Source organism: Acanthochromis polyacanthus, chromosome 3, assembly GCF_021347895.1.
Source record: "Acanthochromis polyacanthus isolate Apoly-LR-REF ecotype Palm Island chromosome 3, KAUST_Apoly_ChrSc, whole genome shotgun sequence".
NCBI classification, from domain to species: domain Eukaryota; kingdom Metazoa; phylum Chordata; class Actinopteri; family Pomacentridae; genus Acanthochromis; species Acanthochromis polyacanthus.
Genome location: NC_067115.1, coordinates 30,093,910 through 30,382,267, shown reverse-complemented (window position 1 = coordinate 30,382,267; position 288,358 = coordinate 30,093,910). Strand labels below are relative to the sequence as shown.

The following is a 288,358-nucleotide window of genomic DNA, read 5'->3' as shown; positions in this document are numbered from 1 at the left end:
AAAGTCAGCAGTGTAATCCACAAGGAATCAGAGTCCAGGGAGTGATGTGTATTTTCAGGGAGGAGGGAGGTGGACGGAGCAGGTGAAAAAGTCCAGGGTTTAATGAGTCCAAGAGGTGATGTGAACATGACGGAGAGTTGTCTGCAATGTCCCAGCAGTATGTTATGAGGAGAGCCAGGCTTATATGCCGCACTGATTGGTAATTTACGCCGGCTTTGCTGGAAACATAGCCGCTTGTCATTAAGCTGATGAGCCCAGTCACAGGAGCAGGAGATGTGCGTGACATATCTACATGGGGTACAAAGGAACATTTCCATTGAAAACTCTTGTGCAATTATGTCAGCAAATGAATAAAAGTGTGAGTTTTAATGGAAAACATGAAATGGTCTGGGTGACCCCAAACTTTTGATTATCTGTACATCATGGGTTTTCACTGATGGTGGGACGCAATAAAAAAAAATCTCATTAATTAGAAGTTTTGTAATGAATTGTAATTAATCACATTTTTGTCAAATAATATTTGACACAATAAGCGAAGTTTTTCCCATTCAAATCAATTTTGTTTGAGGACTGAATCTATGAACAGACATATACATGAACTTAAACAATAAAAATGTTTGTGCTTCATTTATATTTATCTGCATTTTTCATCTGTCTACTACATGCACAGATTATTGCAAACTCAAAGTGCAATTACAGCAATTATATTCAACATTTTATGATTTTTTGTAACCTCAAACCCTTCCAGTGTCTTGGGTTGGCTACACCGTTTGCCAGTACCAGGACTGTCATAGCTAATGATGGTGCGTCGCTCCAGAGGTCATTTGCATAAAGTAGTTCCATTTATGCAAATGCAGCGCGGGGAACGGAGGTCCAATAGACCCTTTAATGACCCACGTCACGAATGACGTCACAGCTTTAGCTGGAGGCAAAAGAGGAAGCCCGCGGCCGGACAGAAAGGCGAAAGACTGAGGGACTAGGCTCTATCAACTTTTCTAAAATGCCGTCCTGCTGTGTTTTTGGATGCCAGAATAGGAGGAATGACATTGGTGAACGCAAATTAAAGTTTTATAGGATTCCACTGAACACTCATGCTCAGAGGGAACGAAGACAGTTGTGGTTAAATGCACTGAGGCGAAAAGACTGGACAGAGACGATCAGCTGCAGTCAATTCCAGCCATTTTCAGTACAAAAAAATCGCTAATATTCTATTTGTAAATAAAAAATATTCAATTCAATTCAATTCAGCTTTATTCCAGACACTGGGTCCAAATACACACACCATAAGGACACAACAAGACACTAAAAAAATACAATCAAAAACAATAACCCGTTAAATATGACGAGAAATACAGGGAATATTGGACGCGCATCGCGAGGTGCATTTCCTTGAAAACGACCGATTCGTGGATTATATACCGACTTCAGGACATGTTTTGGACAAAATAGTTTACTGGCTTGTGTTGTCTGGATGTAAAAGGTTGGATTATGGCTGTTTTTGTGGAATATTTTCATCTGTGTGTAATAATGAACCCGGAAATGTCAGTCGCGCTGTGTACGTTGAAGCCGTGTACAGAGAAAGGATGGATGGATATTCGTTGTTTGTCGGACAAATGTGTTTATATTACCCGCTGTGGTGATCACATCTGAAAGTGGTTTATACCGGCGGATTCATGAGAATCTAAGCTTTCCATCGGCATATAGTGTTTGTATAATCGCGTTTGCAGCCTTCGGACATTCTTTAAATTCCTATGCAAATTAGTAAGTGTACCGCCGGCGGTACACTTAAGTTTAACGGGTTAAAAATGCTTGAGTTTGCAGCGCAAACTCCCAGCGCAAACTAAATACTCCCAGTCCTACTTGACTTCTCGCTCCGCTTTTGCCTCCAGCATAAGCCCCGCCCACAAAAAATGTCACAATGTTTGTAAACAAATAAAGGGTCTATACATCGCGAAACTTTCATTAAACATGTAAACTATCCCGTCATTGAACTAAAACCAAGTAGATTCAACAGCTTGCTTTTCCTCTCAAATGATTTCAGAAATACTTTTTGCTAAACAGTTGGTCTGACGTTTTGGTCTGTCGTTTCAGCGCTGAATGCATCCTGTATCTTCTTCGTGGCTGACAAACAGGCTTTAGGTTCATTACCACCACCTACAGGGCTGGAGCATGCACCAATGTCAGCAGTGTGCCAGAAATGAGAGAACTGAGAAAGGTGTGAATAAAGTGGGGTTTTTTTCATGCGTTATTTTTTCTGTAATTAATCTCAATTAACATGTTGAAGTCCCACACATCAGTGTTTTCACACATCAGTGTTGGTGCACATGTGTCTTTCTGGGTCACAGTAAAACATGTAGAGAACAAAATATGTACAATATTACATTTTCTAAATTTCTAAGGACACCACACAGCTCAGTATATTCTGAAGCAGGTCCATCTTCATGTAGCTTACACTGCATACTAAGGAAAAAAAGGAGGACAATCTGGCCTACCAGCATACCAGCTGTTATTTCTCATTAGCACATCCTTAGTGGGGAATTACTGAAGTCATGGCTATTGTTTGGCTAAGAAAATAAACCATTCTTGTTTATAAAAAGTTGGAGACCCCAAATAGAGCAGTGCAAAGTTTGTAGCTGGTCTAGGTTCCTGCTATTGAGACACAAGAAGAGGAAGAAGTAACTGCGTTAATTTATTCATGAGCAAAAGCAACCTCAGTCGCACATGCACAGGCTTGGTTCTAAAATTACCAGCTGGGTACAGCAAACAAAAGAATTAGAGCTTTCTTTTGGAGATTCAATCACTTAACTAGTTTGGAGTTGAGAAGAGTGGGATTTGCAATCCTATTCTCTCAGAGATGAATGACATCAAGATGGAGCAGGGCAGTGTAGGTCTATTATTTTGTGTCCAGGCGAAGGGAAACCAAAGACCATCACAGGGCTGCTGCTGCTGCTGCCCTCGAGCTGTGTGCCAGCTATCCTGCTATTCCAGAGATTAAGCATTAAGGATGCCTCACTAATAGGCACTACATCATACAGCATTCATAGAAGCAGCTGTGTTTACAGGTGTTTGATGACGTGCATGTTCTCCACTCTCATTATCTGCAGCAACAAGTACCTTTGTCATATTCTCAGTTAAGGAAATGATTAGAATTGCAGCAAAACCTAATATGTGACATTGAAGAACTGAGATATGCAATAAAAATAACGCTGACATCCTATAATTTCATGACTATAAAGTAGTTTTCTCTGTGAGATAAATGGCATGAAGAGGAATTCCGTTTTTGTATCGTTATCTTTGGTGAATTTAGGAACAGTTTTATTACTAATCGTACACAGAAGCAGGTTTGATTAAGAAAAGTGCAGCAGTCTTGTTACTCCGCCAAGGAACGCAGCAGAGTTATGTGATGATCGGTGTACGTTTGTCTGTCTGTCAGCAACATTACTCAACAACGGATTTGGTTGAAATTTTTAGGGAAGGCCAGAAATGACACAAGGACCAAGTGATTAGATTTTGGTAGTGATGAGGCTTATAGTCTGGATCCACGAACTTGTTAAAGATTTCTGTATCATTGCGAGACAGTGGTACGGCGTCACTGTAACCACGACAACAAGTGAATACTACGTCAGCTGCTTGCGATCACATATATTGCAATCCTACTACAACTCCACATTTCTGAGTGCCTTTCTAGTTTTATATGCGCTTTTTGATTTTTTTTTATTTCAGCCCAGTGCTAGAGTGTCTGCTGCGTTTTATCATTTCATTGTCAGTCACAGCCATGCTAGATTCCCTCCTCTCTGTTCTTTATCTGTGTGTGTGTGTGTGTGTGTGTGTGTATGTGTGTGTCATTTCACTGCGTGTCTGTGGGCGGAGCTTCCTGGCATCCACTCACCTCCAAAGACAGGTGAAGTGCAGATAACGTTACTCGAGCAGACGAGTTGCGTTGAAAGATTCCGAACAAGTGCTAATCCGTCTAAGATCGAAAGAACGACAGACGTCAAGCCTAGATGTCTGAAAATCAGGCTTCTTTTTTTTTCTTCTTTTTAGCACACACAACCTGAATCTGTCAACAGTGGCGAGGAAGGTTGAAGCCCGTCGTGGCCAGAGTGCTAGTAGCTCTGCTGATAATGTTACAGCTGCAACCCCCAACAAGCAGAGGAGGACAGGCTTTGATCCGTCTTGGCTGTCAGAGAGGAAACACTGCTGCTGGCTCCACAAGGCTGGTTAGCTACTAAAGTCAATAAAAGGCACTCTTGATGCGACTTCTTGCAATCTTGTAGCATTAAGATTGCAATCAAACTGATCAAATATAATAAAAAAAACCTGCCATAATAACAGAAAAGAACAGCCAGCACAGAAGGAAACACTGATTAAATTTATTTTAAGTCACTACGATGCAAATTAGCAACTTCATCACCTTGTTTAGATTTATAAAATGTATTTGTACGCTATAAATGGGACTATTTTTGAGGTTTGTGTGTCCCAATTGATTATTAAATGTTTACAAACTATAGTGGAGTTGAGTTCATGAGGCCAATGCTCATACACGCTGATGCTGATTGCACTGTATGCTGCTTGTATCTCATTAAAATGTTTTTTTTGCTTTTATTGCACATATTGCTAAAAATAATGTCTCTTTTTGTGCTTTACAGCCACTAAAACACTTAACAGCTAAACAGCAAAACAGTAGAGCAGCAGGAAAAAGGGCAAATTGAAGAATAGTTACAGAAAAGGGAACATTAAAGCAGTTCTAAAGGATAAAACATTGGATGTGGCGAAATAAAGCTTGTGCCAAAGCAATAAATCGGTAAATAACTACATGAGTAAAAAAGGTAAATGAAAGCTCAATTAAAAGCAGCCTAAGAAGACTGGCCCTTGAAACAGCTATATGGTTTTCCCACAGCTGCTTTGTTGTTGCTGTGGCTTCGGTCTGGATGTGGAACAGAGCCACGCTGGCTGATTTGTTATGTTGCTAAGTGAGCTTGAATCAACACAGTTTACTGCTTTGCAGGTGACAAATGAGAACTCTATGCTTGTGCAGCATGCAGGACTCAAAGGCAAGCAGTCATCAATGGGTACCTTTCCACTGTAGGAACTTTCTCCACGTTCCTACCTGCCTGAGGTTGTGTCTAAATCAAGGCTCTAAAAATTAAGTCCTTTTACCCTCCAAACATCCCTGAACCTTTCGAGATGGTGTTTGTAGAACCTAATGTCGCTAATCAAGTAGACGTGTCTGCAGTATTGTTACACTCAATGTTTTAGAAAATCTACAGCCATGTTGCATTATTTGTAGTTTCTTGCCATTGTGATAAGGATAGAGCCTCTTAAAAGGTTTTACAACTGATTCACTGACTAAAGATTCCTGGGATTGTTGCTTATTTTTGTAGAGGACAACATGTACAAGAAATACACTGCCTTTGGGAACATAACGTTGCTGAACCTGACCAACCCCAGATCATAACCCTAACCCCCACAGGCTGGTAGACACTAGCCATGATGAGTGCATCACTTCATCTGCCTCTCTTCTTACCCTGATGCCCTCATCATTTTAGAACACAGTAAATGTGGACTCATCAGACCACGTGATCTTCTCCAGAGTCTAATCTTTATGCTACCTAGCCAACTGAAGCCTTTTTTTCTGATTATCCTCACTGATCAGTGGTTTTCTTAGAGTTACACAACTGTTTAGTCCCAATCCCTGGAGTTCCCTTCACATTGTGTGTGTGAAAATGCTCTTACTTTCACTATTAAACATAGCCGTGAGTTCTACTGTTGATTTCTTATGATCATCTAAGAGTTTGTTCCTCAGAGATGATGGTTCTGCACTATCCTTCAAGTTTTAATAATGTGTTGGACAGTTCTTAACCTGATTTTAGTAGTTTCAGAAATCTCCTCAGTTGTTTTCTTTGCTTGATGCAGGCCAATAATTTGACTCTTCTGAATCAGATTAACATCCTTTCCATGACCACAGCATATGTCTTCCAACATGGTTGTTTAAGAAATGAGAAGCTCCTCACTGCATCATCTAGGGTTAAATAAGTTGTTGCAGCTGAAACTTATTAATCACTGCAGTAATTGTCTAATGGAAGGCTCTTACCTATTTGCTTAGTTACATCCAGGTAGCGACTTTTGTTTTGAACAAGCAGTGTATAAAACTTTCACCCAGTTGATCCTTCAGCTAGGTAATGTTCTTAATCTTTGCCCATCTTTGGAAATACAAGTAGCACAGTGTTGTGCAGGCCCTCTTACCCTTGGGAAACTGAAAATTAGTTCTGGGAAATAAAAGTTTCTAGAACTTTTGTGGTAAAAAGCTTGTGATTAGACATAATTGTCCGACAGATTTCTCTAATAGCACAGTGATTATGCAGCATCCTTACAATTCTAATGAAAAACTTTGAGGTTATTCAGAAATGTCCTTATTTTTGAAAGAAAAAAGCATTTTTTTCCAATGAAGATAGCATTAAATGAATCAGAATTTCAGTCTAGACATTGTTAATGTAGTAAATGACTACTCTAGATGGAAACGGCTGATTTTTAATAGAATATCTCCATAGGGGTACAGAGGAACATTTCCAGCAACCATCACTCCTGTGTTCTAATGCTACATTGTGTTAGCTAATGGTGTTGAAAGGCTAACTGATGATTAGAAAACCTTTGTGCAGTTATGTTAGCACATGAATAAAAGTGTGAGCTTTCATGGAAAACATGAAATTGTCTAGATGACCCCAAACTTTCTAACAGGAGTGAATTTCCTTTTCTTTCCTCCATTTCCATTTCAGTAATATTAAAGGTACAAAGTTTTTCATTGTATCTTCACTTTAAATGGCTGTAATTAACTCTAGCAGAACATGAGATCAAAGAAAAGGTACTCTATGCTGGAGAAGGGACTACAGAGGAAAGCTGTCAAATTGCTGCTTCAGAGTGAAGAAAGCCAAGAAAAACATTTGTACTAGACACTTTGTCTAAAAGCATTTTCAGGAATTTGCTGTATTTAGACCAGAATAGTAGTTTTAAGATAAAAATGGGAACCTTTCCAGTCCCAATATTTAATGAGTTACTGGCTAAGGAGCATCACTATGCTTGATTTAAGAACAGATCAATTTTTTATAGGTCTTATTTTCCATTTTTATCACATGTGAAGTCAATACACACACACACACACACACACACACACACACACACACACACACACACACACACACACACACACACACATACATACATACATACATACATACATACATACATACATACATACATACACACACACACACACACACACACACACACACACACACACATATATATGTATATAAAATTGGAACCCCGACATGCGTGTAGACATGTGGTATATGCTTATTTGCATTTGTTGACACTTGAGGGTAAAGAGTAAAGAAGAGAAAGCCTTTGATCAAAACTTAACAGCAGAGCCAAATTGATTTTTGTGATGCAATAAGTTGCAGGCCAAGAAAGGTTCAGTTTGTCCTCCGTCACAATAATGGCTCCATCTCGCTACAATATAAAACCTAATTGCTGCTTAACTTAATGAATGAATAAGGATGCCATTGTTTTGTGTTTTTCCTCTTGTCAACGGTTCCCATGGACAGACAAACTGTAGCAGCACAACAGCAGGCAGACAGACGACGATCTGTGACAGAGCAGAAAGCTGCAGCATATCAGGCTTCATGATTGTGATAATAGTATTGTAATAATGATGACTAGTAGGATCAGTTCATTTTTGGTTTTGGGTAGTGGTGGGACGCGATAAAAAAACAGTCTAATTAATTAGAGGCTTTGTAATAATCAATCGCAATTAATCGCACTTTTGTCAAATAGCAATATTTGACAATATAAGTAAAGTTTTTAAATTCAGATAAATGCTGGTTGATGAATCAATGAATAGACATATACATGAACTTAAACAACAAAAATGTTTGTTTCATTTTTATTTATCTGCATTTTTCATCTGTCTACTACATTTACAGAGTACTGCAAACTCAAAGTCCAATTATAGTGATTATATTCAACATTTTCAGACTTTTTGTAAACTCGAGCACTTTCAGTGTCTTGAAAAGTGGTCTATTATGGGATGGCTAGGGATACCGGGACTGTTGTAGCTAATTTCTCACATCCCATTCATTGTCTCTGTGAAACGCATTGTGTTGCATGCTGGTTGCGATGCAGTGCTGCGACCTGGAGTTACCCACAGCTCATTTCCATAAAGTAGACTTGACTTCTGCTTTATGTAAATGCAGCGTGGGGAGCGGAGGTCCGACGCATTGCGAAAGTTTTCGACTGAGCTGCCATGTTGGTCTGACACATCCACTGAACTGAAGGTCTGCAGGGTTGTCATGTCACCAGCAGTGGCCCACTATAGTGACCCTCACACCAAGCGGGTGATATTCAGATGCGGTGTGTTTCCATGCGAGAAAAACAGCCCTGTGGACACGTAGCTTTTGTCGCTCAATTTGCACGCAACCAGGCTTTTATCCGAGCTGTCATTGGGAAGAATTTTAAAAGAAAACTTTTCCACCCATCAAGCCTAATGCGGTCTCTTCTTCCATCGTGAAACTGTCTTGTGCGCTGATGTCACTCAGTGAGTCCTGTTGTCTTCTTCACGGCTGGCAAACAGACTTTAGGTTCATTACTGCTACCTACAGGGCTGGAGTGTTCATCAGTGTTACTAGAGTACCAGAAATTAAGGAAATGAAAAAGGTGCGATTAATTGCATTTTTTTAACGCGTTATTTTTTCTGTAATTAATTAATCAAAATGAACTTGTTAAAGTCCCAGCCTTAGTTTTTGGCTTGTCATTGGCTTTGTTGTCAAGAAGACCTGCATAAAACACCACCAGCCTTCTTCTTTCCCTTAGTCAGTGTAATAAATTAACATTACTGTGTGTGATTAGAGGTGTGAAATTGGCTGTGATTGAATTAGCAGGATGGATAAATACAGGGACGGACAGATAACCTGCTTTCTGATATTTGTGCTTAAACCCTTTAAGATATCCTCAGATTCGGTTTCAACAGAAGCTCTTCGCAGACAGTCAGATAGACAGCTGGGTTGTAAATGCTGCTTCAGAAGGTGCAGACTGAGGGAAGTGATGTAGAACAGCTGCCAACTTAAAGGGGCCCACATCACCTACTGTAGAGCCAGTGCTTGTTCTAACAATAAATTGGTTTCTTAGAGATCTTTCGGTTGTAACTTGTGCAGCCGCAATTCATCCCACCGCTGTGAGCCATCCTTAACATTAACAGTGTTTCAGCATCGTGAAGCACTAAGGCGTGTCATCCGTCTATCCCAGCAGTTGCTGGTATAAAGTTACTTGTTCTGCACTGCTACCTGAGTTTCCTTTAAAGTGTTTTAATGTATTTGGGAAGCTATTTCATTTCCCAGTCGCTTGCATCTACTCTTATCTGTGCGATTGACAAGAAAGAATACCAGGACGGCTTCAAAACCGCCTGTATTATACGTAGATATCATTTACATGCATTTGCAAATCAAGGCCACCACATACAAAGTCGCATGCAGAGTCAATTACAGCTGAATTCACAGGTTGGAACATTGGGGTGAAAGCTGAGACTGTGAAGATTTTACACGAAAGCTGCTTTGCGCCTCTGCAGCAGAAGAAAAATGTCAACAGCCCTCTTCTGTAAATGTTATATCACCGCTGAAGCATCTTACTTCACTTAACAGTCGCTCTTGTCAGCACAGAGCTGGTCTGCAGACTTAATCTTCAAAGAGCTTTCTTTTTGTGCTTTTGTTTGGGTGAGGCACACACACAGAAATTGTCATTGATCATACGAATATTGACTCTCACATGGGAGGAAACGTCCACAGAATGAAATAAAAATTTAGAAATGTCTTCGAGAGCAGGGTCCCACCTCCCAAGAGCTTCATCCATTATGCAGAGAGCTGCTGCTTTTTTTCGGGGTGCAGCGTGCAGTGAAGCAGCAAGGGAAACAGGAGACAGCTTTCCCAGCATCCCACAGCCCACTGCCACCATTATCTGTAGCCATGAAGGTTAACAACACCAAAACAACAGCACAAGCCATTATTATTCAATAAATGCAGTCTAGTGTGACACCGCTGGGGTAGTGTTTGTTAAAAGCTGTTAAGGAATATCAGAGAATCAATTAGGTTTGGTGTTAAGAGCAGCAAGTGACAGAGTGGCTGTGTGTTCAGTTTGTACTCTTACATCATTGTCAAGGGACGTTAGTAATCAGCATGATTCAGACGCTTTATTAACTCGAGAACATTGACTGGTGATGTCAAAGTTATTAAGCCTGTAAATACAAAAACATTCAACTCCACCTAACATCCACTGGGTGTTTTGATTTCATTATGCATTGATTATATCATTGAAACAAACCAAGAAAGTGATGTAGATGTCAGATTTAACCCATTTCAGGTAAAAATTTGATTTGCTACTTACACATTTATCTCTTAAGGGCAGCTGAAAAAAAAAAACTGTTAACACACCACTAACATAAGATCAGTTTTTAACTTGATATGAAGAACTTGTTGATAAGAAACTAGCGGTTCACACATCCACCAATTACATCTAATTTTCACTTTCTTTTAGTTCTATTTCTGATCTTCACCAAGTCCTTAAAGAAATGTCTCACACTGCTGAATCTCCTGGACCTGCTAACTGGAGAGCTTTTATAGTGAAAACAGCTGTGATATACACTACCAGTCAAAAGGTTTAGAACGCCACAAGTTTTTCATTTTTTAAAAATTGAAATTCAAGTAGTTCCAGTCCAATGAATAGCTGGCAATGAACAGTAAGGTAAGTGGTGAACTGCCAGAAGTGAAAAAAGGTTACCCAAAGCTAAAAAAAAAATGTACATTTCAGAATTATACAAAAAGGGCTTTTTCAGGGAACAAGAAAAGTGTTAACAACTTAAAGCTGTTCTGCAGCAACGGAGGTTGATCAAGCCTTGGAAGTTGGTGCTCCCAAATCCTACAGGTGTTCCAGCTTTCCTTGATTACTTACAACCCCCTCTGTCTGCATAAAAGTGGTGTTGGAACACACCGTGGCATCATACCCTCCAGAGTATTATCTGGACAGTATTGTATTACAGAAAGTAGTGTGTTGCTATAAAAATGGAGAGGAAAGTCAAGGTGTCAGTGAGTACAGTTTTCTTCACCATCAAAAGGCTCAGAAACTGGAGGAAACAGGAAGAGGCCTGGAAGACCCAAAGCCACAACAGAATCAGAAGACAAGTTTCTCAGAGTCAACAGCTCAGTGATAGGAGCTCACAGGACAACAGCTTCAAGCACAGCTTAATAGTGGTCGTAGTAAGAAGTCTGAGTTTGAAGTTGCAGGTTTGACAGGTGGAGTTGCAGCAAGAAAGCCATTGCTAAAACGTCAGAATAATAAAAAGAGGCTTGGCTGGGACATGAAACACCACCAGTGGACTATTGAAGAATGGAAGAAGGTATTATGGACTGATGAATCAAAATTTGAAATCTTTGCTTCATCACGCCGGATTTTGTACGCCGTGAGGAGGAGAAAGGACGGTTCCTCAGCGTCTGATATCAACTGTCAAACATGCAAGAAGCGTGATGGTCTGGAGCTGTTTTGCTGGATCCAGGGATGGTGACAGTCTCCAGACTTAAAGCCCATGGAGCTGGTTTGGGATGAACTGGACAGAAGAGTGAAAGCAAAGCAACCTACAAGTGGGAACTTCTGCAACAGAGTTCGGAAGAACTTTCTGAAGAATATTTGATTTCCACTGTGGAAAGAATGAATGTGTCCAGCTGTTGTGTCTGACAAAGGAGGCTCCTTTGATGAGTCAAAAGTTTAGAATACATTTTGATTTCTAAATTGATTTTTGGTTTCTAAATTGATTTGATTATTTGTTCTGTGCTTTCATTTTAGAGGACAATGAGACATTAACAGGCATAATTTGTAATAAAAAAATGGAAAAATTGTTGTGTTCTAAAACTTTTGACTGTGTAATTGATTTATTGTTAATATAAAAATATAGAATATAGATTATTATAGAACGGAGGATAGAATGGATTAAGTATATTAACTTGTATACAATGAAAACACACATCCTCAGTCTCATAAAGTGGCTCAGCAAATATTCTGTGAAAACAGAAAAGGCCATGCTATCTTTCTTAAGTTGCAGAGTTTCCTTGCCATGGAAAGTCGCCGCATCAACTCCCACCCGCTGTGCAAATGCTGCAGTACTTCCCTGTTAGGTGGTGTAGTCTGTCGCCTGTGTGAACCTCCTGATCAAAGCTTTAGCAGAATCAGGCTCCACACAGCAGGGCCTGACCCTCTCTCTACAGCCATAACAAAAAAAGAGAATGAGAGGAAATAACTGTGTGGTCACGGCTGTTCTCCAATAAGCAGATTGTTATGTAAGCCACACGTGCGGCAGCGATGTGCGCAGCGATCCACTAACAGGTAATTACTTGAGCCAGACATGAACATAATGTGTGTCTAAGTGCTCTGCTTGTTATGTGTTTTTTTTTAAATTCCATGTTACAGGGCATCACTGGAGCTGGCATACTGTAAATGCACACCGACAAATATTATTGAATCGCTTGAACTCAGTCACTTAGCTTCTTGCCTCATTCCATTGTAAATCTTTCATGATAGATCCTTTGTTAGAGCGTAATTATGTCTTGTGCTTGTTGGCCCCGTTGAGGGAGTCCCACAGCTTTATATTGAATTCACTTTGAGGCAGCAGATTGAATTTAACACAAATAAAGACAATAGGCAGGGAAAACTCATTAAAAAAGACTCTAAATAGAGCAGATAAATGAGAACTCTGTTGTGAATCAAAGAAATGCGTCTGTTGTGGCGGAGTCTGACAGCTCTGTAAATCGATGTGGCTAATTAAATCAAGGTTATTAAAGTTGTGTCATAAGATTTCAACTCCTCCGAAAAAACTGCCCTTATTTGAACTGTCTGGGAGCAGCGTTGGGCTACTGCTGTCGAGTTATTTAGATGGTATGGAAAGCAAAAATAATGGTAGAGGAAACCATCATTTGCATCAGCTCTTTTAGAAAGATAAATTCAACACTTTCCCCATGTTGGGCTTTTTACCATGTAGAAAAGAACACCAGCTTTTTCCATTGCAGTGATCCTGAGAAAAATATAATCCACATACCAACATTGTGAACAAGTCATAAAAGTGATTGGGCTGTTTCAGTCTCGTCTTTTCAGAAAGCTTTTAACCCCGGTGATTATCCTCTGTCAGCTCCCTCAAGTCTTTCAGTGACACCTCTTTGGGCTTTTCATTGCCCATTTGTTGCCTTTCATTCTGGATGCTGGGAGAAAAATCATCATTAGCTCCCGCCTTATCTGCTCTTTATTTTACCCCTGTGATGAGCCTTGTCGCTGGGATTTGGCTGATAATGATTGGTGCAGCAGTGTAAGCTTAATGGCTTCTCTTTATCTTCAAAGGCTTTGATTCCTCATTGTTGTTGCTTAGCAGACAATTAAGGGGTAAAGGGCGTATTGGTGATGGATTTCTGTGAGTGGTTTTTTAAGCACACTGCCGAGCTGTAGCGCTGATTAAAAATACAGAGCGTGGTACAAATTAGGACTTTAGGAGCTGGGTTTGTTTAGGCGGCATGGCAACGTGTTTCACAAGTTTTTCTTATCGGTATGGAAAACTTTCTTTCCTTCCTTTACAGTTCCCTTTATTTGTTACAGGGAAGGGAGCGAGAGATCGTAAAAATCAGTTTGTCTCTCTCTTTATTTGAACTCTAACCCTTTACTGGCAAAATATAAGTGAACAAGAAAGCATTCAGAGAGTGCAGTACTCTGCTAAGGCTGCTCAGTTGCTGTATGATGTCCGATCGCTGAAATCTTGAAAAAATTCGTAACAGAAATCACGTCATCATAGAACGTGGCCATTTAACATAGATTAACCCAAAAACAAAATGACTTTGTGCAGAGCACAGGTGTGTGTTATGCCTGTGTATGTTAAGTATGAATCGTGTGACCTAAATCTGTAGCGGGTGGCAGGAATTGATGGGACTCAGAAACACCCCCACAATTTAATCAATTGTTCCTTGTATAATTTCGGACAGAAAAGTCCCGATAAGTCTGCAGTGGTGGATTAGTAATAGGATCGCAATCATGTGATCGTCAGCAGGCAACTGATGTAGTGTTCATTTGTTGTCATAGGTACAGTAATGCCATGCCGCTGTCTCGCAACGATACTGAGATCTTTAACAAATCCGTGGATCCAGACTATAAGCCTCATCACTGCCAAAATCTAGTCACTTGGTCCTTGTGTCATTTCTGACCTTCCCTGAAAATTTCATCCAAATCCGTTATTCTGTTTTGGAGTAATGTTGCTGACAGACAGACAGACAGACATAAACCATCGCCGAATAATTCCGTCACGTTCCTTGGCGGAGTAATGATGACAATCAAATCTTTGTAGATACTGACTTGACAAATGGTAATTGAAAATATTTATCTCTGTACTTATAGTTTCAGCGGTAGCCAGACACAGCTCAGATAAGTATTTGGATAGTTTTGTTTTTCAGCTACTGTGTGCCAAGCATCAGCTCTAATTTGAGTACATTTTATATGCTATTAATAACTATAACTTTGTCTGAGACATAAGTAACTCATGGAGGTGAAAAATATAAAAATGCAGTCAAAAAATAGAAAAATCCAATAACAACTCCATATTGTGTTTTATTTGATGTGATTTCTTTCTGCAACTAATTAATGCAGAAACTCCGCAAGTCCAAAAGGGTTCAAGTACTTTGAACACATCAAACAGCTGGACTTTGATCTAGCCTGTGGGAGGAACATCAGAAAGAATAGTTCATCTTTTATATCTATACATTTTTTATTTTTATTTTATTTTTTACTTTTTGTATGGATAGATGCACAATACTTTAAATACACATTACCACATTGTCGCCCCCCCCACCTTCATCACAGGACTCCTGCAGACTTGCTGCCCTGCGATGCACAGAGGAACAAACAGTCAGCTAGCATTTCATACTTTTTTTATGTTTCCATGCCTGAGCAGCAGACATGGGGCAGTTAGCCACAGCAGGGGTCTTTCTCCATGCTACTAACCCTCCTGTCAGCTTGTTGCCTGGCTGTTGTGAGATAATGAATGATGACCACAGGGTTCCCCAGCTGAACAAAGAATGAGCTCCTCCTTCCATGACGGATCTCAGCTACGGCTGACCGAACCTCAACCACAGCTGTAACTGGAAAAGTCACGTGAAATGGAAGGGTTGATTGACGTCATATTTCTGTTTTCACCCTCTTGTTTAAATTAATTATTATTCTCATATATCTCTTAAATCAATCTGTGAATGTTTACTGAGAAAAATAACAGGAAGTCTTCCTCCTTTGTAGCTAAAAAGCATCACTATTAAAGTATTTGGCAAGTAGATGTTATGGTGTTTTGTTATGGTGTTCTAAGGAAATGCAGAGGAATATTTCAAATATTCTGAACTGATTTTAATTTTCTTTACACACTGCACAGGAGACACACAGCGGATAGAAAGACTTCAAGTGTATTAGTACCATAAGTTTAATGTAGCATTGATAAAATCATGTCCTTCAAAAGATGCTGGACTGCAACCTGAGAAACTGTAATTTAATTAAAGTACAGTAAAGTACTGGCACACGTTATTAAAGCAAAGAGCTGTGATATCGACTGATCAGCAATATCAAAGTCAATTAGCAACTGCGAGCACATGACAAGCTCCAGTCAAGTACAGAGAGCCAATTAAGCTACCTAATACCCAATTAGGACCATGATTAGTTCAACAACTTTACTCCACATAAGCTAACTTCTTCATTAGACTACAAGTAAATGAAGTTAATACACTGAAATAACCACATCTGTTGTGTAAACAACACTTTACTGACTATTGACAACTGATGTATTTAATGTAGGAGCCATCTGGAGGTGGGTTATGGTGCTGAATTGAAGCTACATGAAAGAAAAAAGAAGTTATACTGGATTCTGACTGAAAACAGATTTGACTTTGGGGATGTTTGTGTCAGTCAGGAACAATTTACATTTTTGTTCAAAACAGTATTATGAATGTCTGATGCTATTGATACAGGTATAAACCTGTTGGAAATTGCCTGGGTGAACTTTTGAATGGTGGTATATATCTCAGACAAAGTTATTGGTATACACAGCAGATAAAATGTACTCAAATTAAAGCTGATGTTTGGCACAAAGTAGCTGAAAAACAAAACTGTCCAAATATTTATGGTCTGCGCTGTGTATGACTATTGCTGAAACCATTAGTTTAATAATATATTTTTTAAAATTACCATTTGCCAAGTCCAAATCCACAGAGATTTGGTTGTCATCATTTTAAAAATATGTACATTGGCTTGTATTTTACATTTTGTGTTTTTGTTGTTGAAATGATTTGATTTGTTGAGACATCTGCTGAAAATTTGGAGCTAAATTTGTCAGTTTGCCTGTATTATCATTTGGGCGTTAGAAGAAATTGGTGTCATGCTGTTGAAACCAATAACATGGATTTGCAGACAAATGAGCAGACTCTGAATGGCTGAATGTTTGTTTTTAACGCTATACCAGTTGCTTTTTTATTGGCGGTTATCTTAATAAACCACTGCAAATGAAAGTAGTACTCAGAGAGCGCAGTACTCCACCAAGGCTGCTCAGTTGTATCATTTCCAAAGGAAGAAATCTTTAAAAAAAAGAAAAAATTGAGGATCCAGACTATTAGTGACATCATTGCCAAAATCTAATCATTTGGTCCTTGTGTCATTTCTGACCTTCCCTGAAATTTTATCCAAATCCATTAGTCTATTTTTGAGTAATGTTGCTGACAGACAGACAGACAAATCAATGACAATCGTCACGTAACTCTGCCGAAGCTCCGCCTCCTTGGCAGAGTCACAGAAGTATTGCTGGCAGAAAGCACTGCAATATCAACCTACCTGAACTTGTAGAAATTTCATAATTCACTTAAGGTTGATTGTCAAAAAGTCATTTTCTCGCTACAATGAAGTTTTGTCTCATATTTGCAAGATAATTGTCTCCTAATAGTAAGATAATGCAACATGCAAACAACAAAATCATTGATTCCTAAGTAATATATTGTTTTGTCGGATATACCATGAAGGTTTAATAAAAACAAGAGTGCTCTTATATGATGTAAATATGCGTTAATTAGGATTCATAATTCTATAATAATTGATGTTATTAAGATGAAAGGCTGTGTGTAATAAACTGTGTGTATTAAAGTACAGACAAGCCAGTGAGGGACATCTTAAACTACAGAGAGGTACTTGATGACTCTTAAAATCTGAAGAGACCTTGAAGCAACTTCGACTGGATTGACTTGAATATTGAAAGTTTGAACTTCTTAATGTTCCTTTGCGATCCATAGGAAATAGTAAGTCTCCAAAAATGTGTTCATGGCAACAAGTCAGTCTCAGCATTGTCAGCTGTTGAACAACATCCGTCCATCCATCATCCATACATCGCTTAATCCTCATGAGGGTCATGGGGGCTGGAGTCTATCCCAGCTGACTTAGAGTGAAGGCAGTCACTCACATTGACACCTGTGGACAATTTAGAGTTACCAGTTAACCTCAGCATGCTTTTGAACTGTGGGAGGAAGTTGGAGAACCCAGAGAAAACCCACGCATGTACAGGGAGAACATGCAAACTCCATGCAGAAAGATCCCTGGGAAGGCCAGGACACGAACCGGGGATCTTCTAGCTGCAAGGCGACTGTGCTACTGTTCACTGCTGAACAGCAACGACTAAAAAGATCATAAATAAAAGCCAATACACGGACCCTCAAAACTATCTAGTTGTTTGGATTTTGAAAGTTAATTTCATGAAAGAAACAGAATTAAATACAGAAATAAAAGTGATTCAGCTGTAAATTATTAATTCAGGTAGCGATGCAAAACCTTACCATTCATGTTTTTTCCCCCATAAAATCAAATATTTTGAGTGATTTAAAAAAAAAGTTGTATTCACAGACTTGTAAAAACACAATTCTGCAGGTGAACTCTGTGATTTAATGCCCTGAAGGAGGGTGACAGAATTAACTGAGTGAAGGTTTCTGCGTCTCCGATCCGTTGGATGAAACAGATTCACATTAACCATCTAGTTGAAACTCACTGACGTTCGGTGAAAAGAAACACCCGCTGACACGTAACACGGAGGCAACACATGACTGTCCACTGGTTGTCTTTTGTAGTGTTGGAGCTTCACCTCAGGCCAACAGAGGCACATCTAGGACCGTAGTACACACAGAATCTGTAACGTTATTTTTAATTATTAATGCCATCTGTCCTACACCTGATGTGCTTCCTCCTCTGTGTGCATCCAGGTTGTGTGCTGTGTGCTTGTCCAATAATTTGGTGACTTTCTCTTAATAGTACAAAGGATTTCAAAAAATAAGCCCCTTGAGTGAAACCCATTCAAGCAGCGGAACAGTTAAGTCTCGTAACTGCGTCTGACTCAGGTGTCTGTAGAACTAAATTCAACGTGATGGTCTGCCCTCAGCTTCTTCTGGGCTAATTAAAGAGGTGCAGTGAAAGCCCACGTGGACCTGCCTCTTATTATTTACTTTGACAGCTCTGGATTAAAACATATTTCAGAAGTTTCAGCCCTCTGGCCCTGAGCGGGGGCACGGCAATTTAGCAGCACGCCCAGACCCACTTTATCTCTTAAACGTTCACGGTACACAGAACTGCCATTGTTGAAAACACTCACCGACTCTGCCAATTGTAATTATCCCCTCCCAACGCAGACTGAAATGCTTTCCGGCATGTTATCAAGTACATTAAAAGAAAAATTATTGACTGCGGTGGAAATTGTGCGGTCCGCAGGTGAAGCTCAGTGCTAGAGGACGCTTACAGTCACAGTTTTCCTGCAGCCCTGTGTGTGTTCAGCTCTACATTAATGTGATAATTGTGATGACGGTGAAGATGAAAATGACATAAATTATTCGCCACACACTCACGCGTGCTCCTCCGCTGAGTTTGTTCATGCGTGCTTGTGTGTGTGCTTCTGTTCTAACCCTCTGCTTGCCTCACTGTCTTCCTTCCTGCTGTACTGTGCCGTTGAAGCATCCTGAGTGCCCATGTCAAGGAGGCTCGCATGCATTGCTTCAGTCCTCTGAGCCATGCAAATAATTGTGTTCCTGACTGATGTCCCATGCATATTTCATACCAGGAGCTAGACTGTGTGAGCACTGAGTAAAGTTTTTCTTCCCTTCTACCAGCTCCCGTCTTCTCGCCGACATACTGTATCTTTCACCTCTGCACACCCTCTACCTTGACCTCGCGCTCATCCCCTCCACACCCATATTTCCAGCCTCTATCATTGAAATCAATGGAATTGATTCCCCTGGGGTTAATGGATTTTGCTGCCAAGGTGAGGAGGATGCACTTTAATCATGGCAGATCTTAAATATTTTATCAGGGAGAGCCAAAGGTTCAGAGCTGGAGCTGGCAATGTAGAGGGAGGAATGATGGAAGAGAGAGAGAGGTGCATCTCAGCACTCCGGTCTAACAATGGGCCAAATGTTGCTCACTTCAGAAAACAGCATCAAAATTGGAACAGAGGATGCAGCGTGTCCTCCTGTGTTCGTAGACAGACCGAGTCACGCAGCTGGGTTAAGCATCGAGGATGGAAAAAATGTGTTTACACCACAGTGAGTGTACACAGGGAAAAAAAGCAACTTTTTTTGAACAAATATCTTGTTATTTTACAGATTTTCCATGTTTTCTTGAATTACAGATAGCAACAAGAAAAGCACAGACAGAGCGCAGTACTCCGCCAAGGCTGCCAGTCATTATATAATATGTTTAATACTACAACATAAGTTAGTATAATAGTAAATTATATAAATCATTTCTGACGAAGAAGTCCTGATAAGTCAGCAGCAGTTGATTTGTAGTGGGATCAGCTCACAGCCACATCACTGCCAACATGTAATCATTTGGTCTGTGTGTCATTTCTGACTTTCCCTGAAAATTTCATTGAAATTTAATCTGTTTTTGTGTAATGTTGCTAACAGACAAACCAGCACTGATCATAGCTTAACGCCGCCGCATTCCTTGGTGAAGCAACTAGTGAAAATCACAGGAAAAAGGTATTCATTTATACATTATTCCTGAAAATACAACCTAAATTGTTTAAAAAATGTCCACAATAAAAATGGGCATTTTTACAAATGCTAATTCTTTTTTACAATGCTGAACTGTAAAATTACACCTGTTTCTTACTGTTCGTAAAAATAAGACTTTTTTTATTACTTTTTAATTAATATTGTCATTATTTGAAATTAATATTATTGACACAACATTTCAAAAGTTTGGGGTCACTTAGAAATGTCCTTATTTTTGAAAGATTCGGTATGTACACGTGCATAGCACACGCCTGTGTTCAGCTCAAGGTCAGGTAATGAACAGTCTCGGTGGAGTAATGCGTGCTCTGAATGCTTTTCTTGTTAATTGGCGTGACAAGCTGTGAGCGTGTGTGTGAACACGTGTGTGCCAGGAATGAAATTCATTCAATAGTAAATTTTCCTTTTGTGTCTTAAATCTACCAACCACTTCATATTAAACCAGTATCTGGCTGCTGCTAATTTCCCACCATGGTATGCCAGCTTTTGCGTAAATGGGTTGGAGTGATAAAGAATTATTTGGGAATAAATATTGTCAATTACAATGTTAAAACATGTTCTAAAACCTGAAAAATGTAACTTTTTAGCAATCGTCACTGTCTCTCGCAATTTCATTGCAACAAATAAGCTTAAAACATCACAACTTACATTGCAATATTTTTTAGAATTTTTTTTTAGAATTCAGGCATTTTCAGGGCAACAATCTCAAAATACACCTGCGAAATCCTGGAGGGACTAGCTCAGCTAATCTATCTACAGCTGTAATTATTCATGTTCAGAATTACTCAAAATGTATCCAAAATGACATAAACTTGTGCAAAATCGATGTAAAAATGTTCAAAAATGACTCAAAAACTGTCTGAAATTACATGAATTCACTAAAAATTTCTTAAAACTTTTCTAAAATACTATAAACATGTCCACAATTGTTAAAAATCACATTAAGAAAATATTCAAAATCACATAAAGTTGTGCAAAAAAAAGTGCAAAAACGACTTAAAACGGTCTAAAATGGCATAAAGCTGCACAGAATTCATCCATCCATTCTCTATACACTGCTTTATCCTCACTAGCGTCACGGGGGGTGCTGGAGTCTATCCCAGCTGACTCGGGTGAAGGCAGGGGACACCCTGGACAGGTCGCCAGTCTGTCGCAGGGCTACATATACAGACAAACAATCACACTCACATTCACACCTACGGGCAGTTTAGAGTAATCAATTCACCTCAGCATATTTTTGGACTGTGGGAGGAAGCTGGAGTACCCGGAGAAAACCCACACATGCACAGGGAGAACATGCAGACTCCATGCAGAAAGATCCCAGTCTGTTTGTCTGATATCCTGAAGATTGCAGAATGGGTATATAGAAACACTGAATATGAATCCTGAAGGACTACAAGCAGCAACGTTCTCCATCTTCACATTTCCTTTGACGTCACTGCACAGCAGAAGTCTCCTTGTTCTGTGCTCTGTTTAGAGCAACATCACCTTATACACGAGAGCTAAAAATGGTTTGAGTCCTCAAACATGAAAAAAAGCGAAAATGACAAATGCCACTTGAGCATTTCCTACACCTTCTGAGATGCATGTGTTTTTTTGTGTTATTTTAAACACAGAACAACATCTTATGCTCAACATCTTTGATGTTGACAACGTCAACAATGATGACAATGATGCCAATGATGACAACGAGGCTCCTGCAACAGTGTCTGTACGGGACACTATGTTTAAATGCCATTTATTCATCCTTCCTTTCTCTGTCTTGGAGTCGTGTCACATTAGCAGCAGGCGAAGCAAGATAGTCTGAGACATCTCTATCCCCAGAAATGTTTTGCAGCTCCTCCTGGGAGACCCGGAGGCATTCCAGGCCAAATGAGACATATATATAATCTCTCTGGCATGTCCCGGGTCTTACCCTGAGTCTCTCACCATGTGGAAAATTTGCATCGAACAATATGTCCTTATTCACAAAGTAAAAAAACTGAATACATCCCAAACCATCTGCATAATGTAATACAAACCCTGTGCTTCCAAAGCATTTTTTAACTACTCTGCCAAGGAATGTGGCAGTTATGAGACGATCGACATACGTTGGTTTGCCTGTCTGTCTGTCTGTCTGTCTGTTCACAACATTACTCAAACACAGACCAACGGATTTTGATGAAATTTTCTGGGAAGGTGAGAAATGACACAAGGACCAAGTGATTAGATTTTGGCAGGGAAGAGGATATAATCTGGATCCACGGATTTGTTAAAGATTTCTGTTTTATTATGAGATAGCAACATGGCACCACTGTAACTATGACAACAAGTGAACACTACGTCAGCTGCCTGCCTCACATGATTGTAATCCTACTACAAATCCACCGCTGTAGACTTATCAGGACTTATTCGTCGGAAATGATAAAAGGAACAGCTGATTAAATTGTGGGGGTGTTACTGAGTCCCATCAATTCCCGCCGCTACATATTTAAGTCATGCAATTCAGTATCTGTACATAACGTACACATGCATAACACATGCCTGTGCTCATTTTGTTTGTGGGTACATCTGTATTCAACGACCACATTCTATGTTGTCATGATTTGTGATCATCATTAACAAATAAACAAATGCTGCATTTCTGGCGATGCCATATGGGGGAATGAGCAGCCTTGGAGGAGCACTGTGCTCTCTGAGTGCTTTTCTTGTTTCAGCTGCCTGGGTCTTTGGTGTGATGTCTCTATTTTTTAAATTCTCTAATCCTTTCATTAAAATTTCTAACTTTTAACTCTCATTCTCATTCTTTAATTTTTTTAAATTGCCTACAGTAATTCTGTTGTTTGATATGCATGCTAATCTAGCTAACTATTCATTTAACTTACTGCCATTTTTACTATTTACTATAATTGACTGCTCAGCCTTGTCTCCTTTGATTGTCTGTGTTGCATGTTTTGACTGTGAAAGCACCTTGTGAATGCTGTTCTTAAGGCTGATTTATATGTATAAAGTTTTTATATTACATTATTATTTATTGTTTTCAGCTGAAGCAGTGTCTTAGTTCAGTGACTACAGAACCATGTGATAAAGAATGACTGTCAAGTTACCTTCATGTGAAATGTGCTTTACTTCATATTTCTGAAAACGTTCAAATCACTGTAGATGTCTTTGGGTTCATGCAAGGGAAAATGCCAAAAACATATGTCTTCCCGGATTCCTGCTTGCTTATTTTGTCACTTAACACTGAATATAAATATAGATGTAAACAGACTTTCTTTTGAGTGTAAAAAATGCTGCTGCTTGCTTGCATTTCATCAGATAGCAAGTCCACATACTGGCCATTCGGATACATTTACATGCACTGCAAACTGGATGCTGTCTCACAATAATAGATGTGAAAAAGCTTAAAGAACAGTTTACAGTACGAGTTAAAATATGGATTTTGGCTGGAGTGTTACTTTTAAAGTACTTGTAGCAGAAAAGAAAAAGGCTTTTTCTTACAGCTTCAAGTAGTTAAGTCATAAATTCATCTACCGAGCAGCAGGTTTGAATAATGAGGCACACGGCAACATCCCAAACAGAAACATTAAATTAAACATCATCTTATACACAAAGGGAATGTAACAGCACAACATGTTCATAATGGATTATTATTTTTCCTGCTTAGAATCAGTAAATGCCAGTTTAAAAATAAATGGATGTTATCATGTCATTTTCAAGGTCGAGACATAAAATAAATGTCGCTATTGAAATGTTAATAAGTTAAAATGATGTCATGAAAAATGTAGAAAACTTCCATTGACAAACACGCTTTACTTTTACAAGCTTCTTTAATAACTCATAAACGGTGTATGGAAAAATGTATTTCTATTGGGCTTTTCTCTGTGATGCATTTATTGAAATCACATGCATGCTTGCCTTCTACTTCTGAGTCAAATAACTGTGTCATTTTCAGAAAGGTAGAATTTTTGAGAGACTTGAGACAGCATAGACGTCTATTCTACCAGAAAATGCAATGAATCATACACATTTTCCTGTTTGAAGAGTAAGCTGTGGTGTTGGTACCTCGGATAAAACGTATTTGTCCCCCAACCCCTATTAAAATCTTTTATTTTTTACATATTTGTCAAACTTAAATGTGTGAAAGATAACCAAAGAAAAACACTAAATGAAGTTTTCAGATGATGATTTTATTTTCTGAAGTAAAATGGTGTCCAGCCCTATCTTACTCTATGTGAAAAAGTTATTACAGCCTTAGCTACCAGTCTACCAAATGACTAAATTCAATTGAGCTATCTTGCTAACAGACAGACAGACAGACAGACAGACAGACAGACAGACAGACACACAAATGCCGGGTGTCACATAACCTCCTTGGTGGAGGTAATAATGTAATAACTTGTCAATAGTTAAATAAGGTTTTCGAGACAATAAAGTAACAACATTTTGCCTATAATGATGTAACTACGTTATTGGTTGGTTATTATGTTGACGGCCTAGCATTTAAAAAAATCTGCAGCCAATCATGTAATAATACATAATTGGATTGCATTTCTTCTCATTTATGTCAGAGAGCCTAGAACTAAACAGAAGATGACTGTTCTGTTCGTTCTATTTAGCTCTACAAGGTTGCTGGAGCAACAGGGTCTAAGCTTTTACATAAAACAGTTATTTAAAGGACCGCCGATGGATGAAAGCCTGGATTGTTCTCAGTAATGTACAAAGTTCAAGACATTAACTGGAAGAAGTAATGTCAATTTTATGTTGATGCTTTCCCCTTAGTTCCATTAGCTACATAGTACTCTTCAGTTTTTTGGAGTTAAGTGCCAATATAGTGCCAGTCCAGTTGTTTAAATACAGTTTTAAGTGAAGACTGAATCGTTTTTCCTTGAGAAATGTTTGAAAAAAGGTTTAATGAAACGTTTTCCAAGGAAGAAAATGCAGCAAATTCATTTCACAATGCAACATCCAACAGAAATGCTGACATGGAATAATAAATTTACATATCTAAGCAACTATATATTATTCTAAATAAAGATTTTGTACAACAAATAATTCTCAAATTGGCTTCCACAACCATAATTAAGGAGAGTAAAAGCTACATGGGATGTGTCCTTGATGAATGAATATGACGACTATGCCGTCCGCTATACCTATTTTTGATGAGGAAACTGCACACAAAAAATCTTTTACTTCCAAGAAATGCTGTCCTATTTATGTATTATTACATGATCAGCTGCAGTTATTACATTTTTAAAAGATTTTTAGAAAGATGTTTTTAATCCTAGGCCATTAACATAATAACAACATAGTACATTATTGGTAAGTGATTATGCTATTGGCTTCATTACATTTAAAATAGCCAAATTTATTACATTATTGGCTGGTATTACACTGTAAAAAAAAGTTAGTAAATTGATCAAACATGACAGTATAAATCTGCAAACTCTGAAACAGTTTGATGCGGTTCATATAACACTGAATCACCGTAAATAAGTTAATCAGGAGAAAAGTGTATTTTTTACATTTCCCTTCTCTTGGCGCAGTTATTAAATGGAAAAATGCTGTAACATGTGTAACATTCAATACTGTAATTTTTGCATTTATTTTTGCATTTATTTCTCATCATGGCATCTTACTGGACAGACTGGAGAATTATTTTGGTATTTCAGGTCAGGTGCTCAAATGGTTGAGGTCTTACCTGTCAGAGAGATCTCAAAGCATTCTCTTCAACAACGTGAGTCCTGTGCTGTTAGGCATGGCGTACCACAGGGCTTTGTACTAGGACCCCTGTTGTTCTCTCTCTATCTGACACCTTTGGGTCAAATGTTGCGTTCCTTTGGGGTCTCTTTTCATTGCTATGCCAATGATCTGCAGCTCTACATGCCCTTGGTTTTCAAAGTGTTTCTGGCATTGATAAACTTCAGGGCTATCTCTCAGCTCTTAGGAGCTGGCTATCAACAAATTTCCTGCTTCTGAATTCTGCTAAGACAGAAATGATAGTGATTGGACCTGAAGGAGTTAGTCCTCTGCTTGATGACTTTACTCTGTCTCTGGGTGACTGTGCTATTCATTGTAAAGACAGAGTCAAGAATCTTGAAGTACTCTTTGATAAAAATCTTTTGTTCAAATTTCATATTAAAGAGGTGACCAGAGTGACCTTTTTCCACCTCAGAAACATCTCTAAGATCAGACCAATTCTGTCAATTCAGGATGCTGAGGTCTTAATTCACGCCTTTGTTTGCTCACGGTTGGATTATTGCAATGTCCTCCTATCGGGTCTGCCAACGAAGAGTTTTCATGGCCTGCAGATGGTCCAGAATGCAGCAGCTCGCGCTCTGACCAGAATGAGTAAATGTCAGCATATTACTCCAGTACTGGCCTCTCTACACCGTCTACCTGTCCATGTTAGAGCAGGCTTTAAGGTGCTGCTGTTAACTTACAAAATTGTTAATGGAATTGCCCCGTCTTATTTATCCAGCCTGGTGAACCTGTATGTTCCCACTCGGGCTCTCCATTCCCAAGGGACAGGACTTCTGAATGTCCCAAAGGTCAGTAAAAAGACGGTTGGGGAACGGGCCTTTTCATTCCGGGCACCTACATTGTGGAACAGTCTGCCTGCTGGAATCAGGCAGGCGTCATCCATTAATGTATTTAAAACTAAGCTGAAGACCCACTTGTTTTCTCTTACATTTGAATCGTAAATTGTTGTTTTACTGATGTCCTTTTCATTGTTCTGTTTTTTTTGTTTTTGTCTGTTTTAAATGTTTTTATTTATTTTTACTGTTTTTATTGTCTTTATTTTTGTGTACAGCACTTTGACTGAAAGCGCTTTATAAATAAAGTTATTATTATTCTTAAAAAGAATACCAGTTTTCACAGATTCTAATGACAATGGAAGCATCCTGTAATATTCATAATGAGATGAAATTTGAATTTATTACACATAAAGAAAATGCAGTTTGTACCAGTCAAATTGATGTACTGTTGTGATATTAAAATAATAGATTTTCATATTTATGACAGCTATAACCACAATTTTCTTTTGCTCAGATGTCATGCATATTAAATGGCTTATGTGCTGCCTCTTGGCTAGGTCGTTATTGAAAATGAAAATCAGTTCTCAATTTTTCCATATAAGTAACAGTTTTTTGTTTTTTTTTACAGTGTACCTTTTTGGCCATTGTTAGGTTACTGGTTGCTTCACACCCTCACACTCACTGCCAGGCTTGTTGAACCTAAACATCACTAAACACAGTCTGTGTGGCATTGTGAAGTAGCTAAAGGGCCTGAAAAAGCAACGTGATGAATTTATGAGATTCAGCATGAGGGTCTGAGGATCTAATTTGCTCCAGCGTCAGAAACACTGCTTTACCCTCAGACGTAATTAAGAGTAATGTGAAGCCACGCCGATACACTTTATAATGTGTGAAGCTGCATGTCGCGTTGAACGAGTTGGTCTGCTAAGATTGAATTGAGGCGACAACAAGAACCCAAAGCGTTGGCGAATAATCGCCTGGGTCAGACAGGCACACCTTGTCAGTGCCGCTGCTGGTGACGGTGATGCAAAGAGACGGTGATTAACTACCGCGTGTCTCCATTAGCTTGTGGTAAATGGCACGGTGAATTTAATTGCCATTAAAAGCAATTCATAGCAATATGCAACTCATAGGGAGTTAACCACACTCATTTCCTGCGCAGCCTTTTGAATCAAAGGAAAATTCCCTCATACATTTAATTCTCTATATAGTGCTGTCTTTGGAACTGATTTTTTTTTTCTGATCAGAAAACAGATTTAGAAGGAAAAATTGCTACTTTCAGTAGCCTTACAAAGCAATGAGGCTTCTTCATAAGCAGTCGCTTATATGTTTTTACTGAAGTTTTCAAAGTTTTTGGTACATCTGAGAAGGTATGACTCTGCGTAGGCCTGAATATTTGAGCGATATCACCGGGCTCCAGCAGAGAGACAGCAGCACAGACCTCTTCTAATCTTCTGCTTCTTGCTAGAAAAGCTAAAAAGTCATGGAGAAGCATACAGTCTCATCTGGATTATGGTCACAAACTAAGACTATGAGGAACTTATTTATAAATATAAACATCCATCTATCCATTCTCTATACACCGCTTTATCCTCACTAGTGTCACGGGGGGTGCTGGAGTCTATCCCAGCTGACTCAGGCGAAGGCAGGGAACACCCTGGACAGGTCGCCAGTCTATCGCAGAGCTACATATACAGACACACAATCACACTTATGGACAATTTAGAGTACTCAATTAACCTCAGCATATTTTTGGACTGTGGGAGGAAGCCGGAGTACCCGGAGAAAACACACGCATGCACAGGGAGAACATGCAAACTCCATGCAGAAAGATACCGGGAAAGTAGGGATGCAAACCGAGGATCTTCTAGCTGCAAGGCGACAGTGCTAACCATCAAGGCACTGTGCAACCCAAACATAAACATTATTAGTATAAAGACAAAAGGTTCACTTCGTACTGACGAATAGCAGGGCAACTTGCTTAAATGAACCTTGACAAGGAACACCTGTGAAGTGAAAACCATTTCAGGTTCTACCTCATGGAGAGAATGCCAAGAGCAGTAATCAAAGCAAAGGGTGGCTACTTTGAAGAATCTAAAATAAGAAACATTTTTTTTACTTCTTTCAAAAGTTTTTTTGCTTAATGCATAATTCCATATGTGTTCATTCATAGTTTTGATGCCTTCGGTGGGCTTTTACAATGTAAATTAGTCATGGAAATAAAGAAAAATCATTAAATTAGAAGGTGTGTCTAAACTTTTGACTGGTAGTGTCTACAGTGCCTGCCTTGTGCCGTTCACCTTTAGGCCTCAATTTATTATATCAGACCTAGAAAGTTTCCCATATAATCTGGCCCACGCACAATCAACAACACACAAGTTAAAGAGACAACTATTTAGGCAATCATTCCGAAACAAGTATGTCAAGGAAGAATCACAGCTCCAGAAGTCCCCAGTGTGCAGCAGACAGACAGACATTTTCCACTGGACTACTGGTAAGCCATTTTCAATCGTTAGAATTGTGTGTTTGATTTTGAAAAATAAGGTATGTTACAACTTTTGACAGTCATTTTTTTAGCGTCTAGTTTCTCTGTTCATTGTGACACTGACCATTTTACAAAGAAAAATGTCTGTGAACTTGTGTAATTATATCTGTGCTATTGAGCAATTGTTTGCTAGTTCACCCTTTGTTTTAGGATCTGCTTCACAAATTAGAAGACCTTTTTCCTGAATGTTTGTGACGGTTGTCCAACCAAGGCTTTGTTCGATCTGCTTACTTTCTGCATCTCTATCAAATGAACACATCCTGATTTTAGAAACCTGAACAAGCTTGCGGGAATATCCAGATACTGTTGCAAGTATTGCAAGCTTTCTAGGGTTTTCTGGTGATTCACTGCCTTGCTGGAAGATTCATCTTTAGAGAGAGTGTCCTAAAAATAAAATATAATGGAACATGGAAAATAATAGATGAAGAGGCTGAATCCCATCCAGAGCGGTAAATGCAGCAGAAACCACACAGTCAGACACTTAACCGACTTATTCCTTTAACTACTGAAGTAAAGTTGATGCAGAAATTAACAGGATGTTGGGCTACTACTAGTGGAATAACCAAGTTTCAAGAAATGTCATCTACGCTATCTCAATGTGCTTATTATTAATCCCTGTTGAATCCTTGAGCGAGTTGCCCTGCTATTTGTTAATTAGAAATGAACTTTTTGCCTTTATACTGACAATGCTCATGTTTATGAATGGACTGCACAGTGGATGGTGGTTAGCGCTGTCGCCTTGCAGCTAGAAGATCCCTGGTTTGCCACCCAGCCTTACCAGCAGGAGTGCTGGTTTTAAGTGGTTAAGAATCAAAAGGTAACTTATTTTTAAAGTGGAACTCAAAGAACAGACAGTGCAATAGCTGACAAAATGCAAAAGTGGTTCGGTAGTGGTTTGTTCATTCAGTCAATGAATTAGTTTTAAACAGCGTTCTATAAAAAGCAACTTCAATCTTATATTAGCCACCCGCAAATTATGCTCTCAATTACAGTTTAATTACAGTTTTAGCAAGTGTTTTGAAATTGTGTTTTTAATTTGATGATAATATATATTTCTGCATAACTGCGCCCAGTTTGATTTTTTCTCTTTCTGATCTTGTTAATTTTGATGAATCCCCCAAGCCTGTCAAAGTCACTGATAGCATAATTAGCTGCAGCCTTTTTAAAAAAAAAAAATCAGATGCTAATTACACGCAGATTATGAGTGCAAATTGAATGAAAAGTGCAGTGCAAATGCATATCTCAGGCAGCCGGGCGCAAAAGGTTAATTGTGGCGTCTCGTATTGTTTGAGTAAAATCGAGTTCCCTTCTTCTCATCACCAACTTGTTTAGCGAAATGGCCAATGTGAGTGAATTAATAAACATCTATTATCCAAACACCACTTAATCCTCATTAGGGTCATTGGGGAGCTGGAGTCTATCCCAGCTGACTTAGGATGAAGACGGTTGGCCACTGTGGACACTTGTCAATCACAGGGCTACATATACAGACAAACAATCACACTCACATTCACACCTACAGACAATTTAGAGCTACCAATTAACCTCAGCATATTTTTGGACTGTAGGAGGAAGCCAGAGAACCTGGAGAAAACCCACGCATGCACAAGGAGAACAAGCAAACTCATGCAAGGCTGGGATGCGAACCAGTGATGTTCTAGTTGCAAGGCACAAGTGTGTCGTGGTTATTCCACTGTGCAGCCCCTGTAAATCAGCATGAAAACCAATTATCGATTTGTGATTCCTTTAATAAACAATGTTCTGTTTTGTGGCCACAGCCTCATGCTGATCTGAAGTTTTGTTCACAGAGACACGACTTGTTTGTCTGCATGTAAGCTTTTATCTTACAAATCAACACAAAACATTCTCTGCCAACAGTACATTTAGTATTGACATCCATAATTCAGTCCACTCCTGGGGTACAGAGGACTCCAGTTTTATCCTCATGAAGCCTAACAGGAGCAAACCTGCATGCTGCCTGCCTATAATTACCCATCAGTGGCCTGACTAATCTGGACTGCAGTGTACCGTTTCTGTGAGCTGGCTGCAGTGAGAGAAAAGTCCTACCCTGAGAACGGGCCAGACAAACACCAAGAGCACATGGAGCTGAGTGACAGCAGGCGTACACCGCCGACAGAGTGCAGGATCGGGGGGCCACTCCTCTCAGCTGCCTCGGTGCCCGACCCTCAGCACCAGCCTGGCACAGTGAGGCGTTGGCAGATCCCACATGAACCGCTGCCACACACTTCAATTCACATCGTGTTTTTGAGAATTTGTGAAGGAATGTAGTTTAAAAAAATCGACTGCACTGACACATGCTCTTTGTTTGTGTGTGTGTTTGGAAGACATCCCGCTGGCCGTGTACGAGGCTCTCATACCGCAGCATCACAGCTGCGCCTCAGATACCGAATGACAGCTACGCATTGGAATAAACCAGCGTTTCTGCATACAGTATCTTTTCTCCCCCGCTTATCCTCACCTTCCTCCTGGTCCTGCAGGAGGTCTGACCTTTTCAAATGAAACTTGTGTTTTCTGCTGATCTCCTCTCACAAAGCTCCCACGTGTAGCAATGCTGCTTGTCCATTTGACACACAACGACAAAAGACTGTTTATTAAAAAAATGTGTTCTCTTGTGTTTTTGTAGATGGATCAATCCTCTGAGCTGTGCCGCTATTGAGGAACGTTGGTTTAAACTCTGAAAACCGAGGTTTGGCTATTTTAACATACAGTAGCTTCTCTGAGCTGGTTGACACATGAGCCAGTGGTGTGTAGAATGAGAGGCGACAGGAGATTTCAGGAAGCAGGTGGGATTTATGATTTGTGGCAGACAACACTGTGCACATTACTAGGTGACAGTCTATATGTTGTATAACGCGTGATTTATGCTGCACTATTCTGCTGAGCGACTTGGTAATGGAATTGCTCTTAAGATTATATCCTCCTGATCTCTGGCCTTCTGAACTCAAGATGCAAATATTCAGAGTCTAAAGGTGGAAAGAAAAGTGTTACAAATTGCCATCACATTGTCATTATTTACTTTTACTTTTCCTGTCAGCTTTTTCCTTCAAGGGTCGCCACAGTGAATCATCTGCTTCCATCTAACCCTATCCTCTGCATCCTCTTCCCTAGCACCTCATGTCCTCTTTCACTTCAACCATGTCATTATTTTGGTTGCTATGGGATTTTTGAACGTCTCGCTCCATATAACGGCACATACTGAATTGTGTCGGGATTTGCTTGTTAGCTTGAGTTGCAGTGACATTTCAAAACACTATAAAGCAATGCTTTGCTCTATTTTGTGCAGACATTTATGGTCTACAAAACCAAATACTGATCATTTAGTTTGTTCAATGTGTTTTTTATGTCATTACTAAAATGTACACTGAGTCCAAAAGAAAAAATTCGCCACTTGGATTTAACTAAGCAGATAGGTAAGAGCCTTCCATTGGATAATTACTGCAGTGATGAATATGTTTCAGCAGCAACAACTTATTTAACCCTAGCTGATGCAGTGAGGAGCTTCTCATTTCTTAAACAACCATGTTGGAAGACATATCCCGGGGTCATGGAAAGGATGGTAATCCATCTCAGAAGGGGGATTGGTCAGGGTTGGTTAGGTTCAGCAACATTATGTTCCCAAAGAATGAGGTCAGCTGACTACCTGAATATACTGAATGACCAGGTCTTTCCATCAGTGGAGTTTTTTTCCCCAGATGACATGGACATGTTCTAAGATGATGATCCCAGGATTCATGGGGCTCACATTGAGAATGAATGGATCAAGGAGCATGAGACGTCATACATGGATTGTCCTCCACAGAGTCCAGACCTCAGCCCCACTGAGAATCTTTGTGCAGCTGTCTAACTCTCCTATTATCAATAGAAGATCTTGGTAGAAAATGAATGCAACTCTGGACAGAAATATATGCTGCGACATTGCTGAAGTTTATTGTAATGATGCCACAGCGAACGTGTGTCAATCTCAGAGCTAAAGGCAGTTCAGTGAAAAATAAGAATGTGCGACTTTTTTTGGCAGGCAGTGTATATTCCTCTTTGGACAGTTTAGAGTTTTGTTGAGGATTTTCCTGCTCTCATTTTCCATCTAGACACGCAATCTGTTTTCCTCCGCAGAGCTGTTGACTGGAAAGATCTTAATAGCTAGTGGAAGAATATCAACTCTCAGAGGTGCAACTTAAAGTCTTTGGCTACTACATTACCGGAATCTAACACGATTGTGTGTGGGTTTTTTTGTTTTTGTTTTGGATATGTCAGCGATGTGTGATATCCTTAATTTTGCCTTTGACATGATATTTTCAAACCTCCTTAAACATCAACAAAACATTATATAACATTACAGCAGAATTTATTCCAGTAAATATACAGCAGATCCACCTCCTCAAAAACTGAATAAAGCTCCTTTGCTTTCCATTTTGATTTCCACTGCAATTCCACAGACAGATCATTTTCCATTTTCACTACACGGATCCTGGTACGTAGCCCAATCCTCCCTGAATTGCAGAGATAGCAAATCTGTTAACCCTTAGAAAGCATCCTATCTCAGCTCTGTAAAGAGTCAACATTTTTAGACCATTTTAAATCCCATATTCCTGGAACCACAGTTCAGTAATGGTAAAGTTGGTACACATATAAAAGTCAACATCTTTCAGTTATTATGGAATGATCCCAGATCTCCCAGCTGACTCAAAAGGGGAACCAATTCCAGCTTTAATGTTTCATATTCACCAGGTACAAATTGAATAATATGCACTAAATTGTTCCAAGGTGACCAACTGGAAACAAATTCTTTGTGTATTTCTTTCTTTCTAAAGTGCATTATTTCCATTTTGCTCTGATTTATGGCTCTGCCAACGATCGGCATCGGTTTGTCTGTCTGTTAGCAACATTACTCAAAAACTGACTAACAGATTTGGATGAAATTTTCAGGCAAGGTCAGAAATGACACAAGGACCAAGTGATTACATTTTGACGGTGATGTGGCTTATAGTCTGGATCCATGGATTTGCGAGATAGCCTCAATGTAACTGTGACTACAAGTGAACACTACATCAGTTGCCTGCTGACGATCACTATTGCGATCCTATTACAAATCTACCGCTGAGGATTTATTAGGACTTATCCATCGAAAATGATAAAAAGGAAAAGTTGATTAAATTGTGGGGATGTTTCCGAGTCCCATCAATTCCCGCTGCCCGCTACATATTTAGGTCAGTCACATTCCGTACATAACGTACACATACATAACACACGCCTGTGCTCAGCACAAGGTCATTTTGTTTGTGGATACATCTATGGCCACATTCTATGTTTCCGTGGTTTCTGATCAGCAACAAGTAATAAACAAATACTGCATTTCAAAAAGCTGCATTTCTGATAATGCAATATGGGGGAATGAACAGCCTTGGCAGAGTACTGCACTCTCTGAGTGCTTTTCTAGTTACAAATGTCCATTTATAACACAACAAGCGAACTATATTTAACATGTTTTGTAGGTAATATCTCTGCTGCTCACTAATAATGTCTTTAAGAGGGTTGGCCCATGCCACAAGTAATTTAGAACTCCATTCCTTTGCTTGTTATCTCAGTGAAGCACCAGTTGTTGCTTTGCTTGGTGGTGGATTGTGTTTTCTTTGCTTTTCAAGTCCCAAAGAAGATGGGGGAAAAAGTCATTCCAACCTGCAGCACATGGTTGTACAAAGGGTTGTGCAGCGTTTGGGGAATTACTTCAGTATTGACCTCTAATGATGGACATAATGTTACTTACAGAGGAACAATCTAGAACACAGAGACTCCACAGAATCAGCCTTGGGTAATGGAAATACTCTGCTTCAGTGAGAATGATACATAGATGTTGACACAGTGGTATATGTGTCTCAGGCAGCCAAGCAATTCAGAAACGTAGCAGAAACAGCAAATCCATATCTATCCTGTACTTTGTACTTCGCTGGTCCTCTCAGGGAGACGAGTGCTCAAAGCCATTTCGTTTCCACTGTGTCAGACTCGTTGCAAGCATAGCTGGTGTCCTTTTGTGTCTTCTTTTTTTTTCAAAGAGACCATTGTGAATTTAAAAACATATGTCTATATCGCCTTTCCTGCAGCAATTACGCTATAGATGCTCATTTAGGGGAGTTTATTTATAATCAAATCCCAATTAGCGATTAGCAGTTAATGTGCTTGGCGAGACTAAGTGTGTGAGCGGCTTCTACAGTGACAGTCTGTGTGAGTTTAATGGGTAATAGTGAATGAAACTGTTTTTGTGACAGTAGTAACCCTTTAAACCCCAAGCAGTTTCAGAGTGTCTTTACTACTGTCACACTTGTATCTACTGTGGGCTAATTCTTTTGACTGCAATACGAAGTCCAGCACCTCTATAGAAACAGCACATCTAGAAAGAACTCAAACACCATTTTTGCAGTATGACACAGTGATACTGCTATAAATTCTTAAAAACATGCATCCATTATGTATACACCGCTTAATCCTCATTAGGGTGGCGGGGGGCTGGAGTCTGTCTGACTTAAGCTTGTTTTATTCTTGACATGTTTGTGAGGTCTGTATGGCTTTGGGTGGACGAATTACATTGTTTCAGCAGCCACGCCCCCTTGTGCAAGCTTCTCTAGAAGAACATTTTTGCGACGTGCAATGCTCTATAGCACTTTAGGACAATGTGCAATGCACTATGGCACCTTAGAGCGATGTGCAATGCACTATAGCACTTCATGGGAAGTATTTTTTGAAATTATACTGTATATTTTTATAAACCAATTTAAATAATTTATATTTATTAGTATGTACACCACTAAATGCACCTTAGGGCAAGTGTGCAATGCACCAAAACACTTAAAGTCCATTTATTGTGATATTTTGCTTTGTTTGGGTGACTGCAGGGATCCTTTGTTTGCTCTGTTATGGAGTCTTGTGGATGTAAATTGTCCTTGTATCTTGTCCTCACTGTGTTTGTCCTACATATAGTCTCTCTTTATTGTTATTGTGATTTGTGATTCCTCTGTCCTCCTTTGTTCTATTGTATTTGTGAACTTTTTATTTTATGTTTTATGTGATACATTACATCAACCTGGCAGGGACAACAGATGGAAATTAGCCTTTGGCTATAATCTGGCATATTTACACTTGTGTTCATTAATATGTACTGTCCCTATGAAATAAATAAATAAACCTCAAAAGTTTTCTAACAATGCAGATAGAGACGGGCGGAAAACGTGGATGAAGAACAGGAGCTCCTAGAATCACAAGTTTAGAAATACAGACATTTACAAGATTCATCACACAGAGACCATACCGTCATAACCGGGTTATAAACAATTCATGGCGTGAAATGAAAACTAACTACTGAAATGCAGCTATTCCATAAAATGCCATGTTGTAAGTGGTGTAAATGATGGCAAACGTCTACTCTAGTTTCGTAGTGTGGTAGATGTGTATTTGCGATACACTGCCCCCTGCAGTTTTTGAGCAGACACCGCGTGGAGTATAAAAGCCACACGCCTTCCCCTGATTCTGTGCATTTCATTTTCGCACGTCACATTCATGCTGAAATCATAATCCATGCAATAGCACGAAGGCAGGACTAAATATAAAGGCAAACAATCACACTCACATTCACACCTACGGACAATTTAGAGTTACCAATTAACCTCAGCATGTTTTTGGACTGTGGGAGGAAGCCGGAGAACCCGGAGAAAATCTACATCAGCACAAGGAAAACATGCACACTCCATGCAGAAAGATCCCTGAAAGGCCAGGACATGAACCGGGGATCTTCTAGCTGCAAGGCAACAGTGCTAACCACTGAATCACTGTGCAGCCCCTTCCTTTAAAACATCAACAACAAAAATTTTCCAGAAATTAGAAATAGAAACCACCAAACTGGAGTCTTTATAGAGAACATTTTTCCACATGTCCGCCGGTGTGGCTCTACAAAGCTATACCACTATATATACTGTTTATATTTTAATATTTACATTTGTTTTATTTGTTTCCGTCCTTTTCTTTAATCCTCTTTACACAATCTGCAGTTCAGTCCATGTAAACCAAATAGTCCCTTGTCTATTTGTGACTGTCGGTCACAGCTGAGTTCCATTTGTGCAGAGAAGTAATGAAGGAAGTTCTTTTTTTTTTTTTTAATTATCTGGCATTAATTAAATGTGATGCTTTTCAACTTAAATTTTATCTGAGTTTTCCTACAGAACAGAACATCACGGATGAGTAGTTGAAGTACTGTTGGAAATCCTGAAATTTTTTATTCAATTTCTGACTCTGTTAAATAGTGTAAATTTGGCAATTTTTAGAAAATAACATTCCATTTCTACCTGCCAGCAGGTTTTGGAGTTGGGGTGGTTAATAGACATTCTTATTTTATTTTCTCCTACGCAAAAATTTACAAATTCCATCTATATGGTAGCACTGAAGAGGCAATTTGTTCATATTCATTCAGCCTTTTCTATTCAGCATTAAAAACCCTGATTTAAATATGAATCATCCAAGAACAAAGCAATGCCTGTGAAACAGACATAGCAAATTGGTCTTTTTAAACCATTAAGTATATGAACCGTGTTCTGTAAAAGTCCGCTGAGGCTTTTAAGATTCAGTTGGACACCGAAGAGGAGGAACATTTCTCTAGTTGACAAGTCAAACAAAGAGAAATACTGTCTGTCTGTTTTAAAAATTTTGTTTCTGTGTTTTTAAATTACGCCATCTTTTTGTGCGTTCTTCTTGTGAAATATTTTGATGATACCCAACAAGAGAATTGGCACCGCTTGCTGTTCATGTTGGTATGGATGAAAACACTCTCATTTTCTTTCTCCAGTTGTCTGTTATTGGTTTCAAATTGTACTACCCTTGGATGAAAGCCTGGCTTTGTGGCATTGTTCTGCAAGGTACATCCAACCACGCAGACCTTGCAACTTCAGTCACAATGTGACCATAGTGAAGTGTTCAAGTCTGTCTTCACCGTTCTTGACATTCCTCTCTGTATAGTGCTTTCAAAGACTGATCAGTTGGATCATTGCGAATCCTGATGTCAGCTCTTGATCTGTGCAAAAGTTAAGATTCTTAAGTTGTGCTCAGAATGATGTGCGTTAGACAGATCAAGTGGATATCTTGCGTCGTTCGAGTCGTTTCAGTACTAAATCCTTTCCTCCACACAGTCTAAGGAAAAACAGAGAGGGAACTTGGGAATCAAAAGAATATGACTTTGGAAGAGATCGACTTGATTTGGCTTTCAGACTGGTAAAACCTTAGATTAGTCTGCACTTGAAACGTCCTTACAGTACGCATTTTTGCACAGAACAAAGATGGCTAATTATGTCCCTGATTATTTCCGGCAGTGGCACTAAGGAGGAGGCCTCGTTACAGCGAGACAGCTCTTTTTATTTAAAGAAATAAACTGTCCTCCAATGATTGACACTGCCATTAAAAGTTTGGGGTCACCCAGACAATTTCATGTTTTCCATGAAAAATCATATTTTTTCATGTACTAACTGCACAAGGGTTTTCTAATCACCAATTATCCTTTCAACACCATTAGCTAACACAGTGTAGCATTAGAACACAGGAGTGATGGTTGCTGGAAATGTTCCTCTGTACCCCTATGGAGATATTCCATTAAAAATCAGCCGTTTCCAGCTAGAATAGTCATTTATCACATTAACAAAGTCTCGACTGGATTTCTGATTCATATGTTATCTTCATTGAAACAAAAGCTTTCCTTCCAAAAATAAGGACATTTCTAAGTGACCCCAAACTTTTGAACAGTAGTGTATCTATGTTCAAATGCGTACTTTGAGATACTCAACGTGCAATGTGCCGTATCATCGTTTGGTTGGCTGTTGAGTGGGTTGGTGTGATGGATGCTGACCTTCCAGATTTCAAAATCTGTCAAATCCATCTCCTCTACAACAACAAAAACCTGTGTGCAACTGACTGGATCCCTTTTGCGAGACAGTGAAATTCAGCTACTGGGATGTCTGCTGCGGTGCTGTAAAAAGAGGATGCTGTAACCCGACATGACAACACATGATGAGAAATCAATATCCTCATCTCTCCACATTCTTTGAAAGGAGTACTGAAAAGGAAAGGGTGGAGGGAGATGGGTGTCAGTTCATTTTTAATGTGAAGAGGATTCATGTGGATCCTGACAGACATTGATTGTGGTCCCATTAGGCCAGATGACACAGCTGAATAGGCATAATCTCTGGGCAGAAAGACTGCATTAATATATACTGTAAGTATTGTATAATTTATATGTGATGCAGTGCATATGCTACATATGCCTTACAGATATACATTAACATACTACTTCACATAATCTTGCTTGGTCAACATTCTTCAAGTGTTGTTCTACAGATTAGGTCGACATGTGTTTTTGGATTTTAATGCAATCAGTATGTGAATTAAAAAGGTCAATGGTTCCTATAAACTCTTGGTGACCCACACTTTATTTTATTTTTTTGACAGTTTAAGCTTCATATTTGCAACAGTTGAACTGGTAATATTCCCACAGTTACAGCTCTGGCTTGAGGCATAATGTTTTTAGGGTTGTCCATTCGTGCGTCCTTTTATCCTTCCCCTTCTTGGGAACATTATATCTCGAGAACAGCTCGGAGGAACTTCTCCAAGTTTGGCACAAATGTTGACTTGGACTTAAAGTTAAACTGATTAGATGTGGTGGTCAGAGGTCATTGTTATCACAAAGCCTTCTGGCAGTTATCCAACAGTGTAACTCAGAAACGGAGGGGGAGGTTGTGAATATATTTCACATTTGGTCAAATCCTGAATTACTGACACTAATCTTCTGTACACACCTATTAAATTAAAGTCTTCACTGCTAAACATTGAACAGAAATGGATATAAACTGCAACTTCACTCATTGGTGGAGGCATGCAAATTGGTAATTCTAGTTAATATTATGTACCATTAATAATAATTTTTCACAGATGGAGGATTATGAATTTTGTCACAATCATCTGTATTTAAATGTCTTTGATTTGCTGCAGTAAGCAACAGTAACAACTGCAGCATCAAATACCCTGTTCAGTGTTTATATTGACAGATCACTGTCGGCTTCCCTTCAACTGGAAAGAATGCAAAAGTATTCTTTAATCCTCTTTTCCTCCTGAATGTGCTGTTAAAGGGTTGACCCAGTCTTACAGGCTTGTTCATTCCGCCTTTTTAGCGTTTCATTAGCAGTTATTGTTACAGTGTGATACCACTGTATCTGCATACTTCTGCTTTGGTTTATCACTTTGTGTTCAGATTGCAACATAGTAACAGAACAGACAGTTTTTTCAAGAAGAAATTGAACCTGTTGATCTGCTACCTGCAAGAGCAGCACTGTTTCATTATTCAACAAACATTCATCACGAGAAAGAGCTCTATATACAGCACAATATATATACTTCCATTCAAAAGTTTGGGGTCACCCAGAGAATTTCATGTTTTCCATGAAAACTCACACTTTCATTCATGTGCTAAACATAATTGCACAAGGGTTTTCTAATCATCAATTAGCCTTTCAACACCATTAGCTATCACAATGTCCCCTTCTCTTCTCAATATATACAATCTCACTTGGTGTAATAATCCACTCCCATGGTTTCTCATACTATTACTATGCTGATGATACCCAGCTCTTCCTGTCGTTCCCTGGAGGCGACCACACGGTCTCTGCCAAGATCTTCCATTTTCAACTTGACCTCTCCAACACTGAGCTCCTTGTCATCCCAGCCAGTCCCTCTATTCAACAAGAAACCAACATCCAGCTTGAATCAACCCAACTCAAACCCACAAAGTCTGCCAGAAACCTGGGTGTCATGATCGATGACCAGCTAACCTTCAAGGCTCCTTACTGGCAAGCCTTCCCACATGCACGATCAAAGCTCTGCAGATGATCCAGAACACAGCAGCACGTCTGGTTTTAAACCAGACAAAAACAGCACATCATCCCACTGTTCAGATTGCTTCACTGGCTTCCGGTTGCTGTCCACATAAAATTCAAAACTCTAACACTTGCATTCAAAACTACAATGAAAACAGCTCCCTTCTACCTTAACTATTTCATACAGGTCTACACTCCCGCCAATCTCTACGCTCCACAACAGGGTCAGTCGATAACTGGACTCTTCTCTTTTGTGGTTCAGCAATGGTGGAACAAGTTGTCAAACTCTATTTGAACTGCAGAATCTCTCTCAGTCTTTAAGAAAATACTAAAAAAACCAGCTCTTCACTGAACACCTTTGTGCTTGATAGACTGCAAAAAAAAAAAAAAAAAAAATCCTATTACATCTGCATTGCCTGTAGACACCACGGTCATATATTGACTCTTGAACTTGTTTTAAGGCTCTTATTCAGGTTGTTTTGTCCAAACTAGATCTTTTCTTGTGTTATATCTACTCTCAGATGTATGTCCCTTGGATAAAAGTGTCTGCTAAATGAAGTTGTAGAACTGTAGGATGTAGCATTAGAACACAGGAGTGATGGTTTTTGGAAATGTTCCTCTGTACCCCTAAGTAGATATTACATTAAAAATCAGCTGTTTCCAGCTAGAATAGTCATTTACCACATCAGCAATGTCTAGACTGGATTTCTGATTCATTTAATGTCATCTTCATTGAAAAAAAATCCTTTTCTTTCTAAAACAGGGACATTTCTAAGTGACCCCAAACTTTTGAACGATAGTGTACATTGCCTTGTATTAGGCTGTTTGTTGATGCCATTAGCCTTAAGCAGAGAGAACTGAGAGATTTAAACTGAGTCTCAATGTTTCTGTGTGCTCTTACCCAATGAGTGCAGGGCCTTCTTTCTTTGTTGTGTCATACATTTTTTGGCACAAACATGTTAAAATCAAAGAAAGGGCACCCAGCAGGGGTGGCTGTCTAGAAGGTGACTGCTTGAGTGTTGTTGTTATTGTTCTTGTGGTTGCCACGGTGCCGATTTCTGTGACAACAAATTAAACATTTGCCAAGGTATTTTATTTATATGGCACATTTTATACACAGGAGTAGCTCAATGTGCTTTACACAGAAACAAACAAAAAAAATCCTAATAATTAAAACATACAACTTTAAATAATATAAAACCTGATTATAAGTACAATAAAAACAAGAAAAGAACTCAGAGACAGCAATACTCCACCAAGGCTGTTCATTCCCCCATATGGCATTGTCAAAAATGTAGCATTGGTTTATTAGTTCTTGATGATCAGAAATCACGGCAACACAGAATGGTTCCATTCATAATAGATGTACCCACAAACAAAATGACCTTACACTGAGCACAGGTGTGTGTTATGCATGTGTATGTTATGTACGGATACCGAATCACATGACCGAAATATGTAGTGGGCGGCAGGAATTGATGGGACTCAAAAACACCCAAACAATTTAATTATTTGTTCCTTGTATCATTTCTAATGTATAAGTCCCGATAAGTTCACAGCGGTGGATTTGTAGCAGGATCACAATCATGTGATCGTCATTAGGCAGCTGACTTAGTGTTCACTTGTTGTCATGGTTACAGTGATGCCATGATACAAAAATCTTTAACAAATCCGTGGATCCAGACAATAAGTTGCATCACTGCCAAAATCTAATCACTTGGTCCTTGTGTCATTTCTGACCTTCCCTGAAAATTTCATCAAAATCCATTAGTTGGTTTTTGATTAATGTTGCTGACAGACAGACAACCCAACACCAATCATCACATAACAAAAAAAAAAAAGAAAACATGAAGCAAAAGAATCATTTGCATTAAAATTATGAACAGAACGAACAGTGCAGATAAAAGATTAAAATGTCAGTGATTTAAAAGAGCTTACCCAAGAGCTCATGAAAAAATGTGTTGTGATCTCTTTGTTGTGGTCAACACTTGAGCTGCAGCTGTTTAATGCTCCTTGGGGGGAGTCCAGTCAGAAGGCCGTCACAGTAGTCGAGTCTACTGGAGATGAAAGCCTGAACAAGCTTCTGCTGGTCTTTTGTGGATGTGATCGTGGATATGATTAATGCATGATAGATATTAAAAACACACCAAAACAAACTGCAATCCCTGCACCAGCATGTATATAAATCAACAGATATAATAATTCAAATGCTGGGATTTCATACACTATTTAAGTGAGGCCAGAGCAGAGGTCGGTAATTATCTACCCGCTCAGTCTGGCTACAATATGTACTTATACCATGGGAAAGGGATGTCTCCCGCTGTGTCCTTTACTGCACTACAACTGTGTAACCCTGGCAGCAGCAGCATGCACCCCGAACTGTGAATCAAGCTATTGGCTTTCCTCAGTTAATACTGTGAAGGAGTGTATCTCAGATTCTAATGGGCCTCAAGTGCTATTGGAATGGGTAAATGTGAGGATCTATTCTCCGGGCTTTGGGGCCGAATAGCTAAAAAGGGCATGTTTATTTTCTTCTCCTCTCCTCGGTGTACTTGTACTATTCACTATCTCTAGTGCATTGTCTATTGATTTTCTCCAGCCCCCTCTATCAGTCAGGCTTTAATAAGACAACACATGTCGCCTTTAAAAGAAATGTATTAGAATGTTAATGGATCACTCCGCAGACCTCTTTGACTTTGGGCTGTGTTGTTCGCGTTCACGCACACAGTCGTTTTTGTACGTACGTGTCCGCCACCGCATTTTCATTTAAACAGAAGAAGATAACATTCATCTTGATGGTTTACGGAGTAAAGGGGGTGGAAAACAAGGGGAATGTGGCGATAGAGGGACGAAGCGATGAGGATGGAGAGAGTAGTAGAAAGTGAAGAAGAAACCTCCTCGTGCAGAGTGGATTCATCTTCTGTCTTATTGCTCCTGCAGGGACCCATTTATCTTCATTTAGGTTTTTGGCACCAACCCCAACCAAGACCAGCCGCCTTAAGAAAGCACATGAACTTCACATGGCTCTTCAGCCCTCATGGCCTCTATCTATAGTTTGATTACAATTGCTGTTTTAAAGGCTAATCCTACCGCGCGCGCAAAGTTTTCAGAAAATCTGAAAAAAAAACGCATTGAATTTCAGCTGCTTGAATATACAGTGTGATAGGAAAGATTATGTAAAAATATGCTGTTTTTAAACGCATAAAAAATCCTCTTACAGTCAGATAAGTACGATCAAAAGCTGGGTTCGAGCACAATTTGATGTTTTTTGTTGCTATTTAATTTATAATGCATGAAACATTTCAGTTGCAAGATTATAAGATTAAAATGGAAAATCTGTTTATGTCCTGGATATTTTTCATCTTTATATACACTACCATTCAAAAGTTTGGGGTCACCCAGACAATTTCATGTTTTACATGAAAACTCACACTTTTATTCATGTGCTAACATAACTGCAGAAGGGTTTTCTAATCATCAATTAACTTTTCAGCACCATTAGCTAACACAATGTAGCATTAGAACACAGGAGTGATGGTTGCTAGAAATGTTCCTCTGTACCCCTGTGGAGATATTGAATTAAAAATCAGCCATTTCCAGCTAGAATAGTCATTTATCACATTAACAATGTCTCGACAGGATTTCTGATTCATTTAATGTTATCTTCATTGAAAAAAATGTCTTTCCTTCAAAAATAAGGACATTTCTAAGTGACCACAAACTTTTGAATGGTAGTGTGGTGACATAAAGCTACCTGTCTTGCGCTACTTTCAGGCCTGCACCAATTTTCTTGTGTGTGCTTAAATAAATGGACAGCAGTTAATTCCCAAGGGTATAAAATGAATCTGAAAGAACACGGACAAATTATTAAAGCACACACCCAGGGTTTCAGTTGTCAGCGGGCTCCAGAGTTTCTGAAGTCCGACTAACATTTCTTGTTGGAAATGCAATTAAGTACGAAGAAACAAAGACACAACAAACCGACCTCGAAATGACAGCAAACAGATGTAACCACAAAGATGCAAAGCAAATTTTTTTTTGAAAAAGCCATGCAGACGTACACACATACAAAAACAACCAAACAACAGCAGCATCAAAAAGACATGCAAATGACAATAGAGAGGCCAAGGTCAAGAGTCAAGGTTATGGACTTGCTGGCTTTCAGTCTGACTCCTGTTCATGAGGGGTGCACTTAAAATCAGTGTGCTCGTGCTGTTTATTTGCTGTAAGACCGATCATGACTGAAATAAACACTCAGCACAATGACTGAGCATTTCTGCCTTGAAGCAGATAACAGTTTCACAAACATGACTTCTGAATTGTGCAGCGCTAAGTAGCTGACAGGTGGCTCAGAGCAGGTAGACAGTGAGGTTGGCTCTGCCGGGTAAATGACAAACAGATTGTAATCTGCTTTGTGGAGCCTACCTAAGTGCTACGTCAGTGTGGATGTTTGCCATGTCTTGGAGCAGCGCTGTAGGTGAGCTGGTGTGCTCCAGCTGTAGTGGAGAGAGAAGCTGGGACTTCATAGATCTGCACATACACAATATTTTTATTTAAGAAAATCTTCCTAATATCCAACTTTGATACACAGAGTTTAGTTTTTAGGGGTTCATTCAAGAACTGGAGAGGTATTTAAATGTCCGTGCACAGGAGCTCATTGTCTCATTGTCCATCCCAGTCTGAAAATCTTACAACACAGGCATTGTGCTGTCAATAAGATATAGAATGCAGAAATGGCACTATGGCTACATTACCATTCAAAAGTTTGGGGTCACTTAGAAATGTCCTTATCTTTAAAAGAAAAGCTTTTTTTTTCAATGAAGAAAACGTTAACTGAATCAGAATTCCAGTCTAGACATTGTTAATGTGGTAAATGACTATTCTCGCTGGAAACAAATGATTTTTAATGGAATATCTCCACAGAGGTACACAGGAACATTTCCAGCAACCATCACTCCTGTGTTCTAATGCTACATTATGTTAGCTAATGGTGTTGAAAGGCTAATTGATGATTAGAAAACCGTTGTACAATTATGGTAGCACATGAATAAAAGTGTGAGCTTTCATGTAAAACATGAAATTGTCTGGGTGACCCCACTTTTGAATAGTAGTGTATATATTTTTATGTTGTTGTTTTATAGTGACAAACATTTTGTGTTTTTCCGCAATTCCCTCTCATTAAAGTGAACATTTTCTGTCATGCAATTAATTTGATGAGTTAAGCACTAAGTGGTGCTACACACTTAAATGGTGGGTTGTATTAAAGATCATTTGACCTACTTGCTTTAAACTATTCCTACTACAGATGAGCAGTTACTACTTAACCCATTAGTTGATTTATATTTTCAGCATCATGTCTTCATAGTGATGCTACATGTCTTAGAACGCCATAAAATGAAATACTCTGTAGTTGTTTACCTCCTTTAGGATTTTCAGGCTGTTGCTTTCTCTCCTTTATTGAGCCTTAGCTGAGATTACAGCACCCTCTCCATTCAGCAGGGTATAAATTAACATTGATCTCAGATATGGTCTTACTGTAGCACCGTGGCTTTGCTGGCCAAATAACTAACAATAACCTTCTCACTGAGTCGAAGGAGAGGCAGGGAGGCAACAAATACAGACAGAGAGAAGATGAGATGAAGGCAGCTGCATCATTTTGCCTCTGAATTTCATCTTGCTAATTAAAACACAATCTTTCGCTACCTCATTTTCTGAGTATTTGCAGATGTGCAGTCCAGATGTGCACTGCGAGGCAGATCAATTTTGTCCAAACAAATGGATATACTCCATACTGCTGGCAGTTTGTCTCTTTAACCTGTTGATTTAACACTGTGGTGAAGTTACAGTGTGGGGTTATGCTGAGCTATCAAAAAAAACCCTCATGCTCTGCATTTTGTCTACCTTGTAACTTCTACAACCACACGCATCATGGTGCTGTCTTGACTGTATGGAGCTCGACAGTCAGATGCTTGTTAATTGTTACTCTGGTAGAAAGAGAGGAGAAAGGATGGTGGGGGGGACAGATGTCAGAAATCAGAGGGACCCCTGCTGTCATGTCTGGATGCAGCAGTGGCTGCGCAGTGAGGGGAGAGAAGAGGGGCGAGACGGGGGAGAGAGAGGGCAGAGTTGCGTCTTTCTGGCTGTGTTGCGCTGTGCAGCGGGGTCCAGGTGCCCCACTGACAGCCCGAGATTGATGGATAGAGCTGTGTATCGCACATAACATCAATTCTGTCCTGCTTTCTCTTTCATTCCGAGTCTCACTCCCTCATCACTCCTCCCTTCCCGTGTGTCTCTCTCTTGCTCACCTCTCTCTCTCTCTCTCTCTCTCTCTCTCTCTCTCTCTCTCTCTCTCTCTCTCTCTCTCTCTCTCTCTCTCTCTCTCTCTCTCTCTCTCTCTCTCTCTCTCTCTCTCCCTCCCTCCCCTCCTCTCTCCCTCTCTCCCTCCCTCCCTACCGTTGCTGCTCCAGGTCCCTCGCCGGTCCCTCTCTCCCATATTAGTTTCCAAAAGGCATCTTTAATGCTGACAGAGAGCGCACTGTGAGGCAGCAAGAAAGCGTGGCAAGCGGATCGCTATCTCTGTGACAGCTTTTCTGCTTGGCAGGCTGCGTGTGAGCTGGGGAGCTGGACTGGACTGTGATGTTTCGTGGAGGAGGTGGGAGAGGAGGTGGAGGAGCAGGAGGGAGAAGTGAGGGGCAAGCTGGACATATGGAGGACGGCACCCAGCATCTGGGACACTGCATGGTTGACATGAAGGAGCTGAGCGCCAACCCTGAAGGGCTGAGTGCTGCCGGTGAGCTGACTGCACTGTGTTGTCTCTCTGTCTCTTAATCTGTCTCCTCTAACGTTTTCCCTCTGTCCGTCCTTCAACAGTATAACTCTGTAACGAATTGTCTGCTGTGAGAACTGATTGTCTCCCGTATTCCACTGGTTCTATAAATGCTTGTTCTGATGATGTCTACCTATTGTGTATTTTCCCTGTTTTCCCTATGTGTTTGCAGAGATTCTCTCTTGATAGCACACGTAGTGTGTGTGTGTCTGTGTGTGTGTGTGTGTGTGTGTGTGTGTGTGTGTGTGTGTGTGTGTGTCTGTGTGTGTGTGTGTGTGTGTGTGTGTCTGTGTGTGTGTGTCTGTGTGTGTGTGTCTGTGTTTGAGCGCAAGTGCAAAGGGTGGAGTTACCAGCAAAAATATCAGGGGGTAAAAGAATTTTTAAGCAACATTATGCAACTACTTCTTTCCATAAAAACAGCCCCAGAAGCATTTAATGGTGCACTGACTTGTAATAGGGAGAGAAGAACCTGTTTCCCTACCCCTACCCCTACCATCCCCACTATAAATGCATTTTCTGCGACGATGTTGCTTGGTTGAGTGGATATTATCTCCTAGTAAAAGTCTTTTACGCACTAATGAACTGCATCACACACCAAAAACTTTGGGCCTTCAGCTAGCTATAAGAGGCTAGCTAGTCCTTATTTCAGTTCTTCTGTCAGATTTCAAGAAGGCATTCAACTCAATTGTCAGAAACAAAATGTTCCAAATTCTACTTGCATTTGGATCCCTCCACCTATTGTTGAAGCAATAAAAGTCATGTACGTCAACACTTTTGCGGTAGTCAAGACCCCTGAGGGCAACACAGATCTCTTCTCTATAGACACCGAAGTCCTTCAAGGAGGCTCTCTAGCATCTTTCATCATCATCATCTGCTTAGACTACACACTGAGGAATGCAATCTTGCCCTCCGATGGACTGACCCTAATGCATCGTCAAAGTAGTAGACACTCTGAAGAAGTCCTCCCAGATCTTGCATTTGCAGAGGACATTGCCCTCCTGGAAAACACTCTCAGCGAAGCAGAAGACCTTCTGCATCAGTCGAGGGAGAAACAAGACAGATTGGACTCTTCCTGAATGCTGGAAACATGAAGTTCATGCACCTTAACCCAACAGCTGAGGAGACATTGCATGCACTAGATGGGTCAGAAATTGAAAATGTTGATAATTATATCTTGGAGGCTACACCAATACAGCACATGATATACAGCCATGGCCATAAGTTTGGACACAGCATCACTTACTACAGAAACAAAAATTGGTAAAGCTCGGGGATAATTACTTCTCTGTCAAAAACATGGGTGTCTCCCACTTAAAACGGCAACCAAAATGATAGTATTCAAGGCATCAGTGGAATCCATCATGCTTAATGGATCCGACTCCTGGTCACTAACGAAAACACTCAAAACAATTGATAGGACTTATACCTGAATGATACGGATGGTACAAACATCTCACGTCATCACATCTCAGGCATAGCACAACATTAAGAAAGATGCGAGAAGAAGACACTGGATGAGAAGACAAAGAACTTTTGACTGCAAGGTTGGACAGAGGGAGCTGAATGAAGAACTTTATTCACGTCACTGATTCTTTTGGATGTATATGATTGACTGACTGATCTCACATTAACACTGGCTGCCATCATCCATATAATGGAAAAAAGAACAAGCTTCTCAGTGCAGAGACAGCAAAGAGGCATTAACAGAGGAAACTAAAGAGGAAAAAAAGAGCATTGAATTTTCAAGATGTGATGGAGCATTATCACAAGATATAATCAAAAGCGTGACTGGCACACAAGGAGAACAAGATCAGCTCACGAAATCACTCAGAACAGTTTCAGTTTGGGGTCCAACACTCATATGCATATATTGGAGTCTTTACGATTTGTTAGGTGCATCGTTTCAAATTGTGATTTTGATTTACAGTTGATGAATTGTCCCAATGTTTTCCATGAAGATCTTCCTCTAAAAGTGCTCTGATCCTTAGGGATGCTGGATCTCTGCTGGTCTCCTGTGGTATCTGACACCAGGATGTTAGTAATGGATCCTCTGGGTCCTGTGGGTTGAAGGTTGGAGCTTCCATTGATGAGGCTTGTTCAGGCACATCTGTGGATGTGTGGTCAGATTTGGATCTGAGCAGTTTGGAGCCTGAAGGAATGCGTTTGGATCTTGGTCATGTTTCTCAAGCTGTTCCTGAGCAGTTTTGTAGCGTGGTGGGGTGTATTGTCCAGCTGGGGGAGGCCACTGCCATCAGAACAGACAGAGGTTACATTTGTATACTGGTGATCTGCTTATCAGCTAGGGTTTTGGTATATCTGCATCCAATAGTGTCATCTATAAACGTCATCCTCCAACACCTTTTGCACTCATGCAGCCCTACGTTGTTACACTTTCCTTGCTTCACTGCCAGGACTATGCATTCACTGTTTTTGTCATGGTCAACAAACCAGATGGAGCCCATCTGAGCTAAACAAATTCGTCTTGGTCTCATATGATCAAAGAATGTGCTCTCAATATTCCTCAGGCTTCTTTTCATGCATTGTAGCAAATTTTAATCATGCATTTTAGTGCTGAGGAGCGAGCAAGAGATTTTCTCGTGAATGTCGTCTATAGAGGCTCATGTTATCCAGTGTCCTTGACACTGCCGGAGCTGTCACAGAAACTCCAATTTCATTTGATATCTCCTGTGTCTGAAGCACTTGCTCATCTATTTTCAGAGGTAGATTGTAAAGCAGCCGACTGTCAGTGGCAACTGCACCTCAGATTTTTTCGTACTATGGATCATTCTGTACCTCCTAATTAATGCTGCATTTTGTCTGATTTTAACATAGTCTCGGGATGATCTGTTTTTGGTTGTTAATGAAGCAAAATACTCCACTTGTAAACTTAGAAACAGTGCAGTTATTAAGAGGTGATATAATTTCAAATCATTTGACGTTTAGGTGATTCTGCATGGTGATGTACTCACTTCTATATGTTGATAAGAAGTGTTAGAGTGACAGTTTGGTGTGAAAATTAAATTTTTCTTTTTCTGCTGATCCTGAAGTATGTAAGGCAAATAGTACAAAAGTACTGCGCTGCAGCACACACAATCCTATGTCACCTGTTGCTGTGGACAGTATAATTGCTGGCTTGTATTGAGATATTAAGTTTGTTTTTGTTCTTGAGCAGTTGGTCAGCTGTGTTCTAGTGGCCTCCACTGCTAGTCCTCAGAGCCACAACAGGATCTTGAAATGACCACTTGTGGCCACAGAGGCTGGTGTTGCCTCATCTCAGCAAAAGTTACATCATGTTGCTTAACCGATTCACCGAGGCCCCGTTTACATGACAACACAATCAGCTTTATGCAGATGATGCAGTTATGTATACGGCCTCCATGTTAGGCTGCAGACATCCTGTCCTCATGTGTAGTTAATATTCAAGAGTGGTTCGTTCAAAATCACCACGTATTAAACCTGGAAAAGGCAGTGTCTATACGTTTCTCAGTTCGGAAATCAAACCAACAATATTTTAAATTTAATATACAAAATCAACAAATCAATTCAATGGCAAAATTCAAGTATCTGGAGTTGAATTTGACCCTCAACTAAAATTTAATTTCCATGTACAGAAGGTATCAAAAACACTTATAAGAAATCTGAACTGCTTTAAGTTAATCAGAAATTGTATTTTGAACCAAACAGCCGTATACTCTCCCTTCACACTATGATCTTGTCCCATATCTCATACTGTCTGACAGATTTGTCTCAAGCAGCCCCATCTGCTATAAAACATATAAGTTCATTATACAGTCAAGCTCTGGCAATTACGTATTAAAAACCAGTTTGGTGGAATCATTCTCTTATTAAAAAAAACAACCAGTTCATTGAGTTTTGAAAGCTTCATCAATCTTTGCTTCTTCAAATTAATCTTTAAATGTAATGTTGTCTATGCTGTTTTCATTGGTTGTTGATCCTCTTTGTCTACTTTCACTGAAAAGCTCAACCAGGGACGGGAGTTAAAAATTAGCTTAATACTATACTCTCTATATGCAATACTTCAGGTGTTTTCTATGGTAATTACATGGTCGCTGATTAAATAAATAAATAGACTCAGCAACACAAGCCCAACACGGTAGTCCGTCATTGTTCCTGTTGTCATCCGGTTCACGCATGGCAACGAAAATAAAATTGTAATGCACTGGCACTAAGCGGAGCATGACGTCAGTGTTCTCACTGAAAACTACTCGTTCACACGGTGATGGTGGCTGTTTCATTAGAGAAAACTTCCACTCTGGAAGTCATATTCAAAAGTTTCTGCTTTTGGTAGTCTAAAACGCCGTTTCTGTGTAAACAGGAGGCCACAGCGTTTCATCCTAAAACTGTTGCAGTGTAAACAGGGCCTGAATTTAGTGCAGTTTTACCATTTTACCCCGAAAACTCATGTCTGTTGCAATGATTACAAAAGAACATTCATGATGTTAATTGGTCTGCACGTCTATATATATGCCTTTTTACCTTAGCTAGATACTACAAAGCATTTTACAATATGTCACACCCTTATTCACACAACATACGTCAGAGCTGTCATGCAAGGTGGTTGCCCACCTGGAGAAAACTGAAGTTCAGCGTCTTTCACAAGGACACCTTCAGTTCAATGCACGTGGGGGTCAGGGATCTAACAACTAACGTTTTGATTAGTGGAAAATTAAAAGAAATAATATAAAGAATCAGCCCAAAATGTTTAACTCATGATAATATCCTTAATAACCAAGTGTCTCCAGAAACTGGATGGATTTTAAAACTTACTGCCTATATTATTGCAGGTTTACATGTAGATGTTCTTGAAGTGACTTGAAATCACAGTTTTTCTCAGGATGGGTCTCGGGATGCATGCATGCAGTTAACGACATCACAAAAATCTACCTGAACTATTTTTTGGAAAAACTGGATTTAATTCAGTGGGTCTGCAGAGAAAAGCTTGAAAAACAATGTTAACATGCTTGAGTCAAAAAATTCTCGTCTGGAGTATGCGCAAATGTTGGATCGTGTGTGTGTGAGTGTGTGAAGGTGCATTTGCATTTTTACTGCAGTTATATTCCATATAGACAGAAAATGTTGTCACTAATGAGCACTGGCAGAGGCAAACTAGATGTCTTAGTGCCCATCACTACAGGAGAATGCTGAGGAGATTATCCATATCAGTAAAGCCACAAAGCCTACTCTCCAAGTTTAATACCTTTGCTTACTAAAAGGACAGACACAGCATGCAGCGTTGCTAAGCATTTGCATTGGCATGCAAGCTCAAAACCGTCATCTTCCCCATGGGACTAAGCAAATAGAGCCGTACAAAGAGGAATGAAAGCCCAATTCATGATGCCTTGTCTCCTTTGCCTCAAACCACACAGATGCATTGGTGAAGCAGCTTACTTGGGCAATTACACACATGCAAACGCACACACCTTTAGAAAGATGTGTACACACAGGTGCTTTCACACACACGAATAAGCACAGAGACGCACACATTGCCACGCTATAACAGCTATGACCTGATGGCAAACCCTAGATATGCATCAGCATAAAATCACATGCACAATTGTATAGATGACATCTGACAGGTGTGGGAGTTTAACACTAATGACAACCAACTCACCATGTCCGTGTTTTGGTTTTCCTTGAGCATCCCGGAAGACAAAAGGGAAGAGCAAAGCATGCAATTACCATGTTTGGCACAAAAGACAGGTTGACAACCCTGCATTATCGGTAGCAAGGTGAAATAGTTTATCTCCTGTTTCTTGACAGAAACAAAAGTGGGACCACAGTGGGTGCTGCTCAGTGCTTATTAGGGTGCCATTTTACAAACTCCCCGCCACGAGGGGTGAAATTATGTTATTTTAGCTATTAACTATTTGTACCAGCATTTTTACGCGGGAGTTTTTCAATAAAAGCCGCAACTTAATTAACGGAAGCCTTGTTGCGCAGTACTCCATACGACAAAACCATCGTGAGGCGAAAAGTCTCACTCAGTGCCCTTGTTAACCCTCCCCACTACATATCTCACCGACGTGACACTCAAGACCTCCTCAGCACATCCAACTGATTCACAACACTTCATTAAACGCTGGCAACAAAACCATCTGTCCCCTCTCAATCTCCCGCAGCAGTAATGTGACGATAACTCACTCTCCCATTCAGCACCACTTGTCCTAATGGGATGCCTGTCTGTGCAAACATCAATCGAGTTAGAGGTATGTTAGCCTGGCTGATGACTGAATCATCAGAAAGGATGTGCAGGTGTTGTTTAGGCAATTTAAACAACAGCAAAGAGAGGAAGTAAGTGGAGTGAGGTTGGACAAAAAGGAGAAGGAAGCTTTGCAATTAGTGTGTATGTGTATCCAGTTGGTGACTGAGGTGGATGGTAATATCCCTGAAATATCAAAGCTCATCGTGAGCCAGCCACGTAAGTGAATTATTAGTATCGCCTCAGAATCCAAAAGGAGAGAATATTCAAAATATGAACAGGATTTGTTTTTAGGTGGGGGCTTTTATGTGTAATTTCTATTCATGAAGAGGATAAGCAGGAGTGATTAGGAGTGTGTACTGTACCCACTGCGCGGTGGTTTAGCCGAGCTCTATTTGGAAATTGCCTGATTTTCTTACTCGAGCTGGTAGCGTATGATAGGGAGCCGTGGCAGGCAGCGTTTCGGAGTTTTCCACAATTATTTTTCTGTGGAGTCAGGAATAAGCAGCAATCCCGTGCAAAATGTACACCGCCACATTTCCCGCTTCCACCCCCGCCTCCCACTCCTAGTGTCTGCTGCATGCCGGCGAGTGGTTATCACGCCATACGCTGGGTGACGAAGCAGGGCAATGAGAAGTGAAGAGGGTTAAATGATCATCTGCAAGACGGACAATTTAAGTCCCTGTACATTAATTAACTTTGTCATTCTAGAGAAATCGCCGAGTCTGCTCACATCCTTGTGAATTACCCTCTCCTCTCCCTTCAGCGTGCCTTTTTCCCCACTGATACCACCCGCAGACAGGGGGCTGATAGATTGGAGGTACAGTGGGGCTGTGCTGTTATTTCTAGAGCCAGATGAAACTGCAGTATAGCGAGCGGGCACACCTCATTTGCTTTGGGCCCCTCTGGGAGTTACATCTGCATGTGCTGCCTGCCTGCCTGCTGCCTTGCTGAGCTTATTACCATATTCATAATGCCAGCGGATATCGATTATAAATACCACACCTGTGCCACTTTTCTCCACACACTTATCTACGCAGTGGAGCTGTGAGCCTCATGCGCTAAAGGAGAAATGACTGAGACGGACAATACAGGTGGTTTACCTCACTCCACGTAATGTCTAATTACAGTGATTAGTCTGCGTATTTTCTTTTGGTCAGGCTGATTTGCACCATGGGGTTAATGGCATGTGGTGTTCAGTGCTCCAGGACAAGAATGAGGTCGGCGCATACATAACAGGTGTTCTGTCCTCAGGTTGCGTAATTTGTCCGTGATTGTAATAACTGGGAGGACCGAAGCACTGCGGACGTGAGGCGGTTTCCAGAGCTCTGCTGGAACTCTGTTAAACATCATGTAGTCGGTCTTCATTCTCAAAGCAGCAACATAACCTGTGTTGGCTGTCTTACAATCAAAGCATCCTCATGATCCTTCTATAAATACTTGACATTCTACCTACGAGCTGCGCTTTTAAAGTCAGACAGCTTTGGATTCCAATCCTCCTCCTGCCTCGCGATCAAACATATCCACTTGCTGTGCCACGTGTTTCTCATGATCAGTATCCAGCACTCATATGAGACCCAGACTTAGCTTTACTCCTTATCTTTAATTATTTCTGCAATGACAAGCATTTTCCACTGCTTCCTACCACTCGAGATAAGTTGGCGTGCGGCACAGATGGAGTCCTCCAAAGTAAGCGGGCCGTCCAAGTGACAGTTCCTTATGATATCGTGGCACCAGAGACAGGACCTAACAGCTGGCACAGTCTCAGCCCACCTAGCTGAAGGGCTCTCTGTTGCCACCCCACAACATGTCATCCAGGCTTATTAAAGTTTCATCTGCACTCACAAGGAAGCCTTAATGGTGACAACATGAGGAGACATGACCCCTGAGGAATGAGACGATGAGGATGATGAGGACGCGGATAGCAACATGCAGTTTATTTACATGCATAATTGCTGTATCGTGTGTGTGTACTTCCTCCTGTGCTTGTGTTATTTGTGCCCTTGTTTAATTAGATGTTTACTATACAAGTATGCGTAACAGATATTGCACTGAGTTTGCATAAGCCTGATTATTCTAATGTAGCCCATTGTGACAAGTATGGCAGCTGACGGCACCCGAGTCATTGCAATATGAGAAAAAACACACACAGATTGAAGTTTTATTCAAAAGTTTGCCGACATGTTTGTTGAATTTAGAAATGCACTGCAAATTACTTGTGTTTTTTTTTATTTATTTAACACGTTGCTGTGCTGTGGGCTTGCTTGGCCTCAGAAGACAAAGAGACTCTCAGCAGGGCACCAGAAAATGCCTCTGATTTCCATAATTTTGTACATTTTGTTGTTCATTAACAGCCTCTGTACCATTGGTGCATTGATTTAAACAAACATTTCAAGAATGAAGGGCTGCACAGTGGCTCTGTGATTAGCACTGTTGCCCCTGCAGCTAGAAGATCCCCGGTTCATGATCTTTCTGCATGGAGTTTGCATGTTCTCCCTGTGCATGCGTGGGTTTTATCCGGGTTCTCCAGCTTCCTCCCACAGTCCAAAACCATGCTCAAGTTAATTGGTGACTCTAAATTGTCTGTAGGTGTGAACGTGAGTGTGACTGTTTGTAAATGTAGCCCTGTGATAGACTAGTGACTTGTCCAGGTGTCCCCTGTCTTCACCCTAAGTCAACTGGGATAGACTCCAGCCCCCTGCGACCCTAAATGGGATGAAGCGGTGTATAGAGAATGGATAGATGGATTTCAAAAATGCATTTAAAAGACTAAAACTAGGAAAGCACTCAGAGAGTACAGAACTCCACCAAGGCTGTTCATTCCTACATATGGCATGGTCAGAAATGCAGTATTTGTTTATTAGTTATTGGTGATCAGAAATCACAGCAACATAGAATGTGGTCATTTAATACAGATGTACTCACAAACAAAATCACCTTGCACTGAGCACAGGTGTGTGTACCCCAGGAAGAGCATAACGTCATGCATGTGTACGTTATGTACGGATAGAGAATCGCGTGACCTAAATATGTAGCGGGTGCAGGGAATTCATGGGACCTGATAAGTCCGCAGTGGTCGATTTGTTGTGGGATCGCAATCGTGATCGTCAGCAGGCTGCTCGCTTGTCAAAGTTACAGTGACGCTGTGCCGCTATGCCGCAATAGTACACAAGTCTTTAACAAACCTATGGATCCAGACTATAAGCTGCATCACTGTCAAAATCTGATCACTTGGTCCTTGTGTCATTTCTGACCTTCCCTGAAAATTTCATCCAAATCCGTCTGTTTTTTGGCAGACAAAGTACACTGATCGTCACATAACTCCACCTCCTTGGCGGAGTGAAAAAAACAAAATACTGGTCAGTTTATCTCTAGAAACAAAAGCACCAAGACGTACACTAAACCAGGGATGGTGTTAAAAAAACACTTGATAGTTACTGACTGCCAGCTGTCTTGATACTTGACCAGTGGGAATATATGTTATTTTATATTTAACAGTTTTTTTGACTTATAGAGTTCCTATGAATGATAAATGTTTTTCTTTTCTGTGAGTGCAAAAATATTCATCAGATCTAAGAGCACTCATTCTATGTATAAACCATAGACTGTAAATAAAAGATGGGTGTAGCCGGCGGGTCTGAAAAGCCAACACAGAAGTGCCTTAAACGTGCATTATTTCTAACTGCCAGCAGGGTATAACTCCTTTATTTGTTAAACAGTATGGATTTCTGAGAAAACGATCCTATTTTATTTGTTATGTTACCTCAGTGAATGCTCTTCTACTGAGGTTATGGCCTCAATTACTAGTTTAAGCCTTTTGAATCTAGCATGTTGTTCATTTTGTAAATTATAATCTTATTTAGAGTAAAACAGATGATAAAGCAGGATGTTGTAGGGCAGGACAAGTTGCTAATATCACCACCTTTAAGGTCTCACCCTTCACTTGTTATGTCCACTTTCAGAAGACCAAGATGGTGACATCCAAATGTCAAACTCGGTGTTACAAAACACAAATCAACAAATGATATCATGTCACTATTTCCATCTTTTATACACAGTCTATGGTCAAAACCAAGACCACATGCTTTGTGGTAAAAGGCTTTGCAAACTGACCTGACCTGGTGTACAGGTAAAGCTGCCACTAACACATAGCGACTGAAGTGAAACATAAGTAAATCATTTTTAGTCTTTGCGAACGATCCTCATTATGTAAAACGTCTATTACCTAGAGTCGTGTGGCTCCCATACATCAGTAAGCATCGAGTATCCATGGGCCATTAGCGGAGTTGATGAGGCTTAGAGAGGCCAATTGTGTCCAAGCACCCCAGGAAGAGCATAACATCATTTAGCGGTTTAGGGCCCCTCTACGTGTTGCACCATTTTGCAGGTGTTTCATCTGTTTGGTGTTTGAATGTTTCTGTCAGACTGGGAAAGTGATGAATGAGAGACAGCTCTGGAGACAGATGATGGAAGCAGTCAGTCCTCTGCTCATCATTACGGCGTAAGCCCTCAAGGACAATGGATACCAAGAAACTCCTTTTCTGACACTCACAAATATTGCAGTATTGTAGCATAATCTAAATGAACAGGTACATTTATCACTGTGGCATTTGGGGAGCCTGTCATGCCGCTAGCACAGTTAAATGATCCGGTTCCGGGTCGCTGCTCGTGTGGTTGACCGGCTGGCTCGTAGAGCAGTTTTTTATAGCGTTTACAGTGTTTTTTTGTTTTTTATAGGGTTGTCCTGCTATTCGTGTCCTGTCTATGTGTGTCTATGTGTTCCCAACGTTCTATAACTTGGAAACTTTCTCTTTTTTTTTTTTTTACTCTGGTAAACACGGCAAGTAGACACACTCGCCGCCGCGGTAGACCCGCTAGCGCTAGCGGTAGCCACCTTCGCTAACGGTACGACCGCGGATTCTACTTCTTCTACTTCTTCCCGGCGCTTTCTCACCATGGACGCATTCCTCTGGGCACTACTTCTACCGCTCTTCCTCCTCCTGTGGGACTCTGTCCCCACGAACGGGTTAAGTTTCCCTGACGGCCAGCGGATCGTCTACTCCAAAGATCTCCTGCTGCAGCTCGGAGCCAATCCTCAACCCGCCACCATCACAGACTCAGTTCCAGAGGAATTACTCCGCCACCGTTCACACCACAAGTACAAGGTAACACGAAGAGGCAAGAAAAAAGTGGAGTAAGAGCCAGATTAAAGCGGGAGACATGTAAACAGCGGCCGCTCCCCTCCATTATCCTAGCCAACGTGCGCTCGCTCCGTAACAAGCTAGACGAGCTACAGGCCAACATCAATTACCTGCACGAGTACAGGACGGCTTCGATTCTAGCTTTCACGGAGACGTGGTTAAACAACAACGACTGTAACAGCCTGCTGCATATCGATGGCTTTGCCCCCATTCTGAGACTGGACAGGGACAGAGAGCTCACCGGTAAACAACATGGCGGAGGTGTCTGTCTGTACGTTAACACACGTTGGTGCTCCACCGTTGTTGTGAGGGAGAAACTGTGCTCTCCAGACATTGAACTCTTGGCTGTTTCGCTGCGCCCTTACTACCTACCTAGAGAGTTTCCACAGCTTTTTGTTATTCTGGTTTACATCCATCCCAAAGCTAATGCCGCCACTGCCACAGAACATATCATGAACTCACTGGACAACCTGGAACGCATCTCCCCCGACTCACCTAAGTTTATCCTCGGTGATTTCAATCACTGCTCCCCTGGGAAAGCCCTGAAAGGTTTTCAGCAGTACATAACATGCACCACACGCCTGGGGAAGACGTTGGACAAATGCTATGGGTCAGTTCCAGATGCATACAGGTCTGTTGCTCTCCCCCCTCTAGGCTCTGCTGACCACAGTACTGTTCTACTCATTCCAGCATACATCCCCATTATACGGAAAGCCAATAAAATCATCTGCAACATCAAGCAGTGGACCAAAGACAGCATTCTTGCCCTACAAGGATGCTTTGAGTCCACAGACTGGGATAACTTTTTAATCCCCTCCAATAACATCAGCGAACAGGTCGACACCATCTCTTCCTACATCTCTTTCTGTGTGGATAGCATTATCCCCTCCAAAACTGTCACAATATTTCCCAACAATAAACCATGGATCACCAAGGAGCTCAAAGAAACCATCAACAAGAAGAAAAGGGTCTTTTTCACTGGCTCTGAACTAGAGAAAAAAGAGGTCAACAGGGAAGTTAAGCGTGCCATAAAAGCAGCCAAGCTGAAGTATAAAAACAAAGTTGAGGAAAACTTCACACAGGGGAACCTCCGCTCAGCTTGGCAGGGCTTGAAGAACATGGCTGCTGTGAACACCACCACCAACTGCAGAAACACCATCCATGTGGACGGTAGCAGCCCTACATCTCTTCCCAACGACCTCAACTCTTTTTACACCAGGTTTGAAAGAGACAACACCGCACAGCTGGAGGAGATCAGGACCACACTCCAACCCACTGACTGCACACTGACCTTCAACAGAGAGGAGGTGACCAGAGCCCTGAGGAGGACTAAAGAGACCAGCTCCCCCGGCCCGGACAACATCTGCGGTCGTGTGCTCAGACACTGTGCAGAACAGCTGGGAGGTGTGTTTCAAACCGTCTTCCAAAACTCCCTGGACAGTAATAGAGTTCCTCAGTTGTGGAAACATTCCACAGTCATCCCCATCCCCAAGAAGAGTACAACCAAAGTACTCAATGACTTAAGACCTGTGGCCCTCACCTCTCTCGTGATGAAGGCAATGGAGAGAATCGTGAAACAACATGTCATCAGAGTAACTAACTCACAGATTGACCCTCTCCAATTCGCTTATCGTACGAGCAGAGGTGTTGATGATGCCAAAACATTCATTCTGGACACTGTACACCGTCACCTGGAACACCCAAACACTTCAGCAAGACTTCTGTTTGCTGACTTCTCCTCTGCATTTAACACCCTCCAGCCTCACATCCTGGCTCATAAACTCTCCTCCCGCTTCCACCTGGATAATCAGCTCATCCTGTGGATTCTGGACTTTTTAACCCACAGATCACAGAGGGTGCGGGTCAACAACACCTTCTCTGATGTACTTCACACCTCCACTGGTTCACCTCAGGGCTGTGTCCTCTCTCCGCTTCTCTTCATCCTCTACACTGATGACTGCAGATCCACACAGCCCAACTCCCACCTGGTCAAGTATGCAGACGACACAGTCCTCCTGTCTCTGCTGTCAGGACCTTCTTGGTCTCACAGCTCAGTCCTCCAGGAGTTTGTGGACTGGTGTGATGACTCTTGTTTGGAGCTGAATGTTAAAAAAAACCAAGGAGATGGTGGTGACCTTCTCCAACAAGCGAATGGCGCTGGCTACAGCCGTCACCACCACCATCCATGGACTGCCTGTTGAGCTTGTGGAGGAGTACAAATATCTGGGCACCATCTTTGACAGCCAGCTGAAATTCTCCTCTAACACAGAGGAGATAATCAGGAAATGTCACCAGAGGCAGTATCTCCTAAGGAAACTCAACTCATTTGGAGTAAATAAGAACATTCTCCAGACATTCTACTACTCCTTCATAGAGAGCACCATTACATTCTCCATCATCTGCTGGTTCTATTCTATCAGCCTCCAGAACAGAAACCGCCTGCAGAGGACTGTCACTGTCTGTTCCAAGATCATAGGACTTCCTCTGAGAACTCTATCTGCAGTGTATGAGCACTTAACATGCAGACTGGCGAACCGGATCATCAGTGACCCCTCACATGCTCTCTTCTCTGCATTTGAGTGGCTTCCTTCTGGTCGACGGCTTCGCTGCCCCGCATGTAGGACACAGAGGAGAAGGGCCACCTTTGTACCCAGGGCGGTCCAACTACTCAACTCATAACCACAACACCCCCCACCCACTGCCACCACCTCCCACGGACTTTAACACGGACCTCGTGAACTTTTCCATTTGCATTTTGCACTCTGCATTTTACATCTGTACTGACTTATTACTGTACCTACCTCATTGCCATTGCAACTATTCTACTTGTACTACTGACATACACTTGTATATTTGCACTAGTAAATTGTTTACCGTACTGTCATTTTAATTTTTTAGTTTTTATTTCTGTACATAGTATTTTGCCTTTATTATTATTCCATTGCACTGACTGCTCTACGTGCCTTTGAATTGCCCCTTGGGGACAAATAAAGTTTTTTGAATTGAATTGAATTGAATTGAAATGCGATCTTGTTGTTATTGCTGTTTTTGCTGTTTAAAATACCTATAAAGTAGTAGTAATGGTCTTCTGTGTTCCTTCGATTTCAGCTACTTTATCTGTGTCTTTCCCTATTAATTTACAGTGAAGAAACACTTCAAGTAATCAATCAAATTTCAATTGTGAAAACTCATTAGAATTTTTTGATAAATATTGATTTAAGGAAACAAAACATGTGGACTCATTATAGTTTCCCTGTGGGAAATTGTAATGGTTCTGCATATTTTTCATTACAGATTCCCTGTGGGAAACTGCAATGATTTGCTGTTTTCTTATTTTCGATTAGGATTCCATGCCAACCTGGGCTTTAGGAAATTGTGATGGGTATTTTTCACAACTGTCTAACATTTTAAAGATAACTGATTCATTTACAAAAGTAATTGACAGATTAATAATTAATGAACAACAGTTAGTTGCAGTTCTACACCTCTAAAACTTGAACGAAGTGAAACTACAACGCTTCACATTCTATATCCGTTTCCTCCTGTCTCTTTCATTGTTCTAATGTTTTTTCTTCCTTACCTTTATCTCCCACTCCCTCTGTTTTTATCTCAACTCCACTCTATCTTTCTGGCTTTCTCTGTCTTGCAGGTGTTATTCTAACACCAAAGCTGCCTCAGGTGGAGTTCAGCCTCGGTAAGTCCTGTTAACTCAGTCATTCAAGGTTCATTTTACTTTAGGAGCTAAGCGCCGACAATGACGATATCCTACGTTTCTTGTCATCTTTGCATATGCATTAGACAAAAGACATATGGGCTTGCTTGCAGGGTTGCACACTTTTAATAATGTCAGGTCCCTCTGGCTTTGCCCAGAAGCACAACAAAAGTCAATGGGCTATCAGGCATTTAGCTAAAATACATCAATTAAAGTCTTACATAAAACACTCATATGCTGACAGTTCCACTGATGCAGGAGTCAATCAGAATTAGCTTCATTTTATCTCAATTCTGACACACCTGCACCCCAAGTAAGCCCAGCACAGAGAAAACATTAGACAGAATGGTGAGGAGGTTCTTTTGAACTTTTCATCGAAATGGCCTCATTCATTTTTTATGGAACTGTGATGTTGGACTTCTATTTCTAGACAATTCATTGTGGCTCAGGTCATGTTTCCTAAAGCGGTAGTCCAAACAGAAATATTATTCTAGTGGTCTTTGACGTTCAGGACTGATGGCATCAAAGACGGGCATCTTGCTTCCCTTGTTTCTATATTTTGTCGCAACTGCAACAAAGACTTCCCACTGTTCTGCCCTCAATAGATGAGAGGATGAATGAATACAGATATTCGAGGGATATGAACAAAGTTTGTGTTGCAGAAAGCTCAGTGCTATGAGGGAAGATCATCAATTCAGAAATATGCATTCTCAACTGTCACTTGATGAATTTAGCTTCGTTTGGAATGTAACTACATTCACAACATTCACAGACCTACTGTCATTAAAGTTATATGTAAAGAGAGGTTGTATGGGGCTCAGTAAGGGAGTCAGTATTGTTAAAATATGTCACATTTGACAGAAATATACACTACCAGTCAAAAGTTTGGACACATTTACTCATTTAATGGGTTTTCTTTATTTACATGACGATTTACATTGTAGATTCTCACTGAAAGCATCAAGACTATGAAGGAACACATATGGAATTATGTAGTAAACAAAAAAAGTGTGAAATAAGGCACAACATGTTTTATATTTTAGGTTCTTCAAAACAGCCACCCTTTGCTTTGATTACTGATTTGCACACTCTTGGCATTCTCTCCATGAGCTTCATGAGGTAGAACCTGAAATGGTTTTCCAACAGTCTTGAAGGAGTTCCCAGAGATGCTGAGCACTTGTTGGTCCTTTTGCCTTCACTCTTATCCTAAACCATCTCATGTGAGCCAGTTTGGTCGTAGCACTTGATGGTTTTTGTGGCTACGCTTGAGGATACATTCACAGTTTTTGCAATTTTCCAGACTGACTGACCTTCAGTTCATAAAGTAATGATGGACTGTGGTTTCTCTTTACTTATCTGATTGGTTCTTGCCATAATAAGGATTCTAACAGTTGTCAAATAGGGCTGTCAGCTGTGTACCAACCTGACTTCTGCACAACACAACTGATGGTCCCAACCCCGTTAAGAAGGCAAGAAATTCCACGAATGAACCTTGACAAGGCACACCTGTGAAGTGAAAACCATTTCAGGTTCTACCTCATGAAGCTCATGGAGAGAATGAAAAGAGTGTGTAAAGCAGTAATCAAAGCAATGGATAGCTATTTTGATTGAAATAAAATATAAAAACTATTTAGAATTGTTTCACAATTGTTTGTTTGCTATGAAATTCCATATTTCTTGCTCAATCGTTTTGATGTCTTCATTATGTATCTACAATCTAGAAATTAGTACAAATTTTTAAAAAAAACATTGAATGAGAAGGTGTGTCCCAACTTTTGACTGTTAGAATATATATATATATATATATATATATATATATATATATATGTACACACACATGTATGTGCACATACAGAACATGCAATCATGCCATTATATTGTATTTTGTATATAAATGCTGATTTGATACACAGATGTCATTGCAGGCTATGAGTTAGCACTTGTGTAGGAGTCTATTTGAATGCAAATTCTCTGCCATTGCGGAAATTACAGCAGACAGCTGACATACAGAAGTACCATTTAACTTGAAATGCCTTGTCTAATTGTGTGCCCTATGTATAGTACATCTATCTGACCTATTTCTGTCAAACCCATAATGAGAGTAATTCATTCATATTTTAGACATTCACTACCGTTCAAAAGTTTAGGGTCACTCTGGCATTTTCATGTTTTCCATAAAAGCTTACAATTTCATTCATGTGTTAACATAATTGCACAAGGGTTTTCTAATCATCAGTTAACCTTTCGACACCATTAGCTAACATAATGTAGCATTAGAACACAGGAGTGATGGTTGCTGGAAATGTTCCTCTGTACCTCTATGGAGATATTCCATTAAAAACCAGCCATTTCCAGCTAGAATTATTACCACATTACCAATGTCTAGACTGAATTTCTGATTCATTTAATGTTGTCTTCATTAAAAAAAAAGAGTTTTCTTTCAAAAATAAGAACATTTCTAAGTGACCCCAAACTTTTGATTGCTAGTGTTATTTATTTCTAAACATTATTGATTATAATATTGATATTATCCCCAAATTACTTTTAAGCTCTGGAACAAAGTTGAATGTTTAAATGGTTTATATGTTTAAAACTGTTATTGGATTTAGAGAGAAAATGAAAAGCATTACAACCACTAATAAAAGTAAGAATAGTACACAAGCCTCCAGTCTTCCAGAATGTATCGGCTGCTAGTTAGCTAGTTTACCACCCAGTGGCAACAGTATATCTACCCAGCCAGCAAGGCAACGCAAGCCAAGAGTAACCTTGTAGCAGAGCTGTTACTCAAGGGGGAAGCTGTGTGGTTTGAAAGAAAATGACAAATGGCACAGAAAGAAAAGAAACATTCAAAAACTGCTCCATCACCATACAAGTGAACAAGAAAGGATCTGAATCTGACAGCAAATTGTTCAGTGGTGAGATATGATGCTAATTATTGAAAGACAGCAGAGAAAGACATGTCTTGAGGCGGCTTTTCAAAAAAGGGAACACTTCTCAAACTCCAAGGAAAGCTGTTTTGGCAACAAAGAGCAGAAAAAAAAAATCAAGGTAGCTTAACCAGGCTTTCAACTGAGCGTAAATAAAGACCAGCGGTATGATTGGAGTGTGCCGGATGACTTATAGTTTTTACCAGTGCTGAACACATATTGTGGTGCTTCACAGAACTTCAATAAATTCTCCTGTGCTGGAAGCCTATGCAGTGATTTGAGAAAGGGGGCGTAATGCAATTCCTGTTTTAAAACTCTGGCTGCAGGTTTTGTGAATGAGCTGCAGCTGTTCCATACTCCACAGAGATGAAAAATGTATATTTAGTATAATTAGTTGTAATATGACTGTGTGTGTAGGAGTGGTGTCTCCTCAGTAACTTTGTTGCCAATTAACATTTAACGACGTAACTGCAGATAAACATGGTTTTTAATGGGGCACTCCACTCGGATTTACACATGAATTTCAGTTTGTTCATTTAAATCTGCCAGCCTGTGAAAACAGATTCTCCTCAGTGGTTCTGGACTGAGAACTTTGAGGACAATATGCATACAAATACAGCAGCAACTTACCAATCACAAGGTAATTACACCCTAAACCATATCCTACTCTATTTTCTATCTTACTCCATATGAAATCACAATTTACAGAATCAACATCATGCTGAATTGAAGATGGTAAATGGTCTGTATTTATATAGCGCTTTACTATACCTGCAAGGTACCCAAAGCGCTTTACATGATACATCCAGCCCGGTCTCACGGGGATTCGTGAAACTGTCACGTCAGTTTTTGTTTCGGTTTCGTGCGCACCAACACGATGTCGTCATGTTTTTCGTGCCGCTCACCACGAGCGAAACCCGCTGTGGTAATCACATCTGAAAGTGGTTTATACCGGCGGATTCATGACGATCTAAGCTGTCCATCGGCGTTTGCGGCCGCCGCTGCGGCCACCGGACATTCTTTAAATTCCTATGCAAATTCGGCGGATTCATGACGATTTAAGCTGTCCATCGGCGTTTGCGGCCGCCGTCGCGGCCGCCATTGCGGCCACCAGACATCCGGCTGCAGCGGCGGCTGTGGCGGCGGCAGTCGCAAACGCCGATGGACAGCTTAAATCGTCATGAATCCGCCGGTATAAACCACTTTCAGATGTGATCCGGCCGCAATGGCGGCCGCAATGGCGGTGGCCGCAAACGCCAATGGACAGCTTAGATCGTCATGAATCCGCCGAATTTGCATAGGAATTTAAAGAATGTCCGGCGGCCGCAGCGGCGGCGCCGCAGCGGCGGCGCCGCAGCGGCGGCCACAAACGCCGATGGACAGCTTAGATCGTCATGAATCCGCCGGTATAAACCACTTTCAGATGTGATTACCACAGCGGGTTTCGCTCGTGGTGAGCGGCACGAAAAACATGACGACATCGTGTTGGTGCGCACGAAACAAAAACTGACGTGACAGTTTCACGAATCCCCGTGAGACCGTGTTGATACATCACATTCACCCATTCACACACTGATGGCGGAAGCTGCCATGCAAGGCGCTAACCAAGACCCCATCAGGAGCAGTTCGGGGTTAGGTGTCTCGAACACGACGGGGCGAGGATCGAACCGGCAACCCTTCGGTTGCAAGACGGCCACTCTACCCACTGAGCCATGCCGCCCCAAGATGACTGTAAACTAGTGATTGAGTTTTACTGAATGGACATATCAAGTATGAAGTTGGGTAATTTTTAATGATCTTCCATCCAGTTTTCCTCTTTTGACAACCAGAACAGTCGCCTCCTGCTGACCATTAATTCAAATGCTACTTCTGTACTGGCTTCACCTTTCAGGCTAAGATTCTCTGTCTATCTTAAGAAAGGTGAACATTTAGGGGGCCAGGACAGTCTAATTAAAATGGTATTCAGTGGTTATGAAAATTGTAAGATCCAGCATTTTTGGGGCTTAGTCCAATCTAGAAACTGAAATTCAGACTGTTCCTGTCACACTGGCCACCGACGGAGACTCATGTGCAGAGCAACGAGACACGTCAGCAGATTATAGTCAAGATAAACAATCTATTTACAATAAAGACAAGGTACAAAACTCAAAAGACTACAACTAGATGTAGTTGGACTCCAACAGGAAGTTAACTCAGAGACAAGGAACTGAACCAGAGCTTACTAAGGAATGGTGGAATAGCTAACACCAGAGTCAAATCAGAAAACAGGAATTAATGCTGAACTTACCCACTCTAAGTACTAGGCAGGAAAGCGAAACGAGGTATACAAGAGCCAAGAATAAGTGGTGACTAGAAGTTCAGCTGAGCTGGATCTACCAAACACTAGTGATCGAACAAATACAAGGACTGGGTTTGGAGATCGAGCAGGGAATGTAGCAGACAACAGAGATAAGAATATAAGGAGGAAGTGGCAGATGTAGGTGGTGGGGAGCTTAACCAGTGTGGAACACTGATTCCAACAGATGAGGAGGGAAATGGAGATGATCCAGGCAAGCAGCACGAGCAGGCAGGGAGTCCAGACTGGAAGGCAAAGAGCAAGAGGTTAGAATGACGTTGTCAAGAAAGGGAGCTAGATTGAACAGGTAACAGAACTGGCTGAAGCTGTTCGATGGGCCGACTTATGGAGAAGGAGGCAATTGATGTTACTCCCACCTGCTCATGCACCAATCCAAACTGATTAAATTGGAGATACCTGCCCGGCAAGCTACGTCACACACACGCCCACCTGAGGAGAGAGGAGAAGGAAAAACCTGCCACTACCTGGAGCCAGAGGTAGAGGATGTGACATTTTCATTCTCTGCTGTTCCATCCATCCATTATCTGTACACTGCTTACTCCTCACCAGGGTCGTGTGGGGCTGGAGTCTATCCCAGATGACTTAAGGTGAAGGTAGAGGACACCTGGACAGAGCTACATATACAGACAAACAATGACACTTGCATTCAAACCTACAGACAATTTAGAATAACCAGTTAACCACAGCAAGTTTTTGGACTGTGGGAGGAAGCCGAAACCTGGAGAAAGCCCATGCATGCACAGGGAGAACATGTAAAGTCCACGCAGAAAGACCCTGAGAAGGTGGAGACGCGAGCGGGGGAATCTTCTAGCTGCAAGATGAAAGGGCTAAACGCTATTCCAATCTGTCTATTTTGTTCATCCCAAAGCTGTTGGAATTGAAATCCTAAAACACTCCAGTATTATTGCATCAACAAACGAGTGCACTTTTTCCGACTGTTATTGGAATTTGCTGAGTTCTTTGCACCAGGTAGCTCACTACCATAAATCAGCCCACTGAAATTCAAAATCAACAATTATCAATATAACCAGTGACTGATTACAACTACATGAAGCTCCTCAACTTATATGGACAAACCAAGGGAAAAAATGTATTTGCATCTGCACTGATTCGGGGAAATAAACGGCTCATTGTCTGAATTTTAAAACTGCAGCTTTAGGCTCATGTCAAACCAAATGTAATGAGGATATCATTTGGTGGTTGCCTTTGTTTTGACACTGCGCCATAAAATATGATGAGAAGAAGCTTCACTCTCTCCAAAGTGTAAGAAATAAACAAACAAGCCCACTGTAGAACTTTAAATGGCCAGCACGTTTGTGTCTCTGAAAAATACCTGCCAATTTAAAACTGTGACTTCTGTGCCGTAGTGAGGAGAGCTGGCTAGAGAATTGTTCCGTTTATTTCTCTTTTATGAATTGTTAATTATTTATCTCATTGTTCCACCTCAAAAACTTAGTTTGCTTTCACGGGAACAGAGGTCTGTGTTTTGGAAGTCAAGTTAATCCGTTTGAACACTGTGCTTACATACTGAATTAGATGCAGTAGCTCTTTGATAATGACAAAGTGAGACATAGCTGCATTAGGACTTTAATCATGCTGTTTATTTTATATGCAAGTTACCATTTTGTTGCCATTTAAAGTCAGTGGGAAAATTGATCATTCCAGAATTGGAACATTTTACATCCCACACACCAAATTTCAAATAATCCATGCACAAAATAGTAAAAAAAAAAAAAAAAAAAAAAAACCTAAAAGAAAAGAATGTTTGAAAATATTTTTTAAAATACCAAATGAATCTGGAATTCCCCCTTAAATGTCATTTTCTCTTGTCCAACACTTCTGATGACCAAATGAAATCTCAAATAAAACAGTTAAAATGAAATTTAGATCTCCTTTTTTTGGTATTATGTTTTCTTTGATGTATCTTGTAATTGTAGGAACTTTTTTAATCAACATAATATTTGAAATAATTATTATGCTTGGAAAGTGTGTCCCATGACAGCCCTGTTAGCATAACCTTTTTAGCAAGTACGTAGCAAAAGAATGTGTAGAGCAAAGCTACGTCTTCTCTTCTATTTTTCATATTTTCAAAACATTATCAGCCTTAACTGAATGTCTCACTCTTGCTCATATTATCAGGATAAGACAAATTCTTTGACGTTTTTCTTGATTTTTTTCCATCAGTAAGTTTGTCCTCTTGGTCAGCAGTAACAGCTAGCTAAATATCTAGCTTCTACTGCTGAGAAAAAGCTAACATTAGCATGGATTAGCAACCCTGTTACTGTGATTAGAGTAGGGTTAGCAAACAACAAATAAAACATGGAATAGAAATGGTACCATTGATGTGTAAGCTGAATCAATCAAGCCTTTGATAATTTATTACTATTACTGATTCATATGAAGCAGAAAATTTGTAAAAGAAAAAGTTTATTTTTCAAAAACGTTGAAGCCCAAATGTCCTCCAGTTCTGGACTGACCTAAATAGCACCTAGTACAAATGTCAGCAGCGTTTTTGCAGTATGTACAGTCATACAACAATTCAACATCCAGTTCCAGTACCCTTATGGCAAACATGGGCAAATAATTTTAATGCATCTTTTATCAGAGAGGGTAAATTCTGGCAGAGTCAGTTCAACTCAGTACAGGGATTATCCACGGTAAAAAGCGAAAAATCGAATTTTCCAATAAATTCTTTTGTACTCTTCCCGCCAGTGCCTGCGATTTTCTTCTGTAGCGACAGTGACTTTTTTTATAGTGAATTTCTCACACTCTTTAACAGTATTTGAACTGAAGTGTTAAAATACAACACATTTATAAAACATTCAAATCATTATTCAATTAAGGATTTCTATTTTTTCCTGTAAATTTTTTTATTTTTGCAGGCGCACATTTTCCGTTCATGGCAACTTGACAAATATGCTTTGATTCATACATTGATTCATTCTAACTTGGGGTCCCGTTCACATAAGAAATACATATTTACACACATTTGTTCATATATTTGCTCATCATGAGTGATAAGCAGCTCTTTGCAGCAGGTTGAGGACATAATTATCTCAACACGACAGCCCTCACTTTCCCTTTGTCTTCCCCAGACCCACTGGCAAACGGGCGTGCATAGCAGTGGCACATGCAAATAATGTTGTCAAATTAATTGAAGCGTTGAAATAATTATCATGATGAATAAGCGTCTTCTGGAGATGAGCATATATTTGTCTCATGTGGCAACTCCCAGGGCTCCCCTCTCGATTAAATGGAATTTAGATTCACCGTTGGGTCACAGAGGCCTACTGCATTAAAACTCATTTTCAGCAAATTCGTCTTGAAAGAGCTCAGCATATTCCAATCACACAAAATAAATACAGCATAGTAATTGAAGCCTCCAAGGATGGGCAAACATTATTACTGCAATTGCTCAATTGTTATGGTGATTTAGGAATCAGTCCCAGTATACTATGGTACTTGGGTCGCCCGGCTAAAATTGCAAGTCACGTCCATAAATGACAAAAAATCTACAAATGCAGTGTTCTTGAAGGCACTCTAAATTTGTTCATTCTTTTTTTCAGTCCATTATTTGAATCTCTATCACTTTAATAGGCTGTACTCCTCTTTCCTCTGTTCATGTCATTCCCTCATTATCTCCTGCTCGCTCAGACTTCCTTCCTCAAACTTTAAATGTCTCTCCAAGGGACTCCCTTGTCCTTTCCCTCTGTCACCCTCTCCATTTCCCTTTCCTGCCACCCCCACCCAGCATCATAATAGCGCTGACCTAAGAGGGTCAGCTGAAGTGTCATATCCTCGTAAGAGAGCCAGTCGGGTGATGCATGGTTGGGCACCTATTCCCATTTCAATCACCAAACTGGCTGTGGTTAACTGTGCAGCAGGGTCGGAGAAACTCTCTGGCTAGTCAAATGTACATCCCAAGAGCTGACTGAGAGGGACAGTCAGCAACTTATCTGCAGTATCCCGTCTCAAGTCTTGTGTGTGTCAGAACGTATTCAGGTCCCTTGACTTTATTCACACTTTACTGTGTTCTAAATTTCATTGTGAATAGAAAAACACAGCATTTTTCTCCACCAAACAACATTCACTATGAAGATTCCACACTTTACACTCCATCCTCCAAGTCCACGAAACTCTCTGTAGACCTCTGAGATAAAACTGTGGTGGGGTGTACAGCAGATCAGGGCAGGGTTCAGAAACATTTCTGAAGCTCTGAGTATTCTCAGGAGCAATGTGGCCTTGTAAAATGGAAGAAGTTTGAAACCACAACGACTCTTTCAAGAGTTGGCTCTCTGGCCAAACTGAGTTACTCAGTATGTAGGTTCTTGGTCAGGGAGGCGATGAGGGACCCAATAATCACAGTGACAGATCTTCAGAAGTTCTCTGCAGAGATGGAAGAACCTGGGTCAGGCCTTGAAGGAGGAACAGCTAGATGAGCCCACTGTGAGTCAAAGCCAGATGACTGCTTGGAATATGTCAAGCTCCATTTAAAAGACTGGGCATGAGGATCATTTTTAAATTGGAGGACATTTGGGCTTCAAAATTGTTGAAAAGTAAACCTTCTCTTTTACTCCATATTCATCAATAATAAGCTCAGCTTACATCACAGTGATACCATTTTTAACAAACTTACTGATGGGAAAAAAAGTAAAAAGAATTAGTCTTAATATGCATAACAGAGTTGCATGAGGTAGAGCGAGACATTAAGGCTGACAATTTTATGAAAATATGAAAAATAGAAGAGAGGACATAGCTTTGCTCTACACATTCTTTGGAAAACTGTTGGATGAAGTTAATTCCAGCATTTCATGTGATTCACTGTTTTCTTCTTCTTCTACCTTCTGAAAAGGTTCCGCTAACAGGGTTGTTGTGGGACACACACATAATAATTACTATTAACATATTTAAAATATTATGATGATTAAAAAAATGTTCCCACAATTACAAGAGGCATCAAATAAAAAAACAACCAAAAAAAGAGATTTTCAGACTTATTTCGTATTTTAAAAAATATCTTCAAACATTCTGGAATCATCCACAAGGAAAAACATTGTCTGATATGATAAATCAAAAAGGGGACTTTCATCACCTGGCTAAAAGTACATTAGTACAGTGAAATATGTTGGTGGCGGCGTCATTCTGTGAGGGTATCTCTTAGCAGCAGGGACAAGCTTGGTCTGACCAGAATCAAAGAGAGAATGAGTGCCGCGTCACACAGAGGGCTCCATGAAGATAACCTACTCCAGAGTGCACACAACCTGACAATTCAGCTTTCAGCACAACTGTGAGCCAAAGCGAACAGCCAAGAGGACACTGAAGTGGCTTCAGGACAAGCCTCTGACTGTTGTTGACTGACACAGCCAAAGCCAAGATTTAAACTCCATATAACTGTGTGGAGACACATGAAGATGGCAGTTCACATACGCTTCCCACTCAATCTGATGGGGCTTGAGAGGATCTGCCAAGAAGAATGGGATAAACTGCTCAAATCCAGGTTTGTCTAGTCTGTTGAGACTTACCCCAGAAGACTCCAAGCTGTAATTGCTCCAAAGCACAGAATTAGGGGTCTGAGTACTTCGGAAAATGAAAGGTTTCAGTTTTCTTAATAGAAATAAAAACATAATTCCACTTTGTCATAATTTATTAAACGAACAATAATGGGAAAATTCAATTTTGCAAATGCAATGCAAATTTTGTTCTTTTAAAATTCACTTTAAAACACCATTTAGTTGGCAAAATGTGAAGTGTTCTGAGTGTTTGTAGTGCTACTGAGGTTAAAAAAAAGAAAAAAAGAGAAGAGATTGATTTTAAAGTCATATTAATAAAATTGAGCCAGTGTCATTTAGAAAAAGAAAGAACCGCCAAATAAGAGTTGATGATGTGATGAAATGGATGGAAAGAAAAAGATGAGGCTGAAGTGTCCTCTAGCTATATTGTGTGTGTGCGTGGATCCGTAAACAGCTCAACATTTTGCACCGACTGCATTGACACAACAGAGAGTGAATCACTCTCTGTTGTGTCAAAGAACACAGATGCCGTTTGCATGAATATTTGTCCACATGAACACATTCTTTGCCTGACTAAATAAACAAATGTTTTTTTTTTTTGTCCTCCACACAAACTCCTCTCCTTTGGCTTTTCTCCCACATGAGCAAATGTGAGACCTCCTTTAATGTGAGTCCAAAAGACCTGGCATCGAAATCTTGAAGAGGGAAGGGGAATGTGGAATTAGAATAGCCCCTAAGAGATAATACATGCATGAGCTCTGCTGTGCTACAAGATATTCTACAGTCCTTTCTTGTTGCTTAACAACTGCACAGAGAACAGGGGCTCTGAATGTTACTGTCTCTCATGCTATTAGCTAAAGGAAACATATTTGCTATGTTCTTTTTACTTCAGTCAGTCAGGCTTGGCAGACTGTACGGAGTAAGCCTAATATTTAAAAACCCTGTTATTTTAAAGATGGGTTGAATATCTCCCAGGTTGGCTGTTATTTTTCATTGTAGTTGTGGTTAAAATCAGTTGTGAGCTCTGTATTCACTTTGGTATGAGCAGTCACATCATGCCCAATAGATCGATAACCATCAGTCCTGTGTCACTGAAACCTTCCTGCTGTTGAACAGTGCTCTTCATTTGCCTTTTCCCCCAGTAGATATGCAGTTTTATCTGAGAAGTTTCTGTCTTTCACATCTTGAATTCCTCAATTTCCCAAAGCTGCCATTTCTTAATGCCATTTCAGACAGTGGAAATTACACGCTGGAAGCACTTTGATACAACCTTCCCCCTTTCTGTAGGCATCAATTAGCTTCATTTTCAGATCTTTAGTCAGCTGCTTAGAAAAACCCGTGGTTGTGGATGGGGACCACTGTGTTTGAAGAGTCAGACAATTTTCATAGGCAGTGAGTTCCTAAAGTCAAGTCAATTGAAGGAAATTAAGTTCTGAGCCTTTACAAGGAGAATGATGCCTAAATGTGCATGTTTTCAGTGCTTGGTGCAGAGATTATACCCCCCCCTCCTTCAAAAATCAACAAAATTTGTGATTTGCCCACAGTCACATATGTACAAAAATTATGAGCCCAGAGCACGTCGGCCTTATCCATGCTTCATTTTTTCTTTTTTATTACTTTCTTTGGTTTTGTGGGGAAACATAGAGATATAGATCAGTGCTTCTTAATCCCAGAGTGGTTTTCTATCTTAGCAGGTGTAGTCACGCAGCATTACGGCTTCGTCACGTGAGGCAAATAGTGAATTGTAAAACGCCTTAAACATTGGCACTGCGGAGCATGAAGAGAGAGTAAATACTTCCTGCATCAGCTCTGAAATCAAGCAAATGTTCTACATTGCAAAATAACTTTCTGTGGACTTTAATTATCCCAGAGGGACATAGTTAAGCATTTGACTGACTCACAGAGGGACATAGTTAAGCATTTGACTGACTCACAGAGGGACATAGTTAAGTATTTGACTGACTCACAGAGGGACATAGTTAAGTATTTGACTGACTCACAGAGGGACATAGTTAAGTATTTGACTGACTCACAGAGGGACATAGTTAAGTATTTGACTGACTCGCAGAGGGACATAGTTAAGTATTTGACTGACTCGCAGAGGGACATAGTTAAGCATTTGACTGACTCACAGAGGGACATAGTGAAGCATTTGACTGACTCACAGAGGGACATAGTTAAGTATTTGACTGACTCACAGAGGGACATAGTTAAGTATTTGACTGACTCACAGAGGGACATAGTTAAGTATTTGACTGACTCGCAGAGGGACATAGTTAAGTATTTGACTGACTCGCAGAGGGACATAGTTAAGTATTTGACTGACTCGCAGAGGGACATAGTGAAGCATTTGACTGACTCGCATACACTGATCAGACATGAAAGTACAACCACCTGCCTAACATTGTGTTTGTCCTCGTTTTGCTGGCAAAACAGCCCGAGTCAGCATTTGACTGACTCGCAGAGGGACATAGTTAAGCATTTGACTGACTCGCAGAGGGACATAGTTAAGCATTTGACTGACTCGCATACACTGATCAGACATGAAAGTACAACCACCTGCCTAACATTGTGTTTGTCCTCGTTTTGCTGGCAAAACAGCCCTGACCCATCGAGGCATGAACTCAACTAAACCCCTGAAGATGTGCTGTGGTATCTGGCACCAACATGCTTGCAGCAGATCCTTTAAGCCCTGTACGTTAGATGTGAAGCCTCCATGGATCCATGTCCATGTCCATGTCCAGCACATCCCACAGATGCTCGATTGGATTGAGATCTGGGGAATTTGGAGGCCAAGTCAACACCTCAAACTCATTGCTGTGCTCCTCAAACCATTCCTGAACCATTTTTTGCTTGTGGCACGGCGCACTATCCTGCACTGTTTCCATGAGAGGATGTACATGTTCTGCAACAATGCTTAAGTAGGCGGTACGTGTCAAAGTAACCTCCACATGGATGACAGGACCCAAGGTTTCCTAGCAGAACATGCCCAAAGCATTACCCTACCTCCGCTGGCTTGCCTTCTTCCCATAGTGCATCTTGGTGCTGTGTGTTCCCCAGGTAAGAAACGTGCCCGACCAGCCACATTATGTAAAATACAGCATGATTCATCAGACCAGACCACCTTCTTCCATTGCTCCATTGTCCAGTTCCGATGCTCACATGTCCATTGTTGGTCTTTTGGTGGTGCAGAGGGGTCAGCATGGGCACCCTGACTGGTCTGCAGCTATGCAGCCCCATAAGCAACAAACTGATGCTCTGTGTATTCTGGCACCTTTCTATCAGAAGCAGCATTAACTTCTTTAGCCATTTGAGCAACAGAAGCTTTTCTGTTGCTGCAGTTCTGGAGGTGCTCTGATCCAGTCATCTAGACATCACAATCTGGCCCTCATCAAACAAATCCTTACACTTGCCCATTTTTCCTGCTTCTAACACATCAACTTTTAGGACAAAGTATTCACTTGCTGCCTAATATATCCAACCCACTAACAGGCGCCATGATGAAGAGATAATCCGTGTTATTCACTTCACCTGTCAGTGGCCACAATGTTATGCCTGATTGGTGTTTGTCAAAGATCTCACGGCATCATGCACAAGCACAGGATTCTCGATATTGCAGCCTTGTCACAGCAATACAGTGAGTTCACTGTATTGTTGTGACGAGGCTGCAATATCGAGGCTGTGCTAATTTGTAAAAAAAAAAAAATTGAGGAGATGAAATGCAGACATCAGCAGCAGTCAGGACCACCATAGAAACCTCCACTATGAATATTTCCTGCAGGATATTGACAAAAAAATGCAAGTTCTGGAATCTCATTGCTTGCAAGCTGGATGATCTTTAGGGACGCAGTCATCACTGGACCTTGCAGTTCACTGGAATTCATAAACCTTGGAGGACTTGGGATTACAATCATCAGACGATCCACCACTGATGGACAGAGGTCACCTCATGCCAGCACTGAAGTCTCCACTCAAAGCTCGACGGTCGTGCAAATCCACCAGTTCCAGAATACAAATAGCTATCCTCTGGAGATGAAGTTCATTTATTATCTCACTTTGGAAAGCAGTCAAATACAAATTACTTTTACAGAGAAACCTATATATTTTCAAGACCTCTCAACCCCAGTGAGGTGATGACATTTTACAACAAGGGGGTCACATCCACCACAAGCAATGATCCAGAAATGGTAACAGCACTGGTTGAGTTTGTGCTTTAGGATGAGCTGTGTTTTTGTGGCTCAGCTGCACTGACATGGTGAGTTAAAGAACACAAAGCTGTATTGCTGTATGCAGTGGCATTAAAAAGGTGAAGTGAATTACAGTAATCATGTGATTACAATGTCCTACTGGGAAACCTTGGGCCCTGACAATCATGGTGATGTTACTTAAACATGCATCACCATTTTTTAGTATTATTACAGACTAAGTGCACCCACTTGGCAGTGTTGCTGTCCGACAACAGCGTCCCACCCAGGTGTTGTCTGCCACACCATTAAAACTGCCAAGGAACAACTTGATAACTTGATCATCAGACTAGGACTCCAAACTCACCAGGCCCCAATCTGATGGAGTGTGTGTGGAAGCTGAAACAAGCCCAGTTCACTTAGGCCCTACTCCACAACCTGCAGGATCCACTGGTTCTGTTGCTGTCATCCCAGTGCCAGACACCACAGGACCCCACCAGAGGTTCTGTATCCATAGACCTATGGGTCACAGCTGTTTTGGCAACACAAGGACGAGTTATGCAGTATTGGGCAAGTGGTTTTAATATTGTGGCTGACCTGTGTAGTTCAGCTTTCTGTTTTGGTTTTGTTTAATCCTCTCACCAAAGCATCGCCCATTACCTTTTGTCCTTGTGCTATCTGTCAGTTTGGTTTCCTGCATGTTTCACCCTGTGAGGCTTTTCATTTCTGCTGTATCTACACTGATTACTGTGGTCATGACACATTTTCTGCTTTTGATGGGGATAGACTATTTTTTTAAGGGTAGAATGATGTAATAGCATTTTGGTTTTGGAACGTGCACAGCATACAAACTCCCAGCAAGAAAAAATAACATTACAAGGCAACATTTTTGCATTTTGTAGTCATCCTTTGGCAACAAAGTAGAGGCATGTTGGTCTGATTTGATATAAAAAAAAAAAATCACCTCCATTTCAGGCTGATGTTATCAAATTTAATGCAGGGAGGTATTTCAGGACAGAAAGGCTGCTTTGTGGGGACAATGTTTCTTCTTTGAATATATTTACCCTCCAGCTGGCGATGCATCAACATTTCTTGCTCAGCTTTTGTCCCAGTTTTCCAAGTGACTGAATAACTCGCCTGTTGTGGCAGGTGACTTCAGCTGTCGTTTGAAATCCCATTTAGGCAAAACCCAGCTCACCGTTAGTCACAACTGAGCTTCTGTAATGAAATTGGGTTCCCTGGCACCTGCAGAGACTCACATCCCACCAACAAGGAACATACTTTCCTTTCTAAATTCCATAATTGTTGAATAGAGTGGTATGTGTTTCTTGATATGCAAGATTTTCACAAATTATCTTGTAAAAAATAAAATCTATGTAAATCTAGGTTTCCAGCTGAGCAACTCAGGCTCATTTTGAGTGACAGTGAAACTCCGAAAAGATTTTCCTCAATCTTTTTGGGACACAGCTAAGTCCTATGTTAGGGGTGGAGTTATTTCTCATGTTACCAGTTCTAACCAAAAATAGGAGGGCAGTACAATCGGTTTTGAAGTGTAGCAGAATGATAGACTTTCATACTTCTGATGAGCGACATGAATAGATCCAGTGAGTAGTCAGGTAACCATATGCATCGATAACTGACATTTAAACTGTCCTCTGTGTGATCGATACTCTTGATTGGAAACAATACAGCAGTAAAAACATTCTTACTAACAAGGAAAGCACTCAGAAAGCATAGTACTCTGTTCAATCATATCATTTCTGACAGATGAAATCTTGAAAAAATTCCTGGCAGAAATCACAGCACCATATAATGTGGCCATTTAATATAGATGTACCTACAAACAAGACGACCTTACGCTGAGCACAGGCGTGTGTTATGCATGTGTACGTTATGTACGGATACTGAATCATGTGACCTTCCTTGTATCATTTCTGACGTATAAGTCCTGATAGGACTACAGCAGTGGATTTGTAGTAGAATTGCAATCATTTGATCACTTGCTGTCATAGTTACAGTGACACCGTGCCGTCATCTCACAATGATAAAGAAATCTTTAAGAAATCTGTGGATCCAGACTATAAGCTGCATCACTGCCATAATTTAATCAGTTGGCTCTCCATCTTTTCCGTTTTTGAGTAACATTGTGAACAGATAGACAAACAGACAGGCGAACAAAACCGTATGGATCGTCACATAACTCTGCTGCGTTCTTGTAATTCTACTATTATATCATATTATGATATACTGCATAGATCCGAAACAACTGTTTTGAACACCTTTTGAATTAGAGAATTTGTTCTTTTGATAAATGAATACATAGTGCTTTTAAAAATAATGCTTTCAAACACAATATCTTTAATTTTCTATACCATGCAGTTTGCATAAACCTAAAATACCTAAGCTCCTGTCTGGCTAACAAATGAGTTTCTTCCAACAGCATTCCGCTCTTTTCATATCAGTAGCAGAACACCATCAGAAAAACTTGTTTCTCGGTTTTGCCTTGTGATGCTGCACGTTGTCCATTTAGACCAAGTTATTCCCTTCATGATTCTCTCTGTGCTCCCTGCTGTGGTCCGGCCTCCGCACCAGACTCTCAGACCAAGTTCAGACAAAGTGTGTCAGCTCAAGAATGTAGATGCAGAGCCAGTTGTGTCAATAAAGCCCCCTTCATCTTAATATTGCAAAAAGAGATGCTGTTGTTTGAATACTCTTAAGTCAGTCTTACGATGATTTGCAAATGTGATTTAGACTAATGGAATCAAAGGTCAATTTCAGAATTGCTGCCACAGGGTTTGAATGTAACAGATGGGCTGTTTTTATCAGCATCCATCGCAAAACCTGCCACAACTCTTATCGAGTTCCTGACCCATGTACATTTGGTTATTCTGAGAAAGTATACATAGCATGCTGTCTGTTTTATTACTACTTTTAACATCCTGACTTATAACCAGGTGTCTTGACATACACTGCCGTTCAAAAGCTTGGAGTCATTTAAAAATGTCCTTATTTTTGAAAGAAAAGCATTTTTTTTCAATGAAGATAACATTAAATGAATCAGAAATCCGGTGTAGACATTGTTAATGTGGTAAATGACTCTTCTAGCTGTTCTAATGCTACATTGTGTTAGCTAATGGTGTTGAAAGGCTAACTGATGATTAGAAAACCCTAGTGCAATTATGTTAGCACATGAATGAAAGAGTGAGTTTCCATGAAAACTCACTTTTATTCATGTGCTGGCATAATTGCACTAGGGTTTTCTAATCATCAATTAGCGTTTCAACACAATTTCCAAAAAAGCCTCCTGCTCAGTGATGTTCTTTTAATTCTTATCAAAGATTTTCAATCAGATTCAAATCTGGTGACTGAGAAGGTCACTCCAGGATATTTCAGGATCTTTTTTCCCAACCAAACTTTGGCTGACTTGGAGGTGTGTTTGGTATTATTGTCTTGCTGGAAAGTCCAATGATCACTCAAGTTTAATTTGCCAACAGAAGGCATCACAGCCTCTTGAAAATGGCCCGATATTTCTGGGAACCCATGATGCCAGGTACTCGATCAAAATGGCCAGTTCCTGCTGCAGAAAAGCAGCCTCACATCATCAATGACCCATGACTATGCTTGACCATGGGGACGGTTTTCTTTTGGTCATAATCCCGGCCTTTCACATGCCAGACATGCTGCTGGTCCATATGTCCAAACAGTTCTTGTTTGGTTTCATCAGTCCATAGAACTCTCTCCCAAAATTCTATAATCTTTTCCAAATTCCTTCTGGCATATTCTAGTTTATTTTTGGCGTCCCTTGTGGTCAAGAGTGGAGTACATCTTGGAGTGAAGTCCTTGTTTATTCAGTGCACGTCTTGTAGTTGCCACTGAAGCATTTCATCAGGTCATCCTGTAGGTGTCTTGCAGTCACACGGGGGTTTTTCTTTGCTGTTCTGTCTATGTTGGTCAGGGCCTATGACAAAACTTTGGGCTTCATTCGACAACGAGGCAGGTTTGCAGCTGTTCCATAAATTTTAAACTTCCTTGTGAGGCCCCCGATGGTGTCTCATGGAATGTTAAATTCTTTGGAAATCTTCCTCTACCCAATTCCCTTCAGGTGTGGTGAAACAATGTCCTTTCTCAGCTTTTGTGGAAGCTGGGTGGGGTTTATATATGCATCACAACTGAAGCAAATGAAGGATCACTATCGAGTTCCCAAAGGCTTAATTATTTCTCAACTCCACTTTAGGCCATAAAAACTGTCAGAAAGCTTCAGAAAGAAGTCATCCAAAGCAGAATCTTGCTCTTTCTCTCTGAAGAAGTTTAGTTTGTATTGTTTAGTTAGTTTTTTTTTTTAGGGGGTACATATTTAATGTACAAACTTGCAAAACAAAAAGCTTTTCTCTATACATTTGGGTATTGCATGATTTCAAGGCACCTTCTGGATAATCTCCTTTTTAAATATGTATGGAGTCAGTTTAGTGTCACCAGTGCAATGCAATACGCACTTTAGCTGCATTTATCTTGGCACTCACTGCGAGGGTGTTAATATTTTACACCTTGCTGTTTATATACACTGCCTGTCCAAAAAAAAGTCACCACCTGGACTTAAGCAAATAGGTAGGAGCCTTCCATTGGATAATTACTGCAGTGATGAATATGTTTCAGCTGCAACAACTTATTTAACCCTAGCTGTTGCAGTGAGGAGCTTCTCATTTCTTAAACAACCATGTTAAAAAACATATTCTGTGGTCATGGAAAGGACGTTAATCTGTCTCAGAAGGGTCAAATTATTGGCCTGCATCAAGCAAAGACAACAACTCAGGAGATTTCTGAAACTACTACAGTCTAGTAAAGAACTGTCCAACGCATTTTAAAACCTGAAGGATAGTGATGAACCATCATCTTTGAGGAACAAATGTGGTCAGTCATGTGGTCTGGTGAGTCCAGATTTACCCTGTTCCAAAGTGATGGGGGCATCAGGGTAAGAAGAGAGGCAGATGAAGTGATGGACTCATCATGGCTAGTGTCTACAAGTCTGTGGGGGTTAGGGTTATGATCTGGGGTTGGTCAGGTTCAGCAACATTATGTTCCCAAAGAATGAGGCCAGCTGACTACCTGAATATCCTGAATGACCAGGGGCCTCATTTATAAAGCTTGCGTACGCACAAAACAGGGCTAGAAAGTGGCCACTTTCGACACAAAGGTTGTGATTTCTAAAAACAAACTTGGCGTGAGAATATGCGCACCGGTGCACCAACCTTGATTCTTGATGCGTGCGTACGCACAAAACAGGGCTAGAAAGTGCCGTAAATCACAACCTTTGCGTAGAAATTGGCGTACGCTGTGTACGTTGTGATTTCTAAAAACAAACTTGATGTGAGAATGTGCGCACCGGTGCGCCAACTTTGATGCTTGCTTAAGCACATTTTGGAGACAGAGGGAACGGCAGTGCCGGAGGGTGAAGTGGTGAATTGAAGCCAGATCGATCTCAAACCTTTATTGTTATCACATATTAGACTTGTAGAGCTGGATAATCATAAACCCTCATTGTTGTAGATGTTCATATAGTGCGCCATTCGGCCTACGACTGAATCCACAGAACTAAGTTCATATATCAAACTTCCATCTTCAAATGATATAGAGTGAGTGGCACTGATTGATTACTAATTTGGAAAAGGCATGTGACAATCAGTCCAATCGCTGATCAAGCGGATAAATAGCGGGTGACAGCCGTGCGTAATGTGGCACAATGGATGCACTGGCATTGCTGGAAGATCACGTTAAGAATGGAGAGAGATTTTAGGGATAACGGGGATTTCCTTTACGATGACTGGCTAATAAGCCAATTTAGATTCCCTAGAGCAGTACTCTTGGATCTATGTGCTGAACTGGGCCGTCTTAGACCGACCCACCCGCCGAAACCACGCCATCCCGGTCAGGGGTGAAAGTAAGCCGGAACGGTCCGGAACTGCGTACCGGGAAAAGATCTGGTGGCGGAACGCAGTTCCGGGAAAAGATCTGCTGGCAGTACGCCGCTCTTCCACCAGTATCTATGGGTACGCCGGTACGCCTGCCGCCCGGCCTGCCTGCTATCCATAGATATCAACCGGAGTTCACTCAGCAGTACGTGAGTGCGCATGCGTGTCTACTTCCATAGCACAGCGATTGTTATGGCCAGTAGCAGCCAATAGCAAATAGGTGCGCTTGATTTATTGCACTGGAGCGAGCAATAAATTACACCTGAAATTCCACACGTTCTTGTGATTGGCTGAAAAACTTTCAACAGGATTTACAATGGTTAGCATCGACGGAATGGGGTGAAAAGTAAGCCGGAACGGTCCGGAACTATTACTAATAGTTCCGGCAAGAATTTAAAACTACTTTCACCCCTGATCCCAGTACAGACACAGGAGCTGACGACTCGGGGGTTTGTGGCGACCAGACGTAAACTAACCGTGACGTCACCCGTTTGTTTCAACGCCGAGAAAATGAAGACCGGATTTTGCTACTTCCTGGTCGCCGTTTTGGATTTTTTGGAGCCAGTGACATAAAAAGCATCATCAAACAGGCTGGACCGGAGAGCAACTAGGGGCAGGATTGGCTGAGGACTCTCTTATCCCGCCCACATTTTACCGCAGAGGCTTCTGTTGCTGTCTATCAAGTATAGCCACGCCCCCTGGCTCCGCCAACTTTAACGATTTATTTAAAATTCAGTATTGATTTATTTTAAGATCGGCCACCTGATCTCTCATTTTGACCATGAAAACTAACGGGAAAAAAATCTTGAGCTGTAGAACATCAGTCTATCAAATGTTATTTTTTCCAAAAAGGAATTGGGGTCTATAGAGAAAAAGCTTTTTGGAGCCAACCCCAGTGGACGGCGTGATATTGCAAGTTTTTGACACTTCCGGGTTGGCTTCAATTCTGGAGCCAGATGCTACGTCCACTATATATACAGTCTATGGTGGCGACACCGGCTCCTTCCAGCGGGAATTGGCCGACAGGTACACACGTGGACAAAATTGTTGGTACCCCTCAGTTAAAGAAGGAAAAACCCACAATTCTCACTGAAATCACTTGAAACTCACAAAAGTAACAATAAATAAAAATTTATTGAAAATTAAATAATCAAAAACAGCCATTACTTTTGAATTGTTGATTAACATAATTATTTAAAAAAAACAAACTAATGAAACAGGCCTGGACAAAAATGATGGTACCTCTATAAAAGATTGAAAACTATTTGACCAGAGTGACATGATTAACTCAGGTGTGTCATTTAATTGACATCACAGGTGTTTCCAAATTCATAATCAGTCAGTCTGCCTATTTAAAGGGAGACAAGTAGTCACCCTGCTGTTTGGTGAAAAGGTGTGTACCACACTGAACATGGACAACAGAAAGCGAAGGAGAGAATTGTCCCAGGACATCCGAAAAAAAATTATAGACAAACATCTTAAAGGTAAAGGCTATAAGACCATCTCTAAACAGCTTGAAGTTCCTGTGACAACAGTGGTTCATATTATTCAGAAGTTCAAGACCCACGGGACAGTAGCCAACCTCCCTGGACGTGGCCGCAAGAGGACAATTGATGACAAATTGAAGAGACGGATCGTTCGAATTGTATCCAAAGAGCCCAGAGCAACCTCCAAAGAAATTAAAGGTGAACTCCAAGGCCAAGGTACATCAGTGTCAGATCGCACCATTCGTGGTTGTTTGAGCCAAAGTGGACTTCATGGGAGACGACCAAGGAGGACACCACTGCTGAAAAAAACTCATAAAAAAGCGAGACTGGAATTTGCAAAAATGCATGTTGACAAGCCACAAAGCTTCTGGGAGAATGTCCTTTGGACAGATGAGACCAAACTGGAGCTTTTTGGTAAGGCACATCAACTCTATGTTCATAGACTCAAAAACCAAGCATACGAAGAAAAGAACACTGTCCCTACGGTGAAACATGGAGGAGGCTCAGTAATGTTTTGGGGCTGCTTTGCTGCATCTGGCACAGGATGTCTTGAAAGTGTGCAAGGTACGATGAAATCTGAAGACTATCAAGGCATTCTGGAGAGAAATGTGCTGCCTAGTGTCAGAAAGCTTGGTCTCAGTCGCAGGTCATGGGTCTTCCAACAGGACAACGATCCAAAACACACAGCCAAAAACACCCAAGAATGGCTGAGAGAAAAGCGTTGGACTATTCTAAAGTGGCCTTCTATGAGCCCACATCTGAATCCCATTGAACATATGTGGAAGGAGCTGAAACATGCCATTTGGAGAAGACACCCATCAAACCTGAGACAACTGGAGCTGTTTGCTCATGAGGAGTGGGCCAAAATACCTGTTGACAGCTGCAGAACGCTCATTGACAAATACAGAAATCGTTTAATTGCAGTGATTGCCTCAAAAGGTTGTGCAACAAAATATTAAGTTATGGGTACCATCATTTTTGTCCAGCCCTATTTCATTAGTTTGTTTTTTTTAAATAATTATGTTAATCAACAATTCAAAAGTGATGGCTGATTTTGATTATTTAATTTTCAATAAATTTTTATTTATTGTTACTTTTGTGAGTTTCAAGTGATTTCGGTGAGAATTGTGGGTTTTTCCTTCTTTAACTGAGGGGTACCAACAATTTTGTCCACGTGTGTATGTGTTTTATATGAAGAATATATGAGGTTACATTTGTTGTCTAAATCCTATCTGGGTCTGATATTCAGTTAAATGATGTCCTTTAGGTCTGGGATATCACAACCATCCCTCAGTGCAATAATGCCAGCTGTTTTGGATGACATTATAAACATGGCCAGTCAATACATCAGGTTTCCTTACACTGTGGGTGAACAGGCCAACATTAAACGGCAATTTGCAGCAATGTCCGGTTTCCCAAATGTAATCGGCGTAACTGACTGCACTCGTGTTGCTGTAAGGGCTCCGAGTGAAGATGAATTTGCCTATGTGAACCGAAAAAATGTACATTCAATCAATGTACAAATTATTTGTACATCGGACATGATCATAACAAATTTAGTGGCAGGGTGGCCTGGGTCAACACATGATTCATTCATCCTGATGCACAGCAGTGAAAAGACTGCCGGCCGGCGCTGCATAAAATGCGGTGGATCAGCAGCTTATTTATATACAGATACATTCATGAGTTACTTTGCATTGACCATTCATGGTCAAATGTGGGTGTGTTGTGGGCGGGATGTGAGGTGGATCCACCTGTACAATCTTCCAGCTGGAGTGTGATTTATCAAGAAATTGCATGCAGCTGTGCGTACGCACAGTTTTATAAATCAGGGGCGAAGGGCGTACGCCCATTTCAGATTTTCGGCGTACGCAAACTTTTAGTATGGATCCTACGCAATGTTTTATAAATGAGGCCCCAGGTCTTTACATGGATTCATGGGGCTCTCATTGTGAATGAGTGGATCAGGGAGCATGACACATCATTTTCGCACATGGATTGTCCTCCTCAGAGTCCAGCCCTCAGCCCCACTGAGAATCTTTGGGATGTGCTGGAGAAAACTCTCTCATCATTAATTTAACACCTTGGCAGAAAACTAAGGCAACTCTGGCCATTGCAGAAGCTTGTTGAAACGGTGACACGGCAAATGTGTGCCATACTCAAAGCTAAAAGTGGTCCAATGAAATATTAGAGTGTGCGACTTTTTTTTTTGGATGGGCATTGTATAATGTAATGATTCTTATGGCGCAGATGGTCTCAATGCTAGAGTGACTACAGTTATTAAGTGTTTTTTGCAAAGATTTTATTTTTGCAGTAGTTCTTTGTGAAAAATAACTGAATTTTGTGCAGTAGTCAATATATTTTGTGAATACCAGTACAAACCTTCCTTTTAACTCAACCCGTTTTTAAAATTTAACACCATGTCAGTCAACCTTCAACCAAATGTTTCTCTGCAGATAAAGTGTGCTCAGTTTCACATAAGTTATGATGAAAAGGAATTGTAAAGTCACACGTTATAAAATAGCTTTGAACTAAGCATGCTGAAAGCATTCCTATTATTTCTCTACTTTCTTGCAGACAAGTGTGTAAAAAATGCTCATTAAATGCTGGTTTTGTTTGTGTTGCTGTTCTTCAAAAAGTCAAGGACAGTTGCCCTGACTGCAACACCAGCTGTTCCAAATTTTTGACTGTAATTTAGTTTACAAGTTGAGATCACAGTGGCAACTTCAAATGTGTGTTTTTAAAGTAAGGTTTGTATTATCTCCTGTATGTGTTTCTGACCATGTCACAGTGAAAAGAAACATTTGAACACATCTTTCCTAACATGTCAGAGTGAGTGCTAAATCTGACATAGATTGGAGCACTTGATTCCCTGCTGTTAAACCTAAATTTATTGTTGCATTCTCTGCCTTTAAAAAGCCTCCAATAGGAGTCACTTTCATCTCGACTTGCTGCTCACTTGTTTAAACATTAAATCTAAGCCCATGAAGATTGTGCTGCATCAAAAAGATTCTTCTTCCTTTGCTGTCTTTTTAATGGAGCTTCACCCACTGAGCGATCTTATCCAGACTTATTTTTTTGCAAAGCAATGTGTTAAAGTGACCGGGCATTGAGAGCAGATCAATGGCCGTTTACATACCAGAATTGGGATGATAGATAAAATGCAAGTTTTGGACAAGATCCAAAGAGGTTTGTGAGCAAAAATTTAGTCATTACTGTAGCCGAGTATTTACAAAAGCTAATTAATGCATAAATTCAGCACCATATGGCGCAGTTCACTCTGCATCAGGCTGGATGATTTTATAGGCCTTTCATGTGACACAAATGTTAACACACAAGTCATATGCTCTGCCTTTTATTCAGTGTAACCACAGAAAAGAGCATCTTTCCTGCTACATGTTACATGTTTTGACTGGTTTGGGAAAACGAAGATGCTTCATTGCCATTTGACTTCACTGCAACTTCACTACTGTATTTCTAATTTGACTAATGACATGAGAAGCACGTCATAGTGCAGTCTTGTTTATTAATGCAAGATGCACCAGTTTGGTTCATCTTCTTTTTGTAAGTCTTGGAGCTAAAGAGCTTCAGTCAGATAATTAAAAGTAGATCCAGAAAGTGGGGCGTATCTTTCACTGAAGTCACAGTAGCCATAGAGCCTTTTCATCAAGAATGTAGCTCGACCGGTCCGGTGTAATCATACAGGTATATTTTTAACATTTGTTTACTCCGCAGCCTTCAGTCTCGTCAGTCTCCACAAAAACTACAAAAAATAAAGGGTATACAAGAAACATTTCAAATACACATTGTTCAGTTATTTTAAAAGTTTCCCCTAGAAGTGTCTCTAATTAGACAGACTCAAACAACAAATCTCTCAAGCTGGTTTCAATCGATAGACGGGTCCACATATGCTAGCCTGCAGCAGCAACGCATTAAACTGTCCATACAAAAGCACTTTGACAAATATCACACTCAAATAAAAGTCACAAACAGTGTGTATTATGTTTGAGAGAGCTTCTGTTCATAACCGTTCTTAACCACGTGCCCTGTACATGAATTGTCGGATGCAAATTGATCGTGTCCTTGGAAGCCAGGGGAGCTGAGTGACAAGCTGCTTTTGATGTTGGACATGAAAGCCCTAATAAAACTGATATCTCGCTGCCAGGGGGGAGTTCTACTTGCAAAGCTGCCATTTTGATCAACTGCTGACACAGCAGTTTTAGATCTTAATATATATTTTATGTATTTCTCCAAACTCTCTCCGGGTTTTGGGGTTGAGGCCTTCGTGCATACAGCACATTTCACTTCTTTGTTCTGTTGTGGTGATGCAGATCTTTAACACTTTGGCGTGAGGCTTTGAATTTTACATGAGATGTTTATGAATCCACCTTCTTTCCCGCGATTGTCTGCCATCTATTGTCATGTTCTCCGTTTGAGGCCCAGTGTCGTGTGAGTTGTGTCACTTATTTGTGTATCCTAAAGGATTCTCTTCCCCTCTCATCTTTCATCCTCTTCACCTCCCTTCTCTCCTCTCATCGCCTTCTGTTTTCTCTCCATCCTTTCGGCTCTCCCTTCCTCCTTCTCTTCCTCTGTGTAGCCTGTAATGATCTGGTGGCCTCAGGCAGAGACAGGAAGCCCAATGCTTTGGTCCAGGTGGCTGTCATAGATCCCCACAAGCAGCACCTTGTGTCTCACGCCTGCACAGAGATAGTCGAGGTAAGGCATCACACACACACACACACACACACACACACACACGCCGCCTCTCTCTGCCTCCCTCCAACCTTTGATGTTGGTTGTTTTTGCTGTGTCTCTGGGTCACTGGGTCTTAATGTTTTCTCCATCTCTGTCTTCCCTCCTTTTTCTCAATCTTTTTTCCCATCCGACTCACCGAACTGGAACAGACAATGGGCGTTAACCTTCTATTTCCTGTGACAGTTGAGTCCAGACCTCCACATAAACTGGTGTGAAGCTCTCAATCAGGGAGTTTATTTACTCTACCGTTCAAAATCTTGGGCTCACCCAGACATTTTCATGTTTTCCATGAAAACTCACACTTTCATTCATGTGCTAACATAATTGCACAAGGGTTTTCTAATCATCAATGAGCCTTTCAACACCATTAGCTAACACAATGTAGCATTAGAACACAGGGGTGATGGTTGCTGGAAATGTTCCTCTGTACTCCTATGGAGATATTCTATGAAAAATCAGCCGTTTCCAGCTAGAATAGTCATTTACCACATTAACAATGTCTAGGCTATATTTATGATTCATTTAATGTTATCTTCACTAAAAAAAAAGGCTTCTTTTTTAAATAGACATATCTCAGTGACCCCAAGCTTTTAAACGGTAGTGTATATACAGTATGTGTTTGTGGTTGTAGTTGTGGTTTACAGTGAAAGTTTTGTTTTTGTTTTTTTTTGCTTTCACCTCTTTAAATTCTTCTTTTATTGCCTCTAGTGTGACAGTGCTGTTGCTAAGACAACAGCCACACAAGTGTTTTTTGGGCAGCAACAGCTGCCCCCGTCCCACTGTGGAACACCCCCTCACACACATGTCCAGAGACCAGCAGACACACACACACACACTTTTTTCTTTCCTCCTTCCTCATAAGAGGTTAAAGTTTCCAGACGCATAAAAAGGAGACACTAGTTTCCTCCTAATCCAGCAAAGCTAAATTAGCATAACCGTCTCTTTCAAAGACTGATTTCAGCTGCTTTTCCTCTCAGTCAGGGGAACAGCAGTGTATGTGTTTTGTGCATGTGTGTGGAAACACAGGATGTGGTAGGATACTGTATGCTGGCTCAGCCAGCTCTGCAGACACTCTGGGTGCCGCTGGAGTTTTGATTTCATGGCTTCAATGTTTAGGATTTGGAGTAAAATCTGAGGATATGGACTGCTTTCGACTTCATAAAAACAGGGTATGTGCACTTTTAATGTCATTTTACAAGTCTGTTTTAAAAGAGAGGTTTCAAACCTTAAAGGAGAGTCCAAGGAATTTGCTGTGCCATATATTCTTTTTATTAATCTGGGCACATCCTTCCTAATACATCAGCTGGTATATTTAGCACTTCTCTAAGAAACTGGATCGATCAGACTACCACTGTTAGTGTTATTCTGACTCAGAAGCAGAGCGACATTGAAAAATGCACATTTGTCTTTGAAATCCTCCTTGCATAAAGATTCAGTGCATTTAGAGGAAGACAGGCTGCTGGTCAGGACATGGGTAACCAGTGGAGGTTCCCTCTTAGACTTTGCTATCTAACATGCACAGCCACAGATGTTCATTAACCTGTGTGGCCAGAAGAGGACCTGTGTGTGTGTGTGTGTGTGTGTGTGTGTGTGTGTGTGTGTGTGTGTGTGTGTGTGTGTGTGTGTGTGTGTGTGTGTGTGTGTGTGTTAGTGTGTGTGCTTGGGAGCCCCTCTGTATGTGTTGTATCTGAGGACAGCCCAACTGCCACTTTTGTTTCTCCTGTTGTCACATTCCCAGGATGCCAGCTCTCAACAGCTGCTGTCTGCTTTGCTGGTCTGGACTCTGGTTGGTTTGGCTGCTTGAAAAGCTTCAGCGTTTGTAATGCTCATGTGATAGGTGTACAATCAGGTATCCCCTGTATGTGATATAATGCTTTAATTTAGAAGATAAATGACGGAACATGCCAGCTGCTGCGTAGCCTTCCCCATGAATCACAGGACAGAAGCCAAAGAAAAAGAACAGGGTGGCATTAAATCATTTTGGATTGAACATTGCAGATTTCTACTTGGAACAAATGATCCCTTCAGCTGTAATTAACTGAAAAAGTTTGACAGAATGCAGAAAAAATGAACAGTGTTTAGCCCTTATTTGTGTAGAGTACCTAAAATAGTAGCTGATGCTGTACAGTAAATAGGAAAAAGCGTGCTGCTCTGTGTGTGAGTACATAGTCTAATCAGACCAAAAACTGACTAAATGAAATATACTTTCAGAACACTTTATTAGATTACCAGGTGAGGTTTCTCTTTACCTTTGAAGCAGCTTAAATACTTAATGGCTTGGATTCCAGTAAAGGTATTCACATGAGATTCTAACTGATAATCCAGACATTATCATGCTGGAAGTATCCATTAGAAGATGGTAAATTGTTCCCATAAAAGGATGCACATGGTCAGCCTCAATACTCACAGATAGGCGGTGGCATTCAGACCATGATTGAATTTTATTAAGGAGCCCAAAGTGTGCCAACAAAATCTTCCCCACACCATTACACCACCAGCAGCAGCCTGGACTGTTGACACAAGGCATGTTGGGTCGATGGATCCATGCTGTTGATGCCAAATTGCAACGCCACCATCTGCTGCTTCAGCTGAAATCCAGATTCATCAGCTGATGCTCTGTTTTTCCATCTTCAACGGTCCGCTTTTGGTGAGCCTGTGCCCACTGCAGCCTCACATCTCTGTTCTTGTCTAGCAGGAGTTAAATCTGATGCAGTATTCTGCTGTTGTAGCCCATCAAGATTGGACATGTTGTACATTCAGAGATGCTTTTCAGCTCACTGCAGTTGAGAAGAGTGGTTATCTGAGTTGCTGCCGTCTTTCTGTCAGCTCCGACCAATCTGACCACTCTCCTCTGACCTCACTCATCAACAAGGCTTTTCTGTCCACAGAACTGCTGCTGGGTGTTTTTTCTTCTTTCTTCGTGCTATTCTGAGTAAACTCTAGAGACTACTGTAAATGCAATCCTAGGAAATGAGCCGTCACCAAGAAACGCATCCCCCCCAATTCACATTTTGAACATTAACTGATGGCCCTGACCTGAACATCGTCTTGCCATCCTGCATCTTGGCCAGGTCGTTATTGAAAATGAGAGTCACTTCTCAACTTACCTGGTTAAATAAATGAATAAACATGTATGGACTTATGCATTGCACCGCTGCCACAAGATTGGCAAGTGCATGAATAAGTAGATACACAGGTATCCTCAATAAAGACCAGACTGAATACTAAAGTGCAATGATGTTTTCTTTAGTGGTGGGATGAAAAAAATTAGAGGCTTTCCAATTCATAAATCACGATTAATCACATTTTTGTCAAACAGCAATAACTGACGCCATAAGCAAAGTTTTTCAATTTCAGTAAATTTTGGTTGACGACTAAAACGATGAATAGACATATACCTGAACTTAACCAACAAAAATGTTTGTTTCATTTATATTTATCTGCATTTTTCTTCTGTCTACTACATTCACAGATTACTGCAAACTCAAAGTGCAATTACAGCGATTATATGTAAAATTTTAAGACTTTTTGTAAACTGAAGCACTTTCAATGTCTACAAAAGTGGTCTTTTATGGGATGGCTACACTGTTTGCCGGTACCAGGACTGTCGTAGCAAACGTTAGCTCTGGTGCTAACAGCAACATGTTTTGCACTGAGGCGATACCGTCGGCTTGAAGCGCTGCGGTGATCAGAAAACTCTTTGTTCCAAAATTTACACACAGCCAGGTTTTCATCCAAGATTTTGAAAAGAAGGCTTTCCGCCGAACTGGCTCAATGCAGTCTTGTCTTCCAACACCAAACTTTCTTGTCCGCTGACGTCACTCAGACTTTAGGTTCATTGTCGCCACTTACTGGGATGGAGTGTGTTACCAGTATGGCAGAAATCAGGGAACTGAGAAAGGTGCGATTAAATGCATTCATTTTTTAACGCGTTATTTTCTCTGTAATTAATGAATCAAAATTAACGCATTGAAGTCCCAGCCCTCCTTTTCTTAGATAAAGGTGGGGACAGTTGGCAATTTGCCACAATATGTACAGCATAAATGAATAATCCATTTAGAGCTGCAATGAAAAGAGTGAGCATTATAGATGGTGGTGCAACAGCCTCTGGTGAACAAAGAAAACAAGAGCACAACATAAAGTCGTAAAGTCCTTGGAAAAATATTGGCTCGGTGTTTTCAAATGTGAAATTGGCAGTCTGTGCATTTGTATGAATCAACAAGAGAAAAGAGGGTAAAGCAAACAGCAAAAGTTTATATAGAGCCAAAAAGCCAGTCCAGTGGCTTGTATCGATTCTTCTTGGTCGTTAACAGGAAAATAGAGGAACGTCTTGTTTACTAATTGTTCAACAGCATACTGTTCAGATTAGAGCATACTTTATCCTTAATAGTGTTAATGTAGTATGAAACTGGGACAGAGTGCCATATTTCCACAGTAGACAGAGCCTTTTTATGTCCACAAAGCAAGCGCATGTCTCTGTGTGGATACAGTATCTTAATCTACTGTTGGTAAAACAGAAAGGGCCAGTGACAGCTTAAGTAGAAAATCTAAAGCTCTCTAAATCTCTTTAAACTGCAACAGGAAACATCTCGGACAAATTGTATTTGAAGCTGCCGACACAAAAAACGCTATCTAGAATCTCTCATTGGGTGTCCGGAGAAAAGAAATGGCCTGCACTTGAAGTAAAAAGCGAAAGTGCTTTGTTTTCCACACGCTTCCTCTGTGTGTTTAGCATGACACAGGAGACAAGAAATTGGGATGGAAAGAGCTGCATTCTCTGCCAAACCCTAATATGTCTGTGGAGGAAAATCGCATTCCTTAAGCATGGGGCAGTGGGTCCAGGAGTGGCGGTACTTGAGGGGATTTGACGTCACACAAAGCCAGAGGATAAAACAGCCTTTGATGTCATGCTAGTCGAGCAAAGAGCCCCCGCGTCTGGAACAAGGCCAAACAGTCTAGGCTCCGTGTGTATATGTAATTGTGACTGGTCAGCGGAGGGAAAAAAAAAAAAAACTTGCAGTGTTTGGAGACTCAAGTCAAAATATAGCCCCGCCTCCCCCCCCCCCCCCGCCTCCCCCCCAGCCCTATCACACACAAACGCACACACCCTCCTAATGGCCTAAATTGGTTTGCAACACAAACGCACAAAAAGACAAGAGAGGGGCAGCTGTCTCCCACAGCATATGTTGACCACTTGTATGACAGACTGGCTTACTTCTCTGTGTAAATGGAGACAGGCTTACCACTTTAGCTCATCTCAGCCCATCAGTAGCACTAAGAAGATTCAGCTGCAGTTGAGGCTGCCAAGCATGCTGGTAAGTCTGAATGAGCTCTATTCAGGGTGCCAGGGAGGGAGGTGTAAAAGGTTATGTGTGTGTGTACCTGCACATTCTTGAGCATAATGCCTCTGTCTGTCTTTTTCCTCAGTGTGCAGTACCAATAATATCCCAATTTGCACTGAGCTCACAGCAGCGCATTGGTTCCACTGTGTCTGTATCCGCTGTGCTGAGTCAGGCCGTGTGTTTAGGATGTTAGCGTGCACAAACCGCACAGCTTCATGGCTGGGCAGCCAGATGCCACCAGGCATCAAGACCAGTATTACCATGTCTTGAGAGGCTAAAATCAGAAGCGATAGACTTGTTTTATTTCCCCTCTGTTGGCCCGCGGGAGATTTCTGAAGGATCAGCGGTGTGGGTCTGTGTTCCTGCCACAGTTCAGCAAATAATTCTGTCTTTGTGTGTTTAAAGTTCACTGCTGTTTTTAGGGAGACTTTATAATTTGGCTCTTCACAACTGCTAGCTGGCGTGTCAGTCCTACCTGACTTACACAAGAGCTGACGAAGCATTCAATCAGTGCTTCTTTTTAAACTTGTGTAATTAGTCGTTAGGCAGACATGTTGTGGTAATTGATGGAAACACCTGGGCACTGACTGTAAACCACAGGTTCATTTCAGTACAGTAATAGAGCACTCAGCGAGGCGTGCAGTGGTCTAATGCGCACACCACAGAACCACAACATCCATGGTTTGGATCCCAGCAGGGGAACCTTTGCTACGTGTCACACTCACTTTGCTTTTGTGTCTTGTTTCTGTAGCCACAGTAGGCAACAGCTTGCACAAAGAATCTATGAATTTTTTGAGTTTTTTTTGTTTGTTTGTTTTGCTATAACATGATACTGTAAAGGAATGTACACTTAAGTTCCAAAGTCTGTGACCACTTAAAATGTCCTTATTTTGAAAGAAAAACATTTTTTTCAATGAAGATCACATTAAATTAATTAGAAATCCAGTCTAGACATTGTTAATGTAGTAAATGAGTATTGTAGCTGGAAACAGCTGGTTTTTAATGGAATATCTCCATAGGGGTACAGAGGAACATTTCCAGCAACCATCACTCCTGTGAGTACTATGGTCTCCTCAGAGTCCACAGTACTTCGCCAAGGCTGTACATTTCAACCATACGGCATTGTCAGAAATGCAGCATTTGTTAAGTTATTCATCAGAAATCATGGCAACATAGAATGTGGCCATTAAATATAGATGTACCCACAAAAATCACATTACACTGAACACAGGTGTGTGTTATGCATGAGTACGTTATGTACAAATACGGAAGGATATGTAGTGGCCAGCCGGAATTGATGGAACTCAGAAACACCCCCACAATTTAATCAATTGTTTCTTGTATCATTTCTGATGGATAAGTCCTGACAAGTCCACATTGGTGGATTTGTAGTAGGATCACAATCATGTGATCGTCAGCAGGCAGCTGAGGTAGTGTTCACTAGTTGTCATAGTTACAGTGACAGAGTGCCACTATCTCACAATGATACAGAAATCTTTTTAACATCCGTGGATCCAGACTATAAGCTGCATCACTGCCAAAATGTAATCACTTGGTCCTTGTGTCATTTCTGACTTTCCCTAAAAATTTCATCTAAATCCGTCTTGCCGTTTTTGAGTAATGCTGCAAACAGACAAACAGACAGACAGACAAACCAATGCTGATCGTCACATCACTCCACTGAGGCTCTGCCTCCTTGCTGGAATAATTATGCACTATCCTATCCACTACTAAACATTTAACTTGGACTTTAATATTTTCTCTTTTAAAAAGTTGACCTAAAATGTTTATGTGCAGGAGAAGCTCTTTTCATCATTTTCTAATTGTATTATTTAAGGTCTCTGCACCATGACAGCATGGCTCATCCACTGACAGAGAAATCACATTTCAATAGCTGCTTGTGTTTTGTGCAGTGAAATCCTGCACTCCATCTGAATATTTCATGTAGATTTTGGCTTCCATTTGTCACATTGGGATATTTACAATGCCATATTTATTTCAGCTATACTGCCCAGGCTTCCTTTCTGTGCCGACACTCGAGGGTGTGACCATACATTCATGCATGTCTGCCAGTCTGTCTGTATCAGTCTCATTACCACTCCCTGGTCTGTCCCCACATGGTCCCAGAGGAGTGCATTCTAGAAACGCCCATCAGAGCAGAGCAAAGGAAGAGGAAGCCCCCACTGTAAACACAAACTGCTTTGAATTGATTCAAATAGACAACAAGTTCTCGAGTCTTCTCAGGAAAGCCCCTCAGCTGCTGGTGCAAGACATTTAGTTTTGTCTTCGAATTTATGATACATTATACTTAAAAAAATACTGAATTTGTTTGAAGTTTATTTTTAGCTTTATCAGATTGAATTCCACCAAAGAAATGAGTGTGATGGAGATGACCTAAAGGTTCATTGGCTAGAACAGATCATTGATATAAATTAAGCAGCCAGCTGAAACTGCCAGGATGCCACACCTTGAAATCTTGATAAAGACTCTGTTAAACCTTTAAATTATGTCATGAAACAAACTGGCTGTACTGCTTGATTGTCCAGCAGATAAAGCTTGAACAGTTTGAATTTTACAACAAACAAGAAGTCATTTAAAGCAAGTTTTCTTTAAGCAGTAAAGTTTGTTTCCAGACATTTTAAAAATCCGGCAAGATACTGTTAGAAAATCTCACCTTTTTCAAAATGCTGTTGAAATTTGTTTGGAATGGAAATCACCAAAGTACCCATGCGCTTGTTTTTCCTGTGCAGTTTTTTGCCACATGTTCTGAACACATAGGAAACCACATTGGAATTCAATATAGCTTTGTCGAAAGAGAAAGAGTTGAACTGGTACCTCTCAGTGAACGTGAAGGATGGACATATCGAAAGATCATAGATGAATTAAAACACGTCATTCAAGGAGGATTCTACTTGGCCTTTCCGCAGTGGCAAAAGTAGTTAAAATGTTTAAAGAAATGGCCAGAGTCATGGAAAAACCCGTTCTGGACGACCAAATGTGTCATGGATAAAATTCATCGTAGCCCCAAAAAATCACTTCTTGAACCCTAACCCTCTTTCTTCTTTCAACAAAGCCATATTTAATTTGTGGAGGCAATAATGAGATTTCCTATGTGTCCAGACTTCAGGGACACCCTGTACATTTCCTCCTGTGCTGTCACTGCAGCAGTTTTAGAGAAGTTTAGAGATGAAATTTACAGCAATACTCATAACACCCTTGTTAAGTGGACATTTTTACAGTGGATTGAAAGCCAGCTCTCTTAAGGCCATTGCAAAAGCATGCCCTGCAGAAGCTAAAGGGGATGGCTGGTATTGTATTTCAGGGGCCTTGGGAGCAAATATTAGCTAATGTCATGCGGCCTTCTGGTATGGCTGAAAGCCTCAACACTGGCTGCTGGATCTGGTTTAATTCCCATTGCCAGCCTGCCGCTGTGCAACTTACCTTTCAACATTTGTTGCTCCTGACCTGTAGTCTCAGTTCAGAGACTGTAGTCATGCCAGAGCTGCAGGTAGAACCCACCAGGGAGAGCTCTATCTTCTCCTTTTTTGTGCCCAGGAGAGGCAGCAGGTGAGGCGGGGAGGAGTGAGGAGAAACGCCCGGAGGAGGACGAGGACAGACTGAGCCCAGCTGCTGGCTCATTCATCCTCCCAAATCTCCCTCCCTCCTTTCTTTTCCCTCTTTGGCTTCCTGCTTTGTCATGAACATGTGTGTTGCAGGAGAAATGTGAGCGTGCACACAAATACAAACACATACATTTCATCTCACCCTTTTTCTGTATTGTCCCTCTCTCTGACAGGCGAATAAAGACCCGCTGTTTCTGACGGGGATGGCCTTCCCCTCAGAGTATCCTGCTAGCCCCGAGACCCTAGTCAAGCTAACTGTGTACGATGCAAAGGACAAGCACCAGGAATCTGTGAGTAAACAGTTGTTGTTTTGCTCTGCATGCGTGTGTTGCTTATTTGCAAACTGCAGGGACTGAAGAAGAGGGATAATGATGGTGGTGCGTTCAAAGCCAGTCATCTTTCAACTGTTGGTTGTGCTGCACTGAGCTTTAAACTTTACAGGGGATGAACATGAAAGGCTGCGAGACACCCGCTTCAGAATCTCATCAGGTTCAGATTTATCCTACAGATTCTGAGACGCAAAGAGTAGTGTGCTGAACTACAGCAGTGAATTACAGCACTGTCTTAGTAACCGTTCATCGGAGTCAGTCTCAGGCTAAGACCTTTAGCCTTGAGTTTTGAAGGAGAAGAGAAAGCAGACTCTGACGAGCGTCTGAGCATGGCAGTCCGTCCTTTGGCGCCGATCCCATGGGAACACCAATCGGGACATCAGTGGGAATGGGAAAGAGAGCCAGACATAGAATCCAGAATGGGCTGGGCCCTCTGATTCAGACATTTAAAACAGACTTTATAACAGGCTCTTCAGTGTGGGTGTATGCTTGATCTTAATCAAGCGCCCCTCTCAACCCCGGGTGCCAAGATCTTAATTTGGCATAACTTACTATGAAACATTCATGAGCATTATGATGAGTTAGGACTCCATTATAGCAGTGGTTAGTATTTGCAAATGTATCACACTAAGGCCTTTGATTTAGCGCTGGCACAGAGCCCGCTGAAGCACAAAAACAGTTGCAGTGTCATTTTTGTTTGGCGTAACATCACAGTGGGGCTTTTTTCTCTCTCTGATTGCTGTTAAAGACAATAGTTTTTCTGCTTAAAACAAATACTTGCACCAAGTTGACTGAACTGAATCTGCTACTTGCGTCTCATGATTCCACCTTGACAACACCAGGAGTCAACAGCCAACCCTTTTCATGTATGAGTTTTGTGTCTTCTAATTTCATATCTGTTTATTTTTTAGAATCAGCATATTTAAATACACATCAAAGTGCTAATTTAATGTGATTAGAATCATAAATTGAGGCCATTATTTGAGTAATACACCAGTTGTGTTTATGCACATGTCAAACAGCGTGACTGTCTTCATTCAGCGCTTTAATCTCCAGATACAACCTGCTTAGAAAAATAGGCAGCCTGTGTTTTTCTGAACTCCACACTGGTAATCTAATCTTTTTTGATACAGTGAAATCATGTTGACTTATTTGGATGCATCCTGAGCTCCATTAATGATGCTGGCTCATATTTTTCTTGAAGGAAAATTTCCCTCTGGATGTTTGAAATAATATTTTCAGTCGTGTAAATGGGATTAAGGAGCCCTGGCCTTTCACACAGTCAAGTAAACATCCAGACTGTTGGCATAACTCTATGTCTGTAAACATGCTCATAAAACTGTTCCTTTAAGCGCTTCATCATTTTAGCATGTACATAATATCAACTAAAAATCAACTAGAGGGCAATACTCCACCATGGCTGTTCATTGCCCCATATGGAGTTGTCAGAAATGCAGCATTTGTTTATTAGTTGTTGATTATCAGAATTCATGGAAACCCAGAATGTGGCCATTTATTATAGATGTACCTACAAACAAAATGACCTTGCGCTGAGCACAGGTGTGTGTTATGCATGTGTATGTTATGTACAGATACCAAATCACGTTACCTAAATATGTAGCGGGCAGTGCGAATTGATAGGACTCAGAAACACCTCCACAATTTAATCAATTGTCCCTTGCATCATTTCCGATGGATAAGTCCCAATAAGTCCACAGTGGCGCATTTGTAATAGGATCGCAATCATGTGATCGTCAGCAGGCAGCTGACGTAGCGTTCACTTGTTGTCATGGTTACAGTGATACCGTGCCTCGCAATGATACAGAAATCTTTAACAAAAGACTTTAAGCCACATCACTGCTATAATCTAATCACTTGGTCCTTGTTTCATTTTTGACCTTCCTTGAAAATCTCATCCAAATTCATTAGTCCATTAGTCTGTTTTTCAGTAATGCTGTGACCAGACAGACACACGGACAGACAAATAGACGGACAAACGTACGCCTATCATCACATTACTCTGTTCCTTGGCAGAGTAATAGTCCACTTAGAGGTGGAATGAAAAGGGTGAGAGTTGCAGATGGAAGTGCAACAGCCTCTGGTGAACCAAGAAACCAAGAGCACAACATAAAGTCATAAAGTCCTTGGAAAAATATTGACTCGGTGTTTTCAAATGTGAAACTGGCAGTCTGTGCTTTTGTATGAATCAACAATAGAAAAGAGGGTAAAGCAAAGTATATATAGAGCCAAAAAGCCAGTCCAGTGGCTTGCATTGATTCTTCTTGGTAGTTAACAGTGAAATACACTTACATGAAATACACAAAATCTTAACAAATCCGTGGATCCAGACTGTAAGCTGCATCATTGCCAGAATCTAATCATTCGGTCCTTGCGTCATTTCTGCCCTTCCCTGAAAATTTCATCCAAATCCAATTGTCCATTTTTGATTAATGTTGCTGACAGACAGACAGACAGACAAACCAATACCAATTGTCACATAACTCCGCCCTGTTCTTTGGCGGAGTAATAAACACTCATATCTTTAAAAAATACATTCTATTATGCTATATAGTTTCAGCCTAACTACGCACATTCTGTCCTCCAAAATAGCTTTGTTTGCGTTGTTGTGCACAGGAATTTATTTGTTTGTGTTTGTTCAGTTACATATATGTTTAGAGGAACATCCTGTACTGTTTCTGGCTCTGTCTATCAAAACAGAAAAAAAAACTGATGCATTTACTGAAAGACACGGAGTCAAATCTTCTATTTTTGCTTGCATAGTATTACCAAACATCAGCTGTTCAAACATAAAATCTGTAGATCGGCTTACTTTAGTTATTTGCCTCTTTGAATTCAGCCTTGAAACGCAGTCCCAGATGAAATGTGCCTGAAATGGGAACACAATAGTTTATTCTAAGGTGTGTATTGAATATTCATAGTGAACAAGGCCCATGTGAGCTTGGCACTGTATGAACTCTCCATTCATTTCGCTCCTGCGCTCTGGGAGTCTTTCTTGTGTTGTTTTTTATGCTGCCGCCGGAGATTTTTCTAAACACCGGATAGAAAGATACTTTACTGATGCCTGGTAAAATGTTTACCTCCGAAATTCAAGCTTATAAGAAAAACTGTGATAAAAATAAGCTATTTTCTCGGCTGGTGCTGCACAAGGATGCTTTCATCTAAAGGGAATGGATAAAATATTTGATTTTATTAACTGCTTTAGAATTTGCTTTTTTTTAGTGTCTCCATCTCTCTCGCTGTCCTTCACTCCAGCTTTGTGAGTGATATTTCTCAATAGCTCCTGTCAGACTGTCAAGAGTATCACTGATTCAGAACAAAACATTTCACTCAAGCTCTGCTTTTAGAGCTTAAGGCTGAATCAACAGCTTCATAGGACTGTTCCTGTTGAACACTTCAGACTTTCAAACTCTTCTCCTCATTTCCTTCTGCCTTCAAGAATGAACTTTTTGAATGATGACCTGCATCACAACTCCATTTGAACATACACTACCGGTCAAAAACTTTAGAACTTCCCAGTTTTTCCAGTTGTTTATTGGAAATTATGCATGTTAATGACTCATTGTACTCTGACATGAAAGCATGGTACAAATAAACAATTGTCTGTGTTTTTTCCACAATGAAAATCAAATATTCTTCAGAAAGTTCTTCCCAACTCTGTTGTAGAAGTTCCCATAAATGTGGTTCTTGTAGGTTGCTTCACTTTCACTCTTCTGTCCAATTCATCCCAAACCAGCTCCATGGGGTTTAAGTCTGGAGACTGTGCTGACACTCCATGTTTTCAAGTTTACCATCTTGTTCTCTTTTCCTAAGGTAGTTCTGCATAGCTTGGTCTTATGTTTTGGGTCATTATCTTGCTGTATCAAGTAAGGAACATACCAGAGGGTCCTGCATGTAGTGATGTTACGCTCGAGCCAGTTTGCTCGACACAGTGCCGAGCTTATGAAGCGAAAGTGTTCCAAGATGGTGTTTCGATCCCTGCTTCAGCACGCCCACAATCACGTGACTATTGAGAACGAGGCCTCGTTACGTCACATCGCGTGTCCGGTGCTTTGAAGGAGTGCGACATTTCAATCTGTCCAGGTCTTAAGGCAAGGGTCTGATTTCACTCCTCAAAATTGTGGGTTTTTGAGAGGAGGAGATCACGCTAGTGCATTTGCCATTTGTCATTTGAGAGAAGTTAGGGAGAGTATACATTTAGTTAGAATTAGTTAGATATATCTAGTTGCATTTCATACATTAAATAACACACAGATACATACGCATAGATTCACACATACATAACACACATTCATTCATAGAAACACACTATACATATATGCACACAACATACATATGACGTTTTAAAACATTTATTGCAAGTACAAATCATGTGAGACAAGCAGTCCTGAGCTTTTCATTTTTTTCCACTTGGATGCAGTTCTGACACAGGACCAGCAGATGTCACTCTTCTGATTGTGTCAAATGCTTCGAAGCAATGTGTCATTCTTGAAGCAGATGTGTCATAGTGCTTCATTGCTTCATGAAGCTTCGATTTCACCATCACTACCTGCATGGTGCTGCAGAATGCTGTGGTAGCCGTTTTGGTTAGGGTTCCTCTCACTCTGTACAAGTCACCAACCTAACCTGGCAATAGCCAGATTAATAATTGTGTAGTACTTGATAGTACTCCACAATATCAATCTGGGACCGCTCCATGTAAAATCCGTTCGGAGGAAAGAGGCATGGATTGGACAATGCAACAGTATGTCCCGCCTCTGACAGGTTTGTTTTTAGCCAATCACGGGATCTTCACAACGAGCGGAGCCAATTGGTAGATTAAACTCTTTCCAAAAACCCGTAAGTAAAAAAGCACAAACATCTTTACCATCCAGACATGCGCAAAGAGCCTCTCGTTGTTCTTCTTCAAAGAAGCGATACGAGATTCGGCTAAAACTGACTTAATAGCAGCATCTACACGATCGTTGTCCTCCGTTGCCATGTTTGTTTGATCTACTGGCTCTTGGTGTCGTCTTCACACCCGGATATCCCGCCCCACACACGAATACTGCTGCGTGATTGGCCCGTGCCAACTTGGCTCTGTATGAACAGTGAAAGCGGGAGCGGAGCAAGATGCTTTCTTGAGAGATTTGTGAACTCACAAATATCGCGAGAAATCAACTTGCTGGCAAGGTTATCACCAACCCTGGATCCAGCAAAACAGCCCCAGACCCATCATACTTCCTCCTCCTATGTTTGACAGTTGATGTCACACATGAGGAACCATCCTTCTCCTGCTTTGACGGCGTACAAATATCCTGTGTGTTGAACCAAAGATTTCAAATTTTGATTCATCAGTCCATAATGCTTCAGTAGTCCACTGGTGGTGTTTCATGGCCCAGACAAGCCTCTTTTTATTATTCTGACATCTTAGCAAAGACTTTCTTGCTGCCAACTCAAACTACTGTCAAACCTGCAACTCCAAGTCTTCCTCTCACAGGTTGAAACTGAGACTTCTTACTACGATCATTTATTAGCTGTGCTTGAAGCTGTTGTCCTGTGAGCTCCTATCACCAAGCTGTTGACTCTCAGAAACTTGTCTTCTGATTCTGTTGTGGCTTTGGGTCTTCCCGGCCTCTTCCTATCAGAGTTTCTTCAGTTTCTGAGCCTTATGATGGTGAAAAAAAAAACTGTACTCACTGACACCTTGACTTCTTCACCAATTTCTCTGTAGAAAGACCTCCATTTTTAAGTGTTATGAAGGTCTGTCTCTCTTCTACTGTTAATTGCATTTTCCTCTCCATTGTATAGCCACACACTACTTTCTGCAGTACAATACTGTTCAAATAATGCTCTGGAGGGTTTGGTGCCACAGTGTCCACACTACTTTATGCAGACAGAGGGGGTTGTAAGTAATCAAGAAAAGTTATGACACCTGTAGGATTTGGTAGCACCAGCTTTCAAGGCTTGATCAACCTCCATTGCTGCAGAACAGCTTTAAGTTGTTCAATCATTTCTTGTTCCTTGAAAAAGACCTTATTGTATCATTCTGAAATGTAAATTATTTTTCAGTTTTGGGTAACCTTACTATTTTTTAACCTCTGGCAGTTCACCACTTACCTTTGTACCATTTTGAGTTATTCATTGGACTTGTATGACTTAAATTTCAATTAAAAAAGTGGAAAAATTCTGTTCTAAAACTTTTTACCAGTAGTGAGCAAAAATAGATTTTGAGGACTATTTAATGAAATTGTTCTATTTAGTCCTGTGCAACATGTGCAGATCTGTCTTTCCTCTTTTCACTAGTACCACTGTTCCTGGGCCACAATTGGCTCTCAGATGTTCAGCTCCGGATGACTGGTCGCTGTGCACTTGTCTGAGTCTCATTAGAGAGTCTTTAACATGACACAGTCATGACCCTGAACATGAGCATGCACAATACGTCAGCTCCCTGTTGTTTAAGCGGCAGATCGGGGAATCAGTCACTCAAAGCGCAGTCATTTAATGTTGCCTTTTCTGGGTGAGGGGGTGGGGGTTTGGCAATTTGCTCTGTCTGTGAGCATTTTACAGATCAGCTGTCAAACTTTACAAATCACTTTCTGCTTTTTGTAGCAGATGTTTTGAGCCCCAAGCTGATTCCCCTCAGTGGAAAGCAGAACAGCACACATGGTAAAAACTGAATATACACTACTGTTTAAATGTTTGGGTCACTTAGAAATGTTCTTATTTTGAAAGAGAAGCATTTTTTTGCTAAGATAACAATAAAATAATCAGAAACATAGTCCAGACATTATTAATGTGGTAAATGACTGTTCTAGCTGGAAACAACTGATTTTTAATGGAATATCTCCATAGGGGTACAGAGGAACATTTCCAGCAACCATCACTCCTGTGTTCGAATGCTACATTGTGTTAGCTAATGGTGTTGAAAGGATAACTGATGATTAGAAAACCCTTGTGCTATTATGTTAGTACACGAATAAAGTGTCAGTTTTCATAGAAGACATGGAATCGTCTGAGTGACCCCAAGCTTTTGAACGGTATCTCAAAAAGCGGATTTGCCATCTTGTGTGATGTGCACAAGTGTGCATCTGTATCATGAAAGTTTTGGAGTGGAAACATGAGGGGAGGAAACTGAAACTGTGAGAGAGAGAGAGGATTGATGGAGCCAGGTTGATAGATGACTGCTTTAACATTCGTAGAGGGCCGGAGAATTTCATAGGAGGATGATTTTCCTGTGCCTTGGGCCTCCCATTTAGATATTCTAGGATGACACTGGCTGCGTGGTCATGAATATTTGAGAACACACACAGGGCCAAGAGGACGATAAGTGGCGTAGTGGAGGTGTGAGAGGGAGTGCGACCGGGTTGGATATCTCTCAGGTGTAAGTGATCCCTCCCTCAAGCTGAATTGTCAGGGGATGACGGCTCGCCTTACTTTGTCACTGATGTCTTACCTACAGTTCCACTTTGAATGGCTCCCAGAGGCAATAAATTACATTTCAGCTTGCATTCTGATGGCTGAGACAAGAATTATTCTTTGTGCCTGAAAAGAGTTATACTTTGCTCTGATCACTTCATTCGAAGCAGTTTTTCAAAGGCTAGGCTAAATCTCAGTGCAGAATGACTGTTAGATCATTGAAAATATAAATAATGTCCTGCATCTTGTCTCTGACGTTGTTTAAATGAGAGATGAGAGAAAACCCATCACTGCTTGTCATGGTGCAAAGCACAAAAAGATGATTGGATTTTGAATACAGGGTAACAGGGAGGGGGGGGGGGGGGGTTATTGATTTGTTTTCATTAAGTTTCTAAACAGCTGTTGCCTGTATTAGAGGTTGGAATGGAAATGTGATCTCAGTGGCCAATCATCACCTTCAAAGGTTCATCAAAAATCTGAGCAAGACTCATCTGGAAACAGAGGGCCTTATTTTAAAAGCATATAAATGAGGCAAATAAGATTATTTGTGTATGTTGGGTGTATCACGTTTGTGCTCACTTACTTCTGCAAAGAGGCTCTAAGACAGACTGCTAATGGCAGACCTGTGGTTTGTTGTCAGTGCAAACCTATTACTGAGTGTTCTTGTGGTATAAAGGGATAGGACAGCTGTCTCTGGAAGAGCTCGTCTCTCTAATCACAGCCTCGTTTATCCTGCCTTTGCTCTTTGCAATCTGGAATGAATGTGTAATGCAGTCTTCAGTTTGCATCCCTGTAACTGACCGTGGTGGGGAATTTTGATTGGTGTCTGTGATGTGCGCCACGGTGTGACAAACAAAAGACCTCATTTGAGTAAAACGAGAAAATGGAGCATGTCTGGTCATTTTTATAAAGCGGCCATAAAATGTATTCAATCAAATAAAACACAAGCACAGGGGTTTTACTGTGCTGCTATAATGGCCATTTCTTCCTGCGGCCACAACAAGGAGCCTGATGAACACACACGTCGTCCACACTGAAAGCGCAGAGCAAGATATCTTTGATTCAGAGGGCAACGGAGAGAGAACCGATCAAAGCTCCATCTCAAACCGCCGCTCTGTTTGCCACACACACACACACACACACACACACACACACACACACACACACACACACACACACAAACACACACACTCACTGAGAAAATTGGATAGAGGTTGCATGAGAGGAGTCTCCAAGCATGAGCGGGATGGGGTGTTGTTGAGTTTCTTTCAGTAGGTTCCTTGTTTGAACTTTGAAAACCGATTCAAATATGATTTTCCAAAACACATCCCTGGTGGTGAATTTACATTTCAATATGCATGTTGTTTTTCCTTTTTGGGTTAAAACAAATTAGACTGTTCTCAGTTCACGCTCCATATGATGGTGCATTATGACATTGATTTAACACTCAAAACACCTACGTTGCTTTTCAAACACAACAGCATTTCATACCTGGAGTCACTAGTAGCCTGGTTCTCAGAATATGATGAATAAGTCATAGATTATAATTATGTTGCCTGAAACCTTGTCAGAGAATATTATTAACATTGATACAGGGATATAAGATTTCTAGATATACATACACTGCTGTTCAAAAGTTTGAGGAGATCTAGATGATGTCATGTTTTACATAAGAACTCACACTTTGATTCATGTACTAACATAATTGCACAAGGGTTTTCTGATCATCTATTAGCCTTTCAGCACCATTAGCTAACACAATGTAGCATTAGAACACAGGAGTGATGGTTGCTGGAAATGTTCCTCTGTACCCCTATGTGGATATTCCAGCTACAATAGTCATTTACCACATTAACAATGTCTAGACTGGATTTCTGATTCATTTAATGTTATCTTCTGCTTTTCTTTCAAAAATCAGGACATTTCTAAATGACCCCAAACTTTTGAACGATTGTGTATGTTTCTATTATCATGGCGCGACAACTATCAACTATCAAATCTAAATCAGTCAGCACAGTAATCACTAATGGTGGTTTTTTAGCTGAGTCGGGAAAACAAATGACTTTTCGAACATCAGTCAGCTTTTGGAAATCATGACACCTCTTTGCTTTCCTGCAACCACGGTCACGGCAGCCGAAAGCCAGTTTTCCGGCAATGTACGCGTTTATGAGATCTTCTGGATTCCCAAGTTGGAAATTTGGCCTGAAAAACTCGTTGTGTCATGTGAAAGTATAAGTACATGAGAGGTTAGTACAGGGCTGTAATGGCTTCGCCTTCTGTATCTTGCTGCACGGAATATTATTTAAAAATTGTTGATTATTTTGACATATTTCGACAGGCAAACATTTGATCCTCTTTAACATGGTGCCTGCAGATTAACCGGTATACTTGGTGGGTACATTTGTTTTTCATTTATTTCGTCAGTGTTCTGTGGAAAAACTAAGAACAGGGCTCAGGAGCTGGTACTGATACTGATCTTTGCCTGTGTATTTATTGGCAAACCGTAGTTTTTTCCAAGCATATCTGACATGCAGGTCAGTTTGTGCCATCTTTTCCTGACTGTACATGCAGCTCAGTGGCAAGAGTCCCTTCAGATCCTGTGATGAAGTTTTGAGGTTCTTAGTGACTTATTTACGCTACAGATGATATGATTTTGGGCTGAATTTTATGTGGCAGGACTTAGGACCCGCCACCACTTGACAATTTTCCTCACAGTGGAATGTTTAATTCAAAATCATTTGGAGATCTTTTTTAAGTCCCTTGCCACACTGGAAAAAATGCTCCTCTCAAAACAAGAAAAAAACTTATTTCGAAAAACTTTTACAGTGAAATAAATGAAAAACTCTGCCAGTAGAACAAGTGAAAAATGGCTTGGTGAGATTTCTTGAAATAAGATATGATGTTTAGAATATTGAGATCTTAAAATTAGCTGGGAAAACTAATTTTAAGCTATATTTTACCAGGATTGTCACCAAAAAATATTGTTGCCTTGTCTGAAAAAAATCCAAAAATTCAGCAACAAAATTCCCCAAAGTTATAAAAATTTGCAAAAACATTCAGCAATGGGTGAAGTTTCCCTTAAAAGTTTTTTTCAATCCCCAAATTTGGCAAGAAATAAAAATTTAAAAAATAAAAAAATCGAAAAAATTGTAAATATTTTTTAAAAAATGATTAAAAATCTTCCCCCAAAAAATCTTAAAAATATCTAAAAGGATTTTATATACATCAGTAAAAGTCTGAATATTTTCTTTAAGAACATTCGGGTCAAAATCAACCAAAATCCAGCGAAATTCGCTGGATTTTGGTTGATGTTCTTAAAGAAACATTTTTTAAGCATGTCTTTTTTTCGCCAAAAAATGTTCAAAAATTTCCCCCAAAAAATGAAAATGTGGAAGTTTTCACTGTGAAAATTTTATTTTATTTTTTCACATTTTTAAACTTTAAAACAGGTCAATTTGACCCACAGATGACACGAGGGTTAAAACAAGATGATTTCAAGATTGTTTGACTTAACAAGATATTTAAGATGCGTTGTCTTAAAACAAGTCTCACTTGTTAAGTAGCAGACTCAGAGACATCCACACCCTTGTTTTCTTTTTTTGGAAGGCTTTCAGAGAAGTCTTTAGATCTTGGCATGACGACACCACAGACTTCAACAGCAAAGAAAACCTCAGACCCCAGGTGTCGCAGGTTCACTTTGAGCTCATTGGAACCTAATTTTTGAACCCCTGATTATAATTTTATTTATTTGGTTGTTTTTATAATGCAGAAAATGACTACAAAATGTAAAATTAGTGTTTCATTTAGTCCTTTATCTGCAGGCACTGTTTCAAAGAGGATCAAGTGTTTCCTTGTTCAGACATGTTTAAAAATTCAGCTATTTCCAAATACACAAAGAACAGAGAAGCTGCACAGCAAGACGCTCAGCGTGGTGAAGCCATTAGAGCCCTGCACTAATCTCAGTATCTATCACTTTCAGTAAATGCATTGTAAGGAAATATATATAGAGCTACATGCAGCTGAGTTAATGCTCTGCAAAGCTGAGCTTAAATAATCTGCACTGATCCAAATTTGTAAACCACACCTGATCAGTGATCAGTGCAGTGAGCTTGAAGCTAAAACATTAATTAGTACAATAAAACATCTTGCTACTCAGAAATTAGTCACCCAATTTTGACAATATTCATTAGCATTTAGTGTTTATGGGCAGAACACTGATGCGTTACAAAGATGTAGTGGTCTGCAGTTGTGGTGTGACAAGTGCACAAATAGATTAACTTGAGTAAGATCCCATTTTATGCAGGCTGTAAAAAGGTTTGCTACTGTCTCCTGTCACACACCTGTTACCTGCGAGCTGAGTCTGAACGGCTCATGGTCTTGGCTGAAGCAGCTTTGAGAGAGAGAATTTTGTAATAGCTAAAGTTCAAGAGCTGTGATGAATTATCCACAGAACATTGGACTCGATGTGCTGCTTAGCCATGCTTCAGTGTCTGCCCTGAGCATACGTATTATCCATTGTGTGTTTTAAATTGTGAAATTAATTCCCAGTTCGTCACAGCTTTTGGATCTGGGGCCTTGAGGGAGACTGCTGAGCTGAAAATGAAAGTTTCGATTTAAGTTTTTGGCAGACTCTATAGATGCTAAATTTACCAGAACAGAACACACCGCTGAGATCATTTCACGTCCATGCTCTTCAGACAAATACATATAAATTTTAAAGCAGAAACAACCTCTTGCACACATATAAACTAGTTTGCCACCTTTTAATAACTTCACATACTGTGTTGGCTGGCGTTTCCGGCAGATTCCGTTACTCTGCCGTCTACCTGATTTGAGGATTGTTTGACTGGCAGATATTAGCCACATCTCAGGAGGCAGATTGAACAGCCCCTGCTCCACGGTGAATTGTCACTCCAATTATGAACTGCTGAAGTATGGAGAATCCCACCCTCAGTTAATCCTGCCCCGTCAATAATCATGTTGTGTGAAAGACGGTGACTTGACATATTTTTGGCATGGCCACTTGCTTTTAGCTGGATGAGTGTCAATGTGGTGGGAAATTTCTGTAAGAGCAAGTGTTTACTGCCAGGGAGGGAGAGAGGGGAGGGAGAGGGGGAGAGAAATGGAAGCAGTCAGGGAAACGAAGCAGACAGCAAGATAGAGAGAGAGAGAGAGCTAGAGGGGACACACACACACACACACACACACACACACACACACACACACACACACACACACACACACACACACACAGGAACACACTTTTACAAGAACCAATCTCAGAGATATCCAAGAAAGGTCCTGGTAGTGATTGGGTGGACAGCCTAGCAGTGATAACCTACGAGAGTAACAGTCCTCAGATAAGGACTGCCTCTTGTCTGATGGCCAGTTTGCTTCCCTCCCCGTCATTGTGGCAATGTCAGCCAATGTCACAAGTGCTGAAAAGTGCTGCTGTTCAAGTCTGCTATGCTGAAATTAGTAAAACTAGAGTCGTCTCTCTTTTTCGTTGTTCACTTGTTTGCCGGCGCTCTTACAGGGCAAGAAAACCGAAGACGCCCCCCTGCCGTTTTCTCACACCCACCTCTCCTGTTTTATGGCTCGGTCTGCTTCTGTAATTGATGCATGCCATGCCAGCGTCCAATTAGTTTTGTGTCAGTGCAGCATATTAAAATGTCACAGCAATGATCAACACACAACAGTTTGCTCTTCCTTATTAAATCAGGCATGCTCATTTTCCCCCCTTCTAAATACAGGTATATCCGCGAAGATTGTCTCGTTGCCTTTGCAATTTTAAAGCAGTGTTACTTCTTCATTACTATTCGAATCCTTACTTTCATTTAAATATTCTTTCAAAAAATGCACAATAGTTTTGACCCTTATTTCTAAAGTGTCTTCACTGAGAGCAGTTCTTTAAATCAAGGGTGTCAAACTCATTTAGTTCGGGGGCCACATTCAGCCCAATTTAATCTCAAGTGAGCAGTAAAATCATAGAATGATAACCTAAAAATAGCGTTAACTTCGAATTTTTACCTTTGTTTTAGTGCAAAAAAGTCGATTCTGAAAAGTTCACTTTTAATGATGCATGATATGATGAACAACCTGAAATTTCTTAAGAAAAATAAATTCAGTTCCAACAACAATATGCCTCAGTTTATCATTTACACATTACAACTTCCAGAACACAGAGTGTCTACAAAGTTTAGTCACATTTAGTCGCAGGTATCTGGAACTGAATGATACAGTATTTTACTTTAAAAAAGACAAAAACATCAAAAACAAGACAAAATATTACAAAAATGAAACACAAAATGACAAAAATGAGACATAAAACGACCCAAACGAGTCAAAAAATGACAAAAACATGAAGCAAAATGACAAAAACGACACACAAAACAATTAATAAAGCAAAACACAAAACGACAAAAATGAGAAATAAAACGTCAAAAACATGCGACAAACGACAAAAGTCAGAAAAAAGACAAAAAACAAGAAAAACAAGACAAAATATTACAAAAATGAGACAGAATGACAAGAGTGAGAAACAAAATGACAAAAAATGAGACAAACCAAAGAAAAAAACAAAAAAGACACAAGTTTGACAAAAAAAGTCACAAAATGACAAAAAAGTGGACAAGCGTCACAAACAAACAAAAACAAAATGACAATGATACACAGAAAAATGAATAAAGCAAAACACAAAACCACAAAAATGAGAAAGAAAACGACAAAAACATCAAACGACAAAAGTCAGATGAAAAAAGACAAAAATAAGACAAAATATTACAGAAATGAGACACAAAATGACAAAAGAATGAACAATCTAGTGTTTTACTTTATGATCAAAACAACTTGTCATGGTCTAGAAATTATTTATAATTTACAGTTTTACAAATTTACAATTTGCAGCTGATGTCTTCTCTGTAATTTTTACACTTTACAAAGTCGCCCTTGCTTGAGGATTATCTCGTTGCCTTCGCAATTTTACAGCAGTGTAGCCTCGTTATTACTATTTAAATTTTTACTTTCTTTCAAATATTGCTTCATAAAAATATGCCAAATAGTTTAACCGTTATTTATTGAGTGTCTTCACTGAGAGCAGCTCTTCAAACAAAGTCTCACTTACAGTCACACGCTTTAATACCTGGAAGCTGCCCAGTACAACCACAGTACTGTAACGCTTCAGTACCTTAACAAAGCACCTTCCAATTGGCCTCTCCTTCACCCATTCACACACTGATGGCTGGTGTTTATAGAAAACACCCACCAGTCTGTCAACCGGGAGCAGTTTGGGATTCACGGTCTTGGTGAGGATGATCGAATCACCGGTCCTGTGATTAATAACCAGCTCTACGACATGCGCCTCAGCTGTCCACATGCAGTCGGGTCCATAATTACTTGGGCAGTGATGCAATGTTTGCAGTTTTGCTTCTGTATGACAACACAGTGGATTTTCAGCTTTAGCTTTCAGCTTTATTTCAAAGGGGTTTAACAATATACTGCAATGAAGAATGCTTTTAGGGATAACAGTCATTTTTCCACATTGTTTTTCCATTTTCACAAGCTGAAATACAATTAGACAAACTAAAACAGTTATAAACATCAGGATTAATTTCAATACTTGGATACATCTGGCAATGAAAGCGTTTATTGAGTAGTTACTTTTGAGACTTTTGAAAACGGGGATTACGTAAAACTAAAAGGACTGTTATTCCTCAGTGGTCAATGCAATATTATTAATAAACAAACTGAATTAAAACTGAAAGTCTACACTTCAGTCACATTTTGATTGCTCCATTTCAGATCCATTTTGATAGCCTAGCCGCGCTAGACAACCCACGGCAACGAATTTAATTCTCTGCCAGGGTGGGTCTAGTTACCCTCCATAAGGCTCGAGGTTGGATTCTCCTAAAACTGGCCGGACGAATCACCATGAAGTGTAGAGTCAGAAGGCGGGCGTAACTAAGTGACGACAGAGGCGTGACGATTCTGACAGAAACAACCGGAAACAACCAGCCTAGCCGCGCTAGACAACCCACGGCAACGAATTTAATTCTCTGCCAGGGTCGACAACAAAAACGACAACAGTCGTTGAGCTCCATTAGCACCGACTCTGAATAATCTTTCTGTTAACATGTCTGTAATATACTTGAGCTTCACCCATTGACTGTATAAATAAGGCTTCACCGAACTACCGCATCCTCTGATTTCCGGCGCTCTAGGAACTCCGTCAGCCTATTCGTTGCGCTGATTGGTTGTATACCTACCCAATTGCTGCAGAGTGATTTGATAGACAACCTTTTAGCCCGCCTCCCTCCCTGTCGAGCATGCCTAGACCCTTGTGTCTTCAGAGCATGGGTCTAGCGCAGCTAGGCTACCATTTTGATGGTGTCCAGGAGCAAATTTACAAATATTGAAACTGTAATTCTCATAGTCTGCACTGTTGGCCAGTGAGAAGCTCCAGTGGTGCAGTCAGGGTGAAGATCCCCAACAGTGGGGAAAATGAGGAATAAGGGGTGAAGTGTTGCTCTTTAAATATCCTGTAGATTTATGCTGCTGGGTTCAGGGATAAAACCTGTGACCTTGGGCAGCTGAGGCTCAGGTGGTAGATCGGGTTGTCCACTAATTGCAACTTTGATGCTTGAATCCCCGAGTCCTCCTGTCCACATGCTGATGTGTCTTTTAGCGAGACGCTGAACTTCAAGCTGCTCCCAGCAGCCAATGGTGTGTGAATGAGAAGTAAAGATTGCAAAGCCCTTTCTTAGCTACGAAGGTAAAGAAAACGCACTATATATGCACTATATAAGAGCAGTCACTTTATCATTTAGCTTCTTTGACACTAACGCTGTTTGTATATAGAAGGCATAGTGTGAGCAGAACGTTAGCCAAGCAGCTACAGCAGCTTCAGTCTAAACATTCGGCATAACACTGACCTATGAGTCACCCGACTCTTAGAAGTTCTCAGAACTTGATGCATAATCGCTAGCTACTGAGTGAAATGCAAGAAAACAGACCTGAAGGACAAAATGTATTGAAGGTGTGTAGACAGCCCGGCTGGTTTAGATTTTTTTTTAAAAACATCTTGTCCTTTGGATTACTGTAAAATATCGCTGAAGATACTCCTGTATAGACATCATTCAATGATATAAAGAAAACCCTATTCCAGAATTAGACTACATTTGGGCTTCAAAATTAAAAAATAAACCTTCTCTTTTCCAATTTTCTGCTCTATATTCATCGATAATAGGTGATAATCTATCAAAGGCTTGATTGGCTCATCTTACACATCAATGGCACCTCTATCTATAAAATCTATTTGATGATGTTTATTCCAGCTTCTTTCTGTACTTGCTAAAAAGGTCATGCTCACAGGGTTGCTGTGGGACACACGTCCCATGCATGATAATTATTATTAATAATATTATGTTGATTAAAAAAATGTTCCCACAATTACAAGAGACAGAATGGGAAAAAGTAATACTTAAAAAAGGAGATTTGAATTTAGTTTTAACTGTTTTATTTGAGATTCAATTTGGTCATCAGAGAGGTGGGACAAGAGAAAAATAGCATTTTAGGGGGAGCTCCAGACTTACTTGGTTTGATTCTCCTAGTTTTTTTTTTTAGATTTGGTCTCAGGACAAGAAAATTTAAACAACTGCATGTTTAGTATTTTATACATGGATTATTTGAAATTTAATGGGTGGGGCGTAAAATGTCCATCAATTGTGGAATGACCCATAAAACATGCAAGGGTGAGACAAATGGGAATTTTGCAATAATCCTACAAATTGAGAGAGACAAAGATAGCTTCAGGTTAAAGATGTTCATCAAAATGCACATAATAGTAAATTCTGTCAAGACATTCAGCATGACAGCTAAGTGTTCTGACATAAAAGTTGATGAAAAAAACGGTGAAATCTGTGTGACGCACTTGGATTTGGCATTTTTCAGCCGTTGAAACAGTGAGTGACCCACACAGATTGGGACAAAACACAACAGAGGGAATTTCAAGGATGACAGCGCATCACTTGTAGGCGTGTGTGAAAAAGTCCTGGCTTTCAACATACAGCTATGATGTGTAGTAACACCCTTGCTTGCTCTCAGGAAATAGCTGCAGTCATTCTGATGGAATTTTTTTTACACAGAAGTTCTATTGTCGTCGCGCATTCTCCACATTCTGACTGACCTTGGATTTTACTAACTTCCACATACTGGAGATGATGCTTCGCCTGGCCTTCTGCAAACCCTCACATTAGCAGCAGGAAAATAAGGCTGGAAACTGGACTCATCTGAACACAGAATCTTCTTCCAATTCCTTACTGTCCAGTTCTTGTGTGCTTGGGCCCAACGACGCCAGGTCAACCTCTGTCTCTCATTGATCAGGGGCTTCTTGATAGCCTTCAAGGACCTTAAGCTATGATCTAAAAGTCTACAACGTACAGTAGGGGTGGAACACTGGACACCAGTTTGGTTTGACCACTGCTGCTGAAGCTCCTGTGATGTCATTTGGCGTTTTTCCTGCACATGCGGATCAGGATGAGGTCATTTCTTGCTGAAGAAACCCTCGAACGCCCAGATCTTGGTTCTAAGCTGTTGGTTCATCTGTATTTCTGCAGAGTGAATCCAACTGCTGAAGGACTGCATCTGCACTTCCTGTCTATCTGATCACAGCTGTACCCTTCCTGGCTGAGAATCTGGATCTTCAGGCGTATTTCCTGCGTTAGGTTCTTTGTTTTAGTCATTTGTGTCTCTGATGAACTCTCATATGTGCTGGCTTTATATCGACACGAAGCACGGCAACAAAAATTGTGTATTTTAATAAAAGGCACAAAATGACCCAATACTTAACTTTTCTTATGTAGTTTGTTGGAACCAATCAATTTCAAGTCTTTATTGGCTTTTTAGGATTTGTTTAGTATTTTTCCACCACTATACATGATAGGTTATTTGGTGACTCTAAACTAGCTGTCGGTGTGAAAGTGAGAGTGTACGGCTGTATCCCCGCAACCGTTCAAAGGATAAAGTGAATGCATGGACGGATCCCTCCCTTGCATATAAAAGATTGTACAGTCACACTTTTGTGAACTTTCAGTGGCCTCTTCAAATTCACGAAGTGCCCCTCTTTAATCAGCTCGATACCCATCAAGCACCGCTGCGTCTTCAGAAATCCTCTTTCACAAATGCTCCCTAATTTCAATTTATTGGACGTTAAATTATCTGTACTCTGGCAGCCTCACTTGATTACAAAGGCTTTGATTTTGTTTTTAACGCTGTTCCCATTACTGCCACCAGTGGCCTGTTCCTTCCACGCTCCATTACAAGCAAAGGTGGGAGGATAAAACATCAGCCCAGAAGCAGAGGGTTACCAGTTCTGCTTTGTACTTTATGGTAATAGGCTAAGCTTCCACTTTTGCAGAAATATAACACCTTTTGCTTAAGCACTTTTGCTACATTAAAGGAACTGAAAAGTGTATTATTAGTGGGCAGTTGCGTGGAAAATGTATGACTTGTTTTAGAGCGGTAAAGTCATCTTGTGTTTATAGACACAGTCTGCAAATCAACCTCATCATTAAAGCAACCATGACAGCTTTTAATATTATGGATTCAGATTATATACTTTATGGCGAGCCTCCAAAACCTGAATGGAATTTGCCTTTCATGAGACAGATAAATTTGACATAGTAATGAATTGAAGCACTTCTTCAGATAGGGTGTGATCGGCCAGCTTTGAAAGCACATGCTCTCTGCCTTTTCTTATTAAAGAAAATCCTGTTGCCTTTAGCACGCTTGTAAAAGTGTTGGAGCCCGACGGATGACAATCGAGGGGGAATAAATGGTGCCTGACCCCAGAGAATAGAAAGTTTAAACACACTAAAGCATTTTTATTGACAACTGAGCATTCACTCTGCCATGTCAAGTTAACACTACATATGTCTGGCATGGCATCTGAAAAGCTCCATGGACGGGCTGTTAGCGGCGAAACAAGCCACACTGGAGCGATGTCTTAGAAAACATTTCAGGTTCTTTCTAAAGCCTGAGCCTCTGAAGTGCTTCCTCGCATTAGTGATGTCGTTTTCATTGCCTGACAATACTTCAAACTCCTGTTCACTGTATTTAGGAAGGCACCAGATAATTACTTTGTTTGCCCGCATTGTTCCCCCCACTGTGTTGACATGCACTTCAATAAAGCGACTCATTGTGCCAATGAATATTTACAATTGCTGGAAATTAAGTGTACTCTAGTGTTGTCGGGGTGTATGCAGTCATTCGTGAAAATAGTTGTTGGAATAGCGCACGCTCATAAAAACCAACCAACTAAATCTAAGCAGAGAAGCTAATTACGTATAAAAGTGCTGAGCGGATGTCTGGTGCTGGTGCCGCAAGGAGACGCCCTTCTTGTCAGGGTAAAGCCGCAACTTAACACAAGTGAATGGCACCAATAAATCGTGTCTGGTTGAAACGCAAGCAGTACAAGGAACCCACACCAGAGAGAGAGAGTTTGGTGTCAATGAATTGTGTTAGTAATTAGAGTGGAGCGTTTTGCAACACTAGAAGATGCATTTTAAAATTTTAGGCATTTTATGTTTAGATTCTTATCCCCAACGCCATCTGATTAGTCCCAGATTTGTTTTTCAACCTGATAACAGTTGTCAACATGCAGCCAAGCCATAAAGCTGCCTTTTCAGTGACAGGAAGAATTGATCTTGATACAGATGACGGCGCTGAAAGAACCTTGATCCCCACATCATGAAGACAGTCTGAGGTTGTTGGCAGAGGACGTTTAAATCAAAGAGCTGTGTCCAAATCCGACCTGTGGAGGACCTTGAAGCACTGCAGGTGTATCAAGGAGAATTTGTGCATTTTTGAAGGAATTTGGTGGTTAAAGTATACACTAACATTCAAAAAAGTAGGGTCAGCCAAGCAATTTCATGTTTTTCACTTTTATTCATGTGCTAACATAACTGCACAAGGGTTTTCTAATCATCAGTTAGCCTTTCAACACCGTTAGCTAACACAATGTAGCATTAGAACACAGGAGTGATGGTTCCTGGAAATGTTCCTCTGTACCCCTATGGAGATATTCCACTAAAAATCAGCCTTTTCCAGCTAGAATAGTCATTTACAACATTAACAATGAGGACATTTCTAAGTGACCCCAAGCTTTTAAAAGGTAGTGTACATGTTTTGGTTTCTTTTTTCTGTTTGGTGATCTTTGTATGAAGTTAATCATCAGAAAAGGATTATGCACGATAAAACAGTCGATTAAAGATAAGCATGCTGTAGCAAATCACCGAATCCTCCCTCATGTCAGGGATCGTCTAGAAAAATGTGGAAACTTCAATGGCACCTTGCAAAATCCTAAAGCTCAGATACTTCAAATACTTTTTCAATGATACATTTTTGAAGTTTGGCCCTCGGAGTTAAATTTCATCATTATTGAGAGCGCTTCCAAGCCTCACACTTTGCTTTTGTTTCATGGATGGACTTGAATTTGTGCTCAACATCCACAAAGAATGCAAGTAAACAGATGCTTTTTTATATATATAGTTTTCCACTTAAATGAATAATCATTTATCTTTGATGACTATTGTAAAAAAAATAAAAAAAAGAAAAAGAAAGGGAAAAAAAAAGAACAGAACAGAAATTGTTGAGGCTTACAAGGATTCACAAAATGATGAAATTTAGCTTCAAGGGTAAAACTTTAAAATTTTATGACTGATTGAGTATGTGGGGTAGAGCCGTAGGTTCTGTGAACTTAAAAAAGTTTTCACATGAATTTATTTTCCAAGTAAATTCCATGACATGCACAGGAGGAGTTAAGTGAGTTGGCATGAAATGACCCTAAAAAAAAAGAACTAAACTAAAAGAATGCTTCACCATTTAAATAAGTAGAGGAAGTTAGATGTGAAGATCAATATCGGTCTTATTTTTATCAGTGTAGTAAAAAATTCTAGCCAACAGCTTATCATGTCTTGAAGACTGGAAACAGAAACAGCCAGCTTAGCTCAGTCCAAAGATTGCAAAATCTGCCTTCAAGCATTTGTAAAGCTAATTAACATTTAATATCTTGTTTGTTTAGCCAGAAAAGAAAACAAAGTGCAAAAAGTAGCAGCTGCTGGCTCCAGCCTAATTCAACTAATGTAACTCTCAGTAAGAAAGTGTACATTTCAGACAAGTATGTTACATAACTAAATCTGTTTTGATGATATTCACATAACTTTATATTTATTTTCAGTAAAATGAGCTGACATTTCCTTTAACTCAGCTATGTGTCAGCATGAAATGCAATGGACAAGAAAGAGAAAGAAAGCATTCAGGAGTAAACAAACTGCTTTCGTTTGAGTTTTCTTAAGGCCATCAGACATGAATGGTTGAATGTGTTGTGTTGGACTAGATGTTGGTATCCCTTCTTGCATACACAAGACACCTTCTAAGAATCTGTGGGATGGTCAAGTGAGTGAGAGCCTCTGGGTTATCAAGTAGGCGCCGTCTTTTCGAGGTGTTTAGCTGACCGACTCACGACACCTCCAGAGGGTTCAGCAGTGACTTCCAGCGCCCCAGGTACACTCCTTAGATGCCATCTACTCACTTGAAGACCCAGGTGCAGTCCTTTCTGTTTATCCACAGCCACTGACTTCCTTTTTCAGCAGCTCTGGAGAGGTCCTTGATTGCCTGTCGTTGGGCCTTCCACAGTACTCCCATCTCCCAGAGAAGCCTGGATGTTGAGGTGGCTACAAACCTTCTGCGGTCTCCTTCAGCTGCTCGGACCCTCACCATCCAGCCTCGCTGTTTTTCATCGACAGCAAGCTCCATATATCTCAGCTTCTTGCGCTCGTAGGCCTCCTCTACTGAGATCTCCCAGGCACTGTGAGCTCGTTGATGTAAATGTGCCTAAGAGAAGCTCACCATAGCACCAGGTCTGGTTGCAGGTTGATGGATATGATCTCAGGTGGGAAGCAGAGCTTTTGGTTCAGGTCTACCAGCATCTTCCAACCACAAGTGCAACCCAGGTAAAATGGGACACTCTGAAATAGTTTTGTTGGCCATCAAGCAGCATCAAGCTGCTCTGTTTTTATTGGACAGGTAAGCTGCCAGTCAAAGTGAGTAAGCCAATGGTAGCACACCTTGGCCTCGCCCTACACCTGTGCATGCAATCAGTCATGCCAAGCTGTGGAAGACAACACAGCCAAGTTGAAACTCTCAGCAAACAATTGTATTTTCAAACCTGGAGAAGACTAGAACCTGGACTGACCAACAGACCAATCCCACGCAGGATGTGCTGCTCAGGACAGCCTCTGTCTACAAGCTGCTGAATGGATGGTGAGACATGCAATAAAACACTGCTGATGGAAGTGGGAATGCCAGATTTGCCATTTTAAATCCCGTTGTAACAACCAGTTTTTCTTTACCTGTTTGTCTAAACAGGTCAGGGCCTTTTTGTTGATTGGAAATGATAAGCTAGAAAAACACCTGCAAATCCTGTTTCAGTGCAGAGCTCAAAGTGTGGCTGCATTACTGCTGTAGCAGTAGGAGCATGCTGTGCCAACAGTTTTTTCCCTTTTTATTCATGTTTCCTTGAGATTTAGAGAATCTCAAACAAAATTTGTATTTTGAACTTTTGGAATTGTCTAATTAGGAGTGATTACTTAAATGATTGTATAAATTAGGTACTTTCTATTTTATTTTGTAGTCTTTTCATTGAATTGATTGTGCGTGCTGTTTTCCTTGATTTACATCAAGTGTTTTGTTTGAATACATCCATCCATCCATTCTCTATACATCGCTTTATCCTCACGAGGGTCACGGGGGGTGCTGGAGTCTATCTCAGCTGACTCGGGCGAAGGCAGGGGACACCCTGGACAGGTCGCCAGTCTGTCACAGGGCTACATATAGAGACAGACAATCACACTCACATTCACACCTACGGGCAATTTAGAGTAACCAATTAACCTCAGCATGTTTTTGGACTGTGGGAGTAAGCCGGAGTACTCAGAGAAAACCCACGCATGCACAGGGAGAACATGCAAACTCCATGCAGAAAGATCCCAGGCCCAGGCAGGGATTTGAACCGGGGATCTTCTTGCTGCAAGGCGAAAGTGCTAACCACTACGTCACTGTGCAGTCCTGTTTGAATGCAGTTGGTTAAAAAATAAATTTGTGTTGTTTCATTAGCTTTCCTGTAGCTCCAGAAGCCATACCTAACTAAAATAGCCCCGTTCTTTAATTAATGATTTATTTTGTGATAAAATAGTTGTGTATTTGCATATATATAATATTTATTAAATATTGCATCATATGTGATAAACAAGCGCCTCTCCAAGTGGTGAGACAGGCTCGACCCTCAACCTCCTGGACAAATGCTGTTTCTTGCCAGTGTGATGATGTGGGTGGAGGGGGGCTGACACTCATCCAGCACTAGTGCCAGGCACTTCAGCACCTTTTTGTACCGCCGGGTGTAACAGTCTTGGGTAAGGCTGGTCTTGCAGCCCACTAAGTTGCGTTTGAGTGTAACTGGAGTCGGGCAGAGTGAGCATGTGGGGTCTTCACCAAACTGTTGTCTGAGATTCTTGGGCAATGGTAGGACATCACAGGCTAAGGGCTCCATCTTACATAACCTACTGCTATTCATGCACCTCACAGCGTGATGTTACTGCGTGTAGCTGGCATGCATATAAATGGGACATGGCAAATTGCCTGATGGAGCAGCAGGTAGCCACTCAATGCTGAAGTGCACCTTTCGAGGAAAACCTCTTTGTCATAACCTCTCGCAGACCTTCCCCCGTATAATCCTGCTCCAATCTCCTCAAGGTGGGATTTGTCGGGATCAATTTCATAATGCATTATTCATCTGAGAATTTAATCAAATATCTCCTTCACCAATCAGCCCAACCCATAGTTCTTTTAACCCTCCCTCACTTCTCTGCTCATTTTTATTGGTGATTGTAAGTGTCACCTGCAATAGCAGATTATCAGCCAAATAAATTACTGGGTCACGGGTGAATTAGACGCTCGGTTGACTGTAATCTTTTTTTTTTTCTCCCTGGGAAAAGTAGCTTATTGTAAGTTAGGGGTTTTTTTTTATTTGTTTTTTTCAAGCGAGAGAGGAAGAGAAAAATGCTCAAGAAAATCCCCTTCTGCCTGCCTTCCCGTGGGTTTCTGCAGTGTAATGGTTTCCTTTGAGAGAGACACTGGTGGAAAGTGCTGATGCTTGTTGGCTGTGTGAGTGTATTTGTGTAAAGGCAGCTATTTTCCATGGCTAACTGAGCCACTGATGAGCTTGCCAGTCCAGCCAGGGTCCTCTACAGTGTGCGAGTAAACCTTTGGACACGCAGCATTTGTAATCATGTGTGTGTAGTCATGCTGGGTGGATACAATTAAAACCAAACTCAGTTGTTCAACTGAGATCGATGAAATAAGGCGGCTGTAACTTTGCCAACCTGTCCAAGCATTGCGCTGTGCTAACACTAATGTATATCACCTCTGGTACAGAAGCCTGCCTTTTTGTTAGCTCATTCAGACATTACATTTTTCTTTCTCCACCCCCCTTCACCCAGGAGGACTGAGGAGTAAATGAATGTGGGGCAGAACAGCTTTTGTCACTGCTTTGTTGTTTCGTTCTGTTTGCGCAGATGGATTATAAGATAATCAGAAATCAGCCAACATTGTTTCCCCACTGCACACCCAAAGAGGGTGGGAAGACATTAAAAACCTCAGAAGCTTTTTTTTATTATTATTTCCCTCTCTCCAGGAAGTACAAATATATTTGTTTGATCTTATCACTCTCCCATTTTCTGAAGAATTTTATATGCTGTTCATGCAACAACAACAAAAAAATTATACTTTCTAAATCTCTTCATCTGCTATCTCGAAGCCACCAAGGACAAATTCTATGCTCACATAAGCAATATATTTAGTTCAAAAGGCTCTTTTGTTGGTGTTGTTCCACATCAATCGGCAAATATGTCATTTAGTCAACTAATATGTTCTGAGGTGTGCTGAGAAACAGAAATAGCTTGCGGCTCTTGCACTTCTCCCACTCTTTCCTGCATCTTGTTGTTTACTAAGTCAAGGTGGTGCGAGTCATCTGAAACTGCAGCTTCTATATGGACTTGGTTTTATGTTATCCCACTGGTAAGGAAGGGCCAGGAAAGCTCGTCTGAAACTCCTACTCAGTAAGAGCAAGTTTACTGCCAGAGCTTTTAAGTTGCAGTTTACGGCTCACCTCTTGCACAGTGAGTGACACCCATGCAGATGCACGCTTTGACTTGACACTTTCAGCTTTTTGGTGTGTCGTTGCCATCTTTGTGGCTGTTGAAATGCTGTTAGACATGGCTGGAAGCAATATGCAACATTCACACAAGTTAAAAGCATGTAAGAGCAAGAGTAAAATGCACATATGAGCAGAGATCACACAGTTCCACCATAAGCTTCTCATAAGTTTATGCCACAGGTTTCTCTGAATTGAAGGAGAGGAGTCATATGAAACCCGCCTATTAGAAGACTACTGCAGGAAGAACTCTCCACCCACGCAAACCTTTACCCCCATCTGCTTGAAAATGAAACGTATAGCAGCGAGATTCACACAGAGGTGTTTGAATCTTACTCACTGAGGGATAAAAGTTCCTGGGTACGACGTGTGTACTGCAGCCGGCTTATTGTGCTCCCAAAGTACGTTCAGTGAGGATGCACTGAACACTGAATTTGACTGCATAGTGAAGTCGTCGAGGAGCAGACTCTCTCGATCTTATGGCGCATCAATCTCTGTCTTTCTGCCTGTCTAGGCTGTTAACCACCTCTGGGCTGCACCATTGATCTCTATAATTGTCTCCCACTCTTCAAAGGGAGCTAAGAGTTGGTTTGATCTGAGCTGTTTACTTTCACAGCCCCTATAGCCCCGCGCTCCGAAGAAGAGAGCTATCAACCACTTCAGGCATGAGCTAGCATATTATAACACCATTATTGTGTGCCTGCGTATGTAAGAGTGTGCGAGAAAAAAGGCGAGGTAGAGTGAGGGAGTCCCGACATAGCCTGTAGCCTTGGGGTGAGCTAGCAGCCTCTTGCTGTTACATAAGGGCAGGGAATTGAAGCCTGCATATTTCCTCTTATCTATCCACAGGTAGGCAACACAAGACTCTGTATTATGCCTCTACTGTGCACAAAATGCAGGCTACATTCAGTGAGTGAAACATGCTTTCTTGACGTTAGATACCAAAAGCTTCCAATTAATTCTACAATGAAGATAACAGTGATGACTTGACAAACAGGATGCTGTACTTCGCAACATGTTGTGTGGGTGATTAAAAAGATTAAAAAAAAATAAAAAATTCGTCCTTCCACTCGTTGTGCAAAGCTGCCCTTTGCAACAATTTGTGGGCCTGAACTTGAACCACAGCGCCGAGAAGAGGAAGTTCTTAACCGCAGCCTCCATCTGCTCGGGCTGATAGCAGACTGCTATAAGTAGCTGATATTAAACACTTGCATACTGTAAGTGTGTGATCATATGGATCTGCTTCATTTGCTGACACGGGCAACAACAACAAAAGCAGCCTATTAAAATGCAAGTCTAACTTAACAAGCTTCAAGTTTGCTGTGCTGTAATTTAAACGCAGTGCTCGAGTCAATACAGAGGGGTTTGAATGAGGCGGTGCAGTCTGTGGACCTGCTACCAAGTCATGTTTACAGACTGTGAGTGAAGGGAGCCTTGATTTTTATCACCTAGTCTGCAGTGGGGTTAGCTATTAAACTTTATGGAGCAAAGCTGAGAGTGTGTGTGTGGGGGGGGCTTTGGTGTGTGCTCCCTGTGTACCAAGGGCAGGCTGCAGTTGCCACAGCTCGAGTTTCTTTTTCTCTTACCTGCAGCTTTCACTTGTGAGACAGATATGCATGAATGTGGAAATCGGATTTTCTGTTTAATGGAACTCAAGTACGTCCTTATCGGTCTTTGTGGCCTGTGTTGAACCTACCTGGGCACTTCTGTCACAGAGGTTGCTTGATTGTTGGCCAGACACAAAAAAGGACAAAACCTGATGAAGTAAGCAAGAGCAGCAGTTGAGGGAGTGAGATGAGAAACAAAAAAACCAAAGGTAGGTTCTTGTTTGGGGGCAGGCATTGACAAGCTGAAGAATGCGTGTGAGCAGGTATGAACATTGAGCCTGGCTTGCTTGTAGGAGATCCTCAGAAGCCCTAACCTGTTTTGTGAGGAAGAGGAATATTAACTTGTCGGCTGCTGCGCGGCGTTTATCGTACATTGCTCTATAGATCTGTCTGAACTTACAGTAAATGCAGGAGACGAAATCCGTGAAGGTACTTCCCCTGGAGGAAACCGCTATCTCTCAGCAGTCAGCTTTCGGTGAGTATTTACCTCTCAGGCTGAAAAAAATCAAGTGCTTGTAAAATCTCACGTGTAAAAATATCTTCGTGGAGTCTGTAGTTTTAGCGCAAGAAGTGTGCCGCTTTAAAGGTTTAGAGAAGTGTGTGTTTTTAGTATATTAGACGCTTTCAGTACACTAAGAATACAAACACTGACTGAGAGCTTTGTGTGCTTTATGCTGCTTCATAGGTTACAGCGTTTGGAGAATTTGTTGTTGAATTGTCTGTGGTAGAACATGTGAATTGTTCCGTTATCTGAGTGAAAAGCAAATTTCACCTTCCCTGAAAATACCCTGGCTCTGGCAAAACTGCAGATATACAACGGTAAAAATAGCACACAAGAGACTGGCAAATTCATTCAGTGGAAAATCTCCAGCTCCTGAAAATATGGAGACTTGGTATTCAGCGCCACAGTATCAAAGCTGGCATATTATGCTGGGATAATGGCTGAGATTGTTTGTCATTGTAGCGCACATTTCAGCACAGTGAGCTGTGTTCTTCAAACAGCTGGCTAATTAAACCAGCAAATGCATTTAGCTCTGATATCCCGATACTATTGTAGCTTCAATTTTAACATCACTCAGACATTAAGTTATTAATTCAGTTCTTCGTAATGCACGGCAATGTACTCTTTGTTGTTGGTCCCTGTAATCTACTCCACATTTTAGTTTGGGAATGGATTTTTTTCTAAAAACCCATGTTGTCATGGTAATTAACACTAGTCCGACTCCAAGTTAGATAAGAATTATCACTGAATTATGTGAGCACAGAAGTGAAGTCATGGAAAGCTATGCCAATTAAGAACCCACTTTTGCAATTTTACACTCTGTAATCTTACTATAGTTGAAAAAGATTAAAGTTTTGCTTTCTTTTATCAAAGCCAGACCCAGAGGGCATTTGTCTCTCCTTCTTCAGTTTAGTGTTTGCACAACAAGACGGACTTGTTTTACAGTAGATGCCTTTGATAAATTTCAAAAGTTATTCATATAGCAGTCAAGAATAGTACAAACGATTAATAAGGCATGTAATGGCAAAAAAACACTAGAAAAACACATCAAAGTATTTTTTTTTTATCTAAGTAAAATCAGTATTATTACACTCTAAGTACACTGCATAAACGCACACAAGCACACACACACACACGTAACAGGAAGTGCCCAGAACTTGGATCCTGCTGTGCCGCTATAGGTCAGACTGGGACCATTGAAAACCTCGAAGCAATTGACTATATCACACATACCCTCACACACTAATATATCAAACCTCATGAGCACAACTTACCATTTTAGCCTGAACATAAGAGAGCCCTGATTGCAGTGTGACCCCCTTTTTCAGACCCACACTTGTTTTGGAGCCGACGTGAAACACTATGACTTGAAACATTTTCTTAAGAGATAATGAAACACAAAATACTTCCAATTAAAGAGCACAGGCTTCCAAAACACTTTAATGTTCTGACAGACTCAAGAGAAACACTATCAGCAGGCATGAAAGTACTTGCTAGCTTAGTCGTATTAAGCCTACAAATGTTTGAGTCATTACAGAAATGGAGGGCATGTGGGCATCAAAACTTCTGAAAAATATACCTTCTCTTTTACAATTTTCTGTTTCATATTCATCAATAATAGGTAATAAACTATCAAAGGCTTGATTGGCTCTGCTTACACATCAATGGTACCATTTTTTCCATGTTTTGTTTGTTGTTTCTTAACCCTACTTCAATCACAGTAACAGAGTAGCTAATCCATGCTAATGTTAGCTTTTTCTCAGCAGTAGAAGCTAGATATTTAGCTAGCTGTTACTGTTGACCAAGAGGACAAACTGACTGATGGAAAACAGTAAAAAGAATTAGTCTGATCCTGATAATATGAGATAGAGTGAGACATTCAATCAAGGCTGACAATGTTATGAAAATATGAAAAATAGAAGAGAGGACATAGGTTTTCTTTACCCGTTCTTTTGGTAAACTGTTTGATGTAAATTCCAATGTTTCACGTGACTCACATGACTAGTGACAACTTCCACTTGCAGCCTGTATCTGGTGAGTCAGACTATTACAGACCAAACACCTCTGCTCTCCAAGCAGGACAATCGGTTCCACCAAACCACTGAAACTGCTCAGGAACAGCTGGAGGAACACAACAAAACATTGATCCAGCCTCCAAACTCCTGAGATTCCATTCTCATTAAGTATCCATGGGATGTGCTGTAACAAGCCAGACCCACAGAGGTCCAATGCAACAAGCTGCAGGATCTGCTGTCTTTGTCCCCAGCTGGATACCACAGGACACTTTCAAAGGTCCTGCGTCACTGGCACAGCAAGTCAGAGGTGTTCTATATATTTTGTTAAATTCAATCCAGTACAGGGACCATATCAGCGCTGTTCAGCTGTCCCTCTCATGTAAGCTGGTGGTAATGCCACTGAGATATATATGGGAAGGGCAAAAAGAGGGTGAGCTCAGGTCTGTCTACATCTCTGTCTGTCTGCAGGCTTTTTCTTTTTTTCCCCTTTTAACAGATCAAAGCAGGGGAATAGGGTCAAGGTAGAGAACCATGAAAGAAATAAGTCAGGGAAGAATGCAAGGACAATGTCGAGGGTAGACAGCTAAGGATGAGAACATCAGCTCACTGGGGGAAAACACAACCCAGTGCTTTTGTCTGTGCTCATCTGGGTTTAAGGTGTCTGGTAGTCTGAGATCCCTTATTGCATCTGTACAAAGACTTAAGCTGCCAGTGGCATTTGTTCTATCGTCTTTACACGGACTAACACGTCCACTGCCTACAGATTCATGTAAGGTCAATGAATAATGTGCTGCTGTGATAGAATTCAGCTGTGAACGCTGGTTGAAGAAAGCTTAAAAATGTTGAAATTAAGGAGAAACTTTCACAGGGAAGGACCCTCAAACATTTCACCTTCAGTAACTCTCTCTGCTGAATGTAAGACCGCTACATCTCAGTGTGCTTTTCAGAAACTCCGTTTGAATGTTCGGAAATATGTCAAGCATTTTGAACTTGCAAAGTATGGCATTAAGTATGCCTCGCTGCCATGTGCTTAATTCATATTTTGAGCAAGCTTTGATCTTTGATTCTCGATCCGTATATGCCATGATTCAAAATCCCATTCAAACTAATTCCTATTGTACGCTGCAATTTGAAGTGGGAGTATGTACAAGAAAAGGCCACGAAAACACATCAGGAACCACTGAGAGAGAGAGAGAGGGAGAGAAAAATAGCTGTAGCCAACTAAAAATTTCAAATGGGTTCGGCAGCAGCACCAGTGTACATAAACACCGTTAGATCGTCAGTGTAAGCAGTTTAACAGAAAGGGGAGCATCTTGGGTCATCTATTGGCAGCTATGAGTTCATGCATCAGTCTCAGGCTTCCATTTGGCACACAGGTCATCAATCCTCACTGTAAGTAAGGTGAAAATAGCACTTTAAATCCGCCCACACTTCCTAATTCCACACCCCACCTTCCATATTAAGGAAGGTTGACTCCTCATCACTGTGACCTCCGGTGATTGGTGTGTTTGTGCCAAACTGTGTGAACAACTGTTGGGTGTTTGTGCGGATGTGCGCGCCTCATTGTGTTTGGTTGTGTACCTGCTTGTGGTGATAAGGGCCAGTGTAGAGCGTGTCCTTTGTTCTGCCAGAATTACTCATCCCCCTGTGTCAGCATGGGTAAATTAAACCCTACTTAATCCAAGCTTTGAGCCCAGATAGGTAAAACCCAAGCCTGGTGTCGCCGGTGTTGTTGTTGTGTGTGTGTGCGTTTGTTCGTCATTGTCTCAGTATGCATTAATGGTGTTTTTTTCCCATCTCTCTAAGTGGCCGCTGAATGTGTCGGCAAATACGTGAATTAAAACGCGGGTATCTTCAACAAGCCTCTCGTGCAATCCTCAAGAACGTCAGTGTGTGTTTTGAAGTGTGTGTGTGCAAACAGACACTCCTACACATGTGCCTCGCACCGTGCGGTCGGAATTCATGTTAATTCAAGTAGCCATAACAAGTGTTTCTTTTCCTGTTGGCCATCTGAGTCACAGACTGCAGCCGAGGTGTGACACACAAGTCTGTCTCTCGCCCTCTCCCTCTCCGTCTCCCCCGATGTTCTTCTATATCTCTCACCTCTTTTCTGTGTTGCTATCTTTGTTTTCTACCCATTAATTGTCTGTCTTCCTTCCTTTCTGTCTCTTCCTCTTCTGTGTTGTTCTGCCCTCCTCCCTCTTCCCCCTCACTGCCTCCACTGCTTGCATTTGTCGACTCCCTCCCTCCCCTCTTGTGACTCCCTCCTCCTCCTCCTCCTCCTCCTTCTTTCTTTCGCTCTCCCTGGTCTCGCTTACCGTCAAGCTACAGCCACAGCAGCAACAGCAGCAGCGCCAGTAGCTCAGCCACAGCGGAGGCTGCAGTGTGTACGTCTGCGTGTGCTTCACGTGTTTCCATGTTTGCAGTGTATGAATCAGCCAGTGTGCCTGCTGGTCTTTGAGGAGCTAATATGACCTGTACATGGAGTTACTCTAACCGGGGACCGCAGGACGATTTGTAAGAAGACTGTCCTGGAGCTCTTTAAGAGGAAGAAGGAAGACATAACATCACTTTTTCCTCTCTCTCTTCTTTATTTCTGTCAAACTGTAGCTTTTCTCTCACTGTCGCGCTGGCTTACTGGCTCGGATCCTGTGAAACACAACTGTAAGTGGACTTCCGTGTGTGTGTGTGTGTGTGTGTGTGTGTGTGTGTGTGTGTGTGTGTGTTTTACGTGTATGATCTCACTCTTTGTCAGCTTTGACTTATTATAGCCACAGTTAGTGCTTGAGTGCACATATTTGCGTGCTACAATAAATGACATGTCATGACATCTCTAATGACTTAATTAGGCCAATTTGTAGCAAGGGAGCAGAGTATTCATGTAGACGCCACTGACCTCCGTGGTATAAATCTGTTCCTATTCATAAATGTTAATAGTGCACCAGATGCATATTATCAGCCGGTGCCAAACTGTCACTGCTGCCATTTGTATGAAATGTCATTTGTTGGCGTAGCATGTGAATGAATGTCCTCTCCTCCAGGTATTCTCTGCAGCTCGTGATTGAGGGAGTGTTAGTGTGTGCTGGTGTGTGTCACCCTGTCACACAGGACGTGGAGAAAATCAATAGATATACAGCTTCAGTTGGACCTTTTACCCTTTGCCTGGTGATGAGCAGACGCTGTGGCCTTCAAGGGTCCACAGATGAGTGGTCGGGATGGCCTGCAGATGTGCAGTCTGTCAGCTCTGCGTGCTCCTGCACAAGCGTCTTTCATTTTTTTGTACACGATTGATCTGTGTGTGTTTTTCAAGAGCTCTTTTGTGTTAAGATGTGGCTTAACACTGTCCCTTTAGCTTAAAACCAGGGAAGGAGATCATAGATCAAAAGTTCCGCTAGTAGCTCCCAGCCGGCGTGGCCAATGGAAGCAGTCAAAGAAATGTGCGAGAGCAGGTGGAAAAAAGTGAGAGAGCCACAGCATGTGAGATGGGAACAGAGGGAGACCATCATAATCAATCCTCCGTGATCCTGGAAGAGCTTCATTTGTCTTCTTCGCTCACTCCACTCCTCCTCTTGCCCCCATCTTTCTCTCATTTTCCCTGGTATAGCTACTTTGATCTTGCGTAAGAAGATGGTCTCCAGAGCTTCATTACTTTTAAAGCCTTCATCGTGAGGGGCCATAAAATGATGCTAAGGAATGGATTTCTAAGACCATTTACCAGACGTTCTGTGCCGACTAGCGAGTAATGGCTACATAGGGATATTATGTTCCTCCGCTGTGTGTAATGGCCTTCTGTGCCTTGTGCTCTGGGTTATCAGGGCAAACTGGGATTGGCTATGATACGTCACTGCTGAAGAATATGACGTTGTGCATATTAAGCGGCGCCTACTGGGGATCCTGGCTCTGTTTAATTCATAAGGACATGGCACTGTGCTGCATAAACCTGAAACTCAATGTGATGCTTGGGGTTTGTGTGTCTTATCAAATTTCAGCAGTTTTTTTTTTTTTTAACCTTTCACATGTGCTTAAATATTATTTTTCTCTCAGCACTGACCTTGTGTTTTGGTCTGCTCCGGTTTCTTTCTTTTTCTTTCTTTTCTGTTTTGTAGTCATGCGTTTGCCTACTTGTCAATGGATTGGACAAAAGAATGTGTTTGGGGCTGTAAGCATGAGGACATTTGTATGGGGTGGCAGGAAAATGCCGGGGAGGAAATGATTGAGAGAAAAGGTCAGTAGACAGGATGCACTTTTTTTTATAATCTGATACATAGAGACCGAAAAGTAGACGGAGACAAAAAGCAGTGCAGCATTAGCAGGAGAGAGAAAGCAAAATTAGAGGTAAAAAGGAAGCTGGAAACACAAACCTTGAAAGAAAAGATAAGAAGAAAATGTGTCTTTGTCTAACTGGAAAATATTTTTAGCTGGTGACAAAATTAAAATCCATGACACTAAAACTGAGTCACATCTGTGCTGAATGACTTGTATGTAATAGTCATGTGACCTGTCAGGTTTGCAGTGTTTCGGGGTGCTGGTGTAGCTTTATTCTGTCTTGCCTACTTAACCACAGTTTCCATAGGAGCCTGTCTGGTTGGGAGGGTGGCTGGTAAATGTATTCTGACCCAGTTGCTAGTTAAATGTTAAAACAGTGCAGCCTAATCCAGACATCACAAAACTAACAACTTGGCTACTTTCCGTTACTTCTGGATTAACGCAATACTAAAAGAAAAAAAGACAAAATAAAGATTAGGATTTTAAAATATATTCTATATATATTTATTACTTTTGCCTTGCTGTGTCATGTATTCCTGCTGTGCACGTTTCCAATTTTCAGCTACTAGCTGGAGTTACATTGTGAGAAAGTGGTGGTAGGGTGTGTAACATGTTGATAAATAGATGGCAGGATATTATTTTTTTGTGATATTTATTTTATTCTTTTTATTTATTTGCTATACTAATTGAATTCAATAGAAATTAGGTGGAACTTGCCCTTTAAATAAGATGAAATGATGTTGTGGTCATAATTGAGAGACAGGAGAGTAAAACATAATCAAACTAGAAAAGCACTGAGAGAGCGCAGTACCCCACCAAAGCTGTTCATTCCTCCATATGGTATTATCAGAAATGCAGCATTTTTTGTTTTTTAGAGATGCAGCATTAGTTTATTAGTTGTTTATAATCAGAAATCACGGCAACATAGAATGTGGTCATTTAATATAGATGGACCCACAAACAAAATGACCTTGCGCTCAGCTGAGATATTGTGATTTCATCTCGGCAACTCGACCAAGAACTCTGGATGAGTTAAAACAGAGAATTCAGGATGAAATTCACAGTATTCCAGCTGAGATGTTGCAGCACCCAATGAGGAATCTCAACAGCAGATTTCAAGAATGCATTCGTACAGGAGGACGCCATCTACAGGAAGTAATTTTTAAAAAATGAAAACTCCATCATTGTTTCTTAAATGGCATGTTTTAAGGTTTCAATTACTATGAATAAAATATTTTTCTTCCATCACTCTTGGTTTTATTGGATTGTTAAAAAGTTCCCGTTTTTTTGTGTCACCCTGTGCATGTGTACATCATGTACGGATACCGAATCGCGTGACCTAAATATGTAGTGGGCGGCAGGAATTGATGGGACTCAAACACCCCCACAATTTAACCAATTGTTCCTTGTATCATTTCCAACAGACAAGTCTCCATAAGTCCACAGCGGTGGATTTGTAGTAGGATCACATTCATGTGATTGGCAGCTGACATAGTATTCATTTGTTGTCATGGTTACAGTGACGCCATGCTGCCATCTCGCAATGATACAGAAATCTTTAACAAATCCGGACAATACGCTGCATCACTGCCAAAATCTAATCAACTGGTCCTTGTGTCACTTCTGACCTTGCCTGAAAATTTCATCCAAATCCGTTAAACCGTTTTTGAGTAATGTTACAAACAGACAGACAAATGTACACCCATCATCACATAACTCCATGGCATTTAATATAGAATGACATACTACCATGCCAGTGTTACCAATGATCATGCTTTTAAAATCTGCTTCTAGGTTCTGTCTCGATCTGTCACACTGCCTAAACAAATATCACACCAAGTAAGGAAGCTTTAAAGCCCCTTCTTTATGAAAAACACACCGCCTAAATAGGTTTTTTTGCACAAACGTTAAAGTTTGAACATCAGACACTTTCCATATTTCAGCATCACAGTAAGCACAAAGGACATTTAATGTGGCTTTTGTTGACACAGGTAAAATCCCACCGTTTCATTTAGCAGAGGCTCTCATCCAAAGCAACATACATCTGACAGCAGATACAACACAAGCAAAGATCTAGTCAGGAGAAAACAACCTGGATAAGAGGCATAAAACAAGCACGCAATACTCCATTTACTTGTCTCTCTAATTTAATCTATTTATCTATTCTCTTCCCAAATTACAACTTTGGGCTACAATAAAGAGAGTGAAATTAATGAGACTCACTAATGTGTAATCTGGGATTTTTTACAAAGTGTTTACAAGAGCTGAAGTTTAGTTTGTTGCCTCCAGCTGTTTGCAGGAGTTTGTCCTCTGAGTTTATTTGGCAGCTTTAGGCACCGGAAGGATCCATGTGAGAATGCAACGACCAGCATTGTACAACAGCAGTAATCTAACAGTAAATTAAATTCTGTACTTTTCTTCACTGTAAACAGGCGAGCCGTCACACACAGAGTTACAGTTGATCTACTTATTTCTTACATGGCGGGCAATTACATTTAAATGTCAGTAAAAGTCTGATTTTTATTTTTATTTTTTTACAAGTGAGTGTTTCATTCTGTTTTTTTTTTCCTATTGTCTCACAACAGAATATTTGCTTGGTAATTGTGCAAATACGGTTGCTTCCAATAACTAAAAAATAAACTATAAACTATAAAATGTGACCTCAGTATTCACTATAGACTGCCTTCATGAGTTGTGGTTTTCTGAACAACTTTTCCTCTTCAGAGTCAGTTTCAGGTTCAAACATGCTCAGCTGAATTGTTCCAATATTACAACTTCCCATTACGTAGCTTAGAGCAGTTTCACAATGTTTGAGCAGAGCGAGTGGAGGAGGTCGGGGGTGGATAGTCGGAGAGGTGGGGACTTTCTAGATATTTGCACTTTTTAGAGAAGGCAATGGGGTAGAGCTCTATCTAAGACATTTTTAGTCAGGAAGAGATAATTATCATGGAAAAAACTTCATATTATGTAACTTCAATACACAGAGAGGCGTTTTTAGGGATTTAATCAAAGCCTAAAAAGAACTAATCTGGCAGAATTTGACAGATTGTGAGTGAACATTTGCAATCTCAAATAGCTGTAATTGTTGTTGTATTATTAGCCAATGAAGGCAAATTTTCGATTCAGTGAAATACTTCATCGTTGGATTAACCAACAACCGTCATGCCTGCGTATTGTATCTATAAAACTGTTAACGATGAACTCTGTTTCTTGAGTGTTCAGAAAATATACCGAGTCACAATAGATGAAGAAAGATATAATATATGGAGAAACATATATAGTGACTCTGCGCCCTTATCTGATGTGGCTTCGAACAGAAGAGAACAACTGTTTCCCCACCAGGTCCGTATTCTCACACCTCGATTTCACCAGTACTGTTCTTATCTCTTTTGCTGTTTTTTTTTCCTTTATTTTTTCAGACATATTACTGTTACTCTTAAAAGTATTCTATTATTCACATTTTATTCCACCAAGGAATACGGCTGAGTTATGGGATGATCAGCATTGGTTTGTCTGTCTGTCTGTCTGTTAGCAACATTACTCAAAAACGGACTAACGGATTTGGATAAAAATTTTCAGGGAAGGTCAGAAATGACACAAGGACCGAGTGATTAGATTTTGGCAGTGATCTGGCTTTTAGTCTTGATCCACGGGTTTGTTAAAGATTCCTGCGTCATTGCAAGATAGCAGCACAGTAACTATGACAACAAGTGAACACTACGTCAGCTGCCTGCTGACGATCACGATTGCGATCCTACTACAAATCCACTGCTGTGGACTTTTTGGGACTTATCCTACATAAGGAACAATTGATTAAGTTGTGGTGGTGTTTTTGAGTCCCATCAATTCTCACTACCTGCTTCATATTTAGGTCACATGATTTGGTATCCGTACATAACGTACACATGCATAACTCACGCCTGCGCTCAACGCGAGGTCATTTTGTTTGTGGGTCCATCTATATTAAATGGCCACATGCTATATTGCTGTAATTTCTGAGCATAAAGAACCAATAAATAAACAAATGCTGCATTTCTGATAATGCCACATGGGGGAATGAACAGCCTTGGAGGAGTACTGTGCTCTCCGAGTGCTTTTCTTGTTCTACGGTGTAGTTCAAAATTGTAATCTTGACAATGATCTCGATTCCCCCCTCCCCCCCAAGTAATGGTAATCTCTAATGGAATATAGTTACCTTGTCTTTACCTTAATTACAACACTGTTCCCTGTGTTCCTTTATTTTACTTTATACAGTAAGTCACCACAGAGATTCACCAATCCGTCCTTCATTCTCCACTCAGATTATCTATATCTGTTGAACCTATCCTGATACTAGGGCTCTCTGTCAGAAGTTTATCACAATCTTTATATCTCACAGCGTGGGCCTCATTAGAATGATTTTAATGTCAGGGACTGCTATAATATTAAAAATTAGTTGGCAGCCTTCTGTGACTGAATGTAACAGAGTGGAGACTCAGAGTTTTACAATGACACAGACAAGAAACTGTAGCTATTATGTGGCTTCGTCAGGGATTTGTCACTCAAAAATAATGGTATGTCATATATGAAATGATGTGATTATTAGACTGACAGCTTGATAAAGATGGCATTTTAGGGGTTTAGGCAAATTCCAATTTTTGGTATTTTCAGACAAATGTAAGATCAATTGAGGAAAATACTTTTCATAGTTTTAACTGCAGCCCCAGTCTTGACTGATGCCACATAGGGTAAGTATTATGTAACGCTAATCTGGCCTCTTTGATCACTGGATCCCATTTGCACAAGCTGACTTTATTTACGGTCTTTTCTCTATAAGATGGAGTGTAAAAGATGTGTGGAATGTGTGAAAGATGTCTTTGTTTGCCTACAATACCTGAAATTCATTTGCATTCACTAGAAAAACTGACGCAATTCTGTTTTCATCTTCAGGGGCGAGCCTTTGACGTGTATAAGAACAGAGGGGGGCGAGGCGCAAATTGTCTTGTTTTCTATTGTCATTTTAGCATTCAAAGAACCGTCATCAGCACTGTTAAGAAAGCCTAATTTTGATAGATGAAAGGGCTGGAAATGGTGCCCTGATTGTGTGAAGAGGCTCCGGATACTTTAATTAAAGTCTTCTTCCCCACTATGATGAAATATGTGGACTCACCTTTGTACCTTTTGTTAATTACCTACATTGTGTTATAGCTTTGTTCGCAGCAGCCGGTGTCCTTGGCACGGTCGCAGTGCTGCCTCCCCCCCGTAGCACAAGTTAGCATGTTGATGGTTGATGGCAGGAATTTCACAGAATGTGTGCGTGTGTGGATGTACGTGAAGAATATCTGCCTCTGACGGAGTGTTAGCGCGCGTGCTTTCCTACAAATACGGATCATTTCTCTTCGTTATTGATGGGCTCGTCCCCTACCTCTCTCTCAGTGACCCAGTTCTCGTGCTGACACCCCCCTGTTCATATCGTGCCTGCAGCAAACACATGTTGTCAGAGCAGTGAGAAAAGGAAGAAAGAGGTTTAAACAGAGACAGAAAAGGACAGTGGATTGTACGTCCCGCTGCTGTGTGTCGACATGATTGCATGTTTTTGTGTCTTTAGATGACGGGGCTCAGACTGATGTCTGACACATGACTTACCTGTTTCAATCACCTATGTGGTCCAACCAAAAGAAGAGTTCAGTAATTTCCTTGTGTTGATTTCTTATTTAACCCCGATATTTCTCCTCTGTCTTTCCTCAACAGAGCAGCTTCCTGGGTAGTGCTACATTTTCAGTAGGGGATCTGCTGAGAGCTAAAGATGAACGACTGACCTTGAGTCTCAGGTAAGCGCATGTTTCTATCAGGCTCATTGCCCCCTGTGTCCCTCCAGGCTAAACTGCATTCAGACTTCAGAGTCCAAAGATTATGCCTCTTCACACAAAAACTGACAGACGAATGTAAACATCAAACTGAGGGAAAAAAAATCTATTCACAGATGTTTCAACAGCAGTTTAAGAAATGTTGCCATGGCTGCCAGGGCTGTTGTGTTAGCATGTGGGAATACTGTACTCTGATCTGTTTTTTTTGTTTTTTTTGTGGTAAATAGGAGTGGAAATAAGCCCTTTTCTGAGAGGGCTTTTAATGAAAGGAATGAAATGAAACATCTATGTCTTGTTCAGACGTTGCCCAATAACATTTTATCTTCCAAGGACATTCTAATATAATTTGGAATCGAAGTGGAGCCAAAATCTGATCACTGCAAAGCGATTAATCAAGAAAAATATTGTGTGTTTGTTCTGCATGGAAGCCTGCTGAATAAAGGTCAAGAAAAAAGGAAAGTTCAAGCTTTATATTCAGCGAGCTGATGTACATCATAGGGCAATTAAACACAGTACTGTAAGGATATCATCAGTTATTTCTCTACAGAGAGGATTGGGTGTTTGCCTTTAGAAGAACACATTTTCACATCATAAACACCAGATAAGCTGTCGTCCTGAACGTGATTAATGCTGTGTCCTTCCTATGAAGTGCTTGGCATGATTTCTAAGAAATGGCTGCTAAGGTTTGACAGACACGAAACGGTATTTTGCTGGTAGGTTTAGTGATTTTTGCACAAAGTGAGCTTTGAAGTTCAGCTGATGAGAAGACAGCAGAAATGTCACCAAAGTGACTGATTATGTACATTTGGTAATTGTTTCTGTAGAAAAGGAGGAAAGCTCTGGCTTGTGCGTATATTTCATTATAAACAGAGCTGCTGCTTGCATCTAGATCAGGTGATCATTGACTATACAGGACATGGTGCATTCACATACTTGACTCGTGCTCATTTATAGTTCTTGTTAGCAGGACTGATTTATTGTTGGATTTACTCCTCACCTGAGACTCGCTGATGATAAGAAAACAGTAGAATATTTTCAGAATAATATGAAATAATGTGGGCTGATGGTAATGGGTTATTCCATCTCAAATCATCACAGGACTTCTGCTTGACCATCTCTAATTTGCTTGAAACTTTACAGACTGTTTATTTAAAATGGCATCTGGACAGTTTGAAATAGATACAAGCGCCTTCCAATACTTTTTTTAAGGTTGCCCAGCAACCCACTTTCAGTATATTTTTTCCACACATTTCAGTTTAAAGAGCAGTATTTCATGAGGTATGAAATAATTGTTTCATTTAGGGTTTTCACTCCACACTTGGACTCTGGCATGATGAGAAAATACAGTGAAAATTTCAGGCTTTTATCTTTAAAATGTTTTAAGATATTGTCATCAAAACATTTTAATGTGCAAGAAAACATGATGAAGATGAATCAACAGGCAATTTCAAATGTATATACACTACCGTTCAAATATTTAGAAAACATTTTAATGTGCAAGAAAACATGATGAAGATGAATCAACAGGCAATTTCAAATGTATATACACTACCGTTGAAATATTTAGGATCACTTATAAATGTCCTTATTTCTGAAAGGAAAACATTTTTTTTCAGTAAGGATGACATAAAATGAATCAGAAATCCAGTCTAGACATTGTTAATGTGGTAAATTACTATTTAACTGATTTTTAATGGAATATCTCCATAGGGTTACAGAGGAACATTTCCAGCAACCATCACTCCTGTGTTCTAATGCTACATTGTGTTTGCTAATGGTGCTGAAAGGCTAACTGATGATTAGAAAACTCTTGTGCAGTTATGTTAGCACATGAATACAAGTGTTAGTTTTCATGGAAAACATGAAATTGTCTGGAAAGCCCTATTTTTTTTTTGATCAGTAGAGTGTGTGTATGTATATATTAGGGTTATAACTTTTCAAACTTTTTTTTCCAAAATCAAAGTCCTGCATCATGATTGGATGAACTTTTTGGTGTAATTGAAGAAACCAAACTCTAAAACCAAACTAATTAAAAAGTCCCCCCGAAACAAAAAAGTATTTAATACACATTACAGCCAATGATATGAAATGTGAAACCGTGCTAAGTTGTCACAAGGGCCATGACAAGTCAATATGACTGATAATGGATCAATGATAAGTTGTACTGCCATCATAATATACTGGAGTATCAGTTTCTATTCTTGCTTTTACTTTATAAGCCATGTCACTGGCTGTATTGTGTATTTAATACTTTTTGTTTCGTGGGGGACTTTTAAAAAGAGTGTTGAAAATGGAGTTTGGTTTCTTCAATTATACCAAAACGTTCATCCAATTATGATGCAGGACTTTGATTTTGGAAAAAAAATTAAAAAAATTATAACCCTAGTGTGTGTATATGTGTGTGTGTATATATATATATATATATATATATATATATATATATGAACTTTATCTTTTAAGTTGTCTGTCTTCACTCATGTAATTGCCACTACTGATGCTTATTGTATTTGCTTGTAGCATCTGCAGGGTAAACAAGCTCGGAGTTTGACAAACTAACCCTGCCATAGGTTTTGGACACCTTCAGTTGTTTAATTCTTTACCTTACAGATGTGCAGGCATAGAGTGAAATCACAATTTGATGTGGTGACAGAGAGGGCTGCCACATGCATTAAATTGTAGTTGCAGATAAAATGTCATACAGATAATTGCAATTAACAATTTGATGATATTTACTGTTTTATTTAATACCTCTATTAGTTTTAGATTAGCAGCATTTGTGCTTTTGACTGCCCCTGCGACAAATCACATCCTCCAAGTTATTAGGCTGTCCCTTTTATCTATCCTTAAAACTAAAATGTGCATTTCTGGGGTTTTAGGCTTTCCAACCAAATCCAGTGTATTTATTTATTTGAGTTATATTTTGCTGCCTACTTGAGTGTATACATTCTGTACATGATTCTGCCTCTTTTTTAATGAAAACATCTCTACATCCCTGTGTGCTGTTATCTCTTATTTCTGTATATTTTATGTGCTGCTGGTTTCTTGAATTTCCTTTGGGATTAATAAAGTACCTACCTGCCTGCCTGTTCTTAGAGAAGAACTGCATTTCTTAATCGAAATGCTGTTGGTCAAATACTTGAATTAAGCTTCTCTTAATAAACAGTTGGTTAAGGTATAACATTTTTGTTTATGCTGTCCAAACTGATTTTTATACAGGTCAATGGAAACAATTCTTGGCATGCAAAATGGTCTGCTTGAACAGTTGCAATCAGGCAACTGTAGTATCGTGACCAGCCTAGTTACAGGTGAAACATGACACATCTAAGACCACATCCATCCCTGATGGTGAATCTTACAGATCTGCTGGGTGTTGTTAATAATCCATCCATTATCTAGACACTCTTGCAGTCAGAGGTTCACACAACACAGGGTGGGTAGGATTTTGTTGTAGGTTAATATCCATCCGTCCAGCTGACTTAGTGTGAAGGCAGGGGGCATCCTGGACAGGTCATCACGGACAATTAAGAATTACCAGTTAACCTGAGCATGTTTTTGGACTGTGGGAGGAAGCCGGAGAAACCAGAGAAAACCCACACATGTACAGAAAGAACATGCAAACTCCATGCAGAGAGATCCCAGGAAGGCAGGGACGTGAACCGGGGACTTGTCGCTGCAAGTCAAAAGTGTTAACCACCGAGCCACTGTGCAGTCCTGTTGCTAATCAGTGCCATCTACCACTACTGCATTTTAAGCTGAATCATAAAACATTGCGCAAAAAAAAGTGTTCCTCAACAACACCACACATTTTAACACATATTTCATCATGTAGGAAGTTGTCAAAAAAAATTGTAACAAGTAAAGCACTCAAAGAGCACAGCACTCCACCAAGGCTGCTCAGTGGTTGATTACCAACAGAAGAAATCTCTAACAAATTTGTTGTCTGCAGAGGTGGATTTAATTTTACAAGATTAGTTTTATTTGAACTAATCTTGTAGAATTAATTATTTGTATTATTTTTATTTTTATGTCTATGTTTAGATGTGATTGTGTGTTAAAACTGTTGTTTTAACTGTATGTACTGCCATTCTTGGCCAGGTCTCTTATAAAAGAGATCTTGGATCTCAGTGGCACAAACCTGGTTAAATAAAGGTAATAATAATAATCATGTGAACATCAGCAGACGGCTGACATAGTGTTCACTTGTTGTCATAGTTACAGTGACGCCGTGCTGTTATCTCGCAATAATACAGAAATCTTTCACAAATCCGTGGATCCAGACTATGAGCTGCATCACTGCCAAAATCTAATCACTTGGTCCTTGTGTCATTTCTGACCTTCCCTGAAAATTTCATTCAAATCCGTCAGTCGGTTTTTGAGTAATGTTGTGAACAGACTGACGCCAAACATCACATAACTCCACCGCGTCCCTAGCTGGAGTAAATATATAGCTCTTTTTTGAAGTTAGTCAAAGAGTTTTAGAGTTTGCTATTCGTTCACACAACCCGATTTCAGCAAACATTCTTGCGAGGCATTGCCTGCCTTGACTTGAGATTCATTATCTTGCCGAGGACATGTCGAAATGCAGGCGAGAGGAGCTGAAGATCAAAGCAAACTTCTCGAGCTGTTTCCGAGTGGCCCACTTTACCTCCTGACTCACAACTTACGTCTTGGATGCGTCAAATATCCTGGGATTCTTAGTCTTTGCTGTTTCCATTATGAAAAGTCTCTAATGTGGACACAAAATCCCACCATGAACAAAGATGATTCTCCAGTCAGTTAAATATTTGGCATCATAGCAAACCATGATGAATATGTTTGTGATTGAGGAGGCGAAATATTCTGAGAGCCCCTGAAGATAGTTTTGTGACAGTGGGAAGGGTGGCCTCGAGTAACTGCAGAAGCTAGGTGGAGAAAGGTGAAGGGTTAGCATAAGGAAACAGGACAAAATCCCATCTGCAGAAACAAATGAGGCCATCACGGAAATGCTTGATTTTGCTTGTAAAATTGGCATTCAAACTAGATTGTATGTGTTGCTGAAAACCTGTAAAAAGTGTGTATTTAATGTTGCATCGGTCTGTAGTTTCCGAAGTCCTTTTTACGTCCGTGCAAAAAGCTGACCAAGCAGACTTTGTCCCATGCAGACATTCTTTGAAAAGTCAACCGATAATGTCATTCAGTAATCAGATTTTATGGCTTTTCATACAACAGTCAGGATGCTTTACCTGAAAACTGTCTCCGTCTCTACTGTTTGCATTGTCAGATTGAATTCCTTTTTTCCTTCACACTCATAGTAGTTGTGTCTGAAAATATGGCCCTATGGCAATCTTCTCTTTTTATATCCTACTATCTCTCTCTCTCTTTTGTTATGCTTTTCATTTCCTGTTGGTGATCCCAGGTCACTGAGTATAATTGTATCTTAGACGATTGACTATACAAGCTGCAGTGAGAATGGAGACTGCAGCCCCACATTGTGCGTTTGCACATTTGTCTGTGTGCATGCACACCGCTCGGCCAGCAGTGCTCTTATTGTTGAGCAGCACAGGATTCTCACTTTACTCCCCAGTAGTCACATTGCGCTGTTGTGTTACTGCTTCATTTTGTTGTTTGCTTCTGCGTGCTGAAGTCCTTCCGTCGTATCTGCAGTGGTGCCACGATGCTTTTTAATGGTTGGGAAGAAATAAGCTTCCTAAATGCAACAATTGCCTCAGTATTCAGAGTCTGGGGCAGTGGTGTCCATAGCGTAAGTCTGAAAAGGACAACAATTGAACAGATTTCTCCACATGTTTCAAGGCAATGGGTAAAAATCTCCTCAGGAAATACAAGAAGCCTGTCACTGTGTAGAAATAGATAGAGCAGGTTTTTAAATAAAATTCACTGACTGTCCAAAAGAAGCTCGCCGCTTGGATTTAACTCAGTAGATAGGTAAGAGCCTTCCATTGGATAATTACTGCAGTGATGAATACATTTCAGCTGCAACAACTTATTTAACCCTAGCTGATGCAGTGAGGAGCTTCTCATTTCTTAAACAGCCATGTTGGAAGACATGTCCTGTGGTCATGGAAAGGACGTTAATCTGTCTCACAAAGGTCAAATTATTGGCCTGCTTCAAGCAAAAAACAAAACAACTCAGGAGATTTCTGAAACTACTAAAATAAGGCGAACGCATTATTAAAACCTGAAGGATAGTGGTGAACCATCATCTCTGAGGAACAAATATGGTCGGTCATATGATCTGAGTCCAGATTTACCCTGTTCCAAAGTGATGGGGGCATTAGGGTAAGAAGAGAGGCAGATGAAGTGATGAACTCATCATGTCTAGTGTCTACCAGCCTGTGGGGGTTAGGGTTATGATCTGGGGTTGGTCAGGTTCAGCAACGTTATGTTCCCAAAGAATGAGGTCAGCTGACTACCTGAATATACTGAATGACCAGGTCTTTCCATCAGTGGAGTTTTTCTTCCCTGATGGCATGGACATGTTCTAAGATGATGATGCCAGGATTCATGGGGCTCACACTGAGAATGAGTGGATCAGGGAGCATGAGACGTCATTTTCACACTTGGATTGTCCTCCACAGAGTCCAGACCTCAGCCCCACTGAGAATCTTTGGGTTTTGCTGGAGAAGATTTTGTCCGACTCTCCCATCTATACAAGACGATGGTCAAAAATTAATGCATCTCTGGACAGAAATAAATGCTGTGGCATTGCAGAAGCTTATCGAAACGATGCTACAGTGAATGTGTGTCGTTCTCAAAGCTAAAAGTGGTCCAATGAAATATTAGCGTGTGCGACTTTTTTTTTTTTGGAACGGGCAGTGCAAGTGCACCAAAAAGGCATATAACATAGTGATATATTCAACAATGCAAGATTATCCAAGCATTTGCTGTTTTCCTGTAACGCAGATGCATTTTTCGTGGTGAAGAACTTGTAGTGTGCTAAATAATGACTGGTACCATATTTAAAGTCTTTCCTGCACAGACAAAGAAAGCGTGGCCTCAGAGTTTCTGCTGCTGGTGTGGCATCGGAGCTTGAATGTGTTGCTCTGACAGCCAGCGGTGCTTGTGTAACGCAAGCAGACGCACCGAGGAAACTGTCTTGATTTGATATGCTGTTTGCTTGTTGGTTCATCCAGTGAGAAAACATTTCAAAGATGAGCAGCTTTTCATGAGTATGTATGATTCATTCTGGGCTGTTTGACCTGTGGAAGAGTCCGTGATTCACAATTCAAATTAGTTCTGCTGGCCAAGCAGGAGCCAGGACGCTGCGGCACTGACATGGGCAGGAATGCGATTCATTCTGTCCATTACGGAAACAGATGCTTCATTTTAATACAATGTTCTAATCCTCACTCAGTCAGATGTGACAGAAAGTCAGTTAATTTGAGCTGCTTCGCTCAGCAGAGGCAAAGTGGGACTACTTTATCTCCATGAGGCAATGATTGATTCCCTTCAGTGAATCTCAGAGCCAATATGACTTTGACCAACTTCTCCTCATAAGCTCTGCATTTACATTGGTGTTGAGCATATGTGGAGAGGAAATTGGCATTTGACGATCACCACTGTGTGTGTGTGTGTGAGAGAGAGAGAGAGAGAGAGATTTCTGCCTTTACATTGGCCTTCAGTAAAGTTCACTCTGCTACAGGGCTGTCTGCCTCAAATCTCATTTCTTATTCCCAGGAATTCTTTGCATTGCAGCTCGTCTCTCTGGTCTCACGCTCGCTTTCATGTGTGGCTGGTTAAGATGTTTGTCACGGATTGTTTTGGCTTCCTGTAAGGCACGACCAGTTTGATTTGGGTCACTTTTTTTGAGGGTTCCTGACAGTGTCGTGCTGAATGAGCAGGATTGTTGGATACATGGACTCAGCCTCTGTGCAGATCTGTCTCTTTTGTTGGCACCAGAAGTGACGATGAGAAAATCTTACCTTCCTGCAGCTCTCACATGACCAAAAAGCACTCAGAGCTGCTCCAGACACTCTCCAGCATACAAAGAGATTTGAGCACAGACACTCGTGCTTATATAAAACATAGATCCAAAGAAAAGCAAACAAGGTTAGTTGGAGAATGAAGTAGTTTCTTTAAAGTCTGTACCTTTATTAATCTAAGAGCAGATATCTGATTTAAAGGGTGTTGTTGATGATACGGTGGCTCAGCACACATTCAGTTCATGGGGTCTCATGTTAATTTTGTAATCTACCTGCAAAACACAGCCCAAAAAACCCCGAAAACGACATGTCTTCATTCAAGGCTGCAGTTCTCTTTGAATTGCTTGTGAAGATAGAAATACACTTAATCAAGATTGGAATCTGGAAGCTGAATAGAGAGAATTTGTCACTCGTGTGAAAGCATCTATCTGCTGATTGAGTTTGAAACTCTGAATAGAAGAGAAACGTTCAATACTAGGGTTATCTTTAAGGAAATGGTAAGCAGCTCGATCATTGCTAGGTTTTAGATAGCTGATGAGTATGATATCAAGGTCATGTGTGTGTCCACTTGTGCTTTGAATGTCTTGTGTTTTTCTGCCAGAGGTTATTCCTCTGAAACCCCATATAATACCTCTGTACATCCAGTGTGCTTGACTTGGCTGTGACACAAAAGCAGCATCGTGCCCCGTTTTTCGTAAAGTATGCTTCTATTTCTTTGTGGGCTTGTTCATTCATTGCAATGTCTGTACACCAAACAGTTTATAAATGTAGGAACTTTTATGGCTGCTTAGAGGATGCAGAACTACGTACAAACCCAATGAAAATTTGGAGCAGTTACCACAGTTATCTATTTATGTTTGTTGATAAGGGTAGAAAGATGATTACTCTTTAGATTACATAGAATAAGTGGGTCATTTGGGCTTCAAAATTTTTGGAAAACAAACCTGATCTTTTACAGTTTCCTGCTACATGTTCATCAGTAATAGGTAATAATGTATCGAAGGCTTGATTAACTCACCTTACTCGTCAATGGTAAAATTTTTATTATTCCACGTTTTATGATAGATCCCCATGCGAACTGGGGATCTTCTAACTGCAAGGCGAAAGTGGTAACCACTGAGCCACTGTGGAGCCTAAATTGCCTCCAGTATTTTCAAAAATTGCAACTGTTCAGGGGATTTTAAAGACTCTGGACACTTATTTCTCGACATGCCTCATTGGTCCTGTTTTTGTTGCTGTAATGCTCCATGTTATAAAACAGGACAATTAAAAAATGGATCGCATGTGGCAGCAACCTTCCATCCATCTGTGAAGAAATATATGTCCTTCCTTCCTTTATCCATAGTTCTATTATTGTACAGAACCAAACAAAGGGTGGTATGTCTACGCAGCATTTACAAAGGGCAACAGTGCACATGCTTAGCAGTACTACACTTGTGCTGAATAGGTAGATATGACCTACAGTACTTCACATGTATGCAACAGAGTCCTCCAAATCAAACCCTGCAGACTTGAAAGCAGTATATTAACAAAAATTACACATCCAGGTGTGCATGTCTACACTGCAGTATAAAAAAGACTGTAGAGCAAACAGTTAGCCAGTTATAAACCTTAATTTATTGTTAGTCTGAAAAGTAAGTAGTATTTATGCTGCTGACTGACAAGGGAGGCACCATTTAATCGTTCAGTCAGCGAATCGTGCATCCCTACTTTTCTCGATACATACACTACCGTTCAAAAGTTTGGGGTCGCTTAGAAATGTCCTTATTTTTGAAAGAAAAGCAGTTTCTGTTCAATAAAGATAGCCTTATATGAATCAGGAATCCATTCTAGACATTGTAAATGTGGTAAATGACTATTCTAGCTGGAAACGACTGATTTTTAATGGAATGTCTCCATAGAGGTACAGAGGAACATTTCCAGCAACCATCACTCCTGTGTTCTAATGCTACATTGTGTTAGCTAATGGTGTTGAAAGGCTAACTGATGATTAGAAAACCCTTGTGCAATTATGTTAGTACATGAATAAAAGTGTGAGTTTTCATGGAAAGTATGAAACTGCCTGGCAGATCCCAAACTTTTGAACGGTGTTGTGTAATAGTTCGGGTCGTGATTAGCTCACTCATGATTAGCGCAGCTTTTACCCTGGGTCCACATTACTGTTTATTAATTAACCACAGTCCTATCTGTGATTACTTATCCTTTCTCCACACTAAATATGCTGTCACAATACAAAACTGTGAACCGTGATCTCCATGCTGCCTGGTACCTGCACAGAGCTGGTAGTAAATCTCTCTGGTTGTGTGTTATATGGACTCCCTGCTATACTCCCTTGTGATCATTACTCACACAGAATGAAGGCGCTACTATGATAGCTATCGTATTTGGCTTCTTAATTATCTCCAAACATAGCTGCATACATTGCATATCTGTAATATTTATGGTAGCAATACAACCAGTGATTTGAAGCAGTGAGCTGGTTACTTTCATTTTATTTCATATTTTTTCGTGCAATTTTACATCACGCTCAATTGATATATTGAAATGGCACTGGCATAGATTTCTCCTGCCTCTGTAACCTCTGCACACATTTTTGCAAAATAATTTGAGAAGGGTTGTACATGTTTCTCCCTCCAGTTTTGAGTTTGGCTCACTCTTCAGGCATGCACATTCTAAATGTAGCACGGTTTAAATGGGGACCCGCGACGAGCATCACAACCAGCGTACTACGGGAGCTGCAAAGATGTCAGCGCTGCGGAGGTCTCTCAATAATGCATGTTTTATATATACACACACACAGGAAGAAAGACTAGGTCCAGAAACGGAGGTGAGCCTCCTTCACATCACATCACTGAATCGCATTGTCTAAATAGGACACAAGAAATGAGCACATAGCACAGAAAGAAGTGTATAAAGGAAGGCATAAAGGATATACAGTATGAGCATGTGCTTGCCTAATGAGTGATACATTCTCCAGTTTCTACATTGTATTCCAGCCCTGTTTTGTCCCTTGCACTCGTTCCGTTGCCCTCTGTCTCTCACACTCTCCTTCTCCTTTTGCACTTCTTGTTATCTCTCAAACTTTATGCACTCAGTGGGAGAGGCACTCAATGACCCAGTTCTAGAGCACAGTTGGAGATTTGATTTTGATATGAATTTGTGTGCTTGTGTTGGTGTGCGTGTACATGTGTGTGCATCAGAGATTTACCATGGCGAGGCTACATTATCACAGACCAGTGCCTCTGCTGCCTGGCTTCATGGCTTATTCATCCACTCCCATTGGCTAGAGCCTTTCTTTACTCTTCCACCAGTAACAGTTTAGCCTGCTATGATGATAATATCATTTTACCACCCCAGAGTCTTTACTTTGACCGTGTCCCAAGTCTCATACTTATCCACAAACATCCAACTCTTCCTTACACAGTATCCCCTGATTTTATCTGAGCCTGACCTAAAAGCCTAAAGATCAACTATCTGATCCAGTTATACTGGAGAAAAATTGTGGATGTGACTATGGGTGTGTTTGTGCGTGTGCACTTTATATATCCTGACAGCCGTACATCCAATCCACTTCAAGCTTGGTGGGAGTATTGCTGAGGTTCCAAGCAAGTGCAGTGCCAAATTCAAAGCTATTTGGATGAGCAATTTCTTGCATTTTTGCTAAAAGTTGTTTTCTGTTTCGCTGTCAAAAATAGTGTATTTTGAAGCCTTTGTCTACTTGTCAGCAGACCATGTCACCCCAGTTGCCCAGCGACAACATCAAAGGCAAATGCATCACGTCATATTGTTCATGAATGGCTACCAGAATGTTTTAGGGAGGATTTTTTTGGAGAGTGTGACTTTACTTTTCAAACCCATTCATCCATCCATTGTCTTTGCACTGCTTACTCCTCATTAGGGTCATGGGGAACTGGAGTCTATCCCAGCTGATTTATGGTGAAGGCAGGGGACATCTTGGACAGATCACCTGTCTATCACAGGGATACATATACACACAAATAATCACACTCACATTCACACCTACAGACAATTCAGAATCACCAGTTATCCTCGGCATGTTTTTGGACTGTGGGCGGAAGCCGGAGAACCCGGAGAAAACCCACGCATGCACAGGGAAAACATGCAAACTCCATGCAGAAAGATCCCGGGAAGTGGAACAGGGATCTTTGAGTTGCAAGGCGAAAGTGCTAACACCAAGTCACTGTACAGCCATTACTTTGGAAACCAAATGCCGCAATATAGAAATCAACAGGACAGCGGCTGTTGAGGTCTACAAGAACTATCCTGTAAGCGTGCGACAAGGCAATACTGCTTTTTCCATCGTAAAGTGGTTCTGGTGTCTTAGTCCAGACAACTTCAACATTGTAAAGTGGAACAGCTTTTTTATTGGCAAGGAGCATATCTGTCTAAACTTTGATCACACAACGGACCAAAGTTACTAAGGCCATGAACCTGTCTCACCTGAGGTCTATGACAACAATGCACATGGACCTAAAAAGCTGATAGCATTGTGGTCACACAAAGCCAAAAGTTACTGACTTTGGCCCTGCACGTCCAGTGCCAGGAGTCATTCGTGGAGTCTGTGTGAACCATTTGGTACGAGGCAAGGTGATATTGCACACACCCTTTAATGAGACCAACTTGTAGCTGTGCATCTAGCCACAGGGTACCCGCTCTACTGTGGGAATATGGATTACAATGTCCTTAGTTTCATTACACACACTCAGGTCTAGCCAGCTGATTACATCTTAGATTGTGGGAGAAGAATGGTTATTATTTCAAAATCAGCAGCCAAGATGGGATTCCAGCCAGGAGAGACCAGGTGCACGAGTGTACAGCTCAAGTGTCTAGATGACCTTGAGCAGATGCTGAAGATAAAAACGGGACAACACGGCAATTCGTTAGGACGATTAAAAGGATCTTGGAGCTGATCAGCACGTCACACTCCAGGAGGTTCTGTTGGATCCCTGTTTTGGTCCAGCCTCCCTCAGAGCTCCCGCATTTAAATAATGGATATTAAAGAAAAGGAATTTGATGTCAGTCATCAGTCTCCCTGCTTCCAGATGACAAGGCCAAGGAACTTTTCCAGCAGTGTCCAATGTCCAACTATCTCCCTAGGTGGTTCACTGAAGAAGACCCAAAGAGATGTCAGCATCAACCAACACAGAGAAGGTCAGCTAGTTAAAACATCTCATTACAAGTACTACACAGTACTTCTACTTTAGTTAGATGATCATTTTCCTGTCTTTTCCCGTAATTCCTTTTAAATTTGAAGGAAACCCTGAAGGAAAAAAAAAATCAGGAGCTGGTAAAGAAAACTTATGAAATGGAGGAGGAAAAGAATAAGGAAATGCAGGAGCTTTGTGTAAAATAGAAGAAAAGAGGAGGCAGTTTTGGTTTTCAAAGAGCAGCATGAGGGTCCTACATACATAATAGGAGAAAAAGAAGAAGCAATGAAAAGGAGAGGATGAAGAAGAAGGTTTTTTCTGTGACGGCAGCAGCAGCTCTTTCTGCCTCCCTTCTTTCTCCTCACCCTTTCTTCATCCATTACCCTCACCTTTCAACCCTCCTTCTTACCCCTCTGTCTTCTTTCTACCCTCACCCACAGCCCCAACTCCCCAATTCCACTCCACTATTCTCATATTACCCATATCCCCATTATCCCTCTACCACGGCTTGACCACCTTTACCCCCACTCCTCCTATATTACCTCTTTAGCTTTCCATTATTACTCTCATCCCAATTCTATTTTCCTCCCATCCTCTACATTTTGTCTCCCTTTCCCCCTCCCAACCCCCAACCTTTTCCCCCTTTTTCCATTTTCCCCTGTACTCTCCATGTACAGGGGAAAATTTCTGGCTGACCATGCCTCTACCACCCTCACCTGTACCCCCCCCCCCTCCCCACCTCTATTACCCCTTTACCTTTCCCGTACCACCCTCACCCCCTTTCCTCACCCTTTCTAGCCACTCTTCTTTCAGGCCCAGCAGCTACCGCTCACAGAAGCACCTCCACCTGTCCCGAGGGCTGTTTGTCTCTGCAGTTGTGTGTTCTCCCTGCGTTCGTGAAGATTTACCCCAGGAGCTTTTATTCCCCAAAACACAAAAACACAAACCGTAGGTTAATTGGAAGCCAAGTTGTCCTCAAACAAATAAAGCCCATTATCAAGCTTTAAACATCGCATAAAGATAATCTATCATATTTCTGCACGCGCCTGCTTCTCTGAATAAACAAATACAACTGCACCACATTCTGGTTGTTGGTTGTTCTGCGTACTCTGATGGTTCTGATTTTAAAGGACTACTATCACTGGACAGGATACATATGGTGTAATAATGCTTGTTGGTCCAATGTAGCGATTGTCACTCTGTCAAGGAACAGTGGAGTTATGCAACGATTGACGTACATTTGTCCTTCTGTTTGTCTGTGTTTGTTAGCTACGTTACTCAAAAACTGAAGAATGGATTTGGATGAAATTTCCAGGGAAAGTCAGAAATGACACAAAAATCAAGTGATTAGATTTTGGTAGTGATGCAGTTTATAGTCTGGATCCACGGATTTGTTAAAGATTTGGCCATCATTGCGAAAAAGAGGAACGTCATCACTGTAACTATGACAACAATTGAACGCAATCCTACTACAAATCCACCGCTGCGGACTTATCAGGACTTATCCATCAGAAATGATACAAGGAACAATTGATTAAATTGTGGGGGTGTTTCTGAGTCCCATCAATTCCCACCGCCCGCTACATATTTAGGATGCGATTTGGTATCCGTACATAACATACACATGCATAACATGCCTGTGCTCAGCACAAGGTCATTTTGTTCATGTGTTCATCTATATTAAATGATCACATTCTATGTTGCCTTGATTTCTGCCACGAATTTTTTCAATATTTCAGCCATTACAAATGATACAATGACTGAGTAGCCTTGCCGGAGTACTGCGCTCTCTTGAGTGCTTTTCTTATTACTGGACAGGATACATATGGTGTAATAATGCTTGTTGGTTCAATGTAGCCATTGTTTTCTTTACTTCAGTTTACACATACAGTTGTGGACAATTGCTCTGTGAATGCCTTCACAAAGTAGGATGTAATGTCAGTCCTTATGTTGGGCACAATGCAGAAATGTACTGTAATTTCAGAAGTGGTTTACTCCACAGTGCTTTGTTGCACAGTTATATCTAACAAATAAATCCAGCAATCTCTGTGTGTCTGTGTGTGTGTAGTGGCTTTATCACACTGTGTGGACATTAATCTTTTCACACAGTCCGACTCACCTCCCATTTAGGGACAAAAAGCTTTTCCCCTCCAGATAAACCATTACACTTCTGTGAGGTTTGGATTCGATTGAGAGCAGCGTTTGAGGTTATCCTTGTGTGGTTAAGGTTAAATGATGCAATGTGCTTGTAAGTCACAAAAACAACATGATGTGTGTTTCAAAGGGGAATTTTTCACGCTGCAGAGGGATTTGTATGACGCGGCAGTTATGCGACATCATGTGTACTACCGTTCAAAAGTTTTTGCGGTCACTTAGAAATGTCCTTATTTTTGAAAGAAAAACAATTTCTGTTCAATGAAGATAACATTAAATGAATCAAAAATCCAGTCTAGACATTGTTAATGTGGTAAATGACTATTCTAGCTGGAAACAGCTGATTTTTAATGGAATATCTCCATAGGGGTACAGAGGAACATTTCCAGCAACCATAACTCCTGTGTTCTAATGCTACATTGTGTTAGCTAATGGTGTTGAAAGGTTAATTGATGATTAGAAAACCCTTGTGCAGTTATGTTAGCACATGAATAAAAGTGAGTTTTCATGGGAAACATGAAATTGTCGGGCAGACCCCAAACTTCTGAACGGTAGTGTACTTACTGTATAAAGCATAACACAAAAATGCCAATTGGCCACAACTATAAAGCAGTCCTGCTTATTACGCCACTTTGTTGAATGCTACTTAACTCCCTTGTGCACTCGTATACAGTATATGCTGCTATTTTTTCAGTGTAGTTAAGAGATGCTCAGTTTTAACCAGAATAATTGATTTGGAAAGAAATTGAAATGAAATGAGGGAGATAATTATTAAAATTATAAAAATCTTTCTTTGCAGCTTCTTTGTTTAATCAGTGCAGCAGTGCATAGAGGAACATATGTACTTAGTGCCGTGACATTTAAGTATATGACAGATGCGACGTGTTTTATCTATAGTCTGCACCTTTAAAAGCAAGGCGTTTCTTATGTGTGGAATCATCCAATAAAATGCATTTAAGGTAGGTGAAATTAGTTTATTCACGTCCCCCAAACGTGCACACAGGAGGCACCTATACACATGACGCGAGAGAACACAAACGGTTGATGCACACGCGTATGTAAAAGAGGGAGAAAAGGCAGTTGTGCTGAAATAAATGAACACATGACTTCCTCCTTTTTCCTCTTTCAGTACCAAAACTGCTTCTTTTCTGCACAGTTCTGCTTAATCTGTGAGATCCCCCAGGCATTAAGGCTCCTGGGCAGAATATGAAAATAACTAACTCGGCCAATGCTGCTCCACGGCATCAAAATGCAATTCAGGGAGGAAAAATGTGACAAAAATGTAAATATTCCATTGACAACCTGCTTTAATTATCTGCCATGAGTAATTACAGTTCCAGTAAACTGAGCTGGAGCATCAGGGACACCCCCGAGCGCAGCATAGAGCTCTTAACCTAACACCTTTAAACAAGAGCATGGAACTGCAGGATCTATAATTCCAGGTCCAGGCTTCAGCGGGTTCTTCCTACAGTTCACCTCCATGCAACATGTGGGTCAGAGAGATGCAGAGTGGCGGAAAAAGTGGTGTAGTGTTCAAAGATGGAGAAGAGAGATTGATTAAATCTGGCCCAGTGTGGTGATGAGGCATGCGAGGGCCACAGCTCATGCCAAGTCCTGGTCCATGAGAAGAGAGAATGATAATGAGGATGAAATGAAGGGTGGATGAGGGGAAGTGTAGTGTATAAAAGCATGTCTCAGGTTTCTGTTTCTTTTTTTTTTTTTTGTATGCCATCCTCTATTTTTTCCCCCTGAGATTAAATTGTAGTGTTCCATCATTCAGGCACCCAGCTGAGGCAATGAACAGAGAGCAATGCAATTTTTCCTTTTGCTCCATCTCCAATGCGTGCTCCAATGAGAGGTCATGCATAATATCCTGTCTGCCGTGCTGTTTAATATCATCCCCAGTAATGCAATTCAGTGCCCATTTGTTGGCATGTAATGAATTTAAATAATCAAATGTTTGTATTTTTAATTTTGTTTTGCATAGTACTTTGTAATACTAATGAGTTGCATCTTTGTTTCCTAATTAACCAAGTTTATTTGGGGCTGTTTGTATGAAACCGAAAATGGCCACACACAGATACACACTTCTAGTTGCGCACACAAACATACCACCCTACATCTACACACATACTTCATTCAAAGGATGTTGCATGATGCTCTCTGCAGATCCTTTCATTTTCTAATGTCTCTCCTCACACTGACAGAGAATGTGATATTACAGCAGAGCAATGATGTGAAAAGTTTAGCGAAGTGCAGGGACTGTAAACATGCGCAAAATCCAGCAGCTGTGGTTTTCGTAATGAAAATGTGCATGCATGATATAACGGCAGCAGAAATATTTCACCAAACACAAGTTTTAATGAAAGTGTTTTCACTTATTCTGGATCAAACCGTGCTGATACTGATAGGAGTTTTGAGCTGATGTGCACCATTGCTGACAATTAGAGGAGACCTTGATCTGCATCAGAATTTGATATCATCAGTCCGATGATGTCAAACATATTTGATTTTTTTTCAAAACATTTTTCATTTCCCTCAACACATACATATAAAGGCAACAAAAAGAAGAACAAAATACACAAAGGAACGTCAAACCGCTCCCTCCAACCCACAGATGGTAATTTCACATTCACAACAAAATTAGTAAAGGGTTCCCAAACTTCCTTATATTCCCTTTGTCTTTTAACACACTACCGTTCAAAAGTTTGGGGTCATTTTTTTTTTTAATTTTTGACAGAAAAACATTTTTTTTAAATGAATATAACATTAAATAAATCAGAAATCCAGTCTAGACATTGTTCATGTGGTGAATGACTATTCTAGCTGGAAACTCCTGATTTTTATTACCTACAGTGGAACATTTCCAGCAACCATCACTCCTGTGTTCTAATGCTACATTGTGTTAGCTAATGGTGATAAAAGGCTCACTGATGATTTTAAAACCCTTGTGCAATTTTGTTAGCACATGAAGGAAAGGGCGAGTTTTCATGGAAAACATGACATTGCCTGGGTGACCCCAAGCTTTTGAACAGTAGCATATGTTAGTTATTTTTTCTAGTGGAAGATTTGACATAATCTGTTCCAACCTGTGTGTAATAGTTGTTCATTTTTCTGATTTTCACTGACCAAGTAGAAAGAACTTTGGGTCCAATTCAGTTCTTTTTGAAATGACGTTCTCACATGTAGCTCTGACCTCTTTTCAAAATGTTTTATTCTTTCTGCACTGACAAACGGTTCTTTTAACCTCTGTGCATTTAGTGCATATATGTGGTATATTTTTATTGAACTGATTTAGCTTTGGGGTCTGCACAGTGACTTTGTGGTTCGCATGCCTCGCCTTGGTTCATCTCCCTGCCTTTCTGGGATCTTTTTGCTTGAAGTTTACATGTTGACTAGGTGTGATTGTTTATCTCTGTGTATACTGGTGACCTGTCCAGGGTGTCCCCTACCTTTGCCCTGAGTCAGCTGGGATAGACTCCAGCCCCACCCCACGACCCTAGTGAGAATTAGGAGGTGTATAGATAATGGATGAATGGATGATTTAGCTTCGGGCTGCACAGTGGCTTGGTAGTGAACACATTCGTCTTGCAGCTAGAAGATACCTGCTTCGCGTCTTGGCCTTCTGCATGGAGTTTGCATGTTCTCCCTGTACGGGGAGTATGGATGGATGGACGATTGAACTTTGCAGGAATTTAGTATGTTTGCATTAGGCAGTTAATAACTATTATTCTGAGCCATGTGTTTATCATGTGAGTATGAGTTAACATATTCGATATTTACAAGTTTACAGCTATCTTTTGGATGTGTTTGTCCTTCTCCTACGCACCTGCCTCATGGAATAGATGTGCAACAAGTTTCGTTGGTTTAAATATTTACAAGAGGAAGCAGGATGGTTATGATTACCGCATAAGCACCCGGAGCAGTGGACACTGTTGCCAAGCAACGTTAAACATTTTAGCCCTTGAGGCAAGCATCAGCCACAGATGTTAAAACAGATATTTTTTTTATCTCACATCAGCAGCATTTCCCCAAGTATTTTCTTATCCAAACTTGTTTAGCCTTTTGCATTTGTTATTTCAATGCAAAGTTTTATTAGTGTTACAGCAAGTTGTTGCACCACAGTCTATTTTGCTTACATTGTATCCCCATGAGTTTGCGTGAGGTGGTGCACTGCTGCCTGACTGCTCCCTCTGGCACGACAGCCTTAATAATCTCCTGCAGATTGCGATGCGCCATTATTCTCAAATCTTGTATGTGCTAGAGATTAGAGAGAAGAATGTCTGAAGTGTCTCCTTGTGTGCGTAATGCAACACAATTTTAAAATCTGTTAGGACTCCTGTAGTAGGGAGCTCTGCCTCAGTAGTGGGAAGAACTATACTGGCGGTTAACACTAAGTGATCGTCATACACTGCCATTCAAAAGTTTAGGCTCACTTAAAAATGTCCCTTTTTTTTTTGAAAGAAAAGCATTTTTTTTCAATGAAGATAACATTAAATGAATCAGGAATACAGTCTAGACATTGTTAATGTGCTAAATGACTATTCTAGCTGGAAAGGACTGATTTTTAATGGAATATCTCCATAGAGGTACAGAGGAACATTTCCAGCAACCATCGCTCCTGTGTTCTAATGCTACATTGTGTTAGCTAATGGTGTTGAAAGGCTAACTGATGATTAGAAAACCCTTGTGGAATTATGTTTGCACATGAATAAAAATGTAGAACATGAATTGACTGAAGCTCCTAGAATGATCAAGTTGCAATTTGCCTCTAGCTCAACAGAGGCAATAAGTGAACACACAGGAAAAAGATGTTAAACTAAGTCCCACACAGTCCTGAGATGAGGTCTGTCAGCCAATACGATTCACATCACTGATGTGACATGTGCAGGCCTTACCTTTTCACAGTTTTTCTAAAAGGTGTTAAGGACTCCAAAAAAGGTTGATTCTTATTCTGTTGCTGTATTTGTTTTGGTGTCTGGTTCCACTAACCTTGGGAGATCTCTAGAGTCACCAGCTCACTGCTGCTACAAGCATCTCAACAAACAAGAATAGCTCTCATCTATTGGACTTGTGTTTGTCCAGTCATGCATACTGCATATCCACTGTGACATGTACCTCCCATTAGCATAACAAGAAGCTCATGTTGACTCATAATGTTGACACTGTTTGTAGTAAACTGCGAGTTAGGCTACACTGCAGGGATGCGCTGCTCGGGTGCTTTTCTATTATTTTGCTCACCCACATTTACATACAGTAAGTGGTCACTCAGGTCTGGACTGCGAGTGTGTTTGAGCCAAAGGATTTGGGATGTGAGAATGAATTTGTTGTTTCAGACAACACCAGATATGCAACACGCACACACACGCCACAGGGGCTTGTGGATGTGTGGCCAAATCCTCCTGTAATTAGCCTTCATGTTTTTGTAATAACAGCCGACTGTGTCTTTGCAAAGTCTGAACCGAGGCTACCTTCATTTCATGTCAAGGTCACATATTTATCCTCTTGCCTATAGCTCAGTAATAGTATACTCCACTATGGAATGGTATTTTGTTTATGTACCTAGGATATTTATTTACTTGAGAGAGTCTGAGAGGGAGAGAGATAACTACACAAAAGTAAAGAAGATAAAAGTATTTCCTGCCTAAACTTTTCCACCTCTTTTTTGTGCACATGAAAGAAAGAAGTCAGAGGGTTTATTATTGTTACTGTATGTACACATCACTATTTGAATACATTCCAACGGTGCTTTATGGTAATCTGGTATTATATATTTCAGGGAGATGAATAACACATTGCAGAACCTGATCAATGTGCCTTTTTCACATCCTTAGAAAAGTCTATGCAGAATGCTAATAATTACCTGCCTCGTCTATACCACTGACCTGTTTCAATACAGTTCTTGAATTCTTTCTATTCACTGGGAATGGAAAGAAAACACTTTGCAGTCTAACCTATAACCTGCTTGAAAAGTCTAATTTTGATAGCAGAGTTACAGCTGACCTTTCTTATCGTGCTTTTTCAAAGTGACTTGGAGTCCCTTAGGGAGAGTTTACCTGAGACTCACCTAGCTGTTATGATCTCCGTTATATTGTGAGTATAAACACAGATTTTTGAAATATTTTTTACACGTGGATTTCATGAGCTTAAGAGACAAATATTCTGCCCATCTATCTAAAATCAAAGTGGATTTTAGGTGACCCCTTAAGTCATAGTATGTTGTTCCAAAATGATAAACGTCAACATTTGAAGTGGTTTGATCACCATGATGTGTCCACCGGGTCCTCAGGAGGCAGATAGAGGACCGACCTTAAGATCTGAGGGTTAGCTGCAAAAAAGCAGTCCCAGACCAAATTGCCAATTGCCCTTTGGCAAGGCATAGCACCCGCCTGCCACCTAGGCAGGGTTATGCTAAGATCTGTTCAGGAAGCAGGAATGGTGATAGCACTGGTGAGTGAACATCGATAGACAGCTGCTTCAGTCACTCATGCCTGTTTGTTAAGCAGACACACTGTCAAAAGTCAACGGTCAGGAAACTCTGCTTCCTTCAATGTGGAGCTGCTCCTGTGATAGTCTCAGCAAGTCGTCACATTATCTCTGCTACTAAAAATACATGATGAATTCAGATTACTACTGGGTCCATACATGATTATGACAAAATCTCAAGAACTTCTCATGAAGAAGATACTTCAAATCCTTCTGGTAAGGTATCTTCTGATTCATGAAGGGACTCTCCTGACCAGAGACACCCCATTTTATTGGTACTCTAATGAAACCTGATACTATCAGATGGGCTGGCAGACCTAGCACAACATTAAGAAAGGTACTAGAAGAAGACAGCGGTCTAGAAGGCAAATAATTTTTGACGGCAATGTTGGACGGAGGGAGCTTTGTTCATGTCACTGATTCCATTGGATGCAACTGACTTGACTGACTTGGATCAACATGAAATTTGATATTTGAACATTTGAATCTAAATGTCGGTGATCAACTGACTTCAGATCATGTGCCGCCAATAGGTTGAAATTTGTCTATATCCAGCCTGGTGGAGATGAGGTACAGCTTTGATTGATGAACCTGGCAATGCAAGTGTGCCAAAACTGTCACTGTACAGAGGATTACCTTTTTTTTCTTTTTTTTTTGATAAGGGGGCCTTTCATCCAGCACCACCATCAGAGCAAACTTTACATTTTCTGTCGTCATTCTTCAATGGTCATTTTGCTGCAGTGAAGTGTATTTCAGATTGTATTTATTCTCTGTACCTGCTGATCAGTGTTTTGTTGAAGATATTTATTCGGCACAGTGCATTTGAGCAACATTCATATTGATGTAAGCTGATATTTTTGGAGCAAGTGTATTATTGTATTTACAAGCTGTGGAGCTCTTCACAAATAGGGTAACAGCTGAGCATACACATCCAAACATTTTTATTATGCATTAAAGAATAGAGGTATTAAACAACATGCATACACAGACTTCACCAGACCGTCTGAATGTAATAGTTTGATAGTGCTGAGAAACTGAGAAAATACAATGGATAATAGACTCATTAAGTGGTAGTGTGCAATTAGAACTGTGTCGCTAAGCAACTCCTTAAAGCCTTTGAGGACATGATTATCGCGTGTACCTTGATGAATACGGACACGAATTTCCATTTATAAACAATTATTTTGTTCATTTATGCTGCAGTTTGCAGAGAAGAGACAAAGCGAAATAAATGGAGGATGGCGACCCAATGACTTCAGGTATAGACAAAGAAAAGTTCTGTCTGTCCTGAAACCTGGATGTTTAATAATCTTACTCACGACACACTTAACCATTTTACCTTTTTCCTGACCTTTTTGTGGATTACTTGACTATTTATTGTGACATTTTAGTCAGAAATATCTACAATTACATGTGGATTGTCAAGATTTTCAACTGGCTCTTTCGAAATCAAATCTAGGACTCACACTCACACTTTCATTCATGTGCTAACATAATTGCACAAGGGTTTTCTAATCATCAATTAGCCTTTCAACACCATTAGCTAACACAATGTAGCATTAGAACACAGGAGTGATGGTTGCTGGAAATGTTCCTCTGTACCTCTATGGAGATATTCCATTAAAAATCAGCCGTTTCCAGCTAGAATAGCCATTAACAATGTTTGGACTGGATTTCTGATTAAATTAATGTGATCTTCATTGAAAAAAAAAAAGCCTTTGTGTCAAAAATAAGGACATTTTTAAGTGACCCCAAACTTTTCAATAGTAGTGGAAGTATTTTATAAGAATACAACTTCATTCTTGAGATAAGAAAAAATAAAGGTTCAAGCTTTACTTACTGGCTTTTTCCTGTTAATTGCATTGCAAAATTGGCAGATAGTTTAGTTTCACCGTGCTCTGTTGACATGTGAGCTCAGTTGTTGTTTTGACCCACCAATTAGCTTTTTCTGTGATGGAAAAGTAATTGTAATTGTCGTTCAGTGCTTCAAAAGAACCTCAAACTTAACTTTGCGTTGGGATTGTTTAATCAGAAAAGACATTCATTATTTGGTGATCAAGACATTTCCAAAGGTAATAAGTGCATTTAGAGATGCTTGTTAATTCATTTAGAGTGGTTTATCTGAGATTTTTTTAAAATACTTTTATCAAAGCTGTGAAGAGAAGCTCAGACTGAATCATACTGTCAACCTTTATAGCACTCTTTCTAAGGGTTTGAGGCACCGTTACATTATTCTCAAAAGCAGAAAGAAGCCAGAGTAAAGAGCATAAAATCTACAGCATGTTGATGTTGATTGCGATGTTATTTCCATGTGACAACTGCAAAGATGCAGCATTTCTAGAGACTGATGGGGAAAATGCCAAGACAAGGCACTTTGCTTCCTACTCATTAACATTCCTAAGTAACAGACTCTTGACTCCTCTGCTGTCTCTATGCTGTCTTTTTTTCTTTACCTTCATCCCTAGAAAGTCCCTATGGACTGTGGGTCCGCTGAGTGTGTTAACCTACATCCCTGCCTGCCTCTCAGCAGACACTCACTCACTCCCATCTGTCATTCTTTGTGTGTGTGTCTGTGGAAAGGAAAGTGTGGGCGTGCAGATGTATTCATGTTGTTCTGCCACCTAAAGAGCTCTGCAGAGCCTGGGCCTTCCTACCACATCCCCATTCAATCCCCTTGCCAATAAGAGTCAATGGAGCACAGAACACCTATCATTTACTGCCTACCTGTGTCAACAAGCCACTGCAATCACCACCAGCAACAGTGGCGCTCATACTCCATCTGCTTTCCTACAGCTCAGTCACACTTCTTCTGTAACACACACATAAGTGCACAGTGTCGTTGCATGTGGGATCCCGTTCAGTCCCTTAATGAAAGCTGTATAAGGACACAGATAAAGGCTTTTTACTGCCTTCTCCCCTGAGGTTACATTACTGAAACCTGCTCTTTCTTATAGCTTGGTTCTATTAGGTCTCCTAGGACTCCGACATAGGTCACCCTGGCATAATCCTGTTGCAGATTTCCAGGTAACACTTAAGTAATGATGGAGAAAAAAACAATTCCATGCAACACAGAGCAAGGTTTTTCTCTCTAGCTCTGTCTGGGTGTGCACGATTTGTATGCATGTATTCCTACTTGTAGGGCTGTCTAATGTACATGCTCAAGGCTCGGATGCCTCTAAGCGTGTCATCAAGGTCACGAGCAGCAGACATATTGATCAAATGACTTGCATAATCTATTTGTCAAGCTGCAAGGTGCTGTTTTGCAAGTGCTACTTGGCTCCTTGAGGACATATGTCTTAACAGACTGTTGTTCAATCACTCAACCTAAAGATGAAGAAAATAAGGCGGGGGGGAAGAAATCAAAGGCATGATGTTCACGACCAAGTGTACACTACCGTTAAAAAGATTGGGGTCGCTTAGAAATGTCCTTATTTTTGAAAGAAAAGCAGCTTTTCAGGAATATCTACATAGGGGTACAGAAGCCCATTTCCAGCAACCAAGACTCCTGCTAATGCTACATTATGTGAGCTAATGGTGTTGAAAGGCTAATTGATGATTAGAAAACCCTTGTGCAATTCTGTTAGCACGTGAAAAAAAGTGTGGCGTTTGCATTGGAAATTGTCTGGGTGACCCCAAACTTTTGAACAGGAGTGTAAATAGAGTTTCTTTATGATCCAGTCAAACACAGACACATCAAGGCAAATTAAAGGAAACTTTGCACTTCCCAGTCAAAGATCTCTTGGGATCTTGTTCATGATGACAACTTATGATGGAGATCTTGTGAGATTATGAAATTAAGAAGCTTCAGGAGACCCAGATGTCTTTAGAAGAAGAGGAGAATAGAGAAAAACCAATACAAGATAGCACTATGCAATGCTGCTCATTTGTGAAAGTTCTGCTGGGCGGCAAAACCATACAAATCTCATGTAAAATTTCTTAAATGTGTAAATGAGGACCACAGCACCTCTCCCAACATGCATCTAAAAGTCATGTTATATAAGCAATGCACTCACTGGGCCTTTCTCCCTTCACTTCTTTGGCTGGGACAAAGTACACTCAAATAAAAATTCTGGGTTGTTGTAAACACATAGTTGGGTTGATTATGCTGAGCCCAAGGTTGTTTGAGGTAATTTAAACTGACTGTTGGTTTGTTTATGCTGGGTCAAAGGGTTTGTTAAGGGTTCGTTTGCAGCTGAACAGCCGGTTGGGTTACTTTGATCCATCTGCTGGGTCATTCATTTTCTCGCTCATACCATTGAATGTTCTCAGTGAACGTCAGAGGATTGCACAACACAGAGTAGGCAAGATTTTTTGTGGACTAATATGAATAATTTGCCAACATTTTGATTTTATTCTTGGGAGCACCACGTACCTACATTTCACTGTGAAAATACAACCTAGATTGCAGTTGGTGGTGGAAAGATTAATGTCTTTATTTAATATTTACTAACAAGTTAGCAATTCTTTAATAGATGCTCATTAGTTAGGGGTAAACCGTGTTGCCAACTTAGCGACTTTCTCGCTAAATCTCGCGACTTTTCAAAGCTCCTAGCAACTTTTTTTTGTCAAAAGTGACTAGCGACAAATCTAGCGACTTTTTTTTGCCGTTTTGGAGACTCTAATAGGAAAACTCGGCTCATTCTGCAGTTACTGTCCTCAACAAGCAGCAGGTGCTGCTGTGAGCTTCTCCCCCTCCCAGAGCACAGGCTGTCAGTCCAGTAACCCGCAGCAGTCTCAGGGGGAGGGGAGGGGGAGACCCACTTCACTCCGCGGCCAGATGATAGATGAATCGTGCATGAGCAAAGTCATTACAGATCCCATCCAGACTTACGGAGCCATATAAACGAAAATGTTTCTTCACTGTCATGCTAAAATAAACCACAGCATTTAGCCTCTAGTACAAAAACATATTTTGATTGTTTTATACTCACTTTTGGGTCTATTCCACAACGTTATTCCTCTCTCCTACAACGTTGATTACAATTACATGCAAACTGGGAAATATGCAAATTAGGCGATGACATCATTTAGCGACTTCTAGCGACTTTTAGGACAGCCAATAGCGACTTTCCTTACTGAGGAGTTGGCAACAGTGGGGGTAAAATCAGTATACCGTTAGCTGGCTGCTACTACGTCTGTAGTCTCATTGAATTTTGTAATATTATGTGTATTGGTCACCTGGTTTTGTTGTTCCGCTGTATTCAGCTGTCCCACAGCACACTTTTATCTATATATTTTTAGGTACCATAAACTAGCTAGCTAATGTTGGCTACTTCTAGCTAATGTTACATTAGCAATAGTTACACTAGCTAGCTCACATACGTACCAGGGTCATGGCCTGTGGTGTAATCTTACCAACGTGTGGATGTATGGAATATATAACAATCTAAAAACATTTTAGTTGAGCACAAATATTGTCACTTTCTAAATTTGGTCAATTAAACAGCCCACTGTTGTGGACCAAATGGTAAAACCCAGCATTTGGGTCCAAAAAACCCAGCAGTGGTGGGTTAAAGCTGTTTTGTGTATCAACTACTGCTTATAGATAAGTGACATGTGGAAAATCTGTCCAAAGAAGAATTTGCCTCACCAGAATTTATTGTAATTTACAAATGAGAGTTACCAACAAAATCAGAGTAATGTAGAGCATACAGTTAGTAAGGCAAATGAGTGAAAAGGGAAATTAATGCTACTTGTTTTAGATATTAAATTGGTTTATTTCTAGTAGTGGTATTATTAATGTTAATAACAACATAATAGGGGAACACCACACATTCTACAAATCAAAATCTTCAGAGTCTGCAACAGACACTTAACCAACAGCAATAAGAAAATTATTTGATAGAATGTTTGATAGTATTATTTTAATGCATTCGACTAAAGAATGCTTCAACTTTGAAAATAAATAGCAATAAGTCTGTTAATCCAACTTTTGATGCCTACTCCTCTTTAGGCTACATTTACTGCTATTAGTGTAGCACGACTGAATCTTCAACAGAAATGTCAACAGTCAGGTTGCTGTCTAGCTATTCCAAGATGATATTTTTGCATCTGGAAAATCAATTTGGATACATTTTTAGTTTTAGATGTTGTTTTTTTTGTATTCTTTGTGAGTCTGATAAAGGTTACAAGACTGCAGAGCTGAAACCGTGAACTATTTTTTGTCATTCATAGACAAAACAGCAGACAAGTAGAGAAAAGGAGACAAGGTCTTCTTGGCTGGAGTTGAAACACTGACATTGTGCTTGTTGGTATCAGACTATCAGGACGCTTCAGCGGACCTCATTATCAGGACAGCATATACAAAAAAAATCCAGACATATCCAGTGTTCATCTTGAAAGACTGTGTTTTCTTGTAGTCCTAATATATTCATGTGTAGTTGATTCCCACCAATAGTTTATTTTTCTTTAGCTAAATGCAGTTGACTGCCTTCACTTTTTTCCCACTTGTTTTGTTGTGGCACAAACACCATTCTTTTCATTTCCATGCCCTATTAGCAGTTTACAAAAGCATATAAACACAGTAGCTCCGGACCATTGTTTCAGATTCAGTTAATGCATTTCTCCAATTAATGTTAGCTCCAGTTAAAAACAATATCCACTTTACCCCAAATCTCCTCAGATTTTATTAGTGTGCTTTTTTAGATGTCAGTGAATAATAAATAATTTGCTTTGCTCTTTGTTTTGTTTTTTTCAGGCTTTGCTACATTGTGTTTCCATACAATACATGTCTAGACAAACTGTTTGTTGATTTTTTTTTATTCCAATTAAGCAAAATACTGATTTCATTGCCCCTTAAGAACACCAGACACACTCTTTTGTATGTGTCAAAACTATTTTTATTATTGTTATTTTAAAGTAGCATTGAAGGAAATAATTGCTTTTCACAAGAAGCAAATAACAGAACCGACTAAAATGTTTGGCAATGTAGAAACAATATTAAAGGTTGTTATTAATCACTGAAAAAAATCTGCATTAAAGTATTATTTGTTCATGTGTTTGTGTTTCATGAACACAACTGAAAGTTGCGTGACCCTCAGCATTTTTTCCGTCACAGGTGCAGAGGAAACATCCTAAACTAACTCTTTTCAGGCTCTGTGTTTTTGTTTTGACTGATATTGTTGCCATCAAGACAGGAAATTTGGGCATCGCTCACAATATAACACTGAAAAAACCTGCTGGGTTTGAAATGTAACCAAAATATTAACCACACTGCTGAGCCACTATGGGTAAGAACACACAGTGGGTTGGTTTGACCCAAATACAGGGTGGTACTATTTAACCCAAATACCTGGTGGTTAATTTGATTCAAGCTACTGAGGGAGTTTAACTCTTGTGCTGGGTTAAATATAGCTTCTTTAGTGTGTTATTATTTACTGTCTCATTGCTTTCTCAGTCTTATACTCAACACTACTACAACTAGATGAGCCCTCAGTAGAGGGCAGAACCACGCCCTCTGCTGGCGAAAACCCTGTCCTCCCTATACAACTGATGCAATATGTATCAATTTTGATCATCGTACGTATCTCCCTCCCTACTTGATCTGTTGACCTGTAACTCCACAACTGAGCAGGGGACCTTAGACTGATCTTCAGTGCCAAGTTTGATTATCCTGACTTCAGCGGTTGCAGAGATATCGGACCAGACATAGCCACATACATACATACATACATACATACATACCCAGCCAGATACCGCACCGAATGCAATAACCCCGCCGACGTACCCGTCGGGCGAGGTTAAATACTACCACTAGTTATATTTATAGAGGTTATAAATGATTTACTCTGATTTGAATACATATGAAACAGATATAGCATTGTTAGTCCAGTCAAAATGTGTGAGATGATGGTAACTGACCACACTCTACAAAATGGAATTTGTAATTAATGGAACAACCTGAAGGGTTAGTATAAAAAGTCCCTCTCCCCAAAAAAGCAGCAGTAAGTTGTGTACAGAAACAGACCTAATCTGACAAGATCATTATTTCATTACAGGAGGTATCACATTGTTTGAAATTTAAGAAAATCCTTCAAAGGGTTGCAAGAACAAAACTGTGGTTCTTGATTGCCACATTTCCTTAAATTCAGAATCATTAATGGAGACAGCCAACAGTATATTCCCCTATTCACACTTCACCTTCACATGTCTTGTACTTCTGCTTGTAATGGATGGATATTAACCTACAGTAAAATCCTGCCCACCCTGTGTTGTGTGAACCTCAGACCGCAAGAGAACATTCAATACTGGACGAACAAGGAATGATTGACCCAGCTGCTGGATCAAAGTAAGCCAACCAGCTGTACAGCTGCAAATGAACCTCTTACAACTCCTTTGACCCAAAATAAACCAACCAACAGTATTTTTTAACATCATCCCAAACAACCCAAAATTATCCATCCATCCATCCATCATCTATACATCGCTTAATCCTCATTAGGGTCGTGGGAGGCTGGAGTCCATGCCAGCTGACTTAGAGTGAAGGTAGCAGTGTTTCCCCTGGGTTGAAATGGCTGTGAGGTGGTGGGGTCATTTTCAGCCGAAAGTTGTTGACAGGGGGGGTTGTTGGGGAGGAAGGAAGGAATTATATATACTATCGGGCCGTCTCCGCCGCAGCTGCGCACCCCTCCGCGGACGGTCTCGTCGATCCGGCGGGTTTTGCACTGCACTTTTTTTTTTTTTTTTTTTTTTGCCGCGGAGCAGTGAGGCGGCAATGTCGGCAGAATTTTAATGAGGCGGTGGCCTATACCGACAAGGCGGGCCGCCTCGCTGGTTATATGGGAGGGGAAACACTGAGGTAAGGTTCACCTGGACAGGTCACCAGTCTATCACAGTGATGCATATAGAGACAGACATTCACATTCACACCTACAGATAATTCAGAATCACTATTTAACCTGAGCATGTTTTTTGGACTGTGGGAGGAAGCTGGAGAACCTGGAGAAAACCCATGCATGCACAGGGAGAATATGCAAACTCCATGCAGAAAGATCCTGGGAAGGCGGGGACGTGAACCGAGGAGCTTCTAACTGCAGGGCCAAAGTGCTAACCACCAAGCCACTCTGCAGTCCAACCACAAAGTTATGACCCATCATAATCAAAAAGCTTTAGCTTTACAGAAAAAAACCCTTGGGTAGACTATTTCTATAAGCTTTAACATTGCTGCACCAAGCAAAAGTTCACCTCCTTTAACAGAGGAAATCACCAAGTTCATTTTCCAGTTCAGCATTAGTGCGCTAACATTGGTTGGCTTCTTTTTAACGAGCAATTAAAGGGCAAAAAAACATCTGTCTGAAAGACGAACAGAGACTCGGTTATGTCAGCTTGTTCACACTTTGTTGAAACATAATTGTGAAGCTTCAGTCGCTCTCCAACGGGGCATTACTCTCTCACCTTTTCTGAGTTGTTACATTGAAACAGTTTTTTTGATGCATGTGCGACAATGACTTTTGGTCTGTTTGTTTGTCAGTGCAGTGTGATGGCTTGGTTTGACCTCTTATCGCTTATGAGTTGATCATGTAGTATTTATTGAGTGAGCGGCGATCAAGGTCGTAATCTGTGCATTCAGTAAACTGTGTGCTGCTGCATCCCCTGCACGCTGCCGGTCACCACCCACGCTCATCCAATTGTCATTGATCTGCACTGAGCTTCTCGGTGACTTCACTCTAAATATGTTCCGGGTATTGTCATCGTCGAACTTGTATGCGCACAGGTGCATTTGTGTAGCTGAGAACAAAAAAGCTCTTGTCTGGCACCTTTTATTACTCACACTGGAAGCTTAGCATTGAGCTATGGCATGGTAGTAATGAGAATGTTGAAAGCAGATGGTGAATTGGGTATATGTGTCTCTTTCTGAGCGCTGATCGAGGTGAAGAAATAATAGATGAGTAAGAACTGTCTGTCAAAGATTTAAACTTGCAATTACCCAGTTCATACAGTATTTAAATTCAACTTCAGTTGTTTGGCACATAGCAGGTGTTATGTGGGTCACTACAGAATTGGAGGACATTTTACGTCCCACCTTTCAAATTTGAAATAATCCATGTACAAAATACTAAAACATGCAGCTGTTGTAACTGTATTTGTCTTGAGACCAAATCTAAAAGAACTAGGAGAACAGAATGTTTTAGAATATTTTTTAAAATACTAAATAAGTCTAGAGTTCCCTCTAAAATGCCATTTTTCTCTTGTCCCACCCCCCCGATGACCAAATTAAATCTCAAATAAAACAGTTAGCATAACATTTAAATCTCCATTTTTGGTATTTTTTTCAGTGATGTCTCTTGTAATTGTGGGAACACTTTTTTTAATCAACATAATAATTTAAATAATTATTATGCATGGAACGTGTGTCCCACAGCAACCCTGTTAGCATAACCTTTTTAGTTGGCAGAAGAAGGAAACAGTGAATCATGTGAAATGCTGGAGTTAACATCATCAAACAGTTTTCCAAAAGAATGGGTAGATACTGTAATGCATATTATCAGGAAAAGATCAATTCCTCTTCCTTTTTTCTTGACTGTTTTCCATCAGTCAGTTTGTCCTCTTGGTCAGCAGTAACAGATAGCTAAACGCTTCTACTGCTGAGAAAAAGCTAACATTAGCATGGATTAGCAGCCCTGTTACTGTGATTAGAGCAGGGTTAGCAAACAACAAATAAAACATGGAATTAAAATGGTACCATTGATGTGTAAGCTGAGCCAGTCAAGCCTATGATAGATTATTACCTATTATTGATGAATATGGAGCAGAAAATTGTAAAAGAGAAGATTAATTTTTCTAAAATGTTGAAGCCCAGATGCCCTCCAATTCTCGAATGACTCATGTAAATAAAAGAGAAGACTGAAAAATTTTCAAGTCAACTTGAAAACAGCAGCCAGATTTGCTTTTGCACATTATCAGGAGTACTCGATGCATCATGGTCTCTTTGTAAAGCAATTTCCAAACATTTTGTTCTATAAAAAAATAAAATAAAATGAATTTTTAAAAAAATGCTAATATGAAACTTTAGCAGTCTGAACTGGATAAAATAAGTCATTATCTTCCAACAATGCACTTAGGACAAAGTTCTGTCCCTCTGCAGTGGCTTATCATGATACCACTGTCCATGGAAGCACAAGTGGGAATTTCGTACTGAAAAGACTGCAACGTAGAAAAATACCAAGTTAATTTATCTACCCTACACTGCTGAAGCACCATATTAGGTCCACATGAACAGTATAATGCATTTTACCCAGCTAAAGGACTGTGGACTGCCCCCTGAGATTTCATTTAAATTGCTGTGGGTGAGAGGTTTTTGTGACCAGTATTCACCGGATGAACAATTTCAGTAAGCAATAACCCCTTTACTGTACATAAATGCGAGCCTATCTTTTAACATAAAAGGGAATCTCACAATGGCAAGAGCCAATAACACCATAATGGGATGTGTTCTGCAGTTTGGGCTGACACATACTGCTGGGTTTGGAGTCAATCCTCGTGTGTAAATATTTGATCAAGTGCAGTAGTTCCTGTGTCTGACAACTTTCAGTTCTAATTGAAATTTAATTCTGTTTAATTATCGCAACAGAATGTGTGCAATATTCTGTGATGGACATTGATACACAGTAATACATACAATAATAAAAATGTAGATATTGCAGCCAAGAATCTGAGTATCACTGCAAAGTAGTAAACCCGGTCAGATGTGGTGTAAGTTGCTTTAGGGGTATTATAGATGCACATACACGTATCGGATGAATACTTGTTAAATGATATCAGTAGATGAGATGGCTGCTGGAGGGGGAATGATCCCAGCTTGTAATGTTTTGAATGAACTCCACCTCCTTAGTCGGCTTACATTTAGTTTTGCACATGCAAACATGAACCTGCTGTACATGGTTCAGTCATCTCAATATGAAATTAAGGTGCATGTTCTCACGGGGGTGGGGGGTTTCTCACATTCCTGCAACCCTGTAAACAACAAAGCGAGAGAGAGAGTGGAGGCCTGTTAGTTTCTTTATATGTTCCCACCAAAGCCACTTCCTTACACTTGATGTGTTAAGCAGTGTTGCATTCTCAAGCAGACTATCTAATTAATTCTCTTTTTCCCATGACTGACGATAGCAACATAGCAAAGGTTTAATTAACTTCAGTAATATGTTTTTTTGAACAATCCTTTTAAAAAAACATTCAGAACAGTTGCATCTCTACAGATATTCACAGCTTGACATGCAGCAGCTGCTGCTTTCAGCTTTAATGTATAGAAGCATTTGCATTGTGGGCTATAAGAATGTAGAAAAGAGTAATATGTTTATTTGTGTTTGCCGTCAAATATTTAAATATTGGTTACTTTGCCAAGGAACGTGGTGGAGTTATGTGATGATCAGCATTAATTTGTCTGTCTGTCTGTGAGCAACATTACTCAAAAACAGACTAACAAATTTGGATGAAATTTTCAGGAAAGGTCAGAAATGACACAAGGACCAACTGATTAAATTTTGGCAGTGATGTGGCTTATAGTCTGTTAAAGATTTCTGTGTCATTGCAATATAGCGGCATGGCGTCACTGTAACTATGACAACAAGTGAACACTGTCAGCTGACTGCTGACGATCACATGACTGAGATCCTACTACAAATCCACCGCTGCGGACATATCAGGACTTATCCATCAGAAATGATACAAGGAACAAGTGATTAAATTGTGAGGGTGTTTCTGAGTCACATCAATTCCTACCGCTACATGTTTAGGTCACGTAATTTGATATCCATACAGAACGTACACATGCATAACACACACCTGTGCTCAGCATAAGGTCATTTAGTTTGTGGGTACATCTGTATTAAAGGGACACATTCTATGTTGCCGTGATTTCTGATCACCAATAACTAATAAACAAATGCTGCATTTTAAAAAAAAGCTACATTTCTGACAATGCCATATGGGCGAATGAACAACCTTACCAGAGTACTGCACTGTCTGAAAATTTTTTGTAGACCAAAACGTGCTGCTAATGAGCTTTATGCCTACTGATGTCACTGTCACAGTAGCTTGTATATATATATGTAGAACATGGGATTTTCTCCTTGTTGCTTCTGCTGTTATTCCTCATCTACAGCATCCTCATTAAATTTCTTCCATCCGACTTTCTTTAAACTCTATGAAATGTACAGACATATGTCCCATGACAGTCAACAGCTGCCTACTTTTGAACCGCATTCTGGATTGATGTGATTGGCTGGTGAAATAGCATCCTTTTTTTTCCACCTTGCTTCTTCTATGAAAACAGCTTATCCCAGACGGCTTCTGACAGTGGTTAAGCACTAACATAAAAGTAAATGTAGTGTGAAGACAGTTCTCGTCATGCAAGAACACAGTAGTGTGTGTAGTGGAACTGGAACAAATAGGATGCGTTAAAACTCACAAAACTTGTGCGAGTATGCATCTTGCGTTGACATAACTTCTATTCTGCTTATCACAGATTTATTGCAACTGACAGCTTACATTGCATAAATTTACATGTTGATCACATTGATAGCGCTGTTGTATTCCAGTTAAATCAGCTTGTTTTGATTGAAAATTTGATGCTTACTTTACCTTTAGAGCATAAAAAGTCCCGAGTGTGTGACTGCCATTACAATGTACTTAATATTTGTTATAGTACAGAGTTTTTGCAAAACTAACGGATTTGCATTAATTTTAGATTCAGATTGAATATGTTTGGGTGTGTTTTTTTTTTTTGTGAAACTCTTTCATCAAGTGGAAACCAGGCCAGTTTTTTCTTTGGGAATATATTTCAAGTGGTCCAGACAAGCCAGAAAGAGTGTGCTCAGTATAGGGTCCCCTGACAATTGTGGCCAGCTCCATGAACAATGCCTGCAATGTCGTCTTATTGAAGAAGTCAGTTCTCCGGTCGCAAAATGTGCAATTACTGCTGAGTCACATGATGGTGTCATTCATCCACAATGAAAATCACGACCACCAGAATCACTTCTGAAGCTGGCATTCCCCATCATTACTGTCCCTTGTCCTAACATCTGTCCTCAGTGAGAACCAGCCAGCTATATTTAGCGCACCCGTCCAACTTTATATAGGTCAAGAATCCCATCTACAGTTCCACTGCTACACTTAAAGGCTGTAGTGTTCTTGTCACCTGTGTAGGATCCTGGTAATTAGTTTTCTCTGACCACTCCCATTCCTCAGCCGATCCACAGCTGTAAGGTGTCCTGAAGGACTCTGAAACCAATCTTCTGTTGGGTAAAATCTGGAGCAAAAAGCAGTTTCTGGTTGGTATTTTTAGTTTCTTACAGTTGAAGTGAAAGGCCTTGTGAGAAAAGCCAGCGGTGTTTTGCTTCATTTCTATGTCTGTCAGGTGCCTTCCTGTGTGTGGCTTCCCACAGAGAAAAGTGTCCAAAGAAGAATTGCTGCTTTGAAGTTTTTTGATGAACTTTCTCTACCCTCTGGCTGTTAAATTTAGACCTTTGAAAATGAAGTGCAATTGTCTTTCTCTGTATTTTTTTTCTGGCGTTTGCTTGGTTGTATAGTTTTCCATTTGTGTCCGGAAATGGAAAACAGGATGATGTGGAATTTTGAAATTTGGACACTTTTCATTGTTGTGATCCCAAAAACTCAAGCGACCCCCAGAAACAAAAAGAAATTAATTAGGTCAAATGAGCTCTTTTAAGACCTCTTATTCACACGACTTACAGGGAACATACAATCACATTTTCTGTTGAAAACACAAATAGATACAACTTTTACATTATTGCACTCAAACACATAGTGTCACAAATGGGAAACGGTTTTAATTCTGTTTTCTGCCGTTCATTCACTGCTTCAGCAAAATGGAAAGATTTCAGTCTTCCTCACTTTTGTGTTTGTTGTCACAAACCTATTCAGCCTTTTATCAACCTGCTTGGCTCAATGAAATATTTACTAAAACACCATAAAGACTGCACACTAGTATGTCAAAAAATGCAGATAAATAATGGTACTCTATGTATCATGTGTTGCCTGGAATTTTTAAGTACAACAACAAACTTAAATCAACATAAAAACTGCCATGGTACAGATCCCACTGCTCTTCTACTGCAATATCTAACAATTACGTACAAAAAGCAGATTGTTTGCCTTGATTTCTACACGATTTCAAGCCTCTGCCACTCTCATACTACAGGTTGAGTAAAACCTTGTATCAGGTTGCAATTATGAGCAAAGAGAAGACACTCCTTGTAAAGGATGCACCAAGTCTTCAGACCTCGCAGCAGAATGCCGTGCAAGCCCTTTACAACTCCTAACTTCTCATTTTCAACTATTCACAAATATTAACCTTCACCATCTATCATTCAGCCACTAAAGAAGTGTAGCGCAACTGTATTAATGATAGTATTTTCAGTAATTTGTTGAAAAATAATAATGGTAATAATACCGCAGTGGAAAATACAGAATGATGGTCAGATTCTACAGTGCAAAGATCTCACAATCAGCATTTTGTCTGCTGGCTTTCTCTTTCAATTACAAGTCAAATTGTGCAACATCTCCCTGGCGCTTATCTGTTGCTCATTTAAATTAATTACCACATCTTCTACGTGTTCAGTTTGTTTTTGTAGAGGTTATAACAAGATGTATTGGACATCACTTTGCTTCATTTGCCCTGTTGTTGTTATTTGTGCCGTCGGTGGGGGGGTGGGGGGAATAGCATTTGCTCCAAGTTTAACGTTAGCTTCATGCAGCAGCTTCCACAGTGACAACGAATTCACTACTACTGGGGAGTAAGAGAATTTCTAACTTAAATATATGCTGTACAACTCTTATATCTATATCGAGGTTAATTTTTGTTATATTTCTGTGAAAGTGGGAAAGTAAGATTTAATGCGCAGCAGTAGACTTTTGATTTATACTTACAATTTATAGCACAGACTCTCCTTGGAGCCTTTGCTGCACGGTGTATATGCGCTCAATGTATACGGCTCATCAAAAGCCTTTTAGTACAGATTATTTGACAGAAATTACACTGCATGCCCTTACATAGGGGAAATGTAATTGTAAATTGCAAGAGAGGCTCTTAAAGGAAAATAACTGTTAAAGGTAGGGCACTTCCTTGAAAACTAATTATTTTTAAAATTGTGCCAAATTCACGGCAGACATTTTATGCACATTATTTTTGTCACTTGAACAAAGTCATCTGATTAAGTGTTGTCATAAAAGAGATCCTTGGCCAATTAGATTAAAAAAAATAGAAAAAAAAAAGGTAGGCTTGCAGGCAAAGAACAATCTGCAGATTTGTTTTCGTGCCAGCTCAAGCAGACGGAAAGAGAGGTAGAGGAGGGGGAGATGTGGGAGGGGAATGGGAATGGGAATGGATGGGACTCCTTTTTCCACCACAGCTCTCATCAAAACCTTGAAAGCTGCTTCGCCGTCAGGTAGCATGCATGCTAAAATACTGTAGTTTGAAATTAAAAGGTGTGTTGCAGCAGGAAATCTCTGCCTTTTTCCATGCAGGAGCAGAGCAACTGAGCTAAATTGAATCATTTGGACCCCCTTGAATGAGCTGTAGAAGAGCTCTTTTCCTCCCAGACAATAAGATATAAAGACTGCATTTGAGACAGGTGCTGAGTTTATGTTTGGCTGCAAATCAAACACATCACAATATATCTCTCAAAGGCGTGCTGTAAGTCAATTATCTTGAAGCAATTCGGAGTCTCCTGTCTGTTTAAATGGAGACTTTCATTAGCGGATTGCGGCAGAGTAATCTAAAGAGTAGAGGGCCACTGTAACCCCCATGGTTTGCCTTGGGAGGACTATCGCTGAATGCGATGCATGTTAATCTCCATTTTCTCGATTACATGCGGGCCACTGTCAGTACGCAGTGTTTGTTGAAAGTCAGGGTGACTTTCTTTTACCGTGCTTCAGTCCTCTGTTGCACAGAGAAAAGGGGGGGGGGGCATGATGAGGAATGGGAGGAAACAGGAAGATGAGCAGAGGAATAAACATTGAGACAGGTGTCTGGCAAGGGACAATGATTAGATTTATAAACCAGCCAATGTTATTTTCTCTGCTCTGAGACTGCTGTACGACATTAAGCCCTAACTGAGGCTCCCAGTGTCCCACTGCAGAGACGCTTTTGCTTCCATCTCCCTCCTTGCGCTCCCAGTCCTCCTCTCCTGCAGTCCCTCGCAGCACTTCCTCCCTCTCCCCTTTTCTCCTGGGTGTGTTTAGATATTCTTCTTCGTATCAGACAAAGATGGATTGGCCTTGAAAGCATCCTCTCTGCTTCCATCACCGTCCTTCCATTTTCTCCTGCTCAGGCAGGGGTGTGTCATCCTTCTCCCCCAAGTCTCCCCAGACCATTGGCTGGCGCACAACATCCAATATTTTCTCCAGCTGGAGTGGAACTGAGCACATTAGGGATGGGTCTGTTAAGGTGATCAGACTTGCTCCGGCGATGCCCAGGGACCATTTTTCTTCATTTGAGAGCGTCTGTCTTGCTGCCAATACTATAGATTTTCTATCAGCTCCTTAATCATGGCTCCATGATTGGGAAAGTGATTGGTCGGGCTCTGTGATATGAAAACTCTAGTATCAATTTTGTCTCTGTCAGGGCACATAGGCTGGGTTATTAGGCCGCCATTTGAACAGTTAGACGAAATGTTCTTTCCTTCACCCCCATCAACTCCCCAGCGGAGCACACTTGGCTTTATTCTGCATGCAAACTCCTCTGCAAAATCTGTCAGGAAAAAGAAATCGCCGCAGTGCAAGCATCCATGTCCTGATTCCACTTTTTATTCACACAGCTTTATAATTTCACAACCTGTTCAAGGCTGGAAATAAGCTTATTAGGTTTGGAGAGTTTGGGGGGCCCAACATGAAGATTAATATTTCTGAGGCCCATAGAGGGTTAGCAGCCAGAGGAAAAGATCATTTAACTGAGCGGTCTTTTTTATTTAACAGATCAAATGAAGAGGCTAATTCTGTTATTTTTTCCCCCCTGTCCTCCTGACTGACTTCAGGTCATCTGATGGTGTGTGTGCTGCTGGAACAGTGGTGGTGAGCCGTCTGAAGATGGGGGAGATGGAGGAGGTTGATGTAGACCACATCACCACCGACATACCATCACAGAAGGTAAAGTCGCAGGCTGACTAGACAGAGCAGGAGCCTCCGTGCACCAGATGCCTCGTGCTAATGCTAGGATTAGACTGGCACTGCTCGAGTCCTCCAATGAGATTAAATAAACTTCAGTAAACCCTAATGGGGATTTACAGGATGTGTGTATGTGCAATGTGTGTATCCGTGAGGGCATATGCGTCGTCTCTGTGTTGATACTGAAAAGATTGTAAAGAATCTAACTAAGTTGACACATGCGGCTCTGCTTGGGTTGATTTTTTTTTTTCTAGCCAGCCCTGAAACCCTTATTCACTTGACAAAGAAAATACTTCTTGGACGTGGCCTCCTCGCCACCGCCACACTCCTGCTCCATTCTAATCTCCTACAATACATACCGCTTAACTCAGCTCCGAAGTGTGACTCACATAGTCAGGGAAGGGAAAAAGGAAGAAAGAGAATTCTCCTTCTGAGTTTGACAGTAAACTGAAGATTGTGTCATCCGAATGGGGTGCCGGCACACCAGAAATGAAGTTGTATGTACTCTGATTTCACTTAATTTTCTGTACTATTCTAGTGGAGGAACAATTTCCAAGCGAGTCTGAGCTGAAGAGGCGGCAGACGAGTGCTTAAAAGCAAAGAAATAGCTTTAATGATATCTGTGAAGAGGGACATTCACAGCATAGTTGTGTAAGACTGCATGGAGACTTGTAGGCCTTCGCTGTTGTGTGTGTGTAATTAATTGTGTGTATTTCTATGTGCGCCCATGCATGAATCATTGTCTTATATAATTGACCAAGGGCTTCTACATGGCTGACTGGCTTTCGGTTCTGCCCACCCCTGTTTCTGGTGCAGGGAGGTTCCCTGCTAGGCTCCAGAGTGTCACTGACAATCTGCCCATGTCGCCTTGATGAATGTGTTGCCCTCCGTTTGTGTGTGTGCGTGTGCGAGCATGTTGTCGCAGCACATTTCCCCTTGTGTGTGTCATTTCTGCTGTAGAAGAAGATGAAGGCAGGAAAGAGGAAGGGCTATGACAAACATTAGGGACGGCTCACATGAGACTCGAGACTCACTTGTAGGGAAGTTCAAGCTAGCTTAGTGCCGCCTCAGTTTCCATTTTTGTTCATGGAGACACTTGTTTGATCAGCCCTCGTCACTGCTTGGGACACCGTCGCTCATGAATTTCCCATTGACCCACCAAAAAACAGTCAGCTGGAATTAGAAAGAGACTCCAGTCACTTTTGATCTGATCTCTTTTTCATATTTTAGTCATCAAAGAGCCATCGTCCACATGCTATCTGCTGCCGACAATTACAATGGGACTCCTTCCACAGCTGTGGCCCTTTGCTCATTTTTAATACCTTTCATTATCAGAGGTTTCACTAGTTGAAATTTCCAAATGCCAAATGTTGTTTTTGGCCGTTGTGTTAAATGGGGAAATTTAACTTGGGGGTTTGTGTCTGGGACTGCAGATGTTGGTTGGTGTCTGTTTTATTCAGGATCACTTTCTAGGCTAGGAGAGGTGATGGATTGTTCCTAGCAGTCATTAAAGTCCTTTTCTGGGGACAGATTTGACTGTCTAGCTGTGTTAAATGGTTCATCAAATAGGGCAGCGCTGACGTACAGCGAGCAACAAAGACTGTTAGTTGTCAGTGTTGCTTTGATGCGGAATCACACACATAATCATCAAGGAGTGTTCAAGGTGGTCTACTTTCACACTAATATATACATTAATTTGTTTGTTTTATAGTGTAATATCAACAATTGCTTATAATAAATCTGACAATATCAATGCAATGTGGTAAAGCCACATGCAGGAACATTAAATGAATCAGCAATCCAGTCCAAACATTGTTAATGTGCTAAATGACTATTCTAGCTGGAAAGGGCTGATTTTTAATGGAATATCTACATAGGGGTACAGAGGAACATTTCCAGCAACCATCCCTCCTGTGTTCTAATGCTACATTGTGTTAGCTAATGGTGTTGAAAGGCTCATTGATTTTTAGAAAAGCCTAGTGCAGTTATGTTAGCATATTGTCTAGGTGACCCCAGACTTTTGAACAATAGTGTAAATGATAAAATCCACTGTGAAAAAAATGTCTTTTCAGCTGGCTGGCCATGAGGAGGATGGCTTTATCTACTTTTGTCAGAAAACAAGAAGCTGTTACAAAAGAAGTGACTGAGTGGTAAATGTGTCTCAGTTAAAGCGGATGTGTGAGAAGAAAAACACTTGACAGGTTTTTTAACAGTTTATTTTCTTGTATCTGCACGCGTGCTTGTACATACCCAGGGTGAGAGGAAAAGATTTTCTTGTTTTTATTTCAATGTTTTAATATTGTGAAGCACTTTGTGGTACGATTCCATCGGAGGAAAAGTGCTATACAAATAAAGATTGATTGATTGTATCTTATGTTGCATGATTTTACTCTTCATAGAATTTCTTTCAAATTTTAAAATAGCCACATTAAAAATATTTGATATGTTTTCTATTGACACAATATAATTGAATGCTTAAAACTGTGTTGTCCCGATAGTAGGTAAGACGTGCAAGGTTGTACTGTATTAGGGTCATTCCAGAAATGGAGGACATCTGGGCTTCAACATTTTTGAAAAATACACCTTCTCTTTTACAATTTTCTGCTGCATATTCATCAATAATCATAATAAACTATCAAGGGCTTCATTCGCTCAGCTTACACATCAATGGAACCATTTTTATTCCACGTTTTATGTGTTGTTTGCTAACCCTACTCTAATCACAGTAACAGGGTTGCTAATCCATGCTAATGTTAGCTTTTTCTCAGCAGTAGAAGCTAGATATTTAGCTAGCTGTTACTGCTGACCAAGAGGACAAACTGACTGATGGAAAAAAATAAAGAAACAAGTAAAAAAGAATTTGTCTTTTCCTGATAATATGCATTACAGTATCTACACATTCTTTTGGAAAACTGTTTGATGATGTTAATTCCAGTGTTTCGTGTGATTCACAGTTTTCTTCTTCTTCTACCAGCTAAAACAGGGCTGTTGAGGGACACATGTTTCATGCATATAAATCATTATCTAATATATTAGGTTGATTACATTTTTTCCCATAATAACAAGAGACATCAATAAAAAAGAAAATACCAAAAAAGCGGATTTAAATTGAATTTTAACGGTTTTATTTGAGATTCAATTTGGTCATCAGGGGGGTGGGACAAGAGAAAAATGGCATTTTAGGGAGAACTCCAGAGTTAGTTGGTATTTTTCAAAATATTTTCAAACATTCTTTTCTTCTAGCTCTTTTAGATTTGGTCTTTTTTTAGGACAAGTAAATTTACACAACTGCATGTTTTAGTATTTTGTACATGAATTATTTCCAATGTGATGAGTGGGATGTAAAATGTCGTCCATTTCTGGAATGACCCACATTATTGCACAGTATTATATGTTGGTCGGAATTTACTATCAAAGGAGGGAACTATATTATGGTTAGCTGATAATTACTGGAATGGCATTACCGTTCACCACCCAGTCAGTGAAGTCACAGCAAGTGTTTTCCTTCAGCGGCTGCCGACTGTGACCTCGCTGCCACGGCAGAAACACAACATGCTGGAAGGTGTGAAGTGAAACGAGAACAGTTTATCCGTAGCCGTTTGCTCCGCGTGGCCGACACCAGTCTAATTATTAAGCGTAGTGATTGCAGCATGCATGTAGTAAATGTAGCTAACACTATTTCTATTAGTTTGTCACCACAGCAGGTTGTTTCTGTGAAATTAAATGACATTGTGATACAAGCTAAATGAAGCAAATGCAAAGCAAAAAGCAATAAAAACTCCCAAACAGCTATTCACATTGTCCCATTTTTTAAAAATGTATTTATAATCCACTAATATGAGCTTGTTTTTTGGCTTTCAAACAAGCTGTATTTCACAGAATACAGAGGGAATCTGCTGACGACCGCTTTGACAGAAATGTTACACTGCTTTGAGTGACAAAGCTAAATTGGGATTTTCATAGCCAAACTGCAGCCGAATTCATTGCAGCTGTCAAATCAAGTGTAGAAATCAGGCTGTGGTCATAGGTGATATGATCAAAGCCTGTCTCGGAGAAGTATCTCGCCATGCCTGTTTCTGTCTCAGAAAGAAGATCTTGTTGTCAACTCTTTCTGCTTCTTTTCTTTTTCTCCTTTTCAGTGTCCGTTGGTTTGTGAGTCTGCGCACCATTCCTGCGTGGACAGAGAAAATAACCCACTGACGGGGCCAGGTAGGATTCACACCCAGAACACCTGTAATTCCACCTTTCATTGTCGAATAATGTGGCAATTAAAGCGCGCTTTAATTTCCCTGTCTTCCTGCTTCTCAGTATTACTTCTTTCAAACTTTTCTCAGAGGAAGTGAGAGCTCGCCTTATAATGGCCTCAAAGAAAAGCTTTAAACACTGTAATTCTATTAAAAAGTATTATAATGAGTTGAATGCATTGTGGTAGTTAACATCCTGCAATATCTTTATCTAAAAGTCCCTTAATGTTCTGCATATAATTAACTTTAAATTGCCCTTGAGTAACCTTTCCATTAAGGAGAGTTGATGCGTCTCTGAGGTATCCTATTTGATGAAGCCATTTCTATCTTTGCTGTTCTGTTTTAGTGGTGTTTAAAGGCAGGCAGGAGACAGGTACTGTATGTGACAATGAGGTGAACCTTTGTAGATTTACTGAAGACGAGCAAAAGATGCCATGCGAGCTGCTGGAGACTAATTTAGCGGCAACACCGACAGCCAGACAGAGAATAGTGGGGAGAAAATGAAAGACAGAAAAGGGATAGACTTGAAAAGGTCACAACTCCTGCCGTGTTGAAACTTCACAGTCCTTGTTCAGAGGAGACTCGGGGAAACTAGTTTCCTTTTTTCATCCCATGCATCCATTTGTTCCACACATCCATTTTCTCTTTTTATCCGGATTTCCCACTTTCTCCGCGAGCTCCCCAGCAGCCCCACGCCTGTTGTCATGGTGTCATTGTCGCTTACTGTTTCTGCTGTGATTAACTAGTGAACTGCAGCCATGTTTGCAGGTGCACATCTGCAGCCTGTCAAAACAATACCCTCCCCGCAGATACCTCCAGATTGGGTAATGCAATTTAGTCCTCCACTTTTATTACCTTTCAAAATGAGCATGCGGAGAACGGGGAGGTAGGGGAGCCCACGCACAGCGCATCTCGGGAAGTCATTTTCTTAAGAGGTGTCAGGAAGGGAAACGGAGGCGTCTGATTGGTGGTCAGATTAGTGCGGTGGCAGGGGGGAGTTCAGGGGTTAATCCGCTTCTCTGACGGAGGTGGAAGTCAGCAACTGTCGCTCTTCCGATTAAGGTTGTGTCTTCACCCCTTTCTCTCCATGTGTCTCTTGCTCCCCATTTATTTTTGTCATCCATTTCATTTTCTCTAATCCCCACGCCGGCTGTGCCTGAATTTCCCATTTAATTTAGATGCAATTATGAATCCGTTCGGGGATCGTTCTCAGGCTAGTCTTAACCTTAATCATCATTAGTTTTAACATCATCTTCAGCTTTGTGGAAAAATCACAAGCCTGTCTATGGTCTATTTAGCGTACAGTTACTGTCCTTTAGAGATTCTCTGTTGTCTGGTCTCTGTACTACCGTTCAAAAGTTTGGGGTCACCCAAACGATTTCATGTTTTCCATGAAAACTCACACTCACACTTACACGACAGCTCAGTGATGGACTTTATTACTTTCCAGGTACAATTGAAGATTACTGGCACAGATATCAGGCTTTGGATGCACATGCAATTCTTGTTAGTAGGATTGATTTATTGTTGGATTCCCTCCTCACCTGAGACTTGTTGATAAGAAAACAGTAGAATGTTGTCAGCATAACGTGTAATAATGTGGGCTGATGGTACTGGGTTATTTCGTCACAAATCATCACATATCTGATTTGCTTGAAACTTTATCATAGACTATGGATATTTAACATGATATCTGAAAACTTTCAGATAGATACAGGCACCTTCCAATACTTTCTTTTTAAAATTGCCCATCGAGGCACTTTGAGCACATTTTTTCGCACATTTAAATTTAATGAGCACCATTTCGTGAAGTATGAAAGAATTGATTCAATTTGATTTTTCACCACAGATTCAGATTCAAAGGTGTGATGAGAAATTACAGGGAAAATTAATTTTTTCTAATGTTCTGTGTCCTGAAAGATTGTCATTAAAACATAGCCTCAAATTTTAATGTGCAAGAAAACATGCTGAAGCTGGGTCAACGGGCAATTTTAGATGCATATATATATATATATATATATATATATATATATATATATATATATAAAACCACTACTGTTCAAAAGTTGGGACACACCTTCTCACTCAATGTTTTTTTTAGTTATTTGTATTATTGTCCTCAACGTAGATTAAATAAAAAACAGTGAATAAGAAGGTGGGTCCAAACTTTTGACTGGTAGTGTAAAAATATACGCTATCATTCAAAAGTTTGGGGTCACTGTGACAATTTTCTGTTTTCCATGAAAACATAATTGCACAAGGGTTTTCTAATCATCAATTAGCCTTTCAACACCATTAGCTAACACAATGTAGCATTAGAACACAGGAGTGATGGTTGCTGGAAATGTTCCTCTGTACCTCTATGGAGATATTCCATTAAAGCTCAGCTAAAACAGGTCATTTACCACACTAACAATGTCTAGACTGGATTTTTGATTAATTTAATATCATCTTCATTGAAAAAAAAAGTTTTTCTTTCAAAAATGAGGAAATTTTTGAGTGACCCCAAAGTTTTTGAACAGTAGTGTATTTATTTATTGATTATATGTCTTGAAAAGTATTTGATATATCAAACTCAAATTTTGCAAATGTTTTTGTATAGCACCATGTTTTATGCTTTTTAAACCTCGGGTAAATGAGAAAGCAGAATTTAAAAAAAAAATCAGATGATTTGATGAGAAAGAGTGACTCTGAAGAGATACTTTGTCTTGTTAGAATATTTTTCTTATGTTCTGCAAGTCAGTTTTTGTTCTTTTGGTCTGCAACAGTCGCCTAAATTTCATCTTATTATTGAAACACAGTTGAAACCACTTTTTAAAGCATCAGACGTCATGATATCGCGTCTTAAATTAATGAGCTCACTACATAAAATCTCCCGCTCTGTTGACCTTTCTTGACTCCATCTGCACTGAAGGGCATCGCTGAACGTTAACACTGGAGGACAAATGACAAAGCAGCATCAGAATTAATTGCTGGGACACTTGGACGACTTTGAAGAAAGGACAATTTGGGGCAAAACTGTGTCACAAAACAGTATGGAATGTTTTTTTTTTTCCTCTGTGCTGTCAGTGGCAGCTGAAATATGACTCCTACTTTTGAATTCAAGCAAAAACATTTTCTTGCGACGCGTGTCTGACTACCGTGAGCAAGATTGTCGATGTTTCACCCCGGGTGCTTCAGCTCTGACTTATTGAGCGACTTTCTTACTGACTGCAGTTCTGAAATGAAAAGGAGTAGTAAACACTGTTTAAGGCTCACAGCTTTCTTGCCCTCTGCTGCCAGCATGCAGATAAGAGCATTAGAGCTGTTTTTCCTTTCCAGCCTTCGATTGCTGTTATTAGCCACTCTCTCCAAAAATGAAGAAGATGGCGTTGAATGTGAATCAGGTCTAATGGGCGGCGGGGTTAGCAAGCAAAGTTTCAGAAGGATTCAACAAACTCTGCCTCAGTGTTGTGCAATAAACAAGCAATTAAAATGGAAATGGACGAAATAAAGTGGCAAAGATTAACAGGACCAAGGTTTCCATCTTTTAGTCTATATTCTCGTTGGCTGTGCTGCCGCTGAAGTGGACCGAGAGAGGGAGAGAGAAGGCCATGGAAGATGAGAAATGCCTTATCTATGGCAGACACAGTTATTGATTATAGAATTTAATTTGTGCTTCATACCTCATGCGACTTCTGAAGACTTTCTGTCTTTTCTGTGGCGTCCTTGAGTCAGGCAGCTCACAGACTTACTTTGGATGCTCCGTTTACCTGTAAGCGAAGTTTAAGAACAATTATCTTTAGAATTTCTTTGACAAGAAAGTGATATAAGGGTCATTTCAGAATTGGAGGACATCTGGGCTTCAAAATATTTGAAAAATAAACCTTCTCTTTTGCATTTTTCTGCTACATGTTCGGCAGTATTAGACAATAAACTATCAAAGGCTTGATTGGCTCAGCTTACACATCAATGATACCATTTTTATTCCATGTTTTATTTGTTTTTTCTAACCTTACTCTAATCACAGTAACAGGGTTGCTAATCCATGCTAATGTTAGCTTTTTCTCAGCAGTAGAAGCTAGATATTTAGCTAGCTGTTACTGCTGACCAAGAGGACAAACTGACTGATGGAAAATGAAAGAAAAAAGTCAAAAGAATTATTCTTTTCCTGATAATATGAGGTAGAGTGGGACATTCAGTGAAGGCTGACAAAGTTATGAAAACATAAAAAACAAGAGAGAACATAGCTTTGCTCTAACTATTCTTTAGGAAAACTGTTTGATGTTACAAGGAAAAAAATGGCATTTTAGGGGAAACTCCAGACTTGCTTAGTATTTTAAACAATATTTTCAAACATTCCTTACTTGTAGTGTTTCTTTTTTCATGGTTTGGTATTTTGTACATGGATTATTTGAAATCTGATCGGTGGGACATAAAATGTGCTCCAATTCTGGAGCGATCCATATTTTCTGCTGAGTCAGATGGTGTTTTTTTTTTTACATCTCTGTCCTTTCCTCTTGTCTCTCTCTCTCTCTCTCACAGTGTTCAGGAATCCAGTATGCAAGGTGTACAGATTTCAAACAGTGGACAGCAAGTGGATGCTTGTGCGGGAACAAATGGAGGAGTGTACTTTGTCGTTTAGCATCCCCAAACAGCTACTGTCGCTTTACATTCAGGAGGACATGAGCAGGTAAGTCGCTCCAAAATCATTCTCCTGATCTTGTAGCCAGATTCCTTTTCATTTCATTCATTTTCAATTTATGCACCAACTAATTAGCTAATGGAGAACAAAAGTTCAACCAACAGCTCACTGCAGGGCCTCTTCCTGTTCTCCAGAATTACAAATTGATCTGCTGTCAAAAAAACTTTGACTCTGTCAACTTTTTTCTCCTGCTTGATATCAGAACCTTGCTCAAATAAACTGAATAAATGTGTGTGAACATACTACCATTCAAAAGTTTGATGTCACTCAGAAATGTTCTTATTTTTGAATAAAAGCATTTTTTTTCCAATGCAGATAACGTTAAATTAATCAGAAATACAGTCAAGACATTGTTAATGTGGTAAATGACTATTCTATCGGGAAACAGCTGATTTTTAATGGAATATCTCCATAGGGGTACAGAGGAACATTTCCAGCAACCATCACTCCTGTGTTCTAATGCTACATTGTGTTAGCTAATGGTGTTGAAAGGCTCATTGATGATTAGAAAACCCTTGTGCAGTTATGTTAGCACATGAATAAAAGAGTGATTTTCATAAAAAAACATTAAATTATCTGGGTGACTTTTGAAAGATAGTGTATAATGAGCACATTATGGAGATGAAGAATATAACTGTAGTGCAAGTCAGGTGCAGTTATTACTGTATGAGAATGAGGACAGGTTCAGACAATGACAGAGAGGTGATGCTTCACCAGTTTGTAAGTGTGCACATGTAAGTAGATCGAGTCTCTCCCCTCAGGCTCGACCAGTGTTTGTCAAGACACATCACTCTCTCAACTGGCCTGTTGTTTATGGCGACCCCTTCTCATACAGAACACACATACAGGACATACACACTCTCACACACAGAGCTTGACATCAGTTCTTTATGCTCGCTGTAATACAAGGAGTAGAAACAAAAAGATGCAATCGTAGACATGCAAGAACATTTGATTTGTAATCACAGGGTGCACCTCAGTGATCATACGTGCACACTCAAGGGCACGTTCACATGCAGAAACATGCGCTACCAGTCAAAAATTTGGATACACCTTCTCATTTAATGTTTTTTCTTTATTTCCATGACTATTTACCTTGTAGATTCTCCCTCATGAAGCTCATGGAGAGAATGCCAAGAGTGTGTAAAGCAGTAATCAAAGCAAAGGGTGACTATTTTAAAGAATCTAAAATATAAAACATATTTAGAGTTATTTCACAATAGTTTGTTGCTACATAATTCCATGTGTGTTCATAGTTTTGATGTCTTCAGTGTGTATCTACAATGTAGAAAGTAGTAAAAATAAACAAACACTGAATGAGAAGGTGTGTCCAAGCTTTTTAATATCCAACTACAGTCTCACCCTCCGCTACACATTGACCAGACAAATTCACTTGTCAAACATGTACTGGAATCCATCCACTTGCCATCTACTACCCTACTCTCTGTTTTCTTTTTTTACACAGAAGGTGATTTTCTCTGCAAAGTGATAATTTAAATCACAACTAAATTTAGGAGACAATTAGGGAATATTTATGAAACGTCTTATCGGTATAATGCAGCTCATGAGCACTCAGCGGGCTCCACACCATGACTACCATATACAATGTTTGTTTATTAACAGGCATGCGTAGCGTATCTCCAGCTCGGTCGCTTAAGCACCTCTCCTATAATCCTCTTTAAATGTTGTCTTTCTCCATGGTGCTTCTCTATTTAGCCCATTCTGTCAGCCAAGCTCACAGCGGTGCTAGCTCAGGGTTTTTAACGATTCCGTTAGTGCTGCAAAGTTGCGAGTGCAGCGGCGGATGGTGGGTGGCTTAGTTTGCTTTACCACTCTGTGATAATCTTGGATATATTTCTTCCTTCTGTTTGTTAGCTTTGATGTCTACAGTCATGCTCTAATCTAACTCTGTGAGCACAGAGGTGGCTGATTTCCCTTCTTTCCTGCAGTGAAGATGCTGAGGACTCCGTGTTCATGTGCGGGCAAAGATAATGAATGCATGTGTAGTAAAGTGTGTAGGTGTAGATAAAAGACATTCATTAAGAGCTGTCTGGTTTCTCATTAATGAAAAAAAAAACATGTCCCCTTCTTTTTTTCCCCCTTGTTAATTAACAAGTACTGATGTGGCGTGTCAAGATCATATAGGTGACATCTGGCTTCTGTGTTTCTTCTTGTTCTGTACATCTAAGTCAGTATTAATGACTTCTTGGATGTATTGTGAAGGAAACGTTGGCTTTTCAGTCCTCAGACACAGGTTGTATCGACCCCACACACAAAACACTCTGTGGTTAAATTGAACACAAGCCATGAAATAAAGGTGCCCACATGACGGGTCTTCTTTATTTTGTAAATGCATTGTGTTGTCCCAGTCATCCGTCTTTTAACACTTTGCTCCTCTTGATTATTGTTTGTTGTTTTATATCCCAATATCTGCGTCATGTTTCAGTCAAAATTAATGACTAAAGTGTATCAGCTACTGTATGCCTTCATATAAATCCAACTTATTATTCTATTGATTTTTTTACTCTTAGTGATCCCTTTCTCCCTTTTCCTATTATTTCTCTTGTACTATGAGACTGTCCATCGATTCGTTTTCTGTTTTCATCCACTACTTTCTTATCTCTTCACACAAGTGATACAGAATGGAAAATACAAATAACTTTCTAATCTACTGTGATAGTCTATCTACATTTAGTTACTTTAGGGAGAGTTGTTGTTTTGCCTTCAAGGGTGTTTAAGGCCCTTTTAGATGAATTACAAACAACAGACCGAATACAAGCTTCGAGATAATCGTCTCCTTTATCAGTAACGTCAGTAGTGACAAAATATCATCAACAAACTTAAATCCATTTAATCCACAAACGACAGAATCCAAGAAAATGGGACCAGTTATCCATTAAATCTTATTACTCCGCCTAAGAACGGTGGAGTCATGTGACGATCAGCAAAGGCTTGTCTGTCTGTCTGTTAGCAACATCACTCAAAAATGGACCAACGGATTTTAATGAAATTTTCAGGGAAGGTCAGAAATGACACAAGGACCAAGGGATTAGATTTTGGCAGTGATGCAGCTTATAGTTTGGATCCATAGATTTGTTAAAGATTTCTGTATCATTGTGAGATGGCGTCACTGTAACTGTGGGGTGTTTCCAAGTCCCATCAATTCTCGCCGTCCGCTACATATTCAAGTCATGTGATTCAGTATCCCTACGAGCACATGCATAACACACGCCTGTGCTCAGCGCAAGGTCATTTTGTTTGTGGGTACATCTATATTAAATGGACAAATTCTATGGTGCCATGATTTCTGCCACAAATTTCTTCAATATATCAGCCATCAGTAATGATACAACGGCTGAGCTGCCTTGACGAAGTACTGCGCTCTCTGAATTTTTTCTTGTATTCTCAACGCATTTTCCCACTGAAGCATTTAAACCAGAGAAATGTATCCTATCTGTTGGATGGTGTATCAAAAGATCTGGCTGACATTGTGACCCTTTTGTCTCTACATACATATAGTTAATCTGGTTATTCTTAGTCTTATCACACCTTTACTCTTTCCAGACAATAGCACATTGATTAAGCGGTAGATACTTTATCTCTGTCTTTTCGCTGCCCCATTGCCTTATCACCCCCATTTAGCACAGCAGACATGTTTGTCTGTTGTTTTATTTATTCGCAGATATGTACACCAGGACCATCTACCCCTACCTAAGGTACCTGCAGACAACAGTGTGGTTTGACCCTGTGACACACAACCAGCAGCATCTCAGAGGTGTAGCCTGAGGATGCAGATTATTGTGAATAGTTGCATTTTATTGCAATCATCGTAGCAATCTAGTGCTGTGTGACATTTACTACTGAAATCAGCAAAAAATAACACTGCCCCTTTGATTGGTTGAAGTGGTCTTTTTATTGTACTAGGGGCTGCTTCAAGCGAAATAGATAAAGAGTGATGTATTTGATTGAAAGCACTGATGTCTTGATTCTACCAGAGTCCTAATATGGACTTGTTACACTTCTGTGAATCAGTAAAAGACCTGTGATCGTCTTTGGAGCTGAGTTTGTCTCCCTCTGTTCAAACCTTGCTTTCTTATACAGTATGTGTTTTGAACCACCATTCACAAAGACAGCAACTGTACCTCACTAGGGGTGTAACGAAAATTTGTGCCACAAAATTTTGCGAAATAAAAAATGACAAAAGAAAATTCAAAGACGCACGAAATAAAAAATGCGAAGGGGCGCCGCGCACCACTGAGACTGATGATTTTTGAACCTCCTCGCCTTCCGTAGCAAAACACTCGTTTCAAAATGGATTAAGACGAGGTTGAGGAATTAGCTGACGCTCCTTCGTCAAATGAATCGGTTGTGTGGATGTATTTTTTATTGAGATTTTATGTTTGTATTTGCACTGTAGTCTAAAGGGGGAAAAAAACTACAAATTTTTTTTTTTTTCCAAAGAGCATTTGTTTTGTACTGATGCAGCGTTATTTTTTGTATGTCTGCATAAGGAAGAAAATGAAGAAAATGAGATTTTTGCATAACTTCCTACTGTTGGGGATTTTCTTATCGTGAGTATTTCGTATCGTGAACCCTGTTTCGTATTTCGTATCGTTTCGTGAGTTGACCATTTTGTTACACCCCTATATGTCACTAGTTTAAAAAAAAAAAGTTTATTCATTCCTGGTTTCTTTTAAATCTTTTCAAAATCAGCAATGGTGTAGAGCACTAATTATTTGATAGGAGTGAAAATGATACTTCTTTGAAATGACCTCTAATCACATGCTTGTCCTGCTGGCCGTGGCACCATGAGCTTCTTTTCCTCATGGTAATCTGAATATACTGACTTTGTCGAGAAGCATCCTGTCTATCCTCCTATGCCATAAGCATGACTTCGTTGCAACCACCTGCAGAGTGTGTTGGCAGAGTCGCCCAGCATGCGGTGTCTCTCTGCCTTGAGCTTGTTTCAAGCTCCAGGTTTGTTTAGAACTAGCGGAAAATGCAAGAGACGAGGAAAATGTTTCCTATGTGATCTCGAATTTGTCTACAAGCTCTTCAGTTGTTTGTCAGGCCACAAAGATGCATCATTTCATGTCATTTGCTGCACTGTTTGCATATACACTGCCTGTTCAAAAAAAAAAAGTCGTCACCTGGATTTAACTAAGCAAACAGATAAGAGCCTTCCATTGGATAATTACTGCAGTGATGAATGTGTTTCAGCTGCAACAACTTATTTAACCCTAGCTGATGCAGTGAGGAGCTTCTCATTTCTTAAACAGCCATGTCAGAAGACATATCCTGTAGTCATGGAAAGGATGTTAATCTGATTCAGAAGAGTCAAATTATTGGCCTGCATCAAGCAAAGAAAACTAAGGAGATTTCTGAAACAACTAAAATCAGGTTAAGAACCGTCCAACGCATTATTAAAACCTGAAGGATAGTGGTGAACCATCATTACTGAGGAACAAATGTGGTCGGAACAAACTCTTAGATGATCGTATCAACAGTAGAACTCATGGCTATGTTTAATAGTGAAAGTAAGAGGAACTCAAAGGATTGGGACTAAACAGCTGTAGCTCTAAGAAAACCACTGATCAGTGAGGAGAATCGGAAAACATCCTTCAGTTTGCTGTGAAGCATAAAGATTGGACTCTGGAGCAATGAAAGAAGGTCATGTGGTCTGATGAGTCCACATTTACCCTGTTCCAAAGTGATGGGGGCATCAGGGTAAGAAGAGAGGCAGATGAAGTGATGCACTCATCATGGCTAGTGCCTACCAGCCTGTGGGGGTTAGAGTTATGATCTGGGGTTGGTCAGGTTCAGCAACGTTATGTTCCCAAAGAATGAGGTCTGACTACCTGAATATACTGAATGACCAGGTGTTTCTATCAGTGGAGTCAGACTTTGTCCGACTCTCCAGATCATCAATATAAGATCTTAGTATAAAATGAATGCAACTCTGGACAGAAATAAAAGCTGTGACATTGCAGAAACTGATCGACACGATGCCACAGCAATGTGTGTCATATTCAAAGCTAAAAACGGTGCAACGAAATATTAGAATGAGCAACCTTTGTTGTTTTTTTTTGTTTTGTTTTTTTGGATGAGCAGTGCATGATGAGCTGAAAGCACACTGTGTAATTAAAGCATCAGTTTACCCAAATGTATTTATTTTTATTTAACGTTTATTTGACCAGGTAAGTTAATTGAGAACTGATTCTAATTTTCAATAATGACCTGGTCAAGATGACCAAATGCGATGAACAACAAAAAACAGATTACATGTACAGCAAATCACACAATATTGCAAAACAAATTATGCAATCACTTGTAAAAAGGCTAAAAACAGGTGCAGTGGTCCTGAAGTGTTTCTCTAACTGATTTGTTTAATGATGAGAGATGAGTTTCAGGGATTGTTGCAGAGTTCCAGTAATTAGTGTCAGAAAACTGGAATGAAGATAAATCGAGAGTGGTACGGACTTTGGGAAAGAGGAGGTAAATCACTGACCTCAGGTAGAATCCTCCCATGCAGATAATTTTACTTTAATTTATTTATGTAATGGAAACACTGTCACTGAATGACCTCAGACCTGCTTCCGTATCTCTTTACTAGCAATGATTGTTATAGGACAACGTTTTCAGATGAATCTGCATCAAGCTGCTGATAGACAATACTGTGCACTGTCTGACCGAAAACCTGTCCTCAGCGTATCCTACCTCTCGCTCAATGTCAGCTGGGATACTCTGTAGTTTCTCTTCACCTCGCAAGAATAAGTAAATAGCTAATTGATTACGTTTTTTGTATAATTGGGGGAACCAATCCTTTTGAACTTTGTCAGTTTGGTCATTGTTTGACTTTGACTTTCGTTAAATGAGATTCCCTCTCCCTTCGTCTCCTCCTTCTCTGTCTTTGGCGTCACTTCTATCACTCTGCTGTGTATTGAAACACTTCAAAGTAATCTACAAGCTAAAAATAACTTACACTGAAGAAACAGGAATCTTCTTCAGAGGCTGTCCGCACCTCATTCTTTGTTGTAGCAGTTGGACAACAACAAAGAAGTAACTACTACATTATGCATTCATCAAAATTATACCTGCTATTAAGAATAAGTTGAATCAACATGCATTTATACATGCAGCCTTTCACATTAAGTCACACAGTATGCAAAATGTATGAGGTATAATTACTAAAAATTGGGCTCGTTGTAAAGGAAGCACATATGATTGAGCATTTGTTACTCCAGGTAGTGAATAAAGCTCCTTCAACCTCAAAATTCGATAATTTCACTGCAATTTACTGTTCAGTTGATGCTGGAGGGCTTGTTTTTCAATGTCTGTCCATCTGACGTCGCCTTTCTTATGCAAATGTTGAGCCAATGAAAGAGGCTGTGCTTCGTAATTTTTACACACACAACCACAAATCCACACACTCATGCAAAACTACAATTATTTCCTGAGAGGAAGCGCAGGTGATTTTAGTCTGAGGCTGGAGGACAGACAGCTGCTTCCTCCGGTGACACCAGCAAAGAGCAGATGAGTTGGTCTTATTTGTAATGGTAGAAGAATGGTAAGAGCAGGGGAGGAATTTGATAGGGCAGAGCGGATAAGTGGGCACCAGCTCCTAGCCCGAGGTTCACAAATGTGTTTATCTGGCTCAGCAGAGGATGCTTCGGGATACGGTGTGTGCATGTGTGTCTGATTCCCTATGTGTTAGCTGGTGTCTGTGTTCTACCAGGATTGTTCATCATTTTTGTACCCCAACTGGAAAATTTTGATAATTTCAAAGTAGTTTGAAAAACATGAATATGATACAACACTAGCTATAGCATTGTAATTATAAAAGTATGCATAGACTGGCAGTCAAAAGTTTGGGGTCACCCAGACAATTTCCTGTTTTCTGTGAAAACTCACACTTTTATTCATGTGCTAACAAAACTGCACAAGGGTTTTCTAATCATCAATTAGCCTTTCAACACCATTAGCTAACACAATGTAGAACACAGGAGTGATGGTTGCTGGAAATGTTCCTCTGTACCTCTATGGAGATATTCCATTAAAAATCAGCCGTTTCCAGCTAGAATAGTCATTTACCACATTAACAATGTGTAGACTGGATTTCTGATTCATTTAATATTATCATCATTGAAAAAACTCCTTTCCTTCAAAGATAAGGACATTTCGAAGTGACCCCGAACTTTTAAACGGTAGTGGGCATGAAATAAAGTTGCTCTATATTAGCTGAAGCTGACGTTATTAGCTAAAGTTCCTCTATATTAAAGTTGCTCTACATAAGTTGAAGTTGCTCTAAAGGAGTTAAAGTTGACCTACAGTGCCGTTCAAAAGTTTGGAGTCACCCAGATAATTCCATCTTTTCCATGAATCTCACACTTTTATTCATGTGCTAACATAACTGCACAAAGGTTTTCTAATCATCAATTAGCCTTTCAACACCATTAGCTAACACAATGTAGCATTAGAACACAGGAGTGATGGTTGCTGGAAATGTTCCTCTGTACCCCTATGGAGATATTCCATTAAAAATCAGCTGTTTCCAGATAGAATAGTCATTTATCACATTACGAAGTCTGGACTGTATTTCTGATTCATTTAATGTTATCGTCACTGAAAAAGGTGCTTTTCTTTCAGAAATAGGGACAGTTGAGTGACCCCAAACTTTTGAATAGTAGTATATATTTATAAAGCGTTCAGTCTTTCCTAAATTGGGTTGCATGATGTCGGCAAGCAAGGTGGCATTTGTGGAATTTATTGAAATTTTCTCTTTGCTATCATTACAACCAGAAAGGTCTTCATGCGTCTGTGTTTGTCTCCAGGGTGCAGGATCTGAGGGAGCTGGGGGACCTTTCTCCTCACTGGGACAACTTAAGGAAGGAGGTGATGACACGATATGCAGGAATCATCAGCTCCTACCAGGAGACTTTGGCTGAACTGGACAAGATTACCGGTACGACTGCTGCACTTGTCAGTTTTATCATTCATGTCTGTGTCCTCACATGCCTTCACGTTCGCTCATATGAAAGTATTTTTGCTCAGAATTGTACAAACACACATTTTTATTAAATTCCAAGATGTTTGTAGTGTCTTTGGTTCCAAAGCTTGAATATCTTTGTTCAGATTTGACAGTCTGGCTTTCAAATCTTGTGAAAAAACAGAGGTACAGAGGCAGGCTTGGAATTCAGTCAACCAGTTCTTTCTGTTTTCAGGGATAATATTGATATTAGTCTTTTTGAAAAATCTGTTTTTGTAGTGGTAAAAGTTTCCTACTGTAGTGTGTGGTCCTGACAGAGAATTTATGTGAGTATCTGAAGGAGTAAGGTACATAATGACTGTAATCGTGTTCAATCTGTTCCAATATTAATCCTGTCCAACCCGGGTCGTAGCTGAAAATACCGCAGCCACCCTGAACCTGTTCGGTTAAGTCCATAAAAAAAGACAACTTTGAGCTGAAGGATGGATTTGGGGTGATTTGTGTCAATGGCAAGCTTAGAGAGAAGTTTCTGTCAAAGAGTTTCCATGGCAACAGAGGTTTCATCAGGGGCAATTGAAATGTGTGTGCACCCATGTGCTCTTCTGTGTTTTGTGAAAGTAAACTTGAGCAGTGCGCCAAAAAGAAAAAAATAACTGATACAAATCTGTGCCACGAGTTTTGCATCTCATTTACAAGTATTCAGTGTTCTGTTTAGTATGCAAATATTTGTTGCACACTTTTTGAAAGCGTTTTGCATAATAAAATGAATCCACCCAGTTAGCTCTAATATGAACATGGAAAGTAATAAGGCTCTTTCTCGTTTGCTCCAACATTTACAAGCATGGGAGTCTGCCGCAGACTACTGGTGATAATAATGTGCTGAACATGAAAAAACTATGTCATGTATGTTGGGTTAATTTTATGCAATAAAAAGCAAGATAAAACCATGGGATATATATATGTATATACTATCAGCTAAAAGTTTGGGGTCACCCAGATGATTTCATGTTTTCCATGAAAACTCACACTTTTATTCATGTGCTAACATAACTGCACAAGGGTTTTCTAATCATCAATTAGCCTTTCAGCACCATTAGCTAACACAGTGTAGCATTAGAACACAGGAGTGATGGTTGCTGGAAATGTTCCTCTGTACCCCTATGAATGAATGAATGGATGAATGAATGAAAGTTTTCATTTCCTGTCATGTGAGAAAAAAGCCACAAAAACAAATCAAAATATTCAAAACAACAACAAAACAAAAGCAACAACCAATAACCCAACATATCCAAAAACTAGTAGGACGAAGCATAATCTTATTTACACCTACCCTATCAGTCACTCAGTACCCCACTCCCATGGCGATTTATGTACACATTTACAAACGACATTGAAAATAAATAATATAAATAAACAAATTTTAAATAATTTCAAAACTCTAACACTTGCATTCAAAACTACAGTGAAACAACTCCCTTCTACCTGAACTCTCTCGTTACACTACCTCCTGCTCACTACGGTCGGCCAACAAAAGGCGCTTGATCCAACCACCACAACAGGGCCGGTCGATAACTGGACTCTTCTCTTCTGTGGTTCAGCAATGGTGGAACAAGTTACCAAACTCTATTTGATCTGCAGAGTCCCTCTCAGTCTTTAAGAAAATACTGAAAACCAGCTCTTCACTGAACACCTTTACATTTGACAGACTGCAAAGACAAAAAAAAATCCTATTACATCTGCATTGCCTGTAGACACCACAGTCCTATAATGACTCCTGAACTTGTTTTAAGGCTCTTATCCAGGTTGTTTTGTCCTGACCAGATCCACTCTTGTGTTGTATCTACTCCCAGATATACATCACTTTGGATAAAAGCGTCTGCTAAATGAAATTGTAGAATTGTAATCAATGGTATACCCATGTAAAAGCCCCTCCTCCTCCCTGTACCTAGTGAAAACCATATCTTTGTAGTGCTTTTTAAACTGGCTCGTTTGGACATTGCTTGAGCCTCTCCTCCGATCCTTTCCAGAACCTCGCTCCATATTGAAAGACTAAAGGACTTCAGTGTTGTGCTACCATGTTTTAATTTTAAATCCCCCTCCAATTATAACCACCATCTCTGTCAAATAGCAAGTTCTGAATATTCACAGTAAGCTGGTCATTTATTGCTTTGTACATTATTTGTGCAGGTCGGGATTTAAAGGTTTTGGATTTTAAGAAGAGTGAATCTGTGTGATCTCTATAACCAGTTTTATGAATTATCCTTATTGCTCTTTTTTAGTATCAGTAGTGAGCGTAGTGAACATTTATATGCATTTATGTGTATCTCTACGTAGACATTGATTAAAAATCAGCCGTTTCCAGCTAGAATAGTCAGTTACCACATTAGTAATGTCTAGTCATTTAATGTTGTCTTCATTGGCAGGATATATACATGGATGGATAGATAGATAGATAATGAAAGATATATCCCCAAGCCCTCAAAGAAACTTTCTCATTTGATTATGCTAAACAGCAGATGGTCGCTGTTCATAATACATTCTCTGCGTCTGTCCTTACCTAACCTCATTAAATTATTACAAATGAAACTTCTAACAGGAGTAACAAAAGCTGATGAACTGACCAGTCATTCTCAATTTGTTTCTTTTTCTCTCCGTTGTCTCTTCCTGTGCATATTTTAGCTTGCTACGGACGTAGGAACACGATGGCCGGTGATTAATTTTATACTGATTCACGCTCTTCCTATTTGTCTCCTCATTTTGCCCAGCTGATTAAAATAATAAAGATGGGCTCCGCCTGTCTGGACTCTGAGGAGGTGGACGCATTGAGGGCAAGGAGAATGCATAATGTGGCGTTGGTCATTATGGTTTCTGACAAATCCCTCGCCTGGCCCAGATGCCGCAATACATGGAGGATCCCCTCTGCCCATGCTGCCACTCTAATCCAGCCCTGCATTAAGTTAGCTGGATGACAGACATCGCTAAACAAGCTGGGTGGGCAAGCTGCTGCAGATTAATTATTGATAGCTAACATGATTAAAAAAGGTTGAGGGTAGAGACAAAAAAAAGAGACAGATTGTGGAGGAGCTCGAGTGGGGGAGCAAAGACAGAGGAGACAAAGAATGAAAACATAATTACCAGAATAAACAAATGGCGACAAACACGGGGAGTGAGCAGCATTCGTCAGAAGTTCATTACAGTAAAGTCAGCGGGCCTCGCTCTCCTATTACCTGTATGTACACACAAATTAAGAACTCTTAGAGGATGTATCAATATGTTCTTACTTTCAAAATGTTCAGTATTACCTTAAGTCGGGACTTATTTTAAGCTTAAATACACATATTTCTGTCATTTTTAATTGGTAATCCCTTGGTTTTAGAATAACAAAAATGATGGGAGGATGAGAAATATAAAATGCTCCCACAGGATAGACTTAGCATTTTCTACATTTTTAATGATGTTTTTAAAATAATTAGGTTTTGCAGGTTTGGCTCTGAGGATTGCTGTACTTAAATAGGATTATTTATGCATTTATGTTAAGTAAAGAACTTTTATGGAGTCGAAAGGATTTTCATGTGCAAAGAAGAATCAGTGGTCTGTACAGTTCATGGGTCAGAAGTAGGTCTTTCTCCTTTATTTCATTTCTAAGATAAACAGATCTTTGGGAGGTTGGAGAATCCCCATGTTCACTCAGCTCTTCCTAAAATATTGTCCCATTTTAACAATGCACTGACTTAAACAAACACATCCACATCGGATGCTCTAATAACTGCGTTCCATTTAGTGCTGGGATGGGATTTAAAAAATGATCTAATTAATTAGGGGCTTTGTCATTAATTAATCACATTTTTGTCAAATAGCAAAAATGGACACAATTACAAAGTTTTTCAATTCAAATAAATGTTGGTTGACGACTGAATCAGTGAACAGACATATACGTGAACTTAAACAACAAATGTTTGTTTCATTTATATTTCTCTGCATTTTTCATCTGTGTACTACATTCCCAGATTACTGCAGACTCAAAGTGCAATTACAGGGATCATATTCAACATTTTAAGACTTTTTGTAAACTGAAGCACTTTCAGTGTTGTGAAAAGTGGTCTATGATGGGTTGGCTACACCATTGGCCAGTACCAGGACTGTCGTAGCTAACGTATGCTGCGTCACCTCAGAGCTCATTTGCATGAAGTAGTTCTACTTTTGCAAATGCAGTGCGGGAACGGAGGTCCAACGCATTTCATTAAACGTCTAAACTAGCCGTCGTTGAACTAAAACGCGTATTTTTGGCCACTAATACTGTCAGAAATACTTTTTTCTAAAAAATTTTCATAATACAAGGAGAAAGTTTGCGACCGAGCCGCCATGCTGGTCTGAGGTTTCTGCACTGATTCACTCAGTGCATCCTGAGCATCTTCTTTGCAGCTGGCAAACAGACTTTAGGTGCATTACCGCCACCTAACAGGCTGGAGTGTGCATCAGTGTTACCGTCAGTGTTGGGCAAGCTACTTGGAAACTGTAATGAGCTAAGCTACCAGCTACTCAGTGTTAAATCAAGCTTCACTACACTGAAGCTATGACCCACAGAAATGTAGCAAGCCAAGCTACAGCAATATGGCCAAAGTAGCTTAATACATTCAAGTTACTTTTTTTTCTTGCCAAAAAATTTCAGGGACTAATGAAGTCAGTCAAACGGAGACAAGAAAATGCTGACTTATTTATTATTAAACCATCATTTTTGTTCTCAGTGCTCCAAAGTTAGTAAGTTGATACACTGAGGAATATGTGGAGCTATATTTAAAATGAATCAACCTTTTTACATTAGAAATCATTGTTCTGATTTTCTTTTTAGTTTGTATTGCAGACATAATGTATCTGATAATTAAGTTGCAGTAGCTTATATTAACACACCACTTACATTGGAGGGTATAATAGGTTACATTTGATATCATTTCCATATAAAGTAAGCAATATTATAGTAAGACAATTTTATACATAATTTGGGTATTCACATTGGGTATTAAATCAAGTTTTATTTCTTAAGTCTAATATCTATGTAAAATCATTCAGTGCTTTCCCAAAGTGCTGTATCCACTACTACTTAACTCAATTTTGGTCTTGAGTGTAAGATTAAGATATTTAATCATTTATGCCATCACTTTTGTTACCCTTTCTGTTATTTTTTTCAGCCATTTGCTCATTAGTGTTAACAGTAATACTGAAGAAGACAGATTTTGGTTTTACTGTTACCTCGTTTTCTCCCATACCTCCCATAATTAAACTGATATGTATCAGTTTAATTATTTAATCCCCCAATTTATACACATTCACACACTGCCACCACAACCTTACGCTTAATTTAATTAATTTACTGCCACGCGAATTTTAGATGTTGAAAAGTAGCTCGTTTGAGTGTGCATCTTATACTGCGGTTGACATGTGGTGGTTAGCTAACTGCTGCTGGTTGTGCATATTCGGTAGTCACCTGTATATGGGTTCTCAGATTTGTATTTGACGTCTTTGAAGTTGACAGAAACTTCGCACTGGGTTGGCACAGTAGGTATCTGAAAACAACTTTTCTCCGTTTTTTCACAAAAACTCAAAAACTGAAGCGAGCGTCTGTGTGTGTGTGGATCCAGTGAAGTCGCAGGAAGGGATTGTTGAATGACGACATCAACAGTTCCTCCGCTTCTATTGGTCGACACAGACATGTCGGCGTTTGGAGAGGATGTCACTGTCTGATCCTTAAAAGTGTGAGATGAGACTGCAGCAGAGCAGAAAGCTCCGCTTCAAGCAGTTCAACATTAATCATTTTTAATGTAGCTTTTTGCGTTCACTACCGCGCTACATGACCAAAAGATTAGCTAAGCTGTTGAAACGTTTTTTGATTTTGTAAACAACGACGCTACCACGTCGTTACAGAAAAATGTAGTTAAACTACTAACGACGCTATTTGTAGTGACGTTACTGCCCAACACTGGTTACCGTTGTGCCAGAAATTAGGGAACTGAGAAAGGTTATTTTTTTCTGTAATTAATTCATCACAATTGACGCATTAAAGCCTCAGCCCTTGTTCCATTACTACTATTGTTTACCAGACAGAGAACTGAAGACAGACTTGGTGTGATGTTTGCTGGATGCCGAAAAGCGTTGGCATTCTCTGTGCAACGCTATCAGCCATTCCACAAGTGAAGAGCTGCAACTCCAGTACGTCATTTATGAGATAGCTACAGCTGAAGGCCCAGACAGTGTCATCTATCTGTGTGGCTGGCAGTAAATCATAGTTACTGTACAGATAGCAGGACAGGTTGACATGATAGCTCATATCTGATATTCTCTCTTTAAGATCTGCATTAGGACTCTACAGTCTGCTGCCTCCAGGTGAAGGCGTTCAGCTTTGGAGTGTGCAGACATTATCTATTTTGCATGTTAAAAAATAATGGCCAGAATATTGAAATACATAAATTGGTTAAAGAAAAGAAATGAACTGTTAAACATAGCTCGCTTGTGCAATTCATTCTCCTTTCAGACAGATTCCAGTGCTCACACAGCATGTGTTCCATCCTCCTCTGAGTCTACGACATGTTCTAACTGGATTGATTAAAACAGCCTGCTGCGCTTCCAGAGACACTGAACCATGAAGATGAAACCCTGAACATGCTTAAACAGACCTACATTGATCTGACAGACTTCACTTCCAAGCCACCGTTTTTCATGACTGGTTGCTGCAGTTTGTGATCTTGTCTTGTTTTATTTTCAGCTTCTCCTCAGGCAGAGGTTTGTAAAAGCATATGACAGCGGTTTTCTGAAGAAATAAAAGGGGTGCAGAATAGACACAAGAAGATTAAAAGAAGAGATAGGGGCGAGATGCTAGTCAGTGCTACTGGCATCCAGCCTTTCTGTCACATAGCCAGCCCACCTGGGCAAACAGATGGGGATCTGATATGGCTAATTCATCTAACCTACAACCGTCAACGGCTCGATTAGCTAGTCCCCAGACCTCTGCTGACAGTGAGAGCCCACTGAGCTGGGAATGACACTGACCTGTTAGCCTGTGGAAACAGCTCCTCCTAGCACAGTAGGTGTACACGGAAGGCTCCAGTTGATCTTTGTATGGATGAATTAAATTTTATATCAGTAAATAGGGCAAGGGGGGCCGCACAGTGGCTTGGTGGTTAGCTCTTTTACTTTGCAGCTAAAAGATGTCGGGTTCACGTCCCGGCCTTTACAGGATCTTTCTGCATTGAGTTTGCATGTGCTCCCTCTGCATGCGTGCTTTTCGCTGGGTTCTCCATCTTCCTCCCACAGTCCATAAACGTGCTGAGGTTAGTTAATGACTCTAAATTGTCCATTGGTGTCTCTTTATGTAGCCCTGTGATTAGGGATGATAATCGAGAACCGGTTCCTCGATGCCATCGATAAGAAATGGATCGATTTCCCGGAATCGAATGCCGTTTTGAGAACCGGTTCCCGTTATCGATGCCTTGACGTTATTTTCACTGCCCTCACTGCTTTCACTTCATCCTGCCGTCGCAATTTCTGTCTGCGAATTTCCCAACTAACAACCTCCAAACCACAACTCTAAAAACGACTTACACTCTGCCACACTTCACATACATACCTGTGCTACATCTGCGATTCCTCTTTTTCTCTGCTGGAGACCACAGTCAGCTGAACGCCACCCTCATTTCCATCTCAGAGCTACCATGATATGGCTAGCTTCGACCACGAAGCTGCGACCGTTAACACACGTTACTAATACATTAAAACGTTGGACCCAGAGAGCTGGTGGGCAAATACAGACCTATGGACATTCACTGCTGCCCGTATGTCATTCTTTTAAAAAATAATAAATAAAAAAACGTTCTGTCTCTCCAAACTGAACTCTGTCACTAGCCTCGTTGCAAGAATGGGGCGGTAATGCACCAAAGTGATGGATAGCAACCGTCATAAAACCAATGAAGAAGAAGAAGCCTCGCGAGACCTGCCGTATTCAGTTGCGTGGGTGCAGTTGTCGCGAGATTAGAGCCCACAGCGGGAACAATCCATGGAGCGGAAGAAGCGATCGCGGGCATGGCTTCATTTTTTCAAGAGAAAAGGCTGAATGTAATCACTGTGACGCTGCATTAATAAGAGAATCGATAAGGAATCGAATCGATAAGTGGCATCAATAATGGCATTGACATCAATAATTTCTTATCAATTATCATCCCCACCTGTGATAGACTGGTGACCTGTCCAGGGTGTCCCCTGCCTTCACTCTAAGTCAGCTGGGATAGATTCCAGCCCCCCACGACCCTAATGAGGAATAAGCGGTGTATAGATAATGAATGGATGGATGGATATAGGGTAAAGGATTTTAATAGCCGGCTAACAGCATGACTTTACTACTTTTGATGATCCTCCAACATTTACTGTCATGACATCGCCAACGCCAATTTAGCTTTTTTGTTTTTTTGGCCTGTTAGACTTTATTATATCGGACAGTGGAGAGAGAGACAGGAAAGTGGGGGGATGAGTGGGGAAGGACCTGCACCTGTGTATCAGTCGCCCACTCAACCAGTTGAGCTACTGTGACGCCTGCCGATTTTGCTTTTTAAGTTTCTTATGGGTGGAGTTATGTGACAATCAGCATTGGTTTGTCCATCTGTTTGTCTGTCTGTTATCAATATTACTGAAAAACGGAATAACGGATTTAGATGAAATTTTCAGGGAAGGTCGGAAATGACACAAGGACCAACTGATTGGATTTTGGCAGTGATGCGGCTTATAGTTTGGATCCACAGATTTGTTAAAGATTTCTATGTCATTGCAAGATAGCGACATGGCATCACTGTAAATATGACAAGTAAACACCACATCGACTGCCTGTTGACAATCACAGGATTGCGATCCTATTGCAAATTGACCACTGCAGACTTATCGGGACTTCTCCATTGGAAATTGTACAGGTACATCGATATTTAATGACAATGTTCTATAGTGCTATGATTTCTGCCACAAATTTCTTTCAAGAGTTAATGGATATGCTGACTGAGCAGCCTTGGTGGAGTACTGCGCTCTTAGTGCTTTTCTTGTTTTGTTATACTTTGCTGTGATTTTCCCCAACAGATAAGTGGATGGCTAAGTGCAGCACCACAGAGCAGCTAGCATGTCTGTTTGCTCTTTATCTTGTTGAACTATTGATCACCTCCCTGCGACTCCACGCGGTGTGGTTTTCTTGGCCATGAGACTAAACCCATCGACATCTAGTGGGCAATTGATGCATCTAATAGGGAAAACTGAATGCTTCTCTGATGTTTAAGCACCTTTTGTGCTTTAGACTGTGCATTCTATGCTTTGATTTTCATTCAATTCAATCAGCAGAATGTACATTCAGTTAGAAAACTGACATTTATGCTTTGATAAACAGCTGCAAATCTGTTACCACCTAAATAAGAAGACATGATTGATTTTCGTTGCTAGAAAAAAACAGCGTTGTCGCTGTCAGCTCCAGCTGAGTCATTAGTGTTATCCATTTTTGAGGTGACACATTTCAGCTTGAGTGGGTCAGCAGTTTCAGCATTATATGCAGTAATTGAGTTGCAGTGGATTTGTTTTCATGTTTGGCCTACTCGCCAAATGATGGTGAAAATCTGTGGCAGATAACAGGTTTTCTCATCTAGACGCACTGTCAACAAAGATTCTCTGTAGTGCTCTGGCTGTGCTTGGGAGATGCTGGTCTGTTGCTCAGGAGTAACTAAAGAACAGGGGAGAGATGCTTTGTGCAGCTCAGTTTAATTCAGTTCTCATAAAGGTGAGTTATGGTGTGTGTCAAATTGAAGAGCTGGTCATTTTAGTCAAGATGCTGCAATTAATAAGCTCTAATACGATGAACAGAATATGCCTCATCTTGCAGCAAACACATAACCACTGACATACAAACAATGGAATATGAACTTGCCTCACCCTCTATTTAGTTTGGCATCAGAATTCTAGTAACTCTTAATTCAATTCCTTCTTTATATTTATAAATAAATATGTGAATTGGTAATGATGAAATAATTTTAATGAAAATAAAGCCCGGGGTAACTTGTATAAAACAGACATACAAAGATTGGAGTTGAAGAAGAAATGGACACCGAGCTTAAATGAAACAAGTGGGCATACATGAGATAAATCATTCTCTGCATAACATCAGTAAAGCACTTTGTTTTAAGATTTTTTGGTCCACCTGATCACTGGACAGCTTGTTAGCTTCTCCAGTGTTGTGGTTCAGTCTGTTTGTTTATGAGCACACAGAGTTTCAATAGGAGGGGCTCACATGCACCAACATGTACTACCATGAACTAACATTTACTACCATGTACTAATGTATAAAAACATGTACTAATATGCACTATCGTACACCATCATGCAGTAATTATATTAAGATACACTGAAATTTACTAACATGTAGTAACATGTCCTACCATATTAGCATTTACTGATATAGTAACTCGTACTTTAATGTCCTAGCATGTATTAACATGTGGATCATTTCAGAATTAGAGGACATTTTACATCCCACACATCAAATTTCAAATAATCCATGTACAAAATGCTAAAACATGCAGTTGTTGTTGGAATGTTCTGAGACAAAATTAAAAAAAGAAATAGTAGAAAAGCATGTTTGAAAATGCTTTTAAAAAATATCAAACAAGTCTGCATTTCCTCTTAAAATGATATTTTCTCTTGCCCCACCAACCTGATGACCAAATTGAATCTCCAGTAAAACAGTTAAAATTAAGTTTAAACCTGCTTTTTTGTGTTATTTTTTCATTGATATCTCTTGTAATTCTGGGATCATTTTTTTCAATCAACATAACATTTTAAATAATTATTATTTATGGAATGTGTGTCCCGCAACAACCCTGTCAGCATAACCTTTTTATCTGATAGAAGAAAACAGTGAATCACATGAAACACTGGAACTAATCAAGCAGTTTTCTAAAAGAATGAATAGAGCAAAGCTATGTCCTCTTCTGTTTTTCAGATTTTCATAACATTGTCAGCCTTCATTGAATGCCTCACTCTCGCTCATGCAACCTTGATGTGCATATTATCAGGAAAAGACAAATTCTTCTGATTCTGATCATTTTGACCACATAATTGCAGTGTCCTGACAAACAACGACGCAGAAGTACATCTGTCGTTTTAAGGCACAAAAAAACTTCTAAATATCACGTCATTGTGCTGAGATATGTTTTTAAGCAGCGACAGCAGGGGGATTTTAATGTAAAGTAATTACAGTGCTGACTAAAAAACATTCTTTCAGAAATCTTAGCATCACAGCGCTGCCAATTATGTGTCACATATCATCAAGAACTGCAACAAAAACCTTTTTCCACCTCAGTGAAAAGCTTGGACTGCGATGTTAAAATGAAGCTGTACTATAATTTTTGACCATTTAGGCACTAATTAGATAGAAGAAAATAGACAGGAAACAATATGCTGTGAGGTTAAAAAAGCAGCACAGAATAACAACATCTGACAGGCCTGACACACCAGTTGGTTGTAGAAAAAATGAACAGATGCAACATCGCAAGTGCATGTCCCGTACTTACATATTCACAAACTCGTGAAACTCATTTAGCAGTTGTTAGATTGCTTGGATTACTTGATTACATTTTTACTTCTGAAACTGAATTACTTGTCACATGCAAGCTGGAAAACAACGAACTTCCACTTGAGCTGGTTTGCATAGACGATGTAGCCGAAACACGGCGTCTTAGACAGGAAACTCAAAGCCGTCTGTTATGAAAGAGGGTTTAATTGAAACTTTTGATGCCAAACTAGATTATGAAACTTTGTGATATTAGAACGTCCTCTGTACCTGTCTTTCTAAAAATGTTGCTGTTCCTGAAAGATTAGCTCCCACTTAAAAAGACTCACCAACCGTATTTACATATTTGAGAAAAGAGCAGCCAGAATGCAGTGTCAGATTGTGATTTTCAGCTTAACAATAAGCCACAAACAATGTTTGGAAAAAGAATTTAATTGGACGTTTTGAGCAAAGTAGTGGTTACAAAGGGCATAAAATCCCATGCTTAAAGGATTACGCTGCACATTAGAGGATATTTAAAGCACTTGATTGAAAATGAACTGCTTTGAGCTTCTCGATCTCTAATTGATACGTTCTTTATCTGATAAATAGTTGATTCCTGTTTCATGATCTTGCATTGATATCATGGCAGCATAATCCATGATGTAATTTTGTAGCTCACTGTTTGAAGCACACATTGTACAATTAATTATACGCTGCCCGTCCAAAAAAAAGTCACTACTTGGATTTAACTAAGCAGATAGGTAAGAGCCTTCCACTGGATAATTACTGCAGTGATGAATACGTTTCGGCTGCAACAACTTATTTAACCCTAGCTGATGCAGTGAGGAGCTTCTCATTTTTGAAGAAAACCTTGTTGAAGACATATCCTGTGGTCATGGAAAGGATGTATCAGATGGTTCAAATTATTGGCCTGCATCAAGCAAAGAAGACAACTACTAAAAGTAACTACTAAAATCTTGTTCAGAACCTTCCAACGCATTATTAAAACCTGAAGGATAGTGGAACTCACAGCTATGTATAATAGTGAAAGTAAGAGCATTTCCACACACACAATGTGAAGGAAACTCTAAGGATTGGGACTAAACAGCTGTAGCTCTAATAAAACCAATGATTATTGAGGCTAATCAGAAAAAGAGGCTTCAGTCTGCTAGGTAGCATAAAGATTGGACTCTGGAGCAATGAAATGAGGTCATGTGGTCTGATGAGTCCAGATTTACCCTGTTCCAAAGTGATGGGGGCATCAGGGTAAGAAGAGAGGCAGATGAAGTGATGAACTCATCATGACTAGTACCTACAACCCTGTGGGGGTTAGAGTTATGATCAGGGGTTGGTCAGGTTCAACAACGTTATGTTCCCAAAGAATGAGGTCAGCTGACTACCTGAATATACTGAATGACCAGGTCTTTACATCAGTGGAGTTTTTCTTCCCTGATGGCATGGACATGTTCTAAGATGACGATGCCAGGATTCATGGGGCTCACATTGAGAATGAATGGATCAGGAAGCATGAGATGTCATTTTCACACATGGATTGTCCTCCACAGAGTCCAGACCTCAGCCCCACTGAGAATCTTTGGGATGTTCTGGAGAAGACTTTGTCTGACTCTCCCATCATCAATATAAGATGAAGATCGAAAATGAATGCATCTCTGGACAGAAATAAATGCTGTGCCACTGCAGAAGCTTATGGAAATGATGTCACCGCGAAGAGTGTGTGACTTTTGGTTTGGACCGGCAGTGTACTTTATGTAACAATATTTATTCTCGTGGGGAAATGGCTCAATCAAATGGGCTTTACTACTTGGATTGTGCTGTTTTTCTCGTCTTTTTTTTTTTAGCTATTCTAAAGTCATACTAATTAACTGACCACTCACTGAGGGAGACTGAATAAGGCCACCATTTACTTTGTATATTATAGCAATTAAGTTGTACAAATTCCCGCAACCTTAAAGGTGTGTTTGAATCTGCACTTAAATTGACATTAGTTTGCTGTGTTTTGTCAGCCAGTTGTGCATTAATTAAATCAAGTCACTAAACTGCATGAGATTGTTCTATGCATAAAAGCAGAATGATTTTTAAGTGCAGTTTATTAACTAGTGTTTGCTGTTTCTTTTTCAAACACAAACCATGAAGTGTTACAGAGAGCCTGTCATGTTGGAAGGATCAGGGTGTAGCTGCAGCAGACAGTAAGGGCTTTCTATAATCCAAGAGGCTTTCACAGGGATGTTTTTATCTTCGAAATCTTAACCAACAACAATTACGCTTTTGCCACAATGTGACATATACTTGTGTCTCTGTTTTTTCAGGTCGTTCGTTCAAGCCCAGCTGCTGCAAAGCCCAGAAGTCTCTGGAGTTTATTCCAATAAACCTGCACACCCAGAGGATGAGGGTGACGTGCCCCAAAAAAACAGGTACTCCTTTATTTTTATTACATGTACTAAATTCAGACTTTCATCCCGACGGGCTCGAGGGCAACTTTGTTCTACAGAGAGGAGCTGTTTGATATGAATGGGTCGTCCACTCATATGCATACTCTGTCAACAGCTGTGGTTGTCGCCTACTGTTGCCTTTCTATGCTTGACTTCTCCATCTGTCAGAGACACTCAGAGGGCTCAGACAGGGTGGTTCTAGGTCATCACCCAGGCTGAAGGTGAGAACTCACTTGGCCTGAAAAAAAATAGACAAAACGCTAATTGAGCCCTTTGCGTTTCTGCACAACGAAAGACTAGATTGTCTCTTCGACCGCTGCTCTTTAGCTGGCCGAGGCTGTTATTGCCCTGGAACTGTCTCAGTGTATTAAAAAGCGACTAACTGCTGCCTCTCTGTCTGTGAGTGGGCTCCATTTCAACTAAATGCCAGATGATTGACGGAAAGTTGAAGACAGACAAACCTTGACATAAACTGTCTTTTTTTTTTCTGCGATAACCTCAGGGATGACGGATGAAATAGGTGAAATCAAGTCATCATAGAAGCCTGCAACTCTCTTCCACTGTCAAGGCCATAAAGTGGGTAAAACCATATTAAAACAAGCCTTAGAGGAGTTTGTCAATTGATTGACTGACACTGTGATAATTAGCCTCTGTGGGCCCAATTCACACCTTAACTCAACTCCAGATAGCGGTGGTTTAGCTGATGCAAAAGCACACGGCAGCACACTACATTCCTGCAAGATACACATCACTTCCATTGGTTTCACAATGTTGATTAAGAAATCTGGATGAAGTAGGAGTAGTGATGCCAAAGGACATAAAATAATTGAAATGTTATACAAAGTAATATTCTGTATTATTTCTGTATCCTAATAAAGTGACAACTGACTGTATGTTTTACCCATCAAAAACAACATTGTTATGGCATTTATTACTCCACCAAGGAACGGTGGAGTTCTGTGACGGTCGGCATACGTTTGTCCGTCTGTTTCTCTGTCTGTTTGCAACATTACTCAAAAACGGGCTAACAGATTTGGATGGAAATTTTAGGGAAAGGTCAGAAATGACACAAGAACCAAGTGATTAGATTTTGGCAGTGATGTGGCTTATAGTCTGGATCCACGGATTTGTTCAAGATTTCTTTGTCATTGTGAGATAACAACACGGCGTCACTGTAACTATGACAAGTGAACGCTACATCAGCTGCCTGTTGATGATCACATGATTGTGATCCTACAGCAAATCCACTGCTGCGGACTTATCAAGACTTATCCATCAGAAATGATACAAGGAACAGTTGATTCAATTATGGGAGTGTTTCCAAGTCCCATCAATTCCTGCCACCCATTATATATTTGGGTCAAGTGATTCCGCATCCGTTTGTAACGTACACACGCATCAGTGCAAGGTCACTTTTTAATAAAGATTTCATCCATCGGAAATGATACGACTGAGCAGCCTTGGCAAAGGACTGCACTCTCTGAATGCTTATCTTGTTGAAATTGTGTAACAGCTGCCTAGAAATCAACTGAACACGATATCAGTGGTCATCTGATGTTAGTGATTTGTCACATGTTTAAGCCTCCTTTAACATAAAAACTAGTAAGAAGATTGCAAACAAAGCAGTCATTCTACCTGAGGAACAACAATCATCCATCCATTATTTACAGTCAGGTCCATAAATATTTGGACATCAACACAATTTTCAGCATTTTGGCTCTGTACACCACCACAGTGGATTTGAAATGGAACAATCAAGAAGTGCTTGAAGTGCAAACTTTCAGCTTTCATTTGTCTTCTGTCATCCACCACACTGGTTTTCTGTGGTCTTCTAGGTCTTTTGCTGAGCTTACCAGTGCGTTCTTTCTTCTTGACAACGTAGCAAACAGTTGATTTGACCACACCTAATGTATTTGCTGTCTGTCTGATGGGTTTGTTTGGATTCTTCGGCCGCATGATGGCTTGCTTCACAGATAATGACAGCTCTTTGGACTTCATGGTGAGAGCTGACCTCACAAGATTCCAAATATCACACTTGAAATGACCTTCTTCTTTCTGCTCCTTGTAAATGAAGTAATGAGGGAACCAAACACACATGGCTGTGGAACAGCTGAGCAGCCAATCTAATTACTTTTGGTTCCTTCTAAAGGAGGCGGGCACATATAGAATGTATTGTAATTCCTACAGCAATCACCTGATTTTGATGTAAATACCCTCCAATTAAGCTGAAAGTCTGCATTTAAAGCACTTGATTGTTTCATTTCAAATTCATTTTGATGGTGTACAGAAATGCAGAAAATTGGGGGGCGGGGCGGTGCGGTAGGTTAAACTTTAACCGTTAAAGGGTGCACGAGTCACTGAAAGAGGTGCATGCATCTCTGCAAAGACACTGTGAGGTAGAATTGCAGACTTACAGTGGAGCTCAATTTAATGCGATGCAACATTTTTTTAGGCCACAAATGGTTCCAAACAATTAAAACTTCAGATTGCAGCTGGAAAGTCCTCAGTTTGCAACAAAGAGCAGTAATAGCGATCAGTTAAGGACTGTCATTCCTCGCATATGCTTATGTGCAATGCCATTTTTCTCTTCTTATTCTCTTATTTTCTGTGCATTATGAGATGGCACAAACGTAAAATAGCAACAATAAAGGACAATGTCGCACCACTAATAACTGAAATGTCCGTGAATGTGTCAAGCACACTCATACCTACGGACAGTTTAGAAACATCTGTTAACCTCCTTTTACTGTGACCTGCTGTCCTGTGTTTCACTGTCATGTTTTTTGGTTTTTTTTTTTGCAGATGTAAATTAGCATTGTTGCTATAATGCCACATATTTACGTCTATCGCTATCTAAATAGATGTTCCTTAATATGCACTGTCAGCATGTCTTTGGACTGTGGGAGGAGGCCAGGCAGGCACAGGGAGATCATGCAACCTCCACACAGAAAGATTGGGTTGCGAACCAGGGATCTTGCACTGAGGCAACAATGCTAACCACTGTCTGCCATGCCGTCTGTTGGATATTACATTCCTGTTCATTTTTTTTTTTTACGTTCTGCTTGATTTGAACAAGGAATAACCTGTGGAATAAATGATTGCAATCAGCCAGGCACAGGAAACACTTGGACCTGCTCTTTATTGCAACTTAGTTTCAGTTTCCAGCTGTCGTCAATTGCTATATTGTTCTATTTGATTTTCTGAAGTGATGCATTTCCCTTAGTTTGCCCATGCAATCTACTCAACAATGCTAAACCATTCATTTTCATTTTGTCTATTGATCATCCAGCAGGAGAAAGAAATCAGCGGAACACTCTGAGCTCTGAGCAGTATTCATTTGTTTTGCTGTGAATGGCTGTCTTTTGTCTCTGAAATGACAACTGTAAAATGCTTGCAATCTGAATAGCTCAGCTTGGCAAAACTGAACTGAAAGCATTGTTCAGCCCTCGTTTGGGTCAAGTAGAAAGATGTTTTGTCATCTTTGCAGAGGATTGTTCAATGGGTAAGGTTTGAATTATAACCAATCATCCCAACTGCCACAATTAGTTTCCTCTTTTAAGGAAGCCGCTGTCGTCTCGGCGCTTAATTCAGCTCGTTCTGTCGTTGATTTATTGAGAAAATGATGGCGTGAGAGGAAGACCAGACAAATCAAGCGCAAATTGGTCACTGTGCTTGATGTTCTCAACCCCACTATTGTTTTTTGTGCTTCTGCTGTGGATGAACCAATTAAGGGAACCTGGATATCTGAAACCTCCAGGGGCCAGAAGTGTGGCAGTCGGGGAGCCTTATGGCCAGACGAAGGGATAATTAATGGAAGAAACACTGGGTGGTAGAAAAACCCAGACATCAAACCGTGATTGGTCTATTGTGGTGTTGTCGTTCACTTCTCTGTGGCAGGGCTCGGAGCTGTTGTGTCATTAATTTCTATTTTCGACAGTTTTTCTAGCAGTGTTTTGTACGGTCAGAGCTGTGGACTTTTGCTTTCTCTAGGGTGTTCATTAGCTGACCTGGCACTAAACCATACCAAAATATTCACCCCCAGAATCCCAAATCCATCCCCTATCCCGCCTCTCTTTTTTTTTTTCTGATTTAATTGTCAGCTCCGTCCATTAGTCATTCAAAACCAGGCCTGTTCTAAGCACCTCTGTGCCCGCCTCGCTGTCTGTGAAGTGTTTATTTACTTCTGACGCCGGTGTGCAAATTGGAATGAAGCACTGTGACATTGGCTGTCCTTCTGGTTTACCATGGGACCAGAGCTACATTAAGACCAAGAGATGTCCAGAGAGAGAAGACGACGAGTACAGCGACATAGACACAGAATTAATGTCATGCCTCTTTGGTGTGCATATCTATGGCATGTTTGTTGGTGTGTAAACAGTGTTTGAGTGTGTTTACTGCGTCTTTTATGGAAGGTAGCACTTTGCAGGAACACACCTCATAACTTTCATATTTTAATATGAACTAAAGCCCTCGAACAGCTGCATGTACACAACCGTTGAAAAGTTTGGTGTCACCCAGACAATGTCATGTTTTCCATGAAAACACGCTTTTATTCATGTGCTAACATCACTGCACAAGGGTTTTCTAATCATCAGTTAGTCTTTCAACACCATTAGCTAACACAACGTAGCATTAGAACACAGGAGTGATGGTTGCTGGAAATGTTCCTCTGTACCTCTATGGAGATATTCCATTAAAAATTTCCAGCTAGAATAGTCATTTACCACATTAACCATGTCTCAACTGTATTTCTAATTCATTTAATGTTGTCTTCATTGAAACAAAACTTTTCTTTCAAAGATAAGGACATTGACCTCAAACATATGAACAATAGTCTACGTGAAATAAAGTAATTTTATCTGACTTGAAATTCAGTTCACCTTAAACTAAAAAACGCTTTTTGATGGAGATCATTTTTTTCATTTATTTGGTTGAATCACATTTTCTCACTTCAAGGTCCTCTAAGAACGTGTTTTTTCAGGGTGCTGTATCACACACGTCAGAAATTAAATGTCATAAACCCTATTTTCTCTCTTTGCAGATGCTTTCTACGACATCGTCACTGTCGGTGCCCCTGCAGCCCACTTTCAGGGCTTCAAGTGTGGTGGTCTGCAGCGACTTCTCAGCAGATACGAAGCAGAGAAAAAGAGGTACCAAATAAACATTCACAGCATGGAGGCATGTGCTTAGAGGGAGTGTGGGCGATTTAACACAGGACACATGCTGGGGAAGCAGACATGTATTGACAAAAGAATTTAATGTGCTCATAATTAATAGTGACAGACAAATTTGTCCCTGGCCCATGGACTTGATTTTCCAAGTCCCATACAGTTATTCACAGCCAGGACACACTGAAATTAGACTGGAACTCCACTGCCTGTGACAGCTCAATTTGACTGGAGGCAACAGGCACGATGGGAAAGGACTGTTGAGTCAGAAGTTCCTCTGCACCTGTTCTTTTCCCTGGCAAGCATTTTTCTCCCTCATGAAGCTGCATGTTAGTTCTCACTGAAGAGACACTTTTTGCCGCAGCTTCCCAGGTGCCGGCTGGAGCTCGCTGTTGAATTTAAGGATTTGAGAATGGGAGAAAAAATTCTCAGCTGAAGTAATGAGCAGTGCTAACAGTGTTCCTGCACATGGACAGACATCCGTCGTTAGTCTACCATATGCCTTGTGCTCATGATTACCCCCACATGTTTTCACAACAAGAAGCGAGTTCTTATGCTGCAAAATAAACTAAAAGAAAGACTTGCTTGTACAAAGAAGTCTAAATTTAGTGGCTTTGCTGAGACTAGTGTTGAAACTCGAGATATTTTCAGATTGACTTTTATGTTAGATTGTCTGTGGCTGTGAAGCAGCTCTCCGCTTGATTGCTTGATGAAAATATGTCTCTTGTGTTTTCTTCGCTCACCAACAGTGGCTCTGCAAACACTCAAGAGCATGCTATTGTGTTGTACACAAACAAATACATGGACAAATATGTACACACACTTGCACTGAGTGAAAGTGCACTCTGGGGCAACATATCCATATGACTCTCAAACCTGAGATCAGCAGTAGCCTGCAAATTTTGCTGTCTTTGCCCTTTGGATGCAAGATGGAGCTATATGTCACAGGAGTTCAGTATGTGGTCACTTGAGTGATGCCAGAAGAAATGAAGGGTGATTTTTCCCATAGCTCCCCACAGAGTGCAAAGTCATTACAGACCATGCCAGATCCAATTAGTTACAGAGTTTGCAGCTCAAGAAAGAGTAGGAGAGGCAAGATGGAGAGGGGCGAGGTACGGGTATAAAATAGAAAAGCTGATGGGAAAATAGTTGGAGGCTTGTGCTGATAATCAAAAATAAAGGGAGGATTTTTTTTTTTTATGCTAAAGTACACAAGTGAATTTGCTGAAGATGGTCAGTTTTATCTGCTAGCATGAACAATGATAAGGTTAGCATATTTTCGAGAATCCACTGAAGTGAAATCATTTACTCTGAATGAAAGATTAGACTTCGGAAAGAATTCTCCAGGGAGACAGAGCTTTTTGTTTCATATTTGACTTAGCTAATGACTCACTGTAGCTTAAATTTTCCAATTTTCCGCCTGGCTAAGCGACTACGGACTGCACTGAGCCTTATATATGTTTGGCCTGGATTGTGGACAGAGATGGGAATAAACTCAGATTGTCTGATTTAACTGAGTTTTCACGGTAGCCATTCTAATGAAGGTCCATGAAAATAAAGAACAATTATTATTTCATGGTTAACTGGCTGTGACTATGTGTGCAGTAAACATCTGACCAAAGGACCAAACGGGGCTTTCTGTGTGTGTTAATGTGGAGTCCTGTGACTGTGTCCAGGTGAGAGTCCCTTAATTGCTCGGTAAGTCAAGCCTATTTCAGCAGAGCAAAGATTCATGTGCACTCAGACACTCATTATACTTCTCCCAGTGTGCCTCCTCGCCTTTCAGAAGCAGCCTTTTGTAATCACATTTGATTAAAAAGGGAACAATCGGCGAGATGTGAGACTTGGCCATTCAATGTGATATTAATTCATCAAAGGGAAGATGGAGAAGGATTGAGGGAGGAAAAAAGGAAAACCTGAGCATAGAGGTGTTACCAGGAGGGCAATAAAAGAGCCATTCGTCTTTGTTCCCTGGACACGAGAAGAGAGGGAAGGAGGGGTTCTTTCCAGATCCATTAAAAACCTGCATTGGTCAAACTTGGCATTGGTCAGAGTATGCAATGTAGTTTGTCTCTCAGGATGAGCCCGGAAAGAGTTTAATCAATAGCGACTTAGTATTCCTCAAGAAACACTGCACATGTACACACAGGGCAAAAGCATTTATCTTTCATTAATGTATGCGCTCCCACTTAAATGTCTGTTTTAAAAGTCGCTGGATTTTTATCTGTTTTTAATTGAACCCCATAGACATAGCTGTGGATTTGCTGAGGTGGCCTAATCTTTCATTAACAGCTTCTTTTGAATTATTCAGCTAATCTGAATAACGCTACACGGGTTTTATGGAACTTACGCACTGCCAGCTTTCTCTACCTAAACTGAGGGCGTGTGTGCCTGCATGTGTTTTATTGCACATGTATGGGAGAAGGAGATATGATATATGTTGTTGGAGTGTTATACAGACGCCTTTTTGTAAGGTCAGATGTAGATAGTTGGTGCCGAAGCTGTGCAGCGGAGCTCCCCCCTACATGTGTCTTTGAATTCTGTTAGCTGTAGCAGAGATGAAGGAAGGATTGTCATTTCACCAGGCCTCTTGGTCAAACAGAACTGCCCAATGACACATTTCTGGGGCACAGAAAGTAGTTGAAGCTACATCTCCCACTGTTAATAGAGTCTGTTGGGGCCGATGTTCAGATTTAATGTGACCAGCAGCGTGTTGTCCAACAAAATAACTTCCTCCCAGGATTACTGGATGCGTGTTTGAGTTACTGGGGACTGGGACTCCATGCTGATGGACAGCAGCTTGTTAGTTCTTCGCCTGCTCTCGAGTCAACCTGCTCCAGGATCTGTGGATGATGGAGAAGGATGCTGGCAGTAGCCTTGAGGCTTCTCTGGTCACAGATCTGGCTCTGGATGTGTCTGAATCATTGAGGAAAGCTTTGGCTGTTACACTGAGAACTGATACAAGATCAGTGCCCAGTGGAGGATTCAACAGCAGATGGGGATTGGCAGTTCAAAGAATCAGCTCTATGATGGCATCTTCCAATATGTATCTATAGCAAACTGGATATTTCCACTGTGGCCATGTGACAGTGGCCTGGTGTAAGAACCGTGATTACAGCATGCTGTCGAAATGACAAAGGAGGCTTTGGAAGTCACCTGAAGGGCTGCTGGGCTCTCTGCTGACGTAGCTGCATTTTACTCCTGCTGCCTGTCAGCAGCAGGCCACAAGCTCTTCATTAATTTCCTCTCCGCTATTAATTAGCCATACGCCGGAGCTGCTAACTTAATTAAGCCACTGAGCCCAGTGGTTTTCTCCCTCTCATTACTGTTACAACCAATTCCTATTGATCATTTAGGAAGACCAAGAAAGAATTTTACCCTGGACCAACTGCTAGTTTTAGCAGTAATAATAATTTAATAATTTCAATCTGTTACTGGACAGGAATTTTCTCCTCAACTTACGCTAGCTTGGTAAACTGTTGTGCTGCTAGTACATATGAACGGGTTCATTTTCCTGGAGATCAAATGTTGCGTGTGTGTATGAAAGTTGAATTATAAAGCGATGAATGGTGACAATTTCATGAATGAATCAAAGTTCAGGTGCAAAGTGTAGTCAAGTGTGCTGAGCATATTGTGCAGAGGGAGTGGCAGCACACCTTCGGTATTTTAATGACCGAAGGCTCATGGCGCACCCGGGGTGGTGAGAGCTGGGATTGAAAAGAATCCATTATCATACATTATCAGTGAGTATGTCGGGGTGTGATAGCAGGTCTTTCTGAAGCATTGCTCTCCCCACAATGACGCACTGATGTCATGTAATGGAATCTGGAAGAGATAGAGAATTGCAAGTGCAAATGCAGTCTAGTGCAAATACACCTTTGAGGCCAGAAGAATTAAATTTTTGTTTCTGCCACATACCACAGAATTTATAGCTAAAGCTAATTTACAATGCTCATCAATCAGTTGGCCTTTAAGTTACATAAAGGTTAACTGCAAAATATCACAGGAGACATAGGGGACAGTAGAGACTAGAAAAGCACTCGGAGAGCGCAGAACTACAAGGCCTTCTTTTTTTGTTTGGGTATGCAGCATTTGTTTATGATTATTAGTAGGGCTGCACGATTTTGGAAAAAAACCTAATTGCGATTTTTCTGACCAAAATTGCGATTGCGGTTCGATTTGCGATTTTTTTGATTTTCTACTTTCAAATGCATAAAACTGCAAATTATGATTGAAAAAAGACAAGCTGACACATAAAAACAATGCACAAATAATCAACAGCAGTGGTCGGCAACTGGCGGCCCCCGGGCCAAAACTGGCCCGTCAGGAATAATATCTGGCCCACCAGATGATTTTGAAAATTTGATTTGGCATGGAGCCAAGCCAGTCCGTCACCGCAACACGAAACTCGCGTGGTCGGCTGCTGCCGGGCATTTCCGCATTTGCGCTACACGGTTGTACACGGTTGTAGCCAGATTTCACTGAGCAACAGTGTGTGCAAAACGTGTGTCTCGGCAGTCATTACATCTGTGATCAGAATTGAGACGTGTCCCCCAAGCAGCGGCGATCAGCTGTAGAGGCTCCGCTGCTCGCGGTACACACACACACACACACACACACACACACACACACACACACACACACACACACACACACACACACACACACACGACTCACCAATAGCCAAGTGGAGCCTGTGTCCAAAACATTGCATCATACTGCTGTCGGTGGTGATTCCTCAAGTGTTGGTATAAATTAGACGCGTTTCCTCTGGATCTGGCTACTGCAGGACGACATATTTTGCATTTGGCTCGCTTTTGCTCCACATCGTTTTTCTCAAACCCAAAGTAAGTCCAAACAACTGAAATAGAGTTCTTTTTAGATACCAACTGCTCCGCAGCCTGTTCTGTTACTGAAGACGTTCCTTCAGCCATTTTTACGCCGTTAATGTGTCACAATGAAAACTTTTTGCTCCTCACGGCATCGCAAAGTACACGTGCGGGTTTGTTGTTAGCTACTGGCTAAAGCTAGCTGCAGTAGTGCAGTGCATACGCACTTGCTTCCTGTTGCCATTTCTGATTGGCCAGTGGCCAGGAGGATCACGAGACTCAATGTTTTTGATTGGCGAATAGGTCTGTCACTCAAATAGGAATTTTTAAAAAAAAAACTCACCCTCGTGAGGTTAGGTTGCCGCAGTAGTTAAAACCTCAATGTCGATGCGATGTCGATTAATCGTGCAGCCCTAATTATTAGTTATTAATGGTCAGAAATCAATATGGCCATTTAATATAGATGTACCCACAAACAAAATGACCTTACACTGAACACAGGCATGTGTACAATGCATACGGATATGGAATCGCATGATATAAATATATAACGGGTGACAGGAATTGATGGGACTCAGAAACACCCCCACAATTTAATCAAATATTTCTTGCATAATTTCCGACGGATAAGTCCTGATAAGTCCACAGCAGTCGATTTGTAGTAGGATCCATAGACCTTATATAAAGATGGACGTAGCATCTGGCTCCAAAATTGAAGCCCACCCGGAAGTGTCAAAAACTTGCAATATCATGCCGTCCACTCGGGTTGGCTCCAAAAAGCTTTTGCTCCATAGGCCCCAATTCATCACCGGAAAAAATTAAATTTGATAGACTGATGTTCTACAGCTCAGGATTGTTTCCCCGTTAGGTTTCATGGTCAAAATGAGAGATCAGGTGGTCGATCTTAAAATAAATCAATACTGAATTTTAAATAAATCGTTAAAGTTGGCGGAGCCAGGGGGCGTGGCTATACTTGATTGACAGTCCCATTGACTGGTCATGCCCCGAGTTGCTCTCCAGTCCAGCCTGTTTGATGACGCTTTTTATGTCACTGGCTCCAAAAAATCCAAAATGGCGACCAGGAAGTAGCAAAATCCGGGCTTCATTTTCTCGGCGTTGAAACCAACGGGTGACGTCACGGTTAGTTCACGCCTGGTAGGATCTCAATCATGTGATCGTCAGCAGGCAGCTGATGTAGTGTTCACTTGTTGTCATGGTTACAGTGACACCATGCCACTATCTCACAATTATACAGAAATCTGTAACAAATCCATGGATCCAGACTATAAGCCACATCACTGTCAAAATCTAATCACTTGGACCTTGTCATTTCTGACATTTCTGAATATTTCATCCAAATCTGTTAATCTGCTTTTGAGTAATGTTGCTAACAAACGGAACGACAAACATTCACTGATCGCCACATAACACCGCCGCATTCCTTGGCAGAGTAATTACTCCCTCAAAAGGATATACAGAAATGAAAATGCAGAAGGCCACAATGGACAAGATACAAATGATGATACAATCAAAACAACATAACAGAAGAAGCAACAGATTATGCAAGACATGACTGAGCTCTTCATAAAAAGCTTCTGGAAGCAACATATGGAACACTGAGCGGGTGCTCCGTAATGATACACAAAATGAATGCAAATGGTGGCATTAGTTTAGCTTACATGCACCAATTATGTAAATGCTGCCAAACACGGACCAAAATGGTTTTCTATGCAAGCCTTTAATGAAAATAGATGTGAGCCACAGAAAGAGTTTGCGTGGAATATTTTACAGTAAACTCTTCTTTTCCCTTTTACACCACTTTTACTTTTAACCAGCATAGTCACATGAGCAGCCGTGGTTCTGCCCTACAATAACCTGCTGCTCATCATAGTCTTGACTGCATTCAATTAAGATACACAATATCTTTGTAATGAAAAGTTTTATTTCATTGTCCAGCTATAAATATGTTTTTGATATCATTCATTTACATTTTGAAGTTACCTTTTATATGTAACCAAGTTAGGACTGGTGAGGGCCTTCTGGCTTTCAACACACTGAACCGACAATGCCACCTAGGGACTTTCACCCTAGGAGTGTTATTAATACTGCCTCTCAACAGAGGGTTCCCCTACTAGAAACACAGGTAAGTGCACAAATGAATACAGGGGTGACCGTATGAAAAAATATAAATACAGTTTTATTGGCACAAAAATATATTCAACACATGAATATTAATGTAAACACACTCTAAAACTAGAAGTCACACAAGCCCTGCGAAGCTTATGGAGCCAAGAAATCTGACTACTGAGCCAGAAGACACCACCACAGCAACCTAAGGACATGCACGCTAATATTAATATAAACAATTATTAAAACTGGAGTTGCTGGAGTGGAGCTAAAACAACTTACAAAATAAAAATATTTTTATTTTAGATTTGACAGCATGTCCGCTGTAGAAAACAAGAATGTCACTTTAACCGTCTTATGTTGCAGGTCAAATCGACCCAATTAAAAATAAAAAACACTTTTAAAAGAAATTGTGAAAATTAGTTTTCATTATAAAACTTCTTGGCTTGATAAGTGTAATCAGTATATACAGACAGAACTTTTTTTGATCCCGCAGCGGGGAAATTTCCAGTGTTACAGCACCAAATACAAAAAATAGTGCAAGAAAAGAAAAGGAGCAGCGCACAGTGCACAGATAGTCATTTTCTCATTGTAGAGGAAATATAAATGTTTACAGGAAAAATAATTTGAAATTGCACAGTGTTCTTGGATACGTGAAAATGGTTTATTTCAAATATTTGCAAATACATCCTGAACAGAAGAGGTGTTTTGTGTTAATTTATCAACCCAATGAAAAGAAAAAAGTCCAAATGTAAAATGAAATTTTGAAACAATTAATGTCATGTAAAACTATTGTGCTTTATATGTAGGTCTTTCCAATGTACATTAGAAAAGCTTTAACATACTTTTTTTGTAGTGACAAACGAGTGAATTATCCTCATTGAACCTTGATCTGGGGAGGTAAAGAACTCCACTGCACTAAATATTGATAGAAATGGTTAATAATGGAGTTAATCATGAGGTATAGACAATGGTTATTGGGATTTTTTGGTTTCTGAAACCTCTGGATAAACATGACCCAGGAACATTTTTGCTGAACCCAACAGGAGGGTTAAGAAACTAAAATAAACCGAACATGAACGTAAATGAAACTTTCAACAGTCAGGAGGTCTGCGTTTTGTCTCAGCATGAAAAAAACTTCTCCTCATCCCACCCAATCGTGGCATACGAAGTGCCGGGATCACAGCAGGATTTAATAGGGTAGGTCAGATTAGTCAAAAGATATTGATCAAAAACAAATGTCCAGTACAGAGGACAGAAATGAATAGCACAGGGTCTCAGAAGGATAGTTGCAGCTAGGAAAACTGATTTACAGTGACTGGACGTTCCTGATACAAACATCTCTATGCTGCAGTCACTTAAGACACATTCACTGCACTCAGTCTAACACCAGCTGACTGCACCTGTGTTGAACCAGGTGAGTCACTTTGGAGGGGGTGAATATTTCTGCAATCCCCTTCTTTTATATTTGATATTTTAATCAATTGACACTACTTTGTAGAAATCTATTTTCACTGTAACTTAAGAGTCTTTCTTTGTATGTCTTTTACAATTATTTATTTATTCTGTTGTTATTTTGTTCTTGTTAAACAAAGCCAAGTTAAATTAGCCGTTATTCAATGTTGAAAAGCTCTAAAAAGAGAAGACTTCTTGGGGGGTCGGACTCATCACTTTGATATCTCTGAAAAAGGAGAAGCTTCAGACATGTTGTGAAAGAGTCGTAAGTTACCACAAGCTGTAAACGTTTGCCTAAACCTAACCAAACAGCAAGTGAAAAGCAAAAGTGTGAGTGACAATGAAACCTGAGTAGAAGAATAATGTTTCCACATAGGCCACAAACCCCAGTTTTTGCAAACTTATGGTTTAACTTCCTCTCTACTCTCTTAAAACAGACTGTATGGCTTTTTCAAACTGGAAAAAAGTTAGACTCTTCCCTTTTGGGGATTAGACATGTTTCTCTGAAAAAATAATAGAGAATTTGATTTACATTTTATATAGGAATGTAACTTTTGTAAGACAGCATTGGAATAAGAATAAATTTCAAAGTGGTCTGTAAAAGTCTCCACTAGTTCAAGTGAAGAAAATATCAAATCATGGGAGCACCATGTCGAGATGCTAATGACTAAGAGTCAGCAGGTAGCTGTGTTTTGAAGTCTATACATTTGTCACTATTACGAGAAATAATGAGTCCCACTATATAATGTATGCGTAGTGTTTTGGAGCCTTTCATCAGTTTGTGGGCTCATTAAAAAGTGCTTCTTTTGTGTTGGACTACATGCTGATATCCCTGCTTGTATACATGAGACTAAGGCTCTGTGGGATGGTCAAGGGAGTGAGGGCATCCTCTGAGTATTCAAGTGGGCACCCTCTTTTCTGGGTGTTTCACCTCCAGAGGGTCCAACAGTGAATCCCAGTATCCCAGCTTCACCCCCTAGATGCCATCAACTGACTTAAAACCCTAAATGGAGTCCTTTCTCTTCATCCACAGCCACTGACTTACTTTCTCAGCAGCTCTTGAGAGGTTCTTGATACTAGTGGGCCTTCCCGCTTACTCCCATCTCCCAGAGACGCCTGGATGTCGAGGTGGATACAAATCCTCTGCAGTCTACTTTACTGCTCAGACCCTCACCTTCCAGCCTCATTGTTTTACATCGACGGCAAGCTCCATATACCTCAGCTTCTTGCCCTCGTAGGCCTCCTCCGCTGAGATCTCCCAGGGTACTGTGAGATCAACAGTGTAAATTCAACCTGGTGCGAAGCTGACCATAGCACCAGGTTGCAGGTTGGTGGATACGATCTCAGGTGGGAAGCAGAGCTTTAAGTCAAAGTCTATCAGCATCTTCCACTCGCTACCCCGTCTCATCTGCCCACGATCTAGTCTCAAAGTGGCGAGACAGACTCGACCCCCCCCCCCCAAGAAAAATGTTGTTTCTCGCCGTTGGGATGATGTGGGTGGAAGGGAGTTGACATCCATCTGCCGTGTTTACAGCACTAGTGCCAGGCACTGTAGTTTGTAGTTCTGAATTCAGTACATGTAGTTTTGCTGACATGTAGATTAGTGTCGACCTGAATTTCTCTTGGCACAGAGAAATTTAACTAATATATTGTTAAAACTCTCAAAAACAACCTTGTTGTGTGAGGTTTTTTGTCTTTGTACCTTTAAGGGGAAAACATGAAACCCCAGTGACTTAAAACACTCTTTGCAGTGTGTATGGAAATGTAAACTAATGAGTCTCTCAGGTCAGTACACATACACGTAAATATTCATGAATAGCATGGAAAATTAAAAGTTGACATAGTTGCTGGACACATGGCTTTGTGCTATGAATTTCACATTAGCATTCATATACAGTATATAGCAGTTATACTTTCACACAGTAAGAAAAGAATCCTCTGTACCACTTCTGATGCCATTATGAGAATAATCAAACCTTTTATTTTCTTTTTCAAGTAACTTCTTACCTTATTTGTGATTATTACTGATGGTATGACCCTACAAGGCAGGCAAAATATTAGATCAAACACTCAAAATGGTCTCATAAAATGCCAACGGCATAAGAACAAAGCATTGACTTACACCCAGATTCAAAATGAAATAGGTCTGCTTTCAAACAAGCAGTAAATGGCAAGTTTTTATGGGTGCTATTTTAAGCAAAACTAAAGGATTTGCCAAGAAATAAAGGCTTTTATGAGTTCAAGTGTGCTGTGAGTCAGCTTGGGGCTAAATCCCGCCAACCTTAGACCTAGACAGGCGAGAGGATTTTATTCTCCTGCAATCCAGTGACACCACAAACTACTGCCTGACACATTACTCCAGGGTTCAAACAGCCCCTTTCTGTCTCGACAAAAGATTAGAAAAACACTCAGAGAGCGCAGTACTCCACCAAGGTTGTTCATTCCCCTGTATGGCATTGTCAGCATTTTTTTTTTAATGCAGCATTTGTTTATTACTCCAAGGAGAGTTATGTGACGGTCAGTGTTTGTTTGTCTGTTTCTTAGCAACATTGTTCAGAAATGGACTCACAGATTTGAGTGAAGTTTTCAGGGAAAGTCAGAAATGACACAAGGACCAAGTGATTAGATTTTGGCAGTGATGTGGCTTATAGTCTGGATCCACGGATTTGTTGAAGATTTCTGTATCATTGTGAGATAGCGGCACAGTGTCACTGTAACTATGACCACAAGTGAACACTACGTCAGCTGGTCCTTGTATCATTTCTGACCTTCCCTGAAAATTCCATCCAGATCTGTTCGTCCGTTTTTGAGTTCATGTTGTGAACAATCAGACAAACTAAAGGCAATCGTCACAGAACTGCACTGCATTCCTTGGCTGAGTAATTTAAAAAAGCTATTTTAAAAATGGATTTTTCAATTATCAATATCGTTGTCAACTTATTAACTGATAGCTAATCCAATGACTGTTGCAGCTGTAAGGTCCACTTTTTTTTCAAAATAAAAGAAAAAGATGGTGTTGTATGCATTTCTTTTCTTCTCAGCTGCACCAAAAATGTATTAGGCCGTGACCTTTTCATTTATTGACACCATCAGCCAACACTGATGGTGTCAACCTACAAATTTCAGCGAAATCCGCTTTTGAAAAGTGTGGAGAACAGACAAACAGACCGACAAACGTACACCGATCGTCAAATAAATCCACCGCGTTCCTTGGTGGAGGAATAAGTCCCTAAAGCTTTTTGAACATAGATTATATTGTGCATTTAAATGTCCGCCTTTCATTTTTCCTGACATGATGTTTAAAAGAAACACAAAACTGTCAAATTATATATCAGGGATGGGAAACATACACAGCTCCTGAACTCAGTCAGACCTTCACCTCCAATCAAATTCACAGATTTATACTGTTTTACCTTCGCAAGGTTGATGATAGGCCTGGCTGGACTGACAGCAAAGCTGATGAGGCAATTAAAGTTCCTAGCCTTAACAAGCCTTAGAGCGGATCAATTCTGTCCTCTAGCATCAGGTGGCAAGTCCCAGCATTCATTATTGCCTGCATAGGCTCCCTAATGGGATTGGATTTGTACTTATGAGTCAACAGGACTGTTATTGAATCTTACTTGCTGAAGCAATTGTCCTCTTCCAGCAACTTTCTCCTCTGAAGCATCTCTATTGTTGCAGGATTTTTTTCTCCTTAGTTCTGCATAAAGTAGTAAGACGAATGTGAGCTCACAGGGGGATGAAAGGCTTTTACAGACTTTACTTTGTTGCAGCAGATTATTCAATTTTGGACTTCTGTTGTAGAAATCGCGCCATTTGAAGGAATGTTTATGGAAGTCGGGATAACAGAAGTTTCCGAGCGGTGGTGTTGTGTGCGGTTGAGCGCCTCATACTGTTTGCCCTATCTCTCCCTCTCACTTAGTGATTCCTTTGATTAGCTTTGAGCTTGTGGGTGGTAGCTCTCCAGGGGGCTCATTAGCTGTAATGACAAGGCCAAGATTTTAAAGTTAGCCAGTCAAAGACATAGTTAGGGGCTAGTATGTGCTGCACCTTATTTCCTGAGGCCTTCAGGTTTTCACACTCATTGACATATCAGGTATCACTGCTCCACACAGGGCGACTTCTAAAGCAGCAACCTCACTGCAAAATATTAGGAGCTCTGCAGAGAATACTGTATTATGTCAGCCCTTTGTGTGGACCCCTCCCTTCCTCTCTCTCTCTCTCTCTTATGTCAATTATGCCTTCGGATCTGGCTCTGGGGTCTGGCCTATATAGAGGCTTGCAGAGCTGACTCTAAACTAGCTGAGAGTGTTGTAAATGACTGCCTTGCTCCTTGCCACTTTTGATAGCAGGAAATCAGCAGAAACTCACTGAAAGTCACTGGAACTTTACCTGAGGAGAATGTGTGATTGGAGTGATTTGCCCTGAATCTAGGAACTAACAAAAGGTGTTTTTGTCAGCAATTAAATAGCCCCTTTGAAATGAGAAAGGGATTAATTATTCATGGAAGGAAAATGGCTTGACATTGGACTGCAGGTCCAATTTGACAGTTCAGAGCACCTGAAACGAGTTACTTCTGACACTTTAAGGCTGACAACATGTTACTGCATAAGCTCAGAATATTACCATAACATTATGTGTGCAGTCAGCAGAATTAGCTGCTTGATGTTGGTTTTCCCAAACACAGTCATGATCAACCTCTTCTATAACACATTTTTGCTTTTCTGATGTTGTTAGACATCAATAAGATCCTGTTTAATTTTAATACCGAGACCTGTACTGGGGCTTTACATTGGCTTGGTGGGTAGCTCTTTCGCCTTGCAGCTAACTAGTTAGAAACATTGTGACACTGTCTACATACTTGAGTGTTTGAGTTCAAGCGTTGACTTTTCCTGCTTTGACAGTATTGGCAGCAGCCACGGCAAGTGGACACAGCACTAATGAAAACAAACATGGGATGAGCTTTAGTCCAGCATGGCTGCAGTCTCATTACAAGCCAGTGTGGCAGAGTTCTTCCTAAATCAAATCTGAGCTGCTTTCATACACTACTGTTCAGAAGTTTGGGGTCACTCATAAATGTCCTTATTTTTGGAAGAAAAGCTTTTTTCAATGAAGGTAACATTAAATGAATGATAAATCCAGTCTAGGCATTGTTCAATTCAGTTCAGTTCAATTCAGTTTTATTTATATAGCGCCAGTTACAGTCAAATTGTCTCAAGACGCTTTACAGAACCCATATGAGTGACCCCCAGAGCAAGCCCTAAGGCGACAGTGGCAAGGAAAACACCCTTTTAACAGGGAAAAACCCTTGAGCAGAACCCGACTCTATATAGGGGGGACCCATCTGCCTTCTGGCCGGGCGAAATGAGAGGGACAGAAAAAGTAGAGGGGTAGAAGGGCAGGGGTAGAGGTGGAGAGTTAATGTTGTAAATCAGTGGCGGCTGGTGGTGAAATTTGTTGGGTGGGCTAACAAATGCATAATACTGATTAAATGGTTAACACAGCTGCAAAAGCCACATCACCTATGATACACACAGTTACATCAGTTACAGGTACACTATACTTTGTTAGTGCTCTACATCAACACTCTCTCTCACTCACTCACTCACTCACACACCACTACAAAACGTGTTCCAACTGAACGACTGCCCACAGATAGCCTGCTGCAACTGTCTTATTACAACTGTTTGGCGACATGTAGTGCAAAACACGCCTTCAGCACAACAGATGACCTCAGCAAAAACAAGGTGTCACAGTCCTTTAACAGGTCAACATGGGCCTACCTTATTTGAAAAGAAGCTCATATCGACGGCCGATGTGATCCCAGTCTCTTTAACTTCCAGCTTTTCCTCCAAAGACATTGAGGAAAATGGACATGAAAGCAAATAATCCACCTCGTTCATGCTAACGGCCGCCACAGCTTAATCTTTTCTCGCTGCTTCAAAGGCCTGTGGGCTGCCTGAAGTTAGCCCACATGATCAGTAAATTATGGGGGCGGGACATGACACCTGTCAATCACTTATAAGAACGAAATGAATGAAAGCGGACTGTATCTGCTGGGGCTGTAAAAAAAAATAAGCCCATTTAGAGATATTCTATGTTTTTCTTTTGACTGATTGGTGCTGTTGCTACCTTTGGTTTCACCTAAACTAAAAACAATCTGTTGTAAGTTATTTGAAAAATAATTTTCTCATCTTTTTTGTGTTGGCCTGGGAGGGCTTAGCCCTGTTAGCCCATTTATACCAGCCGTCCCTGGTCCTGTGTATTTTCTTCGCGGCTGGCAAACAGGCTTTAAGTTCATTACCGCCACCTACTGGACTGGAGTGTGCATCAGTGTTATTGGTGTGCCATAGAGAATGGATGGATGGATGGATTTAGGGAACTGAGAAAGGTGCAATTAGATGCATTTTTTAATGCGTTGTTTTTTCTGTAATTAATTAATAGAAAGTAGCACATTAAAGTCCCAGCCCTAATTCACTCATAAATGGATCATTGATAAATAATACAATATTATGTACACTGCAGTGAAAATGCCTGCTCTGCATAATGAGTATTTATACTTTTATTAGGTTTTAACCCCTCCTCTTTTTCTAAAGTAAAATTCTGAATGCACTTCTGTTACCATTGGTGACTACAGCTCTGAGTATTGGTATTACAGTATATTTTATTTTTAAAGAGCACAAAGGAACTAAAGGACAACAGTCCAATCTATCAGTACATACAAAAACTGTGCATGATGGTAGCATCCTATTGCTGGAACAGCGGGTGGTAAAAGTTTAATCATTTGGAGCGTCTCTTGATATGTCAGAAAGAAGTATTCAGATACTTTGCTGAAGTAAAATTACAAATACAGCAATGTAAAAACACTTCATTCCAAGTAAAGGTGCATCAGTTTCAGTAGAAAAACGTAACAAAGAGCCCTGGTTTGGTCCTTTTGACTGATATATCATTAATATATGTCATTAGATTATTAATATTAAGGCATCAGTGTGTCAGCTGCATGTTACTGTTGTAGCTGCTGCAGGTTTGAATGAGTTTGTATCCAGTTTTATACACAGACAGCAGATAATCTGAGGGGTCAACAGGTAATTAATGGGAAAGGAAAGACAGCTGGATATTTTCTCTTATCTTTGATTTTGGTGAAATATTAAATAATTTTAACATTGAAAATCAAACAATACAAGATGCTTAGAGTGAAAAATCACCAGTGGTGAAGCTGTTAACAACTTGTTGCACTGAACTGAAATGAAACAATGCACATAAATAAGAATATTAAAAAATATATAAATTTTTCATTGTGCACTACCATTCAAAAGTTTGGGGTCACTTAGAAATATCTTTTTTCAAAGAAGACAACATTAACTGAATCAGAAATCCAGTCTAGACATTGTTAATGTGGTAAATGACTATTCGAGCTGAAAACAGCTGATTTTTAATGGAATATCTCCATAGGGGTACAGAGGAACATTTCCAGCAACCATCACTCCTGTGTTCTAACGCCACATTGTGTTAGCTAAAAAGCCTAATTGCCGATTAGAAAACCCTTGGGCAATTATTTTAACACATGAATAAAAGTGTGAGTTTTTCTGGAAAACATAAAGTTGTCTGGGTGACCCCAAACTTTTGAACGGTAGTGTATGTTCTCTCCAAACTGATGTGTTGTTACCAGTCGCTTGCCGTGCAACTGCCGCCCGGTCTGTCATAGCTGATCTGATGTGTTCTTTCATCCACTACAGCTTCAGCACTGCCTACCAGTGTATCTACTACTCCCCAGAGCACACAGCCAAAGCCCACGAGGTCCTCAGCACGATGAGCCTCCTCCAGCCCCTCATCACGAGCTTAGCGGACCAGCTCCTCCAGGCTGCCCATGAGCACTCTTCTCCTGGACTGAGGGATGCACTCAAGAACCTCTCTGACAAGGTGAGGCAGCACCGACACCTTTCATCTACCTTCGCTTCCATCTCAGCTGTCTCTTCATTTCTTTTACCCTCAAGCTGCGACACTACACGAAGCATGGATCAAACGTATCTGGTGATCCCTCAGACAGGAGAGCCCTTTTAGCTTCACTTTGACTGCAGGGATGAGTTCATTTAAGCCCAAATTAAATTATTTATGAAGGGCTTCCCAGCTTATAACCATTAGTTTTACTGGTGGAGTTTGAGGACTATATCGGTGGCCATATTGACATAAACTGACTGCAGTCATTTTAAATCCTCTCCCAGGATTTCCTGACAACAGTGCCTTGGTACCAGCCCTGATAACATCTGTCTGCTAGTTTGCTCATTGCAAACAAAAGCTGCGAAATTTAGAAATTCTCCAAACAACTTTAAATCCAGCAGTTGTTCTGACACAGTTGCACACACACACACACACACACACACACACATGCACACACTAAACAGACAACCTCAGGAAAAATCCATAACTCATCATAAAAACGCCAAACTAACAAAAGTGAATAGCAGCATGGGGGTTTATGGAGCTGAGGCGTTTTTATCAGTATAATTAATGAATTACATCTGGTGCTGTCAGATTGCAATCTGTTGTGGGAGAGATTGTTTCTGCCACAGTGGAATAGAGCCCAATCAGCCTGCTTAATTGGTACATTCGCTCTGTCACCACTTGCTCTCATCCTTGATTAGACACACACTCTCTGGCCAAGTAAACCCCTGGCCTGGTCAGCACAAGCAGGGCTGCTCTCTGATTAAGATCTCAAGCTGTGTTTGTGTGGGTGTACATGTGCGAGGCAGAGGGTGATGGAAGTGTGAAAGTGTGTTTGAAAGGCGATGATCACGTCACATCATTCTCTTCAAATCCCAAAGTCAGCCGTCAGTAAAAGCGGCATGTGATTTACATACCGATACACAGTGTGATTGCTTAATACACACAGACTTGTGCTCACTTGTTCACACGTGTGCAAACTTGTGCACGTAGCCATGCGGTTTTTCTGGAAAAGGCTTGAAGGTGCAATATGCAAGATAATAACTGTAGCATTAATACAGCAGGAAACGGAAACATAGGGGTATAATGGGGAAGAGAATGACAGCCTCTCTATGTTGTTTATCGAGCTCCACTGTGTTTTTGCTTCTGTACATGCACATCACTGTCTGTTAGTGCATGTGAGTTCCTCCCTTTGAGACCATTCTGTGTGCTTGTAAATAGATCCAAAGTGAACTCCCACATCCAGACACTACTGTCAAAAGAATGTATCCAAAAAATAATGATGTACACTACCATTCAAAAGGTTGGGGTTAGCCAGACGCAATTTCATGTTTTCCATGAAAACTCACACTTTTATTCATGTGCTAACATGACTGCACAAGGGTTTTCTAATCATCAATTAGCCGTTCATCACCATTAGCTAACACAATGTAGCATTAGAACACAGGAGTGATGGTTGCTGGAAATGTTCCTCTGTACCCCTATGGAGATATTCCATTAGAAATCAGCTGTTTCCAGCTAGAACAGTCATTTACTACATTAACAATGTTTAGACTGTATTTCTGATTCAGTTAATGTTGTCTTCATTGAAAAAAGATATTTCTAAGTGACCCCAAACTTTTCAACAGTAGTGTGCAATGAAAAAAGTATTTTTTAAAAATATTCTCATTTATGTGCATTGTTTCGTTTCAGTTCAGTGCAAGTCTCTACTGCTGTTTTAAGACTGTCCTCTGCTACTCTTTCTCCACTCATGTCTGTTTTGTTCCACTCTTTGTGTGTCTGTTCCCACACATCAGTCCATCCATGAGTGGCGTTGGCCCATTTACAGGTCCAACAGCTGACCAAACATGAGCCAGAAGGAGGGAAGCAAAGATAACTTGAGATGACACTGCCTAGGACTGTTCAATGAGTTTTGCATTGCTAGTAGGAACTGATGGTTATAGCTGGATAATTATTTAATGGTTCCACTCCAAACAGCCTTTCTGGTTGTAAAGACAGGTGGCGTTCTGGTATTAGACGCTCGTAGCTCTAAAACCTTGATAAGGATAGTTTGACATTTCTCCTATTTTCTTTTTAAGTGAAGGGTAGATGAAAAGATTGGTTGAACATAAGTTGAATAAAACATTTTGTGTACCATAGTACTGAACAGGGCTGCACAGTAGCTTGGTGGTTAGCACCGTCACATCCCTGGTTTGCGTCCTGGCCTGGGCCGGAGATCTTTCTGCATGGAGATTGCATGTTCTCAGTATTTCCAGTATTTGCAACATGTTCCCATCTTTTCAGATTTCTTCTAATTTTTCTAAATGCTCCATGTGTGACAAATTGTTGAAGAAGGTGAGGTTTTCTTCATTTGCCTGTGTTTTGTGTATGTTTTCTTTAGTCTTAGTAGCTGTCAGAGCCATCATAATATTTGGCTTTTTTTTAAATCAAATGTCAGAAAATTAATTTGTAGATTAACTGATAATGATAATAAGTGTTACTGGCTGCCTAACAACATCCAGCACCCTCTGGGTTTAGGCCTAAAAAAAAAAGCTTCCCCAAAATACAGACCGACAGATATTCGCTATCCATCTGACAGACATATAAATATAGTTGGATGGATTTGTGAAAGCGTCTCTGTAGTGAGTGTGAAGTTTCTTCAATAACGGGAGTGAGTCACACCTTTAGAGAATCTGGGAAAGAAGAGACACCTCCAGAGAAAATCGGGGTTTAAAGGTTTCCTTTTTTTTCTTTTTCCCCCAAAGCTCAGCCTTTGACTCTTTCCTTCTCGGTTCAGACCACCTGTCTCCAGGTCTAATTCAATATTTCACTTCAACACTTGCTGTGCACATTCTGATTAGCTCCCGACATGGCAGATGTGCTGTTGCTTCTCTACATATGATAATGAATCTGTTGATGATGATAATAATAATAATGTCACTCTGATGATAATCATAGTGAAAAGGCAATTACGACGCATCGGTCCTTCCTCCAGCTGTGTCCTTGGACAAGTTAAGCACTACTGTTCAAAAGTTTGGGGTCACTTAGAAATGTCATTGTTTTTTCAATGAAATTAACATTAAATTAAAGCTGCATGCAGTTTGTGGTTGATTGGAGTCTGTGCAGGCTAGTGAAACGGCACTTCCTGTTTCATGGTGACCCATCCTAGATGTGTTATCAGGGCCGGACTGTGATCACACATGTAAAGTTTGAGGCAGATTGGAGCATGTACAGGCCAGTTACACAGCATTTCCTGTGTCATGAACTGTCGAAATTCTGTCAACCACCATTTCCATACCCTCAGACTTTTGCAGAGCAGTTTGATTGATCCTCCATTCCTGGTGTGCATCCTGGCCAAATTTGAGCTCTGTTGGGGTTACCCTGTTTGAGCTTATAGGCTTTGAAAATGTGCAAAAATTGGTCCAAAATGGTCCAAACAATATCATGTAATTCAAAATGGCTGACTTCCTGTTGTGCTTTAGATGTGTTTGTCAATTACAGTTTTGTACGTCATGACGAGCTCCTTATTTCTGCCAAATTTCATAGCAGCAGCTGACACATTCTGATCGTAGAACCGGTTTGAAATTTTCCAGGTGATGGTATTCAGCCATTTTGGCTCATACCTATGCAAGTTCCATAAAATATCCAAATTTTTCACTGCTCCTAATGTTTGTGCAAATTTTCACAGATTTTCCAGTATTTTTAAGCCTTCAAAATCGCGCTTCAAAAAGCAGGAGAGGAAATAAAAAGAAGAAACCCATGGGTTACAAGAGAGTCCTACACACCTTTAATAAATCAGAAACACAGTCTAGGCATTGTTAATGTGGTAAATGACTATTCTAGCTGGAAACGGCTGATTTTTAGTGGAATTTTTAGGGGTACAGAGGAACATTTCCAGCAACCATCACTCCTGTGTTCTAATGCTACATTGTGTTAGCTAATGGTGTTGAAATGCTAACTGATGATTAGAAAACCCTTGTGCAGTTATGTTGGCACATGAATAAAAGTGTGAGTTTTCATGGAAAACATGAAATTGTCTGGGTGAACCTAAACTTTTGAACGGCAGTGTATGTCCACAGTGTAATGGTTGCCTGGATGAGCTGTGGGTCTGATTGTCTCTGCATGACTGTGTTAAATTATACTGTGCGTATCGGTCATGAATACAGTAGTGAGTAAATGCCCTCACAGCCTCGTGTTGTTGGACTCCGACCAGCTTTATCCATTCAGCCTCCGACAACCTCTCAAGTGAAGTTGCATAAACTGAGAAAAATCTATTTTTAACACAGCCAAAATGTGCTCATCCTTCAGGGTAAAACCATTTGAAACCATTCGGGGTGAATAGATTCCTGCAGTTTTCTTCTTTTTCAGATCAAATGTAACTTATTCTTTCATAGCCGGGGTGCACAGGAGCATTTTTCTGCACTCCTGCTCAGTGTGGATTACATCAGCAAGACAAGCAACACAATTTTTCCCAAGGGAATTTGAGCATTTTTGGTCTTTTAAAACGGATAGGTGTCGAAGAGTTACACCGAGGCATAGTTTTTGCATATGAAGGAGCAAAACTGCTTTGGCTTAGCCTTGGTGAGAAAATGAAGCTGTTGCTCACATTATCTGTGTGGATCTTGCAGTACAGTGTATCATTACAGTTGCTGTAGATTCTAATCTTAATGGGTACAAGCTCAGTTAGTCTTTTTTCTTTCTAGGAAAGTGATTCAGTGATTTCTCGGTTGATTGATCTTCTTGATTTGGAATGTAGTCACTTCACTTTTATCTGCAACAAAAACAAAAAACGCCTGGACGGCTTTTATAAGAAAATAATTACACTGTCATAAGAAGTAGCTGGCATAGTCGAATGATGTGCAAATATGACCCAGATTGTTTTAAATCCAGTCTGTGGCTTTGTCTGCTCATCTCAGGAAGTGAATAATACATGGACTCGTAGATTGTAAATTAACACTGAGGTCAGATAAGCAGAGTTCAGTTTGAATATGAATTTACATTTCAAATCTCCATCTCCTGCTAAATGTTTTGCTTACTGAATCCAGCACATGGCACATTTTTTTAATCATTTAGACATTTCAGTCTTTAAAATTATGTTTACTTCATTGAATAAGACTGAGTGCACCAAATAGCGTTCCAGCATAATGCCTGTTCTCAGACAATTCCACAAGTCGTCTTATCCATAGATTCTAGCTCTCACATCATTTACTTACAGTAATGGAACTCATTTGGATCCATGCAAGGCAATTAAAATGGATATGAATTAAATACAATGGTGTTTTAAGTGTAGTCTGCTTTCCCAGCTCAAACATTAATCAAACGGCCCATTCACTCTGGACAGCAGGGTTTACATTTTTTAAATCGAGAGTGGAAAAGTTAAAGCAGATGGATCAGGAAATGTGTGTTTTCTTTATTAATGACTGAAACAGAAGGACGCTGTTTAAGATAGACTCTTTAAGACCGCAGTTTTATTTTTCAAGATGTAATGAGTCAGATTTGTAAAAAGCAGTCAAAGTTATAGAAGCAAACGATTTGTTTAATATGGAGGAATCTGTTTAAAGTGTAAAGCCGAGCAGCGATTCAGGACAGAGGATGGGTCACAATCCACAGTGTTGACGTTCTCTAAATCATTATACCAGATTTTGTGATCTTCCATTCGGCTACATATGTCATTTATTTTATTGCCCCATGAATTTTTTCATCATTTTCTGTTTTATATTATCTGTCATATATTACCCCGCCTTTTACCCTGTTAGAGCCAGTTTGGCCCCCTGTGACTGAGCCTGTATAGTAAATGAGTGGATGGATGGATTTTGTAAACTCGGCTCATCTGATTTCAATTTAATTCAGTTCAATTTTATTTAAATTGTGTCGTAATATATGCTACCATTCAAAAGTTTGGAGTCACTTAGAAATGTCTTTATTTTTGAATGAAAGCATTTTTTCCAGTGAAGATAACATTAAATGAATGATAAATCCAGTCTAGACTGTAAATGTTAATGTGCTAAATGACTATTCTAGCTGGAAATGACTGATTTTTAATGGAATATCTCCATAGGGGTGCAGAGGAACATTTCCAGCAACCATCACTGTGTTCTAATGCTACATTGTGTTAGCTAATGGTGTTGAAAGGCTAATTGGTGACTAGAAAACCCTTGTGCAATTATGTTAGTACATGAATAAAAGTGTGAGTTTTCATGGAAAACATGAAATTATCTGCGTGACCCCAAACTTTTGAACAGTAGTGTGCGATTCACCCTCTTCTCAATGCACCATGTTTGGAACCCTTCAAGAACTAATAATCATTTGCCAGTATGGCTTTCTGGTTGGGGCTAATTTGCCACCTGTTGGCTTGCAATGGTCTTGACAGCGCTTCAGTGCTATTATTGTGTTTTCATATGGATGAGGCTATTTCTGCAAACAGCACTAGTATGGACCAGTTTTTCTTTTTTTGAGAACGAAGGAGAACAAACCCTGCGCTTGTGTTTCCATCTCTTGGTGCCAGTCCGTCTTTGTACCCAGTGTGTAGTGCTCCAGTCTTTATTCGTTGCGTTTGGTATTTTTGATCTCTGCCTGTGTGTTTTTCTGGACCTCGCCTTCGTCTCCGCCTTGTCAGATTCTGTTCCTTGATCCTCCCTGCGTACCAATCCCTTCATGCAAGACTGTTTTTGACCTTGATCCTATCTTTGAGTCGTGCTATTGAGTCCTCTCGCCAGTTTATTCTCCAGCCGCTACAGAGCTGGCTATGCTGAATCATCATTATGTCTCACTGGGTCAGGAGCTTGTAGGCGTGAATTGCCCCTCGCTGAAAGTTTTTCCCAAGTTACCGTTTAAGCTGCTGGAAAGCCACAAAAGTGATCCTGATTTTGTGAAAACAAGTTGTTCAGCTCATAAACAGCGTTGTGTTAATGCTGCGTTCAGTGCGGTGATGGCTGGTGACTGAATTACTGAGTTTTTCACTGGAACTGAATGAAATTATTTGATCAGCAAAGTGAACTATAATTTCCACACCTCAGTTAAATCTCACAGAACATTTCCGTGTCCCTGAATGGACACGGAATGATGTGCGGACAGATCATAAGTGAACAATGGCGATGTCAAAGTGGAAAATGGAAGATTAGAGCAGGAGGACCTTGGATAAAGTCACAGATGGAGGGATAATTGTGTTATACAGGGTTAGAGTTGGGGTTATGTCTTTGGGTTGAATTAAATAGCACTGCCCTACTGAGCTGTAGAGCGGTGTGTGGAGGTGTCAAATGAAGTTAGACCAGGTTGGGCTGGGTGTCTTCCAACTGGAGGCCTGGACTCAAACTGGACTCAAATCCCACTGGGAACAAGCTGTGTGTCTTCACGTCTTTTTTTGGTTTGTGATGATGGATGTGAATCATTTGCAGAGCCAGACTGTTGTGCTGTTGTGATTGGATGGAGCTCAGTCGGTTGGGTTGGGTGCTTCCAAGCTGGAGTCTCTGGTTTGAGTCTTGCCGGTGACAGGTCCAAGGTCAAGCGGTGGGTTTTGTGCTTTCTTTGCTGGCTATGGTAGTGAGTAGAATGGTTATGTGTTGTGGTTCACCTGGTTGGGCTGTCTGCTTTAACACTGGAGCATCAGTTCAAGTCCTGCTAGGAACAAGCTGCAGATTCTTTACTTCTTTTTGCTTTGTGGTGACGGTTAATCACCTGGGTCAGGGTTAGAATTAGTAGGGTTATGCCTATAAAATGCTGGTTATAAAAGGGTCACATTTCACATTGCCTTATTTCAAAGAGGTCGCAAACCAACAAAACAAACGTACAGAGTCATTTAACTATAACATCGACACAAAGCTTTTCTCTTACTGCCATGTCCTCGGGCTCTTCACAGTTATCTACTTCTTTGCTGACAAGGCAGTCTCAAAAGTTCACTATTCAGCCCACGTCAGGGAGGCAAGAGCAGGGAAAAAAGTTGTTTGCGTGGCAAATATATGTATATAATGACCTTGCGGTTTTCTTTTCACGGACGACCCGGCTTATGTGTTTTGTTAGACTGCATTTTCTCTGGTAATAGAATTGCTTATTGCCATGCTAACTCAATTACTCTTTAGAGCCCTTATCATTTCTTACACGGTGGCGGCAGAGAGTGGAGGCTCTTTGGTACTGGGATCATCATCAACTTACAGTAGCTGCTGAATTTCAGATCAAAGGAGGTGTGCTCCTCGGAGAAGCAGGCTGGAGGAGGAGTAATTGAATTGTTTGTTGTTTGTCGCTGGGTTTTTTTACTCACCGGCTGTGCTGCAGTAAATAGAGAGCGGCTCCTTTATGGTGAAGGAGAGTGTTCACAGTCCTGGTTTCTTTTTACTTCCACCGTAAATTGTTAGTTCGTTTCCACCTGCATCTTCTTCCCCCTCACCGATGTGACAGTCTCTCTCTGTCTCACTCACTTGCGCAGTCTCTTTTGCCTTTTCAGCCCTTAGATTTTTATTTGATGCCCTGTCCCACAGAAGCTTTCAGTATCTGTCTTCTTTCCAATCTCTCCTTTTGCTACAGACAGAACAATTTGTTCACACACTTAAGGATGAATTGGTCAAGAGTGCGCTGCTAGCGCTGCATGCAGCCCAGCCAGGGTTCGTTTCTAAGAACCAGAAGCAAACCCCAGTGCAGGGGAAACGCCAAGGCCAGGGCGGTGACCAGAATCAGAGTCCGGTCCAGGGACTCCCAGGCCACAGTCCAGCCACGTCCGTCACCGAGAGCACAGCGGTGTGCAACAATGTGGAGGGATCACAAAGCATGACTGGGGGAGAAGGTGGGCTTCTGCAGCCGAAGCACCAAGACTCCATACCGCACCATAAAGAGTATGACGAGGAGGAGTGGGTAAGTAGGTCTGCTTTTCTACATCATGCAGAATATTTCAAAACTGTGACTTCTTATGGTTTATTTTTAACCCTTAGATGCACGAGTGATTTGGCCCTACACTCTTCCATAAGTGGGTCAATTTGGTTCAGAATAATCAGTTGTGTTACTGTTTGTTTTGTATTTTTGTCCACACAAGAACGATTTCATGTTTGAAATGTGTTTATTTTTCACTTTATAACAGATTTTGAACATGTCTCCTATAATTGAAAAAGAATATTACACAGAGCAGCAGCAGAAGAATGTCAACATCCATTTTGTTGACATTTTTTCACTCTTTTCCTCCAAGTTTGTCTGCTTCATCACCTCCGTATGATATTATCAGTGACAAAGAGCTTGAGGTAGTAATACAGATATTACAATTTCTTTAAACATATTAAAAGTATCTTAACAAAGTTCAATAGAATTATATCTGGAACATGTTTTTACGCTGGAATATGAAATGATAAAAACTTTTCATTACAAAGATATTGCAAGGAAACGACCTCACCGGGTCATTTTTAACCCACTTATGCATCTCGAGGTTAAAGTAGGAATTAAACTAAGATTTGTACAGCTGCTCCTCAGTAGATCAAACATTAATAGGTAGAAATAAGTTATTCCTGCATTACAGGTATGCCATTGTTATGGCAAATAATTTCAATTACTCACAAAATTAGATTACACACCAGATTATATTATTTTAAAAAATGTCATTTTTTATTGTATTTTACTCGAAGTTGATTAAATATTCCAGCATAGCAAACTGACTGCACAAGGTAATTATTTGGTGTCTTTGAATCCAAGCCAAGACGTGTTCAAAGCATATTTTTGAAGCAGGAAAGACTAAAATACACACCGTCCCTTAAGCAGTCACACACAGAGGGGGGAAAAAAACATGTATTCATCAGTGAGCAGTTGGAGTTCAGGAAAGGAAAGAGAAAGCTGAAAACAATGGAAATGCTTGGAGGGTAATCTCAGAATATCCATACAGCAATTTCCTTTTGACCTTTTGAACATAAAGCCAGTTCTGACTGTGCAAAGAAACACCTTTATGCTTTGTTTTTCGGTTTCCTTTTATCACACAATCTCAAGCTGGGACAGTGTGAGGACAACACAGATGCAATCAGTGAAGCCGATCTGACTGCTGATTGTTTTTGCTTCGGCTCCTTCAGGACAGGGTTTGGGCTAACGTGGCCAAATGTCTCAACTGTGTAATCGCCATGGTGGATAAACTGCAGGAGGAAGACGGCAGCAAGCAGGAGTCGGTCCCTGAGCAGCAGCTGGCTGACGTCATCACCTCACACAATCCAGGTAAATGACTTCTCTTTCAGTTTGTTCAGCTTAACAATTTCAAAGCCAATTTATGACTGTGCAGTGAGAAATAAAACTTCATTTGGCTGGTCAGGATTTTAATTTGGAAACCACTACGGCCACTGGACAGTAAGATTACTTGTCATCACAGTTGTAGCCCAATAAATGGAGAGTTTCTGTGCACTGTGTTTTAATTGTTGTCCATCCATCCATTTGTTAAAGTGCTAATCCTGTGTGGAAATGGGGAAGAACATATAGTTTCTACTTGCCTCTTAGGAATTAAACTTCTCAAATTGTTGTTTTGAAGTAATAACTAAAAGGTAGAAACTAGAAAATACCCCCCCTAAAAAATGAATCTTCCATTTTTTTCTGTCCTTTTTAGTGGATATTTGTTTTTGATCGATATCTTTTGACTCATTTAAGCTACCCTATTAAATCCTGATGTGCTCCGTAGAGGACATCCCGGCATTTCCAGTCATATCACATGATTGGGTGGGATGAGGGGAGCTTTGTTTTCATTCTGAGACAAAACGCAGACCTCCTGACTGTTGAGAGTTTCATTTGTGTTCATGTTTGGTTTATTTTAGTTTCGTAACCCTCCTGTTGGGTTCAGCAAAAATGTTCCTGGGTCATGTTTAACTATCCACAAGTGTCATGAAACCAAAAAATCCCAATAACCATTGTCTACACCTCATTGTTAACTGCATTATCAACCATTTTTATCAATATTTAGTGCAGTGGAGTTCTTTGCCTCTTTAGATCATGGTTCAATGAGGATAATTCACCCATTTTCCATTTTTAAAAAAATGCATCTTAAAGCTTTTTTAAAATGTGTATTGGGAAGACCTCCATATAAAATACAATAGTTTTACGACATTGATTTTTTTTCAGAATTTTATTTTACATTTTGAATTTCTTTCTTTTCGTGGAGTTGATAAATTAACACAAGACACCTCTTCTGTTCAGGGTGTGTTTGCAAACACAGAGGGTCCTCGGTTTATGACGTCAGGCATTTCGTCATTGCATCATAACTAGTTCTGTGGAACTAGTTGGCGAGTGGAGCGGACAAATATGTCATCACGCGGTGTTATAAGATGACTTTATTTATATTCTCCGGTTGGATTGTGCTACATTCTCTAACTTTTTGCCCTTCATTATGGCTCCTAAGCATAAGTCAGACTCTTCTGATGGCAGTGCTTCGAAGAAAAGGAAAACCATCTCCATGGAAGTGAAATTAGATCTAATAAAATGCTCAAGTTGTAAAAACAGTGCAACATATTCTGTTATCTTCTTGTGAAATGACTCATACATGCATGAAAGTCATTCGTATTCATGACTTTTTCAAAGAACTGATCGATATCGCGATGCACATAACAGCTTCGTTTACATTTTTGCCGGAGTTCTGACTTACGGCGAAAATCGACTTATGTCACGCCGTAGGAACGAAACTCTGACTTAAGTTGAGGACCCTCTGTATGTAAAATGAACCATTTTCATTTTATATGTCGATTACACGTATTAAGCCAAGCAGGTTTCATACTGGAAAAATAATTTGAACTATTTCTTTTTTGTTTTTTTTAACCTTAAAATAGTTCAGTTTGACCCACAACATAACAGGAGGTTAAAGTTTCAGTAGAAAATGGATTGACGTTTTTGGTTTCTTGTCAGCCTGTTTTCATTTTGATGTGTCACTGTTTCTTGGGTTTTTGTTTTTTACAGTAATACAGTTCCGCTGTCCACTACTGTTAACATCCTGGAAAATCTAAAAGAAAAAGATTTTTATATTGTGAGTTATTGGTATAGCTCCAAAAAGGCAGGAAATCACCCAAAAAAGTTAAATTGAAAGATACTTTTTTCCCTCGATTCTCAGGAGGATGTACAACGTCTTTCCTGCAGCTCTCCCCTCCCCCTCCGTTCTAAACGTGCAAAGATAGTCAAGCTCAAAGTCAGCATTAACTTGTAGCTCCAACCTCAGATTCATACCCTTGCTTCTCTCTCTAAACCACCAAGTCCTACTCTCACTGCAGACTTTGTTGCTCTTTTTACTGGCATACTTCACTTGAATGAAAAGCTCTGTGATTGGCTTCCATCTCGAGATAGATTTTCTAAAAGCCTGAAAACAGAGTCAAGACGATGAAGAGAAATCTAGTTTCCTCTCAAACCTCTTCAATTGAAATATGCTGAAAGGTTAGTATGGATTTTTTTTTTTTTTTGCCCAGTGATGTCAAAAAATCCTGTGTACTCCAGCTTTAATGTGACTTTAAAGGAGTCTCAGCCTGGCTGCACCACTCCTCTGTTCACCAAAACATAATAGAAATAAATCCGTAAAAATAGCTACAAACATACATTTAAAAGCAGATTCACTCAGATATGTTCATACAACCACACACAAAATAGCACCTGTGGAATCAAACTTTCAGTGTTTCAATTGTAAAGCTTAAATGATTTCTTTTGTTGTTCATGAGCTGGTCAGTTTCCAGACCCCAAAGCCAACCTAATGCCTCCCTACTGAACCTGAGAAATCCAAACACCACCTCTGCCATGTGCAATGTGTAGAATGAATTATCCTAAAACAAGTGACAAAACAAGGTGTTTCACTGTTTTTCAGAAAGTTAAGTCTCCAAAACATTATTACATGCCTTAATATGCAGTAAATAGCTCTGTTTTTTTTGTGTGTGTGAAGGTTATTTGGGCATCATTCTGCGAAGCTTTAGCCTCCACTGAACAAATTTGTGTCACAATTAAGTCTTGTGAGCCCATTTTTTGTTTAGATTGTTTATGGCATGGTGGTTAGCACTGTCGCCTTGCAGCTACAAGATCCCTGGCCTTCCCAGGATATTTCTGCATGGAGTTCACATGTTCTCCCTGTGCATGTGTGGGTTTTCTGCGGGTACTAATTAATTGATAACTCTAAATTGTCCACAGGTGTGAATGTGAGTGGGATTGTTTGTCTCTATGTGTAGCCCTGTGATGGGGCTACACATAGAGAAAAACGACCCTAATGATGATTAACCAGTGTGTAGATTATGATTGGATGAATGGAAACTAAATGCTTGATTTTCACTGAGAGAGAATTAACAATGAGCCGTTTCGGAGCATCTTCAGCCTGAACTGAAAAAAGTGACACAGTATTCATTTCCACCATGCAGGCTCCCTGTTGTTCAAGCATTAGGAGAGGAGAAACTTAAACTGTTGCCAGAGAAGTGGATGAAAGCTGCATTTGATATGCAGAGCCATTCACTGTTGACCACAAGCTGCCCAGTCTTCCCTTACGTCCAATGAAATCCTGCCTCAAGCTTGTGTTCAGACAAGTGCCCAGGCTGCTGCAGCGGCCAACTGGCAGACCGAGCAGCGGCATTAGTCTGTCTGTCTATCTGTCTGTCAGTCACTCTGAGGCATCTGTGGATGTGTTTGTGTGTCTCTGTGTGCCTCCAGTATGTGCGTCTTTCTGTCCAAGTGAGCCAGCAGGTGGGAACAAGGCCGTCCGCCCCGGTGTGCATCCTGAAAGATAAGCTCAACCCCCAGAGCACCTTTATTAAGACGCTGAACAGGCTCAGAGCAAGTGGTCATCTGCCTGTCTAAATACAATCATGGGCAGAATAATGAGAGAGGCTTTATCTTCCTGTGGAGACCACTGAATCCCGGGTTTTTGATGGCAAGGCGTAGTGGGGGTTTGGATGTTTGGACAGGTGGGCCGGTGAGGAGATGACAGCTGGAGTTCTGTTTCCTGCTTCTCTGTGCGGAGGCGGTATTTGCAGAATGAGATAAGACATGATTTTTCTGACAAGGCAAGGGCAGGGCTGATGCGCTGTACATTCTGGGTCGCATCCAACTGTGCGCGCGTATGTGTTTGTCCACACTGATTCACTCGTCCCGCCCAAGAACTTTTCAATATGTTGCAGCTGAACAGAAAGTTAACCTAGGGCAATGTTAAGCCAACAGTGCCCCCTGTTGTCCGTGAAAAACATCAGCGTCATCAGAAACCTGATGTGAGCAGAGCTTTATATCTGTCCCAAATGATGCACAATGTTACTCAGCAGTTTTAGTGCATATATGTGTATATTACCGTTCAGAAGTTCGGGGCTACTTAGAAATGTCCTTATTTTTGAAAGAAAAGTAAGTTTTTTCGATGATTTATAACTAATTCATAGCTTCATGAGATATTCCTTGGCTGATGTGCAATATTTCTAGCTGACCTGCATTAAAAGGAGAATCCTCTAAAATGGTCTTAAATATGCTCTTGATGGTGGAATTCTCAAAAAACTGATGATCCATATGCAGCACATGTAAACAAAAGACAACTCTATCATTGTGAGAGAAGGAAAAATTAAGATCAGACAGTTATTTCATCCTAATATCAACCATATTTGTCTGTCTGCGTTGACAACATTTACTCTAACCCACTAGCAGGTCCGTGGTATTTCTTTGCTTTTGTCAAATTTTTACCCACTGATGGCTCGTTTTCCAGTGAGATATAAAACCCGGCATTTGTATAAAAACAGCACAACTGACAGGAAGCAAATGGAACAACAAAAAGGCTTTAGTGCAGCATAATGAAATTTAATGCCATACATTGTTGAAAAAATTAAAAGAACCTGGAATCTACATGCACGACATTTTTGTACAAGAGCCCACAGATGTTACCAATCCGGGAAAAATGACGACTCTACGTAGTATAAATAGTTTACTGCTTTCACTTTTAATTTGCTTCCACATTTGTCTATCTGCACTAATGCTGAAAAGTCTGGGATCACTTAGAAACGTACTTATTTTTGAAAGAAAAGCAATTTCTTGCAATGAAGATAACACTAAATGAATCAGAAATAAGGGTTAGACATTGTTAATGTAGTAAATGACTATTCTAGCTGGAAACAGCTGATTTTTAATGGAATATCTCCATAGAGGTACAGAGGAACATTTCCAGCAACCATCACTCCTGTGTTCTAATGCTACATTGTGTTAGCTAATGGTGTTGAAAGGCTAATTGATGATTAGAAAACCCTTGTACAGTGATGTTAGCATGTGAATAAAAGTGAGTGTGCATTTTCTGGGTGACTTCAAACTTTTGACCAGTAGTGTATATACAGAATACACTGCATTTAATATGAATATGTCTGTGTAAAACAAATATAACGACTTTTATTAGACTTTTGAAACTTAAGAAAAGATTGCATTACTGAAAGACTGTCCCAGTGTGTCAGTATGTTTGTACATCACTCTTTTCCTATGTGCCTTTTGGACCACACTTGGCTGCTAAACCAGTTACCATGTTACAAATCAAGCTTTTGCCTGAAACTGAGATAATTTTTCCACATCTGAATTTAGAAACGTCTTTCTAGTGTAAAATCCTGTACATGCATCATTCTACAGAGTGAGGATCAAACACTGAAGAGAAGTGAAACTGACCAAAACACTTTTTTTTTTTTGAGTGGAGGAAATTTTCACTGTGATGCAATGATTGCTGTTGAAACAGGATGTGAACACAGAGAGAGATCACTCTGAACTGCTTATTACATTCAGCTGTTTGTTTATTATTTTAACTAATTATGTCAGCCTGTCTTATTTTTAGCTAGCTCACTCATGTGAAACATGTGAGATGACTGATGTTTACTGTGTATTGTAAATCGGTAAAGAACACACCGATTTGTCATCCTCTTTAAATGTTTTACTGCTTATGCCTGTATTATACATACAAATAGCTGAGTTAGTTGGTTTTGGTTGAGCTGATTAGTTGATCTAAGTAGCTGAGTGAAGCTATACCGTCTTGGTAAAAGAACAACAGGTTGGTCAGAAGTATTCACTGTACACTATCAAAATACATTGATTGAACATTTATGAAAGATTTTTAAATGTGTTTCATCATGCTTAGCTGATTCATTTCATATATAGGTACAGTGCCCTCCATAATTATCGGCACCCCTGGTTTAGATGTGTTCTTTAGCTTCTAATAAATTCATTTTTTTCTAAATAATATAGAACCACAATGGGAAAAAAAGAGGAAAATCCAACCTTTAATTCAAGTGCATTTATTCAGTGGGGAAAAAAATCACACATTAAGAAATAATTCTTTTACATCAAATCATGTGTGCCACTATTATTAGCATCACTGATGTTATTACTTTGTGCAATCCCCTTTTGCCAACAAAACCACACCTAATCTTCTCCTATAATACATTTTTCTACAATTTTCAGCATCAGAGTATGCTTCTGCAATAAAAATTGAATTATATTAAAGCTTTCAACACATCTTAACCAGGGGTGCCAATAATTGTGGAAGGCGCTGTAAATGTATATGAAATAGTCTAATTAACAATTTGAGGGGCCTTAGTTTCTGAGTTCTCCTTTGAAATTCATTTTTATAAATCAGTTTTCATCATCTCCATGGTTTTTCAGTGGCTAGATCAGTGTACACGGTCCACAGGAAGGAGGAAAAGTGCAAACAGGTGGAAGGTTCATTGAAATAAGTGACTGCAAAAGGAATCTTGGTCAGCACTAGAATTTAGCGTGGTAGAGGAGAGACCTCATCATTTGACACATAAATGGAAGCATTTCATCAACTTGGTCTAGATTATCTGTGCACTGCTCAATCCCCATTCACTCACACTCACACCTATGGACAATTGAGTATTACTGATTAACCCCAGCTTGTTTTTGGACGGTGCGAGGAAGTACTTGTAGAAAACCCGCGCATGCACAGAGAGAACATGCAAAGTCCATGCAGAAAGATCCTGGGAAAGCCGTGACGTGGACCAGGGATCTTCTGGCTGCAAGGCGACAGGTTCACCACCGATCCACTGTGCAGCTGAGCATTTAGTTTATTTTCTTTTTGGCTGAAAATTGCTTCTTAACCTAACACTAACTGCGGTTTTGTGATGGGATCTACAGGGAGAGCTCAGACAAGTCGCACATGTAGTCACTGATAATAATGCAGCGGTTAAAGCCAATTATGAAGTCAAAAACGATGCGATGGACTGCTACCCAGCCTCTCCTCTGTCAGCTAGGACATCCTTCCATCTTCTATACACCGAGGAAAGACAACACTGCTAACCACCATCCACTGCGCATTCCTAAATGAAAACAAATTATTTTAACTAGACACTCTCCAAACTGTGTAAGCCAGCAACGAAAGTGAACATTCAGCGTGGCTGAAGGTGAAACATCCTTCGAGCCGTCCGCATGGATTTCTGAATTAGTGGATGAATCTTACAGCTTCTGTTGTCCACAGCTGTTTCAGGCTGTATGTAAACCTTCGTTAAATGCCTGCAGCTGTCTGAGGGCAGCTTGGCGCATATGTTAAAAAATCTGCAGCCTCTGATTTAAAATGCGTCGTGCCAAATCTCAGTCCCATTACGCACAGCCGTCCACTCGTTAAATGACATGGAAATGATGCCAGGCTGCTACAAAACAACCACACACCTCTGCTTTCTGATTATGCTGGAGATGTCAGATTAACCACTCATTCATTCTATTATTCTGTTATGTTGACGATAAAGTGCATTTTTGCGGTTGTGTGGTTTTTCCCTTTTTGCTTTCCAAGGAAACGAGAGCTTCTAACGACTTTCACCTCACAGACAAATTCTTTGTTGTGACTCAGAAGTGTCCCGTCCCATTTGTCTCCGCAGGTGACTGGAGGGAGCAGTTGTGTCCTCTGGTGACCAGGTTAAAGGAGTGTGTGATGGAGGTGGCGGAGAAGGCGAAGAGAGCCATGACCTTTGTGCTCCTGCAGGAGGCAGCCTGCAGCATTCCACAGGGTTTCCTCCTCCAGCAGAGAAGAGACGTGGTCTTCAGTCAGGCAGTAGGTGGCTGCAGTAAACTGCTCTTTACAAGTCCTCTGGAGGACGTGAAGTCAGCGCAGTGATTTACTTGTTTTTGTTCATCTGAGGTGAAGGTTTTTCCTCCTTTTTTCTTGTTTTAAGGAGGTCTATAAACAGCCCAAGTAAATTTTTTATATGGTCACAACATCACTCACAAAGTTGCTAATATTTCGCCTTCTTGATGTCAGCACAATATTTCAACAGTTTTCATTTTTGCTAGTTGGACTGTAAAGTGGATCGTCTTCTAAATGTCATAATTTATTCATGTGCTACCATAATTGAACAAGGGTTTTCTAATCATCAATTAGCCTTTCAACACCATTAGCTAACACAATGTAGCATTAGAACACAGGAGTGATGGTTGCTGGAAATGTTCCTCTGTACCCCTATGGAGATATTCCATTAAAAATCAGCCGTTTCCAGCGAGAATAGTCATTTACCACATTAACAATGTCTAGACTGGATTTATGATTAATTTAATGTTATCTTCATTGGGGGAAAAAATGCTTTTCTTTCAAAAAATAAGGACATTTTGAAGTGACCACAAACTTTTGAACAGTAATGTACACTAACATCAAATGTGCATGAGCAAGAAAATGAAAGGGACAATACTGTTGGTGATTGGACTGTTCCAAGTCAGTAGTCGTGTTATTAATAGAGCTACAGCTTCCGAGCTGTTTGACCTCCTGGCCCTTCTATTAAAATGTGATTTATTTCAGACCCTGCTTATTCCAGGCTTTCCTGTTTACACAACCATTCAAAAGTTTGACGTGATGCAGGCAATTTCCTGTTTTCCATGAAAACTCACACTTTTATTCATGTGCTAACATAATTACACAAGGGTTTTCTAATCATCAATGAGCCTTTCAACACCATTAGCTAACACAATGTAGCATTAGAACACAGGAGTGATGGTTGCTGGAAATGTTCCTCTGTACCCCTATGGAGATATTCCATTAAAAATCAGCTGTTTCCAGCTACAATAGTCATTTAGCACATTAACAATGTCTAGACTGGATTTCTGATTCATTTAATGTTGTCTTCATTGAAAACAGCTTTTCTTTCAAAAATAAGGACATTTGTAAGTGACCCCAAACTTTTGAACAGCAGTGTAAGTACATATTATCTGCTGCTTACTTGTTTGTGATGAGAATAACTTAGAAGAGATAGCGCTCACGTGTGTACGTGTGTACGTGTGTGTGTGTGTGTGTGTGTGTGTGTGTGTGTGTGTGTGTGTGTGTGTGTGTGTGTGTGTGTGTGTGTGCGCGTTTCAACAGCTGGCCGCCTTAGCCTGTGGTTTCGTCATGAGGCTTTACGCAGGAATGCAAGACAAAGGCTTCCTGAGGCAGCTCCACCTAGTTGGCCTGGTGGCCCAGTTTGAGAGCCTGCTCAGCACCTACAGTGAGTAAATCACAGCCAGTAATCTCAAAACCTCGACTGAATGTGAAGTCTACTGAAGTCCCAGACAGAGTCTAAGGCTTGACCATGTTCGAATGTCCAAAAAGCTTCTTTAAAGATCTTGAAAACATCACCAGGAGGAGGATTTATTGTCAACCAGTGATGACGCCACAAGAAAAAATGAAAGAAGATACTGAGCTGTGCGTCGCCTTTAATGCTGAGAGTTGTTCATTTTCTTCACGCGTATAGGGCATATTTTTGGAGAGATAGCTCTAATACCATTATAATTTCTAAATCTGTTAGTCAGATCTTGACAGCAGGTTATCATATTTCATCATGAAATGGGTCATTCCAGATTTGAGCTTCAAAATGTGTGAAAAATAAACCTTCTCGTTTACAGTTTTCTGCTCCATATTCATCAATGATAGGTAATAAACTACCAAAGGCTTGATTGGCTCAGGTTACACATCAATGATACCATTTTATTCCATGTTTTATGTGTTGTTTGCTAACCCTACTCTAATCACAGTAACAGGGTTGCTAATCCATGCTAATGTTAGCTTTTTCTCAGCAGTAGAAGCTAGATATTTAGCTAGCTGTTACTGCTGACCAAGAGGACAAACTGACTGATGGGAAGCAGTAAAAAGAATTAGTCTGATTCTGATAATATGAGGTAGAGTGAGACATTCAATCAAGGCTGACAATGTTATGAAAATATGAAAAATAGAAGAGAGGACATAGCTTTGCTCTACTTATTCTTTAAGAAAGCTGTCTGATGATGTTAATTCCAGTGTTTCGTGTGATTCACTGTTTTCTTCTACCAGCTAAAAAGGTTATGCTGACAGGGTTCAATGCCAAATAATTATTATTTAAAATATTATGTTGCTTTAAAAAAAAAGCTCCCATAATTAAGAGAGATGTCAATGAAAAAATAATATTTAAAAAGAAGAGTTAAATTTCATTTTATCTGTTTTATTTGAGATTTAATTTGGTCTTCAGGGAGGTGGAACAAGAGAAAAATGTCATTTTAGGGGGAACTTCACACTTATTTTAGCACAACAGCTGCATGTTTTAGTATTTTGTATATGGATTATTTGGAATTTGATGGATGAGATGTAAAATGCCCTCCAGTTCTGGAATGAGTCAGATCACACCCCACAGAGGACATCAGGTTATCATTAGGTCATGTTTTACAGAGAAGATACCCAGACATGTTCAGACTCTGCCCCATTCTTTAGTGACAGATTTTATGCATATTACACCATTATGTATTAAGTTTCTTATACATTTTGAACAGTTATATTGCCTTAAATATACATATTTTGATCTGTCTCTACACTAAAACTACATTTTACTTCATGATCTTCCAGCTGTGTGTGTCCTCCACAGATACACCATACAGTACCATCAAAACATCAGCCATTACTAGAATATTTATCGTTATGTATTTTACACAAGTTTTAACTCTATTCTTCAGTCTAATAGCATTTGCCATAATTACACCATCTTTTACTTTAAGCACGTTGTACCCAAAAAATTACACCACATGTGCTGCAATTTATTTTTGTTTTCTAAGAGGGGAAAAAAACTCAGTAGAATTGTTTGGTTTCAGTGAATTCACCAGAGATGATCAGTTATGAGGCTGTAACAAGTAATAACATGTAGCGCGGTGGTGACTCACTGCAGTGTTCGTTTAGGCGAAATGCTTTCATTGCAGACACTTTCATCTCTTTATGTTTGACACTCAGCGTGCAGGTGAAGAGCACACACTGTGTCCTGAGAATAATGCATCTTTGTCAGATAAATACAGTGATGAGAGACTGAATTAAAGGTGTGCTACAGCTCACGGTGCCGTTAAAAAAAACACTGAAATGTATTGTTCAGCAAAACCAATGGCTGGGAGAAAAGCAGTTAAAAGACAGGGTTTCTGACCGACATATGTTAATATTCAAGCTGAACTCGCCTGGTTTTTAGAATGCTCAGTAAAGCTGCAATGATAAATGGATTAACTAATCTGTTAACTACTAAATTAATCACATATTTGATTATTGTTTGGTTTCTTTCCTCCTTTATGACAGTAAGCAAAAGAAGTATTTTTGATAATATCTTGGATTTTCGGAAACACTTATCAACATTTTTCACCGTTTTTTTGACATTTTTTGGACCGAGAGTGTCAAACATACGGCCCATGGGCCAAAATCGGTCCTCCAGAGAGTTTAATCCGGCCCGTGGAGCGACTTTGTAAAGTGTAAAAATTACAGAGAAGACATTAACTGTAAATTTGTAAAACTGAAGAATTTTAAATAATTTCGAGACTATGACAAGTTGTTTTGATCATACGGTAAAATACTGCATTGCTCATTGTTCTTTTGTCGTTTTGTCTCGTATTTGTAATATTTTCTCTTGTTTTTGTTTTTTTGTCTGATTTTTGTTGTTTGTCCCATGTTTTTGTTGTTTTGTTTCTTGTTTTTGTCGTTTTGTTTCCTTTTTGTCTCGCTTGTGTTTTTTGTCTTATTCATGACATTTTGTGTTTCGCTTTATTTGTTGTTTTGTGTATCGTTTTTGTCGGTTTGCGTTTTTTTTGTCCCGCTTGTGTTGTCTATATTTTTGTTGCTTTGTAACTTTTTTGTCTAACTTTTGTCTCTTTATTGTTTTTTTTGGTCATTTTGTGTCTCGCTTTAGTCGTCTTGTGTCTCATTTTTGTAATATTCTGTCTTGTTTTCATTGTCATTTGTCAGATTTTTTTCATTTTGAACATAAAGTAAAATACTATATCATTCAGTTCCAGATAACTGTGACTAAATGTTTTGTACCTTTATAGACACTCTGTGGGTTGTAATGTGTAAATGATAAACAGAGGCACAATGTTTTGAAATTGAACTTCAGATTGTTATAATATTTTGTTAAAATATATTTTATTTAATATGTACATTTTCAGAATGTACTTTTTTGCACTAAAACAAAGGAAAGATTTGGAGTTGTGGTTATTTATACGTATGTTATTATGCTGTGATTTTACTGGTCTGTCCCACTTGAGATCAAATTGGGCTGAATGTGGCCCCTGAACTAAATTGAGTTTGACACCCCTGTTCTAGACCAAACAACTAATTGATTTAAATCAACTGATTCATCAGAAATCACTGCTGATCTTGTTTAAGGTGAGGAGATCGGGATGCTGGAGGACATGGAAGTTGGAATCTCAGACCTGCAGAGAGTCGCGTTCAAGATTACAGAGGCCAAGACGGATGAACTCGGTGACCTCCAGCCTTTAGTGTGTGGCCGACGGTGAGACATGAGCCTCTTCTCTACCGGCTTTAGTGCTTCATTCTGTTGTATGATGCTTTTAAAGGCCAAGCTGTCGAGTGCTACAACCTTTTATAACATACGGTATCGGTTTGTGTATCAGTTTTTTTTATCATTTACTTGAAAGTCTAAGTCTTAGAAGGTTTTCTAGAAATACTTCAGTGTAATTTGGTGCCAGTTACAGGGAGTGTAGACAGTATTCAGTCGATGTGCTTTCAGGCCAGATACATTTTAATGGTCAGCAGGGTTTTTAATCTGACACACCTGTGACTTTCTGGCATGAAAGAACTTTGTCGTAATCGCTACCTGAGAGCTTACAAATGAGCGGGTACTTATGTCTAATCTGTCAGAATATTGTAACCAAAGTGTATAATTAGTGCTAAATTACACGTTTTCTTCTTACATAACTTCCTGGTAAACTGTTAAGAAATTTATACGACTCATAAGATAAAGTGCTATCAGTTTGGCACCAGTGAAAAGGGTTGTTTGTTTAAAGATGCACTGTGCATTCTGTACTAATCCTGTTATCGTCTACTGGAGATTTACTGTGCAAAGACTTTAGCATTACCTCATTACAAGCGGACTGAGCTGCAGCCATTTCCTCTTCGACAAGAATCTGTTTACTGAAGCTCATTCAAGAATGCTGGCTGAAACCTTCGTTTCCATGTTTGGACTTTGAAACCACTTTTATGACGCCTCCAGCAAAGTGCTCAAACATTAGCCTGCTGTCTGTGAATTCAGAAGGTGAAATTTGATTAGGTGACTCATGAACCATGTAAACAACAGTATATTTACTGTCTACTGACCTGCTTTTTAAAAAAACTAATTATTCTTTTTGTAAAATTGTCAACAAAAGTTATTCTGATTGCGATTCTAAAAATGAATACTATTTATAATACCCATGTTTTATATTTAGCACACTGTCAAGCAAAGATAAAATGACTGTACTGATGAGTGGTTAACTGAAGTCGCAACAGAAATCTCCTTCACTTTTAGTTGCTTGCAGTCTGTGAATAAAATTCCAGACCCTAGGGTGTGAATTAGTGTCTTGTCTTGTCTTGTCTTGTCTTGTCGCAGGTTCTTCATTAAAGTCAGTATTCAAGTAATTATTATTGGTACATGTGAGGCATTATCCACGTGGAATCATAAAATGAGCAAACTTAGAAAAATTGCAGCAAAGCTCGGAGCTGTCTGGACCAATAAAAGACCTACATGACCTACGAAATGGAACAATGCCAAGCACGGGTGTTATCAGGAAGTAGATCATACTTCTCTATCTCTATGAACTTTGCTCCACATATGAAACAAATGACTTCTCTGCTGTCACACCACGGCAGGTGAAGTGTTGAAGTTGCTTGGAACGTGAACTCCTTCTTACTCGCTGCAATAAAACAATGATTTACTTGTGAGACAACAGTCAAACGACTGTAATCGAACTGTGCGAATAAGGCCAGCAGTGATATACGGATCTCTCACTCCTCCCACCTCCGTATCAGTCTGTCAGAAAATCTGTCCAGCACACTTACACTCTCTCTATCTCATGCATACATGCAGTTTGTCTTCTCACAGCTTGCTCAAGCCTGTTGTAGGTGTCACGTTGTACAACTTCCTAAATGCAAAGCGTATCGAGTGTCTTTTTAATTTCTTTTTCTCTTACGCCTTCTGATTCTCTTTTTCCTCTCTCCTTGCATTTAGAGACCACTTCACTATAGAAGTGCCATTACCACAGCTGGTTTTCCAGACCTTGCCAGAGGAGATCAAGGAGGGCAAGCCTCTACGAGTGTTCCCGGTGCTGTTTAACGTGGGCATCAATGAGCAACAAACTATAGCAGAGAGGTACCACAGACGCTCTTTGTTCACTCTGAAGAACTAATGCACTTAAGGACGAGCACTCTTCATGTGAACATGTTCGCCAAGGCCTCTTATACTTGACAGATGAAGAACTAGAGTGCTCATTCTTAATCTTTTATTCTTGACGAAAGTACAGAAATCATCCTTCATTGCTGCAGGCATCAAATCACTCGAGGCACGCTCACATTCCCCGAGTCACAAATAATTTATTAATATTGTATTTACCTGTGTTTAATGATGGCGCATGCTTTGGGTTGTCTTCAAAAAGCAAATGCATTCCTCGTCAAATGATGTTGTTTTTCTCTGAGTGCAGCATTTACCGCTGCGATTTGCTTGCACGTCAAATGACTTGACTGCTAACTGTGAAAAATTGATGACGTTCCTCTATAACTGCCCTTATTTTCCTGTCATCGCCTCAGGTTTGGAGACATCTCCCTGCAAGAAAGAATAAACCAGAAGAACTTTGAGACGTTAGAAGCCTATTACAAATCGTTAAGTGAAAAGGTGCCACTAGAATGTAAGTGCACGGGGTTTTTTTTTTTTTTTTGTCGTCTCTTTTGCCAAGGACAAATGCTCTTTAGCTGCACGTCTTTGAAACATACTGCAACTTGCAGGTCACAGTGCTGCAGAAAAAAAGAATCTTGCATTTTCTAGTCGCTACAAAGATGCGCAGAAAACCTGTTGTTACCCATCAATATTGTTGTATTGTAAATAAAACTTCTTTACAACAGCATGAAAAGTATTAAGGTCAGTCTGCCGAATCTGCACTCACTCCTGAGCTACAACCTGTCCTCGTAAACTTTTTTCCACGAAAGCCAAACGGGAAACAATTACTGGCAATGTGTTTTATGTTTTTCTACAAACAGGTCTACCGTGTTTTCAGACACAGACTGACATAAAGGAATTACTTGAAACCCTGGGGCAGAATGTAGTCACGAAGAAGAGAAAGAATGTGGAGATACTATGGATTGCTGGAACCGTGAGTACAGTTTGTCCTTGTCAAGAACGATGGATGTCTCTCGGACACATCACAAAATGTTCTGTCTTGTATAACAAAGGTAACTATGATCGCACTCCAATTCTTGATGTATTCCGGCATTATATTTTTGACATATTAATCTTTCACGGGCTTTAATGGGAGCACTGAGCCAAGCAACAAGCAACTGTTTGAGCATGATGGATTGACTTTGGAAGATGATACCATATAGACACGACCCTTATTATTTTACTTTATGCAGTAGCTTGAATTGAATTGTTATACGTGTTCTCACAGTCCTTATGATTCATTGAAGTCACTGCAAGAACATGTTAGAAGAAGACATAGTCTAAAAGCATGGCAGCAGCTCTGTGCTGATTTTAAAAGGGACATATCAGGCTTTTGTTGAAAAATGCTTCCTGCATGTCAGAAGCACAAGCTTCAGCCTGCTTCGAATGCCTCGTATGCAACAACCCCTCGACCAAAGTGATACTTGTTAGTGGGTATGCAACAGTAGGCAGGAGCCTTTGCTGCTACATTTGTGTAATCGTTCATGCCTACTCACACATTTCTGATGATACTTGAGCTTAAATACACTACCATTCAAAAGTTTGGGGTCACTTAGAAATGTCCTTATATTTGAAAGAAAAGCATTTATTCTCAATGAAGATAACATGAAATTAATCAATTAATACAGTGTAGACATTGTTAAAGTGCTAAATGACTATTCTAGATGGAAACAGCTGATTTTTAATGGAATATCTACATAGGGGTACAGAGGAACATTTCCAGCAACCATCACTCCTGTGTTCTAATGCTACATTGTGTTAGCTAATGGATAACTAATGATTAGAAAACCCTTGTGCAATTATGTTAGCACACGAATAAAAGTGTGAGTTTTCATGGAAAACATGAAATTATCTGGGTGACCCCAAACTTTTGAACGGTGGTGTAGGTACAGCTGCATTTACAAAATTGATTGGACCTGTATAAAGGACCAGTATACGATTCAGAAATCAGTGCAATAGGCTATATTGCCATTTAGTGTTGTGCACAGAACTGAGATCTTGTGTGATTTATTCAGTCAATGACTTTAGGATGTCCACCATACTTAGTTATAATGTTTTCCTTGTTCTTTCTCTTAGTGTAGTGTGTTACCATGTTTGCAGAAACTTTTACCTCAGATGACTAAAGTACTGAGATTCTACTCTCAAGGAGCTATGAATGATCAGAATTATCCTTCAAATTGCTGTCGAGACATTTCAATCTATGTGTTTTCTGACTAAAAGGATCTGTATTTAAAAACAAGCTCATTCAGCAGCAGAAGCAGAATTACCAGATATCGGTCACTTGAAAATAAAGCTCTCTAGTTACTCCGCCGGAGTTATGTGGCGATTGGTGTACGTTTGTCTGTCTGTCTGTTATCAACATTACTCAAAAACGGCCTGACGGATTTGGATGAAATTTTCAGGGAAGGTCAGAAATGACACAAGGATCAAGTGATTCGATTTTGGCAGTGTTGCAGCTTATAGTCTGGATCCATGCATTTGTTAAAAGATTTCTGTATCATTGCCAGACAGCGGCATGGCATCACTGTAACCATGACAACAAGTGAACACTACATCAGCTGCCTGCTGGCAATCACATGATTGCAATCCTACTACAAATCCGCCAATGCAGACTTATCAGGACTTATCCATTGAAAATGATACAAGGAACAACTGATTAAATTGTGAGGGTGTTTCCAAGTCACATCAATACATATTTAGGTCATGTGATTCTGTATCAGTACATTACGTACACATGCTTAACACACGCCTGTGCTCAGCGCAAGGTCATTTTGCTTGTGGGTACATCTTTTTATTAAATGACCACATTCTATGTTGCTGTGATTTCTGCCACAAATTTTCCAAGATTTCAACCGTCGGCAATGATACGACTGAGCAGCCAGAGTACTGCGCTCTCTGAATGCTTTTCTTGTTGAAAATTTGTAAACAAGCTTTGTAAAGAAAAAGTTAAAATCAGATATTTTAGCTTCAAATGATTTGAAGTGTATGTTAGAAGAAAATATAAAACAAAGCCCCGAATAAACTTTAAGTGACCAAAAAGCACCAACAATTTTCATTTATGGTGCGTGTAATGTTTTCTCCGCTTCCCTCCAGATCTGCCGAAGATTAAATGGCATCAGGTTTACCAGCTGTAAAAGTGCCAAAGACCGAACATCCATGTCTGTCACATTAGAGCAGTGTGCCCTCCTGCGTGATGAACACCAGCTCAGCAAGGACTTCTTCGTTCGTGCTCTGGACTGTATGCGGAGGTAAGACACTGAATAAAAGATGATGTCAAACTGTTATGGGTGCAAGTTATTCTTCAAGTCAGTCCTGTAACATGCTGCATTTCAAAAGCCAGCCAGAAAGACGTATTTTTGTGCTTTGACCTGCAGTATGCAGCCATTGGATAATTTAAATCCCTGAGACTTACCATCACATTCAGTAATGGGTGCTCAGTGTGATAAAATGCATTCTGGAGACGGCGTCCCTGTTACTCTGGGCAATCCACAGACCTCAACCTGAAAAGATTTCTCAAGTGATTTCAGAAAAATTTAAAAAAATCTCAGACATGTTTTTGTCATTTGGGTGACTTTTCGGTGTCACAAAAGACTTAGAAGTAGCACTGAATTTAGCTGAAATGAACCTGTTATTTTGAACATCTGGTTGAAGTAATAACCTGCACCCACGCAATCCATCACACGCATCAGAGACATTTTGTCTGCACCTTCACCTCCCAGCTGATATTGGTGTAAACATCATCCTGTGCTCCTTCCACCCTCCTTCACACATTCAAAGGCAGCCATGCATGTTCCTCTGCCGCTTTTAATGTCTGTCAGCAGGGTAAACATCTGCATCTGTCCACATCTGATAAGACTTTTTCTGAAGGCACTGGTGAGATGCACACCTGAAATGTTTGAGGTAATGACCTGTACAGGCCAGCTGATGGCAGCTGTGTTAGATGAAGAAAGAGACACAAATACAGAAAACTACCAATCATGCAATCATCAGTCACTCTAAGCAGTTCACATTTGATCAGGGTCGCAAATTGTTCCAGATTAAGCTTAGTAAATAAATATGCTAGTCACATGTCATACTTGTTTTTATTTGTCAGCACATCAAGATAATAGAGTAAATTAATGTGATGTCATGGACATTTTCTGATTTAATCTACAAAATTAACCCTATATAACCGTTTGTATCATATTTGTTACATGAGTTTCTGAGATCTCTATCTTATCAACAGGATTCAACATGATAAATAATGAAATATGCAGGACAAAGCTAGTTTTTGTTTCTAAAATCAACACTGTTGTGAACAAAAAGTTGTCAAAACTGCCCAATGTATCAAATGTGATACATAAATGCACTGGCTGTCCAAAAAAAAGTCACCACTTGGATTTAACTAAGCAAATATGTAAGAGCCTTCCATTGGATAATTACTGCAGTGATGAATATGTTTCAGCTGCAACAACTTATTTAACTCTAGCTGATGCAGTGAGGAGCTTCTCATTTCTTAAACAACCACATTGAAGACATATCCTGTGGTCATGGAAAGGATGTTAATCCGTCTCAGAAGAGTCAAATGATTGGCCTGAATTAAGCAAAGAAAACAACTAAGGAGATGAAACTACTAAAATCGGGTTAAGAACCATCCAACGCATTATTAAAACCTGAAGGATAGTGGAGAACCATCATCTTTGAGGAACAAATGTGGTTGGAACAAACTCTTAGATGATCATAGGAAATCAACAGTAGAACTCACAGCTATGTTTAATAGTGAAAGTAAGAGCATTTCCACAGAAAATGCAAAGGGAACTCAAAGGATTGGGACTAAACAGCTGTAGCTCTAGCAAAGCCACTGATCAGTGAGGATAATCAGAAAAAAAAGTCTACAGTTTGCTAGGTAGCATAAAGATTGGACTCTGGAACAATGGAAGAAGGTCATGTGGTCTGATGAGTCCACATTTACCCTGTTCCAAAGTGATGGGGGCATCAGGGTAAGAAGAGAGGCAGATGAAGTGATGAACTCATCATGTCTAGTGTCTACCAGTCTGTGGGGGTTAGAGTTATGATCTGGGGTTGGTCAGGTTCAGCAACATTATGTTCCCAAAGAATGAGGTCAGCTGACTACCTGAATATACTGAAGGACCAGGTCTTTACATCAGTGGAGTAGGGCTGGACCCGAATATTCGTTCACTACGGCGGTATCCAAAAAAATAGAATTGTCTGGCTTTTTGATGGATCAGGCTGTACAGGGTTAAGTAGTCAGAACCAAACAGCATCTGATGACTCTCCTCAAACCTGCAAAAGCAGAAATTTACTGAAGGCAAACCATAGAACATCACACACTGTGCTGCTTGAAAGAACTTTTTTGTCTTCTTAGCCAATATTTACATAGTCGTTAACATTTAATATGCTGCGTAACCCCAAAACACAAAGGAACCCCAACGGTTTCTGTCTCAGAAATGGATCTTAATAATAGATTTAAGTGCCAGCAGAGAGAACGCTTACATCTGTAACTGCATTATTTGCCAAGGAAATTACAGTTTTCAAGCATGTGAGAGGTAGCCTCGGGCACATGTGTAAAGTAGAATATAATAGGGTGCCGATTTTCCAACTGTGTCGGACTGTTTTTGATGTGTGAAAGGTGTGAATACATGCCACGCAGTTCCCCTAGGGCAGCGGCACAACGGTACAGTTTCATGTCTCAGATGACTGTATTTACATCCAAAAGCTTGAAAATGAGAGATTTAGGTTTTGTCTAAATTAAATGCACAAATGTGGTGAGAGCTGTCTAATTTTAATCAAATCTTTGATGAAGTGTGATGTCGGATGACCAGTCATATCCTGCACGCACAGTTTATTGATCTTCATTGACTGAGCTCACAGTACACAAAGACTACTTTAAAATCAGATAAGATTCTTAAAATGCTGACTGTTTGGTTCTAAATTAAAAAGGCTATGCATCTAAATATCCTCTTGTAATTGATTTGACCTGAATGAGAGGAAATGATTCTTAATTTAGTGTTGAAATGGGGCAAAAAGCATTGAAAATGTAATGACAAATACGGAGATTATAGCTCCTCTATTGTGTGTGTGTGTGTGTGTGTGTGTGTGTGTGTGTGTGTGTGTGTGTGTGTGTGTGTGTGTGTGTGTGTGTGTGTGTGTGTGTGTGTGTGTGTGTCATAAAGATTCACTGAAGGAGACTGTTTTCTTGGAGTAGGAATATAATCTAGACACTGATTGTTGTTGCTGTTTGAGTTGTCAAGTATAGTTCAAGGAATCTCCGTCACAGTCAGTGCCGTTATCACGATTAAATCACCCATCACCGTTTAACGTCATTACTTTAGTCAATAATTTATATTCATGTTGAGTCAGCGAAGTTTAAACTTTATGGGAAGCACTGCCTGTTTCCTTTAATAGGTGGAAATGCCTGGTTTGAATCTCGTACAGCTTGTTGTAGTCAAAAGAAGCCAATAGTTTGTGCCTTATATACCACTGTTCAAAAGTTTGGGGTCAGCCAGACAATTTCATGTTTTCCATGAAAACTCACACTTTTATTCACATGCTAGTCTAATCGCACAAGAGTTTTCTAATTATCAATGAGCCTTTCAACACCATTAGCTAACACAATGTAGCATTAGAACACAGGAGTGATGGTTGCTGGAAATGTTCCTCTGTACCCCTATGGAGATATTCCATTAAAAATCAGCTGTTTCCAGCTAGAATAGTTGTTTACCACATTAACAATGTCTAGACTGGATTTCTGATTCATTTAATGATATCTTCATTTCAAGAAATATTTTTATTCATAAATAAGGACGTTTCTAAGTGACTCCAACTGCTGAACAGTAATGTAACTACTGCTGTACGTCTGTGCGTCAAACCCAGAATGCAGATTGAGTATGTACAGTGTGCCTTTCTCTGTCTGTCAGGTATTTCATGTTTGCTCGACTAAAACCCTGAGGCACGTTTGTCTTTGTTTCAAAGGCTCAACAACCGACAGATTGTCATGAGTTTCTCACATGGATGTGTGATCTCTGCTCATGTCCAAAGGTTCTGATTATATCAAGCGAAGCAGTCTTACAGTTAGATAAAGATATTTTTAGCGCCATTAAGTCAAATCTGTCGTAAACAAAGTGTGGATGAAGTAAAATGCCATCCAGAAGGAAGTCAATGCTGCGACGGAAACCTAAAGCAATCCTCACATCCTACAGCAGCTGCTGAAATCGTGGCTGTACATCATTCTTTCACTTTAGTAAATGCATGTCAGATGTAATGAAGACGCATTCCGATACAACTTCTGTTGTTAAAGTTGCATTAAAAGCTGCATGCCTCCATCCTCCAATCACGTCATTTCATAATGTGGCTTACAGTACAACATGTTTCCCACATTTCTGCTCCATCCATCACCGCCTGCTCGTCTGTGGCTGCTCGTTAAGGCCTTCTTTCTGTGCTGCTGGCTCTGTGTCTAAGTGGGCCTTCTGGTGCGATCCTGCGAGGGCTCTCTGCACTGGAAAGTCCACTTAGACAGCATCTATACTGTACTAACACTATAGTATTTTGATCTGTCTCTGTTCGTTCTGCTTCACTCTGACGGGCGCCCCTGCAGTCGGCTCACCCAGGGAGATATTGGGCAGTGGGAGGACCCGGAGGCTGGCACCGTGACGGAGAACAAACCGGCGTCACGACACTTTTATCCCATTGCGCTGCTGCTCGTTAGCTCCCACTTACTGGTTGTGTGGCTCATTTTAAGTCTTGTTTTTCTGCTTGCAAAATATCAATAAACTGCTACCAGTGCCATCTCTACTCACTCCTTTCTTCTGTGTTCGCTGTTTTTTCTTTTGTGAATAGTGGTATTATGAGTTAACCGGCTTTTTGTCTGAAGGTAATTAGTGCAAGGGCTTTAATATCGACTTCCAACTGCAGGGCGTTAATCCCTGTGCAGTGGTGGAGACTGGGGAAATAGATTTAAGTCTGGTGGTATTAAGCAACATTATCGGCAATTAAACATTTACGGAGTCCTGATGTCCCAGGATAGTGTTTTTTTTTTTAAATTAAGTTAGTCCTCAATTCCTTACAAGAACAAACCTTCCCAGGATGAACACGGACAAAGTCCACACCAAATACTGTGTAGACAATATACATGAATACAATGACTTCATGGATTAACCTGGCATTATTCTGGATCTTTCTTCCTGCCAACAAGAAGAATGTACAGACTTTCCTACCCAAGCATAATAATTTATACTGAAAACATACACTACTGTTCAAAAGTTTGGGGTCACCCAGGCAATTTCATGTTTTCCATGAAAACTCACACTTCTATTCATGTGCTAACATAATTGTACAAGGGTTTTCTAATCATTAATGAGCCTTTCAACACCATTAGCTAACACAATGTAGCATTAGAACACAGGGGTGATGGTTGCTGGAAATGTTCCTCTGTACTCCTATGGAGATATTTCATAAAAAAAAATCCATCTAGAATAGTTACTTACCACATTAACAATGTCTAGACTGTATTGCTGATTCATTTAATGTTATCTTCATAGGAAAAAAAGCTCATTTGCACACAAAGTAGTTTGGTGGTTAGCACTTTCGCCTTGCAGCAAGAAGATCCCCGGTTTGTGTCCCGGCCTTCCTGGGATCTTTCTGAATAGACTTTACTTGTTCTCCCTGTGCATGCGTGGGTTTTCTCTGGGTTCTCTGGCTTCCCCCCACAGTCCAAAAACATGCTGAGGTTAATTACTGATTCTAAATGCGAGTATGATTGTTTGTCTCTATATGTAGTCCCGTGATGGACTGGAGATCTGTCCAGGTGTCCCCTGTCTTCACTCTAAGTCAGCTGGGATAGACTCCAGCCCCCCGTGACCCTAATAAGAAGTGTATAGATAATGGATGGATGGATGTTTTTGGACTGTGGAAGGAAAACCCACGCATGCACAGGGAGAACATGCAAACTTCATGAAGAAAGATCCCTGGAAGGCCCGGACGTGAACTGAGGATCTTCTAGCTTCAAGGCGACAGTGCTAACCACCGCTCCACCGTGTTATATAATGCTAATATAAATGTTTTCATTTTTTATCATCACTGTGGCGGATGAGAAATGACTGCCATGTTTAAGATGTTTCTGCTGTCTTTGAACTTCAGCACAGCTCTGTTTCTGCTGCAGGACAACGCTTCAGTCTCATGTTTCTGCTAATCTAACACTTACTGCTCTTGCTCCAGCCCATAATACGCCTCCAAACAGAAACATAATCTCTGATGAGTGACGGATTAACGGAGATACATGAATACAATGTCACGGCATGTCAAGATGCTGAAAACTGAGCGGATGAACCAGGAATTGGCTGAAAGACAGTTTTTGGAATTGACAGTGAAGTCTGTATTGTAATAAAGTGTGTCACCAGCTTGTTGCTAGGGCTCTTCATTTGCTTCCAAATCAAATATTGAATGTTGGTGGAAGGAGGAGGCGGAGGATGTGAGGACAGACGGCCGGCGAGGGGAAGCAGGGCCACTTTGTTCTGTGTTCGTGAAGGCTGAATAAGGTCACAATCTTCTCTATCAGCACTTGCCAGCATTCTTAAAAATCCTTGCTCAGCCTTGTGAACCCCTTTCTGCTCATAGATGTCATTTATCAGCGCAAACAACACAAAAAGTCATGCCAAGTAAATATTTAGGAGTTTGAGAGTATTTAAAAAAAAAAAAATCTGACTCTGATCAGCATCTGGTTGTGACAGAACTTTATAAATGAAAGCAGACACTCATGGAAAAAAACGTGTGAACCTCAGAACAGAAACAGCACTGGGATGTCACAATAATGGCAGTAAATAAAAAACGTTGTGAAATACTGACGCAGGGTTTGTAGGAAGTTGCACTGCAGGAGTAGTTTGTTGTGTATCCTCTGTGGCAGCTTAAGGGTTATAATACATCATTATATCCTTGTTACCGTAATAAAATAAAGTTATTACTAAGTCATTATGAAGACAGCAGATCTTTATTATGTGCCTGGTTTATTCTACTCCAGAAATGACTCACACACACACACACAAATACTAAAATATAGATATATATATAAATGGAAATAAAACCAAACTCAACAAGAACACAAGTTAGTATTCGAGGGAGCCATCTTGTCTGTATTTTGGTTGAGAAGCTTCTTTTTTGAAGCCTGTCTGTGTCTTTCTTTATCATCACAAATGTCACTGAAAACCCGCTCATGTTTACTTTTTGTTCTCCCGTCTTCTCCCACCATCCCTCGCTCCTCTTCACTCCTCTTCACTCCTCTTCATTTGATCATCAGAGAAGGATGTCGGATTGAGAACGTGCAAAAGAACATTAAATGCAGGAAATACGCCTTCAACATGCTGCAGCTGATGGCCTTTCCTAAGTTCTACCGGCCGCCGGAGGGGACGTACGGCAAAGTGGACTCTTAAAGAAGCACACCACGTACTGTAGAACAACTGGTGTCATCCAAGCATTCAAGATGAACGCCTAGAAATAACAGGGAATATGTGGATGTGTTTTTTCCCATCTGTTAATCCCTGTTTTTTTGTTTTTTCTCTGGTATGTGATGAGGGTACATAAATCAGTGTAGAGAAAAGGGATTCTTTAGATACCAAGCTGCCAAACATGTGTTTCCTGTTACAATAAATGCACTTTCTCATTCATTTTTCATGGCCCAAGCAGCAATAAGCAGTCTAACTGTGTGGGAAAATCAAAGCTGTACATAATCTGTGTGTGTGTGTGTGTGTGTGTGTGTGTGTGTGTGTGTGTGTGTGTGTGTGTGTGTGTGTGTGTGTGTGTGTGTGTGTGTTCTTGTACTTGCTACATGGTGAGTACCATTTTCTGCATTTAACTATCAAAGTGAGGACATTTTTACAAAGTGAGGACATTTTGGCCGGTCCTCACTTTGAAACAGCCATGTTTGAGGGTGAAGACTTGTTTTTAGAGAACAGGTATGAATTGAGGTTTGGTTAGGGTTAGGATTAAGTTTAGGCAATCAGTTGTGATGGTTAAGGTTAGGGTAAGGCTCTAGGAAATGCATTACGCCTATGGATGTCCTCACTAAGATAGAAGTACAAACATGTGTGTGTGTGTGTGTGTGTGTGTGTGTGTGTGTGTGTGTGTGTGTGTGTGTGTGTGTGTGTGTGTGTGTGTGTGTGTGTGTGTTCTTGTACTTGCTACATGGTGAGTACCATTTTCTGCATTTAACTATCAAAGTGAGGACATTTTTACAAAGTGAGGACATTTTGGCCGGTCCTCACTTTGAAACAGCCATGTTTGAGGGTGAAGACTTGTTTTTAGAGAACAGGTATGAATTGAGGTTTGGTTAGGGTTAGGATTAAGTTTAGGCAATCAGTTGTGATGGTTAAGGTTAGGGTAAGGCTCTAGGAAATGCATTACGCCTATGGATGTCCTCACTAAGATAGAAGTACAAACATGTGTGTGTGTGTGTGTGTGTGTGTGTGTGTGTGTGTGTGTGTGTGTGTGTGTGTGTGTGTGTGTGTGTATGATGCTATTGATCCTTTAAGGAACTCAACCAGTTGAACCTGTGTTGGTATGCATGAACATTTCCCATCATAGCTTTTACAGTGGTGTGTGTGTGTGCGTGTGTGTGTCAGCCGTCAGGTTTGTTTTTGGTTTTGTGATGATGATGCCCGTGCACATTTGGCCCGTTTCTGTAACAGCCACATACCCCAGTGAATTTCTGTGGTATAAATACTGCTCTCACCATGAACTGGAACATTTCCACGGGTTGAGATTTAAGAGATGAAATTGCAACATTCAAAACTAAAATCAGGACCTTGTATGCAAGAGACTGAGCACTTCTGAAGCAGCTATGCTTTATTTTATGCTGTCACATATCTAGGTCATTTCCCTGTATTGTCTTCAGTGACACTCCTCAGGGAGTTGTAATATAAATACTGGTATACCACAGCAGCAGGGTGTTCTGTTTAGTTTTATATCCCATAATACAGCTCGGTGAGAGCACATGCAGCACCGGTGGAGGCTGAACATTGGACCATCATTTCTTAATGCTATAAAGCAAATTCCATTGTTTATTTTTGTATTGTAAAATGATTTCGTGCTGTAATGGTTGATGTCTTGGATTTCATTGCTTGTTTAAAATGATACATTGTGTTACTCATTTGACATTTACAAATGTCTATTTAAAATTAAAGTTTGATGTTGATATTGACTGTACATTCCATTCATTCATTCATTCATGCATTATCTATATACTGATTAATCCTCATTAGGGTCAGAGGACACCCTGGACAGGTCACCAGTCCATCACAGGACTACATATAGAGACAAGCAATCACACTCACATTCACACCTACAGACAATTTAGAGTTGCCAAGTTTTTGGACTGTGGGAGGAAGCCAGAGAACACCCGCACATGCACAGGGAGAACATACAAACTCCATGCAGAAAGATCCTGGGAAGACCGGGACATGAATCAGGGGTCTTCTAGCTGCAAGGCGACAGTGCTAACCACCAACCCACTGTGCAGCCCCTGTATACTCATCTTTGTGCAATAATTTGCCTACTGGTGCTCAGTTTCACAGATCTAAATAGTTATTTGCTCTCTTTTAGGGTCCTTGAGAAGCTACTGTAAACCTCCTTTAGATTCTTCGTCAGGAGCAGAAAAGAGAAATCCAGCGGCTTTTTACTGAAGCTACTAGAGAGGATTTGTAGATTACATTGTGTGCAGTTGTGTAAAATATGTGTGCAAGGGAGAGGGAATAATAAATAAAATATATACTGATCAGGAAAAACGTAATAGCCACCAGCCTAATATTGTGGTGGTCCCTTTATGCTGCTAAAACGTCTCTGACTCAGTGGGGCATGGACTCAGGACCTCTGGGGATGTCCTGTGGCAGTGAATTCTGTTTGTCCAACCTAGATCAGACTGATCCTGGACCATCCCACAGACGCTCAATACGATTTAGATGTGTGGAGTTTAGAACGCGGGTGAACACCTTATCTCTGTCGTGTTCCCCAGGCCGCTCCTGTCCTGAGCAGTGTTTGTGGTGTGTCGGAGTGCATTATCCTGATGAGGGTGGCAAGTGGAATCAATGACTGCTGTTGCTGTGGGGGGGTTGCTTGACCTGCACTGTTTAGGTGTTCGGTACATGTCAAACATCCACATGAGAGTCAGGACTCAAAGTTTGCCGGTGGAACGTTGTAAAAGCGGATCCATCCATCCGTCCATTTTCCTCCGCTTATCCGGGGTCGGATCGTGGAGGCAGCAGAAAAAGCAGGTCATTCCAGACATCCCTCCTCCCGGTAAATACCTCCCTTTTAATCCTCACCGGTCATATATAATCTTCTTTCTGATTTTGGCAGCTGCGACTAAGATCTGATACGATGTCCTTTTGTTTCCTCTGTTAGTGGCGTTGTTGGCTGTGTGTGACCATGTATTGTCTGTATTTCCCTCTTCCGACTGGATAATGGTCCTCTAACTGCAACTCAACTCCAGCACTTAGAGAGAGAGAGAAATAGAAATACATCCTCTCAGCTCATCTGGTTTCACTCCGACAGTTGGGCTTTAGAAGAAGGTTCTGATGAAGATGGTTCCTTCAGTCAAATGTTGATTTTCTGTCATGGGTTGAATTTCAAGGTTGTTCAATGTCAAGGTAATTTTCTTTCAAGGAAAGAACATTACAGCATGACAGCAACCGTCATAACACCTGAAATACAGTCCTAGCGGCTGCAGGTATAAACAGCCATAGCTGAGGTTTCAATGACTGTCAATGGTGTCAAACCAGCAGCGGCTACAACACAATAAATTATAGCAATTAGAACACAGCTCAGCCTTTCTTTTCCAGCCCAGTATCATGGTCTAAAATGAAACTGATTCACAAGTGTAGAGAAAAAAGGTTCACTAAATCCCAAGCCTGTTTTTGAATGTGACATGTGTACACTACCTGTCAAAAGTCCACACACACCTTCTCATTTAATGGTTTTTCTTTATTTTCATGACTTTACATTGTAGATTCTCACTGAATGCATCAAAACTATGAATGAACACATATGGAATTATGTAGTGAACAAAAAAGTGTGAAATAAGTTTAAACATGTTTTATATTTGCACACACTTGGCATTCTCTTAGAGCTTCATGAGGTAGAACCTGAAATGGTTTTCACTCCACAGGTGTGTCTTGTCAAGGTTCATCTGTGGAATTTCTTGCCTTCTTAATGGGGTCGGAACCATCAGTTTGTGTTGTGCAGAAGTCAGGTTGATTGACAATCCTATTTGACAACTAATCCATATTATGGCAAGAACCAAGCAGCTAAGTAAAAAGAAACCACAGTCCATCATTACTTTAAGAACTGAAGGTCAGTCAGTCCAGGAAACTGCAAAAACTTGCATCCCAAAGTGCGATCGCAAATGTTTTTTTTGTTTATTACATAATTCCATATGTGTTCATTCATAGTTTTGATGCCTTCTGTGAGAATCTACAATGTAAATAATCATGAAAATTAATAAAAACCATTATATGAGAAGGTGTATCCAAACTTTTGATAGGTAGTGTTCAGTTTTTTGTTTCAGTTTTGCACTTCTTTTTCATGGCCCAAGCAGCAAAAAACAATTTGACAGTTCAGTTTGTGTAACAGCATTTCAAAGATCTGATTTCCTAATCCTGCATTTCCACTGCTGACTTCACAATTTGTTAAAATCTAAAATATTCTGTTTCTGTGTCTAAGAGTATTAGAAACCAGTTACACTGCATGTGCGTCCTCCTGTACGCTTCACTGGTATCTGAAGCAACACCAGCACACGTTGCTTTATTGCAGGGCTGGTTTCAGTCCAATAACACTGAACATAAACACAACTTGTTTAGTAAAGACACTCCACAGATTACCTTTAACAACTCTGAAGATAACAGAAAGGTGAAAAAAAAAAAATCACATGAAAATGATGCAGGTAAGATATTATTTACTGGAGTGAGTGACCAGCTACTGGAGTCATGTGGGCATGTACAGTAATATTCAGTAGTGTTGCAAGGAGCTTAATAACATACATTCTGTACAGTACAACAACTGTACAACTGAGAGGCAGACGTCTGCTGTATAAAACTACCAATAGCCTGAGACGTATGAGTTACCGTTATGCTGTACATTCAGCTACATTACACAGTCAATTTAGTGCCAGCTCTCTATCGTATAAAATACATAAAGTCTTTCTTTTCCTCAAGGACAGCATGGTTTGTCATGGTTAGAGTGTGATATTTACAAAATAAAAACACATTTTTACAAATATATATATAAATGTATATGGATATATATATATATATATATATATATATATATATATATATATAGATACAAATACACATTTGTAGCTTACAGTATTTACATCGTCCTATGATTTCTGAATCTTCTGCCAGACAGTCATATAATCCATCCATCCTTTCTCTATACACCGCTTTATCCTCACTAGGGTCGCTGGAGCCTATCCCAGCTGACTTGGGCGAAGGCAGGGGACACCCTGGACAGGTCGCCAGTCTGTCACAGGGCTACATATACAGACAAACAATCACACTCACATTCACACCTACAGGCAATTTAGAGTTATCAATTAACCTCAGCATATTTCTGGACTGTGGGAGGAAGCCGGAGTTCCTGGAGAAAACCCACGCATGCACAGGGAGAACATGCAAACTCCATGCAGAAAGATCCCAGGCTCAGGCCGGGATTTGAACTGGGGATATTCTTGCTGCAAGGCGAAAGTGCTAATGCCGCTTAATGCTGCTCATACTTTGCAAAAGTTTATTTAGTCTCTTCAGGAATACTGTGATATTTTGCAGTGAGTATGATTCACATGGTGGGCAGCCAACCTGAAATTCAAATAAGGCAAAAACACATTAGAAAAAGTGAAAATAGCACAAAGGTTTTATGTGAGACACCATGATTAGTTTGCTTCCGTGCAGTGGTGTCTATGTGAGAACAAACACTACATTACAATTTTTTACTTACTTCAGGTTGCAGCGACTCATTGAAATGGAAGATGCAATCTAGTGCTGTAAGTTCAGTAATTTCTTCCTCATCCATGACCATCATCAACTCCAACATGTAACATTTGAGCGACATACTTTTGCAGTTGTCCTAGGAGAGAAAGGAATCCCTCAGTTTGGACACACACCGTTACAGATTTAGCTAATTAACAGCTGCGTCATCTACAGTCCTTTAACATTAATATCTGCACACACTGCAGTTATTAAATGAAGAAACTTGATCACAGATTTCTGTCTTTTAACATTTTACTTTCAACTTCTAATTTTAAAGTTCTACAGGATAAATACAAAAGTTTTTGTCAAGGATGTACAGTACCGTCAACTAATAATATCAACTTTAGCTCATATAGAGCAACTTCAACTAGTGTATATGACCGTTTGACAGTTTGGGGTCATTTAAAAATGTCCTTATTTTTGAAAGAAAATGAGTTTTTTTCAATGAAGATAACATTAAATGAATCAGAAATGCATCCATCCATTCTCTATACTCCGCTTTATCCTCATTAGGGTCGCGGGGGGTGCTGGAGTCTATCCCAGCTGACTCAGGCGAAGGCAGGGGACACCCTGGACAGGTCGCCAGTCTGTCACAGGGCTACATATACAGACAAACAATCACACTCACATTCACACCTACGGGCAATTTGGAGTTATCAATTATCAGAAATACAGTCTAGACATTGTTAATGTGCTAAATGACTATTCTAGCTGGAAACAAATGATTTTTAATGGAATATCTCCATAGGGGTACAGAGGAATATTTCCAGCAACCATCACTGTGTTCTAATGCTACATTGTGTTAGCTAATGGTGTTGAAAGGCTGATTGATGATTAGAAAACCCTTCTGCAGTTATGTTAGCACATGAATAAAAGTGTGAGTTTTCATGGAAAACATGAAATTGTCTGGTTGACTCCAAACTTTTGAACGGTAGTGTATGTCCATTTAACAGCAAACATCATTGATTTTAAAGAATAAGAATGGCAATAGTTTGTGTTTCTAACAGCAAACACCTTTTATAAATGGCCTAAGATGTAACCCTTCTTTGATAAAAACCCTTCACAATTCAGTTCAATTTAATTTTATTCATGCTGTGCTGCGTCACAACATGTAATAAGTCTTTTAGTGTACGTTACATGGTAACATATTACAGAAAGAAACACAGTAATTCTTAATAATGTCATTATTCACATGCTCTTTTCTATCTGCTTTTTAAATATGTTTGTCGAAGGAGGGAGGTGGGAAAAAAGTGTTTGTTCAGAGGGTGTCAGAAGCAGGAACACTGGTGTTCAAAGGAAATGCATCACCTTGGAATTTCACATTTCTGTCCTTGTTGCATTATTGCCTAGCAATGCAGGTAGAAATATAAACCAAAGGCTTTTATAAAGGGTTCAGACAAAATTAACTCATATTTGATGAGTGTTTCTCAAATAGATCCCAAAATAAACAAAACAAAAACGAAAATAAGCTTCAAGGTGCTTCAGTTCATCATTGTAAATTGAAAACAAAATGAAAAGTTCACCAGGCACCATCCTGACATGAGTAAAGACAGACTGATAGGGTTTTTGTCTCTGGCAAAATAAAATCACAGATGACAAACTGATGAAAATTGAGAAGACAAGAAGTTAAATTCAGGTATAATAGATAATTTTCAGTCAGAAATACCTGGAAAATAATGTAACAATCATTGGCAATCATGCTTACTGTTGTGTGTAGCCGCCCTTCCAAAGAAAACACCCTGACAAAGTGTGTTTGCCTAGAACCGAAGCGAACAGCTGATGGAATGTCCTGTGTAGATTTTCAGACTTCCACTGAACAATGACAAATAATAAATAATTGTCTGAAGCAGAAAGACATGAGAGCTTGGAAGTTTGTGTGTGAGCTAATAGTATGAGATGTACGCTGATGTAATGGTTTATTTATGGAGCACAAATCAAGCCTATCTTAATTTAAGCACAATACTAAGATAATGTAAATAGAAATTGTACAGAAATCAACTATACAATAACAACTGAAATTAACAACAGCCGATGTTGATCTTCTTTGATTATGATTTGCTTGCAGCATAATTTCACCTTAGTATTCAGTTTTTCCTTTGATTTGAACTTGCTTCGATTTCAGTTAGCTTAAGACCATTCTAGTTTTGTTCTTTCATAATGATTTGCTTGCTGAGCATACTTCTTGGTAAAAAAAAAAAAAAAAAACGAAATAAATGAAGAGTTTGGCATGCCTAGGCCAGTTTATACCTGTTGACACATAAAGATTAAGCATGTTAAACTTGGGGTGTACTTTGGCCTAGGCAAGTTTACACCCTGGTATATTCTGGCTGGGGGTTTAGTCTGGCCTGTTACACCAGGAAAGCAGGGATGCAAACAAGGGTTTAATTTAGCTGCAAGGCAAAAATGCTAACCACCAATCCACTGTGCAGCCCACGATCACGGAAATACTGCTGCAAACTTTGGTTACTTGGACGGCAATTACAGTTTTAAGGAATGATGCACTTTCTTTGAACACCGGTGTAGGTGGGACGGACTCAAAACAAATCAACTGTAACAGTGTCTCTTATTAATGTGAGACATTTTCTAGAGAACACTGGAGGCCGATGAGACTCCCAGGGTTTGGCCACACGTGCAATGCAACGTAAAAATGTGTTAAACTCAGGCTTTAAGTTCAGTTTCCACAATACAAGCTGAAACATCATTGACTCAGTTGTGCAGATGCTTTCTCTGATCTTGTCATCTTTTTCCAACTGATACCAAAGCTGAAATTACAGTTTTACAACTTACTTTGACATCATCGAATGAAGGAGCATACAGCATAGCATCAGAGTTCTGAAAAAAAAAGCGGAAAAAAACAATGAAGAACAGTTGTGGTTTTGAATAATGACAGCTGAAAAGAATACCCTTCGAGAAAGCGTAAAAAAAAGTTTCAACACAGTCTCAACATACAGTATAAATGTAATAAATAAAATGTGAATGATAAAACATAACCAAAATATTAGTTTTGATACCTTCTCTCACCTCAATGCTCTTTCTCAGGTCCTTCAAACAAGTCTGTAGATGATCTGTTCCAGGCACAAAAGCATGTGCACATGTAGAAAGACTCAGGAGGCTTTAAGAGAATGAAGACACAATAACTGCATGTTAATCGTGAGATCATAGAGATGGTTGAAATCTGCTGTAGATTTTACTGTTCCATTGTTACTACTTACTACCTATATACTATATTATTTACAAACCTCAGCATGAGTTTATGAGCGAAAGAAAGTGACTTGACTTCACACTGATCTTTCAAACATTTTCCCTGATTTGTTTTAGTCAGTTACTTTCATTCCAGTCCAACACAGTTTCCTAATTTTTCAGTATAATAACCAATATTTATTGTTAAACAAGTCATACGCTGTATGCCTACCTGAGAACTAAGAAACAAAGCCACACCTGAGTTTTGTGGCTCTCTCTGCACAGGTTACAGGTCAGCTGGAACTGGGAGCCTTTCTAGAAATTGTACAAGGAAAAGTTAGAGTGGAATCCTTCACGTGACTGTGTTGAACTTGAATGAGGCTGTTGAGAGAAGAAGCTTGTTAACAAGGACAGTTTCACCTCAGAGTCACTTTATGGGCACAGTAAACCTATCTAATCTGACTCTTTTAAGCATACTAAGGTTAATCGTAGAGTTCCTCAGGGTTCTGCTTTAGGACCGGTGCTGTTCACATTATACATGCTTCCCTTAAGCAATATTATTAGAAAGCACTGGATTAATCTCCATTATTATGTGGATGACACTCAGTTGTGGGCTGCACAGTGGAGTAGTGGCTGGAACTTCCGCCTTGCAGCAAGAAGATCCTGGTTCGAATCCCGGCCTGAGCCTGGGATCTTTCTGCATGGAGTTTGCATGTTCTACCTGTGCATGCGTGGGTTTTCTCCGGGCACTCTGGCTTCCTCCCACAGTCCAAAAATATGCTGAGGTTAATTGATTAATCTAAATTGTCCGTAGGTGTGAATGCGAGAGTGATTGTTCATCTGTATATGTGGCCCTGTGACAGACTGGCAACCTGTCCAGGGTGTCCCCTGCCTTCGCCCGAGTCAGCTGGGATAGGCTCCAGCCCCCCCCCGTGACCCTAATGAGGATAAAGTGGTGCATAGAGAATGGATGGATGGACACTCAGTTGTATTTATCTGTGAAGCCAGACGAAACTAAACAGCTAGCCAGACTGCAAGATTGTCGTAAGGAAAAAAAGACCTGGTGCGGTAGTGGCGGTGGTGGTGGCGGCGGCGGCTTGTGACACAGAGGGCCCAAAAATTCGGATCTGTTTTCATTTTTAGAAAGTTCTGGCCAACATTTCCTGATGATAGATTGAACCCAGTGTAAACCGACCTTCGTTGGCTTCGTTTTGTCTTCAGCAGAGGTCTTCAGCATCTTGTCTTGTGTTTATGCAACAAAGTGAAGCGCGACGTCAGAGTCGGCAGACACACGGCCATTCGGGTGGTGTTTACAAATACGAATGGAGGAGCCGAAATGAGCCGAAGAACACGGCGGGATGAGCCGAAGTGGGCCGAAGGCGCAGGGAAGAGACGAGCTCCGAATATTTTCATCTGGGGGGAGGAGGGAGTGATCACATAGACATATGTGTATATGTTATAGACATATGTGTATATGTTTATGTGATTACACGAGGAGATGAGCCGATAAGTGCCGATGTGGTCCGAAGGCGGAGGGAAGACAGTAACGCGGCATATTCTTTCCACCTGGTAACGTCCGACGGGGGGTGGGGGGGCCAATATTCGGATACCAAATTAATATCCGGATAGTGCCGTAGCGAACGAATATCCGGATATTCGGGTCCAGCCCTAGTCCATACACACAACAAAAGTCACACCCATTATTGTGATTGTGTCTGGTTGAAGACTACAGAAACAGTGGGGCATTTCTTGTCACATCCCTGGGACCTGGTCTTTTGGGCACAACAGAGATCTTTACTTTGCTCAGCAGTCATAGGACCTGAGATTCTCCTGTCAGCTGTCCATCATCCCCGATGTTAACATGATTCAGATTGATCTGCTCCAGTGAAATCCAGTAAAAACAGCCCTGGCTGACTCTCGGTCTGACCTCTATACCTCCTAGATCTTCTAGTTTTATTGGAGATCTGTTGACCATGTTGGTGGTCGGCCATTTTTAGTCATCCTACGGTTGGCTGTGATTTTTTAAAAATATTTTAAAGTTAGAAAAATTTCTTTAAGGAGCTTTTCCACATTTTTATCTTTGACTAACCCTTTAATCTGTGTCTTGATCTTTAGACTTCATAAGCAAAATCAACTTTCTAAGACAATTCTCTTACTCCATCTTCCGTAATATTCATATGTATTTAATACCAGACAGAGATAACCCACACAACACGTTTCAAATGATATAGTATAGATTTAAACTAAACTTAATAACTAGTTGGGCCACCCTTGACTGTGATAGTTTGTCATCAGTCTTTCACATCGCCATGGAGGGATTTTGACCACTAATAATAATAATAATAGAATCATTTTAATTTGGCCGCATTAGATTGTTCTCCTTTTAAGGTCTTGCCACAGCATCTCATTTGGATTCAAATTAGGACTTCGACTCGGCCACTCCAAAAATTAATTTTGTTCCTTTTCAGCCACTTTTCAGATTTGCTTGTGTAGTTTTGGGTCATTGTCTTTCTGCAGAACCCATTTGTGTTGAGTTTTAGGTCATGAACTGATGGTGGATATTCTCCAGCTGATAGAGAGCAGAATTCATGGCTTCGTTAATTATGACAAGTCGTCCAGGTCCTCCAACCGTCACACTACCACCACCATGTTTCACTGCTGGTATCATGTTCTTCTTGTGGAATACACTATTAGTTTTACACCAAATGTAACCCTCACTCATGTCTTCCAGAAAGTTCCACCATTGACTCATCCACAGGATGTTCTCCCAAAAGTCTTGGGGCTCATCTAAACATATTTTTTGTAAATGCGGGAAAAATCTTTATGCTGTCAACAATCTTTACTTGTTGACAAGTTGTGGTTTGTGCCTGGTAACGCCCTTACTGTGGAATCATGTAGACGGACCTTAATTGAGGCCAGTGAGGCCTGCAGATCTATTGATATTCGTCTGAGTTCTTTTGTGACCTCCTGGACTAGACATCAACGTGCTCTTGGAGAAATGTCGGTAGGCCGAGCACTCCTGGGATGGTTCACCGCTGTTCCGTGTTTCTCCATTTGTGGATAATGTCTGCAGTTTTCGGGATTGATAAATGTCGATGACTTTGTTTTACATCGGCTCCTGAATCTCTTTAGTACGTGGCATCATGTGCTGCTTTTTGAGTTTACTTCACAATGCCAAACAGGTTCTATATAGTGATGCTTGGCTGGTGAAACTGAACCCAATTGCCGAATGAATTTGGTCATTTGATAGATTTGTAGCTAAGAGGGCACAATTTACTTTCATCTGAAAAGAGAACTTTGGACCACTTAGCAACAGTCCAGTTCTTTGTCTGCTTAGCCCTGCTAAGATCGCTCTGACATCGTTGGGTGTTCAGGATAGGCTTGACAATAGGAATTGGACACTTCTTGCCCATTTCCCAGACACATCTGTGTGTGGTGGCTCTGTATGTTCTGGCTCCATCCTCAGTCCATATTCTTGAATCCAATTTCCTTAACATCCTCTCAAATCTATGTCCATCCCTTTTGTTCCTGCACTTTCTCCTTTCAGTCGACTTTGCATTCATGTGCTTTGATACAGCATTCATTACCTGTAAGCTATGAACAAATTATTTCTGTTGGTAAAATAGTTAATATGGTTAAGAACCATTTCCAAACTCAAGTCAGTTCTGTCTTTTCCACAGAAAGGTAATTCATGTCTTGACTACATCATGCCTGGGCTATTACAATTCTGTATTTGTAGAGCTCCCCGTTTTCATGAACTCAACTGCAGATGTTTCAAAATGCAGCTGTAAGGAGGTTGGCTGGAACTAAAAATTGCAAGCACTCATTGTCTTCCTGTTTTGTTTTAGATGGATTTCTGCCTCTTAATGACCAGATCCCATCTTATACTGACTCTTACTCCTAGTGTGTCGCAACTAAAACTAAAAGGTGATGACTGCAGTTGCTGCTAAATGACTGTCGAACCAGCTGGCAGTCTCTGCTCCTAAATCCTGGCCTTTTGACCCACTAATTCTTCCACCATATCAAGATTATAAGATTTGTTTACTTGCAGTAGTAAAAAAAACTTTACTTACTCTGTAGCATGAGATAAGTGTAAGACTTTAGTAGCATTTCAAAGCACTGTCTCTGATGATCTATTGTGACATCCAGGTGTCTACTGATGTCAACAACATAATAGCTCATTTCACTGGAACCTGAGGACCTTGAATAATAATACATCTTTCACAAAGAAAAATTATCTGGTCTAGATCAATAAACAAATCAATAGTACATGTTGTTGGTAGGATTTGACGTAACTCAGAGGTGAGTTCACCAACAGCTCATCTGACCGCACCTGAATCATCTACTGCAAATTCACCTCAGACTAATTGTGGAGAAACAACTGCAAAATATTTCTGGACCGTGCAACAAGATGACATCCATCAGATGTACATGTATATTTTCCATCTCCAGCCTTCACAAAACTCCTCAGAGTGTATGACTGTACACCACCGTTCAAAAGTTTGGGCTCACCCACACAATTTCACATTTTCCATGAAAACTCACACATAATTACACAAGAGTTTTGTAATCACCCATTAGACTTTCAACACAATTAGCTAACACAATGTAAAAAATACTCAGGTAAAATCTCTCCATAAATAACACCAACATTTTAATGTTTTAGGTAGAACTCTGAACACTAATCACAGTCCTTTTGCACTGGAAAGCCCTTTGACTCTGTTGCCTGACATGTGCTGTACAATAAACAGTGACCTGACTTGACTGTAAAACACTGACAACCTCACATCCAGGGAGTTGTGAAGTTGTGGTAACCTGTTCAGTTGTTGGTGGAATATTGTGCGATGAGTCATTTATTGCACATTTCAAGTAACTTACTCATCACCAGAAGTTTTCTGCACATGCAGGGCTAAACAAGTTGAATAGCACGAGGTTGTTAAAGAATACACAAGCTGAAGAATGGCACATTTACAAAGTATTAAATAATAAAGTTTTTAATAAAATCACTTTCTGGATCCATGTTGAAGCAAACACAGAGCTACAGTTTGTTAAGATTGAGATTAAGATTGTTGATTTTGCTGGAAATGTTCCTCTGTACCTCTATGTAGATATTCCATTAAAAATCATCTGTTAAGCTAGCCTATCCGCGCTAGAACCAGGTCTGAAGACACAAGGGTCTCGGAACTCTCAACAGGGAGGGAGGTGGGCTAAAAGGTTGTCTTTCAAATCGCTCTGCAGCAATTGGGTAGGTATACAACCAATCAGCGCAACGAATAGGCTGACGTAGTTCCTAGAGCGCCGGAAATCAGAGGATGAGGGAGTTCGGTGAAGCCTTATTTATACAGTCAATGGGTGAAGCTCAAGTATATTACAGACATGTTAACAGAAAGATTATTTAGAGTCGGTGCTAATGGAGCTCAACAACCGCTGTCGACCCTGGCAGAGAATTAAATTCGTTGCCATGGGTTGTCTAGCGTGGCTAGGCTAGTTGTTTCCGGTTGTTTCTGTCAGAATCGTCGCGCCTCTGTCGTCACTTAGTTACGCCCGCCTTCTGACTCTACACTTCATGGTGATTCGTCGGCCAGTTTTAGGAGCATCCAACCTCGAGGCTTACCGAGGGTAACTAGACCCACCCTGGCAGAGAATTAAATTCGTTGCCGTGGGTTGTCTAGCGCGGCTAGGCTAGTGCTAAGCTGTAAATATGCAGGATTCTCTGCACATTTTCCAACCAAAACGCAGCAGAAATAGATGCTTTTCGACTTGATGACAGCACAATGTTTAATTGACAGCCTTTTTACTGTGCAAACATTACAACACTTGAATGCAACAATGAAGATTTGCAAAAAGCTCTCAGTGACTGACCGATCAAAAGTTTGGGGTCACCCACACAATTTCATGTTTTCCATGAAAACTCACATTTTTATTCATGTGCTAACATAACTGCACAAGGGTTTTCTAATCATCAGTTAGCCTTTCAACACCATTAGCTAACACAATGTAGCATTAGAACACAGGAGTGATGGTTGCTGGAAATGTTCCTCTGTACCCCTATGGAGATATTCCATTAAAGATCAGCTGTTTCCAGCTAGAATAGTCGTTTACCACAATAACTATGTCTAGACTGGATTTCTGATTCATTAAATTTGATCTTCATTGAAAAAAAATCATTTTCTTTCAAAAATAAGGATATTTGTAAGTGAAACTTTTGAATGGTAGTGTATAAACCAGCTAACTAAGCTAGAGGCTGTTTAAGGCATTTGTGGCTTTTGTGTTTGTTGTGTTGGTCACAGCTGATCAACCTGACAGAGAACTATCCACTGATCTAACAGCTGATACTGGGACGTTTGCAGCTCCAGCTCACACATCACATCTCAATTCCAGGAAGCCCAGGGAAGAGTTTTATTTGATTTGTGAGGACAAAGATGGAGACGCATCACAGCTCTGACTGAACATTCAAAACAGAGAGTGTTCATTTCAGTCAAACAACACAAACGACTCTACTCTGATGGTTAGCTGGAGTGGAATCATCTATGAAGTCGTCCTCGGAAACTGGAAAAGCAAAGACACTTTCAAAAACCACTTGGCAGATGATTGGATCATCTGCATGCCATAAAGCACACCTGTAGCTGCCAGCAGAGCAACCGCATGCTGGATTATCTCGAAATCCTAGGATTCACACGAAAATCCTTTGCAATGCTTTGGCAACATCACAGCAATTTACTAATATCGTGTTAGAATATGCTCCTGGCATAAATGCAACACATAGGTGCAGATGAGCTGAGCAGCGAGTCTCCACTTCAGTTGCTGGCTGGCAAAACACATCATCCCCTACTCTGTCTCGAATTACAGTATGAAGTAATCTCGAACAAAACCATGATTGTATCAGCGCACATAAGTAGGAGGTTGGGATGGTGGAGGGAGCAGCAACATGAAGCTAATCAGCGCAACAAATATGTGCATAGCAAGGATTTAATATCCCCATTTTACAGCTGCATGAGTGTAACTGCCAAACAGCTGTGAATGAGCCAGTCTGTTTCTACCACGACAGGTTCCTCATCCTCTTGATCTAAAAGCTACAGTAGCTGTTGCCAGTTAGAGATGAAGCCAACATGAAGCAAAAAAACTGTAAAATGTGTTTAGAACTGTTTAATTGCATAGAGGGAAGAGATGTGATAATGACATAAATATGGGGGTAACAGTGCATATTTTCGAGCGGTCTCTCTCTGAAGGCATCCATAAAGCTGCACTCAGTTGTAAAGTCAGTTGTAAAGTGTAATGAACAAGAAAAAAAATAACGGGAGAAGTTCAAAGCCCGCTTACTTTCACTTGCACGCATTTGAAGGCATGAGTGTCAGTTTCATGAAGAAATACTTGGACAACGTCATCCCAATTTTGCGGAACTGAAGCTGACGCCATTTGACAAATCAGAAACATATCCAAAGATATTTGATTTGTGATGATTTAAAATGAGTATACAGTCTAAAACAGCGAAAAGCTGTAAATATGCAGGATTCTCTGCACATTTTCCAGCCAAAATGCAGCAGAAATAGATGCTTCTCAGCTTGATGACAGCACAATGTTTAACGACAGCCTTTTCATTGTGCAAACATTACAACACTTGAATGCAAAAAGCTCTCAGTGACTGTCAGCTACACTGCCGATCAAAAGTTTGGGGGTCACCCACACAATTTCATGTTTTCCATGAAAACTTCCACTTTTATTCATGTGCTAGCATAACTGCACAAAGGTTTTCTAATCATCAATTAGCCTTTCATCACCATTAGCTAACACAATGTAGCATTAGAGCACAGGAGTGATGGTTGCTGGAAATGTTCCTCTGTACCCCTATGGAGATATTCCATTAAAGATCAGCCGTTTCCAGCTAAAGTAGTCATTTATCACATTAACAATGTCTACACTGTATTTTTGATTCATTTAATGTTATCTTCATTGTATATGGTGTGTGTCATTCTGCAAATCAACAGAAAGCAGTTCTGATTGATCACCTTTGTCCGACAGTAAAACACTTCTATAACACTTTTCTGTAAACACATATGTGTAGGGAAGCTGTTATACTTATTATTTTTGGTATATGGCGGTGCATACATGACAACAAAAACTTACACAGTAAAATACACTGTGAAAAGCTATTTTGTGGAGAAAAAAGTGGTGAATAAAATTTTATTGAACATGCTTTATCTGCCTGTCAATGTTCATTTTTGGCCGATGCACAATATTTAATTTTAAAGCCTGATAATACTCCTGATATTATTGTGCATACCTGAAACAAGCGGGGGAAGAAGCTTTTCTGTCAAAAATAAAGACATTTCTCAGTGACTCCAAACTTTGAACGGTAGTGCATACTAACAATAAGGTTTCTATTTTTTTTAAATATATCAGTGCAGTCTGAGTTCTTTTCCCATCAATGTGAGCAGAAGTACTGGAGTGCAATAGACAACTACTGTAATGCCACAAGAATGAACTTGAAATAAACTCTCGTAAACGTGCACACGCCTCCTCCTCCTCTTCATGTGTCTGACGGACTCCAGATGTTTTTGTTGTTTCCAAGCAGGAGGAGGAGCCTGTTCAACTACAATCACCAACCGAAAATGAAACTAAACCAGTGCCAGGCGGAGGTTTTATTTGTTGTTTTCCACCAAATAACCATAACGCCACACAGCTCACCGACAGAAATGTCTCCAGGCGACCCACGTGGATCACCACACCTCCGACGTTTACGCACCGATTATTTCCTGCCAGACTACGCTATTTTTAAAAACATAAAAACCCTACTTGTGTTTTCACTACGACTCCAAAACCTGACGTGTAGCTGGCACCAGTGTGTGTGTGTGCGTGTGCGTGTGTGGAGGAGAGGACCCTCCAGCCATGGGTGCGGAGCGGCGGCTTACCGTGCGCTGCTCTCCGGGGCATGTGAGTGGAAGGAGGATCAGCTGGTGCGCCGTCATGAAGTCTGTCATCTGCGCAGCGGCAGCAGTTGCTCTCCTACCCAGCGGAGCGGCAGGTCAAGCTCACATTTTTTGCGTTTCATTTGTAGTTGTGAAGCCGGTTTGTCTCATTTGGTGCGCGTCCAGTGTCACTGACAGTGGAGCGGAGCCGGAGTGCACTCCAGGATCCTCAGAGTCTCACTCCCGCCCCGCTGCGGTCCATTTGCTCACTTCACTCCTCCTCTGATTCGTCACTTTCCTCTCACACCAGTCAGAGAAGCCTGATCTTTTAAATTGCACGGATTAATAAAACTCAGTGCCGCAGTCATGGTAACAAACACCGCCCTGAAATGCTCGATCAGGTCGGATTTGATTGTTTCATGGCAGATTTAACTTTTCAGCTGAGCGCAGGGAGCAGAGGAATCTTTGCTCTGAAGGAAATAGCAATCATTTATCAGTCCACAGCAGAGCAACACATATCACACAGTGAAGAGATCAGCGGCAGAAGGGTTTTTCCCATACGGTAAGTGAGAGTGAAGGTGACTGCTTCAGGGCTCCATTACTCACCAAGAGTCAAGGGTTTGTGTTCACTTCATAAACTTTCACTGTTGTCTGGGAACACACCTGAAAACAAGGGGTTGTAAATGTTCACAGGGTTAAAGAATCAGGCTAATTCCTGGGTAGGTTTTCTATGGTGCAAACGAGGAAGAATACGGGCTGCAAATAAAATCACGATATGAGGAAAGCCTCCTACAACAGTATTCATTTTGGGTAGTTTGGTCAGCTGTGACAGACTGGCGACCTGTCCAGGGTGTCCCCTGCCTTCGCCCGAGTCAGCTGGGATAGACTGCAGCAATGAATGGATGGATAGTTTGGTCAGTGTCTGTGCGGTAGAGATGGGATTTATGACTCTTTGAAGTAGTGGCAGATCTTCTGTTGGGGGGCGGGCGGGATTTGAACCGGGGATCTTCTTGCTGCAAGGCAAAAGTGCTAACTACTACCCGATGTGCAGCCCTGGCAATATGTAGTTTTATTTCATTTTATTTTTCATTGACAGTAGTTTCATTCATACCCTCCCAGGAAGCAATAGAAGCAGCCACTTTGTTCCCAGAGAGGGAACTGCCCTGTGCAACTAAATAAAGCTGCAAAAAAAGCTTAATTTCATAGTCTTTCCCCCCACTAAAACACTAAAATCAAATTCTGTTTTAGTGTTTTTCTTAAACCATCAGTACACTCTTGTAGCAGGAGGTAAATTCTAAATAACATAACCTCATTATGGGAGTCATTAGGTCATGCCCTCACACAGTAGGGTTTGTTAAGTGCCCTAGTGGCCAGGTGTGAATGGTTTGTTATTTTGCACTGAGAAATAAATTGTTGAATAATAATTTGTTTTCCATGCATTTGTATCACTCAAAAACATGCATCTAACTCAGGTTTGAGTCAAAAAAGGTTAAAAATCGTTTCACGCACAAAAAAAAGGCAAAAATAAAAATTCACCATGCCGGGAGGGGTGAAGGCAATCGGGTCGGCCAGCCATGCCAGCGAGGTGTCCCTTATTTATTTTTCAGGGAGTTGGCAACCCTAACCATAGATATGAACAAGTAGATAGGACACGCCCCTTTGAGCTGTGTGCTACGGCGAGGCTAAGCTAGTGGGGGCAAAGTTTCAGTGCATTCTGTTGATGTAGACGGCCTGAAAACGGAAACAAGTTTGCCGTCTGACTGTGCTGCATATAGTTGCACACTATGTCGTACAATTAAGACAAGGAAACCTGGAATAACTTTTCAGCTCTTTCTTCATTATTGAATCTTGTTGAGAGCTTCCAGTCTATGAGAGCTAACTAGTTAGCCACTAGCAAAACACTAATGCGAGCTAGCAGCTTGACAACCAAATACCAGACGATTAACAGTAGCTATAGTATAGTTGTACAAGCAGTAGTAGTAATACTAAAAGTACAAGCAGTAGTAGTATAATTATCTGGAAGAGTCGTAGAAGTAGTATCAGCATTTGTAATAGTATTACAAATAGTTGTAGTAGCAGAGACAGCATCAGCAGCAGTAGTGTCTACTTTTGATCTATCATAGATCTGTATGTATATATATATATATATATATATATATAACAGCCTATAGCTGGAGAGATAGAGAGATAGATAAATAAACATAAATTATGATTTGATTACCTTTACAATTACATCTTTTGATCTAAAAACATTTTCTATATATGTATATATTTTTATCTTTCTCTTTTTTGTTCATATAGCTATATATCTCATTATTTACAATGTTAATTTTACATTTATATATGTAATGGCTGAAGGTAGAAAGACTTTTTTCTGTTTTTTTAATCAAATATGCTCTATTAATAGTACATGTTTTGACATTGACAAAGTAAACCACATGAAAATTGGTTGAGATATATAGAGCTATCATATATATATATATATATATGATTCAAAACCAAAAATGAAACCAACACAAGCAAATTACGGCCGAATTCGTTTTTTGGATTTCAATTTTCCGTTTTTTCGTTTCAGGTCTCAAAACGAAAAAACGGAAGCACGTGACCGCTGACCGTCACGGGTCAAATGGACTCCCTAATTTGCTTGTGTTGGTTTCATTTTTGAATTGAGAAAGAAAGAAAACGTTTTTTCGTTTTTGGTTGAAAACGAAAAAACGAAAATTGAGCTGTTTTTCCCTTTCTCGTTTGTTGGTTTGGTCAGAAAAGTGATGGTTGCTGGAAATGTTCCTCTGTACCCCTATGGAGATATTCCATTAAAAATCAGCCGTTTCCAGCTAAAGTAGTCATTTATCACATTAACAATGTCTAGACTGGATTTGTGATTTATTTAATGTTTGTTGAAAAAACTGCTTTTCTTTCAAATATAAGGAC

The 288,358-nt window shown here is 40.3% G+C and overlaps 2 protein-coding genes across 5 annotated transcripts; one reads left to right on the top strand and one right to left on the bottom strand.

Annotated features, from left to right (window-relative positions):
* The first annotated feature begins 47,545 nt into the window (after positions 1–47,545).
* Positions 47,546–269,521, top strand: inpp4b (inositol polyphosphate-4-phosphatase type II B). 4 transcript variants are annotated; one of them, XM_051946192.1, is made up of 22 exons: positions 47,546–47,912; positions 63,019–63,063; positions 90,109–90,227; positions 99,405–99,521; positions 139,362–139,441; positions 179,195–179,306; positions 183,464–183,533; positions 188,093–188,240; positions 197,084–197,214; positions 211,129–211,233; positions 216,293–216,401; positions 232,567–232,750; positions 241,268–241,591; positions 242,785–242,923; positions 250,546–250,718; positions 252,015–252,138; positions 255,294–255,420; positions 257,134–257,274; positions 257,709–257,806; positions 258,156–258,268; positions 260,428–260,582; positions 264,929–265,125. In XM_051946192.1, exons 1-22 carry the CDS (start codon positions 47,759–47,761, stop codon positions 265,101–265,103), a joined length of 2,943 nt encoding a protein of 980 aa, XP_051802152.1. In that variant the 5' UTR covers positions 47,546–47,758; the 3' UTR covers positions 265,104–265,125. The 4 variants fall into 4 exon arrangements, with proteins under 4 accessions (XP_051802152.1, XP_051802153.1, XP_051802154.1 ...); XM_051946193.1 differs by lacking the exon at positions 264,929–265,125 and adding an exon at positions 267,623–269,521 and having other exon boundaries at positions 47,547–47,912; XM_051946194.1 differs by lacking the exon at positions 90,109–90,227 and having other exon boundaries at positions 47,551–47,912.
* A 2,731-nt stretch (positions 269,522–272,252) lies between these two features.
* LOC110956841 (interleukin-15-like) lies at positions 272,253–285,711 on the bottom strand. Its single transcript, XM_022202574.2, has 6 exons — positions 285,431–285,711; positions 276,754–276,836; positions 276,363–276,453; positions 276,129–276,173; positions 273,310–273,438; positions 272,253–273,170 (listed from the first exon to the last, which is right to left on the bottom strand). Exons 1-6 carry the CDS (start codon positions 285,497–285,499, stop codon positions 273,066–273,068), a joined length of 522 nt encoding a protein of 173 aa, XP_022058266.1. The 5' UTR covers positions 285,500–285,711; the 3' UTR covers positions 272,253–273,065.
* Positions 285,712–288,358: the final 2,647 nt, after the last annotated feature.

What these genes read in the sequence shown, in the direction of transcription:
- inpp4b (XM_051946192.1), top strand. Translation starts at nt 47,759, where the DNA reads ATGTTTCGTGGAGGAGGTGGGAGAGGAGGTGGAGGAGCAGGAGGGAGA. An exon ending in CCTTTAGTGTGTGGCCGACG is followed by an intron (nt 255,421 to 257,133) that starts GTGAGACATGAG and finishes CCTTGCATTTAG; the next exon opens with AGACCACTTCACTATAGAAG. An exon ending in TACTATGGATTGCTGGAACC is followed by an intron (nt 258,269 to 260,427) that starts GTGAGTACAGTT and finishes GCTTCCCTCCAG; the next exon opens with ATCTGCCGAAGATTAAATGG.
- LOC110956841 (XM_022202574.2), bottom strand. Translation starts at nt 285,499, where the DNA reads ATGACAGACTTCATGACGGCGCACCAGCTGATCCTCCTTCCACTCACA. An exon ending in CTTCATTCGATGATGTCAAA is followed by an intron (nt 273,439 to 276,128) that starts GTAAGTTGTAAA and finishes TTTCTCTCCTAG; the next exon opens with GACAACTGCAAAAGTATGTC. An exon ending in ATGAGTCGCTGCAACCTGAA is followed by an intron (nt 273,171 to 273,309) that starts GTAAGTAAAAAA and finishes TTTGAATTTCAG; the next exon opens with GTTGGCTGCCCACCATGTGA.